The sequence below is a fragment of the Molothrus aeneus genome, chromosome 5, assembly GCF_037042795.1.
Source record: "Molothrus aeneus isolate 106 chromosome 5, BPBGC_Maene_1.0, whole genome shotgun sequence".
Lineage (NCBI taxonomy): Eukaryota > Metazoa > Chordata > Aves > Passeriformes > Icteridae > Molothrus > Molothrus aeneus.
This window is the reverse complement of record NC_089650.1, coordinates 18,431,982-18,663,288: the sequence shown is the minus strand read 5'-3', so window position 1 is coordinate 18,663,288 and position 231,307 is coordinate 18,431,982. Positions and strand designations below refer to the sequence as shown.

General features: G+C 44.7%; 3 protein-coding genes across 10 annotated transcripts in view; 2 read left to right on the top strand and 1 right to left on the bottom strand.

Annotated features, from left to right (window-relative positions):
- Window positions 1-8,251: 8,251 nt before the first annotated feature.
- RBFOX2 (RNA binding fox-1 homolog 2) lies at window positions 8,252-179,214 on the top strand. 7 transcript variants are annotated; one of them, XM_066550333.1, is made up of 15 exons: window positions 8,252-8,446; window positions 43,426-43,476; window positions 118,287-118,511; window positions 128,649-128,795; window positions 141,711-141,764; window positions 150,988-151,080; window positions 153,805-153,865; window positions 156,249-156,302; window positions 156,437-156,529; window positions 157,638-157,770; window positions 163,138-163,177; window positions 168,166-168,242; window positions 170,681-170,769; window positions 171,688-171,760; window positions 172,877-179,214. In XM_066550333.1, the coding sequence occupies exons 1-15, from the start codon at window positions 8,252-8,254 to the stop codon at window positions 172,929-172,931; spliced, it is 1,440 nt and encodes a 479-aa protein (XP_066406430.1). In that variant the 3' UTR covers window positions 172,932-179,214. The 7 variants fall into 7 exon arrangements, with proteins under 7 accessions (XP_066406430.1, XP_066406423.1, XP_066406426.1 ...); XM_066550326.1 differs by lacking the exon at window positions 168,166-168,242; XM_066550329.1 differs by lacking the exons at window positions 43,426-43,476; window positions 168,166-168,242.
- Window positions 179,215-197,343: 18,129 nt separating this feature from the next.
- MB (myoglobin) lies at window positions 197,344-203,781 on the top strand. 2 transcript variants are annotated; one of them, XM_066550348.1, is made up of 3 exons: window positions 197,344-197,621; window positions 202,017-202,239; window positions 202,937-203,781. In XM_066550348.1, exons 2-3 carry the CDS (start codon window positions 202,087-202,089, stop codon window positions 203,081-203,083), a joined length of 300 nt encoding a protein of 99 aa, XP_066406445.1. In that variant the 5' UTR covers window positions 197,344-197,621; window positions 202,017-202,086; the 3' UTR covers window positions 203,084-203,781. The 2 variants fall into 2 exon arrangements, with proteins under 2 accessions (XP_066406445.1, XP_066406444.1); XM_066550347.1 differs by lacking the exon at window positions 197,344-197,621 and adding an exon at window positions 199,863-199,988.
- Window positions 203,782-230,158: 26,377 nt separating this feature from the next.
- The window catches only part of RASD2 (RASD family member 2), an 8,291-nt gene continuing 7,142 nt past the window's right edge, over window positions 230,159-231,307 (bottom strand). The window contains exon 3 of the mRNA XM_066550404.1: window positions 230,159-231,307. This exon is cut by the window's right edge and continues 1,143 nt beyond it. The gene's annotated coding sequence lies outside the window, so the exon portion shown is untranslated.

Here is a 231,307-nt window from a genome sequence, read left to right as displayed (position 1 = left end):
GGAAAGAGATGAATTATCAACGATGCAGCAGGTGAAGGGGGCTGCCTCATTTCTTCCCGAAGCGCAGCGAGCCCGATGTGTACTTACCTGTGTTGATTGGGAGCCCCGCTGAGCCTGATTATAATTCGCTCTCCGGGGCGAGCGTGCTGCGCTGGCGGCAGGGAGGAAGTGCAAAAGGAATTTGTCTGTGCCAGGATGAAATGTGATTACTGGCTGCACGCTGCAGCAGGGGCTTGTTTCTGGGGGTTGGGGATCCCACACTTCTCAGGTATCCTAGGAGTGCTAAAGCACTAGAGGGAAGTTTATTTTTTTGGCCTGTTTCTGACTGGTTTGGTGCCACAACACCTAAGCTGGCACTCGGTCACAGCACAGAGCCGATAGTGTGAGGTGATCTCTTTGAAACAAAGCAACAGCTGGGTAATAGCTTTATATGAAGGGGAGAGCTTTGCTATAACTTAATTCTAAAGCAGCTGCCCCACAGCCATGGAGGAGCTGGAAACTGCTTTAACAGTGGTTTTAGTTAGAGCTCAAGCAGTTTATGGACGGGATTACCTGGCATGATGTGTGTGCCAGCAAATTTCTGAGCTCAGTGACAGGAGACAGCCATGGGCAGCCTGAGCAGGGATTTTGGGGATGCTACAGAGGGATTTGGGGTACACTGCAGAGACCTCAATGGCTGTGGGGAAGAAAAGGGCTGAGCAGAGGCAGGGCGCGAGCCCTTGGCTTGTAGGCTCACACTCCTGATAGTTCTGGGAGCCTTCAATGAGGTTTTGGCAGAGGAGGGGTGAGTTTGCTCCTGCTCACAATCTGAACCTCTGCCTCTCATTTCTCTTCCTCTCCCTTCCCCTACTAATGTCTCCCAAGGGAAAGTTCCTGCTGCAGTAACAGGGAGGAAAAGACAAATCACAAAAGCAGAGGGCTGGGGGATGCCGGGTGGGCGGGGAAGCAACTCCAAGGGGCTGGGGCCGGCCTGTTGGAGCAGACTCAGGAACGCTGGAGAGGGAGTGGCAGCAGAGACACTGGAAAATGGATATTCAAGGGAGAAAAAGATTTTTAAAATCAATGTTAGCAGGTCCAGGAGATAAAACTGCAGTGACTTCCCTAGAATGACATGGTTATAGCCTCGTACCACAATTACATTTATTTGGGTGCCCTACCTGTGCATTCTCACTGCTGAAGAATGCACTCAGACTGCTTCCAGCTTTTCTCTCTGTCGTAAATTGCTGGAATTTATAGCACTTACTTGGGAAACTGTGGTGATTTCCCCATTCCATATTTAACCCATGTCACCCAAACCACCTAAACTCTATCTGAATGCAAGTTGTATGAAGAAAAGTGGTATTAATAAAGTCAGAAGCCAGTCTCTGGAGGGAGTGGCCAGCATGAGATAGTAATCCTGAGTCACACAGACGATTTCTGGGTCAGCCAGACCCTACAGCACAGGGCTGGTATCCCCAGCCAGCTCCAGTGTCACTCAGGCAGGGATTTCCACCACAGTTTTATCATCAGCTTCGCAGGGCTGTGGATATCCCTTTCTGAATTTTGCATGGGCTGGTAACGTTTCATTTTGATTTGAATCTCTAGCCCTGATCAAATGGCTGTTCAGCAGACAGGAATAGGAGAAGGGGCTGGAAAACATGACTAAATATGGCTGTGTTTCTGGTTGCTACAGACTGCAGGATTAGCGGCCCCTTCTTGCCAGCAGCCACAGCTGAAGTTCCCAAGGTTTGAGGGCAGCTATAGCCCAGTTCTCTCCCTGCCTTTTAAAATTATTTCTTTATTTGTTTATTTATTTTAATTTTCTTTGTTTTCCACAGAGAAATCTGCAAGCTATTGTGTGGGCTAGCAAACTTGGCTCCCTCCAGCTGCCTATAAAACTGCATTAGGCGTTTATATTTCCTGTAGTGGATTATGTGTTGTCTGGATTTCAGATGATTCCAGGCAAGAGGCTTAGCTTTTTTTTTTTTTTTTTTTGGGGGGGGGCACTACAAATTGCATTTGAAATAATTTAATCTTCTTGGAGATAGCAGAGCACTGGCAATCAGCAGATGGATGTTTCGAGACAGAAGCAGGCAGCTTCCCTGCCCGCGACTTGCAGAGCTGCTCCAGCCCTGTGTGCACGGCACAGGCACCAGAGTCCTTGCCCTGTCCATGAGCACATCAATAACCTCATTGATTGCAATGATATTTCTCATGCTAAAGTTAAGCAAGTGCTTGAATGTCACACTGACTCACAAGTGAGGGATTTTTCGCGCTCTCCCAGAGTCAGTTCTCTGACCCAGCTGGCTCCACACACATCAGGAGCTTATCTGAAATCTTGGTATTCATGCAGATGTAGCATACGTGGGGGATTTTCTTTTCAAACTGGAGGTTGACTTACTTTGAAAATATCCTCTTGGCTTGTATACAGAGTATTTATTGTGCTTTACCACTGTTTTCTAATTTGGATTTGAAGCCAAAGAGGCAGTAACTATTTTTAGAGTGGAGAAATCACACTGGAAAAAAAAAGGAAAATTATGTTTTCAAATTTTATTTGAAATCTGAGCTGCATCAGCAGCAAATAGCATTGTGAAAGGGTAAAATCATATTGCAAGTGCTTAGTGGTACAATGTTAGCATAAATTCACAGAGCACTTTTCTGCACGAAGAAAAATCGATCATCTTTTACTGCAAATGTACAGTCTCAGGGCACGATTTTTGAGTCATGTTTATGTGAGTGAGTTGAGTCTCAAGTCCCTGTGATGCGAATGCTGCACGGCAGGACAGCCAGCAGGTGGAGTCATCTATAATGGATGTGCTGTGGTCTGGAAAGTTGAGTAAGTACGGGACGGGACACGTGGAAATTTCAGTTGGAAGCTGAGACCAAGGAAAATATAAGCAATGGAACTGGAAAACTGTGAGCGTGGCAGATACAAACAGCCAAAACTTTAGCAGCAACAGAGGAGGGACCTGCAAAATGTTTGGAACAGTGAAAAGCTGGAGCAATCCTGGAAACACTGCTGTGGCTTGGATCCCGAGGCGTAATTCATGCTGTTGTAATTTGCACAGATGGCGGATGTCTCAAGGGAAGGCTTGAACAGCTGGGAAACATCAGGGTGTGGGCCAGCTTCAACCACACACCCTTTCTTTATCCCTGAATCAGTCACAGAAGTGAAAGGTGATACCGAGATTGCTGCAGAAAATATCTGCAAGCTATTCTCTGTGCTGGGAGATGGCTCCTCTTGCACGGTGAGTCCTGTTAAGGACCAGCTTAATTTGGCATTTTGTGTGTAAGAATGCACTTTCAGAAGCTTTTCAATGAACCAGTTAGGGAGGAAGAATCAGCCTCAACTCCAGAGATCAGCCATGTAGTAAATTGAGTTGTAGCTGAAGGGCCCTAATAAACAGGGTGCTTCACTGAAAACGAACAGGAGTTATGTGATAACCCTGCCTCCTGCCACCCTGTTCTGTTCCACAATGTGCCCAGCCACCACAGAGAATGTTTTGCTTTGTCCTTTGCTCTATCTGCCTGTTACACCAGGAATGAATGTTGCCTCCAGCAGGGCATTTGCCTTTCTCAAGCTGTGCGGCCTCCAGCCTATTTGGAAATGCGCAGTTGCAAATAATGATTGGTATTCTCTCTTTGTCTGTGTGCCCGTGTAAGCTGAGTATGTCAGGCTGCTACAGACTCCTGTCTGAGAGAGGAGAGGGTGGCAAAGCCCTGAGATGCTTCAGAGACACAGCCAGAGATGTGTGGCCAGGCCACTGGAGGACTGCATCCACAGCAGCCACTGCTGGCCCCTTGATGTGGACTCCAGCCTTCAGCCACCTCTGGTTCATTCATGACAGGCAGCCGAGGGGAATAAGCACCAGGTATTTCCCAAGTACTGGATCTCTGGCATCCAGTGGGTAGGGGAGAGCCAATGAGGTTTTTTTCTTCTGGTCTGTGTCCCCATGGAGGGAGGTACCCTGTGGTAGCTCTGTGGCTCACACTGTTTATCTTGGTCATTATCTCAGTCTCATTTATCCAGTCAGCCCTGCCATCTCAACGGGAAAACAGGAGACCCTTCATCTCCCAGATGTGCTCTTCACACACCTTTCTGCTATTACACATATTTAGGATATAGAGGGATGCTGTTTCATGTTAGAAGTGCTGAAGGACCTACTTTATTCCCCATGCCCCCAGGCATAAGCAGCGCAGGCAGATGGCATTTTTATGCTAATTGCATCCATGCAGGTAACTGCATCTGTGCTGCAGGTGCCATTTGGGACACCTGAAATGCCACACCTGCTGTACAGCCTGATGCCCCACAGAACCACAGACCAAGCAAACAGCAACCATAAATGTGCTGCAGGGATGTTTGCAGGAAACAGGAAAATGAGTCAGGAAGGTTTTGCTCTGAGCTCTCTGGTGGATTACCAGCTGCTGACACTGCTGCCTTGCTGGAGTGCCGAGGTGCTTGGAGGCGTTTCCTGAAGCCAGGTGTCCTCATTGCAAGAGTTGGCACTGGGAAAAGAGCAGGTGCATTGTGGTTGCTGGCCCAGTGAGTGACAGCTGCCAGCACCTTGCGTCACAGGGACATGTTGATGTTGGCGTCGGGCACTGGCATCGTCCTGGCACATGGTTTGGGCCAGGTGACAAGGTCTTTGGATTTTGCTGACTTAGGTTATATATTTTCAGCTGTGTGCTAATTGGTTACTGGAAAAGGCAGCTTCTGCTGGTAAAATTTTGTAGCAAATTGCTGGCCTGAGATAAGGAAGAAGAAACATTTACTCACAGTAGTTACTACTGAAAGCTCCATCACCGCTTCTGGCGAAACCAGGACCAAAGTCCAGGCTGAAACTTTACCTTGGCGGCACTTCATCACCTGTGGGAGCACTGCTGTGAGGAGGAAGAGCATTTGGCTTCAGAGGTTTGTCTGACTGGACAGAAACAGCAGGAAGGAGCATGGTTGGGCTTGGTGCTAGACCCCACCTGACCCACTTAGCAGAGAGACAAAATTGTCCATGAAGGAGAGGAACAAAGCTGCTGGAGGCTGAAAGGGCAAGAGAGAGCTGGTCAGCAGGGTGAGATATGGTGTGTAGATGATGGAATCAGCAAGAAACACTTCTCAGTTGTGGTGGTGGAAAGAAGACATTTGCTTTGAAGTGTCTCTGCATGATTTCTATGCCTTAGAGCCAAAGGCTAACAACTAAGTTTGCGCCTCTCTTCATGTCTGTGCCTTAGAACCTTCATGAGTCACCACCTCTGCTCCATTCAAGCACCTTCTGGGACCCAGCCCTTTGTACTTCCATAGATGTTTCACACCGGCATCCTGATGACACTGATTTCCAGCCCAGCGGGAGAACCAGTATGTTTCTCCAAGGAATCTCTTCAGAAGGTATCCTTCTGAGGGGAGGAAACCACCACAATTTTATTCTAAAATTGTATGAATCTGTTCAGGAAAGATATACTCTTCATGCCAGCTTCTGGGAGCTCTCTGCAAGGATAACACATCCTAGGATTGCCTGTCTTTGATCTGTCAAAGGCAAAGCGCTGGTGAGCGCTCTGCAAACTTGCCCATGAAATCACAGCACATAGGAGCCTTGGGAAGAGTGCTGTGCAGCAGTGGAAGGGTTAACAGAGTCAGCTGTCTATTTAGTATGTCTCAGATGTCACATACAAATACCTAAAAGGCAGCTGGGTTGTGTGAAAGGAAATCAACGGATTAAGATTGTGTCTTATCTCAAAAGCTTTTTTGTGACTTCAGGAATGCCTCATATCCCATCTGTTAAATGGAGATAATACCCATCCCACAAACATACCATGAAGATAAATTAATTAATCTTATTTTAAGAGGAAATGGAAAGATCTGGATGAATGGTAGTATGCAGTAACATGGCAGTAGTGTCTGAAAGCTCACAATGGCACAGAGCATGGTGGTGGCAGCTGCAGGTCACTGAGGACTCAGCTCTTTCCACCTGCACCATAAGTCAGGGTGCTCCCCTGGCAGGCTGCATACCATAGCCAGCTGAAAATGCCTCTCCAAGGGATGTGCTATAGCACTGCCAGCTCTGCCAGGAGCTGCTCTGCAGCACAGACCACATGCACACAGGATGCAAGGCAGAACTGGCAGCAGCTGTGGCACCTGCATGGCAGGAGATGATGGAAATGGGGTTAGGAGAAGAGAAAAATGGAAGCTGGGCACCATAAGGCAACTCCTTTCTTTGATATCCCCAAGGGAAGGGTCAGATAGACTCTCACCACAGTGAGAGGAATGCTCCCAAGATTTCTCTCCAAACTGTTTATTCTTAACTTGTCTGAAGGTTGAGGCCTTCTGCAGCTCCTCACAGGCAATACCTTAACCTGGACTATTCATGTAGAATCCCTTCTCAAAAGTAGGGGGGGAAGGAGAAATACAAAAAAGCTGTTTTTCTCTGTATGAGCAGCATCCCAGCCATGAGAATTTCAGCTTCTTTCCAAGCCAAGAATGGACTGAACACGTTTCTTCAGTGTTGTTTGACAGTCTGGCTCATTTTATCAAACCCAGTCAAGATGAATGAGACATGTGTTTACCCTTGGTGGGTGAGCAGACAAAAGCTGCATGTAATTGTCTTCTGGGTGCCTGCCACTCCGTGGGGATTTACAATCATTTTGAAAAAAAGAGATTTCCCCCGTCATTGGAGGAGACAAGCTGGCACCTCAGCAGAAAACATACCACTTAAAATAGCTTTCAGTGTGGCCTTGAAAACTATTTTTGGATGAGGAAAAATGTGGTGTAAAGGAAGACTGGAGTCATGTATGGTAACTGTCACTCGAAACTAAAGGCTCTATAATTTCATGAAGATCAACAGATGTAGCACATACAGGGGATATGGAACACTAACATAATCTAACTGGTCCCCAGGCTTTCTTACACATGGTGATATTCAAGAATTCAAGAAAGGCTTCCTCACACTGACCAACTCCATTTTTAGTTTCTTCCTTTTTCTCCAAATGGTTGGCAGGCAGGAGTGTCATTCCCATCCCATAATCAAGCCAACCACAGATTTGTATTATGATCCGTGGATTAGCTCTCCATCAAGTTGCCATGGCTTCCAGACTACGTTCAGGACAACGCAGGCTGCCTATGCCTTCCTCATTCTAGAGCAGATATTGTCCTTAGCGCCACCAGATAGCAGCTGAGTAATAAAATCAACTCTAAGTTTTGGTTGAGGATCCCAAATTTGTTCCTCAAGATCAAAAACATGGAGGCACACAAAAGGGCTGATGAACAGGCTTTGGGTTCTTGCAGACTAGTGTCTCCATCTGGTTGGAAGTCATATGCAGGAGAAAAAATGAGGAGATATAAATATATGTATATAAGTGCAAGAGAGACCCATGGAGGCCATTAGGGACAAGAAACCAGTGCAGCCCTTTCTCAAGAAATCAGATGGGCTCTGGGGCTGCAAGGTGAGCCCTGGAGTGAGGTGCAGGGAAGAGGCCAGGAAAAGGCCGGAACGAACACAATGCACCGAGGGATGCGAGGCTGCTCTGAGCAGGATACGGGGCTACAGAGCTGGGCAGCACATCCCGTGCCGCTGGATCCTCCTAAAGCGGGGGTCAGGCCAGTACCCGTCACCCCAGATTCACCTCAGCTCCTTAGGGAAGATCTGCGGAAACCTCACGCCGAAAGGCAACTCTGCGCCGACGGGACCGGGATCAAGCCGGCCCGTGACGGGGGACCCGGCTCTGCCCGAGGGCTGGGTGCCCCGCACTCCTCCGGCCACCGTGACCGCCGCAGCCCCGCCGGGGATCCCGCACCCGCCGTGGGCTCCCGCAGGGCGGTGGCGGCCGGACCCGGGGCGGGCTGGGCGCAGTCCCGCTGCCGAGCGCGGTGCGGCGGGGCCGGCCGGGCTGGGCCGAGCGGCCATTTCCCGCCGCCCCGTGCGGCTCCGCGGCGCCCGGAGCCCCGCGCCGGCCCCGCGTCGGCCCCGCCCCGCCCCGCCCCGCGCCCCGCCCCGCCCCGCCGCCGCCGCCGCCGAAGGTTTCCGAGAGGGGGTCGCGCTGCTCCGGCGGCGTTTCCGGAGATTGCCGAGGGGCTCCGGCCCCTCCCCAGCCGCCGCTGAGCCCGTGACCGAGGCGCTCCGGTGGGTCGGAGCCCGGCGCGCCCGCTGCTGCTCCTGTCGCGGCGCGGGGCTCGCCGCCCTCCTCCTTCTCCTCCTGCTGCTCCCGCTCCTCCGGCAGCGCCGGGCGCCGCGGTGACAGAGCGGGGCCATCGGGGCGGGGGGCGGCCGGGGCTCCGGCGGCGCGGATGGCGGAGGGCGGCCAGCCCCCGCAGCAGCAGCAGCCACAGCCGCAGCTCCTGGCCGGCGGCGGCGCGGGGTCCGCCCGCGGCGTGAAGCGGGAGCCGGAGCTGGAGCAGCCCATGCCCGGCGGGGACGGCGCGGAGGGCGGCCACAGCAAGCGGCTGCGGACGGAGGCGGAGGCCGACGGCGGCGGCATGCAGGTAGCGGGCAGGGCCGGGCCGTCCCCGGTTCTCCCTCCCCGGGGCTCGGCCGGGCCGGGCCGGGCCGCGTTTGATTTCGGTTTGCGGGATTCGGCGCGTTGCGCTCGGGCGTGCGGCCCTTTCCCCGCGGACAGCCAGGCGAGCGCGGCTCCCCCGGGCCGAGCCCGGCGGCTCCCGGGGCGCAGCCCAGCACGTGGAGCGGCGGCGCGGGGCCCTGGGGCAGCCGCCGCCGGGTCCGCGCCCCGGGCACCGCCGGGCAGCCCGGGGAGGCCGCGGGGTCGGGGTCGGGTGCGGGGCACCGGCAGCGCTCCGGGCCCGGCGGGGTTTACGCGCGGCGCTTGGGGCTTGTACAGCGCCAGGAGAAATCCCAGGTGCTGCCTGGGAAGGGGGGAAGCGGAGCAGTGGGGCGTCTTCTAGGGTGGTGCAGAGTCCCACGTTTCTGTCGTCTCCTGCCAGCGCGGTTTGATCGTCCCTAAAACATCGCTTGTTTCAGGTGCGTTGGCCTTTGTGTTTGTGGGGTGATACTGCCAAGGTGTTTCTGCCTCCCTTTGTCTGAGTGTTGCGGAGGGTTGTTTTATCATGGCAGTTGCACTGGCCTTTTCTGCTTCTGTCTCTCGTGATGAGAATATCAGAGCTCTTTGGAAGTAGCGTGATTTATTCATCTGAGCTTGTTTCTCTTCTCACCTTTTCTGGGGTTGGTAAGCGCTCCTGGCTTTCCAAAGGGAGTATCCCATTCTTTCCATGGTGTTTCTTATCAAGATGCCAAATGCTGGCCAACACTCTTCCCTTTTTATTTCCTAGGCTGTCCCCAGTTTTTCACGCTCGAGAATTATTTATTTTTTAAACAGCTTGCAGCAGGAAGGTTTTGTTTGTGGTTCTGTCTGATGTTCAGCCTTTCATGGTGGTCTCTCCACCCCGCAGCGTCAGTCTTTCCCAAGTGTGATGGTGTGGCCTGAGCGTTTGCTGGAGCTTTGTACCCAAGCGCTGCTGCTGCTTGTGCTCTCCCAAGGGCCAGTGCAAATCGTGCAGTGCTCCTTTATCCCTTGAAGTAGTGTGCTCTCCCACACGTAGGTGTCAGGTATGACTCAGGCAGTGTGTACAATTGCAAGGAGAAAGATGCTCAGCATCGCAGTGTTTATACGGTGTGTCTTGCTAGGAGTTATGAATGAGTGCACAAGCATAGTGACACGAAATTCTTCCAGCTCCTCAGAGTTCAACTGAGGCAGAGACCTGTGTACTTACAGAAGATGCACCAGTTTACCCTGGATATAGTGGTTGAACTGGCTGTTTTTGATACAAACCTGGGTAAATCAGCTGAAAATTGCTCAAGAAGGGACTTGGGCTGGTTTAGCAAAAGTCTGGGGTTTTTTTGTTTGTTTGTTTGTTTTTTGTTTTTAATTGCAAATTAGTACAATTTTTCTACAGATAAAAAACTCCCTCCTGTATTTACATTGAAAAGTGTCTTGTCTGTTCAGTGAATAGTAAGATTGCAGTGTTCAGCCATGGGGCTACAATAGTGTGTGTAATGCTGGTGGTCATGGTAGTAGGGATTGGTTGTCAAATTAATTAGCAGAAAGCTGGGGTTTATTTCTGTACCAGATAGTGGGAAACAGTGGAGAAATTAGGTGAGGTGCAACTAGTAGAGCCCAATTTTTAAGTGTGTCTGTAGTCACTGTAGCTGTTCTTCAGATTAGGACACTCATATTGTACTTATTTGGCATTCTTAATTTTAATCTTTCCATATGTGTCTATATGGAAAATTTTTTCAATACTTTTATAATAAAAGATGAAAATAAACATATACATGTGTGTATGTATGTATATATGTGCAAATACATACCATCATTTGGAACTAGGTGATCCTTAAGGTCCTTTCTAACCAAACTGTTCTATAATTCTCTGTCCAGAAGTTTCCCTTGACTTTTTTTAGTTTTAAAAAGTGTAGTTTATATATTTGGAGAATCTTCTCATGTTTGCAAGCAAGAAGTACCAAATTAGAAGCCAAACTTACCAATAACATCAGAGGTAGGAAAAATATGTTCTTTAATGTTTGGGAAATTTGGTATCTTTTTCCTTAAAAGACAAAACACAAGATTGCCCTTCATAAGGATTTCTGTTCAGATAGTGCCTTCTTTTGAAGTACCTTATTTTAGAATAACAGCATCTTTTTAGTAAATCCTCTATGTTTAACTGTATGTAATGCTTACAAGAGGAATAAAGAGCCTATTCTTTGATGTTTTTTTTTCCTCCCTCTCCTATGTACTAGAGGCTTTCTGAAAGCTGGAAATCAGACCAGCAACCGTTTTTCCTGGAGATCCTGTACCTTGTTTTTCCTGGAGATCCTGTCAATTTTCTACTTCCTGTTCCAGAGCTACGGGTTGCTGCTGTGTAAACTTGGTGACCTCGTGTCTCTGGGCTGATAGCAAGGAATCACGGAATGCTATGCCCCCCACCATTTCTTCTTTGAATAACCTGTACCTACCAATGGCTCAGGATACAAACACAGTGTGTAATGCTGAAATAAATAATTTAGATGTACAAATTACTAATGTAGCTGCAAAACTAATAGATTTTGGGGGGGGTCTATTAGCATGAAATATCAAAACTAGGCTATAGGGAGATAAGACAGTAGCTAGTTATTAATACCTTGGGGCTGGGGGTACCTGAAAGCTTTGAATAGCCCTTAGATTTAGTGGTGTTCTTGTTTTCTGCTGTCTCAGGCCAGCATGCTCAGACAGCTTATGCAGTTAGGGTTTCATTATCTAATCCATCTTTGATCAGGCTGGATAAATGGTGTTTGGCCAGTGCTGATCTTGTTAGGAGGGTGGTGTAAAGCTGCTTGAGTTGGGATTGGGACAAATCGGATCATGGCTGCTATCTGCTTCTGGGACATATTTCAGCTAATCGTGGCGTGGGAGGAAAAGGTCTACCAGGAACTGCTGGGTTTTAGCTCTCGCTGTTCCATAAATGGCAAAAGTCAAATGCTACTGGCCAGGAATGTCACCTAGAAGTATTTGGACAGGTTTGTAAGCTTTGGAAGTAAAAGGCCCCAAAGGTACTGCTGATTTAACCGTATAAATACTAGCAAGGAACTACCTCATGCTCTGTTTGCTGACTTGGATGATTGAATCATTTGGATCAGCTTGCTGATCTGGGTAAAAATAATGCCTAACACAGGGGAGAAGACAAAAAAAGAAAGTTGTATTAGCCTAAGTCACTTGTGAAACTGCACTGAAATGCAGTTGTTGATGCAGCTGTATTTGCTTCTTGTTAGAAAAGACTGACTGCTGCACAGATGGAAGAGAAAGTACCCTTGCAACAATCTCTCCTCCTCTGCTCCTTGTGTGATGAAAGATGAGAAGTGTTGTGGCTAGCTGGGAAGTGTACCTTTCTCTTTCAAACTGCAGACAAGGGTGTTATTCTGGGGTGCTGTTTTTGTCTTTGCCTTCTAGGTGCTAGAGGTGTACAGACAGTTTACTGCTGAAAAAGTTACTAAACTATCATCCCCTTGTTTTGCATGGGATTGAATGAGTTAATCAGCTCCTCTTTTAGTCCCAAGCTGAATTTTGATTTAGCTTTTTTGGGGGTCTAGGCTGGTTAGTAAATTAAAATCATACTTTGTGGTAATACACAGGTGGAATTAGATGCAAGGTGTGAACAGAGGTGATCCTTGTTCCTCTTTCATGAATGACTTGTGTGCTCAGTATCCCTGAGTATTTGGAGAATTACCTTTCTTGCATCCGTGAGTGTGGCCAGCTGGTCAGGACAGACAGTTAATGCAGCTGTGGTCTGTGCCTTGCCCAGTCCACAAAAACCTTTAGTGGCAGCAATGAGTGGTGACTTTGTGTTGTCATTCAGCCATGTCAGCACAGGGTTCATAAAGATGACTAGTGGTGTTGAGATCAGTCCCCTGTGACTAAAAGATGATGTAATAGACGATAAGTCTTTGCTCCACAAGAAAGTCTGCGGTTTCTCATCCTACCGTGAGCCAGAAGATGGTCTATGACACCCTCTACCAGCCTGACTTCTTTCCAGCACAGTGACTGGAAACCTTGTACTGCAGGGTACCACAGAAAGGGGAGAGTGGGGACATGGCTGGTGCTTCATGGCAACCGGTGTCCTTGTTCAAGCTATGGCCTGTTTGTGGTGCTCCAGAGGATGGCAAGAAATCAGTCTGCTGATAATTTCTAGATAGGTTTGGGTTTACAAGTAAGAGGGCTGACTGGGATTGTAATCAAGATGGGGGCAGTGAATAACAGCTTTTGTGCTGTGAGGGACCCTTTGGAAGTCTGTATTTTTATATCTTACAGAAGAGAACATCTAGTTCCAGTAAATTGTGGAAAAGCTGTGTAATCAGGTTAGCTTTTTCCTCCCTCTTATTTTTCATGGCATGGCTGTCTCTGTAAAGAGATGCAGAGCAGTGCAGGGGATACATGATATTATAGTGCAAGAAATGAAGTTCCAATCTTTTGACCCCTGCCTTGGATCCAGGATGAGGTTTCCTGGGATGCTGTTTCGACAGAGAGTTGCTGATGTGATGAGATGTAATGAATCACCTCTAAGTTTGTTGTTGTTTCTCTGTTTGCTTTTGCCCTTTGTTTTTTTAAATATTTGAATGTTATGAGTTAGACTTTACACAGTCTGGGAACACTTAGAAAATCTCCAGTTCAAAGAAAACCTTTGGCAAACAGACTGAAAGTTAGGATTTTAGAGTTGTTAAGAGTGCTTTAATGTTGGCTCTTTTCTTGCCACATTCATGAAAATAGAAAGTCCAAGTGAAGTATTCTGCTTGCTTTTGTACTTCTCCCGGATCTCAGTATTTCTCTGTAGATTCCAGAGGTTTGTGTTTAGAGGCGATGGCCACGTTTGTGAGGTTGGAAGCCAAACAGAGATCTGGCTCTACTAGGGATAGTTTGCTTCTGCATATGTGTAGATATAAACTGTAGATACAAGCTTTTTATTTTTCCTTTCAGGATTCCTGTTTAGAAACACGAGCACTCTGGTATTTTGCAGGAGGCCTGCTCTCTCCCTTGCATGTTGGAAAGGTTGCCCACCCAGCTGAGTTTGGAGCAGCTTGCAGGCAAATCCTGTGCAATACCCTCTGTTCCTCCCAGTGATGCAGCAAGCAGGACCCTTGCCTTGCCCTTCTGCACTGGGGGTTTGCACTTCTGTGTTCAAGACTGTCTCAAAAGATTTGCTGGTCACTGAAGGTTTGGCAGCTGTGTCCCTGTGCTGCCTTTGTGCTTTACTGTGACTGCCCTTTCAGCCCCTGCTGCTGAGGCTGGTGGCAGCAGCAGTACCAGAACCCAGGAGATGCAAAGGAGGCAGTAAAATAAAATAAAATAAAATGAATCAGCTGCTTCGTTTGCACTAGAGGTAGGGAAGCCAAACTGAAGTTGAGATGGATCTGAATGGGATTCTGTGTGTGGTCTGTGGCCCCCTGGAAACTGCTGCTGAAGGACATACCCCTGTTAGCTTGGAAAAATAAAGCCTGTTGTTAGTAGTGTTTGGTTGGCTGCACAGAAACCTCTGCCCCTCTGGAAAATGTAGGAATTACATTAGTTGAAGATGTTTTAAAACCTGTCACTCTGTGCTGCTGACTTGCCTTGTGGCACTCAGCAAACCTTAGTTTTTGTATGAAGTGAAGGAGAAGGGCAGATATTTTTGTTGTCTGGAAATCTCTTATTTAATTTGCCCGTCTCTGATATTACTTGACCTTCTGTCTGTGTGTTTGCTGTTGAAATGCAGTGGCTGAGGGATCAGAGGAACATCCAGAAGAGAAGTGAGAGAAGCAATTAGAGGTAACGAGTTCCAGTTCATTGGAGCATTCTGTTGATCTACATTTTACAGTGGTATTGAGTGGACACCCGAGTGTAGCTGTCATGAGATAATCCCAATGTTTAGGGATTAGAGCTGCTTGACTGCATTTTGGGCCTTAACTCCCTTTGCTCTCCAGTAAATTTAATTTTGCCAGCAATCTTTTGTAAATTCAGTTTGAAAGATGTGTATACATTTTCTCCAGCATGCTTCCTCCTCCCTCTGCTTCGCTTTCTTGCATGCATCTCATTTTTTCCAGGTTGAGTTAGAGATATTTGTAGGAGCCAAGTCCAACGATGGCAGGGACTGGATGAAAGAGTCCTCACCAGTCCTGGAGCATGCCACCCTCCTGACCCTGCAGTGTTCCCTGTCAGGGCTCTGCCAAGCTGTCCTGCTGAGCTGTGTCTGGCTACCTCCTGCAGGAAAGCTTTGTGAGAAAGGCCACATAGTTTTCTAGACTTCTAACCTGTATTCTGGGTTCTGGAAGATTTCCAGGATGTTTGTGAACTGTTCCAGTCTCTCCCTCATTTGGCTTGTCATACATACATACATAACAGCATCTATCTAAACCACGCCTGTCAGCTCTGTTGCTGGACCAAAGAAATGGGACTCCAACTCCTTAGCAGTAATACAAGGTATTTAAGTGGCCACAAAGAAAGGAATGTTTCCCTTGTTTAATGAGCAGCATCAGCTGAACTAGAGCTGGATCCAGCATCAGCTTGGGCAGAGCAGGAAACTTTGGCAGTTTCTGTCAGCTCACTTGGTGTGACGTTGGTGTTCAGTCAGCTATACCACTGTGCCAGCTTCTAACCTTTGGAGTGTGGGCAGAGGGTACTTGTGGTTCACACTGATTAGAAAAGAGGAAATGAGATCTACTTGGATAGGACAGCGGGATTCAGGCTGGCATGTTTTTGAAGTGGCTGTGTGTTACTGGGGCTGTTGCTTATGTTTGCCTTTGTCTAGGAGAGTTTGTGGTGCAGAAAGATTGGATGATTGCTTCAGAGAGCATGGAATAGAAGCACTTGTTGCTGTTCTTGCATGACTTTATGGGGTTTTATCAGCTCATAATTGCCTCAGCAATAATGCAGGTATTAGCATAGAGATCAAGAAGAAGCTGCACCAGTTAAGGGGCAAAAAACCCTCATCATGTCAGCACTTTTCCCCTCTGACTGTGCATAGCTAAATTTCTTTTAATAGAGAGGCTAAAGAATCAACCTTATGTGGCTTTTCTGTGTGTCACAAATATCAAAATATGTTCCCCAGAGGCCTCTGAGGCCTTGGGATCTGTATCCAGCTCAGATTTCTTCAAGGGACTGGAGCATTGTGCACTTTAAACTGAGGCTTTCTGCACAGCTTTCCCACTGCTATTTCTGTAGGAGATTCTTGCAGACATTTGGAGTGGTTGTCACTGTTAGGGTGATGCCCAGGAAGAAAATCCCACCGAGGCATCACTAAAAAGCCTTGATTTAGTGCTGTGTGGGCTGAAGGGAGGCTCTAGCTGGGATCCTGGTGCTATAAATTGCTGCTTGTGGTTGCCGTTCTCCTGCCCGGATAGGGGCGGGAAGGTCGCCTTTCCTCCAGCCTGCTCACTGACCTCAGGCAGGGAGATGGGGGGAGGGCCAGGCTCTGCCCAGCTGCAGGGCTGGGCATCTTCTTCCTGGGTCCCTGGATCTGCAGGTGGAGTAGCCAAGCATGTCTCTCCAAGCAGCTCCTGTGAGAGATCGTGCTCCAGAGCCATCTCTGTCTGACTCTTTGATTTTATTCTGTTCTATGTCTTTGCTTCCCTTTTGTGGGAAGAAGAAATGAGGGGAAGTGTAAGCAATGGCTTCTTTGTTACCCTTTGTACTCTGCTATCCTGGAAAGCAGGTCCATCAGAGGGCTCTTTCCTACCCTTATTTCATGTTAAAGGCCCTGTGCAGCTTTGGAGCAAAGCTGGACCAGGATGGAGTAGGTCTTGGAGGTGCTTCTCCTTGCCTATAGGCACTAGTTCTTGAAGCTCAGCTTCGGGGTGACCTGGGGTTGTTCCTGGGATTTAAGACCCCTGTCTGAGTGGTGCTGCTTCTGCTCCCATGAGTAGGACCAGCCACCCAGCCTCGGGAGATCCAAAAGGTTCATTCAGGGAAGGAAGCCTAGGCTGTGATGTTGCTGCAGCAGGTGGAACCATGGGGCATACAAAAGGAAGTGGGGGGTGGCAGCATGGTATGGGCAGATGTCCTGGGGCTGATGGCATGTATGAGGGTGGGAGACAGGTGTTTATGTTACGGTGGCCTCAGGAATTATTTGAATCATGGGGGAAACTGAGGCAGTAAAGTGTATGCAGCACTGCTGCTGATTTGCAGCAGCAGATCTGAATGTCTCTTGGACAGCCTGCAGGAGAATCCAGCTGGCTTCTGAAGCACCTGCCCATCCTGTTATTTGTTTTGTCCAAAGCAGAAGTTGAAGTGTGTGGAAATGCAGAATGCTCTGAGTGCTCTAGTTCTAGGAAGAGGTGTGCAGCTCTGCAGTGGTGCTGGAGTTAGGTTTGTCCTGGGTGGTCTGGAACTGCAGGTGCTGTCTCCTCCTTGCAGAGGATTGAGGAGACAGAGAAGTGAACCTGGGTGAACCTGTGTACGGCAGGTTCACCCGGGCTGCAACTGGGCAGACTTTAATTCCTGGTGAATCTGCACTGAAGGGGCTGGGACTCATAGCCAGTAACTGCCCAGCAGGAGAATGTGACAAGAAGGCATCAAGTGAAGTCATAATTCTGTGGTCATACCTTTTACATTTCTGGAGATGACTTCATCTCTGCAAGTGCAGCAAACGGATGGTGCTGAGGCGCTATTAAACTTAATGTGACCAGTTAAAATGGGTGTAAAGTCAGGTTTTGGACTATCCAATATTTCATTTCTTCTCTTTCATCTCATGTATGACACCAAACTGAAATATTGCAGATAACCTAAACCTTGTACTGAGTACAGACCTATTAATTTTTAATGGTCTCTTCTACAGTACTCACCACAATAGTGTGGGTGCTTCACAGGTACTAATGATTTTATTTTTTAGTTTCCTGAGAGGTAGAAAAGGTATACTGTGTTATTGTGGAAGTGGGGGATTGAAGTACCTGGTAGCAAGACCAGTTTTGCCAAAAAAAAAAAAAGATTGCCATTTACAATCTAATTTATTTTTATTTGTCTTTTTGATTGTAGGCTGGGTTTTTTTATTGAGGTCAGGTTTTGGTGATGTTTTAATCCTTGATCTACAGCTCTCTACAGCTTCCACTATATATATAGATATATATATATATATATATATATATATATATATATATATATATATATATGATGCCTTCTGCTTCCATAGACTGATCCTTGAGGGTGTCATGTTGGGCAAATGTACAGTGATGTTGTCTTTATCTTAAAACCCAGCAGAATACCTAGAATAGCTTGAATTAAGGAGATTGGTCAGCAACATAGTGAAATTTTACTTGGAAGATAAGGTTTGAAATCGAACTAGCTTTTAAAGTAGAATGGACACTGCTTGTCTTAAACTACTAAACCACCTAACTTTTGGTTTCTGCAATTGTTTATACTGCTCAGAACACAGCACTTTTTAGTCTTGAATGAGGTAGGAATTAGGAAAAAGTAGCACATAATCCTGATTTATTGTAACATCCCTGCACATGAGGAAACACTGGAAGTGGCATGGATAGTTGCTATTTTTTAATCTGCAGCCCTTGACTTCTGTAGTTGCTATTTTAGGAGAGAATGTAGCTACACTGCCTTTTGAGTTAAAAAACATGTTTTGGTCTGTTAAGAGGCAAAGAGCTGCTGTGTGGACAGCAAAGGCAGGAACTGGCTTCTGACCCGTCCCTGTGCTGGCTCCCAGTGGGGTCTGGCGGTTGTCCCCCTTTCCTTGGAGCACAGGTCTCAGTGTGGTTGCTTGTGGGGTCAGCAAGGAGGACAGAGGCATGTTTGCTGAAGAGTTTGTTACCTAATGTGACACATTAGGACTGCATAGGAATCCTGCTGCTTGGGATACAGGTGTGTCAGGTGAAAAATACCTGGCTTGATCATGGACTTGGTATTTCCTTTTTGTTTGCTGAATGATGAGTCCTTCATGCATTCCACCACTGCCTGCTTTTTATTGCTTCTTCATGGGTATTCAGTTCTCCTTACCTGAGTAAAGGGGGGGGGGGGGCAGAATTGTGTTATAGGGCTGGGGTTTTGTCACTTTCAGAGAGCCCCAGACAACAAGCCTAGTTTTGGCTGGATGCCTGATCTTACTGCTAGAATTGTCAGACTACAACATTAGAAGTAGTATAAAGCTGTAGGGGAGGAATAAACACCCCATCCCACTGCTTTTTGGAAAGAAGATATAAAGACTGACCTGTTAATGCCTTCTTTGTGCCTCTCCATGTGTTATGGGAATTCCCATTGCCTTGAAGTGAGGGGAGGAGATGAAGCTAGTGTCCTCTCCAAAGCTCACATGAATCCAGTGGAGACCTGGCATCTGCTAGTGTCACCAGCTGGATCTAGCAGGTTTTTCCCAATCTGACCTTTATACCTAACCACTTCTTGGAAAAGTGACTTCCTGGGCTGGGTAGATTTCCCTAAGAGTGGTGGTCTGCATGCCAGATGCCTCATGATGTGAGAGCTGAGCTGAGATGTCACAGTCACAGACAGAGGAGGCAAGGCCCTTGCTGTCGATGGTGGGATGGACTCAGCAGGAGGTGATAGTGGCATTTGGGAACAGTGCTGTCTGTGTGATGGTTGGATATCAACTATGGGCCAGAGAATACTTCAGAGAAGAGGAGGAGGATGTAAAAGGAAATGGACCAACTGTGGATTTTGATTGTCATATAGAGAGGGTTACAGTGGAACTTCACTCTGTAGTGTTTCCATCTGTTGTGGTTTAATCTTAGCTGGCAACTAAGCCCCACACAGCTGCTCATTCCTTCCTGCTGGGATGGAGGAGAGAATCAGAAGACTAAAAGTAAAAAAACTTGTGGGTTGAGATAAGGGCAGTTTAACAGGTAAAGCAAAAGCCATGCATGCAAGGAATTCCTTTGTCACCACTTCCCATGAGCAGGCAGGCTTCAGCCATCCCCAGGGAAAGCAGGGCTTCATCATTTGTAATGTTGATTTGGGGAGACAGACTTCACTCTGAATGTCTCCGCTTTCTCTTTCTTCCCTCAGCTTTATATGCTGACCATGATGCCATGTGGTAGGGAATATCCCTTGGGTCAGTTGGGGTCAGCTGTCCTGGCTGTGTCTTGTGCAATTTCTTGTGCACCCCCAGCCTCCTCCTCACTGGTGGGGTGAAGCAGAAAGGCCTTGACTCAGCACTGCTCAGCAGTAACTAAAACATCCCTGAATTATCAACACTGTTTCCAGCACAAATCCAAAACACAGCCCCATAACAGCTACTGTGAAGAAAATTAACTCTGTGAAAGCCAAAACCAGCATACAATCTGTCCATCCCTTCTCTCAGTGCCCACTTGTGACCCCTCAGTGCTATTGTGATGGATGTGGTGAATGAGGCTAAGACTGATATTTGAGTATATATTGTCTGACCACCTGATACCTGTCTATATACCTATATATGTGTCTCTTTGTGGCTTTGCCAGGAAATTGAAATTATGTTCATAGTTACGTCTGGTTTTTGTGTTTGTCTCTGTCCCCTAATTGGTTCCTTCCAGGAAAGGCTTACTGCATTTCACCATCTTGCCTGATGTCTTCTGGCTTTCAACAGGAATATCATATGGTCAGGGCCAAATGCTACAGTTTCAGAAAAATAAATTTTATCTGTTGATAAATCACAAATTAACACCACTAAGAATTCTTCATGCTTTGTGTTCTGTCTTGAAACCTCTCTGTCTATAGGTCCAATAACATGTCTGAGTGTATCTCTCTCTTTCAGCCAGACCAATGTATAAGTTCTCCTGGGGGTGGTTGTTTCCCATGGGGAAGGTGTCGACATGAGTAGATGGAAGTGCTATGAGACTTCTTGTGTGTTTGTTTTCCTCCTGTTATTTATTGCTTAAAGGGTTAAATAAGAATTCTTTCTTTGCTGGTCAGTGGGTTGATGTTTTCATCTTGGGCAGTATCAAGTATTTGTGACTGCTTGGCATGCCAGGAGTAGCATGAGTTGGGTTTGCTTCAACCACGACCCCTTTAAGGACTAGGAATTCTTTGATGAGTGATTACACTTAACTCTGGACTCTTAGTTGATGGATGTGATGGAGCATATCCACGTTCCTTGGGAAGGTTTCCTTAAATAGGCATGACCTTTCTAGTGAAAACCGGAAAATAGTTTTTGCTTCCCCCCCCAACATGGTATTTATTTCATTTTTGGACCTCATGATTACTGCAGACATTTACCATGGGAGTAGCTCATAGGGACAGAGTTTGGCAGCTCCATTGTTCCAGCATTTGTTCCATCCTTTCTGTAGCTGCCTGTAGCAGCAGTCTTTGGTGACCTGATTGTCCTTTCTTATCCTTTCTGGCATCCAAAATTCTGAGGCATCAGAGAAAGACTAGCCAGTCTGCATGTTTTAATATGTAGATGGGGAGTGGATAGTGATTCAGTAGATCTGGATCATCCTATGTTTTTGTTTCTGTTGGATTTCAGTAGATGTGTGGAATCTGTGGGCAAAATGGAGAGAATTGGTTCTGTTACCTCAGAATGAGGAACCCTCTGGCTGTAACTTGAATGTGATGACAGTCTGCCTGAAGTTGTGCCTGTCCCTGGCCATCCTTGGAAAGTGTAGCAGGAGATGGGTGTGTTTGACTCTCCTGTGCACTGAAACCTTCCAAGATGCCTGGTGTCAGCTAGTCACTGTTGCTGACAAGGTGTCAGCAAGCTCTTTTATGAGGTTTGTGATTAAATAAACATGAAATCTCTGTGCTTGGGTTCTCATGTCTATTGTAAGGTATTCTGTGAAGTTGGTTCTCTTGGATATGGTGCTTGATAAAGAGATGATGCATATAGTGTGGAAAAGGTGCACTACAGTGGACAAACTGACCAGACCTGCTGGCACAGTAGTATCAAGTGCTTTGTTTGGCTTGTGTAGTTTACCTAATCCTCAGGTAAATAGAAATTTTATGTACACTCTCCTAAGCAATTTCTTATACTGTGTCACCAGTTTCTTGATGCCTGAAATGTTAGAAGTTTGCAATTAAAGATTCTGAGGTCTGTAGATCTGTCTGCTTGGTTCTGGGATTGACAATTTTTACTTTTGTTTTTAGGACAGGATTTTAAAGACCATCCCTAAATCTCTGGATCCCTTGTGCTGGAGTAAACATGTGGCATTGCTGTTCTTCCATGGGTGAATTCCTACCATTGTAAGGCTTTCTCTACCTCTGACTTCCTGGGCAGGATTTTTGATAATGAATACAGTGACATTAAGTAGGGGAGAGCTTCTTAATAGGTCACTTCCCAACTTTACTTTGCAGGTAAATATTTTTGTCTTGTATGGATTTTCCTAGAGTGCAGAGTCTGTTGGATGGTTAGCTTTGCTCTCTGAACAATGTGCTTATACACAGATGGTTATTGCATCGTGGAGGCAACTATCTTCATGAAGTTGCTTGAAAAAAATTACTGTTGCATTTGTACAGGCTGCATTTGAACAGGTGCACTGTGAAAATAAGATTGCAGTGGGAAGAGAGCTTGGGATGTGGTTATCAGTCCTCTCCCAAAGGCTGCTCTGTCCCTGTGGAGCCAGGGCAGGTAGTCCTGCCCTTCCCTGGAGACTCAAGGGGTACTGTCACATCTGTTAAATTAGTCCTGGATTGGAGTTGCTGGAAGTGTATCTAGTCAAATGCTAATTCCGAATTTGACTGACATTTCACACACATTTGTGTGTGAAACTAATTGGCAGGTTAGAAAAAGCAGTGTTGCCTGTAGGAAACTTTCTTCTTACCTGCAAGAGCTTAAACAGTAAAAATGTAAAATATCCAGTATGAAAATTTCTTCTTCCTTGCATGGTTAGCAGTAATAACCAAAAGCAAATTTTTCAGTTCTGTGTTCAGAGCCCTCTGATAGTATTGTCATGGCTTGTGCTTCTGTTTACAGATTTCCCATGTAGCTGAATTGAATTAACAAGACCAGTCAATTCATTGCTGCTGTATTTAAACCCCTGGGCAGCAATGAGTCTGGCAGGGATGGAGCATCATTTTCATGTGCTGCTTGGAAAGGGAGGATGTACAGCGAAATGAGCTAGTGTTACTGTTTGGGGGAGGGGTTTACAGTCATGGCTCAGGTGGCAGATGAAGGGAACTGTAGGTTCCCAGAAGTCTTTTTTGTCCACTGCTTCCCATGTGGCTCAGTCACTAGGTAGCAGGAGGTTTTTTCTGTCCTATCTGGGCTAGCCAAAGACTAGTGTATCCAGAGTTTATTCAAGGCAGATAGCATTACAGGAATCAAAACAGAACTCTTGGTTCCTGTTCATTGATTTAATCCTTTGTTTTTAGCAGTTAAATATCCCTGTATTCTTTAGCCTAGCCTCAGTTATCCTGGATTTGAGCTCCTCTTAAATCCTAATTGCATAGTATTCATGTTAGGAAGAAAGGTGGTGTGAGGTGATGCACAGAGAAATGAACAAGTCCCAGGTCACCTGCAGAGGAGCAGAAATCTCAGAGCACTGGGTTCAGTGGCCATCTTTCCTCCCCTTGTTTGAACTAGGTGGCCTCCTTTATTGCTGCCCCTTCCATCTAAAGGGTGGTCCTTGGAGGCTGTTTGGAACACATGGTGAACTGCACACTGCCCTTGCCTTACTCTGCATCAGCTTGCTGTGTTAGCAAAAGGTAGTTTGCAGCATTTTACAGCATCTTTCCCTAGCACCAAAATTCAAAATTCAAATTAATTACATATATGAATCTGCATGCAGCTGTTAGATGTTTCATATTTTCTTTAGGCTTGTGCAAAATACATGATATGGTGGAAAAGGCGCTGCAGATTTACTTTTTTTTTTTTTCCCCTCTCCTATGAGTCTGCATAGCTTGTGAGACTGGAATGATACTATATGCTTAGTTTTGCAGCTAATTTGGAATTCTGGGCTTCAGTGTATCATGTTTGCTTCTCTTGTCTGTTTCCTCTGAGTCTTTTATGTGGAGTTTACAGATACTGGTGCAGTTTGCATAGCAGAAATTGTCCCTTTGTAGCAGCTGGTGAGTGGATGATGGACAGCTGATTAAACTAAACCTTCAAAAGGCTTTTGAAAAAACCCCAGTAGTACTAAATATTATGATTTGCAAATGTTGTGTCAGTACTACTGGGTTAGACAGCTTTAGACCACCTGGTGTAAGTTGTCTGACTGGTAATACCCCTTTACTCTGGGCCACCAATCCTTGTGTTTGTGGGGTATTTACAGTGGGCACAGCCTCTTTGTTGGGGTGCATGGTGTGAAATCATACCTCGAGGCTAAGCTGGGGGTAAATAGGTTCTGAAAGAAGTGATCCTTTCTCTCTGTGCTCCATTTGGCTTGGAGCTTCTTTTTCTTGATCTCATAGAAAATAAGTAATGCCAAAGAGAATAATTTATCTCTAAATCCAGCTGCCTCCACCATGGTGGATGTGTTCCTCTGCTATCCTTTTGAGAAGCAAGCTGGTGTCCAGTGCTGGCTGTGTTCATCTCAGCAGTGCTGACAGCAGCAGTGTGCGGGGTGATGTGGCACAACATACCCACAGTGCAGCTGCCTGTCACTTCTGTCACCTGGTAGTATCTGTAGCTCCTCAAGGAGAGCCTTTGCACATTTAGTACCGCCATACCACTGCCAACCCCTCTCACATCCACTTTGCTTTAGAAGTAAGTGGACATCCATTCCTCCTGCAGAAGAGGGGGATAAATGCTCATCCACGGTTTCTCTGATCCAAGTGTTTTCAACTCTGCCTTTGTATTTGGTGGCAGGTCCTCCTTCCCCCTGGCGCGTGTTTGCAACGTGCTCGTGTGCCGGCACGCGTGTGCTGCCCTTGAAAACAGACCAAACTTATTAAAATCATTGCTGGTTGCCATGGCGGCTGTTGTCGCTGTGGGCTAATAGGAAAGGCAATTACTGCTGCATGCTGGGGAGTGTACGGGGAGGCTCTGGGCAGGGGGGTACAGGCGGCTGCACGCTGCTGAGCTCTGTGACTGATAGCTTGAATGTCACAGTGAGCAAGCAGCAGAGGAGAGAAAGGCAGGAGATGCCCTGTAATGAGGTTTGGCCAGTATTCCACCTCCTGGGCAGGCTCATTGAGAGATTCCCACCCTTCCTTTGATTGTCACGGGGTTGAGTTTCACGTTTTTTTCACTCTCAGCTGGCCCAGGAAGTGAAACGGAGCTGGAAAACTTTATGTGTGTTGAAGATACTCATCTAGTCCCTTTCCTGCTGTTTCCTCTCTGTGAATATTCCTCTTCAGTACTTTGCTGTTTCCTGTAGGTTGAATGTTATGATATAAAATAGCTCCGATTTTCTTGAAGCGAGTAGGATCACTTAAGAAAAGTGCTTCTTATAATGAATTTAAAGCTACAGGGAAATTGCATCCTTCATCTTTATTCTCTGAATTTGGGCAGCATGTGTCCAAGCAATGCCAGCACTGTTTGTGCCAAATGCAAACATGAAAAGAACTGGGATTGTTTTATAGTGCAGAGCTTGTAGAAAATCAGTAAATTCCATGAAAGATTTGAGTTGGGGAAGTAGGTGAGAGCTGTAAATCTTGGGGATATAAAAAACTGCTTTGGCTGTGTTTGACAGAGCACTGCACTCCCAAATTGAAACCCTCTGTCCCCTCCGATTTGTTCTGCTTTCCCTTCCCCATGTGCTAGGTAATGGCCTGAGACCTTGCTGCACAGGAACTCTTCCAAGAGGCTCTCTCTGTACATTAAGAGGTGCATCATAGAAGTTTCTTCCGGCTTACAGAATCCATGATGGTGTCAGTGAAGCTAAAACGATGGCTGTCATCCCCTTCAATAGGGACACAAGTCCCTGGAGGCATGGAGGAGACAAAAGTGAGAAGAATAAAACAATCCTCTTGGAGCAGGCAAAATTGGGAACTTGTCTGATTTCTCTCTTTCTGCTGATCTCCCAGCAGCTGTTTCCAGAGGCCCTCTGGATCATGCCCGTTGGGGGATTGCGCTGGTGACTCACCCGGCTGGGATGGTTTCCGCAGCAGGCAGCAGTGTGTGTGAGAGCCTGGCTTCCCAGGGAGCCGTGGCACCAGGAAGGGGAAGGTTTCTGGTGCGTTTGATCCCTCAGCGAAGATTATGCTGTGTCTGTTTAATTAGACTGCTGCTTTCTTTACTGGTGTACTAAATATAAATGGTGTAGCTGGTCTAATATACTTGAAGTTGCAAATGTCAGGAATCAATAGCTTTATTTTCCTCTCACCAAATCTGATTTGGTTTTAAGTACTGCTACTAAATCTAATGATGCAGTAATTCCTGTTTGTTAAAAGGAATGAAGGATTTAGGCTGAGACAGACTTCATGCTCTTCTCCCATCTCTCATCCCACCTCTGTTTTACATAGGAAGAGCTGGTTTGGAGGTGTTTGTACAGTAAGATCTGAAGGTCAAAAGGCTCAATCTAAATACACTGTGTACTGAGTTTGTATTCAGCTAATATACCATTCTTAAGGTTTTCTCTCTGCAGTTTTTGGTGCAGCTTTGTACATTCCAAGCATTACCTTTGTGAAAGTCAGCAGAGTGCCAAAAAATTTTAAAAATATAAAAAATGCAGTAAAGATAAAGAAGCTGCTTCTGGAGCCCAGGCTTCATGTTCTGTCTGGGATTCTTTGTTTGCTGAACTACAGTCGAAGTCCTGGCAGGCCCCAGGGAGATCTGTAATGGGACGGACATCTGTGTTTAAGATGCCTTGCCCTGTTGGTCTGCTGTGCAGGAAAAGGAATAAGTATCAAATGAGATTTTTTTCCCCCGCTCTGGGCTCCTACTGAGCACAGTGGACCCAATCTACCTCCATCTGCTTAGCCTTGTGCTAAGTGCCATTGCAGACACTGTTTGCTTGTGCGTGTCTGTGAGCTGTAGTGCAATGCCTGGGAAGGGCAGCTCGCTGGGAAGTGCAGCTGGTACTGCCGGCCAGCCGCCGTGTGCAATGTGCGATCCTGAATTGGATGGGAAGTCCTTGAGAGTGGAAACGATGGAGAGAGCTCCTCATGGTGAACACAGATTCAGTGCTGCTAGCAGCAGCGGTGAGGCTCCGCATCTTGCCCTCGGCTGCAGTAACTGCTGCTTGTTCATGCCCTGGCCGATCTGCAATGATTTTGTCCTGGCCAGTAGGATAATGTGGGCTTGGGACAAAACTGGCTGCTGGGCTGGAGCAGGAGGGAGCATGCACATTATGTGCTGGAGGCATTTTTGCCGTGTTGCAGCATGTGCTGCGAGATGCATGATTGAAAAATGAGAGCCCCTAGAACTTTGGCCTGACCTGCCAGGTCTGTTCTGGCCTCAAGACTCAGGTCTGGCAGAACAGTTTCAGCATTAAATGTCTCTTAATGGAATCAATGGGGAGGAAAGAAATCCAGAGATACTTTTTGCCCTTTTTGAAGTTTTCCCATTCTAATGGTGGCAAGAAGAGGTTGTGTTACTGGAGTGTGTTGAATTGTAATCATTGTCTGTTCTCAGTCTGCATAGGGTAGATGAAAACTGTCTCCAGTGTTTCTGTGTGCTCCAGGTCATCATTAGACTTGGCCTGACGTAGACTGACCAGCTCAGAGGATTTTTTCCAAAAGCTGTTTACTCTGCTGTAGGATGCAGTATTATAAGCCTATTGCTTTGAAGGTTAACATTTTTCATATCCCCAACACTTGTATATTGTCTTGCCTTATCCCTCTTTTCCCTCCCTGCGGCTTTTTCTATTTCTGATAGACTAGTCTAACACAAACATTTCCAGGGACACAGCAATGGCTGCAAGAGAATAGCCTTCAACCTCTTCTGCTTTAAGCTTTGGGAGCAGGGCTGATGGAGAGCACATGACGCTGCCGGTGGCTTTTCCTTCCCGGCGGGACACAGGGAGCTGTGTGTGCGAGGGGAACAAGCCGTGCTGTGTAGTGTGTCGGCGCTCCGCTCCCGCTGGTGGCGAGGGCAGGCCGGGCTGCTGCCAGCGTGGCGCAGCGCTCCGGGCCGGCGGCTCTGCCGGGGCTCGCCCAGCCGGGTGCCACTCGCGCACCGCCGTCGCTCCTGGCCCCGGGCGGGAGTGCGCCGAGCGGCTCGGGGCGATGCGAGCGGGCTTCATCTTTCCTCGGCATGGTGTGAGCGAGCGGAACGCCTGAATTATTCACTCCTCCTCGGCCTGCTGTTCCTATTGAATTCCCGCGTCGAGGCACCCTGCCAACGCCCGCTGATGAATTCATTGCTGCGCCTGCCCCAGGGGCACCCTGTGTGTTCGGGCTGGAGGGGGCGGGGGCGGCCGCCTGCGCCGGGCTGGCCCGGGGCTGTGTAGCTGCGGTCGGTGAGCCCGGCTTGCCCTGCAGGCCTTCCATCCGCAGCGTAGGTGGGCGCCGGCCCCTTCGCTGCTCGAAGGGTTGTTGGCAGGTCTGCGTGTTTTTTTGTCTGTCTCTGCCTTGTAGCCGTGCTGAAGCCTGCATGGGCTTCCCATCCTGATCGTCTTGTCCCAGCTCTCCACGTGCGGCATCTGGTACTGTGTCCTATCTGTATTTCATCTTGGTGGAGTGGATTTCCCTGCAAACCACATCCTGATGTTTCACACACCATTTGAGGTTCTCCTTACTTCTGCATCCTGAGCTTTCAGGTTTGATTGTGCTAGAAAAAAAAAAATCACATTTCACAATTTCTGAGAGGAAATTTTTAAAAAATTGTTCTAATAGAAACCATTTCCCTTTTGTCTATGATGTTACTCTTAGTAGTCTGAATAATTTTTTTTTTGCTAAACATTTAAAAGATCTCTACTGTTCACATTATCACAACTCATAAAAGCTGTTGAAGACACATTTTATACTTTTGGAAGGAGGTTATCGCTTCTCTTAAAAAGAACTTCTGGATGTATGTTTGGTACCATCTTCACTGTATAGATCCTCTGCTTTGTTCCTCTGTGTTTTCTTTTTTAAGCAATTACAGCAGGTGGCTGGTCTTTGGGGAAGCTTCCTTTGACCACAGTGCTCTCTGGTCCCAGTTGACAAAGGCGGATGGAGTTTCAGGTCCTCCTCCTGGCTGCACAGAGGAGTGTTTTTTCACCTCTAATTGGATCATGTAAATCGGCTCTTTTTTTGTCTGGTCGTCTTTGTCCAGAATCTCCTTCTGGATTTTGACCAATAAATCAGCCTTGATAATGGATTGACTTTTCCTTTAGTAATTACACTGATATTTGAAAACTGGTGTAACTGATGAGTGAAATAGGTGTAATAATCAGAATTATTAATAATAATCAGAACCAATAATATTCCTCAAAAACTGATTTCTGTAGTGAGGCAATATGTAAGTGATGGAGTACAAAGTAACATGGGCTTTTTAAAAAAATTTTTTTAATCCTGCACTGTTACAGCCCTTTGGGACTAGTATTTGATAAAGTGCTAAGGGGTCCCCAGGGTCTGACAGATGCTAGAGAAAACAGAATCCCTTCCACAGAGAAACCCAGTCCTTTCATGCCTGTGCAAATGCTGGATGCTGGAGTGGTGTGCCTTTCTCCTGGGCCTTGGAAAGCTTTTCTTGCTGAATGTTGTCCCCCCAGCCAAAGGCAGAGTGTTTGAGAGTCACTGGCCACAGTTTGCAGTGTGTGGTTATGTTGGGCAATAAGGGAGGATTGATGTGCTGTCCTTTTTATCCCCACTTTGGCACTTATGCCTGGAGCAATGCAGTGTGCTGTTACCTCTGAAGTGGTGGCTACGTATTGGGTATTGCTTGCTGTGGCTTCTCTGCAGCACAGAGCAGAGTAAGTCAGTGGAGAAAGAGGAGCAAAACAAACCCCAGGAAAACCTAAATCACAAACTTCATGAGCATCGACTGGCTATTGAATCAAAAAGGCTAGAAGGAAGGGAACAAAGGATAAAGTCATCTGTTTTGTCCTTTGTACAGGCAGGAATGGAGAAGAGGTATACTATTCCCTGTCAGTAGAGGAGAGGGAATGTCTGAAGCAAGCTTCCTCCTATTGCTTTTAAAGTTGAATGAGTGGGAGACGTGGAGTTGCAAAGGTGTGAAGCCTTCATGCAGCAACTGGGAGAAAGTCTAGGACTGTGCTTCCTGATTAGCACACAGGGCTTGCAAATGTGTTTTTGCTGTGGCAAAAGCATCCAGCCCCTCCAGAACTAAATACAAAGGGTGGCAGACTGGGACTCATAAATGGTGAGGCCTACAGGTAGTGAGTTGGGAAGCTGAGCCTGATTGAAACACGTGGCTTCCAGGATGCAGGAGAGCTGGAATTGCCTGTCTGCAAAATGTGGCACTCTATGCTTTTATGTTCTCTTTGTGGAGTAGAGATTCTAAATTTTGGAGTTTCTCATTTGTAGCCATTTTGGCTTCAGTAATGGCAGCAGGAAAAACTGAAAACTTTTTCTTCCTTCCTTCTTTTTTCTTCCTCCAGGAGATTTTTGACTATTTTCTGAAGGGAGCAGATTTTGGTCTTTTTCTCTCATCTTCCTGATCTGATTCAAGAGCAGTGGGGGACAGAATTCAGTCTGTGATTTGCATGTGTTCAATCCTTCTGTCCCAAATCTGTACAGTGTCCTTCTGTGCGGCTGATAACAGCTTTCTCATGCAGCACTTACATCTATGTGAAATTACAGTAGCCTTCTTTTTTTTTTTTTCTCCTTTTTCTTTCTTTGCTGCTTCTTCAAAGCTGCAACTAATCCTCCAGGCACCAGTGCTATCTTTCAACACACTCTGACTGATGCAGTGCTGACTTCACATGGGATGAGATTTGGGAGGTGCATTTTTTCACCCAGGAGGATTACAAGCTTCATCTTGATACAAACATTTTTACACTACAGGTGGTACTGTTGGTGCCTCAGGACTTAGTTTTTGGCATTAGAAAGATACACTGCAAATTCAGGAATGCTCCTAGACTTCCTTTTTGTGTCATTTTTAGAGCTACAAAATCTCCATTGATGTTGGTAATTGCCTAGAAAGTTTAGGGGTCTGTTATGTTTCAGTTTTGGTCAGGTTCATATATAACTATGTATAATATAGGTGTAAAAATATATGTTTTATATACACACAACCTTATCTTCTGTGGCCATCATTTAGGTGCTTTCCTGTAATGCATTAAGCAATGAGACTACTATATGAGATGTGTTTTGTTCTTTCCTATCCCTGTGAGGGAAAGCAATATATACTCTTTTAAGATTAGTTTTTGAAGATTTTTTTTTAATATTCTTCTTGTCAAAGAAAAGGTATGCATATTTTTAGTATGCCTACTATGAAGTCTTCTACATGCCTCATCCTACGATTGACATTCTCCCCAGAATCAGTGTTCTGCAATTGGTCTTGTCAAATCTGTGACATCTGTTTGTGGCAGTGGTAGATGGGCCTGTAGCTAAGAGCAGTGCTTTTATGATGGAAAACCTGGGGAAAAAGGTATTAGCATTTGTTTTTGTAGGTCTTCTCCAATTACTGTTCTGAAAAATAGCTACCAAGTGTAGATAGATTTAATTGATGAAAATGCCTTTTCCCTCCTGGATTCTCCGATTCTCCCAGCTCTGGACATAATTAATGGACCACGCATGACAGCTTGGTTTTGAGTACTCATTGCTACTATCCTTAGAGCATCACTTGCCTCATGAAAACTCATTTAAGCAGCTCCAGTCTCTAGTAATGCCACAGCAGACTTGCATTGCTCTGTGCTTCTGAGGGACAAAGGAACAAAGTATGAGCCAACATCACCTGTATCTGATTAGGCCATACACTATTGGAGATGTCTTGGCATGAGGAAGGGAAGCCATGAAATGTGATGATATCATGACTTTCTTCTCCTGCTTTGGATGATTGCTTGATGTTTCTGATGATCAGTTCTTCAAGGGAGTAAGAATTCTGAATCCCAAAGCATTGGTTTAGATACCTGTGTAAAAGGCTCTGAAATGAACGGAGGTCAAGGACTGGTAGTTTCTAAGGAGGATTCTTGTCAGCAAGGTTCTCATTGCTGCAGTTGGCTTAAGCTGATGGGAAACTATGCTTTCATTGGAAGAGAAGCCCTGCCTTCTCCCTGACTCCAACCATGTGGTCATGCACCCTCCCATGTACAGGTGTTAGGGATTACGTGGCCTGTAGCAACCACCTTTGTTCCTGAATCTAATCCTTCTCCTTTTTGAGGGATTAGTTTCCAGAAGGATCAGCAAGCTGATCTGACTTGCAGTTTTCTTCTGTGATCCCTACTGTGCATGCAAGGGGTGAAGTAGGGGTGCACACTTGGGAACCAGAGAGGAAAAAAACCAGAGCGATTTACTTTGTTGGTACAGTGATTTTTGAGGTTGGCTTAATCTGGCTCTAAACCCATACTCTTAAAAGGTTTGTATCACTGTCTAGCTCAAGGGAGTTTGAGGTTTAATCCCTTTATACTTGGGCTGAGCAATGTGCAGAAGGAAGGAGCAAGTAGAACTGAATTTGTAGGACTGCAACTGTCTAGAGCTTTGACTAAAAATGTTGGCTATATTTTCAAAGGAACCTTGAGAAATAAAACAAAAAACCCCAAATGGTGCTTTGGCAGGGTTTTAAGATTTGACTGGCCCTCTCCTCTGCTGTTTGCCACAGTGCCTTAGGTCTGCTCCTGCTCGGAGGTTTGCCACACTGCCAGTTTCTCTGTACCTAATTTAAGATGTTTGTGCGTTCAGTGGGAGGGTGGCTCCCTTTTTGTTTCCTTTATCTGAGTGTGTTGCATAGGAAGATACACGATGCTGTAATTTCAGGAGCCCAATGCTTTTAGATCGCTTTTGTTCTGCATTTCATCTGTAGACTCAGGCAGGGAAATGTTACTTCTTAATGCAAAGAAATCTCCAGGGATTGCACACAGGAGAGAGGTTTTTAGACTAAATTGTGAAGGAAACAAGCTTTAGGTGAATGTGCTGTGACAATCCCTGCCCACACACGCACACTTAAAAACCAAGCAGTAATTTCAATTCCATTTTAAAGTTGGGGGAATTGTAATGCTATCACCTTCCTAAAAGCTTTGTGAAAAATGGTGATGGGGTGGGAGAGATGCAGAGAAGTGCACCACGGAAAGCAGGGCGGTCAGGACTTGTGGATTCTGCACTCCATGTGGAGCAGCTGGGCGATCGGTCCAGCCACACCATGGTGTTGGCTCCCTTTGCTGGAGGGACCGTGGCAGGGGACCTGGTGAGGGGGGCTGTGATTATAGCTGCAGGAGGCTGGAATGGGAATGGCTGCAGGGGGCATAGGGTACAAATCAGCGAGGAACTAGTTTGGGTTAGTTCCACTGCCTTGTTTATTCCATTGTCTTGCAGGCAGGGAAGGGAGGGGGCTTTGATGCTTTTGTGTGGTGCTGGCAGGAATGTGCATTCTGGGGGTTTTGAGACCTCCTGGAGGGGGGCGTGGGTCTTTTTCCAGTGGCTTCAGACTATCCATAAAGACAATAGGGTGGAACTGAGGCTCTGTGAGGAGTTTGTATGCTGTTCCTGAGGACTTCCTGGGCTTTAACTAGACCTAAAGCTCGTAAAAAGAGACAAATGCATTTGAGGCTTGTAGGATGCTGCAGGGAAGAACTGTGTCTGTCTCCTGCCTGCTTGACAGACCCAGATCTCGCAGTCTCCCAGGTTCCTGGGCTGCAGCAGCCTGGGGCTTTATTAGTGTAGTCACCACAAAGCTCTCTGGCACCTTTCTTGACCTTTCACAGGCCCAATTTTTTACTATGAGCTTGTGCTGTTTAATCACGATCTTATTTTTGTTGTTGATGGCTGTATTTACACACAGGATGTATAAGAATATCCAATACCTGAGACTGCTGGAAGTCTCTCACTTCATTTTTTCATTAATACATAAAGTTCTTGTCCCTTTTTGGCAGAATGGGAAGCAGCAGCAGCTATTCCTTTATAAGCAGGGCTAGCATTCCCATCTGGACCAAACTGAAGAATTCAGACTACTCTGGTTAATTTTGCTCTCCATGGTAGCATGATCTTTCTTAGAAAAGTCTTCAGAGAGGCTTCCCTGCAATGAAATGGAAACAGTAGCTTACTGCAAATAACTGGTTTGATCCCCATATCAGGTGGATGGTGTTTTGTTTTGTATCTTTCTCTCTTTCTTTCTATCTTTCCTCTCTCCCAAATTTTTGTTCCTTTTTCTTAAAATTTTGAAACAAAGCATGTACTTAAACTCAAATCTGTTCCAGAGAGGATGTGTTCCTCTTCTGTGAGAGAAGGAGATCCTTTGATAAGTGTTCCTTTTCTCCTTGTTTTAACAGCGTTCTAGCTGTGACCATTGCTTGCATGGGAATGCTTCATCCCTCCTGCATAAGTTAATCGCCTAGCTTGGGATATCAGCTGTAGCCTGCCATCCTATGCAGTTTGTCTAGGCTGGGTATTTTTGGTAGCTTAGGCAGGATTTTGCTTTTTCATATGCTTTACAGTAGGGAGGTGTGACCACAGCTGCCATGCAGGTAACTCAGGGTAATCATGTTTAGCAAGAGCTTTGCATGAGCAGTGAGGAGGTTTGTATGACACAAGTGGATTCCAAAGAGTCCTTGGTTAATGGCTTAGAAAACCTGTTATTTTAAGACTTTCTTTTTTATTATTTTTATAAATTGCACTCTGGTTACAGAGAGCTTTGGCATGTGACCACATCCCATTCCACCTGTCTGTAGCCCATAAGAAGGTGGCAGTCAGCTATAGGGTGAATGTAAAAAGAAAGGCAAAGGTGTGTTTTCTGTAGTGGAATAGTGTTGTGTTGTAGCAGGAATCACTCCTTACTTTTCATATGGAATTGCTTAATTGGGATGTTGAAAGGTTAGCTTTGATTTTGTTTTGATACTTCTCTACATTTTTGTAGGCAAATGTGTAGCACTTTGGTGTCTAATTAGAAGGAAAACCCTGAAAAATACTGATGTGTGTGGGAGAGATGAATAAAGGTAAAGCAAAGAGGGAAGGGTAAAAGCAGGCTTTATTTCTTCATGGAGATAGGAACCCTTGCAAGGGGAGCAATCCTCTAATAAACTGTTACATGAGGATTTATTCTGGTAAAATTCAACAGTCATGACCTCTACTTTTCCCTTTAAAAATACTAGTAAATGGCACTTTGGAGACAGACACCTCCTTTGTCTTCAGAACATGTGCTGAGGCACTAAGAGGTTGTTCCCTTATCAGAAGGAGCCTGTCAGGGGTTGAAATGGCTGGATCAGTCTCTGCTGCCCTTCTGATCCTTGGTACCTCTGAGGCAGTAGGGGAGCCATCACTATGATGATGTGCTTTGCATCATGGTCCTTCTGTCCTCTTAAAAACAGAATTAGATCTTTTGTGTGTGTCTGGAATATTTGTCTCAGCTGGAGTGGGTTCTCTCAAATCCATGTGCTGATTTATGGCAGAGAAATAGGATATTTCAAGGGCCGGAATTCAGGGTATCCCTGAATGTGCACAGCTCCCATTTGGGGATATTCTAGCTGTGGAATGACTTGCTGTCCGTTTTCCCCCCAAGCTGATCATATTAGGTGCAATTAGTGCCCTGGATACTCTTTGGGATGCACTTTGGGGTGTCGCTTGTAAGCAGAGGGAGCTGCCATGCTGTGCAAGTTGCTCTTGCAGCAGCACGAGAGGGGGTTCATTCCCTTTTAGAGATGCCCTTTTGTTCCCTGCTGTTGTAGGGAGAGGAGCTTTCCAGGAGGGGGATGAAGAGGCCAGACTTAATGGTCTTAAGAGTGTTAAGAGTGGATTTACTATTTTTTTTCTATTTTGCAAAGGAAGGCCTGGGAGTTGTTTCTCTCTAACTGTTTCCAGATGGTGCTGCTGGAACACAAAGATTTCCAGTGTGTTTGGGATGGTGGCTCTGAGACCCCCAGCCCCCCAGCACTTCCTGTGCAGCTCCACAATCCTGCAGGCTTAATCAGAAACAGTCCTGGCTGCCGAGGCAGGCTGCCCCAAGCCCTCTGCTTTCTACCTCCTCCAGGCATTTTAACCCCTTGCCATTACAGCTCCAGCCCATCAGCTTGCCCACCTCACTTCTCTCCTTTCTCAAGCTGGCTCTGGGCACTTACAGTATTCCAGAGATGAAACTGCATTTGGCTAGACTATTTGAACCATTTATGTCTTTGGGGAAAGGGAAGATGGTTTGTAATGTGAACCTGGGAAAATAATTTCTATAGCTATGTAGGGCAGCTTATGCAATCAGGCCAGTGTGTCCAGGGCACAGATAATTTCTCTTGCACCTATTTGCCTGCAGCACTTAGTATACAGTATGATTTTGTCAGAGTCGTGTGCTGTTGAGCCTCTATCTCTTTTTTGTGCCAATTTTCCTTAGAGCAAGCCAGATTTAATTTTATATCACAGCCTCTTCACACCCAGCTGACAAATTAACTTCAGCTTTTTTCTTCTGGAGGTAATATGACAACTATAATTTCGTTTGCAAAGTAGGAGTACACTTGTTTCTTTTTAGCCTTTGAGCAACAGCCTGTGAACATTTGTAAAATCAGCCAAGAAGCTTGTGATCAACTGACTTCCCTTCTGGATCCATGGTGTCATCTCCCTCGTCCTGTTCTGTCTTGTATTCTCCATCCTGTTTTTTTAGAAAACAGAACAGTGGACCGACTGCTAAGGCAAAACTCTGTAGTCTTCACCTTGTGAAAGCTTGTAGTCATCATGTTTGAGCAAGCCAGATTTTCATGCCATGAGCATGTTGCCCTGTAATGAGTTGGCTTAGAGTAAATTATGTGTGAAATGCTTCCTCAGCCCCATGTGGCATCCAAAGGTGCCCCCAGTGCTGGATTTTAGAGCTTTGTTGTGAGCCCTGTCCTGTTTCTGTTGAATAAGAGCATGAACTGCCATTTTAAAAGGCTTCTGCTTAGTAAAAGAGGAGGGAAATCAATATTTTGTGCTATTGACTTCTGTGCATGCAGAGTGTCCTTGTATTTGCTGGATCACCGACGTCACACAGTGCAGAGTATTCCCAGGGGCTTTAACTTGCGCTGGGTCTGTTGTTGCCACTGTAGGTCATGGACCAGCAGAGTCAGACTGTATTTTCTTCATGCCTCGAGCAGTATGAGGATGCTAGCATATGTAGTCCAAAGAAAGTGTATGTTTTGCACATTTAAATTACAGTAAATTAATGAAATCTCATCTCTCTTCAATTATATTTGAGTAGCTGAAAACATCCGTTGGCTCATCTGGAAAATGAAAAACCTAGCTGGAGGAAAGGCTGCTTCTGACCAGAGAGCTGCTTCCATTATTTAGGAAAAAAAAGTCAGAAAAGAGTCAGCATTGTTATAAAGAATATGTATAAAATACTTCAATTTTAGCTGTGGAAGTGCTTTTTGTGTATGAAAATCCCCTTTCTCTGCAGCATTAGACTTCTGTACTGTAACTCCATATGGACACTGTCAGCTTAAAGCCTGAGTACGCATTTGTAAACTTGTTGCATCATGAATATTTTAACAGACCTGAAAGTATTTAAACTTTTCTGTGTGATTTGGTCAGATATGTATTTGTCTGTGTTTCATTCTGCAGCCTCTGCTACGCCAGTCAGTTATTCTTCCTATTGTATGCATATGATTTCACAGAAAAGAAGTGCCAGGAGAGTGGAGTTAAGAAAATACGTATTTCAAAATACAGAAAATTGCACTGACACCTTTGGGTGACATCACTGGGGCTCTATTCAACGGGGATGCAGCCATCCCCAAATTGCCCTGTTCTGTCTGACCACCTTGTGGGCTTCCCTAGCCTACTGCTCCAGACTATTCAAACTCTGCTCAGGGCAGGAGACTATTTTTATTAATCTGACATCACTTTCCTTTCTTGTCTTTACTGTGTCACTGGGCTTCCCGCCCAGGGAGCCTCTGGCAGGCCTGGCCTTCCTCCAGCTGGGCTCCGCCGGGGTCCTGCCCCTTCCCGATGGCCAGGCGGAAGGGCTGCGTCCCACAGCAGGCTGTAGGCTCCGTGGGTGCCATGGCCCTGTTACAGGGCTGGGTGTCCACCTTGGTGGAGCTGAGAGGCTGGAGTGGACACCTGGGACAGGAACCCCCTTATGCTATGGGGCTGGGGTGGATGAGAGGCTGCAGGTGAGAGCTGCATTCCCTAGAGCCCTCTGAGACACCATGGACATGGCAGCACGGGAGCTCTCCTGCCCCATCCTACTGGCTCTGCAGAAAACACAGGATTTTTAGGATATGGGGAAGTCTGGAGCAGGGTGGGGGGGGCCCTAGGCCGGAGGCTGCTGTTGCTGCAGCAACAGGGCCAGAATTCCAGGAAGGAAGAGGGGCCGGATGAGCCTCTGTCCTGGCCTCTACTGGGCTCAGAGTGGGGAGCTCGGGGGCGCTTCTCTTCTCTCATGAGCACCGGGTCCCTTCAGCCAGAGCCCTGCGCTGGCAGCTGCACCCCTGCTTCTCCCTCCCTCAAGAAGGGGCCTCAGCCATTGGGGTGGGTGTCGGAAGCCAGGGCTGTGCTGGCCAGCATTCTTCCCAGTTAGCAAGGGCAGCTGTGCACAGTGTACTTGTTGTGGTGGCTTTTATCAAAATCTCAAGCTTTTAGTCCCCAAATTCACTTAAAAAAGGGGGGGAATAGGGGAGTGGATGGGTGAGAAGTGGGTGAAAAGTAAAATGTAAGTCCTGCTACTTGCATCCAGCAAATTGTACAGGTTGTTGATGTCAGGGCACTAACAAGGAAGCAAATAAATGGAAGGTCTTCTCTAGATGATGTCTGCACATGTGGAAAACAGCCAAAGCCATGAAGCAAGTTTAATTGAAAGTGAAGACAGCTGAAGGGAAGCATCCCATACTATAGACACAGTTATTGGTGCTGCAGAGTGATTAGCAAGAGCTGTATATCAAATTAGGATAAGTATCGAGGGAGAAGGGTGACATTAAGATCCATTTAAAAACTGCTTGGTTCAGTTTTTCATTAATAATTGGTAATTCACCCTTAGATACTACTTTCCCCATTAATTTTATCCAAAAACAAGTTGGGGTAGGAGACAGCACACACAGTTGAGGAGGCACACTGAATGCATCAGATACACTTGGACAAAGAAATGGTTATTTCCTTTTTGTTTATATGCAATAATTTGTGCAAGTAAGGATCTTATAAAGAATTGCCTATTTTCTTAGCAACTGATAATAAGATCAAGGCATTTACAGTTTTAGCAGTGCTCTGCCACAGTTAAATACTAAAAAGCCTTTTTCAAGACAATCCCCCCAGCCGCTCCCCCTTTCCCCAGCACAGGATTTCTGTCTTTCCTGTATGCAAGAAGCAAAACAAAAAAGATGGTGAAACCACTGGGCTGTGATGAACAGCACTGGGATTTCTGTATGGCTCATGATCTTTACTTTTTCGCAACTGTCACTTTCAGATTAATAGCTTTGTAGCCAGTGTTTTCAGCCTTTTTTTTTTTTCTTATTGTGAGCATCTTATTCACTGTGCTCTGAGAAAGTGGCTTCTGTTTGTGTAGTACAAGTCTGATAAATGTGTAGCTTGTGCTATCTCATCACTTCAAAATCCCATTTTGCTTTTGGGAGGAACAAGTAATTTCTTGTTGCCTTTTTTTCATTGCTCTCTGTAGTCCGAGGGTTTCTGGCTTTCTCGCTTCTGGTTGCTTCTTTCCAAGCTACCAGGTTGCTGCACCAGCCGTAGCTCTTGGGGGCAGCCAGAGCAGAGACAGATGAGCTGTTCCTGTGAGTTTTGCTGCTGCTGTTCGGAACCCAGCAGGTGGTTATGGAACTTGAAAGGACTACATTAACCTCACTCCACTTATCCTGGCATTGTCACAAAGCAGGAATGCTGCAGATCCAGGGAAGAGATTGCTTGGTCATGTTTCTGAGATTATCTTTGCAATGGAAAGGACTCAGCACTTCAAGCTGAAGCTTGGATTCAGCAGGAATTGATTTTCTGGCTGGGGGAAGTGTGGAGGAACTCACTATAAGCTAACGATTCCTACGAGCAAAGTTTTAATCTGCAGACTCTAGGTTTCATTTGGCTATCAGGAAAGAGTTGCTGATCAGGCCTCAGAGATTGTTGCATCTGGCAAAATGGCAAGTTGTGATGTGAAATTGATTGATTCTGGGGTCAGGTTAGTCCAAAATAGGATGATTGCATTTTTAAGCCAAAATTTAGTTTTAATTTTAGGAAAAGGGTAGAACGACTTTCAGACCTTCCATTATGTGTTAGAGTTGTGACATTTTCCATAGAGGAATGACTTTATTCCAGTCCTTTGAGGCCTTTCATAGGTTAGTGCCACCTGCAGAGATGATCACTTCTTAATGGCATCTTTGTTGATTGGCAGTTTCTTATGTTTTTAAGATGTGTCTAATTCAGCAGCTCTTAGAATTTGTCGAGTGGTATCAAAACTCCCAAAAACTCCAAAGCCTGGCTGTTCTACATGTGCAGGAGGATCTACTTTGAGCTTCAGTCATCTGCAAATGACTGCGCTGAGTTTATATTCTGACCTGAGGCAGTATCTGTGACTTGCAGTTTGTGGCAGACCTTACTATTGCAAGTGCCAGTGGAAAAGGTCTTGTGTTTGCAAGGCTGGGAAATGAAAGAATGGGAAAACTTTGAAATAAATGGGTGGTAAAGACTTAGTGGATTTGACTGAGTTGTGACTTTTATCCTGTCAAATCTAGTTGGCCTGCACAGGGGCTGTCACTGGGGTACAGCCACAGTGGTCACCCATCCTATGGAAGCTCATGTGTGAGATCATCAATATGGTTTGAATAAAATCCCAATATGTGTTGCAGAAAGCTGATTTCTGCTATTAGCTTCCAGTTTTATTCTCCCTACTCTAAAGCAAATTGCAAGTGCCTGAGAAATGCCTTTCAGTGGTAAACAAAGTAATGAAACATCCCAGTGGCAGTTTGATTTGATTTTGCAGGCTAGTGCTACCTAACTCAATTTCTTTATGAATGTCTGGCTGCATGTTGGCATCAAAAGCGAATGTAATTGGCAGGAGGGAGCTGTGTGAAAGGGATGGAGTTATCTGGGGATTCCCTCTCCCATCAGGCTGCTGCCAGAAGGCAGAGTCCCTCTATGTTTGTGGTGGGTACTTATCTGTGTCAAACCTTCCCTCTCTCCCTTTTCCACTTCCATTTGGTGAGATTAGTTTTGTTCATGTGCAGTCAGAGGACGAGATTGAGCTGTATCCCCAGCCTCTGCTGCCTTAGATTTCCTACTAGCAGGGGTTTTCTGTGTGGATGTTGCTGGACTGTGCTGTTCCAGTTGCAGGAGTTTAACGCTTTCACTTCTTGCTCTGTTTACTTTTCAACAAAAGCAAGCTCCGTATGGAATAATCATGCAGCAGGCCCCAGATTCACCATTAGTGACCTGTAAAATTGGCAGCACTGGAGATTATTGGCAGGAGACAGTTTCCCTAGGCGCTTCCTGCCTTCTCTTGGAGAGTTAAGTTCAATTAGAGCAATGATACGCACAGCAGGGATTTTGCAAAGAGTCCAGTACTTGGTGGTAGCATTGCTGTATGAAAGGCAAAGAGATATCTTTGGCCTTTTTGTGACCTTAGTGCTCCAGCTGCTGCCCTCTTTCTAACCTCTGCTATCTCAGAACTCTCACTAATGTAACACTCTTTCACCTCTTCTTTTGCTTCCTGATGCAACCATATTCCTCAGACATTACTAGTCTGCATTCTGTGAGGTTTGTCCTTCAAAAAACAAAGTAGAGATTGTGGGATGTGGGGTATTTCCCCCTCCATTCAATTCTTCTTGTTTCTTTCTGGCTTCTTACGTATTGTGGACTGCCCTCAGATCTCTGTAATCATCTTTCTATTCACACTTTTGTGATTTTCTTCTACTTTCGAAACTGTTCTGTTTCTAGCTGTGGTTTCTTGGCATCCAGGTTCTGTGATTTCAGGAAATCCCACAAAGTTCAGTTCTGTCTCTTTTCTGCCACAGCCTTGTGATGATAGTCCCTCTTTATTAGTCCCTTATGTGAAGAACATAATCCTGAAAATAACAATTATATTTTTTCTTTCTTTATTGTAACTTTCAGCTTGCATTCACTGCCCATATCCTTAATATCCGTAAGGGCAAGTTGTCCATTAATTCCTTATTCTCTGTGTAGAAATCTTTCTGGTTTTGAGGGTATTGAGAGAGACTTGCACAGGAACTTGTGTGAGATACTGACCTTGCAGGTGTGTGTATAAGTACTGTTAAAAGCATGCCTGGAATAGTCTTTCAAGAGAAGACCATCTCTCCTGATATAGGGTGGATGTTTATGGTATTTAGGCATACATTGGTAAACTGCAGTTTGTGGGATAAACAATCACAGTGCTTATAAGGTGTACTTACACTGAGGGAGAAAAAGACTAACTGTACATTTCCATCACGGTGTTGTTTGTTCTTACTTAAGTTCATAGTTTAAACTTTGAGTGATGTTGTAGTTGATGGTCTCCATTTGCTTCTTCCAATTTGTGTTTTTCTTTCTTTTTCCGAATAGTTTGTGGAGTTTTGTGCTTAACCTGCTTTCTGGCTGCTAGTATTTGAGAAGAATGTGCTCACACAGTGGCCAGCCTAATTAATTACTGTTAATCCCCAAAAATTGGCTGCTAAAAGTTTTGTTGTCCTTGAAGCTTTCATACTGTGCATGCTACTGTAGCATGAGAGCATGAGGAGAGGGTGATTGTTTCCTGGCAGGTTTCCACAGAGAATCCCCTGTGTAGGCTTGAGGTAAAGAGGAAGAGAGGGAGGATGGATACAAACTTTAAATAGCATTGCTAGTCTCTGCGCTGAAATAATAGCACCTTGCTTTTCAGCAGGAGTTGTGTTAAATTGCGTTTTGTGCAAACTGTGAAATTGTGCCAGTGGCCACAGGCTGTGTGTAGGGTAGGAGACCTCTCTCTGGTAGGAGCTGGCCTTTCACTCAAATGTCCCAGCACAAAACTTTAAACATCTCAACAAAACTTCTTTCCTGACAGTGATTGTACATTCCAGTCAGCTTCATGCCCATAATGTATTTGCTTTTGACAATTTGAAATTGTTTTGCTGTGTTTTGTCAGGGCCTCTCTCTCCCTCCTCTCCTTCCCCAAGAGCTGCTGGAGAAAGTGCAGGGCTGACTTGAATTCCTCCTCAGAAGTCATAACAGGAGATAGACTTAGAAAGTGATTGTGGAGGGTGGCTCCTTCCTTTCCTTTCCTCCTCCTCCTCCTCCTCCTGCTCCTCCTCCTAGCATTCTGCTGGGAGCTGCTTGTGAATGCACAGGGGTACCAGGGTGGAATTGATACAGACTTTGTCTAGTTTAGTTTATCCTCTGCTCAGACAGAAAGGCATGTGTGTGCCCTTTCCCCATTCCAAAGAGGATGTGTTGGAGGGAGAGGAACCAAAAATAAATTTAGAAACAGAAATAAACATTTAGGAAGTATTATATTATCTTAATCCTCACTGCACTGCTAAAATAGAGATGGGTCTGGGAATTTCATAGAGAAATTCCAGAAGTGTTGGAGGTTCATGTATTCCTGCAGAGAGGATGATGGAGCTGCCAGTATGTGACCAAATATGTGGGCTCAGAATCCCTTCTGGGCTGAAGAAATGAGGGCTAGAGGATTGATTTCCTGTTGGGAGTGTTGAGATATTGTGCAGGCTTACTGGGGTGTTTGAAGTTATATTGACTACTTTTGAACTTCATATTAAACTATTAATATTGTTTTGAAAAGGAAAAAAATATGACACATTTACAGCTAATGTTTAGGGAAACATTTCTTCAAGACTGGGCGAGGCGCACAATAGCTTCTGTAATTTTATGTTCTGTTTTTTTCAGTTTTCATCATAATAAATGTGTTTGCATATCAAAAGTTTTTGGAAAAGGACCAATATTATGCATAACTGATTTTACAGAGGGTAGAGTAGGATTAGTTTATGCTTATTTTATGGCTTTGATTTTTTTTTTTCCTTCTACACAATTTGGCATATGCAGTTGAAAATAAATTTTAGGTGTATTGGCTTACATGGAAAAAAGGAAGTTGGCAGAATACTTTAGCTCATTCTTCCCCCATTTCATGCAGAGTCTTGTCTTTGGCTGAGTTAAGACAGGCCTATATTTCCTTGCTTTCTATTCCTCGAAACTCCTACATTCACTCTTTGTTTTCTTGTCTTGCAGAACGAGCCTCTGACTTCAGGTTATCATGGCTATCCAGCAAGAGACAATCAAGTAAGTGTCTGATTGCAGTAAATGTATGTGTCCCTGCATCTCTGTACACTTAGGTGTGTTTTGTCTGACAGTTTCCTGGCTGTCATGTTATGGGGTGAAAATAGTTTTGTTCTATTGTGGATTGTTTGTGGAGACATATGTGATTAATTGACTGGGTGTTATGGCTTCCAGCAAGATGTGGCAAGGTGCCTGGTAAGGGGTTAAATATCATCCATGTTACTAACAGCTCAGGAAATTCTTGATACTTAAAAATGTCACAGCTTAGAATCCCTGTCCTAAGCTCCCACTGTATCTCCTCAGTGTTAATGAATGTAGATGTTCAGTGCCAGTACATGCTTGGCCCTGTTTTATACTTATTGCTGTAATTCTGGCATCTGGGGAGCAAAACAACACTGAGTTTTTGTGAGAGTCTGCTTTGCTGGTGGAGTAGGGAATGACACATCCTGTTGGGTTGTTTCTAATATCTGTGAACTTGTCTTGCATTCCTTTCAAGTCCTGCAGGGCCCCTGCCCCTTGCTCTTATTCAGGATGTGTTCCTACAGTAGATTTACAGCAGTAAAAATTACACTGTTCGGTGCACTGCATCTGTAAGCATTCTCTTGCCTCCTGACAGAAGACAGAAATCCCAGTTGATGAATTTGCACGATGGAAGGAGGAGATGCTTTGGAACAAATGAAATTTAATGGTTGTAAGATAGAACTGTCACACATTAAATCTCCCTTCTTAGAATGAAGTTTTTTTCAGTGTTCTGCAGTGCTACTGCAAAGCAGAATATGAACCAGTGTAGCAGGAAATTAATATGCACGGAAAATCAATAATGCAGCACATTTCAGTAATGAGCAAATAACAAAACCAAAATCAAATTCTTTAATACTCTCAGGTACTGCTATATAAAGAAAGTGATTTTCATCATCTCTTGATGAGGTCTGGGTATATGTAATAACAGCTTAATGGGAGATGTTTTTAGGAAGGAAGTGCAGCATAGTGCAGCCTCAGCAACTGAAGAGCTTAAATCTTTGGTGCTTGGTATGCGAGTATGAGTTTATAGGAGGAAATTATTCAGAATGTCTTCTGGGATATATTAAACTGTTAACTAGCACAAATAAATACTACACACTAGGATGCTGTGAGAGTTGTGTTCCTACGCTGTCCAGGCTAAGTGAGGTAAGCTAGGCTGTGGAGGCAGAGCCAGTCAGATCCTTAAAGTGGCTCATATCTTTTGGCTTTCCCATTCTAGTAGCACCTTCTGTACGTTATTTTGGTGCTTTACTTTACCTACGTGTTTAGGGGTGTTTTGATACCACCAGTGCATCCCACTTCACAGGTTTCCTCTTTTTCATCCCATAAAAATTCTTCTGATTTGAATGTCCAGAACTATTATTGCTGGCAGATTGCTAGATCAGCATAGATGGGCATGGGAAGGTATACTACAGCCAGGATGTGAAATGAGAATTACAGCTTGGGCAGCCCTGGGGAGCTCTATATGGGTGAGCACGGGGAGTAATGAATGCTAGCAAGTGTGTATGTATTTCACGTGGCAGATAGCTTTTTCTTGGAGGACAAACAGCTGCAGTTTAACTTGTGTGCTTTCATTTAGAAAATGCTTGTAAAAATATTTTTTGGCTGTTTTTTGTTTAATTTGGTTTTTCTGCCTGCTCTCTATGACATTTTGATCCGTAGTAAGTATTTGTCCTTCTGTCTTGCTTGTGTCCCTGAAGCAGCTTAAATTCAGATCTGGTTTTCACTAATGAGGTTTCAAGGCTTTTAGCTAATCTGATTGCGAGCCTTTAACTTGATAGCAGCAGAAAAAGAAGTCTTCTGTTGCCACAGGCTGGGGCTGGCATGGGAGATCAGCAATGGCTGATCCATCACCTGCTTTTTTGCATTGGGAAAGGAGCAAGTGATGTGGGAATATGTGTAGGGGTCCTAACCTTGTAACAAAGTAATTATGAGATACAGGAGCAATTGTGTTGGATTTCCTCAAACTAGGAGCTGGATTTGAGCTGGTGAGGGTAAATCAGTGTATCATGCTCGTCCCCATTGCACTACTTTACCGTAAGTATTTGTACTGTGGTTTTTTTCCCCACACTGTTTTCTTAAGGAGAAGTAACAAAGCAGAACTTATTTTTAGGGTTTTTCATCCTGTGACCACAGTAGTCAAATTCTGCTCTTTCTTTCACTTTATGTAGCATCCTACTCCTCCTTCATTTGTTTGAATGCCTTTTTCATTCCTTCAGGCTCTGAATGCTGTTCAATTGCTGGCTGCAAACCTTTCACTGTGCTGTTTTTACACCCTCTAGTGGTTAAATCATACCCAGATGTTCCAGATTATTGGAGTTTTTATTCCTGCCGGTGGAAATGTGTGATTGGTTTGAGTCCTCACTTTGGCCACTTGGGAATGCTTAGGTCTCAAGAAGAGAGTTTATTTTGTATCTTTTCCCACGTATTGAAGCATTCTGTTGTCACCATGCATGAGCAGCAGTACTGAAACAAATGAGATGGGGTTCATGTTGAGGCTCTTTCTCACAGAATTCTGGTGTTGTGTGATTGCTTTATGATAACCCAAAGCTCTGGGTGGTTGTGCAGCCCCCTTGTTCCTCCTCTGCCCCACCAGAGGGCCAACTTGCTGGACTTTTTGTGGTCATAGGACCCGGGGAGCATGTGTGCTAAATCATTATTGTATAAGTTTGCCTAAAAAGGTGCTTTCTGTTTCTAGTATTGCACTACTAGATCTATGTTACACTCCTGTAAGGAGCTGGAGAGCTCTCTGAGACTGTTCTCAGAATTCAGGGTTTGCTCTGTGGGTGCCTAATGGCCATTCAGGAATGGCAGGATACCCTTTCTTTTCCCAAAGCTAGGCTGATGGCAGGGACAAAGCCCGTGGTAAAGGGAAAATGACAGAACATTGGTGTAACATAGTGTAACATTGCTAACTGAGATGAGAACTAGGTCTTTTGGTGAGGAGAGCTTATTCCCTTGGGACTATTCAGTTTTTCAGCCCTCTGTTAGGTCTGCCAACAAAATGGTATTTCTCTTTTTGTAATGCAAGCACCTGCCTAAAATGCAGTGAACCAAGACTTCTTTGCTTCATTTCCCGAGGTGTGACAAACAGCTCTGAGGTACTTTGAGCTGGTCTCAACATGGAAAATGACTGGTACAGCTACACTGATACAGCTTTTACATACAGACAAACTCATCAAGAATACATATTCTTCTTCCAGAAGGCTGTTGCATGCTGACTGTGCCAGCTCATTTTGTATATAGCCAAGGCCTATATTATATTGCTCTAGTGCTTTTCATGTCCAAGTGTATTAGACATGATGTCTGAGATTTGTTAGAGTGCCGAACACCGGCACTTCCATGGCAGAATTTGGCAGCTGCACAGAATAATTTTGTTCCCCAACAGGAAGCAAAATGAGCAAGAACACCTTGTTTAGCTGCCACTAAAGGGAAGAGAGGAGGAGAGAGAGTTTATAGAAGCAGGAGGTAATTGCACACACCAGAACTGGGTCAGGATGTTAGAGCTATTATACCTCTTCTGTTATGGAAAGTGATCCTCAGCTATCACAACGGGTTAGGATATTGGTTTGAAGCCTCTTTTAAAAGCTTGTACTTCCCTAAGTACAATTCTTAAATCAAACTGAACCATTGGCTTGGTGCTAATGTGGTGGAAACATCGTTACCTATCACAAGTGACATTTCCTTCAACAGCTTAATTTCAGTGTCTGATTTTCCATCTGAGCACTTGCTAGGCCTGACCTGTTGTTCTCCTGTATGTAGATGAGGCTGCAGCCCAAGGTAGTGGCTGCCTATGGCAACTGCTAGGAACAGCTTTATCAGTATCCTCTCAGTTTTGAGTTCAAGCTTAAGGTGAAATGCTGTTAAATCCTCTCCAATTGTCAGCCTTTCCCCTGGCTCTTCACTCCCTTGCTGCATTGGAATATCTGATGGGGCATCGCCGGCTCCAGGCGGATGTGAGCGCTGCCTTCTCTGGGCCACAGGCTGGTGAGGGGAAAATGAACAGCAGTGGTGGCAGCCTGTGAGAACAGGAAGCCTCCCCGTTGCTTTTTTCCCTCCCTGTTTGTTTTCTTTGCCCAGTCCTTCTGATGTGGGGAGTTTGGCAAGGAAGACCTTCATCCTGAGATGTGAAGGGTGTGTGAGAGCTCTCATGGGGAGGCAGGACAGCAGGTCACTGGGCTTCCTGTTGGAGCTGGCTGCACAGAGGCACTGCTGCTCATTGGTGGTCTCTTGGCAGCAAACAGCAGGGATCTCCACACAGAATTCAGAGGGGGAAACCTGTCCTCTCTCATTTGTGTGGTCTGAGACTCCTTTACCTATCTTTTCTTCTTCTCCGTTATGTGGACGAAGTGTGAATTTGGGAATATTGCCACAACTTGATTAGCAGCTAAGTGGCCCAGCATTGATTAGTATATCCACCCAAAAAAATCTCTTGATTTAGTACCAACAGACTTGAGATGCTCTTGCCATGAAGCAAACAAAAATGTCATCCTGGAGGAAAACGGTTTGGTCACTTGTTTGTTTTCACTTGTACCATAATAGCACCAACCCACAGTCTCTAGTGCCCTGCTTGGTCATCTTTGAAACAAAGACTCACTGTCTCAAAGTTCAAATCTAAGTAGTCTTCCTGAAAAGTTTTAGTTTTTAATTTGCTTTCCTCCTAGTAACTGACCATGAAAATAAAACCTCCAGTGTGTATGTTATGTGGCTCTGTAACCTGTGAGGTGGTGGCAGTGGAAGTGTAAAGTTATTCAGGAGCTACAAAGGAGCATGATTTGTGTGGTTTTGGGTTGTTTGTTTCTTACACTCTCTGTTTGAAAAGTGTATTTAATACAAATTATTAAACTCAGGGGCAGAGAGAGGTTCTAGAGAGGCTCAGATAAAGTCTTAACACCTTACTCTGTGAGTAAATAGCCAGGACAAAGATCAGGAAGCTTCTGAGATCCTCCAAGTAAAATGGAGAAGACCAGGCTTGGTGTTCCTGGTAGTTTTAAGGAGTCCCTCTTGGCTTGAAAGCAATTAACCTGAAATCTGGGATGGGACCAAGCTAATGAGGGAAAACTACACTAAGCACTTGGCTTATGTTTAAAATTAGGTGGACTGGGGTAAGTCTGCCAAATCTGCTGTGTCCTGGCTCCTACAGCCCCTCTTCAGGCAAGCAATGAAGTGTTTCCACACTGTACTGGACGGATCTGAAGGGATATTCTACTACTGATTTACCTGCAGTATCCCATAGAAAATAATGAGCTTCATTTCAGAGAATGTAGTCTGGGCAAAAATGTCCAATGTATTCAGGAGGTGAGAAGCATCTCTGAGGTGGCTGCACACAAAGGGGTTCAAGAGTGTGTAGAGGGAGAACTGCTGGGATGTTACTGCACTATGAAGCTATGAAGAGTTTGGGCCAGTTCAGATGTGCTTATGGAAAGCCATTTAACACTGCAGGAGGGAAGGAACCTGAGAAGTCCTTTACCAGATTGCATCCCACGCTGCTTAAAACTCACAGTACATTCAGAAGGTAAAAACATGTTGAGAGAGTGAAGAGAGTTAAAACAATGTAAATTGTGGTTTGTGAGAAGGAAGATAGAGAACAGAATGTTTAGCTAAAAACTGAAGGAGGAGTTGGTTACAGATTGAAGTTTAAACAATTAAGGATGAGTTGGAAAAGCAAGATCTACTGAGATTGATCTGGTGATGCATCTCCCCTGAATCCAGAAGTGTCTTGGTCAGGCACTTGCTAGATCACTTGAAGCATGAAGAAGTGGTTCCTTGTTTTCTCATGCCAGACTATATCCCTAAGATGCTGCAGGAAGGGGGATTAAAAGGGGGTTAAAAAAGTTATAAGGGGGACTAAAAAAGTTGTAAGACACAAACCACCAAATAGCTTAGCTTGTTATAAACCTTCTGAAATTTCATTCTGAACCAAATCTCTGTGCTTGTACTAGCCACATTTCCCCAAATCTTTCCTTTCCTTTGTTTAACTGATTTCCTAGCATCAAACCCCTTAAATAATACAGGAAGCACAATGTCTTGCAGTTGACATGAGTCTTGCAAGTAGATCACTCTGGCTGTATATTTATTCCCCTCTTCCCTCATGTCTGCTGCCTTTCTGATCTCTGAATACAAGGCACAGAATCCTTTCCTTACAGAGCCCTGAATACCTTCCAGAAACATATCTAGCAAACTCCATTGCCAGTGCATGCCTTTCTCATAATCAATAACAAAAGATAATAAGTAACCACGTGAAAAAAGTTGTAAGAGAAGAAATAGTTAAGAAGTGCACCTAATTCAGGTACATGGGAAGACTTCCTCGAAGTAAGCTCCTTAAGACCTATAAACAGCTTCTCAAGGGAAGTAACAAATACCTTGCTGATGAATAGTCCGGCCAAAGCTCTGGGGTTGTAAGGCGTTGGCAGGAAATGGGCTTGCATGATGTAATACAAATTCCTTTCATGTTTGAGTCCTCTGATTCAAGCAATTTCTCATCTCTGCTTAAGGGTTAAGGAGAGGAGATGTGAGTCATCTTTGGGAGATACCAGGAGACCACTTTTTCTCCTGTGGTGACCGTATGAGTGTTATTCCATGTCTTATCCTGGAGATTCCCAAGCCCCTCAGTTCCTTTGGCAAGAGGGACAGCATCTTGTTTAGATTTTCCCTTTTGAATGATTACACTAGAGTGTGGCATGTGTGTTAGAAGTAGTCGGGATCAGTTGTAGGACTAAAACCAAATGGTGCAGAGAAAATGGCCTGTTGATAGCTATGATATCCTATTGAGGGCATGAAAGCAGCTATTCCGGGTCAGACAGAAGGTCTCTGCCTTCCAGTGTTCTGGCTTTGACAGTGTCTAATAGCAAGTACTTAAAACAGAGGGAGCAGCGCCAAGATTTGGGGATACTTCCCCTCTGCTGTGCTCTTGAAGCAATCCTGTGGCTTTGGGATTTCCTGGCTATAGATTTTTATTCTTTTTTAAAGTCACCTGTGATAGATTTTTTTCTTTATTGAATTTCTCTAAATGGTTTTGGAGCCTGTCTAAACCTTTGGCATCCACAGCATCCTGTGGCAACAGCTCCCTGCTTTAGGTGTTTTTTATGGGGGAAAAGTTCTTCCGTACATTACTAACTTAAAATTGAGGTAGTTTTAAAGCTCTTGGATGAGGGGCACTTGGGGTCCTCAGCATATACATATCTATCTATCTATCTAGATATATATATATAGAGATATAAATGATTTTTTAAAAACTGCTTGAATAATACCTGTGCAGCTGTTATTTCTAGGTACCTAGAGGTGCTGCAGCGCGTTGCTGCCAGACAGCCCGTGCTCTTGGGAGCCAGGGCTCTGTGCTGTGCGGTGCCCCGCGGGGCCGGGCAGCGCTGGCGCTGCGCTGCCGGGAGAGGGCTCTGTGCCGTGCCGTGCCGTGCCAGGGGGTGCCCCGCGGGGCCGGGCGGCGCTGGCGCTGCGCTGCCGGGAGAGGGCTCTGTGCCGTGCCGTGCCGTGCCAGGGGGTGCCCCGCGGGGCCGGGCGGCGCTGGCGCTGCGCTGCCGGGAGAGGGCTCTGTGCCGTGCCGTGCCGTGCCAGGGGGTGCCCCGCGGGGCCGGGCGGCGCTGGCGCTGCGCTGCCGGGAGAGGGCAGCCGGCGCACGGCCAGCCCAGCGCTGCCCGGTCCGGCCCCGGGCCCGCCGCACGGACACGGGGGCCCGGCCTCTGGCGTCCCGCAAGGGTCTGGGGGTGATTCCTCATAGGTGCTTCTGGAGCGGCTCTTCTGGGCGAGGGAAGTTGTGTTTAGAGGGGTGGGGAGAGGGTAGTCCCTTCGTGCGTCCTGTCCCACCGTTTGGTTCGCTGAAGAATCACAGTGGAAAAGGTTTCCACAAAAGCCTTTAATCTGTGAGCAGAGGCAGATCCAGGAGGGTCGTTGGAGGAGGAGTGCTCATAATAGCCGTGCTTTTAGAGGGGAGCCTAAGCAGGCACTCTCCAGGCTTTCCTGGCTTGAGCAGAATCCTGGCCCGAGCTGGTTTCTTCCAGAGGGAGGGGTGCTGCCCAGCACTGCTGGCACTGTGAAAGTTGGTCCCTCCTTTGGGCATGCAGAGCCTGTGGTTCCGTGGTGGGTTTTCCCCAGCGTGTATTCTGCACATCATGAAATCGCACAGCTTTCAAGTGAATGAAGAGCATGTGCGTGAATAAACATTATTCTTGCATCTTAATTTTTTTTTAAAGGTGCTTAGAGATCCCAAGAAATTCAATTGGTCAGTGCAGTTACAGAATGTGGAAAGATGCTGGGAAAGATCAGATGCTTATGGTCAGATCCTTTACTAAAGGAAATTAAGCCAACAGCAGGCATACATTGCTAATTTTTAAGGGCTAATCATGTCAGATCAATTTTGGTTTTTTGTTTGACATGGCAGCAGGCCTGGCAGACAGAGAAAGCTACTGGCTTTGGACATAGTCCCACATGACCTTTACATAAACTAGACAAATGAAAGGTGAAATTAAGAAGGGGCTGAACACCTCATTGGAAAACCGTATGTGGAACAATTATATCATGCTTTTCTCTGTGTGTGTGTCTGATCTGGAGTCTTAACGTGGTCTGGCTTGCCTGCTCTGCTGTTCTCTAGTGCTCATCAAAATTGAGGGTAATAAAACAGTGACTGAACATATGTATGTGCAGGGCCTGGCAGCCTTTGGAAGATAGGATTAGAAATTGGAAAGATCACCGTAAATTCCAGAAATGCCCTGAAATCCAACAATATGAAATTAAATAAAACCAAGCAGTATTAACAAAAGGAACTGTTTAAGCAGTATAAAATGGAGGCTAACTGGCTAAGCAGTAATATCCAAGGAAAGATCTGGGGTAATAGGAGATAACAAACTGAGTATGTGGTGCTGGTTTTTGTAATCTTGAAAACCTGGAATGCATTTCCAGGTGTGTCAAGTAAACTGCAGAAGACAGTTATTCTTTGCAGCTTAATACAGCAAGTGGAGCACTGTGCCTACTTGTACGCACTTCAGGACATTACACAGGTGAAATCTAGAAAATGTCCAGGGAAGACTAAGAAAAGGAGGCTCAGGGAGCCTGACATAATAGGAAAATACCAAGCTTGTTCCTTCTTTTAAAATGGACAGAGTAGACAATATGGAGGATGGGGATTGGTTATTTACTATGTCCGTTGAAGACAGCTTAATTGGTATCAAGAAAGGCTTAAATTGGATATTGTGGAGTAAACCAACATTTTCTGATTCAGTGTAGTGAAGTAGTGGAAGTGTAATTTAGGGGATCAGAGTTCCAGTTTCTAGGAGTCTCTAATAACAAGTTAGGAAATTCCTGATGGATTTTTGTCTAAACATACTCTGTGCTGTCCCTGAGCATGGAGGACCTCTTGACTCCCCTGTCCTGTATTTGTGTTATTTTGTGACAGTTAAAAGCCAATTGTTAGCACTGACATTATTCCACAGCCATATGACTGCTCTTTCTCAGTTTTTTTTTGGTTTTTTTTTTGGTGTGTGTTTAAATTGTAAGATAGGAGGTTCCTCTGCTCCTATATGATCTTGAAAGTGCCCAAGATCCTTTCTTTGTGACAGCTGCCTCAGCTCTGTTTCTTCCTGAGCATCCTTATTACTCAAATAGTGTGGGGTATTCAGCATCTCTGAGTCAGTCCTTTGTTCTGTCTTAGTAATATCTGCTGTGTATGGACCTTGGACTAGTCTGATGTTTTGATTTCCCTGTAAGCTCTCTGGTCAGATTTCCATTATGAATGTGTTTAGAAGAGAGATCATTATTATTATTTTTCTTTAATCAACATAAACAAACCTGTCCTTGCTACCGTACTTGCATGAAGAGAGGATTGAGGAGGAGCATTTGCTCAGGCTGGGCAGGGAGCGTGCCTCTGCCTGCCTGCGGCTGGGATCTGCACCTGTGTGCCTTACACCAAGTCCGGCACAGCTTCAGCGGGACCCCGAGTAAATGAACGGGATTACTCTCTGTTCTGCTGGCTTCTCCTGCATGGTGAGTGAGCAGCTCTACATTGCCTGGGGAAGGATGCTGTGTGCAAGCAGCCTACCTCAGCCAGCTACGCAGATGCTCCCAAGACTACCTGGTGGATGGAAGATGGTTTCGTTCTTCTTAGTATTAAGGGAGAGGTATTTCCAACAGTAGCATAATGTTGCTCAGAGTAGGCATTTGCCAGATGGTTTCAGCTCCCCCGAGGTTTTGGGATGTGAAAGGGAAGGGGCCAGGAACACACTTCTGATTCATTCCATTAGTAGATTAATCGGCACTGTCCTGGCTTAATAAGTCTCTTAGATTTCCCAGTGGAAATGGCACATGTAATTCTGCCCAGGTCATGCTCTGCACCCCTGCGTTGGAGCTTTCACAGCAAGATGCTGTGCTGCCGCAGGCAACATCTGCAAAGCAAGACTGGGAGTGGGAGGGGGCAGGTTTTCTGGTGGAGGGAGAGGTGAGAAAAATCTTTTTAGTAGAAACTGTTAAATAATGCTTGTGGGAGTGAAATAGGTTGTGAGAATCTGCTTGAATTCTGCATTTTGGTGGGGACATACTTAAAAAATATTGGAGTGATAATTTGATGTTAGGAGGCTTTTTTCCCCCCTTCCCCCCTTCCATTCTGTATTAATTGCCAGCTAGATTGCATTTTCCAGGAAGTCTGTGATTAGAGGACAAGGGTGCTCTTCCTGATAAAGGTCAGAGGCTGCTGTCTCCAGAGGCTGTTGATAAAATGATGAGATCTGTCTTATGGATTTTAACTGAAAACCTCAGCAGATGCTGTGCTGCTATTTACCTGGGGGTGAGGGCAGGCAGTCCCCCATGACCTGTCTCTTCCCACCTCTGTTTCCAAAGGCCAGCCAATTGTTCAGTGCATTTAGTTGCTGCTGCTGCCCACACGAGAGGTTTGTAGCTCATGGAGTTTTAGGAGGAATCTGTGGTTTTAATTCTTGCTGCCTTTGGATTTCAACAAACTGCACTTTGATGTCACAGCAGCATCAAGCTGGCTTGCTGCCAGGCCCTATAAAGATTTAGCAATAGCATTTCATCTCATGAGACCCACTGAAATTCCTTTGCAGATGGATTTTGTTGAGGAGACACTTCAGGTACTACCAGCAAACACGTCTTCGTGTTTTCTGGTCCATTGTTCCTGCTGCTACACCTGGAGAGCATGGGCTACCCTTTCTTACAAGTCAGGAGGACAGCAGCGGCTTACATTGACAACAGTTTGATCCTCATCTTTATTTCTAGGGCACCTGTCACCCTGGCTCCTTGCCATGGTCTCTCTAAGCTAAAACAGTGCTGCTCATTTCCAAGTGCTTGGAGAACAACATCTTGTTTTCCAACCATTTATGGCAGCTAGCTCCGATCCTTTGTGGGGTCTGGAGGAAGACTGACAGGGGCCAAAGGAGTAAATGTCATGAGACTCGAGCTTTCTGTTGAAAGCTGAGATAGAGATATTTTACATCCCGTGGTATATGTAGCCGGATTTAGGCTCCTTGGTATTTCCAGTAGAATGGCATTTCAGAACTGGGAGCTGAACTCTGACGGCAGCGTTGTCCCCAGTTGCTGTCAACTTCACCCCAGACAGAGAACTGCTGTTTTTCTTGAGCAGCTGCTGCTGCAGAGCAGAGTACAGGAAAAATGATCGTCACTGAAATAATTTGAAATAGATAGATAGAGCCAGCCATCTGAATTTTACTCAAGAATTAATCTAATCACTGTGTAATATGTTCTTACTGGTTTATCTTACCTAAAGGGCAAAGTTAACTACATTAAGCACAATTTGGAGCATTTGATTTCCTTCAGACTTAGACTTTGGATACAGCTGACTATCTGTGTACAAATTTCGAGGTTTCTGGGCGTCTCTAATCCAGTTTGTAGTGACATTACCATTAGATAACCATAGAAAGGCCTTTATCTGAAAGGGAAACTGCATTCTTCAGGTCGCATAAGGATGAAAAAAGATTGTTCTGGTCACTGTTGCTTTCTGGAAATTTGGGAACAGGGAACAATTTAATATATTGTTGCTTTGTTATCCAAGTGTGTAGTTTCTCTAGCAGTTACAATACTTATCAGATGGCATGGTTACACTTCAGAGCTTAAATCTGGATTCAGATAAAATAAGACTATATTGCATAGAACCTAGGACACAATAAATGCATGTGTTGACTAGCCATAGTTACTTCAAACCATTCATTTCATCTAAACTAAGTGAGTTGCTACTCATTCAGTCTGTCTTTATTAGAAAGGGATTGGAAGAATAAGGAGGCTGCAATTAATACCTAATGCAAAAGTCTGATTTTGCCAGGATTTGATCAGAAAATGCAACAGAATGGAATTCACAGTACTTTTTCTTTGGGTGTGGGGTTTTTAGGTTTGCTTTTTGTCATGGTTGCCTGTCAGAGAAAGAAGGGAAGGTGGATGAGCCTTAATGTGAGGTGTTTGAAGGTCACAGTATGTGACCTCACAGACTACAGTGATGCTGAATGTCAGATCTATAGCCAGTCTGCTCCTACAAAAGCCAAAGTCCTCCTGATTCAAGTACAATCATTGACACAAATGCCAGGTTGTTGGGACATCCCATGTGACAAAATGTGGGTGTTTTCAGTACTCAGTGCATGTGAGATCTGTTAAATCATAGGTAGGTATCTATCTGTATGCCTCTTGGAAGTCCCATGTTAAGTGTATACACTGAAAAGACTTTGAAGAATAGATTCTCTCTTGTTTATAAAGTGGGAGACCAGTAGTGCAGTTAGTCTTTACACACACATGCTTTTCTAAATAGTCTTAAGCTCATAGCTCCCCTAGGGACGAGTCAGATGGAGGGAACTGTTTGCTGCAGCCATGAGAGTAATCCAGCTAGATGGTGGTGGCACAGGTATAGTTAAAGAGTGCTTTGCTCAGAATGAGATCAGAAACAGAATTGCATTTCTGACAACTGACCTTTGCTGATCATTGTGAATTGAAGTTGGGGATATTATATTCTATAACTAAAATTTTCCGGTGGCTTTTCTGTCATCTCAAAATGTTTCTCTGTTTTATATCTATTTATACCTCTTTTCTTATGCTTTATTAATGCCTTTTACATTTGAACAGTCTGCTATTCCTTTATGTGGCTTGACAACTGCCAATACCCCTGTTGAAATATTTTGCTTTTAGTTCTGCTAATGGCAATTTTGCCTGGGTTTTCTTACTCCCGTTATGTAATGGAAATATCTGCAGTCCTTAACACGTGTGTTTGGTCTCTTTCCACCCACCCATACTTATCACAGGTTGTGTTCCACCAAAGTCTTTTAGCAATTGGGTTTTGTTGTTTTTCAGGAGATGTCATTCAGTGTTTATTGGTGTTAGCTCTTCATTAGCTGCAGTAATTCCTTTCTTCTTTGCTGATTATATCCTTGTGCCATTTCCCACGCTGAAGCCTTATTTCAGGCATTCACCTATTTTGTCTTCATTAGGTACATAAGGCTGCTAGGGAAAGTCATGGATTTTTCTTCTTCTTAGAGGGTCAAATGAAAGAATGTTATTTGAATAAAAGAGAAATAAGAAATAAGGCATCTGTGACGATAAGGATAAGAAAATGGGCAGATTGTAGTATTTGTTAGCTGATTTCTTCCCTCTCATAGGTATATTTACAGTTTACTTTAAGGATTTATTAGTCTTTGAGTCTCTAAGTTTAGGAGAATGCATTTTATACCCTTAAAAAGGGACATTAAAACCCAGTTGTCAACCCAAGCAATAAAGGATAGAATTTTATTCCTCTCTCTAGCAACTTTACTATCCCAGGATTTGTAAACTGCTTTCTAAGCCATAGTAAATTAGATCCCAGCAGTACAGGCCCTCTGTAGATAAATATAGTAGCCATTATACCTTGATATAGTCATATTGCCTAGGAAAATACTCCTGTTATTGAAAAGGAATTTGCTCAGGGCAAGAAGGTATCCATTACTTCCTGAATAACTCACTAACATTGTTAGCCTTCCTTTGCACAAACAAGCCAGGAGGAGTCCCTTTCTGCAGGATGGTATTACTCTCCATCTGTATTCCTATTTATTATCAACAGACCTAAACCGAAGTTTCAGCATATTAGTAAATGCCCCTGTGGTCCAGGCAAGAGAGCTATGCCCTGTCTTCTCCTTTACCTTCTGTTGCAATACTTTCATCTTCATACCCTTTCTTAATTTCTGGCATATTGCTGTGCTGATTAATCGCTGATGCAGTGCAGCCACTTGACATGGTAAACACAGAGACAAAAAAAATGGGGCAATGGTGCTGCAGCTTGATTGATAAGGTTTTGGAAACAGTTTCCTTCTTGCTACCTGAAGTCTCACACCTTGAATTGGATGCCATCAGCTTCAGTTCATCCTTTGGTATAACTTCCTCTGTGGACTATGAAGAGATGAGTTGTTGATGTAGGAGCTGAGCTGTTTTTTTGTTTTTTTTTTTTTTGTTTATGACTTCCTCTTCAGAATCCACAGCCACAGAAACACCCTGTTTAACACTGACAAGTCTAGGGCAGAGAGAATCTTTCTGCCTTTTATCAGTTCAATTGGATATTGTACTCCTGATTTGACACTAAAAATAGACTTCTGTTGGAATTTGATGCTGTGTAATAGCTTTCTGCTACTCCATGGAAAAACTGAAGGGAGATCAACTTTTTTCCCTTTATGAAGGTATTAAGGCAGTTATTAGCTAACTGAGCTTTAAAAAAGTTATGTTTAAATACCAGAGTTGGAGCTTACTCTGTTACCCTCTTACAAGTACCTAAGTATATTTGCTCTGTGCCAGTTCAGTGTGGACTTCAGACTAGATCCTTGTGTGATAGAATGCAGAAGAAACAGCCTGAAAATCAGGCCTAGGGTGGCAACACAGCAACACAGAGAAGCTTTTTCTTCTGTAGATGTTCAGCTTGCTAGATTCTCCTCAGAAGATATTGGAGGATTGCAGACTTCACTCCTGATCCACCACAGTAAGGCTGACAGGTATAATTCATGGAAATTCCCACTTGGCTGCCCAACTCATGTTTGCTATATCCTGGGAGTGGCTGCATAGTCATTCTGTTTCTGCAAATGAATGCCCAAACTGGAGCTGTGAGAATTCCTTACATCTAAATGTTTGCATGCTCTTCAGTGTTTAACTTTGAATTCTCTGGCTTCACAATTTAGTTTTGTTCATGTGGGTGTTCTTGGTTTTAATTTAAAAGTGTATTTTTGGGAACATGTTTTCAGTGAAGTACCTTTCCTAGTTACTAAGCTTTTTTCTCTTGAAGAATTGGCAGTGCCTTCCTGAATAGTGCTCTTGAGCATAGTTGTGAGGAGAGGAAAATCCCAAACAAACTCGAAAAAGCTTTTAGTGGTATCCATTTCTTTTTTTGTAACCTTATGTACTTGAATGATAAGCCTATGAATTGAGATCTCCTGAAGTTTATTTAAGGACTTAAATTTAACTACTGTGATAAGTCAGTAGCAAGACAGTCCTTAAAAATTGTTGGGTTTGTTTGCATGTCAGGGTGTTTTATTGTTTCAGGCTTTCTGCTTTTTGTGGAAGATGAACCAGCCTTTGATAGGTTGCTTTAAATAAGTAATCTCTTTTCTGAAGCCTCTTGTTGTACCATACATGCAGAAGAGAAAACAGGGAATCCAGTTTTCAGTAATGAAATGGGTTGCTCTATAACAAAATGTTGGGTTTTTTCTTGTAATATGCCAGTGTTTGGCTTATTTGCTTGGCAAAACATCTGAGAGGAATTGTGGTCTTTTTCTGGATGATTTATTGTATGCACTTTGTATTCTTGCTTCCTTTCATAAACAGGATAATGCAGAGTGAGGCTTCCTGTAGTCCTTTTGGATGCTGAGAGGAAATCTACCTTGTGTCTCAGAAATTGTGATAATCACAGATAATCCAGCATCCTGAGCAGAGGCAGTCTCACAAATGAGCAGTACTCTGCCGCCAGGGTAGTCTCCAGCGGCACCCAAAGGAGCAAACCGACCTCAAAGAAGATCCTCTTATCTCCATAGGAACTGCATGTGTGCCCAAGGCTGCCTTCTGTGCCTTTCCCCAGATAGCTTCCAGCCCCATCTCTAATCTTCTTTCAAAAAACCAAAACAAACCCCAAATAAAAATCAACCAATCCAACCAAATAAAACCCCCCAAGACACAAGGGGTGCCCAAACCCACGACTAGCAGAGGTCTGATTCCCCTGTTCTCTCCCTGGGATCTTCTGCTGGAGTCAGATAAGCCATGGAAAGCAGCCACTGAATTGGAGAAATTTCCCTCTGGATGCTGTAGAGCATGTTGCTGTTCCAGTCTCAAGTCAGACCTTTTGTAGATGGTTCTTGAAATGTTTGCTGTGGTAGGACAATGATTGAGTCTTCATCCTCCGTCTGAATCCAGCTTCTGCATAAAATGTGGACACAGTGTGGCTTTTGGCTGTGAGGAGCTGCTTTCCTTCAGTTTGAAATTAAATTTCCCTGTTCAGCCTTCTGCAGTCTCATGCCTTTAGCAGTAGTGCTGCTTTCCTGATGGAGTCTTCTGGTATGATGGGGGCTGGCCAAACTCGGCGAGCAGCAGCAAGGCTTTAATAATAATGGGCTGCAAGAAACACCTGCATTTGGTGTTGCCATTGCATCACAGTGGTGCTTTTGGCCTTATGGCAGGTTTAATGTTAGTGCTTGTAGTTAGGGCTTATTAGAGCTCAAAGTGCAGGTGATGCAGTTCAAAGCAGACTGCAGAGTGTCCACATTTCAATATGTCCACAGCTGTAGTACAGTTAAAACCCACTTGTTATCTGGTTGCATCCCTTTTGTTTGCAAGCTTGAGCTCGATAAGAGAGCCACAGAGCTGTTTGTTGGGTAGCTGTTGGAACATCTTCCTTAGTTACTGTTGGAATGGAAGGCATTTTGTTATCACAGACTGCAACAGCTGACTTTTCTCCAAATATAGAACAGAAATACGTATTGAATGCTTTGGCTCTTCCTTCAGTATTGGGAATGTTTCTACCTTTCCCCATAGTAGCGGATCAATGCAGTTGCTGGGGTTTCTATTCTTGAGAAGCTTTAAAAACACATTATCATCTTCCAGCTCTGACTATGGATTTTACCTCCTGTCACTAGGATTCCCTTGTAAATTTTATTTTTTCCCTTTCTAATTTCCTTTCTATTTTTTTCTCTCAGCTTTTCTTTTTTTTCACTTGCTAGAATATATACAAGTGTTCAAGTGCGGGGATGTGACAGGGAAGCCCGAAAAGCAATCTGTCTGTCTAGGAAAAATGTGCCACTGTACCTCTGGTCCCACTCAAGTGCTGAGTATGTATGTAGGTGCATTGGTTTGGTCTCTATTCTCCTTGCACATATCCAGATGCAATTGTCACAATCACTTTAACTAAGCTACTGCTAATTTATATTTTTACAATTGATTGCTCTTTTCTGTCAAGATGGAATCTAATATGGACTTACTCATTTTCAATGTAACACTTCATGAACTAAGAAATTGTTTTCTCTAATTTAGCAATCTGGAGGGTGTTCTTTGATACCAGCCCCCCTATGCCTCCTGCAACTGTTGTCGCATTAGAAATTCCAGCTGATCAGATGGGATTTTCCCTGTGTTATGAAGAGGTGCTCATCTAGCCACTCATCCTGTGTGCTATCTAATATGATTTCAGTGGCGTGTAGCAGACACACCAGCTCGTACCATTTCTTGAGCTTTATCTGCTAGAATGTTAATCCACGAGCATTTGAAATCATACACCTCTGAGACACAGTCAGCTAGAAACAGATAACAACTCTTTGAAACTGTGCCATGCCCATTCCCTGCTTGCCCACTCAGATCTTTCCTAAATAGGCTAGAACTTTCTGTAAATAATTTTTTAAGCATTTGTCTTATTTGAAACTTATATGCCAGCAGAATACTTGGGTTGAGCTTATGCACATAACTGAGTAGTCACAATAATTCTTGTATGTAATTAAAGCTTTTGATACTGGTACAGAAACAGGTAGATTTTTTTTCATTTTTCCCAGTGTCTCTTATTTTTCCAAATTTCTTTATACAATATTAAATAGGTGGTTACTTGCTCCCTTTTTTCTCTTTCCCCTTTTGTTACTTGCTAAGATTTTCCTTACTTCTTTAAGAAGCAATAAAGTCTTTGCAGACTGCTTTCTTCCCCTTTCACTTTGATTTACACAACAGCCTCCCATCACAGAAGAGGGACCAGTGTTTCATTAAGCTACAGTTCTCTGAACATTTTTCTCATAGCTTGGTATATATTAATTTTAAAATCTTTTCCTTTCTACTTTTAATCCTGTTTGAGACATGAAAGATCCCTAAGAGATAATGTGTATTTCCACACACAACAGACTTTACAAGCTCCCTGACACTTATCCTGTAAACTACTGTTGTTAGGATTATGGCAAAACATTTGTAGGGGATCCTAGCCACCTGTATCAGAAGCCTGTCTTAGTCATGTCTGTCTTTGTTTTTCTGGAATAAGATGCATTGATGTACAGTTGTCCTCTTGCTCCTTAGAGAATATTTTATGTTCTTTTAGAAGAAATTTTTCAGAAAGAAATGTCTTGTATGGATACTCTTTATATACCAGCTAATGTAGTTGAAAAATCTGAAAAAAAGCATAATGATGACCTAGAATGAAGAATGAACAACATCTAGTTGTTCCTTGCCTCCCCCAATTGTATCAGCCAAGCCAAATATTTTTCTTGCTTGTAAACTGAGGCTAAAATGGCACTGCTACCAGTTCTGCAGCTGTGGATAGTTGTGGGCATGTGCTTCACATTCGTTGTGTTGATTTGAGCCTCTGGGCAGCAGCAGCTCTCTTGAAGCAGGGTGATGGTGCCTCTCGAGTCCTCCCACAGCCTCATTTCCTCACCTGCTGGGTACTCCTCTCACTGCTTGAGAATATTGGGTGTAGAGAAACCTGCTCTTGCAGTTCATCAAACAGGGTTCCTGCTCCAGGACAAAGGCATTACATCACCAGAAGTCTGCTGCTCTCAGTAATCTTTCTGTGTGCCTTCCATGGGGAGGTGGTGGCCTTGTAGCTATAGTGGCAAATAAATTTTGAGGTAGTATTTAGATGGTTCAAGGAGGGTTCACGGGTCTTGTTTTGATTTGGAGCTGAATGTGACCTGCACAATGTGGAATTGCTGGGATGATTTGTAACAAGCCTCAGTTATTGAAATTAATAAGTAATTTATTCTGAAAGTTTTTATTTTCTTTCCCTTATTCTGAAAGTTTTTATTTTCTTTCCCAGAAGGTGGCCTATAGGATGAGAGCTTGGGGAAGAAGGGGAAGAATTTTTTTTTTCCTTTTTGTTTCTTTTTCTATGTTTTTAATTAGGGGCGTTTTTAATAAATCTTCAGCTTAGTTTTAAGACTCATCCTTTTCGAGTCTTTTATATGAACTAGGATTTACTTGGGTTTGTTTACCTGGTCCATGTGTCTTCTCACTTTTTCCCCTACACACAAGGAATCTCAGCTTTCATTTAAATGACCATAAGATCATTTTTGAATTTTTATTCTGGAGCAGAAGAAAACCTTGAAAATGCCATCAAGGTTATCTGGTGCAGAAATGTCTGCTTCGGTCTGCAGGCTGGCTGAACTAGTTGCTGCTGCTGGTGTGACCCTACTGCAGAGATGTTAACAGAAGTGTCTAATCGTGATGCAAATGTCAGCATTGCTGCTGTTTCGCTCCTCTCAGAGCCTTTGAGAACAGGTTTTTGGATCACATGCTTCACTCTTTGGAGACTGTGGGGCATAGGCTTTAGTGCAGTAAGTGATTTTTAGGAACATTGCTTTTCACCCTCTCAACCTGACCCATTGTGCGAAAAGGTGAGACCAGATGGGAGACCTGAGCGATGCCATAATGGAACAACCCTGTGCAATCCCAGCTTTCTGGAGGAGCTCTTGCTCCTTTCCCTAAGCAGCAGGGCTTGGGTTTTCTGGGCTGGAAAGTAGTGTTGTCTTGCTTGTCTTTAACCAGCAGATCCCCATTGACTGCTTCCTGGTAATGGGAATAAGCCTTTTCTCCAGGTTTCTATGTGGGACTGCACTGACAGTTATGTATTTATTTCCTTTGAGCCCATTGCCATGCCACGTGCTCAGGTCTGTTCCTGGGACATGCCTGCCCTGGGGTGTGTCTGTGGCTTGCTGAAGGTGAGGGGAGCCTGGGGAGTGTGGAGCACATCTCGGGTGTCTGGGCTGGCTGTGACAGGGGGCCCATCCATTGGTCACCCCATGTCAACAGGGCCTTGTGTGTGGAGCCCGACACGTGCTTTGCTCCAAGCCCCCTGGATTGCATTTAAGTAATCTGTAAGTAGAGGAAGCAGAGGTGATATGTGGAATAGCACCATTTCTATATCTTTAGCTGAGATAAAAATATTTCTTCAAAACTCATTTCCAAGGAGACCAGTACCTCAATGAAAACACGTCTTTTTTTTTTTTTACTTTTTTACTTTTTTTTTTTTTTCCCCATTTGAGATGAGGCCATATTTAACTTAGCATTTGGAGGCAAGGGAAGTCAATTCTTCATTTTGAGGCGGGAAGGGAAGGGGGCGAGAAACCCGTTTTCCTAGTTTGGAAGAGCGGTTTAACTGATTAATGAGATGCGAGGTGACACTCATCCTGTGGCATCGCGCACGGGGGATGGGACGAGGATTTGCTCGTGCCGGGAAGGGCTTGCTGGTGCTTGTCGAGGGAACTGGGACGAGTGTCTTTCGCTCAGCGCGCCTTTCCTGGGGCTGCCGCCCCACCAGGAGAGCTTTGCAGTCCTGAAATTGGAGCAGGCTGGGAGCACAGGGCTGTGAGGGCACTTGCCCCAGTCAGACTTGGGGGGAAGCTGCCTCCAGGCAAGTGGGAACCCGATACACTCTGAGGAACCGGAGCCAGCTGCTGCTTTCCCTCTAGCAGTATGCAAGTCTGTAAAACACTCATGTGGAGCCACCTGCGAAAGCAGATTAACCCCTTTATCTGTGTCGCTTCTCTTCCCCAGCTCATGCCGGCAGTGGTTGCTCTTCCTGAGGGAGCTCCAGGGCTGGCACACACGGATTTTCTCCTTAGCTTCAGGATCCCTGTAGTTATGCCCCTTGATGCCTGTCAGTGGTTAATGATTAAATACAGCTACTGAATTGTGACCGAATTTGGGGTGTTGACTAAGGGGGTAGATGAAGATGTGCAGAACCTGCCTATGGCACACTGCGTGGCTCCTGCATCTATGGATGATTTCTGGAGGAACAATTAGTGGGTGGGGGGGAATGGGTCCTCACCCCCAGTGACCTTGGAGGACAAGGTTTTTCTCTGCTTCATTCACGGCTACAGTTCCCTTTTCTAAAGTAAGCGCTCTCCAGCACTGGAAGCCGGGCTGCATTTATTACTAACCCCACCCATCCCTGCCTATTGCAAGAATCTTGTGAGGCTGAGATTGTGTTTTTAGAAGCAGAATGACAGAGAGAAATTCCCTGGAGGCGAATGCAGAGTGTGTGCTGTGCACGCCAGTACAGACACACGGGGCTGGGAACTCCCAGGGAGAGATTAAGTGCGAGAGAAGAGCGCAGAACAGCCAGAGCTGGAAGAGGGGGGTGGAGGAGGCGAGACGCTTTCTAAGCCTCAAACTGAGCCGTTTGGATTTTTTTTCTTTAAGAAAAAAAAAACAAAAAAAAAACCACCCTCGACCAACCTCGGTCTCGTCAGTCTTACTGAAGTGCCTCTTGTGTTGCCGGATCATCTCACTGCTGGGTTTGAAGGACCCAGGCTAACATGATGTACCTCTGGGTGAGTAGGAAGCGTGTGTGAGGGCTTGCACACTTTGCACATATAAGGAATGGAAAGCTGAAGGACTCTGCACTAACGTGAACGGCCTTCACTGTTGGGCTTAGCTCTGTGCAGCCTCTACTCACTGTGGGCTAGTTTTCCCTTTGAAAAAAATAATATTTTGAGCAAGTACTATTAACTGGGTATCAAGCAGGCTTTTCCTGTGGTTATAAGTGCCTCTAGAGAGAACAGTTTTGGGCAGGTGCCTTGGAGACAAAATTTTTGGTATAATGCTGCTCACTCTCTGCCAACTGAGAGACCTGTGTGTGTATATATAATTTTTTTTATGCATAAAGCTGTTCCCATGTGCCTCTGCTTTATGGGATTTTTAGTGTTACTGAGAGACATCCCAGGTAGTGAAGGAGTGCTGCTGAAAGGGATCTGTAAGTCTCAGAAGGCTAGGAGAGGAGCAGGAAGGGTTTAGATAGTTTTGCAGTTTGGGACTTTGAGGATGGGGGAAGAAACTCTTTTGAGAAAAGCTGGATGCAAGCTTGTTTTTCCAGAAGTGGCACAGTTACTCAAGTTTCTGGTGGAGTATGGAAAATGTCAGGAAAAAAACATATGTAAAGTGTTATATAGATCCAGCAAGCAAAGTAATAGCTTATACAAAGGCATATATATTTTCAGCCTTTGAGCAAGGACTGGAATTTCCACTGGAGCAGTCAGCTTTTAGACTGCTCAGTCATCAACATATAGTTTGTCTGCTCCCGGGCACCCTTGAGATCAGCAGTTTGCCCTTGGGTTTCCTTACCCTGATATGTGAGGTAAAGAATAGTTGGGTCCCAAGTTTTTGGTTTGATTTGTTTTGTTTGGTTTTTTTTTTTTTTTAAACCCCTTGTTTGTAACTCAGAATGAGAGGGTTCTCTCTGCCTCTGGCTGCTTTGAGTCCGGCCCCCCATCACTCCCAGGAACAAACACTGGTTTATTTTAGCAACAAAGCAAGCCTTGGAACCCAGGCAGCAGGATTTGACTTCCCTCCTTTGCACATACACACACTATCTTTGTTGCAGGGTAACCTGATTCTTCACAGGGGTATGCACACTTGCCTGGTTTCATCCAGCAGGCCCTGCTGGCTGGCAGGTCCACCTTCTGCACTCAGCCCCTTGTCACAGCCTGGTGTGTGGGACCCCTTCTTGGGGTGCTGGTTTTTAGGAAGAAAGACTGGGCAGCACCCATGGCTCAGCTAAGTTTTATGCTTGGTTTGGTGGGTGGGGTGAGAGGAGAAGTAATTCAGCCAATGCTGCTGCTGATCTTAGATAAGGAATGAACAATGGAGATGTTCCTTACTCTGCTGAAATGGGGAGGATGAGTGTGGGAGCAGAGGAGAGCTGCCTTGCTGTCTCACCTCCTGTGCTGAGAGGAGTGTGAGCACTCTAGTATAAAATATAGGCGTTAGCCTGCCTAAAGACCAGCTTTGGCCCAAAACATGAAGCACTGACCTGGATTCTTAAAAGAGGGTTGAGCTTTGGGATGCTTGCCAGTGGATGAACCCCATTGGCTGCTGCTTCTGCCTGCACCCTGAACTTCAGACAGCACTACCACTGTGTTTGCATTGCAGTTAAACTTCAGAGAAGTGGAGAAAATAAGTATTAAATGCTTGAATAGCTGAAGGGGTTTTAAAGTCATCATCTGGGCACTCTGCCATGATAATTAAAAAAATTAGTGAATTTTTGCTATCTAGATATGATCTTTCCCTTCTCAGTACAGGTTGCACTATTACTTTTGGGGAATCTCCTCCTTGGACCTTTCAGGGACCTTTTCCTCTGTGCCCATTTATGTTTCTGCTTTAAGCTCTTTTTATCCTGGCAAGCTACATAACCTTTAGCTGTAAGAACAAGGAGCCTCAACTGACAGATCTGGTTTGGTGTGGGGTTTGTTGTGCCTCAGCTGTGCCAGTTTGTTGCTTCCCTGCTCACAGGTTCCTCTCTGCCTCTCATTCTCTTCTTGTTGCCTGTGCTATCTTTTTTTCTATTCTGTGCCTCTTGTCCTTGGGATGTCAGGACTTCAGTAGATGCATGGAGATTTGTACTGAGTCATTCCTTAATTCAATGCATGAAGCTACATTAATGCAATGTTAAATTTGAGGTTTTAAATATGCAAGTCCTGAAATCCAGAATTAAGATTCCCACAGCAACCATAATGTTTCTCCCCCAGCCCCCCATCCCCCAGGGGTGCATGTTACAGAATTATCTTCTTTGAAGTGATTGTGCAATATTGAGTGCTGTCAGGTTTGACAAACAGTAAAATAAAAAGGAGAATACACCTTCCTCTGCAGCTGTGGCCTGGATACTGAACCTAGACATACAGGCTACCTGCAACATCACAGTCCCTGATTATAATGCTGTCTCTAGAATGAAGTGGTGGTGTAGCCTTGGTTCAGTCTGACATTCCTGCTTGCTGAACTGTATTCCCTCGGGTGAAACTTGTTGCAGGATACTCTTAAATATTTGAGAGCCTTGTAGACTGCAGGAGATTGTGGGCTGTGGAGAGCTGGGGAGTAGGAAACTTAAAATATCTGTTGTGATGATCTAATGCTTGGCGTTGTGAGCAAAGTGAAGGGAGCAGACTATCTGTGCCATTAAATATCAAGAGAGACTATTTATCTTAACACTTTCGTTGTGTAGGATGCAGCTGTATAAAGTCTTTCTGAGGCAGAGATGGTGCGATAGTCTCTCTGATGTTGCAAACTGTTTGAATGTATTGTCAGTGTTGCAACTCAAGGTGGGTATTTGCCTTATGTATAAGAGGTGCATATAGGAGTTCTGTTTTTGCAGGCAAGTATTTCGTTTGTGGGGGACCAACTAACTCTAGTTTTGTCTCTTTTCACACTCATCCCCATTTGTGTGCAGCTGTCTGGGCTCTTGAATTGCTGAAGAGAGCTCCTAGTCATAAGTTCTCTAAATGGGACATGGGTAATTTGGGCTGTGAAGGCAAGAGGGTATTTGTGCTGAGGGCGATCAGGAGTGACAGCATGGGGGCAGGTGTTGTGCTGGTGACAGCCAGGAGCAGAGTGGTTTGAAGGTGGGAAAAGCATTAAACCCTTTACTGGATAAGAAAGACTGAGTTTTTTCATTTATGAGCAGATGAATCTTTGTGTACTGTGAGTCATGAGATATAATCTAGAGTCATTTCATTTCAAGTATTTTCTAAAGAGCATGATGTGTTCTGAGAGTTACATGTATGAATGTTGCCTTGTTGGAGGTCTGTTGTTACAAGAAAGGTTGAAAGGAAGGGGCAGCAGCCCTATGAAGCAATTTATCAATCATCCTTCTCCTGTGCTCAAAGACAGCTGAAACTATCAAAGGCAGGAGGGACCAAGGTAAGGGAGGTCCATGCTGTTGCTAGGCTTCTGGTAGGAAAGCACCAGATTCCTTGCTCTGTTTATAGTGGGTATGGATAATTTCCTCATTTCTCGCAGCCGTGTACAGAGTACATGCTGAGTGTTTGTCAGAGGGCTGGCTGCCTCTTGCAATGAGAAATTATTTCTTTCTCTAGAGCCCTATGAAAGTGAAGATCCTACCTAGACCCACTAATTACCATAGAGCAGGAATAGTGCTAGCAATCTTGCCAAGCTCATTTTGAATTTTTTTGTTGGTTTTCTTCCTGACCTGTCTTTTACTTGCCTTTTTGTCTCTTAAAATCTCTCTTTGCATTCACTGGAATAATTTTTCCCTCTAGGCTCCGAGCTCATCAGCTTTACCACCAAGGGATTGGAAACCCAACTCTGCTGCCAAACTTGAGTCTTAGCAACGAGCTCTTCCTCATGCCAGGTCTTTCTATTATTTGTTTGGTCTTTTTTCATGAGAGGTAGCTACTGCCAGTGAAAAGTATGGACATAATGGCATGCGTTTGATAGCAGCAAAACAAGTGGCTATCCAGGAAAAACTGCCTGATCTTTTCTGGTACGAAGCCTGGGGCAGCTCTTGCTGGGGAAGTCTAGCTGTGCCTCTAGGTCTTTGGCTGGAACCTGTTTGGTAGGCATGGCTAATGAATGTCAGCATCACCCAGAGCTCTGACAGGAGGGAGAGCGCAGGTGCTGCGTGTGAAAGGTGTGCACATGGCATGGGCACTGCTGAGAGAGGTGGAGATTGAGTTGCCTCTGGGAGACTGCGGCTGTGAGGATGGAGAAAGGTTTTCCTGAATGAATGTTAGAGGTCAGGTCTGGGTGAATTTCTGTGAGTATGTTAAAAGACATTTTGTGTTAATACAAACACTGATTTTTGGATTCTTGCTCTGGAGCAGAAAAGCCCTGGAAAATCATAAAATGGAGCTCATGCGAAAATCCTTGAGCTAGTAGCCTGTAAGCTGATTCCCTAGTCTTCAAGTCCCTGTGGTGCCATGCTGTGGCATGCATACGTAGCAGCTTGAATCCAGAAGTAATATAGTTATGTTTGTCCAGCACTGCAGCTGAGATAATGAGTTCTGCTGCTCGATAAGGTTTATTAGCTTTGGTGCAGCACCTCATGAACATGGTTATACTGCTTCCACACTCGAGCTGCTCTGTGCACAGCTGGGTTGGGGATGTCTGCATTGCGTTCCTCTGGGGCTTTGTGTGACGAAGCAACTTGCATCTATTTGCATCTAGGGTTTTATACAGGCTTTGGAGATTTAGGAAACAGAGAAAGAAGAGTGTATGAAAGAGATTAATTATATAATGTGACTGCCTGTGTTATTAGAGGACTAGACCTGATAATCCAGGTGATCTTTTCCAATTCTGTGTTCCTGCAAGCCTGTAATCGTGGGAGATGCCAAGGTCACTACTGAGACAAGAAAGCCCAGTGCAGTTCAAAAAGAGAAGCAATTTCAAATTAAGGTACCAGCTTCAGAAGATGAAGATCCAGGATCAGGATGCGCTGTTCTGTAGGCTACAGTGATTTTATCCAGTTTTGTGTAAATCAGGTGTACAGCACACTGCTGTTCAGGAATTCCCTTCTCTGATGAGTCTAAACAAAAGAATTAGGGGTATGTAGGCTTGCTTAGTTGGTGTATTTCTCCAGTGGCTCTTCTGCCTGACTGCTGTATTCCCACCTGTCCAAACAGTGGTGAGCACAGGGGACTCCGTTTGCTGTAAGCCTGTCCAAGTCTTGGAAGACTGACAGGGGCTGGGTCCTGTTTAAGTTAGTTTTTCACAAAACAGCCTGTTTATCTTGGAAGGAAGAGAATAAACAGTAAGAGAATAAGGAGAGAATAAACCTCAGCCTTTGTGATTTCCAGCTGAAAGCTTGAGGAAGAGTGCAGATAATAGCAATTTGAGACTGAACATCTGTGTTTCCTGCACTTCCCATGGTGCTTATTTGCTAATCTTAATTCCATTTGTGACGGAACTTTGCTGTTTTCACAGAATTCTTAGGCTTGGAAAGGACCTCTGGAGATCATCTAATCCAATTCCCCTGCCAGTGCAGAATCATTTAAAGTAGGTGACATAGAAACATGTCCAGATGGTTCTGAATGTCTCTGGAGAAGAAGACTCCATGAGCACCCCCTGAGCAGCCTGTTCCAATATTCTGCCACTCTCAATGTAAAGAAGTTCTTGTTCATCCTGAAGAGGAACTTCTTGTGTTTTAGTTTATGGCCATTGCTCCTCATCCTGTCGCTGGGCACCACCAGAAAGAGTCTGGCAACAACCTCTTGGCACCCACCTTTGAGATATTTAAATTCATTAATGAGATCCTCTCTCAGTTGTCCCTTCTCCACACTAAACAGGCACAGCTCTTGAAGTTTCTCCTCATACGGGATGGTCCAGACCTCACATCATCTTTGTGGCATCTACTGAACCCTCTGTGGTATCTCCTTGTCTTTCTTGAAATGTGGAGCCCAGAACTGGGTACAGCGCTCCAGGTGTGGCCTCATAGGGCCAGCTAGGAGGGGGAGGATCAGCTCCCTTGACCTGCTGGCCACAGTTTTTCTGATGCACCTCAGGGTACCACTTGCCCTCCTGGCCATGAGGGCACACCGCTGATGGTCAGGTTGTCATCCACCAAGAGTCCCAGGTCTTTCCTGGGAGAAGGGAACTGGTCTCTAGTAGGTCCTGTACTGGCCTAGGTACAAGACCCTACACTTGCCCTTGTTGAACCCTCATTAGGTTTCTCTCCACCCAGCTTTCCAGTCTATCAGAGCTGTCCTATCCCCCAAGGTAATGGCAATCTTATAGGAAAGGTCTCTGACTGGACTGAATTGGGGTGGCTTTTTTGCCACAGCTCTAAGCAGTCACTAGGGTAACAACTGTGTATGTGTGCATGCTTAACTAAAAATATGATTGGACAGCTTATGCAATTAGCTGGAAAAGATCCCTTCATACTTCAGCAAGGGCTACTGAGTACAGAAGGAGCTTGAGTGATGTAGAGGGGTCAGAAAAAATGTTCTCTGTATGTAGTTGTCAGTTTGGAGAAGGAGCTGCAGTCCATATCTGCAGTACCACAGCTGTGGATGGTACCCCGTACCCAAGGCAATGTGATTCACCTTGCAGCCATGCACTGGAGAGGCGAGCTGTGCTGGTGGACCAGTGCAGATAGTTCCACACTGGAAGTGAAAACAGGCTTGCAGAAAATTAAGAAATCCATTGACGATGTGCTTTGTGCCCTCCAGTGCTAAATTCTTTTGCTAAAAATGTTAAAGATTCCTCAAAGCTGTGAAGAAGCTTAAACAAGTAATTAAGTTTCCTTCGTCTGTCCCTTAAATTTAGGTTTCATTGTTCTCAGAGTCCTGTGTCTCATGACTAATATACTGCCTGCACAATGCGCTGGCTGATTTTTTACCAGATGGTTCTTGGGTCTGAAGCTGAATCCAGGGCGAAGGCAGTTAGTTTTTCTCCTGCCTCAAATGAAAGATGCTGTCCCCCACACAATGCTCTGATTGAATCTTGGACATAAGACAATAATGAAGTGAAAATATTTTGACCAGATGACAGTTTTTCAAGATATTCTTAGGGATTATTATTCATGATATTTAAGGAGCTGGCATAGGATGATACTAGAACACTCCTCTGTACATTTTTTTTACAATTTATAAATCATCTAGTGTTGAAACAAAGTTTAAATGCAGAAAAATGCTGGAATTCAAATATGTATACGTGGCTAGAAGATAGAAAATGTGCAGTGTGAACTGCCTGTTCCTATTTTTTCACTTTTCATTTTTGTTGTAATGGTCTTCTTTTTCATTCCACCCTCAATCATGATGGTGATGTCTCCTTGCATCCATTACATACCTTTTGGATGGAGAACCCTTGTGAGTAAAGACAAAACATCTCTCAGGAAGGTGCAGCATAAATGGGGTGCATATCTCCGTGGGGACCATCTCAGCAGCACTGCAGAGCAGATTTGCTCTGAGACCTGTTGGATCCAGCAGTTGTTCCAGCTATTTTCCCTCCCCCTGATTTATTACACTGGGATTTTGGCTGCTGCTTGACTGAGGAGGAGCACTGAATGGCAATTACTTTTTTTGGACCAACCAGCTGAAAAGGAGAAGCCCATTCAGTCTAGGTGAGGCTACTGACTGTGACATCTTTTAAGAAATGGGTGGTATTGGCATTTTTATATTTTAGTGCTGGGGAAAATTTTCTTCTGCAGAAGAAATTTGGGTGGAGTGTATACAGTGTGTGTGTAACTGCTGTTTCTAAACACCTTTTGGACTGAGAAGTGCTGTAGAAATATGAGATCCTTTAATGCTTTTTCCTTGCATAAGGAATGTTGCTCTTCAATGCAGCTGTTTAGCTGTTGCGAACAGGTGTGCAATAAACACCCCTTCCCTTTTCAACCAAGTGTGGTGATGGATACCCTCTCATTTAAACATGCGTGGCTTTTTCTCCTACAAGAATTAAAAACTTTAAAAATAGCTTACATATCTAGAAAGAATATCTACCCTTGTCCTGTTTCCCTCTTCCCCTCCCCCTTGCTACCAACTCAAATTACCGACAAGCACTGGAAATTTCGGGGCAGGGGAACAGAAGTGCAGCTGGCCTGCATGTGTTGCACCAGCTGTAATGCAAATGATACATGCTGAAAGAGGCTTTTCTCACTTTTGTAATTCTTGGATATTGTTGTGCAATGGGGACATGCGACAATTTGTCTTTAATGTGTTTGCTGATATGTTCTGCAGAGTATACTGCGTCCTTTGTTCCTTGCCGGCAAGAGACAATATCAAAATCCAATTGCCTGTTGGCAGCATGTCTGATTGCAGCTGGGACTGTCCTCCTGCCTTCCCCATCCATCAGGCCTGGGTGATCCCACCACACTTGATACCAGTTAATGTGGGGCTGGCCAGAACACAGACTATGGTAAATCCTCAGCTTTCTTGGCTTTTTGGACAATTTGTAATAAACCACAATATTTTTGTTCTTTATTTCTGAAAGTGGCATTGCCTATTGCTCTTCTGCCTGAGAGAGCCAAAGGGGAAGTGCTTGGCTGCCTGTGCCCTGGTTGTTTGTGGGTACCAGTCAACTTTTCTGCTGCTTATCTGAAGCAGTAAAAATACAGGCGCTGGAGGTTCAGTTGTGTAAAAACAAAAGCTGATGTTGATTTAATCCCATTACACTGCGTTGATCTCTCAACCACTGGACTCTTAGTAGGATTCCAGCTTTAATCCTGTAAGGATCAATCTGGCCCATTGCTTTTTCTGTCCTGATCCTAAATCCCCCTTTAATCTTGTTAATTATACCAAGCCTTTTTTGGTTTCATTTTTTTCCCTTGTGTACCAGAAAAAGCACACTAAATCTTCGTGTTGCTGTCTCTGACCTGGTGTTTTTACCCTTTGCTCATCCTGTTGAGGAGCAAGGTTCTCCTGAAGGCTGGTTTCATCATTCATAGCAGTGCATTTGGTGGTCTGATGTCTGCTGCTTCAGTCTCCTGTCAAGTCAGCTGGTTATGCTGTTGTGTTGAATCCCTCCTGGTTCTGTCAGGAGTTTTCTTTTTTTTTCATCTGTTGTTTGATACTGTGCTATCTGAAGGGGGTGGGGAGTCATGGAACATCACAGCCACTTTGAAATTGTTTTCTTATGTTAAAGAAAAAGGGTTTTTGGAGCAGAATTCCATCACTGGAGGAGAAGACAATGTCAGGGAATACGGAGCACTGCTCCGATGACGAGGCACATGCTCTGAGAAGACTGGAACCTGTGTCAAGGCCTAGGTAGTCCCATGGCCCACAGATATATTCTGAAGGTCACAGAGAAATTCAGCTGCTTAAATCAACCTCTTTATGTTTATGTGTTTTCGGGTGGCTTGAGGAGAGGAATAATGTGCATTCAGACTTGAGGCTCTTTATCTTCATATTGCACTGTCTGCAGACCTCCAAACCCAGTGCTGCCTTTTCTGTGTAATGCACGAGGCCAATTTCTCACTGTGACAATCTGCTCCTGGCACTTGCAATAGAAACTAGCAGTGCTTAATCTATTCATCTCTGTTATTTCCTATACTGTAAAGAAGAAAACCAACCCAAAATTGCACCTACATTTGCTGTAACTCGATCAAGAGCTGACAGATCATTTCTGGAACATGTCTGTGCTGGGATCTTGACTGTTCTGCCAAATTTTATGCCTTTATCTTGCAGTGTTGCTCCTTTCCTCTCTCCTGTCCATGCTGCTCTGCCTCCCTCTGCAGAAGCTTCTACTTTTCCAGCCTTTCAGCCAAATTCTGATTTCCCACCACCTTGCCAGAGCACTATGGGGCTGAAATCTCTCCTTGCCAGAATGCAGGCTGTAGGTGTGAGTCTGCCATAGAAGTAGCCAAGGTGATTTCCTTTTAACCAGATAGAGGGGAAACCAGGTTGGGATCACAGAGGATGTGTTTATTCCAATTGAAGCAGCCCTTGTGCTTGGTTTTTGAAAAGCACTTAGAGCCATGACGAGGACGTAACAATTGCTTTTAAGGAAACGTGGGCATTTTCCCGGCACTTCTAGGGTTAAGGAAATTGTAGAGGGGTGACATGGTGACAGTGTTCCCTATTTTTGTGTGTTGCCAGTAGCGAGAAGAGGGAAACTTTGATTTCTAATCCGCTTTGGAGGAGGCTCCGTATCAGGGCTGCACAGAAACATCCAGTCAAGCAGCTCCTTTATCATAAAGGGGATTTTAATTAAAACTGTTCTTGCATCATGAGCGAAATGAGCATCAGTGCCAGCCAGCCCTGTACTGGGCATTTATCTCCTTCAAACCACATTACCAGTAATTGCTGCATTAAATCAAAGTCGGGGGAGATTACAGGTCTGAATTGGGCAGGCGGCCGGTGCCAGCATGGGGAGCTCCGTGCTGCCGAGCTGCTGATACGGGAACCCCCTCGGCCCCCCAGCTGGGGGTGAAGAGTTGGAGGGCTGCTGGATCCCAAGAAACCCTTCTCATTACAAGACAGGAATTTTTGTTACAACCTAGGAGGAGTGGCAGGCTGTATGCTTGGAGCATTTTAAGCTGCTGGTGTTTTTCTATTAACTTCCTTTTAAAACAAACAAAACCAATAACAAAACAAACCCCGTGGCATTGCCATCCCACTTCTGTCTCCTGTCTGGATCCACCACGGACGTTTCCTTTTGTTCATCATCTGCTGCTTATTCCAGGCCTGAAACTTAAAAATAAATCACCTCTTGTCTTGATATATGCCTTTTTCCTCTCATTGCCACAGCTCTGTTGTGGAGCTGCTAACTTGGTTTCTCTCTGTCCCAATATGGGGGGGGGGGGCTTCTCCCCTTCTTCACCTCTCCCCCCGCTGAGGAGTTGTATCTGCCTTGACCTGTGGTTCTTTGCTAACTATGGCTCATTAGTTCGTTTAATTATTTTTCTAGGTTTTTAAGCATTCTGTTGTCTCTAGGTCTAGAGCAGCTGTTTCCCTTCTTCTTGTCCCTATACTTTAACCTTGGTCACTCTAAAAAACATCTGATCATCCTAGCACTGCTGTTGCTTTCACTCTCCAAACTTCTGTCAGGGCAAGGCTGAGGAATGGCTGTGGCCACATGCGGTCTCAGGCATGTAGACTGGCTGAGGTAATTAGATCTGTGTGGGCATTCACTGAATTATCAAAATGTGACAGCTGGAGTTTTGGTGGCTGTTATTACCTCTGTCCCATAATTACAAAGAGGGTAAGCCAGGAACAAATGTGAAGAAAACATGGGTGTTTTTCCTTTTGAAAAGTGACTGTCATTTTCTTTGGTTTTGCCTTGATGATGGTTACACATTTTCCTGTTCCATTGCTGACAATCTTGGGGGCATTTGGGTGGCAGTGATGGTTTTTCTTCTATTTGCCCAGAGGTGTTGGCAATCTGCCATTCTGAAATTTGCTTCCTACAGTGTTTGCACATCTACTACGTTCCTATGCTGCAGAATAGGGTCTCATTCTCAGCACTGTACTGAGAAGCTGGTAATGTATGTGAAAGATGATGCTGCAGCTGGATCCGCCTGCTAAAACAGGTTGAACATTGTCATGCTGTATTAGATTTTTAAGATTCACACAAGTTTCTCAGAAGCTGTCTAGTTCAGAGCAGTTGCAGGAGTGTGCCTGCTGTGCCCCTTCAGAGCTTGAAGTTGCTGCTTTTGCTTCATTACAATGTGAGTTTGAGATGCAGTTTAAGTATTGCCCTACTTTTAACTCTGGCCTATGCATGAATCTCTAGCCTGAGATAAGTGGTTCTTTTAAATTCTTGCTAAGAGACCTGTAAAGCCACAGAGGCTGAAGGTTGAGTGCTGCTGATATCCCAGCTGATAATGCAGAGGGGTTGCAGTTAATTTTTGCCTTAGTAGCCCTGTTACCACAAAGTGAGAGTAGTCCCACTGCAGAGTAACTGGAGAGTTGTGCAGAGAACATGAGCCAAGTCTTTGGTGGAGATTTCTTGATAGCGAGAGAAGGCAGAGATAGGGGTTTTCATGGGAGCCAGGAAACCATCTGTATGGCATGGTTTTGGGACAGAGAATGCAGATAGTGTGGCAGATTAGGGTGAATGAACATGAGTGATTTTTTAAAATTTATTTTATTTTATTTTTTAATTTTTTTGTAGAGGTCACAGAGGAGCAGGTATCTTGATTGTGCAGATAGTGGAACCAGAGCAAGCCCTCAGTGGTTGTTGGTCTGGGGATTTCAGCTGCCGTGGCCTGTTTTAGAACTTTCTGGGAGCTGAAACTAGCCTGCATGAAAGGGCTTTGGACTGAGCCATGTCAGCCTTTATTCTGTTCTTCTGGCTCTGGGGGAGAAGTGTGGGTGGCAGTTATCTTAAGTGCCCATGGCAGGCCTCTGTGCCCATGTCCTGGGACTCTGTGTGAGAATAAAAAGATTTCCAGAATTTTTCTCTCTCCTGCTTTCTTAAAACTAGATAGGTTTCAAAAATCCCAGTCAAAATGTAGCTGTTTTCTGCCTTTTACTATTTTTGTCTTAGTCTGAGGCAGAAAGTGATGTGAAGACTACTTCTTGCCTCTGAGCTGGCATAGTCTTAACATACCTCTTTCTGTTCTCCACCACAGCCATATACTTCTCTACTGAAAGCACTGGAGAAGGGACACAGCAATAACTAGCACCTCTGCCTCCAGATGAGTAATCCCTGGGGTCCTCCCCTACATTAAAGCATGACTTGCTGCTGTCACCATTCATTTAGCCTGTCTTGACTCTCCTCTTTCAGGGTAAACTGCATCATTTTTGCCAGACCTCAGCTTTGCATGCTATTTCTGGATCCCTTCTGTGCACTCAGCAAATGCACCAAACTCTTAACTGCAGCACTTCTGGTATTTTGCTCTTGAATTTCTTTTGGGTTGCCTTACTGGGATTTTATTTTTTTTTTTAACAGGAATGGGGGAAAAAACAGGATTCATCATCTAAAGCTGAGCAGGTGGGCAAGATTTTGAACTGAGGACTGCAGAAATTAATGGACAGATGTAATTCTATCATGAAATTAGCTTTGCAGATTTATGCTGAAAGTGTCATATTTTGTATATTACTGTGCTGGAGCTGTTTCCAGATGACTTCCTGAGATTTATTTGGTGACCTGGTGTTGTGGCAGCTAAAGGTCCTGCTTGCATGATGTTCTCCAATTCCTCAGTTCCTGCCAGTAATACAGTCTCAAACTCAGCTATCACACATAGACAGTGCTGCCTGTTTATTTCTCTCTTACTTTAATTCAATTAAGAATTTTGTTTAGTATTTTTGATGTTTTTTGCCTCTTGCTTACACAGTTACAGGATGTGGGCAGCTGCTCTGCTATTCTTACTGCACCAAGCTGGGCAGGGAGTGCTTTGCTCCTGTATTGGAACAGCAGAATGCTGTCCCAGGAAACCTTTCCCCCAAATTCTGCTTTTGTTTGTGTAGCTGGGAAGCCATACCACTCTAAAGTAGGGATAAATTTAAGTTCATACTAGCATAATTTATTGTGTGGCCACTCGTTAACTTGGAACAAGTACCTTATTCTATTTTGGTTTGTCACGTGGAGGCAATTTGATAAGCTGGGAGGTGAGGTGGGGAGGAAAGTCCATACCAAAACTGTCTCTGCTGGGAAGCAAGTGCTCTGCTAGATGAGTAAGACACACAGCCATGTTCTGAAATGCTCTGCAGTGGTTGTTCATGTTCTCTCTTCACCCCAGGCAAAGGAGGGGCAGAACGTGTTGGCTCAAACCCTTGTTGGAAGTGGCTTATCCCATGAGCCGTTTGCTGGGATAGATTGGGAATGCAGGTGGCATTTCCAGCAGCCCCACATGGCCGCTTGCTGGTGGCTCTGAGGTAATGGCAGAGCTGTGCTTACACTGCCTGGGAATCGTCAGTGTGGTCCAGCCCAAGTCTGTGATTCATTCAATTAAAAATACTTGGTGAGAGTATGTCTGATACTACCATCTGGTGACTTTTAATAATATTTATTCTTAGGAAGGTGGTTCTTTAATTAAGGAATTAACCTTAATTTTTGTAGGCTTAGCATAGATCTGAAGAAATGCTGAGACTTAAGCTGCTCTATTTCTAGAAGAGTCAAATCTTTCTTTTTCGGATCTCCCTGTTGTCCTCTTAAGGATCAACTAATTGAACTGCTGCTGCTGCTTGTTAAGTGAAAAACCAGGTGGGACCGTGAGAGACAGAATGGGCAAAACTTTTCTCTGACTGAGGTTCTGGAACAGCTTCTGAAGTGAAGGAAAACTGCCTCCACTCTATTCTTTTTGCTTCCTCTTTGTCCACTGCCCCCAAAGGAATATACAAAGGCAGTGTGGCTGTCATGTAATGTCTAAACTACCAAGAGAAAACTCCTTGTCTTCTTTGATGTTGAAATTCTGCATCTGGACACCTTTTTGTTTTCTCATGTAATGAGCAAAAAGCATTTTGATGGACATGTAGCATTACCAAGATCAGTGCTTATATAAGTGGTCCCTGAAGAAAGCTGTGATATGATCACCTTCATTATCAAGTGTCTTAGCCCAGAAGTATACTTATTTGCTTCCTAAAGCAGTGCCAAGTATTTAGAATTCTCCTTGAAAGAAGGCCCAGACCTAAGACACAAATAATTTTTTTCTGGGAAGTCTGTGTATGCTTTCTTTTCCCCCTGTTACACTGATACTGAGCCTTTGGTAATAACTAAGGTGATGGAGCCCACCTGGTTTTAGAAGCTTTTCTTGGACTTGCTGCATGTTATATTCAGGTATTCTGGAGTTGTCTCAAGATTTTATAATTGAAACATGTTCTGTAATGCATGTAAAGCACTGGATTGGGGTAGAAAGGAAAGCTGAAGTTGTTGTCTTCTATATGCTGCTGGTGTATCAAGACAACTGACAGGTTTATTTTGCAGCTTAATCACTAATAGAATCTTGTGAGTTATTGTTCTGTTAAAGCTGCCTTGATGGGAGCCAGCTCGTTAGTGTCTTGAATAAAACCTCAGTTCTGGGAACACAATCTTTTGACAGGGGATTTTTCAAACTTCAGATGAATGTTCATCACTGCCTTACATTTTTCCTTTCTAGTAATTTCAGAGGTAGACTTTGGGTAATCTAACTCACCTGAATTAACTTGAGTCCTTGTCTGGCAGCTGAAGTTATCTGGGCAGGATCTGTACTTCCAAGAGTGTTTGTCTGTCTCTCTTGACAGCTGTGACAGTGTAGGCTGGGCATTGGAAGAGTTTGGTTTCTGGTTGAAGAAGATCCAGGCTTGTGATTTCATGAGTCTCCTTTGGTATACAGGTTTCTGGAGTTTGCTAATGTTACCATTCTACTGGATGGCTGTAAGAAAGCTGAACAAAATAAAAAGTGCCAATTGCCCAGCAGACAGAGGTCTTGCAATATGCTCCTTTAGCAGACTGACTTCATATTATTGTTCTGCCTTCTTTTTCCATGTCCTTCCCTAAAGCAGAGTTTGTTGAGGCTTTGAAAATAAGCAGTAGTTAAGTTAAGAAGTAATGACTTCTAATTCTGACCTGCTCTCCTCTTATGCTGTGTATTTGTTTTTTAAAACTGTTCTAGTTTTCCAGTCTAGACAAACCATTAATATTTAACAACTACGTGTAGATGATGCAGTGAAGACTCAAGGGCAGAAACAGGATGCAGGTTATCTTATGTCCACAATTTAGGGTGGGTGTGGTTATGCCACTTTAGATCAGTTTCAGTACTATGGAACTTGGTTGGAGAGTGTTTAGAGTGGTAGTGGCACATGTAAACAAACTCTATCACTCTTAAGTAAATTGCCTTGCAAATGGAGAATGTGTGGCAGAAAAAGATGGAAAAGGGAGATCTCTGGCACTTGGAGGAGAAAAGACATGAACAGGAGCTATTTCAGAGCTCCAGTTTTATTTAGTACTATCTTTGGAATTTTTCTCTCTCAATTTTTTTTAATTGTGTGTTTTCTCCATGAGAACTGGATGTGTAATGACTGAAGTTCTGTTGTCTGCCTGAAGTATTTCTTTGGCAGAAGCAGTGGGTATGATGGGGCAATCCTTGCTGCTTTATGTTTTTGCTCCTTTCTTTAGCTTTGGGTTCCTCGGGCCTTTTGCCAGGGGGCTTTTACTTTTCTTGGATTCAAAGTGTATTTTTGGTAATTTCATTTGTGCTAATGTGTTTATGGACTATTAATCCTAATGAACATGAGGATTCAGTAGCACTAACTAATCAGATATGGTTTCAGGCAAGAAATAGCTCCTATGGCTTTACCAACCCATTCAAATTCTTTCCTGTGATGTCCTTATTATGCTAATCCAACACACTTTGGTTTGCTGCTACTCCACATCCCCCAGTACTGCTGGTTTCATTTCTGCTTTAATGTATCTTGTTCCTATCTGTGACATTTGCCTACTTAGTATGTTTCACTTGCAGAGAAGACACTGGCTGGGTGCTGAGTTATTCACTCACCTGCACAGCTGATCCACCACCATATCCTCTTGCTCTTGAGATCAGGACATCTATATAAAACTGGCAGGTTTCTGAAACGTGAGAAAAATCCGGTTTCTGCAGTCACCCATGTGTTGTCCTGTTGGCTTCTGCATGCCATTTTGGAATATTGAGCTTTTCTGTGCGTGCTCTGTCTACATTTATGTCCTCCCCACTTGAATCTCTTATGATTCCAGGGTCAGAATAACACCTAGACCATGAGTAAGTTTTCTAGTCATTGGTGATATTAAATCTGTGAAGAAAAAGGAAAATCACACAGCTCTTTGAAAACCGTTACATCCATTCCAGCAAACAAGCAATAATTGCTGCCCTAGAGAGAGGAATGGGGACTTTCCAGTATAAATTCTCACCTGGAGTGAGCACAAGCCACCTTTGTGCTCAGGGCATGGGACCTGCTTTGGTGCAAAATGAGAGTCTCTTGCAGCTCTGTTGATGTAATCTTGGTGCTGTTTGTCTAACACTAGTATGAACTGGCTGAGCTGCTTGATCTATTTAGCTGCTATGGAAATCAGTGCATACCCAGCCAGAAAATGCATCCTTGCTTGCTGGCATGTTTCCTACATTTACATCAGTCTTTAAAAGCAGAGACATATTGTAAGCTGCTCATCAGATCCCTGATGACCTAGTTTAGCAGATGTAGTGATTGGCTAATTGTTAAAGATGCCATTTTTGGTGGGTGAGAGGAAGAGCATCAGCCAGGCTTCTAGCGATGAAGAGTTAGATTCAGCAGAGGTAAGAGCCCTTTAGTGGGAGTAACTAGATAAGGCTTGGATTAATTTGTCTGGAGACCAGAAAATTATGCAAAAGATTTATAAATGTAGTTCATAAAATGAAACTGTTGGTGTAATTTCTTAGTAAAGATCAATGTGTGGTAGTGGTTATATATCATGGAAATATCTCAGATTCCATGCTATATTGCTGTGTCCCCACAGTACCACAGTTTTTAGCAATTAAAAAAAAAAAAAAGTGTTAAATGTCTGGAACTTCCGTGGCTGCACTTCAAGCATCATGAGAGTATGGCTATATTATGTTCTTATAGCCGTACTTGTAATTGTGACTTAGCATGCTTGCTATAAACAGTCTGAACAAAGCAGCAAAGCAAAGCCCAGGGCTGTGGTCCTGGCATTTCCCAAAAATATTCCTCTGTCTCCAGACATCAAAGAGAGCACTGCATGTGAAGCGAAGTACTGAGTTTTGAGAACACAGGGAAAAACTTGTGTAATCTCCATGCCTTGCTTAGTACACAGAAAGGGGAAAATTAGGTAAATGCTGCTACAGTGGCATGTAAAACAGTATATCTAGAAAGAGTGATGGGTAGGTAGGAGCTGGAAAAAACAAAGTTAAGTGTTAATAAAGATCAGCAGTAACTAGATGGGTGAGAGTTGAGAGAGTTTGGAGCTGAGTGATCAATAAATGCAAACATCAGAGTGCTGTGGTTTTTTGTGGTTGGTTTTTTTTTTTTTCTTTTGTTGGTTGGTTTTGGTTTTTTGGGTTTTTTTTGGGTTTTTTTTTTTTTTTTTGGTTGTTTTTTGGTTTTTTTGGTAGACTCCTGGCATTCGAAATAACAAATAGAAGAACCAGAGCTACTGGTGCAGAACATGAAACTGGATATTATAGGGATAATATCAATCTGCAAGAATAGTAATCATGGCTTTAACATGCTTTCAAGATTATGTATGGTTCAGATAGGGTAGATGGAGAAGGTGATAGGCTGTATTGTATGCAGTAGACTGTAAAGAAGAAAGCAGAGTAATACTGATAATGTAGGATTTGTTTCTGGTCATATTGATGTAGGGAAGAATGGTAAAAGAGGTCCCAGGGGAAGTACTGGGAAGTACAGCAGTGAGTCTGTTGTAATCCCTCATAGGATTGGATTCAGACAGAAACTTGAGGGTCGAAAATTATACTATTCCCAGTACCATTGGAGAGATAAATATTAGTATGAGAAATTTTAATTTTTCAGATACATCTTAGAGAATAAATGCTGCTAATATTTATCAGATCAAAAGATTTTGTCATGGTAGCATCATCACCTGTTGTTGGCACAGTTAGTGGATTATTGGTGCTATGACTTTTACAGGAAAACAAGCTCTTTAGGAACTTCCATCTCCCCACCTTTGGATGGGATGATCATGATATAAGCTTTGATCCATGAAGCAATATATTTAATGAAGTCAGTGCAGCCCTGAATGGTGTGGTTTGGGGTTGGTGGGCTTTTTTTTTTGATTGGTTGGGATGTTTTTTTAATTTCTTTTTCAGAGGCACTTGGGATACAAATTAATGATAGTATATGTAAAGGGGAAAATCCTCTAAGAAGAAACTTTAGCCTAACTTTATAAAGGCCGTTAGGTGAAAAAAGAAGCAAATTTACAAAAGAGAATTTATCAGCAGAGATTGCTGTGCCTTTAAAATCAGTAGGGATGAAATAAGAACTGCCAAAAATCAGGCTGAATTAAACCTTAAAAGTGTTGCTAAGGAAATGGGTGACAGTTTCTCAAAATACAATTAGAGAGAAGGGAGGAGGTGGGGCCACTTAGTGTTGAGAATAGGGTTGTTAATGAGGATGCTCTTGTGGTCACAGAATTGAACCAGTCTTTGTTGTTTTAAGTAGAGTTGATCTTGGGAGCAAGGGCAGTATTGCTAATGGGCATGAACCCACCATAGAAGCAACCACACTGGACATTTCAAAGATCTTAGTTAGTGCAGGTAGGCTGGGCTGGGAAACAGGGTTGCCTGGGGAAGGGGGGTGCCTATTCCTGAGAGTGAAAGAACTGGTTCATGCAGTTACAGATCTGATAGAAGTTTTAATATATCAAATAGGAGTGCTGTCATATGTTTGGAGAACAGGAAGTGGAATAAACCTATTGCTGGTGGGGAATGATCTGAGTAAATCAGACCTAACCTCCATTGCATGCTGGCACACAAATTTTAATTAAAGGCTTGGATAAAAATAAAGAATGTGATAAAAGGCAACACAAATCCATTAAAACTGGTTGTGCCTTATCAGGCTGTCTGTTTTTAAGATAACCAGTTTTCTTACCTTGGTAATGTGTGTTTTACATAGTGGGATGACATCTCTTACAATAGACAGGTTCTACAGCATCTGATGTGGTGCTGCAGAGGAAAGTACTAATGAGACTAGAGAAGATGCAGTTTAGTGCTGGAGATGTGAAACAGAGCTGATGTTGTTCCGGGCGATGTCTTTCAAAATAAAGATGAGGACAGGCTAGATCAGGTGCAAGAACATGCTTCTAGAGGTTGGGGAGTAGCCAGCCTGTCATGTGACAGAAGACTGGAACAGCTGCTTGTTTGGATGGTTAGAAAGGGAATACATGAGGAAGGTTAATTGTAAGGGAAAAATAAAATACGGCTAAGCCATAGGACAGTACTGGCACAAGAACAAAGGAAAGACAGAAATTGCTCAGGAATAGCATTAAGCTGGAGAACACAAATCCCAGATATTCTAGAACAGCCTTTTGGCTGGGGCAGTGTAGCTGTAAAACCCAGCTCTAAGATGCAGTGTGATAAATTTTATGAAAAGTTAAGATGATGTTGTATGATTGCAGTTGATCTGATTCTGTGTGTCAGGAGATCTTTTCCAGTCTTCATATTTCTGTAAATTTAAAATTATTCATAAATGTAAGCATCTGCAGGAACAAGGCCATGATTTTATAACAGTTACCTTACCTAACTTGTGTTACTGGAAATGCATGGGCATAGTAGGTTGCATGGTAATGTAGTTGGACTAATCCAGAAACAGAATTATGGAGTGTAGCGCCCTCTTATATTTGGCTAATATTTGTTGCAAGTCAGTGTGCAGTAGTAAACCAGCCCCTGTGGCCAGTCTTGCAGAAAATTCAGTAGTTTATTACTGGTCAGCAAAGTCCTGCTCTGTGAACCTTGGCACATATAAGTTTAAACCAAGCTTTTGTCATTTAATTACCTGAGGGACACAAGAAGTGTGATGCTTTTTTACCAAAGTATCACACGAATATCTTAGTGCTGGTTAAATCACAGTATTTAAGTTTTCATCAAAAACTTTAAAGCATGGGAGTTTTATTGGATCTGTAGTTAAAACAGCAGAGGAGCTTAGGTGATGCTCCCCTTCCTTGTTTTGTTTTGCCCATTTGATGGGTATTTATAGATAGGAAGATATCTGTACTAGGATTTGGAAATGTTTTATTCCCCTGAGGCCTGGTTAGAAATGACAAGAACTGGATTGTGAAATAAATGTAAGATTTTTAACTTAGTTAGGGATTTGGTTTTAAAACCTGGGGCAGTAATATGAAGTAGCAAAAACAGGCTGTGGAAAAGTCTTTGGGTTTGTATAAATTAATGCCTTTTCATAAAAATATTTTATTGGAGATACTAAATTGCTTGAGTGCATAGTAATGAGCTATGCAAAAGAATGAAGGGCGGGCACCTTTTGAACATGTAGTTACAGAAAAGAGAAGGAAATAAAAAAGTATTGGTCATTCAGAGGAAACCAGATTCTATCTGTGCCCCCAGGCAGGGTATGCAGGGAGTGCTGAGAGGTAGCCAAAAAGTCCTCTGGTGAGGAAGAAGGGGCATAATGGTGAGCCCCAGAAAGCTGTTTTGGGTCTCTTTGGGATGAAATAAGTTGGCCAAAAGGCAGAATGAGATGGAAGTTCATTGTGGGAGCCTCAACTTTTTTCCCCAGTGAAGAGATCTAGAAACATAGCTGCTTTCCCATTTATGGGCAACTAATTTCTTTGTCTGTGCAAATCTTCACACAGAAACAATGGCTATAGAAACTTTTATTTATTTATTTAAGATGTAGAAAATGTCATGCTTTATACTCCCCAAATTGGTCATGCTCCTTTTGTAAGGAAGGAGGGCCCTGTGCCTCTAGGAAAGATGATGAGAGTGGGCGACAGCTGCTATGAGCACTCACCCAGCTCATAGCTGTCCTTTCCTGAGGCTCTCAGAGGGAAAGGGCAGTGGGAGCTGAGGATGAGCCAAGAGCTGTCCTGCTGAGCTGAGTGGGTCAGAGGGCTGTGGGTTAGGCACCCCTTACCTGAATGAGAAAGGTTTGCACATGCAAATTGTACTAGATAATGATCCACATATTTAACTCATGAAGAAAAGTAAATCTCAAGTTTAACTCTTTCTGTGGGGGAGGAAATTATGAGTGACAATAGAAAGGCAGCTGCCCTAGAGCTAGGCTGAGGGAGGCTGTTTAGTGGTGCACAGCAGCACTACAGAAAAGTTAAAGATTAGAAATGCAAAAACTACTTTATGTATTTAAAATGGTGTGTAGGGGGGAAATTTGGCTAGCCCTTCTTGGGTTTGATCACTGTAGCATGTTTATTTTTGAAGCCTCAGAGGGAGGGGTTTTATCCCTGCTATCCTTTAGAAGAAGGTGGGAATCTTTTGTGGGCTTAGGCTGTTAACTTGTTGAGAACCCAGGTTTGGTCCAGTGTCCACCCATCACTACAAAAATCTTGGTGTGGTTTTTTTGTAACGATGGGTGAAACCTCATGCAATTTTTTGTGGGAGGTCAGGCCCCCTTGGTGCTCCCCCTGGCCATGGTGTATCCTTTAAGAATCAGCAGCGGGCCCTCGGATGTCTGGTAACGTGGCTGGCATGTGAGGCTGCTGGGGTGTGAGCCTGCTGGCCAAGCAGCTCCCCATCTGTCCCTGTCGGTCAGGGAGCAGATTCCTCCCGGAGAGTGAGGAGGGTGAGCTTCCTAAAATGGGCACAACAACTGGCCCTGCCCAGTCTTGCCCCCTTCTCCCTGCTGCTCACCGTCCCATGTGACAGAGTTAATCCCCTCGCCGCCCCCAGTTTGACTGGAACAGCTGAGGGGGACAACCCACCGGCCCAAGGCTGGGGCAGTGGGGGCCATTCCAGGGCCCAGCTCCCCCCGCCAGCCTCGGTTCCGGCAGCTGTCCCTGCTTGCCTCAGCTAGGGAGGGAGGGAGGGAGAAGTGTTAAATGATATGGGCATCCGCTCCCTTGTGAAAGAGATCCCTTCAGTTTGAGATATTAGTGTGGATTCTCTCCTCTCCCTCCCTCCTTCCCTGACACCAAAGGGTTTTACTATGCTAATCCCAGCACCTGTCCCTGCAGAGGACAGCAAGAAGGGTATGGTGGTGGGGGAGGAACAGTCCCATATGTTCTTCCCTGTCCTGGATTGGGAGTGTTCCCTCTGACGCACCTAGAGCCCAGAACATATGCTCTTTTCAGATCCTAAATGCTGTTTGCTTCCTTCCATCCCTGGCAGCAGTGGCTGCGAAGATCCTGTGTCCCCCTCTCCCTGGCAGTTGCTCTGTTTGCTGCCCGGGAATCGCAGGACACTCCTCAGTCGAGGCTTGCAGGGCCGTTTTCAGTAGAGGATTTCTAATTTTAGGAGCCTCCACCGCCTATGGTTGAGCGCTGCCTTGCTGGATCCCAGAAGAGAGGGGCCGAGCTGTGCCGAGCCAGGCAGCTCCTTTTTATTTTCAGCTGAGCTAGTGTCAACCTGAGTGGCCCCAGAGGCCCGAGCCAAGCACTGCGCAGGGCTGCCAGAGTCCTTCCCACAAGGCTGAAAGACGGAGACTCGGATTTGAAGCTTCCAGTCCTGTGTCCATTTGGCCTTTAGCTGAAGGATCTTTGGCTATGTATGGTGTGTATTGTATGGATTACCAATACCCAGTCGTCCAGGTAAGCAAAAGGACAGTGGTGACTTTAGGAGTTTTGTTCTCTATGTTGTTTGGACAAAACTGGAGCTTACGTGCTGGTTTTGTAGAAGGACACTGCTTCCAAGCTGGGCTTCTTGTGTCCCAGGCCTCTGCCCAGAGACTCTGCAGATGGCTTTGAATCTCCTGCACCTGAGTAGTACCATTTGATACTTTTTAACTCCAAGATTTGTCTTGTTTGAGACTTGTGTATTCTGCTTCACATTTCTTGCCTTTTTCTTTGATCATTTGTTTGTTTGTAGGGGATGTTGAACTGACAGCAGTGCTGTGCTCTGCAAACTGGCGTGTTGTTGTGTGTCTCACTGCATTGTTGGGGCACATGTGACCTGTATGTGTGACTGCAGCCTGTCCCCACAGGGATGCTGATCCACCCAGAGCAGCTCCTCACCTATTCTCCTCCTCCCTCCCCCAAAATCACCCACAAAACCTCCGCCACAATCTCATTTGTCTCATTTTTGCTTTTGGAGGTCCAGAGAGGATGTGTAGGGTGAAGGGAACGGGTGGGTTTGAGAGCAGCGCTCGGGGCTGGGCGCAGTCTGTATTGCAGCCTCTGCTGGGGGAGGGGGCTATATTTGGAGCACACGTGACATTTGCTGGCCAGTGTGTGGAGTCTTGGAGAAGAGAGAGGCTGTGTGGGTCAGGCTCAAATACTTTTGGAGCCAAGTGAAAGATGATGTTCTCTAGGCAGTCCTTGGCTATTCAATGTCAGCACTCCATGTCCTTACAAGCACCACGTTTATCCAGAAAATGTGAAATGTAGACTAGCAATTCAAGATTATCTACTGCGAGATACATCAGATAGCCACTAAATAGTATTTTGTTAGGTTACCTTGTATCGGGGGTTTTATTACCCAAATGAATAGAATCCACCAGCAGAAGTGTGTCTTTTGGTTGTTGAGATTTCTTCCTGATAAATTGGTTCTTTGCACTTGAAACTCTCTTTTTCTTCCCTCTGGCCTTGGTCCAGCTGGCAGGTTTGCTCCATCTAAACTTGAGCCAGCACAGAAATGCAGGTAATGGGATGTTAAAATTGAAGGCTATGCTTGCTTTCCACCCTTAGTAGCAAAGGGTGGTAAATAATATAGCCAAAAAAAGAAAAAAGGACAACATATCCTGAAACTTTCTGAAAGCAGAGTGTTTGTGGACTCCTCCTCTTTGTAGTTCCATAATTTCTATGAGTGTTAAACTAACCCAAGCATTTAAGAGTGTACATGTAGACTACTTAGTCAAACTAGAGGTTAGTTCTTAATCTGTGCTCTCATCAGTGTGATTTCAGTGGCCTTGTCCTTTGGCCTGCTGCATAAACATCCTTCTCCAGCTTCTTTTCCATTAGGATTTAAATGGTAGGAGCTAACCAGAAACCATCATGTGCATCTCTGCAAACACAGAAGAGAATACAAAAGTGTCACAGACATGCTCAGGTGGGAGCAAGGAGCTTTGCCTGGCATGATGAGTATTATCAGCTGTGCCCTGGCACTGCAGAGACAGACTGGTTAAATTTGCCCATAGTTATTTCAAAATGTTACTTCTACAGCACAGTAACAAAGTTTTAATGCATATGTGCCCATGATGTATGAGAAACCATAAGAACTCATAAGTATTGGCATCTAGAGCTGTTCTGAATACATTGCTTTTTGAATAAATGCAGTAAGTAGGAAGGGGTGATCTCGTGGCTCTGAGCTGTGTGTTCTTCAGGCTTCCAGCCTTCAGCTCTGCTCATGCTTCTCTGTTCTTTTCAGCAGCAAGATTTGCAGTTTGGGTTTTGGTTTTTCTTGGTAGAGGTTGGCAAACTGTCATGGTAAATTCAGGAGTGGTTCCATGATTCTCACGCAGGAGAAGCTAAGTGGAGGTCCACCAAATTATTCTGCATGGCCGTGACACAACATTTGGACCCCCATGCCTCAGTGAGGAAAGATGAATTGCACAGATCCACCAATTTTTTGTAGGCCTTGTTCATTATCAGACGTTGCTCCTGAGCTCCAGTGAGACAGAAAAGACCTCAAGTGTCGCCACCTCTGGTCATGTTGCATGGTGTTTTTTTACCTTTTGAAACTCTGTAGCAGATATGCACTTCAGCTGGTTTTGCAGCAATGGGAACTCTTGCAGATTTGTGTTTCTTGTTGCCTGAACACATCTACTGAATATTGGGTGTTTTTCCTTGCTCAACAGGAGCAAAGGTGGATATATTCCAAGCATGGGGAAGGAGATGATTGGAGATTAAAGAGGGATACCAGGGATACCAGCAGCACATCACACTGAAGGGAATTCCCACTCTGCTGGCACATGAGCAAGGCAGATGTACCAACTAGGTGGTGGGAGGCAGTGCAAGGGAAGGTTCAGTGCATCATTGGGCATCTCGTTTTCCTTAGAAGACTCTTTCTGATGGCATGTATTTCTGGAGGTACCTCAGGTGAAGGCCAGAATGGAGTAGAAATGGTGCTATTCTGGTTAACAGTAGTGGGATGATGTCTGGAAGGTCTACAGTGCTACAACCCTAGATCTGGGACAAGAAGGTGCTACCTCATGGCACAGACAAGACCGAGTGAACACAACAGTTAAAGTGCTTAAGTGGAGAGAATAAGAAGATTATCCTGAGTGATTTGCAGAGGTCTGATGAATGAGATGCACAATGCTGAAACCTGGTGCTTTGTCGTGTCAAAGGTTTAAGGAGGTCACTGTGTTTTTTGCCGTTTTTAAATGGAATTTACACTTGACCTAGAACTGTGCTCCAGAATCTCAGGTTTGTAATGGGGAGAGGGGAGAGAGAAACCAAATCCACTGCTTTCCCTGGTTTTGCAACACTGCATGTAAATATTGTAACTTGCAAGTTACCAGAGAGGATGAGATAACACAGAAGAACGTGGACTCTGACTCAGAGACTTGTAGGCTGCAGCCATGGAGGCTGGCTCCCTCCCAGAGGATCCCACACCACGGTTTGGTTGTGTTGGGTGGCTGGCCCATGACTCTCTGCCTCCATGTGCTAGTAGCATGTAAGGGTTTCTGGTGTCTTGGTCTCCTGCTTTTCACAACAGAGGAGAGACTGGCTTGTGACACATGCTCCTGCTGGCCTGCTGAATGAGGAGAGAAAGGGCAAGGGGAGAAAAGGAAGAAGGGAGGGAGCCAGAGGTCAGTTTGCAGCGAGTGAAATTGGGAAACTAAAAAGCATCATGGTCAGCGTGGGCTGCTTGGAGAGCAGTACTGTAGCAGAAGCCCGTGAAGCAAAACCACTGGGCTTTTTTTTTTTTTCCCATGTAAATTATAACTGGGCATATTCATGCAAAGAACACATGGGGATTCAAGGTGTTACTGCACTGTAATTTAGCAAAAAAAAGCAGCTAAAGCCTTGGGAGTCTCTTGAGTACCAGGTGTCAAGAAGAGATACATCAGAAGCACAACTTGCCTGAGCTGGTTTTATCTCTGCGTCATGAGCACTGGAGCATCAGTACAGTCTTCTTGTCTAACTGTGGGATTGGCAGACCCCCGCTCAGCCCTGTCTGTGGGTTTCCATGGGTGCAATGTTGGGAAAAATCAATCTGAGCATCTCAGATCCCGTCTGGCAAATGGGGTAGCAGTGTATCACTCTGTTTTACGGGGTCGCTGAGAGAACAGATGCTGTCAACCGTGGCGTGCTCAGGTGCTCAGGGCCAGATGCTTGCTAAAGATAAATGGGAGGGGAAAAAAGCAAGCTGGGAAGGAGTCCAGCGGTCTCCAGGTTTTATGATGATAGAAATGCAGATCCTGGCACGGATACTGCTTCCGGTTCAGCCAACACACCGTGTAACCCACGCGTTCTCCCTTTTGTGGCAGAAGGGAGGTCTGTGCAAAACTGACAGCTATCTCTCCAGCATCCTCCAGCCGGGAGATGCTTTCTCCCGCCTGCTGAGGTGCAGGCGGGGGAGGCCTGGGGCGCTGGGAATGGTAGGTGCGGAGGAGCTCGGGCCGGGCCGTGAGGTTCTGCCGGCCGGGACCGGCGCTGCACGGGGCCCGCCACCCTCGCTTTTGTTTCCAGCTCGCGTTTGCGCCTTCGCTGAGCCTCCCGGTTCCCGGGAAGCAGTGGGGAGTCCCGGCGGGCAGGCGAGGGAGCGCCTGGCTGGGGCGGGGGCTGGCCGGGCCGTGCCGAGCCCAGCCGGGCGGGGCGGGGCGGGGCGCGGCGGGGGCGGCCCCGGCTCGCATTAATTACCTTCGGCATTCGGGGCGGTGCTTCCCGCAGCCATCTGGCTGAGCCGGGGGGGCGGCAGGGGGGGGAGGGAGGGAGGGAGGGGGAAGAAGGGGAGGAACACGGGAGAAGAAAGAGAGGAAAAAGGGCTCGGGGAGCACCGCGCCGGCGAGGCAGCGCAGCGCAGGCAGCCGCCGCCGCCGCCCGCCTCCACGGGGCTGCTGCTTTTTTATTTCGTTTTATTTTTTTCTCTTTTTTGTAAATTTTCCCTCTTCCGTGCGGCCGGCCTCCCCCATTTTGGTTTATGGAGAAAAAGAAAATGGTAACTCAGGTAAGGGTGGCGGGAGGGCCGGGCTCCGGCGGCTGCCCGCCCGGCTTTGTCTGGGCGGGGAGCAGGGCGCCCGGCGCTGTGCGGAGCGGTGCGGGAGGGAGCTCCGCCGCGCTGGGCACCCCGGTGGGAGCTTTGGGGAAGGGGTTCCTGCGGTCCCCCTGCCCGGAGCAGCCTCGCAGTGCCCTCTAGAGAGAGCGGTGCGCGAGGGGCACGGCTTGCCCCTGCTTCGAGTTAGGCTAAACCCGCCTTTGAACGGCCGATCCCGAAGGTGTACGGCTTCCCCGGCGCTTCTCCATCCGGCTGCCGGTCACCGCGGGGGCCGGGAAGCCCTTGTAGGTAGCTGTAGGCGTGGGGCTGCCCGTGTCTTCTCGGGGGAAAGCGGCTGACGTTTCCTGAGGAGCGCGCCCAGCTGCCAGGGCCATCGCGCATCCACCGCAAAGGGTTTTCGTCGGACAGTGCTCGCCTTTTAAGGCTACTGTATGCTTTTGGATTTTGAATTTTTTTTTTTTTCCTGGCATGGCATATGCAACTCGCCACCGGAGGGAGCGGGCAAAGGGAGGGAGGAGTAGGAAAGCGGCATCGTGGAGCTGGAATCCTTTGGAGTTAGGCATTATATAATGTCCCCGCAGTGCCTTGCAGAGCTGGAAACCTTTGGGGGATATTCCCAAAGGGGGTGGAGGGAAGGACTCTCAGAAGGAACTTTTCTTCAAATCTGGGTTTCACAAGTGCTTTTTTTCTGTAAAGCTTTGCAGGTCTTCAGAATAGATGCATACTGCCTTTTTGGCTTTCCTTAACTCTGGCTGAAGCCCCCTTCACTAGCTGCTGCTGAGATCCTGCATGTCCCACTACAAGGGGCATCTCTTTCACTGGTGCCTAACTCAGAATGAATCTGCTGTGAGAAGTAGCACCCACTTTGACCCTTTCCCTCTCTCCTCTCGCATTGATTGTCAGCGGCTGCAAAATAGGTCTCTGTCACTCTAAAGGTATCTTCCCAGGCTCCCAAGCCCCACCTTCTGCTTCTGCTGTTTAGTCCCTTCCATTAGAGAGTCCTTTTTATCTGGACCAAGGCTTTCTGTTCTGAGACAGACGAGCTCTGCAGAAATCTCGTGGGGCTTTCTGTACCTATATTTAGTTTAGCAAGCGATGCTGGAAAGCTGTGTCTCCGCAGTCAGCGTCCATTTGTGTTTTGCTGTGTGCTGAGTGTGCCTGGTCAGATGGAGGTGTGTGCCCTTAAGCTGCAGGTGTGCACATTTCAGAGAGTTGTTCTGCACAGTCTTGTGTTAAAATGTGCTTTCAGCCACAGCCGTCATGCTTGGAGCCCGTGTCTGTGCAGTGCAGTCACCAGGACCCAGGCTTGGGGATGTGCAGAGCTGGGAAGGATGAGATTCTACTGGAGTACTGGCTGAAACAGGGGAGGGTATAAACTCATTTAAAGGTTTAGGATATCCTAATGGACTCCAGGGAAATCTGTCTTCCACAGAAACTCTTAATTTATTGACGTGGGGAAGGAGGTATCAAGACTGTGTGTTATTGTACTATTTGACCTTGAATTACGATTGTCTTAAGAGTATGTGCTATTTAGTATAGGTTTTCAGGATTTGCATTGTGTATTTATATGCTGTGATGCTGGAGAAGATGCATATTAAAAAAACAGTAGGAGAGGAGAACTCGGACTGTGTTTCAGTTGGGGTTCCAGATGAACGATGGGTAGCCCTTGTACACAGAGTTGAGGAAGACAGCACAGGTGAATTCGGCTCTAGCAGAGTGCTGCCTTCTCTCAGGGGAATCGTATGGCTGCTAGTCTGGTCCTTAGCAGTCACTGCAGGTTTGGCCAAGTGTGGGGCTGAAGGAGCGTGGCACATTCAAGACAATATCCCCAGCCACATTATTCTTATCCGGCAGTTTTGTTTGAAGCAGTGGAGTGCCATTACATAAACCTGTGAACTTGCTTCCTTGGGGCTCTGTCTCATTTATGAAAAGTAAATATTGTTGGTATGTTAAGCTGGTAATTGCCACTGAATGAATTCAGCATTGCTACAATCTTGCTCTGTTTCATTCAGTCTCTAGAAAACATTGCCTACCTGGTCTGAGCTCTCTTGCGTTGTAAGGAGCAAGCTTGCTGTCTTCCTTGGAGATCTGGGAGATGAGCTTCTTTCTGCATAGGCATGACAAGCTGATAGAACAGAATAAATAAGAGTGTGTGGAGTGGCAAGACTAGAAACAGCGATGGAAAGAAATGGGAGATGCTGGAAAGTAGAAATATGCTTGAAAAAGAGGAAACAAAAATTGCTAATGAGAGTAAGAGCTCAGATTCATTAACAGATAGTACCTTAGCCTTATCCCCATAATCCTAAATCAGTGAAAATGAGTGTTAAACGAGGCCCAGTACATTATGTACTAATTGCAGATAAAAGAGAGAGTCTTCTGTGGATGGGCATTATATGCTAAAAGGCTTTTTCTCTGTGTGGTGCATGCTGAGGTTGCTGGCTTGTGTGGAGCACAAAGCCCTCCCTTTCTTGGACAGCCCAGTGCCGTGCTGGCGTTTTCCTCCAAATCTGTTTCCCATCAGGGCTGGGAGAGGGGGAAGGTGTCGAGCATCTCAGAGAGTGGGGAGGGAGCTGCTGCCTCCTTAAGGGGTCCCCCCAGCCCATGTGGCAGCCGGCAGTGCTGAGTGTGTGTGTGTGTCTTTGTAATGAATCCCCCCGCCATTGTCTGCTCCCCTCCCTGCTCTCAGCGATGGAACCTTTCACCTGGGCTGCTGCCCGCTGGCGGGCCTTCTTCCAAGATAGGAGGAGGAAGGGCTGCTTGTGGTAATTAAAGCCAGACCTTGGAGAACTGCTATTTTCTGACCTCAGCACCCCTTTTTCCTTCTTTATCTGTCTTGAGTTCCCAGCTTTTGATGTGGGTGTAAGCAGAAACATCAGAAAGTCTGCTTTTGTGCAGCTGTAGAATCACCAGTCTCCATTTTGTGGCACCATTTGAAGCATCTTTGCTGCCCTGCCTGCCAGCATGCCCCCTCTTGTTCCCCCCAGCACCCCTTGGAGGCTCCAGCCAGTGCCGTTTATCTTGGCACGTGTTTGACTTGCTACACTCTGCCCAGGGCTCAGGGAGGTGATGGCGTTTGTGGCTTTGAGACTAATTTATGTCCTTGTTAAAATGAACCAGCAAGCAGTCTCATTTTTTCCAGAGGTTTTCTTCCCTTTCCCTTCCCCCTTCTATAACCCTTTCCCTCCCAGACCCTGTGTGTAGCTGTGAGACAACTTGTGCAGCCAAAAGTTGCTTGCTTAGTCAGTGATTTGTTTTTTTAAATTAAGAAAACCCAACAATTGCAGTGCTCCTTAAATGGAGATCTTATTTAAATCAGAGCAGCGGCTGACTCATTAAAGGCTGCTCTCTCTCCTTTTCGTTCCTCTGCCTCATTCCCTTTCCCTGTCTTTATCTACTTCCCATTACAGTAATGGTGTGATAAAACAGATCTTTGTGTTCCATGTTGGGATCATGCAGGGGTGTGTAGTTGAGGGGGGGAGACAGGAGATGGGGAACCCTGTCACGACAGCCACCTTGTGCTAGCTAAAAATGTACAATGCATCCCATTATAGGAGACCATCCTCCTTTGTCTGAACTGTCTGCGAGGGAGACTGAGTCCCAGAACAGCCTCCCCCCCTCCCGTCCACTTACGGCTGCTTTAGGTTCTGTTCCCCTCCAGGCAAGCTGGATGCTGCAGAATTCCCCTGCTCCTTTAAAAGAAAGAATTAAGAAAGAAAAGCTTTATCTGTGTGTAGTAGAAGGCCCCCCTTTTTCCTCTTGGACTTCTGTTAGGACCTACCATTATTTCCCTGTCCCTTTTCCCTGCCTTGAGGATTGCATGTCCCTTTCCTTTCAGTTCAGTTGTCCTTGCTGCTTGCTCTGTGTTTTGGTGTTATCTTGCAAACTTGCATGAGCTGTCTGAAGGGAATCGCTCTCTTCTCTGTATGTGGACTTCTGCTCTTCTTTGCTGTTCTTTCTTCTGCCCTTTCTTTGCTGTTCAAGAAATGGTGCTTGTTTACATGGTATCTGACTCAGTGCCTATACCTGTCCCCTAGTTTTTCGTTCCCTTCTGCTGTATATCTTAGGGCTTCTCCTTAGTGCTGCAAGACACCATGTCAGCGTCAGAGGTTTGTGTGAGAGAAATCCTGTCCAATCACTTTTCCAGGAGACTATCCCTTGGGAATGCAAAGATTAATCTGCATCTCACTTTCCCTGATATTAGGACATAGTTGCTTGAGGTGGGGCTATGGGTTGTGTTTGTAACTGTTGTTATACTTAGAGATTTAACTGCTGGTTGAGAAGGGCATACACTTAAGGGCCTAAAAGTCAGTGGGGCCTGTCAAAACCTGGTTTTTTAGTATTTTTCTCTTTGCCTCCTGTGCTGAGCACTTTGAGATGCATTGGAGTAGAAGTAAACCACTGCAGGTGTTTGTAGACCTGCCTTGGAATGGCAGAAGCTTTATTCAACATTTCCTAGGCAGGATGGAGAAAAGCAACTTGATACAGCACTGCCATTTCCTTGAGTCCTGTCCTAGAAATAACTTCGCTGCTCCCTAGTGCATGTCTTCTGCAGGTGACTAGGTGGTTATCCCCGGGAATTGAGAAATGAGGATGCCTAAGTTGTCTGTGATATTTGATTGCCAAGGCTGTGTAAATTTAACATACCGTTTTAATTGTATTTTAAGAACTATTAATTTATGAAGTATCTGGATCAGTAAAGAGGTTGTAGTGAGCTACCAAAAATTACAAGAGTTCAAGGTTGCAAAAATGGGAGGCTCTTAAAACCAGCAACATCTTTCCCTTCAGGTTATTAATTCATGATGGCTCTATTGCATTTAATTAGTATTGAGCAGCCTTCTACTATAAAATTCTAGCACCAGTGCAAAAGGGGTCTGCACTGGGTGTCTCTGTGTGTGATGTTTTTTAGACGTGGATTCTGGTCTTAGTGACTGCTTCAGGTAAAATGCTCCCTGTTCCTGTTTTAGATCCATTTCCAGCAAATGGTGTGTGCAGTTGGGTACCCCTTTGCAATGAGTTCTTTAATGTACTTACCTCCCAGCTGCAGAGTCACAGACTTCACTAACAGGCATTCCTTGGAGGTCTGACTACCAGGGAGGAGATGGTTAATTTGCCTGTCTTCTTTTAAATAGAATACTATTTAAAAGGATGTAGTCAGTATTCTTTCTATCAGACGTGTTCTCTGGAATCAGAGTAGAGAAATGTTAATTTTCCTACCAAAAGTATTTTGGTATGCTCCTGTAGAGTCACTTATGATCCTCTGCTGTGTAGGATGGTTTTTCGCTGGGCTGTTGGAAGCTGTGCTGTGACCAATGAGGGCAGGAGATGTATAGGCTGATTTTGTAGGGTTCATAGAAGCCAGAGTAATTAATGCTCAGATGTAAGCTTTTGGAAAAAATAGTGTGTTTTGCCTGCATAAAAGAAAATATAACAAATGCTGTTCAACAGTGTGCTTTACTTAATACCTGATCTTTTTTATTTTATCTCTGCAAAACTGTTCATTAAGCAATATTATTCTTAAACTGAATTGAGAATGATCAAGATGGTAATGGGGAGGCATTTCAACTACATGGCATTTCTGTATTTTAAGTTGGGAAAGAAACCTTCACTTGTTCTCTTTATTTCTGTGGCTATTTATGATAGTCTTTAATCACATGTTTGTATGCTATTTTTTTCTGCAAGAAAGAAAAGAAAAAACAGACAACCCTCTAACTGTCCCCATCAGCTTCAGTGTATGTGGCACCATGATGACCCCTGCAAGTTATCAGTGGCAGAGTTGGCAGTCCCAGATACAGCCCACAGACCTCTGCCACTTTGACTGACTGTGTAATTAGCTGTCATTTTCTGTGCAGACCAGCTTGATCTGTGTTTGCCAGTTGGTTTTGTGTATTTGCTGACAGAAGAGGAATGGTGATGTTTTGCAATATTAGGCTCTGGTTTAGGCTTTGGGGGTCTACACTGGTATGCACATTTTGCCCTCTCTTCCACCCCTGTGTGATCTCTCCTGTCTCACCTCTGCCCTTCATCACTGGAGGACAGATGGTTGCTTCTTCCTCTCACCCTCTCCCCATGATACCTGGTCAGTAGCTTGTCCCATACAAGCCATACCATATCCATACTCTCCCAGTCTCCATTCCTCTCCAGTTATGTGCCCTCCTGTTTTGCCAGACGACTACTTTACTTTGATCCCTGCTAATTCTTTTCTTTTCTTCCTCCTCCTCCTCCTCCCTGTCCTCACTATATTCTCCTTGTCATAGGCTTTTTTAACTCTCCACCCACTCCCTTCATTCCTCATTTAGTTTGCCTTTTCTGTTCCTATTGCAGTCATACTTGTCTGTTCTATCTCTTTGCTCCCTGTCGCTGCCTGTGCTGATAGTGCTCAGGCTTCTTGTCTCAATTTAATTTTCTCCTGCTGTACTTACAGGTCTGCTTCTTGGTTTTTTTGGATTTGAGGTGGGTAACTGCTCCTTGATGTTACATCATCCCTGCAAAGGAGATGGTGCAAAGTACTGGAGGTGGATAATTTCCCTGCTGTCAGTGATCTCCAGACCTAGATCTGACCTGGCCAGTATCTCCTGTGAAGCTGAGGATGGTGTCCAAATCAGAGCATAAAATCACAGAAAATGGGGTGCAAGGGGCACTACCAGCCACCTGTAAGAGCATCTCTGTTTCCTGTTAGAATAAACAGTATCTAAACTATTCCTGATGACAAGTAACCTGCCTTAAAAGTATTTGCAATGCCACTGCTGGCCTTTCTGAGCATTGTTAAGTCTTTCCTAGTATCTAACATAAAGCTTATTGCCACCATTTGCTCTTTCTGTGAGAAATATAAAGAAGGGATTGGTTCTTTCATTTCTGGCAGGTTTTGCATACTGTTACTTCTTTCTTTTCTATCTTCTAGCCTTTTTTGACCATTGCATATAGCTTTACTGGGAGATTGATTAAATATAAGACAGGCGCTGTAATTTTCCATACTTTTGTTATAATGTTGGCACAGTTTTGGTGATCTAAATATAGATTCCTGAAATGCAAATTTTTGTGTACGTAATAAGTTCTCTTAGACTTTTGAAAGCATATGTGGTGGTTTCCTCCTCTCTTAATCATAAACAAGACAAAATATGCCCCCTACTTTTTTCTTGGGTTGGGTTGCTATGGCTTAAGTAACAAAAGAAGTCACCAACTCCAAAATCATTTGTAGATAGCATGAAAAAATTCAATTTGAATGGTATCTTGGAATTTTAACAACTGAACTTTGGGTCCTACAATGGGAAGTAAACAGCCTGGCTTTACCAGCCCTGCCTGTAATGGAGATTTTTACCCCAAGTAGTCTCTAAATACCTAACTGGAATTGCACTCCAAGTAGCCTGTAATCTGAGGGTGCGTGGATGCACCAAAAATGTCCAAGTAATTGCAAGGGTAATCTTTCTAGCTTCTGAAGTCTGCCCTCAGGCTTGGAGTCTTGAGTATGGTTAAAACCCTCTGAACTGTCCTCCTGGTTATCCTGCTTAAAATTCATAGTGTCTGCAGTTGAGGTCCTGTGGAGTTTAGGATTTCTGTGTGCTGTATATAAGTCCTGTCTCCATGAGTTACCTGACTTGGAGGGCATATTTGACTTTCAGATAATTGCTTTTGATTAGACAAGATGTAGATAATCAGAGTTTGACCTACGCAGTGCATAGACCATCATTCACCTATCGGGTCTCACTGAAGCTTCTTATCTAGGCCTATGCTCTCCCTCAAGTCTTAATAGCAAAACCTGCTTTAAATTACTTTAAAAGATTGATTTAAAAATGCCTTGGAGAGGAGTTTGGATTTCTTAGATAGTACTAGTCCTCCTTTGTCTAGTGTACCCTCCATGAAGAGTGAAACCATTAATTTGATTTGTTGTTCTTTGTAGCTTTTCTCATTTTTGCTCTGGCATCACATGAAAGGAGGTTATCAAAACTGAACAATTATGCAAAGTACTTCAGAATATTAGAGAGCAAGAGTATGAAAGTCTTTTGTTTTTGCAGTGTGTGTTCCTTCCTGCTTTATAAAATGTGGTTGAGATAAATAGGGCAGCAAGTGAAAGGATTTCAGTTTCAACAAGCATAGTTTTAAATCTATCTAAACTTAAAAAGGATCCTTCCAGCCTAAATCAGGAGGTATAGAAGGAATAGCATGTTAATTTGGTGAAATTAGTGAATTAATCAATTTGTTGGCTGACTATAAGATATTGTGCTGTGTTAGCTTTGCTTTGTGCTCAAATATTTAATGCAGATTTGTTTGCTTTAACTTTCCCTTTTGCTTTTCTTTGTGCGTGATGCTATTTAATGTTGCTACATTGGCTTTGCAAATCCTTTCTCAGGTCTGTTTCCACCCTGTTCCAGGATGAAGCATTCTATCTTGAAGCAGTGGGAAAAGGAGGCAAAGTAGTTCCAGGAGTCCTTTTTATATGAGTTTGGTTGGGGAGGTGTAAATACTTTTTCAGAATCATGTTAGACTGTGTGATGGAGCCAATCTGTGGGAGAGAGTGTAGTATGGTGAGATAGAGGAATGAGGAAGGTGGTGACTGAAGGCTGTGGTGAGAACTTTGGACAGTTCCTTGCTCCGTGTGTCCTTCACAGGGACATAGATGACAGACTGTGAATACACCAAGTGTGACTGATGAGGTGCTGTAGTCAAGGAGGGGCTGACTCTCTTAGTGGCAGAAAGAATTTAGGTCATCCAAAGCCAGTTGCAAATCTTCATCCTAAGAGAATTTTTCTGAGGGACTCTAGCCCTTCAAAGGCTCTTTTGATCAAAATGCTGCAAGGGTGTGAGTGTGAATTTATCTGGGAACATGGACTTCTGAAGGGTGGAAAAAATACTGTGGAGATCTCAGTGCTTCATCAGAAAGCGAGACTTCTGAATACTTTTTCTTATTCAATGAGATGAATCTAAATCGGGTTTAAGCAGATTAAAGATCCATGATCCTTGTTCTCCATCAAGTCTGAAACTGTAGCTTTGAGCAGCCTGATGGTGACTTTGGCCCTAGACAAAATGAAGGTCTTCTAGCAAGCCCTGCTGTGAGGAGGTGAGAAAGGCGGTGACTTTATTGTCCCTTTCAGCTCAACTGTGATTTCTCAGGAACATTTTTTGGTTTTTGTTAGGAGTACTCTTAATTGGTTTTGACAGTGAGCTGCAGGAGTTACTGCAAATGTTGCACAGAAGTCAAGAGAAAGCTGCGCTGAATGCTGCAGACCCGAGTGTCTCCGTTCAGATCCGTGCCTGTCTGGCCCTCCTGCCTGCCAGCTCCAAGCCTCCCTGCCTGATCAGTGGCTGGGGTCCTGCTTAGCAGCTGACATGGCCAAGAACACATCTCCCAACCAGACCTCTTCTTAAAGCAGAACTGTGTAGAGAGCCAGTGGCTTTTTTTTTTTTTTCCCCAGTGGGTGGGTAGGAAACTTTGAGCTGTGTTATTTGTAACACAGAGAAGAAGAATAGCTAGAACTGAGTAATAGGAATTTGCTAATGTTTTGGAAGAGCATACAGGAAGATGAATTTCATTCTTCTAGGGCGTTTGTAGAGGGCTGTAGTGGTTTTCAAAAGTGTAGTAGGCCTCTAGGTTAGCTGTGATGCTGTGTGTGTCACTACATAATTATTCTGAGATCCAGTGACATGGTTTAAATGCAGAGTTGTGATGAGCCTCCTGGCTACTGTTCAGACAATCCTAGCAGAAGAGTGTTCCTGTAGCCAATCATAAAACCTTAAAATCATAGGATGATTTGGGTTGGAAGGGATCTTTAAAGGTTATCTAGTCCAACCCCTCTGAAATGAGCAGGGACATCTTCAAGAGTTCACCTGTGAAGTGGTTCAGGAATTGCCTTCAGCTGTGTCTGTCCCAAATTTCTGCCAGAGGATTACTGTGCCTGTGTGAGCTGTTCCTGTGCCCTCATGTGAGGTCAGCTGTGGTAGCCCTGCTCTTGCAGAAGTGCATGGAGGTGAATCTGTTGATTAGGTGTGATGTTGGTAGTACCTAGCAGAAGCAGAGCACTAAACTTTTTCCTTTATGATCATCAACCATGGCTGTAAAATGGAGGTGGTCCTTGTGCCCTGTGGTGCCAAATACTGAAACTCTGAAAAGGCTTTATGTCCTAGACATGCAAGAGGAAGCTAAAAGAGTAATTTTCATTGCAAAGAACTTAAAGGAAGTTTTCCAGATGTATCAGTCTTCCTGTGAATCATCTAGTGGATGTTGAAGGCCTAACAAATCAAGGACACTTCTGTTAACAATGAATATATTGGCTACTGTGGGCTGCTACTCATGTTGTTGGCCACTTTTGAGTAGAAACCCTTCCTAAAAATTTATTAGAACAGAACTAAAGCTCAGTTTGTGATGATGGGCTGTTCAGATCCCATCAAATGAGGCTGAGTTAAAAGCAAGTGTTGAGGGCTGATGCTGAACAGCATTTCTCAGGTTTGACAATGGTGTCTGTGGGCTGTGCTGGCCCATCCAGGGAATGAGACCATGGAGCCCATACAGCAAGCTGGGTCTCTAAATTCCCAAGTTGAGTGTGTTCGGTTGCAGATGGACGTCTGTTTTCAAGGAGCATCTTTTTAGGACAGGGCAACTGCCTGTCTGTTCCATGCAGTAGCCTCAGACTGTGGAGAGATTATTCTGGTTCCTTATGTCCTCATTGCTTTGCATTGAAAATTCTACATCTTCAAAAGAGCAACTCACTTCTGCTTTGTTCTTGTTTCAGTTAATTGGGCTCGTTCTTAATGTGGTGAGGATTATTATCTGGACACTTACATACTTGTGCTGCGGGATCTCCTTCCTCCCCCACCTCAGTGTTACATGTTTCACACATTGTATCTCTTAAAGGAGGCGGTAGCTCCTTTGAAAATTAGAAGATCGGGTAGGGTCTGGTCGAATCTTGTGGCGTTTTAGGTCAGTTGTCAGCGATAGTAACCTGATCTATGGCAAATCTTTCCCTCCCTCTCCCCAGGGTGCCTGCTCTGCCCTTTGCATGCCAGTGAAGCTGATATGATCCAAATTAACTTTTTCATCTGTTTGCATTTATTTTCTGAGTCATGAGAGGTCCTCAGGAGCCACAGAATTAAATGTTGTTTTCCATTCTAACACTTCTTGTATCGTATCAAAAATGTATTTTTTTTATTCTTGAGTGGGATCAGATGCTGCTTTTTCCATGTTTAACATGCTGCTGGGTATGCAGCCTATCATGGGAATAACACAGAGCTGCACAGTCAGCAGAGGAGTGCTCATTATTTTGATGTCTGCTGTAAAATGGTGGCTCCTGCTCTAAATTACTTGGTGAGGTAATTGCTCATCTTCCAAGATGTTTTCCTTTCTCTGTGTATAAGGTCTTTTAATAAGATAGGAAAGTACAAGGTGTTTTTTGGGCCAGGTTGCATCTGACTTCTGATGATCCTTTCATTTCAGTGATATATGAAGGACAGCTGGGGTGGTAGTTAGAAGCAGAGATATAAAATCCCAGGACTCACCACTGGCAAAGCAGCAGGACTGTTGTTAGTCTCTGAATTACACTGCTGTGACTGCTACTTTATGCTTTTAATGTAAACAGCATCTTTTTGGAGGCGTGGCTGATGGCCAGTCTTGACCAAGGGATGCTGCTGCTCTTTCAGGAGCAGAAGGGACAGAGGGTGCTGGTGGGTGATTGACCCACCTATCAGTAGGCAGGTGCTCTTCCTTGTAATGCTGTCTGGAAAGAGTCTTTGCTGTTTGATGGTTCAATACTTCACTTTGGAGCTGTTTCGTGCCACAGAGCAGGAGGATGAGAGAATTTCATTAATAGGAAACTGGCCATCCCAAGAGCGCTGCTCAGCACTTGGGGGTTGCCTTGGTCTCTTCCCTTGGCTATGAGAACCAAGGAGGAAATAGCAGGAGTTCTGGCTTGCGGTAGAAAACTCACTCAGAGTGCTGCAGGGCCCTTCCTGCGCATAGCAAAGACCCGGCTGTTCTCCTTCAGAGGTCTAAAAGCAGCTGAAATGAGACTGCAGGGGAATTTAGCAGTTTAATCCAAGACTGCATCTGCAGACCTTGCTTAGTTGCGCATACCCTTGCACACTCCCTGCTGTGCCCAAGCCATGGCAGGGCAGAGCCATTTGGTGCCCAGCTTGTACCTTGAGCTGGGCCAGGATCCAGGTATGAAGAGTGTCTTCTTGTGCAGCCCAAGGGGCACCTTTGGCAGCATGTGACACGTTGTGATTGTGGTTTGGTTACCATCGTCTTTTAAAAGATGGTCCATGGGTGCCAATAAAGGCAGAGATTACTCTCTTCCTGTATGCTGTTAATTAAAGCTTTTACCTGGAAAGGAGATGCCATGGTGTAGCTCAGCTAGCCAGGGCAGACCAGCTTGTGTCTGTCATTCAGGATAACCCTTTGGTTGCTGGTTGTGAGGGTGTCTTTTTGGCTTCCTTTCACTCAGTGTAGGTGTATTTGTTCTCTGAAGCCTTGTCCATATGCTCTGTGAGCAGCAAATATCTTAGGTCTTTTGAATCTAGGTAGATATGCAGTGGAAGCTGCTACAAAAGATAATTTTTGAGTCTGGTTGCATGGTTTCGTGGCCCTACAAATTTGATCCTCAATAAATGTCTTTATATGTGATTTTGATTTTCTGAAGAGTATTAGTTACCCCCTGAAATTATCTTTAAAGACCAAGGAGCTTAGAGGTGAGAGCATAACTAAGGTCCTACTTATAAACCCAAAGCTTTTATCACTGTCATAGTCAAAATAGTCCCCAGTACATGAATGACAAGCAGGTGATAGCTGAGTAAATGAATGGGTTTTCTGTTACATCCTAAACTTGATTTCTAGCTGATTTTAGTTGTGCCAGTGATGGCCAAGGTGTGCATGTCTGTTAGCATCCCACTGAGAGGCTAGTGGAGCTGCTCATACCCGAGAAATGCCTGAATAAATGCGCTGCTGAAATTGAGGAAGGGAGTTGTGGGGAGTAAGGACAGATTGTCACATACTGTTTCTCGACCAGGTGCTGGTTGAGCTTTGGGTTTGGTGTTGTTAGAATTTTTTCTCTTTTAAGGTGCAATATTTAAAGATTTAAGACCCTGTGGGGTCTTCAAGCAAATTATTTTCTTCCCGAGTATGAGCACCCAAGAGCCAGAAACCCCAGGAGAGATGAAAGCAAAGCATGATCTAGCTGTGTTCTGCACCTCTGTGGAAAGAGAGCACCTTGTTACTTTTTTCACAGGTGTTTTTGCTTGTTTGGAAAGTAACTGGAACTGTGCTCATGAATATTTGAGGCTGTCAGGTGCCTGTTGAGGGCTGGAGGGAAGTAGGGCCAAGGAAGGGCAGGCAGTGTGGGAGCCAGAGGGGCAGAAGAGGGAGTGGCTCCGGCCCTGTGTGGTTGTCTCATCTCTCTTATGGTAGTAGACTTCTTATTGGGATGAATGTGCTCTGAAATATTTATTGCCCTGTTTAAATATTCATTGCTGCAAAGGCAGTGCAGCCTGATGGCAGCAGTGGAGCCTCAAGGGACAGGGGCCACAGCAGTGCCTGGCATTTCCTTTCAGTAATATGATAAAAATATATTTAAAAAAAAAAAATCGGGCATTCCCCCACTGCAAGATTGACAGGAGCACTCAGGCATATGTCCCAGTGTTTCCTCTTCGTGCCAGAGACTTGTATTTGCTCTCAGGCCCGTATGCTGGGTGCTGCTCTTGGTTGCCAGATGCTAATGCTTTTTTTTTCCAGGCCTGTATCCTGGAGTGAGGGGCTTTGTTTAGCCTGACACTGTGAGTGTGAAAGGGGATGTACAGAAGGGCAAACCAACTGGCTTGGATTTAAGGGTTTAAGTTTTGCATAGCCTGTGTTTTTGTCTTTCTGTAGGTGTTGCAAGGAGGCAGGAGAAAAAGGACCTTTAATGCACTTGGCTGTGGAAGGTGGGGATCTGCTGAGAATTATGGAGGGGTCAATTTGCTGGGAACTCACGCAGTAATATATTATGGGAGCTGCAGATGCTGACAGACATGCCCTGACATGAGATGCTCTTATTTCAATTTAGCTTTTAAGGTTTATTGATTTAGCTTCAGTAAAATAGAGCAGTTTAAAAGTACCAGTGCCAGTGATAAGCAGTAGTTTAATGTGAATATTTTGCATGTTGCTACTGTTAAACCAGCACATGCTTCATGTGTCCCAGGGCATTGACGTGGTGGTGGCAAGGGAGCAGCAGGTTTCCAATGGTGCTGCTGAGTGTGGGGGCTGCAGGAGCTGCTTTAGTGATACCCAGTCCAGGAAAAGGCACTTGAAAGGTGGTCAGATGTGCTGCTCACCTCGAGCTTTACCTATGAGCTGTGCAGGTGGCCTGTGCAGGGAAGAAGTCTGTACTGGTTCGTGGTTACAGTAGGAATGTGGTAAGCATACATTAGCTGAAAGGCCTGGGGAAAAGAGGCTTTAAAAGGATTTTGTAACAATGGGAAAATTTTTCCTCAGATACTCAACAAATTCACTGTGTATGAACCAGCTTTATGCTGGCTTATGTGGGGATGCTCTAGAAGTTAAGTACAAGTGAAGCAGGTAGTGGCAATAGCATATGATAAATGTCCATCTAGCCTCTTGTTCTGGGATGAAGTGGCTTTCAGGTGCATTTCAAAGTTGCACTTAATTGTAGTGTAACTGTGGGCTGCTGTGAGAAGAACAGTTCCCCTGTCTCTGTGCCCCAGCCATATGCTCAGCCTCCTCACTGCTTTGGGCATTGTGCTTAAGCAGATCCAGAGCGAGACAGTTGAGTTTATGACCAAACAGATGACTTTTGTTTGGATTAATTTTCTGGCAGTGGCTGTGGCGTGACTGGATCTCACAACAGCTGGGGAGGGGAAGAGCAGCCCCTGATTCCAAGGTCAGCTGGTAGTTTGTCATATTAGGTGGTACACTAAACTGCACCTATGCTTTTCAACAGCTTGTTCCTCTCCATGAGGTGAGGTTATTATGCTTATAAATGTGTATACTGCTTAGTTTAATCAGCTTTAATTTATGTGCATTGACTTCCACCAGTTTTTGTAGCTTTCCGGGATATTGTTGTATAGATCTGGCTTTAGGTTGTCTCTTCTGGCTGTACCTGCATTGTAGGCCGTTATGTCTCACTCAGGTACCTCTGTTTTGGGTGATGTAATGTTTTCAGCACAAAACCCAGAAAAGATTGAAAAGACTGAGTCCTTCTTACCAGCTGACTTAATGACTGTCATTTAGAAATCAGTAAACAAAATGAAATGGTGTCTTTTACCAGGGCTGAATTTATCAGACTCAGCTTTTGGCTATTGGTTTTCTTGTTGACTTTTTTCATTAGATTAAATATTATTAGCATGTACTTTGTTCTTCACAATTAATATACTTTAATAAAATAATCAGTTATCACTTTTTTTTTTCATTATAAACAAAATTAATTGGGCTTTTCAAGGTTTTCAGTGTGTGGCCATGTGGCTTTTTCCAATCTTGGGGTCATTTATGTAGCTCTTTCATGTTCCCTTCTGAATTTTTAAATTCCATTTTTAAAATTTGCAAAATGAAGCATATATCTTATTTTTTGTCTGGCCAAGGCCACATACCCAAGTAGCAATGCTTCCCGCACGCTCAGGTTGGTAATATATCTGAAAGCTGTAGTCACTCTCTGTACCAGGCTTCTGCACTGGTGAGTTGCATCTCTATGGCTCTCTGCTCCTTTCCAGAACCTCTGCTTTCCAGGACACACAGTGGAGGCTTCTTTGAAAATGGAAAACTACTCTTGGAACAAATGACTAGCAAGAGATAGGAGAATGCTGGAATGGAAAGTAACTGTGGGAAGAAATCTGTGTTTTTAAACCGTCAAATTTCTGTTCTGAAATGTGTGCCAAGTCAGTCACAGACTTCCTCCGCCCTGCACCCTGAGAGCAGCTTGATATAATGTTGTTGCTGCGTGACTGAGTCCTGGTACTCGAGACACAGATGGGTCCCCTTTGCCTCATCTCGTCTCCTGTCTTCTGTACTGAATTCTGAGCGTACCCATGATAGGCCAGTGGCAGTGAAAATATGGCAGGGCTGAGCCGTTTAGCTGCTTGCATGAAAAAAACCCCAGAGCCTCAAGAGGAGCTCTGGTTTTGTGTTTAAATATGCTGCATACGTCTCGTTCTCCACCTTTGCTGCAGAGTCACGTCCGAACACGCGGCTCCTCGCTATGGTTTCTGCCAGCTCTGCAGTTCTTTCCAAGGCATTCAGCGCTCTCCAATTGATTCCAGATGTGTTCTCCCCTTCCCGGCGCTTTCTCCCTTTTTCCTCCTCCTGCTCTGGCAGCAGAGGCAGGGCTGCTTTTTTCTGTATGGTGCTGGAGTTAGTGCAGGCAGGCGGGAAGACTTCCCTGCTGTCCACTGAAATCTGGGGAATTGAAGGGGCCAGTGTATGTGAAGCTGCCTGACAGGGCTTGGAGGTTTGTCCTTCCTCCAGGAGCCAGGTCAGCTCAGAGCAGCCCCTCTGCACAGCTCACTACTTCCTTCAGCTCATTGCCTTCACAGCAGGGAAGAGAAGGACAGGAAAGCCTGATACCAACAGTGATCTTCAAAATCCTTCCTAGAAGAGCACTGGAAATATAGAGAGATCTGGAAGAGTCTATTGCAGATAGCTGTGTTACATAGCGAGGGCTTTGAGAAATCCTTGTCACTAAAGTAGATAGAAATCTTTCTAAAGGGCTGAGTGAGCTTCACGAGGATTTAAACATTGAGGAAAGCCATCTGAGTTCTTGAGGTTGCAGGAGTAACTCTCCACGCTCACTGAGATTTGGTGATGTACTTGCAGATGCAGAGCAATCGTCCATTTGCAGAGCAGAGACATGATGAAAAATTGCTTATCTGTCCAGCTAGGTCCTTGATTGGGGTTGGAGAAGCAGATACTGGTTTTCTGAAATACATCAGCTGGTGAGTTACTCTCTCCCTTGAAACAAAGCTGTTTGAACTGAGCAATCTGATTGCAGAATTAGCTGAGGAGATGGTAACCGTGACACTACCTTGCCAACCTGGTCAAGAGATACTATGGGACCAGGTGGTATTTTCTTCCCTGTTATATTTCCATGCGCTCTAGCCCTTCTTTTTCTAAGGAGCACTGGTAACCATTGGTTAGCTGTCTCTGGAGTAATGCAGAAAAAAGAAAACCCAGCACATGCAGGTCCTCTGTGCCATCAAAAGTATCATATAGTGCCTAGATATCCTGCTGCAACCATGGACCTCTCCTGAAAAGCAGTTACCCATTCCTTCCCTATGACTGGCCTCTGGTTTCTGCTGCTTCCCTGAGAGAGGATCCACAGTCATGCAATGGAGAGTGTGATTGGTTTGCTAATCTGCTGAATAGCTGATGGCAGCTAGCTTGGATTAAACATATGTGACACATCTGCAGCACACTGTTCCTTAGCTGTGACTCATTTCAATTCTGGTCCCAGAGAAAGAACTTAGCTGGTTTTGTCTGACAGAAGAGTATCTCTCTTGTATGGGACATGCTTGTACCACCCTGGGTGCCTGCTGGATTATGAAGGACTTGATTCGTGGTATTTTGAGGCATTATTTTCATGCTGATTTGTTGAAAGCTAGTCATCTTATGGAAACCTTTTTTTCCCTTAAGAATGTTTGACTATGCATGTTGAGTGGAAAATAGTCACTTGGAAAGTTGCAGAGCTGGGAAGAACAACCAGGGTAGGTGCTAAAAGACCAATCTGGACCAAAAAATTGAGCCTGAGCTTTTTTCTTAAATTGCTGGCTTTGTTGCTGAGGATGTATCCATCCTGGTGACTTTTTCCTTTGTTCTCCATCCTTATCCCCTTCTCCCCAGTAATTCTCAGAGGTAGTTTGATTCCTAATGTGGAATGCAAACAGATGTTGGGACCCTGATGTCTCTCGAAGCACAATTCTCTCTAATCAACCCCAGAGAGCATGACTGGATTGAAAGCATTTGGTGGGATGCCTTTGTGCCAGTAACATTTAACTTTTTTTTTTTTTTTTGGGTGGGGAATAATGTAGATTTCAGGAGCAGAAATCAGGGTTTTTTAAAATCTGAAAGATACATTTCAGGCTGGTAAGTAGATGTGGCCCTGGGCCTTACTAATGTTGGGTAACTAAAGCTTTGGTTGTATCCAACAGGAAGCCTCTTTGCAGGTTGCCCAAGGGCATCTTACCAAGTGTGCATGAGAGCCTGTGTTTGTGCATAGGGGTAGAGCAAAAGTTGGCCATTACTGGAAGTGATGATAGCATAGGGATGAGTGAGTGCTTCCTGTGTATAACAGTAAGATAAGACTATAATTTTCTTTTATCCTTTCCTGCAAAAGGGGGGCTTGAACTTCTTTTCCATAAACATGTTCTTAAACACATTAAAAAAAAAAAAAAAAGGCCAAGGCCAGCTGCTTTATTTTACAGAACACTTTTTGTTGGCCTGGAATGACAGAGTGTGTATTGGAAGATAACTTGTTCTTCCCTTGCTTTACATATCTAGGAAGGGCAAGATTAGATAATCTAGTGCAAGCTTGCACCAGGAAGTTGAAGGAGACATGCCTTTAAATGGTTAGCTAGGTGCAAGTGTGAGTGCAGGCATCTCTTGTTAGATTTTTGGTTTTTTTTGACTGGTGCAAGATTAGCTTATTGAGGCTTAACCCAGTGGAAAAGGCATTTCCTGAGTGATCACATCTGATTTAAATTTTAAAAAGTGTACCCATGAACTTAACTTCCCTTTATTTTAACAAAACTGCCATAAAATTCCAGCAGATGTTTCCAGAACTACCTAGGTTTAGAGTTTGTCTTTGGGAGGATTCAGGAGGAATTGCTCTCATGCCCATAACAGTAGAGTCAAAATCCAGCATCCTTTTCTATTACCACAGTGTGTCATAGATCAAATGAAGATTAAGCTCCAGATGTGCAGATGAAATACAAAACCCCTTATTACTGTGATCCTCTTCAAGGTGCTTTTATGATCAACCCACACCAAGAAAGAGTGTTGATTTTATCAGTCTGTGTCCCAGACACACAGGCATGTCAGTCTTGCTCTCTGGAGTTACAGAAATGCCTTTGTAGTGTGGAGAGTGGGTGTCAGGTTAGGGTCACATACCCCTCTGAATCCAGGAACGGGTTTGTACAAAGATGAAGGATATGAGATGGTTATATGCTTTGTATATATCCTTTTCACCCCCAGATTTCTTTTCTGTAGGCATTTTACCCTCTCTTCCCATTCAAAGCTAATCTGTAATGAAATGGCCACAATGGAGGAAGTGTTATTGCTGCATTTTGGAATAGAGAGCTTGTATCATGTTTGTGGGCACCTGATGGTTTGGTGTGGCCAAATCACTGTTTTGGGGTGTCTCAGGTGTTGGAAACCCATCGCTTCAGCGTTCTCTACATCACTTTGTCTCATGTTTGAGTATCTTCATGGCCCTAAAGAGTAAAAGCAGAGTTTTAAAAACCCAGGCGTAGGTTCTGTGTGCTGTGAGAGCACCAGTGTAGGGTGGAATCTGTCTTTGGTGTAATGAATGCCCCAGCCTGTGGTTTTTGGGCAAGGGATAATGCTGGAGCAACCAGGGAGTTCCTGGTGCATGTGGGGAGCATCGCTCCTGCTGCTTTGTATCCGTTCCCATTAGCTTGTTGATACATTTGTTATCAGCGGGCAAAGTGTGGGATTGCCTGAGAAGAGGGTTAATGCAGGCTGGAGACTGCAGCTCCCTGGCAGCCTGAGCTCATCCAAGTGCTGGTGCCCATGGCCCTTCCCTCCCCAGCTTCTCCACCCCCTGTCCTTTCTGGCTCTGGTTCTCCTCCAGCTCCTTGCCAAGCTATTTCAGCACTCTTAACCGGGAACAAAACTAACCTGGCAATAAAAAGTGAGTAATTTTTTTCCTGGGATATGTGCTGAAAGGGCTGGCAGGGGAGAGAGGGCAGGAGTGCACAGCTGGAGGGGGGATGGTGGCATCTCCAGCCAGAACCCCTCTGAAGCTGCAGCTGAGAACTGGGAAGGGAGACTGTGTTGGAAGGGGCTGGAAAAGAGACCCTGCTACAGCAGCTTTTTTGTTGATCTGTGAGAAGGGGAGGGGGGTGGAACACAGCCCATTATTAATTAATTAATTATTCTCATGCTCCTAAGCAGCAGCCTTGTATGGTAAGCCCTTTCTCTCTTGTCTTTGTACAGCCAGGGAGCAGCGCTTTGCATGTGTGATGTTTGCATCCCTGACAGGAAGCTATGACCTGGCTTCTAGGAGGGACAGCACGGTCCTTGCATTCCCTTCACTCAGAAGGATCCCTTTCTTACAGAGAGCTGAGGGTGGGCAGCAGCTCCGGGTTCCTGACAGGTTCTTCAGATCCCTGCTCAAAACATTTTTGCTGTTTACAGAAGGGATTAGGTTAGTGCAGAGAGCAAACAGTTGTAGCCTGGAACTCTGGTCTTCACAAACAAGTTAATTGCCTCTGTTAGCTGCAAGTCAGTTGCTTCGAGGATTCATAAAATTAGTTCAGTGAAGACATATGTATTAGAAACCCCATTCCACTAATAGGCTTATACCCACATCCCAGTGATTTGGGGGTTAGCAGAGTTCAAAGGCATTTTTAAGAGATTGATGTTTATATGCTGTACCATTTCCCTGCACCTTTCTGTGATGCTGATGACTCACAGTAGGGTTATGGATAACACAGACCGGTTACCTTATGGCAGTTTGCCACATCTATACAGAAATTTTACTAGCTTAGCTTTACCAGGAGTATAATTTTTATTTGTCTGGTTAGGGTTTTCTATCTATGCATATTATGGCATAGGAATACCAAAGAGATCTGGAGCTGCATCGCTGTAAGACTCCTTTCATATCCCTCTACTTACACCCATTTCTCTGATGAGGAAAACAAAACCACTCCTTCACAGAGCAGACTGATCTTTGACAGTTTTATGGAAGCAGGAGGCCTTTGTGTGCATTTCTGGTGTTTGCTCTTTGCGCTCCAGTGCCGTGATCTTGGATCACCACCTGCTGTCTGCTGAAAGAATTCATCCTGTGTCACATTTGCTGAACCACATTGCTCCTTGTTGAGTTGTCGTCCCCAGCTCCCACCCTTCCACAAGGTATCGCCACGTGCAGTTACTCATCGGTTACTCATCGTTCCTCCGCTTAGCTTGGAGCTGCAAAGTTCATTAATTAACTTAAAGCTGCATAAGCTCTTAGAAATGTGTCCCCCCCCGTTAGGGGTTTTTCACTGCTTTAGCTAATTTGTTTTTTAAACAAAATGTGGGATCAGTTTGTACTGATCTGTATAGGCAAACCCCTGACTTAAGGAAGAAAGTTGGCACCTGCAAGGACATGACTGGACCTTTGTAGGGCTGAGAACAGGGGCCTGAAAGCAGAGCCCACATGGGTAACCATATCCTTCTTGTGCCCTGAGGGCTTGCTCACAAATCAGATACCAACATTTTGCAAGGGGGCAGCTGCTTTGAATTCCTACCTGATGTGAATGAATGATTTCTGTGGGAACAGAGCGTCAGAAGGAATAGAAAACACAGGAATTATCGCTTTACTTTGAACTGTAGGTCAACATATATCTTACTGAAGTGTGGTTTGGTGGTTTTTTTCTTTGTTTTGTTTTGTTTGGTTTTTTTTTGTTTTTTTTTTTTGGTTTTTTAAGGAGTGTGGGTTAATTGCACTGTTTCACTTGCACTGAACAGCCCCTTTCCCAGTTTGAGCATGGGATGGCAGTTATCATGGTTGGTGCATGGCAGCACAAACTGGCAGAGCTAATCAGTTCATCTGGAACTGCCAAAATTATTCCTGCAACCAAATGTCCCTCGCGCTCACCTCCTGGAGACTGCCAGCCTGGTGCATTGCGGCCAAGAGAGGTGTCTGTCTGCTCTTGAACGTGGATTAAAACTTACTTCATACCATCACAGAAGTTTAAGATGGTAGTAGTTTTTGTGGGGAGCTGCACCCAGATTTTCCTAGTCCTGTGGTGGCATCCTTGTGTAAGTTTGGGGCTGGTGACTGCTCTTGGACATGATTATCTGGGTTTCTTGTTGCATTTGAGTAAATTTTTAAGACATCTTCATAAGCTTAAACAGGCAGGGTTGGCAGTGCAGTGAGGTATGTCAAGATTGGATAGACAAGATACTTTCCTTTACCTGGAAATGTGAGGATTTCTCCATTCTCTCTCTACCTCCTGTGAAGTGTGACAAACAGCACCCCTAAATGCAGAATTTTACATGGTGGTTTAGAAGTAGGGAAAGGTGTTCATGTTCTGTATTTGAAGATAAATGGGATCTGTGTGTGTGTGTGTTCTGTGTTACCTCTTGAAAATATGAAGTATTGTGTAAATGTTGAAATTTGATAGAATAACAGAAGAGGTAGAATCTCCTCTGGGTTTGGAGGATATCAGTATGCTGTGAAACCTGCAGAGATCTCATCAGGAGTCCTTTTCTGTTGACGCTAGTGGAAACAGGGGAAAAAAGTAATTCTAAAGCATCAAAGGAAATTAAAATTACAAAAAAAAAATCAGACGGGAAATATGTCCATAATCATATCAAGAGAAAAATAATTTGAGATACAGATACTCCATGGCATGATGAAACCTGGACAAATATAATAATGATAGATCTCCAGATAACCTGAGACATTAAATGAAGGATGCATTTGTAATAAAAAATATGATTTTTGCATGTTAGTGTGATTTGAGGAGTGGAGGAGTGACAGTGGTATTAAAAACATTTTATTCTTCCCCAGAAATCCTTCTTTGAAAAGTCTTAGGAAGGTCAGAGAGAAGTAATAAATAAAGTTACCCGGATATTTTGGCTTGAGAGGTGTGATTAAACTCAAACTAAATATGTATTATCAAAATGCCACAAGCAACAGAGGAGAGAGAAAGTATTTTTCATCCTTCAAACATTTATAGGTAGATAATTGAAGAAAGGAGAGAAAATATTTAAAAGGTTGAAATGCATTTAAACTGGAAGGAACAGTATTAACTGAGGGGGAAAAACATTGAAAATAAGAATATATAAGGTTCCTGGACTGGCATTTTAAACAGTCTAAGACTAAGGTTGTACAGAATGCTGGACTATGTCCTTTGGGGAGCAGCCCTGCACTGTTGACACAATGGCAGAATAGGTTTTGTTTGGGGCTAATTAGCATTCTCTTCCTCTGACCTGGGATGCCGCTGGCTTGGAAATCTAGCTTGTTCTAAGAAGACTGGTAATGGTTTCTGCTCCTCCATTTTTCTGTGGAAAAATCTTTAATTGAAAAGAAAAAGTCAGTCTCCTATTTAGCTCCTATTGAAAATGTCAGAAAGGGGGGCAGACAAGGTGGAGTGTAGGGAAGAATGCAGGCCATCAAATCCAATGAAATATTGTAAACAGAAGAGCTTGGAAAGGAGACAGTACGTGGACAGAATGGAGCTGTCATGTCAGGGAATAAATGGTCTGAGCAGGTGAGCAGTAGGATTCCTGATACCTGGTTTGCAGTGGGATGGCCGTCATTCTGTCTGTCCTGCCTCCTGCTTTGGAACTCGCTCTGCAGATCTTGATGATGGGTTAGTTCGAGTCAGAAGTGGCTTGCTTTGAAGCTGAGAATAGCAAAGGAATGAGCAGAACTGGAGGGCTGGTGGAGCCCCCCTCCTTTTTTGAGGGGGAAACAAAAATCCTGTCCTGCTTTCAGAAAATGTGCTTGGTGCGTGAAAAACCTCTGCAGAGCTGCGAGCATGCGACGCAGGGCTGCAAGTGCTTGGGGGAGTGCGTGCAAGGAGCTGAGCACTGGCCACGGCTGGCATGCTCCCCTGAATTCTTCATTCTCAGATAAGGCTGCGGAGTTTGTGTTCCTGCAGGCAGCAGGGCTGGACTTGAAACCGTTCCTTCTTCAGCACGGGCCAAGGCTGCAGCTCGGCTCTGCTAAGTGGTATTGAATGCCCTTCCCTCTCCTTCTCCCCAGCTGCAGGAGCGCATGGCCACGTGGCCCCCAGGGGAGGCAGACCAGATAGACTAGTGTCAGAGCAAATTTGGGATTCAGCCAGTGTCTGAATGACCCGGTGCTGGCTGGAGGTGCACTGCGTTTATCATTGTTTCCTCCGCCCGGAAGGGAAAGCTGCAGGTAGGCTGATAAAGGGACTGAAAGGTTTGTCCGGCTTCTTTGGAGGTCCGTCAGCCCCTGCATGCTCTCTGCTGAAAGGCTGCTTGGTAATTCCCACTCTGCCTTTCCTATTCACGGGATAAGGTCTGTTTCGCTTTTACTCCATTGATTTAAGCATGCTGGTGTCAGAATAGCCTCGAGCACCTCCAGGCTTTGTGGGGGAGGACCCAGGGCTGGAACAGCAGCCAAAATTTAAAATCAGTATTAGTCTGTTGACATGCACATAAATCAAACAGCCCTCCTATCATAAATCTTTTCTGTGGATTTTTTTTCTGCTGCGGCAGTGAAAGCAGTAGGGGAGCGGTGCAGCAGCCTGGGCTTCCCAGGGTTGGGCTTCAGTGTCAAGGCTGTTCTCCTTCACCCCAGGTGGCTGAATGCAGCTCCCCCCTTGGTGAGATCCCTGCAGAGGCTGTAGGGCTGCATGCTTTTTTGTTTCCTTCTTGTGGTTTTTTGACATGGTGGGGTAGCATTTTTATTGTCTTCTGGGGGTATCTTTTGCATGGTCAGTTCTTTGTTTCTGAGTCATCTGATTGGTGTAAGCTACATCTAAGACTGCGCTAAAAGCTTCTAAGAAGTCCACTATGCAAGAGGTCTCTGTGGGATACCCTAAGCTGAGGCAGGAGTGGGTAATTAGTGCCTTGAGTGATTGTAGAGATGCTCAGGATTGGGAAAGAGTGACTGTGGGCTGGCTTGCGATCTTAGCTTGTTTCCCTACGGCTCTTTGGTGTCTCCTGCATGGCCAGCAAGAAGCAAATGGGATATTCCAGCAACAGATACCTGTGCTGTGTATGCAGTGCTGTCAGGGCAAAGGAGGGGGCTTCTGCAGATGGATTTTAAAAACTGTACTTTTTATCACTGTAACATAACAGAGAGGTGTGCCTTGAACCACATGATGTGTTTGCTTATGGGGTTGCTTGTGAACAATGAGGGGTCAGGCTGGAGGAGATGGACCCAGTTATGGTACTTCTAGGGGTTTTGAGAAACCCTGTTCTTCTCTGTTTCTTCTCTGTTCCAATGTGTGAGTGCCTCTTCCCTCTTCTGAAATAATACCTTACTGTGTGTAAAGCTTTGTGTGAGATCACAGGGGTATGCAATCTGGAAACCCTGTAATTTGTTCGCTATATGCCACCCAGTAGCAAGAAAATTGCCCTGAAAAGATTAAGAAAACAGTGTCATGGCTCAGAGGAGCAAGGCATGTGCTTTTTGATAGGAGAGATAATAGAAGACTGTGGAATACTATGGTGACGGTGGGTGGGATATTCACATGAACGTTTGTGTTGTCTCTCAGGCTGATGTTTTGATCTATCTTCTGTAGTATAAAGCTGTTTTCTCCTTTTTCCTTTCTTAAGGGTAACCAGGAGCCATCAGCAACTCCTGATGCAATGGTGCAGCCATTCACCACAATCCCATTTCCACCACCCCCACAGAATGGGATTCCCACAGAGTATGGGGTGCCACACACTCAGGACTATGCAGGCCAGACCAGCGAGCACAATCTGACACTCTACGGAAGCACGCAGCCGCATGGGGAGCAGAGCACGAACACGGCCAGCACGCAGAACGGATCTCTTGCAGTAAGTGCACAGGGTGCCCAGCCAGAACGGCACAATGCTTTGGGGAAAGGCAGCCACTGATTAGATTGCTGTTTCTCAAGCGTGCAGCAAACCAGCAGTAGACTTGAAAGGAGAGAATTATAAACAAAATGTGGCTTCTGACTTTCCATTACTGGGTTTCCCCTTTTGCATGTTCCCCTTGTAAATTGGTGCCTGCAGAGAACAGTAGTACTTGAAATCATGATCATGGTGATTTTAGCATGGTGGTGTTGTCCAAAGACAGTCTCTGACAAAAGTGTTAATTACTTTGTGTTAATTGGCGAATGGTTCAAATAGATGTGATGGAGGCAAATTCTGGAGAGTTGACAGTACAAAGAATTAGGGTGAGCACACGCATCTTAGGTGTAATCCCAATGTGGTTTTGTTTTCAGGAAGCTAACAGAGTAGAAAATTACTTTTCTTTGACTTTCTGAAGACAGCAGGGAACTTCAGGGAGCAAGGATGGGAGATGAGCTCTCAGTTACTGGTCATCCATTTGCCAAACCAAGATTTCCATCATCTTACGTATTTTCTTTCTTCTTTCCATGGCCTGGAACTGGCACTGGGCAACATGCTGGCAGATTATCCCAGGAAAAGCTTTATCCACCCCTTAAGCCACTTGTTAAGACTTAACTTCCTAATAAAGAGCCTTATGGTGAGAGCCTTCGGCTCTCAGGGGTGGATTTAATCTGTTAATGCTTTCAGTTTTACTCGTAGTTGGTGTTTGGGTTGTAGAGATTATTTTTTTCTCTGGTAAGTACTGAATGAATTCAGTGCCAACAGTTGGAGGAGCTGATAGTGCCAGCTCAAGTGTTCATGGTTCCTGATGTGTGCTTCTGCTCCTTCTGCAGTGGGCAGTGGCTGCATGGTTGGCGCCATTGGTCATGACTTCAATAAGATACCTGAATTTCTTCCTGGGAATGCCACAACTTCGGCATCTTGAAAAAGTACACACTCTGTAAGGCACGTTGGTAGTGCGCAAAAGGAACTTTGGGTGCCTTGCTTGGCAAAAAAAGTAGATAAGGAAAGACCACACAGGAAACAAAACCAAGCGCTGATGCAGTGTGCAGAAATGCAAGTCATCATTTTAGCTCCACATTGTCTGATACCATTCCAACACGTAAGATTTTGGTTGCCCATCTCCAGCAAAAACTACCTCAGGCCCTGCCAGTTGGATGAGAAAGCTGGAAACAGGGAATAAAAAACAGGGCAGTGGCTTTCCCCCTGTGTTTTTGCTGTTCCCATCCTTGTCCAGAGCTTAAGAGCATTTCTTTTTAATGGAAATGATGTTAGCCTTGACCTTGGATGTAAGCTCTTGCCAGCCTTCCTGCTCCTCTTCCATATTAGGAGCCATCTCTATGGCTCTGCAGGGCTGAGCTCTGTGTTTCATCAACTAATGCTGGCTCCAAGGAGCCCACAGCCTGTGGCTAGCCTGCGAGGAGGGACTGGGAGCCCATCTGTGTGGGAGGGAGTGTTGCTGGGAGACTGCTGGCAGGCAGTGGTGTTGCCAGGAGTCTGTGGAAGGAGCCTGACTGGCAGGGGGTAATCCAAGAAACAGGCTGAATAGCACATAGCACTTGTACTGGCTGTTGGAAACAGGTGTGCACGTCTGGAGTGACCGTTTGATGTGGTTAAAGACTTGCAAGCTGAGCATGCGGAGTCAGGCTTGTGGCCATAGCTGGCTGGGAAAGGCTAAGGGCACACACAAAGGTGTTGCTGTGGCTGCTATGCCTGGGACTGATCAAACCCAGAGGATCCCATATGGTGACACATGAAGAAACCTGTGGGAGCAGGGGTAAATCGCCTCAACCAGGGGCTTTTCTCACACCAGACTTTAACATCCACTTGGATCTTCCAAATCTCTTTATCTTTCTGTCTAGGAGTCCTCTATGAAGTTATTTTGATTTTGTGGGCTGCCTTAGGATGTAATTCCTTTTAACTTTTCTTCTCAGTATGCTGATTAATGATGTAGGACCTAGGGGAAGTTAGAAGGCTCCGTAGTTATTCACGTTAAAGAATGCTGTTAAAATACAGCAGAACAGGTTGGTTATTTAATCTTAAACATCTACAGCTAATGTTAGGCATTTTGTCCATCATGTGTGTTGGCTGTTACTTGTTTGACACACACGTTCAGTCCGTATGGACTAGACTGTTATGCTTTAAGGCATCTTCTCCTTTAGCCATTTTACCATCTTGCTCAAACAGCAGTGCTAACTTTAATAAAGCAAAAAGCCATCATGGGTGAGGTATGAGCCTTCCCTCCCATCATTGTGACTGACAAGCACAGCTGCTGTCATGTGTGTGAAGGCAGTACCCCACACTCAACAGCCAGTGGATTTTTTAGCTGCTGACTTGAAGCCTGTGCTCCCATGGGATGATTCAGAAATTCCTTCAGCCGGACAGATAAGTTCCCTGCTTGCTTTTAAGAACAAGGCCTGTGATTGGTTGTGTTGGCAGGACAGAGGGAGATAGCAAAAGGTGTGGTCAGATGGGGACCTTTCCTGCTTTTCAGGCTGATAGCCTTTAGGATAACTGCAAAAGTAAAAAGAACGTGGGCGTAGCTTAAAGGTCGCTAATAGAAAGAGGGCTTGATCTCCTTGGCTGGATGTTACACAGCAATGTAATGTGGTCTGTAACAGGGTCCTTAAGACACAGGGTGGGAGCACCTTTTCATATAAACTTGGCTAGCTAGCTAGAATGATTTGAGATTAGTGGTAGTGTCTGAGTGAAAAGACAGTGGTCTGGAAGCCTGAGGTCTAAGATCAGCAGTGAACTTACGTAAAATAAACTTTGAGAGTTGAAGTCCATGCCTTTCTACACAGACCTAAACCCTGAACAAAGAGGGTATGACTGGTTGGTGTCATGAGCTGAGGATGAGCTTGGTTACAGAGGTTTGAATGTAGTGGAAAGCATTCGGAGTCGCAGGATTGAGGCATAGAAAAGAAATTGGCACAGTAGTTGGTGTAATACAAACAGCTTTGTATTTTGGAATCTCTATTTTAGGACCAAGTCTCATCTGTGGGGCTTTGTTTCTTGCCTGGCATGTGGCAGGAAGACCTCTCGGTCTTCATGTCCAAGCATCTGTCCTTTCTCTTGATACTGTCCCAAAGCACAGCTGAAAGACCTGGATTAAAAACAGGCTGAGGTACAGGACCTTATTTGGCCTACTTGGTCTGCCTGTTGCAGCTCTTCTCTTAAACAGTTGATACTCAGCATTTCACTTATCGTGCTGGGCTGCCTGGTTTCTTCCCCCTTCCCCCTTCTTGGTTTACCTTAGTGCTCTTATCCCTAATGGAAATACCCAGCACAGTTAGCTGCAAGGGGAGATGCTAATTAGGCTGCAGTACCTCTGGCAGCTGAGCTGATCTAAGAGATTCACTGCTATCAGAAAGGAGAGATCTGGCTCCAAGCACAAACTCCCACTCCTATTTACTGTCTCTGGCATTCCTTACGTGAGCCACTTTAATTCACTGACCTGGCAGAAAGCTGTCCAATTCTTTTGCTGGATTAATGAATTAGAGCAGCTCTTGGAGGGATCCAGCAAATGCTGTTGTTGCAAGGTAAGTGTGTGGAGAGCATGGCCAGAAGCCGAGAGCAATTGTCAGCTCTCTGCATCTCCTGGTACTCTACCCGCAGAGGGAAGATTAATCATCTGCTGAACTAAAAAAGCTTGCTTGATAGTAAATGCAATGCACTTACTACTGCAAGCTGATTATTCAACTTGTTTCTCTTGTTAATGTCAGAAGGAAGAATTTGTATGTCTGTATAAATTATGGAATGCAGCTGGAGGTATAGAAGTAGAGGAATAAGTTTATGTAAATTACTTCACATGAAAATGGCAGGTGCTGTCACCTTGGTGTTACGTTGTCATGAGCCAGTATAAAGTATTATTTAATTACAGAGCACCGTGTCTCTGCTTCTTGATGTGTTCTAATGAAATGTACTTAAATCATCTGCTATGGCATAAAGGGGTATTGACTTTCATATTCTCAAAGAAGACACCTTCATGGTGGGGGCCCATATGTGTCATGTTCAGAAGCAAGATGGGGAAGGTGCTTGGTCATCTGGCTGTGCCTTGTACATCTAGCAAGGGCTTAGAAAGAAGAGAGCCAACACACGGAGGATTCCTCAACTGACTTTTGCAACACATGGACAATGTTATAATGATGACTTCCCCTTGGGTATTTCTTGCCTAGACTGAATTTGCAGAGTTTTCCTCTGTAATTACTTTTCATCCCTTTAATAATTAAAACAATTGCTCATGTGATGTATTTCAGGTGAAGAATGTGTTTAATTAATATCATTAGTTATTTTCTGATACTGCTAAGCAGGTAGACATGAGGAAGAACTAGCTTCAAATAAGTAGTTTGCTGCTGATTGTTTGGCCAACTCAGCTTAGAAATTGCTGTCTTGAGGTTGCAAACCCTGACATTTAACATCAAGAGTTTGCTTTGAATATGAGGCAGATTGTCAGCACATGCAGACTTGTGTCTAGTGAGGCAGATTTAAAAATGAGAAATAGGAAATAAATCAACAAATATCATTACATTAGAGTATATAGCTGTGGTAATTCTGCTTATCTCTCAAAGGTTTTAGCAGATCTAGCAGAAGTACAGGGAAGGATAAAAGCGATGATGAAAGGGATGTAGCAGGTTTTTTATGCGAAGAAATGAAATCTTCACTTACAGAAAGAGCTGTCAGGACTAAAGGTATATGACAAGTACATAGAAGATTGTATAGTAAGGCAACTTAAATATGGAGCTTTCCCATTTTCACTTACTAGGATACAAGTGTGAAATAACTGACTGCCATGTATGGAAAAAAGAGCAGGGTTTACTACTTATTTTTTCCATATAATGAAGAAATTAGCATTGCAGCTCTTGTCCATGGGATGCTTTGCAATTTGAGACATCAGCTGGCTTAGTTTGCTGGAGGAAAGTCAGCAAGCATTTGCCCTGTTCTTGTTCCTTCCACAGATGCCAAACATTTGGCTGCTGTTAGAAACAAGATAATGGGCTGGATGGATCTTAAGTCTGTCACTGTGTGGCAGTTCTTCTGCCACTGTTGATGGAGTGGTGACCACTAGCTTGGGAAATTTTGCTCTCTCTTTCACCTTGTCAGGGCATCCTTGTTTGGGAGGAATGGGCTGGAACTGCTCACAAAAGGTTTGACAATCTGACCAGCAGAGCAGGCCTTTCAGGGGGCTCCATTTCACCACTTCATTGAGAGGGAAAAGGAAAAGAAAAAAGCACTAAAGAATTTCTGGTTAGAAATAGCCATCTTTGAGTTGAAAATGTTACTGGACACAGCAGAGGTACTGTGCAGCACAGCAAAGCTCCCTATGTGCTTTCCTATGTTAGGTTTGTGTTCTGTGAGGTATGTCTTTAATGAGGAAAGTGAATAAAATTACTTAAGCTTCATAATGTCTGAAAATAGGTAACTAACAAAAAATATATATCAGAATATAAATAAAAAATATATATCAGAAAAAATATACCGTAAATTCACCTGACTGTGTGGAAAATAGTAAAAAGCCTTATAGAAGTTAATTGGTATGTTCTTAGAATTTTTGGTTCTGTTTTTTTAGCATACAGAATATTTTGGATGGTAGTTAATAGTGCCAGTAAGTAGTGCCCAATTTTTTTTAATATAGCATTGCTGGCATCTCTGAAAACCAAGTACATGGATATAAATGTAAAATTATATTTACTGCTGTTTTAAAGTGATAATTAGCCTTAAGGTCTTCTGTCTGCTGAACAAGTGTTTAAGCAGCTAAAGTTCCCATGGCATTTGCTATTGGATGTGTGGGACCTCAAACCTGTGCTAGCAGAGTATGGTGGGGAAGGAGATGGATTCTGTGTCTAGAGCCTAATCCTTCTCTTGTTTTTCCATGAAACCTCCTCAGTGGGTATCTGTTCATTTGTGAGTGACTGGTTGTTTTGACACAGGTTCTTCACTAGAAGTTGTAGAGATTTTTCCACATTATCTGCACTCTGCTTCATTGTGGGAAGATTGCCTTCAGCCAGTTGTAGCTTTTGGTCCTTGTCTCCACAGTTCTTCAAGCTCTTGATCCAAACAAGGTTGGGTGTTTGGTTTTGGCTTTTTTTGGATCCAAGAGTGATTGAGGAGCAGTGGAGTTAGCACAGTCTGTCTCCTAGATTTTGTAAGCCACCCAAATCCCCTTTTAAATATAGTTATTAGTTACAGTTTGTATTTTGTAAATATTTTCTTTGCAATGATTTATGGCTCTTAACCTCCTCAGTATGATTCACAACGCTTTGGACCGCCTGCTTCCTGGGAGAGAGAATGGGGGGTTGGTTTTTGTTTGTCTGGAACTTGGATCTGAAGTGGTTCCAGTTCTAGAAGCAAGTGGGAGATGGAAACAGAATGTGCTGGGTATTAATAATCTCTGTGTTAGTGTGTTGCACCAGTGCTTGTCTGCCTCGCCGGGGAGGCATCCCTCTGTCTAGCCGCACAGATGAGATCTGCTTGGAGCTCAGGTGGTGCTGGAGCCCCTGCCTCCCTGCTGCTGAGGGGAAATCCTCAGCAATTGCTTGTTCACCTCCATTAGGATAGAGACCAGTTGAGAGGTGGGAAGGTGGTTGTAGAGCTGCCCCCAAACCTTTTGGAACACTCTCATGTTTCCAGGTGTCCTCCTCCCCTTTTACATGATTATGTGCACAAGTATAATCTGTGCTTTTCTTTGCAGCCGCCTCTTCTTGCTTAGGGTTTCCTTACTGCTGGCAGTTGTAAGAGAGAAGCTGACCTAGGGACACAGGCCGCAAGGAGTTAAAAGTGAAGCACATGCTTTGCTGTCCCGAGCTCTGATGTGCTTCTCAGTGACCTTGAGCAGAGCTCAAAGCGTTCCTGTTCAGGCATGAATGGCATTATCACCTGCATCAGTGCATGCTACACAGGCTGTGCTGAGGAGGTGCAGTGAATCCAGTACTGTTCCTAAGTGTGAGACCTTTGCTGCAGCATGTTTGTGTTGCCTGATGAGAGACATTGGGACCTAGGGAATGTGTGTTAGTGCCCTTCTGAGCTGGCTTCTAGAGAAGGGAGAGGTCTCTTTCTTCACTGGGAAGTGCTGACACGAGGCCAGAAGGAGCTTGAATGCCCTGTGGGGAAGGAGTCAAGGTGGGGAGTGAGCACTTGGTGAAATGAGGGCTTTCATCATCTGGTTTGGTCAGGGTAGCACAGCTGCCAGGCTCTGTTGTGTGGTGCCTGAGAACAGGCTCCAGGCCCTTCCTTTCATCTCCTTCCTAATGAATTAAGCCAAGGAATAACTGTAAAAGGAAAAAAAAAGATCTGAAGAGACTGTTTTTTTCATTTACGTTGTAGTTGAATGTGTGGCAGTGGACAAATGTACTGAGCTAATGTTACAGTGGTGGAAAGTTCAAATCTTACCTTAGGGCCATGGATGATAGAGATGAGGGAGCTACAGCATAGAGAAGATGATATTTAATTTTATACTACTACTGAAAAATTAGGCTATGTGAAAGCATGAAAAGCATTTGGAGTCTCTCAGTGGAGTTAAAAATGTAAGAGTGGACCAAGATCCCTTTTTCCTTCTATCATTTCTTCTCTTGGAAGCATTTGTCTCACTGTGCGCGTCTCACGTGCTGCAGAATGACTCCTGTGTGGCAGCAGCTCTCTGCCATATGCAGGAACAGCTGTGAGTGCTTTTGAGCAGGCCACTGTACATGATACATTGCACCCTTGGTAAGAAAGGAGTTCTGCCCTCTGCCTGGGAGCAAATGGATGGGAGAGAAGTGCATACAACATTCTGGCTTCCTCCCCTCTGGAAACGCCAGATCCACTCCTGTGCAACCTATATTTTAATGTAGCTGTCCCTTTTAGCAGAAGTATTGGTGATTTTTGGGAGTTACTTTGGAGTACTTACTTGCAGGTGTTGTATGCAGTGGTGATAGATAAGCTACTCCTGTGTTTTGTCCTTCTTGGACAAATTTGTCCTGAGGAGCAGAGGACTCTGATGGAAGCATACAAATAAAACCACTAAGTAGCTTGGTGTTGCAAGCCAGCTGCATTGATTCCTCCCCTAGGGTGTACTCTCTATGAGTTTGGAGAGCCTTTTTGTCATAGAGGTGAGGGAAGGAGAAGAGGTCGAAGATGCAGGGGGGACAGCTTTTGGATAAGATCAAAAGGAAGTTTCTGAAATTTTTCTCCAAAATTTGATGTTTGGGGGGTGATTGAGTCTTAGACAAATAAAAAGGCCTAATTCTACAAGGCTTCTCCTGAGACTTGCACAGCTATGGGAAATAGACATATTTGTCAGGGCAGTATTGTCATTCTTCCTATCAGAGATAATTTATGTTAACCAGATCAAACATGTTTTGTGCTGCATGCACAGCTCTACTGAAATGAAATGGAAAGCTGCCACTGCTCTGCTCAGCATGACAAGACCCCAGTGGTCACTGTTTGCTTGCTCTTGTCTTTGTGTATACACTTGCTTTGTAGTCAATATGCGAGTTCAAGGTCATATCTCTTTAAGTGGTATTTCTAGGCAGAAGATACTTTCTTAGTGTTGCCAATTGAGTTTGTCTGTGAAGAGATGTTTCCAAATGTTTGTGAAGTGTTGTATACTGAATTATGTGCAGAGAAACCTATCAAGTCCAGTCAGTGGTTGGGGAATTGGTGTGGGCAACTCCCCTCAGATTTCTTTCATCTTTGGTACACAAATTGCATATTTAAAACAGGAGGAAAGAAGGATCCAAACCAGCAAAAACTTCAGCCCTTATATCTTTAAGGCTCACATGTTTTCTTGAAAGTGCCTTAAGAAGACTGACTCCTAGCAATTACAGTCCTTGCCTTATTGTAGGACTTCTTTTAACTTGATGGGTTAAGGAGGAAGTCAGGTTGGCATCTAAAGAGTTGAAATGACACTTTAAAGTGCATCACACGGGTAGTCAAAGCTTAACTCCTGGGAGTCTGAGGCAAGCAGCAGGAGACAGAGTGAGTGGGTGGGTGCTCTTTGAATACCTTGGCCTGTCAGTGAATGCAATTGGAAAGGGACAAGACCAATAAAACCGACTAAATTGTAGTCTGCTTTGTTCTGTGGCCCTGAGGTTTTGAGGTCATCTTTCTGACTAAAGTGTGAAAAATGCTATTTTCTCATCAAGCCTTTCTCATTTTGCAAAGGGGCCTTGCCTTTATATTTGGTGCTGTGCTCAAATTTTAGCACTTTTCAGTCTAAGCTCACACAAGGAACTGAGGTTCTGTTCCCTACTTTTCTTCTGCCAGTAATCTCTGTGCAGGCATTAGGACTCTCATCTGGCACACAGATCTCCCTTATCCCTCTGCCTGCTTCTTGTACTTTTTCTGTGAACAAATACCCCTGGTGTACCCCTTGACCTCTCTTTGCCATGCCAGTCAGCACTTGAGAACAGTGGAACAAATTGCCTTTCTTAGCTATGGAATTGGTAGCAAAAGGCAGGACTTGGAGTTTTTTCTAAATCTTGCAGTGGTGATGACTGTTTCCTGTTCCTGGGCTCACTTAAATGTATGTAAAAAGTTAATCAGAGACATCCGTAAGCTGTTCCTATATGGATTTTACCATTTAATTATAGATCTTCTTTTAGGGTAATGTTTCTCTGAAGGGAGCTTGACAGAGCAGATGCCGTTTTGCCTCAGGATGCACTTCTGGTATTGGCCCAGTGAAGAGCTGCCACTTCAGCTGTGGGATTTTGATGATTGCATGAACATCCTGCCACATGAGATTAGAGTGGCGGTGCTACCTCCCAGCTCCAGGATACGAGAGATCCGTCTCTTCATTAGAGCTTTCATATGGTAGCAGCTGAAGTGAGGAAGAATGGGCTAAAAGAGAGAAGCAATTAAAGAAAACCAAAGACAAATCTAGGAAGCTGGAGGTGATAGGAGGGGAGGGAGGCTGAGATCTCATTAGTGTTTACTCATGGAAAGGGAGGGGAAGAACAACAGATCGATTGTTAAGTGCTACTGGGTTTATCAAAATAATTGCCAGGTGCTAGATGGCTCCATTGCAAGTGCAGTGCTGATACCTAAGAAGGGGCAGACAAGACACGTGAAAGGAAATTGTGTGATTTCTGCTCATGTGCACACTTTTGTCTTTTCTGATTTCAGCAGACAGAAGGAGGGGCACAGACAGATGGACAGCAATCACAGACACAGAGCAGTGAGAATACTGAGAGCAAATCCACTCCAAAACGACTTCATGTGTCTAACATTCCCTTCCGCTTTCGAGATCCTGACCTTCGGCAGATGTTTGGGGTAAGTTATGAGCACCTCTTCAGGCATGGCAGATTCTCCTCCTCCACAGGTGGGACACCTGGTGCTGTGTATTTGTGTGAATGAAAAGCCCTTCCCCCTCAGTTTAAGTCAGCACACTGTAATATATTTGCAGGAGGAGAACAATTGGTAGTGTTTAACTTAGCTGGTTAATACACATGAGAACTATAACAATGGTCTTCCTATTAAGATGTGCATAGAATCATAAAATGGTTTGGGTTGGAAGGGACCTGAAAGATCATTCAGTTCAAACACCTCTGCCATGGACTGGTACATCTTTCACTAGGTGTGCTTAAAGCTCAATCCAGCCTGGCTATGAACACCTTCAGGGATGGGGCATACACCACTGCTTGGGGCAACCCACAGCTTCTCTGAGCAGCAATGTTCAGTGTAATCTAACAATTGGTTTGGGAAAAAAAAACAAAACAAAATGAAACCTTACCTTATTTCTGAGTAAAGGCCAGGATTAAACACTGACTTGCAAAGCACTGTTTTTCAGTTGCATTAGAAGCATGTTGAAGTATTTCTTTCCTCGTGATCTATTTCTGTGGTGAAAGATGGCTGCAAACAATTTGCCAAGCAGTGATTGCATGTGGAAAAGCTAGTGCAAGTCAGATGGTATTTTATATTGTGTATGATATACCTTCCATTGCTTTTGACCACATAGTTTGTCTTCCCTAATCCTTGGATGCTATTCATGATTCTTGATTTATAATCTCTTTGAGGAAGAATGTGTTTATGTGAGTACACATGGTGACTCTGTCCATGTGAACATGGATAAACGAGCTAGATGTCTCATGACCTAACGTTCAGGTGAAGTTATGTATATGTCATATCATCATCAGGGAGTATTTGACTTGTTGATATAATATGATCCTGGGTTAATAGCATGTTTTAAAGTCTTCAGAAATATTTATTATTATTTATGAAGTTAACAGCTGCTGCCTTTTTGAGGTGCAGTCCAATGAATCGAAGTCAGGAAAGCCCAAAGCTCTTGTCACTTTAGGCTTGGAGTGTATACCTTGGTCCTCACTTATAGCAGCTGCTTCTCCAAATTCTGCAGTATTTCTGTTTCAGTTGTTGCATCTCCTGAGCCATCTCAGGTGTGGGTGTGTATGCATGCACAAAGGCGCACTCTCACATGCAGAGTAGTGTTGCAGTAAATGTGTCTAATTCATGGACTTCAATGCTGTAAATGAGAGAAGAATTTGGCTTATCTGTCTGTAGCTCAGACAGTACAAAAGGAACAAAACAGTGGTCAAAATGCAGAAAGGCAAGGCTGCTATTCAGAGGGACCTGGCCAGGCTGAAGAAATGGGCTGAGGGAAGTGTTAATGTACTCAACAAGAGTGAATTTTCAGGCCTTTCATCACATTCAACTTTCCATCAACCAGGCTCCTCAGTCCCTTTCTGCAGCACTGTTCTCCAGCATCTCATTCTCCAATCTGTCAGGACATCCAAGGTTGCCCCATGCCAGGTGCAGAATCTGGCACTTGTCCTTGTTAAATTTCATATGGTTGGTGATCGCCCAGCCCTCTAATTTGTCTAGGTCTCTTTCCAGGGCCTCTCTGCCTTTGATTTATCAATTAGATACCGGGAAAATGTTAGGTTTTTTGTGAGGATGCTGAAATAGTGGAACACATTGCCCAGATGGGTTGTGGAACCTCCATCCTTGACGCTATCCGACTTGACTGGACACAACCCGGCCAAAAAGATCTCATTATACCTGCTGTGAGCAGGGGATGCACCAAATGACCTCTGGAGTCAATTCCCAGCCAAAACCATGGATCTGTGATTCTGTTGCAAGAGGCCTGGGTTTGCTTCCATGTTGTTCATACCTTAGATTATTCTTATACTCTTGATACCTGTGGGAATGTTTTCAGAATTAAACTCATCTGGCAGTCTGTGATTGCTGAATCTTCTGCTCTGCTTTGTGGTTTTTCCAGCCTGCTTCTTGCTGTTGCAGGGCTGCGCAGCAGGCAGTTCTGTCCTGTTTGGACAAATGCTTGCTGAAATCACAGCCAGTTCTTGGACCACCTGCTCCAGTCCGTATTTATCACATCCTGCTCTGTGCTACGGCTGCTCCCCTCTCCTGGGAGCTGCATCGCTTACATAAAGTGTTCCCCATTGCTGTCCCTTCTCCTGGGACTGGTGCTTAATTGACAGCTAGCCCTTTTCACACTTGTTCACCTTGATGCTTTTCTGCCATGTGTTCCTGGTGTGGGAGACATGGGTGAGATAGAATTACGAGGACATCCCTGTCTTGGTGACTTTTGCCTATGCTTTGCAGGTTGGGACACCTAGGCAGTTTAGATTAACTGCTGTCCTAAGAAGTGACTTGTAGAAAATGCACTCTACTTGGTTTAAGATTTCTTCTCCTTTCTTGGGCCTACATGGTGCCTTTTTGTGCATAGGAGGGATGGGGAATAATGCTATATGAATTGGTTTCTGGTGTTCCTCTGGTGTTTATTTTTTCTCTAAATATGATCTCAAGTTCCAGCACATTGATATGATTTTAACTGGGTAAATGATATATTCTTTGTAAAACCTTTTGGTAGTTCACCTGTCCCTGTGGTTGCTGAGAGTTATGCCTGCCAGCAAAGTGTTCATCTTCTGGGACACATGACACCTCATGTGCCATTTTTCTGTAATAGAGAACTTTGCTACTTTGCCAAGGAAATAATGAATGATTCTTGCACATCTTCCTTTTTCTTTCGGTGCTGCCTCTTTCAGCATGCTCATAGCCTCGAGCAGGAGAGCGTGCTCTCTGAATCCTGCTTGCTCCTATTTCTTTTTCAGGATCAGGATGCTTTCCTTTGGGTGACTCACTGAAACCTACCCTTACTCCTAAAGGGGACTCATGGTTGTCTGAGTCTTCAGCTGTGACTAGCCTGTAACCCCCATCTTCTCCCTCTCCCTTCTCTGTGTCAGGTCACATCTCCTCAACGTCATATCTGAGAGACTCAAAATCCTTGCCTGGAGTGATTCTCCCAAGCTACTGTACAAAGAGAGAAATCGGTTAGACAGTAAAGCCATGGAGGAAGAAATAAATGTGATGGTAGGGAGGGAGTAAAGAAGTCCCCTCAAGGATGGAACAGCATGCGAGAGGTCAGCCCAGTCCTGGGGCACAGAAAATATCTAATGCTTTTGTCCAGACTTGAGTAGAGATGGACTTGAGACATGTTGTCCCATGTGTGATTAAATGCATATTACATAACGCTTTCTAAACCTGCACCATTTGGCAGAGCTGCACTCGTAAAGATTTCTTAACAAATGCAAACTATTTGGGTTTCGATGGTCTCTCAGCCATAATGTGTTTCTAACAGGTCCTTGAGATATCCTCAGGAAAAGACCAAACATTTCCTTTATATATATGCATCTTACAGGGAGGCAAATATGTCTGCTTAAAACAGGTAATATTTACTTTACATTTCATGAGGCCAACAAAAAGACTTCCAGAAAGCTTCTAGAAGGAGTTGGCAGTGTTTTAATGCACACAGTTCTGCACCCACTGTGGAATAAATCAATAATTGACCTTGTTCTTGCAGATAAAGAAGAGTTAATAGCTGACCTGAAGTCCCACCGTTGCCTAGGTACCGGTGATTGTTATTTGTCTGTATTTGCTTTGTGCAGACAGAATATGGCATCAGGCAGCACTGTAAGGAGCTTTAGAATAGTCTGTTTCTTGGAGTTTAAACAATTGGCAGAATAACTGCCCAGGAAGGTATTTTTAAAAGGGAAGTATTAATGGAAGCCATAAAGTATTCAGCAGCATCATACTGATGGCCAGGAAGGCATGACTCCACAGTTGGTGAAATTGTGGTAATAAAACTCAAAGCATTCCGCACCTTAGGCAAGGAGGAGGAAGTAAATAGCAGTGAATATAGGTGCAAACTTCAGCAAAGAAACAGGTGAGAAATGAAATGTGCTAGTCATGGAGATACCGGTGAACTAAGTTTAGAGAACCCATCAGGTTTTTTACATGGAAAGATAAAAGGTCTGTGTATGGGTACAGTATACAATCAGGAGGTAGTTGTGTATTTTTGGGGAACAACCCCACAAACAACAGCAAAACAAAACATCAAACAGGGCAAAACCAAACCCCAACTGATTGTGTTTAGAATTTAAGAGGGGTTATTTTTACCTCATCTGGTTTTCTACATAATTAATAACAGAGAAGGATGAGACAGTACTCACTAATATTTAAAAAACAGCAGATCTAGATAAGGTATGTCCAACAATAATAGCCAAAGCAAGGAGCTCATTATTCATCAATACCAATTTTTTAAGCCAATTCTTGTGAGCTAAAGGAGTTGCAAAAGGATGGAACACGCCCACCAAGATTCACTATTGTAAAAAACCTGAAAGGGATGACCCAAAGAGCTGAGAACTATTTATCTGTATGTTGATTCAAGATAAAAATAATTTTGGAACATTTTAGAGAAGCCTATTAGAATCTGAAAGAAACATGCTGGTATCTATTTAGCAGAACTTTGTAATATATATCTTTGCAGATGTATATGCTGTCTTGTCTATTTTGACAAGATTGCACAAAGCAGTACTGATAGAGTGAAACATTGCTCAACCAATTGAATTTCTCCAAGTGACCAATTTTTAAGAAAAATAATACTTATCTCAAGCACAACACACATTAGAGGGATTAAAAACCTCTAATGATAGATAATAAAAAGTAGTGGTTACTTGGGAGATAGCTGTGATCAAGACTGTTTCTATTGTCAATTTCCCCAGGGATCTGTTTCCATCGCTGTCTTGTTTAGTATCTGTATCAGCCCATGGAGATGGTACTATTAAAACCTTGCCAGTAAGGTTTGCAGTTAGAAAACGATTTGAGGAGGAGGAAAGAGACAGATAAAGTTACTGTTAGAGAATGAGTAGATATGCCTGGTTGACTGATGATAAATCCAACAAAAATGTGTTTGATGCAGCTCATTGCAGAGTACTGAGTACGTGGGAACTGGACTGTGCTCCTAAGATGGAAAGCTTTCTTTGGAAAACACTGATTTGGGAGAGTTCTAGTGATTGTTGAAGATAGTTGCTTCAATAATTCAAAGGACTTATCAGGTTGAAGGAGGGATGTGATCTTGCTCATGTTCCAAATTGAAAAGACTGTGGCTCCATAATTTTATTCAGTTCTGAGATCAGTTTAAGACCAAAAGAAATAAACTAGGACTTGGAAGGTGAGTGATTTTTTTAACTTGCTAAGGTATTAGGTACATTATTTACTCAGCTTATTAAAAAGAGATGTTAGGAGATGGTAAGTCATTTCTACACAAATGCTTAAATATGGGTGATACCTGCTGACAAGGGGTTTAGGTCTTGTTTACAGTCATAAGATTTTCCAGTTGGAAGCTGAGATTTAACACAATTCCCCTTGAAATATGAAAAAAAATTCATAGTCATTGAGGTTTATTTGAACAATGGAGCAGCTTACCAAGGAGAAGAAGAGTTGCCATCAGTGTTAAAAACAAATTAGCAACTCTTCTTTCAAAATCTTACTATCCATTTTCTGAGGGACATTCTTTGGCTAATGTGTGCAAGGCCCCTGACATGATGGTAGTCATGTTCTCCTACACTGGTGGTAGGATGTTCCCTTCCTTTCTGGACTGTGTATGCAGAAGAAAGTTGATGTTTCCCCTCAACATATTTCTAATCCTTTCAGCTTTGTGCTATGATAGTGTCTGTGCTTGCACCTCATGGTTTGTAGCTTCAGCCCTTCCCTTTCATGCTTCAAGAAGCTGTTGTCCTCCCAGTGTAAAATTGGCTGGGATAGTCTGGTCATTTCTGGACTTTTGAGCTGGATGGACTTCAGAGTCTCCTGGTGAAGATAGAGGCAATGTTGAACAGCCTTCAAGAGGAAGATCCTTCTGTTCCCAAACTGAATCTTGAATTGTCTCTACAACAACAAGCAAGTGGATTGTTTTGGTAGTTCATATGGATGAACATTGCACAAAATCTTTCTTACCTGTTGTGAGAGCAGCAGTACAAGGAGTCAGAATTGATGTTTCTCAGAATTTACTGTGATGAAATGCTCTTCAGTTAGGGGTAAGATAAAAATAAGGGCTATGTTGATGAGGGTTGCAGATGAAGGTGGGTTAGCACAGTACAGGCTGTGAATTTTTGCAGACTCTGGCTTCAAATGAAGACCCTGCTTTTACTAAAACTTGCTCAATCCATAGCTACTACTTGTAGACTGTTAGCTCTTTCTGCTGGGGAGCATAATCAACCCAATTGATGAAGAGGTTTTGTGTGTTATCAGCTACAGCAGTAATAACCCATAGATGTTTTCTATGGGTTAAAGGTGACTAGTATGTCCCATTTAATTAATTTCAGTTAATGAAGTTATTAAAAATGTCATTTATTACAGGTGACAGAATGGTAGCCACTGTTTTTTTACATTGTAAAAGGATGACATTCAGGCAGGTGATGTTGTCCTTTTTCTTCTCTAAGCATAATTCATATTGCTACTGCAAGGTTCTTTATGATGTATCTTTGTGGTAGACCACTGCTTTGTATGACCCAAGCTACAGAGTTCTGCAAGCTTTTGGAAGCTCTTGCAGCCCTCAAATCTTGGCCTCTGAGGAAACATTTTGTCACTTTGCACTTCCTAAAATATCCTGGTGGATATAATTTCTCATCCAACTTCATTCTGGTGTCAAGAGAGCAAAACACCTCCATAAGCCTACAGTTTGAGGCTAAAGCAATAACAAATTAGACTACAGCTCTTTGTCAGCAAGAACTTGATAGAATTTTAAGTCTGTATTTGCCAGTAAATAAATTGAATCATGGAAGTAATTAGTGATGCACAGGTATTGGCAATGGCAGAAGTACTTGTTTAAGTGTTAAGGTCTATGGGTAATAATATGGTAGAGCAAGAAGCTCTGACCTGCAGGTGTTGATGCACTGGGCCCAAAGTATAGCAATGGCACACTTGCTTAAGGGGACTCTGCTTCCTGAGCGGATTGGACACCCGAAGGAGGAGATTCTGTCTTCTGGATATCAAGATGTATTTTAGGTTTTTCATCTCCTGGTACTACTGGCCACCAATTGCATGTAACAAGTCCCATGTACCAGTATTGGAGAGCAAATATTCTGGCATAAAGTGGTCTCTCTTTGGCTTTTCTTGTTTCCAAGCTCTCCCTGTGATGACAGTGAGCCCCTGTCACAGGGTGTGGCTTTGTTCTTGCTGGTGTTAGTTAGAGTTATAAGAGGTGCTGCTGATTATATTGATGTGCTTCACCTGGGTGTTTTCTGAAACCACCTTTCAGAAAGGACTTGTGTGCTCAGTGCTGCTTGAACATTGTGTTTTTTCTGCCTGGCCATGGTGTGCAGGGGTGCTTGTGCCCCTGCAGCTGCCAATAGCTCTTGTATTGTCTGTCTTGCTCTGAGAAAGCTCTCTGCTATCAACTTCTGTACTGACCCTCTGCTGGAAGGCAGTGATGGCTGGATCATACATTTATCTAAGATTTTTTAGATTTTCTTATGAGTTACTAGGTGCGTCTGCAGCAAGGCTGTGCTGAATGTCATTCAGTAAACAGTGTTATGCAGTAGTTGGATTTAACTGGATAAAAGGCCTGGGTAAAATTACATGGAGTTGTCTTTTATTGACCCAGTTTCATATGGATTCAGTCTACATGCTAAGTACTCTCAAATTGATTTTGGAATGTATGCTGCTTTTGTGGGCATGGGTCCAAGTACCCTTTTCTACAGCATCAGTACCAGGTTACACTGCAGTCACACCTCTGGGGAATGGCACAAAGCAGGACAAGGAGCTGGAAGGGTAGATCTGGAAGCTAGACTGGTGTTAAGATGTCTCTCTGGGTGCTGGCCTGCAATAATGTTCAGCCCCATCTCACTGTTTCATGTGAAAATCTTTTATTTGGTATTTAGAGAACAAGAAATGACTGAGAAACTGTGTTCATCATCGTGTTTTGTTTTGTTTTTTTTTTTCCTGTGATGGCTGTTGTCTGTAAATCCTGTTAGAAATCTGCACTCTGTCTGGCTTCCTGTAAAGTCTGGTTTCTCAGAAATGTGTATTTTTTTGGGCAACAGCTCAACCCTACTAAGGGCTGCTTAGTGCTTGTTCATTATCTGTTCACTTGGTAAAATGTGTAGTGCTTTGGTTTATAAGTCCTTGATGCTTCCATCTTCCTGTCAGCAAAGCAGGCCAGCTTTGCTAGTGGTGTAGCTTGGCTGACATGGGTTGGCCCCATTGCTTGAAGAGATGTGACTCAGCTTTGGGTGAGGAAGTTGGTGTGTTTGGGTGAGGAAGGTGGTGCTGACAGTGTACCTCTGGCAGACCATGCTGCTGTAACTAAGCACTGACTAATACACAGTATGATGGAGCCAGTTGTGCTCAGCTGAAATGATATCCCATGGAGCTGGGACCTAGGGAAAGGACTCTCTCTGTAGCATGGATCTATCCTGCTTATAAAATGCTCTTGCTCATGTGCCTCATGGTTTCCTGCACAGGATGTTGGTTTCTTGGCTATTTTGAATATTGACCATCTTTAAAAATGGACTGTTTGACACCTTTAAAGTTCATATAGCTCACTGGACTCATGTCTTAGTGAATTTTGTAGGGCTGGTGAAACTGCTTGGACAGTTAGAGTTTTCTTGTAGGGATAAGGCTGTCACAGGATGTCTCTCATTATCTTTTTTTATTCCATGATTTCTAGAGAATTTGCCTTGTAGTCTCTGTTGTTAACATCTTTAGGATTAAGTTATTAAGTCTGGCACATTTTGGAGCTGATTTTGAAAGCCCTAGACAGGCACAGGAGTCAGGGCCAGCTGGAACAGAGCACATAGGAGGGGCCCTACCAAATTGTCAGTGCCTTGGAAGACAAAAGCTCTCTAGTGCCAGATCTCTCAAATTTATTATGTTTAATGTAGCTGTGGCCTCAGCTGGAAAAATCTGTTGCCTTCATGACATCTGTGTGAAAAGAAACACACAGCATGCATCTCTTTTCTTGCACCATGCCTTTGCATCTCCAATAAGGTAGATTGTATTCAAGCAAGAAGATTAGTTTCTGGTCATAACTCCTGTCTGTTTGTATCTTTATGCCTCTTAAAAACTGTTACTTCCAACACTCCCTGCTACCATTGTAGAGGGTCTGATTCTCATTTACCTGCTTTACCATAAATAACTAAAAGCTTGTCAAGTTCATTCCAAGGAAGAGACCAGTAAGATAAAACAAGATTCTATAGCTCCTTTGCTGTGGCATGACTGGAATACCATGTGTGTGTGTAATTTCCCATCACATGGTATGTGTGTGAGCAGTTCATGGAGGTGGCTGCTTGCATGACCTGATGTGGTAAGGAATGCTGGCCTCTTGGTCATATAGTAAGCTTTCTAAATCATGATGGGGAGAATTGGAGACAGGTAGTCCTGCAATACCTCCTCCAGAGCTTGTGCAGAGTTCCAAGTAGAAGTTCTTGGTAATCATTGAGTGAGCCAATCAAGTCTGTGAGCTCAGTGATTTCATGTCTTCAGGGTTAGAGATTAGAGAGTTAGTCCTCATGGATGACTTAAGCATGGGACTTGTTTTATTGGGCCAGTCCCTATGTCTTTTGAACAATACAAACATGCCTGTATATACATTATTTTAAAATATTATTATGAGGACTCTTGGTGTTGACCCTTGTATTTAGATGGCCTAGCATTTCTCATACAAAAATTGTGACCTTTCACTAAGGAGCTCTTATAACTTCGATTGTTTGCAATAGACTGTTGACATTTGTTAGGCGAAGCACCATCGGGGAACAAAGTGCCTTTTTATATTCCACTAAATTAGATTCAGCTTTGAAGGAGTTATAAACTGTTAAAATGAACTAGTTCTTTTTTTCCTGCTTTCATTCTTCAGGAAAATTCTGGCATGCTACCAAAAAAAAAGTGCCTTCTAGTGCTGGGACCTGCTGTAACCATTGCAGCAGTGGGGACAAGAGGTCTCGTGTTAGGAGCTGTGGCAATGGCTGCAGCAGGCCCTTGAAGAGCCCAGCACATGTCCTTCTGCCTCCCAGCTCTGCTTTCCTTCTGGGAATTTCAGGGAGCAGGAAACCCCTCCCCAGCAAGCCTCCATTCAGCAGTCAGCCCCCATTGTCTCTGTTCTCCTCTCCCAGGGAGGTCCTTCCCCTTGCCTCTTCAAACACCCACAAGTCCCGGATGGAAAAGAGATTGGGGCAGTTTGCATGGGTGGATGTAGCCCATTGCAGTAGATGTCAAGCCTGTGTTTGCTGTGACTGCAGGCTCTTAATTCTGTCATGTAGGAAACGCTGTACCTCCACCATCTTCTAGGCAGGGTGGGCCATGCCCCCTCTTGTGCAGCTCGCTCAGACCTCTCGCGTTCAGTGTCACCGCCGGCGTTCTGCCAGCATGAGGAGTCAAAGGCCCAGTACAGGGTTCCTGTTGGGTGGGAGCCCTGCACGGGGAGCTCAGACCAGCAGGGCTGGCAGGCACCGCTGGCAGCAATGCCCCAGGATCCAGCCCAGCCAGCTGTGCAGAGAGGGGAGGATGGCACGGCCTAATTGTGCACCAGGAGCTGCACAGTTTGTTCTCTTTCAAGATGATTCTAATGAGGTAGAAAATGGTGATTTTTGATGGCTTTTAAGATTTTGAAAATAATTTTGGCATTTGCGTTTATTGAGAGCCTGGCTGTTTCAGTATGTGTGGCAAGACTAGGCAGCTGAGCTGATCTGGCAGGGGACAGATTCTGCTCCCTTTTGCTTCTTTGAGCTGTAATGCTCACTGACCCTTCAAGCCACTTCAGCTCAGTAAATTGTCAAAATCTTTGTATGTGTTCCTTTTCTTGGGCTAGGTTTTCGCAACGTTGCTGAGCTGTATCAGCTTATCTGCAGGTGAGAATGAAAACTGAGGCCAGCTCTGGAAGGCTGGTGAGACCAGACAAGGAAGGACAAAGGAGCAGGGACAGCCCTTCAGCAACCACAAGTTGCTGAATTGGTTCAGCCCCAGTCATGTGACGATGCTGAGAGAGTCTACCAAGAAAGCAATCATGACAATCATGACTGATTCCTTTCATGGCAGTACCAAAGCTGTATGCAACAAAGACAACAAAAAGCAATCAACAGTTAATCTCCTTTATTGACAAGCCCACACCAAGTGTGGGATAGAAATAGAAAACGTATTTTAGCTGTGATTGGCAGAGAAGCAGTCAAAAAACGAACCAGCATGGATCAAGCCTAAGTTGTTGGGATGTTGAGGTTTCAAGGAAGATGCATGTTTACATTAGCATTATTCAAACTTGTGTAACGTAGGATGTTGTGAATTCAATTGTTCTTGGGATGAATAGAGGATCAAGTATTGTCCTTAAACAATAGAACAGTAAAAACAACATCTGTGAACCAAGATCTCCTTTTTAAAAATGGAGAAGACAAGCAGACAGAAACTATAGCTAGAACTGTTGGAAGTGTTTTGTTTGCTTGCAGACAGTTGCGGAATACTTGTTCAAGGGACTCGGCAACTTTTTGTTGCTTAACATATTCAGAGCTTCTTCTTAGCCACCATGGCTCTCTGCTGTAAATGTTCCAGGTTTTCAACTCTCGCCGCAAGCCTTTTGAGAGGATCACCAACAGAATGAGTATTATACTCATTTGACTCTGAATGCAACTGATACATTAAAAAAAAAAAGCTATTTTAAGAATGCTGGGCAAAGGGGAGAGTGTCTCAGTGCCTAGACCCTGTGTTCACCATCTTTTTTAACTGTAAAACCATTATTTATGTTCTTGTTGATCCTTCCTTCATTTGCTATCAAACTTCAATCAAAACCATGTTGATGGAAGTTTTCCTAAATAATGGAATAGGAAAAACTGATCTAGCATTTGTCTGAGTACAGTATGTATGTGTCTCTAAAATGAAGAATATTCCATATACACACTCCTAAAAATGACATCTAGACATCTAGACAGCAGACATCCAGTTTGGAAATAGAGCATTGACAGTCCTGGAGGACAGAGCACTGTGAGCCTTTGTTGAAGTGGTGATACTTTTACTTTTAGGCTACTGTTCTGAGTCTGGCTGCTTCAATAAAGTATTTTAATTAGTTCCTAGCAAGGTGAAAGATGTAATCCATACATGGTTCCACGGAAGTGGTAGATTTCCTTCTGTGCTAAATAGGGAGCTCTTTGGAACCTTTTCAGTGCAGAGCTCTCCTTGGGGTCTCCAGGCTGAGGCAGAGGTCAGAATTCCATTATGTGTGATAAGCTTGCACAGGTTGTTGACCACCTAGTATATGTCACAGGTTTAAGTTGAATGATCTTTTTCTGAAAAACAAACTGTTGGGAATTTTTCATTTTCATGGTTTCTGAATCTGCCATAAATTCTTTTGAAGGCTTGGAGTTTTGGAAAACAAAGGGAAGGAAAGAAGCTTTAGTGTTGGAATTCCCTGAGGCTGGGAGTCTTATGTTACTATTCCCTCCAGAGAAACATCACTTTAAAGTTTCTCTTTGTTATAGCCACTTCAGGAGGAAGCTGAAATGTTGAATTATATGTGAGAAATGTTGTTGGATATCTGAGATTAAATCATAGAACCGTGTCTTAGGTGAAATAGTAGAATGAGGGAAAGAAGAATTGTTTATATTAACGGGGGAAAGATGAGCTTCCTCAAATCCCTGAAACTCTTCTGGAGATTGTTTTTCTTCCTTTAGACTTTTGTGAGAAAACCTGGAGTTTGTGACCATGATGATCTGCATGTTTTAACCCAAGAGAACTGGGTCGTGTCACTGGAATTTTATCCCTTTGCCTGTATGCTAGAAATGGAAATATTCTCACCTACCTTCTTGCACTAAGCCAGCCCTTGCAAAAGGTAGGAAAAATGTACCGCCAAAAATAAATTGTTTTTTTTTCTTTTCCCTTGTCTCTCTGCAGCAATTTGGCAAAATCCTTGATGTAGAGATAATCTTTAATGAGCGTGGCTCGAAGGTAAGTCCTGTTTCTGTACCCGCTTCTCTTGTTTTGATTGCAGAGTAAAAGGCAGTTCATTGCCTAGAGAACATATTCTGTAGAGATCAGCAGGAATTAGAGTGATGGGGGAAGGGAAAAGCTATTTTAGGGATTGTCTCCTGTTCCCTCTGACTTGAGACTCTGAGCATGATTGTTTCTGGGTAGCATGTACAAGTGCTCAGAGATGCTCCTGTCTGTGGGATCAGGTTCTCCAGCTTTTTGAACAAACAGGGTCTCAGTCAGCTGAGCCTTCATACCAACCCGTTTCCATTGCATTGGCAATGGCTGCCCTGTGAGGAAGGCAGAATAAGGTAAAACAGCTTTGTGTGATGGGAGGCTGTAAGAACAAAAGCTAAACTCACTCCCATCCCTGTCATTTTCATTACATTAAAATACTTCTGTAGAAAAACTGTCATATCTCATATGTGAAAGGATTTTATATACTGTTTTGCAGAATTATTTGGCACTTCTGAGATACTGACCTTTCATGTTTGAGATATTGGTGCTTTAATATAAGCATCTTCATTCCACTTGTCCTGCCCCATGTGGACCTCCCCCACAGAATTTGCATTCACACTCCTATTCTCTTCTTACAGATATATTAAGAGGCAAGTTTTGTTGAGGGTTAATGGCAATTTATATCTCTGGAGATGAGATTTCAAATGTTGCTCAGGTCAGCTGCAGAGAGATTCAGTGGTCTCTGTCCTAATTGGCAATTGGTTCTCATCATGTAACCAGTATCACCACAATGACAAATTGCTGTGATTCTCTCTCTGCCCAGGAGGTTCAGCACTGGAATAGCAGGGAGTTTTGCAGGTCAGGAGCGAGGTGCATTGCCAAAGCTCTATGGGGGAAGCTTGCACAGTGCATGTCTATACTCTGCTTGACTTAATCAATGCTAAGATTCCCATTTTCAATTAAAACAAAATTTCCCTCCTCCTCACACACACGTGTGTGCACATGTGTGCATGCACACAAAAGGTTTTGAACTTGCAATTCAGCTAAGCAGTTTTGGTTTAGAGTCTATACCTTTTGCTTGGATTTGAGGTCCACAGTTTTTATGGTGGCCTCTTTGCTTCAAGATATATTCTGGGGTATGTTCACGTTCAGAGCCTTCTGCAAATTTCCACCCATGTTGCCCAAGATGCATTCTGAAATTCTTCAGTCCTGTATTATCTGGAAACCAGAAAGCCATTGATCTGTATACAAAAGACATGAGTTTTAGCCCTTTCCCCTCATCCTCTGTTTCTGCTTAATACCATGGTTTTCTCTTGTTTTGTTTTTTAACAAGACAGTCTGAACAAGTAAATGTCTATATGGTTTAGTTAGAGTTTTACTTCCCTGCATGGTTAAAAATCTATATGCTTTACCAAAACAATCAGCTGTGCTGAATTTGTAAATATTTATTCTGCTCTCTGCTGTTCTTTTGATATTTATAGGCCAAAGATACCTGTGAATTACTCTTGATTTTAGTCATTATTGTTTGGTTTTGAGAATAGCCTCTGGCCTCCATCAAATCCCTACTTGTTCACATATAATTGCAAAAGAAAGAACAAAAATAACTGGCCTGGCAAAATGTTCTTCATATCCCACTGCCTATGCTTTCCAGAGCAGTGTTTTCCTCTTCACACATGAACTTCACTCTCTCTCTCCCATCCATACAGCCCTGTGTATTAAACACCCACGGCTGCCCTTTCCCTTCTAGGCAGCATTGACATTGAAAGCTTTTCTGTGAAGTCTTGATTTATGACTATGAAAAGTACCTTCTTGTGCTGTTGCTAAAGCCCAAGGCTTCTGGTTTTCAGTTAAAACAAAAATTATTACTGAAGAGTTCCTTGATGAATGTTAACCCTGAACCCTTAATAAATATTTGGAAAAAAAAAAAAAGAAAAGAGAAATGTTCTTCTAGTCTTTATTAACGATGCAGTTTTCTACTGCTTTTTTGTTGTCACGCAGCAAAAAGCAGTTACAAAACTAGTAGCCTGTATTGAGGGTTGTCCAGAATCTGAACAGAATGAGAAAACAGCCAAAGAGTTATTTCATTGTATCTTTGCATCCTTCTCACCCAAAATAATTCTTCTTTTAAAAAGAATGCAAGATTCTTCCTGCTTAGCATGAAAATGGGAGGCCCCAGTGTTTGAGTGGGGTGTAGCTGCACGAAGCACCTGGTATTCACATAATAATGGAAAAACTACAGTTTGGTGATCTGATGGTGAAGCAAAGGAAATGGATCTTTCTGGAGGCCACTCACTCACTCTTGGGTTCTTCCTACACCTTAGGAAAAAAAATCTGAATGCATTTTCCTGCCCTGTGGTTTCCATTCTAATCTAATGATATGAAACCTCTCTCTCTTCTTCTCCTCCTCCTCTCTCTTGGGAATCCGAAAGCAGATGCTCCTGCTGCCTGCCTTGTGCTGTGTTCTCAATGCTCCCTTCCCCTCCCTGGGTTCCTAAGGGTTGTAGTGTTTTGTGTATATGTTTTGTAAATATTTTAAAGGTACAGTGGTAAATTGCAAACTGCCCTGGGTTTGCCCCCACCCAGTGTGCGACAGGGTTGAGCAGCGCTTTGTCCCTGCCGAGCTGTGGCGGGAGAACTCTACTGGGATCGCTCCAGTGCTGTCAGTAGGAGGGACTGGAGGAGGTGTTCAGGTAGCATTCTTCATTTTGAATCCACCTGAGATGACCAGGCAGTTTTCTTTGACAGCCTGGGGAAGATCTATCAAACTGGCTGCATCTTCAGGATCTCTGTGTACTTAGAGAGTTTGGTGACCAAAGAGGGAGCTGGGTGTATCCATCTCACCTCAGGTTCTTTCAGAAATGGTATTTGTTGACTTTCTCTATCACAGCAGCGTAGGAGGCAGTTAATGAGTTTTGCTGATTCTTCTCTCAAAGCAATATGAATTCTTGTTTTGTAACTCGCTTTCTTCCCAGATTGAGTCTGTTTAGTAGGAATATATGGGCCCCGGTAGGCGTCACACTGCTACTGCTTCACTCTGTGTGAGAAACAAGATAAAAACTTTAAACATTCCTTGAATTACATTTTGTTTTCTTCTTGTTTAATAGAATGACGTCAGTCTTCCCTTGATGTATTTGGCTTTTTTTGCTTGCTTCCAGGAAACTAGCAGTTTGTTTCATTTATCCTGTTTACCATTACATTTCTAGCTCTGACTGGTATAAGTGCCTTTAAATAGCATTCTGCCCATGGTTGCAGTTTACCATGCACTTCACTGAACCGCAAATAAAACACCTCCAGAGGAAGTCGAGAGGATTCCTGCTCCTTTTGTTAGTGGAGATGCATCCTCTAGATGGGTATTTTGCCACTATTGTGCTGAATTGAACAAGTGGACATATTTGCAGAATTAATGCAGTCTGCCTGTGTAATGAGTACCCTGTGGCATTTGTAAAACTGCAGGGGAAGGGAATCCAAGCTCTTTGCTCACCAGCTGTGTACCGTGTGGCATTCCAAGATGTGCCCTCATTGACATTCAGAGACCAGGAGTATGTAAGGATACAGCAAAATCTTGGTTGAATAGGGAGTGGGTTTTGGTGGTTTTGGGGTTGTTTGTAGCTTTTAAAATGGTAAGAGTTCATATTAATGCAGAGGAGCTCATGGTTTCAGGATACTGTAAGTTTTATGTCCCTCACTGATTTCCACTTGGGAGACCCAGATCTCCAAATTCTTGTATACGACTATAGGGCCTATAAGTGCTTCATATTTATTTTAAATATTAGTTGTGTAGTCGGTTATGAGAGAAATTGCATCTGTTGGTGTTTGAATTTATGTAAGTAAACCTATATTAACAAAAAACTTCTGTGGAAGCTGTGTGGATTTTTAAGTTTGCAGTTAACTGTAAGTTAAGATAAGAATGTGACTAGGTTTTGGTAATGGTGCCTTAAAGATTGTAAGTCTGCATGTGCATTTATTTCTACTTTAAATGGATTAGGTGCTTTGAGTTGAGGCACTCTTGTTCTGGGCCTAGTTTCCACTCAGTGGAAAGCCCCTTATTGCATAAAATGAATTAGAAATCTTGTTTTCATTTTAATTCATTTTATAATTTTTGGTCAGATTTCATCAGTTGAACCAGAAATACGAACAATGTTGTTAATACAATGAGGTTTAAAAACAATTTAAGTACTGGTGACCAGCATCACTTTCTCAGGTCACCAAATCCCTTTAGGATGCCAGTGGCATGAAGGAGACATGACCAGTCTCCTTTTATCCTAGTTCATTGGTTTCATGCCTTGAAGTCTGCAATACTGAACTAAAGAGATCAATTAGTCCATACATTGAACTGATGTTTAACTTGAATTTAAACTTGATTTAAACTTGAATTTCAGGCTGACGTTTATGGTTTCATAGTATAAGCTGATCTACTGCTTCTGTGGGAGTGCTTTTCCAGCAGTGCTCACTTCACTATGTAGGGAGCTGGATCTAGGTGCTAAATTAGCTGATGCAGCAGGGAGAGGAATGAGCTTGTCTTCAGTCAGTTCAGCCTGTTAAACTCATGGACCACGCAGTGAGGTCCAGGATCAGTTGAAGAGAGGAGGAGCAGCACACACTGGGGATGACTGGGACTGTGAAGCCCCTGTCTTGAGCTGGCTGGAGCTGCTCTGAAGCCCCAGGCTCTCGCTGCCCAGCAGTGCAGGCTGGGCTCCAGCTCCTCGCTGCTGGCCTCTGCCCCCTCTGCTGTTTTGCAGCAGGGATTGGCAGTGGAGCAGCTCAAGCTGGATTGTGGAAATGATAGAGCTTAAAAATAGCCCTGCAGGATTTTTTGAAGATACTTATATTTTTTTTTTAGTCAGGTTAATTTCTGTATCTGACTCACCAGATTGCACAGGTACACGGACATGTGCATGTTCTACATGTGTATGTACCTTAATGCAAATCATGGCACAGGGGCTGGGAGGAGCTGGAAGAGCTCCTGGAATGGTGGCAGCTTGGTTTACACAGATGTTTTCTCCAACATGAGGGGTGCATTTGTGTGTGTGACTTCAATAACTTGTTTCTGGGTTTTGTGCTGTGTTGCTGTCGGTGCATTCAGCCCTGCTCATCTCAGGTGGATTATAGCTGAAACCCTCCTACTCTTTCCAAATGCCTTGGAAACAGGTAGCCTAAACTGCTGCCTCTTTGGGAATTTTTTCAGGCTTTTAAAAGTTTAATATTGAAATAAGGGGAAAAAAAAACCAAAAAAAACTTGGTTAGAAACAAGCACAGCAGCAGATAACGGCAAGGCTGGTTGCTGGCTGCATGTTCCAGTGGTACAAGGCAAAGACGCTGCTGCTGAGGTGACTGGTCTAAACTCCATGACAAACGAAGGGTTAACAATGCATGGATTTCAAGGGGCTCTGTTTAGTTTTCTTTGATTTTATTTCTTTTTTATTTTACTTTATTTTATTTTTGTTGTTGTTTTTTGTTTAATTTCTGTGTTCTGGCCACACCCAGGAGAACCGTCTGGTTTTGATTTCTCCCTTTACGGTTACATGGTAAATTTTCTTTCTCATTCTTCAGAGATGGAAACGTTCAAATACTATATATATATATATATACATTTATTATTTTTTTCACTGCTCATCATGTTGCTTGTTATTTATTGCAGAATCTGAGGCCAGACTAAAAGGGTGACAGTTACTCGGTCTCTTCAGGCCCTTTTAATAAACCTTTGGGTAAAAAGGGATTAGTCTGGTACTGCAAATTTCTCACCACTCCTAAAAATATTTATTGGAATTTAGTGTTCGCTGGGTTAAACTTATCTTCTGCATGGGAGAAGTTAAACTTATTTTCTGCATTGGAGAAGTTTGTGGCAGTTGCTGGTGGGGAGGAATTGTTGAAAATTTCAGCCTTGTTATCATAACATTATTAAACTCAAACTATGTGTATAATCTAAATTTTAGAAAACCTAAGTATTGTTTTCATCTACGATCTTCCCTTCTTCTGCCTCCATAGCTATTACTATGGAGCAATCCAGTACCTGCTATAAAGCTAAGCTGGTAAATATTGGATACCTGCCCCATCTTTTTTTCTCTTGCTTTGTTTCTTTTTTTTTCTTTCAAGGTCAAGACAACCTTGCTGAGGGAAAACTGAAAAGTGTTTGTTGCATATGTATTTAGGTACAAATTAATCCCTATTCTTTACAGGTCATCTGTGAGAAGGAATAAAAAATATATGTATGTTATTATTTCTCTCCCACTTCAAAAATGTGTGTATATATATCTAATTGCTAGTTTTTAAGCCTAGAAATAACAAAAATGTCAAGTGTGGCTCACCTGTTTTTCCTGATGGAAATTTGAATGTCTAAGAGATGCATTAATATGACAAACCAAGAGGACACAAATACTAACTGCCATAGTCAACTATGTAAAGTATTAATTCAGCATTGACATTAAATGGTGCTCAGCAAAGAGTTGCACAAGCTAAGGGCTGATCTGTCAATAAAATATGCTTAATTAGTTATGTTGTTCTGAATCAGATTAATTCTGGTTTAATTCACATTGTTAATTATATTCATATAGTCTGCATGTGGATCGTATGCTACCTTGAGTTAACTTAATAAAAATACTGAAAATTCCTACTCAGTTTAAAGATATTTAATGATAATATAGTTTCTAAAAATCCCATACAGACTTTACTAATTGCAAACAGATGTGAATTAAAATAGTCTTAGTTTGGTTCTAGCCCGCACAGATTGATGTCTATAGAATTACTTTCCATCTGCACTCCAGCTTTCAGTTCACATCATCACTGAAGACATAAATTTCATTTGTTCTCCACAGGCTTGTCTAGAACAAACAGAAATTTTAATGCAAAAAGAGAAGAGGGAAAAAGAGATTCCTGTTGCAGTCTTTACCTCCCCTCCTCCGCCAGCCTTTAAAGGATGTTTTTTCCCCATTATGCAGAACCAGAGGGAAAAGTGTTGCTCTTTTTTTCAGGCTTACCTTTCTCTGTAGGGGCTCTTTAAAGCAGGCACAGTACCCTATTCCTTCATAATCAGCTGTTCTATTACACCCCCCGCATCCACTCAGTTCTCTGCAACATATTCGAGAGTTATATGCAGTTGGGCTGTTTTATTAGCCCCTGTGTCTTGTAGCTCTGATTTTAATTCATTTAAACAGAGAACTTCTATGCTGTTCTGAAAGAGGCATCAGTTTGTTATTTATATAGCTCTTTATTTATAGCTGGAGAAATTAAATTATCTGAAGCTTTAGATTATTGGGTTGGAGCCCAAAGGAGCGCTTTTGTTGATCTCAGCATTGCAGTGCTGGCTAAGATCCTTTATTATTACTGTTCAGGGGGGAGGGAAAAAAGTAAACCTTCCTCCTCAAAAAAAACAACAGCCACCACCCTGCATTTTACAAATTTATGGCAGTTTTGTGCTGGAAACCTGGCTGTGGATGATAAAGGCCAGCTTGTCACTTAAACAGCTTGGGCTGTTCAGATTAGTATTGTAAAGACCTTTAAAAAGCACTTAAAGAATAATAGCTTGCTTGTGTCTTATTGCTAACAATGCTTAGAAATCAAGATGCTATCTGTTTTTTGGGCTGTCCAGTCCAAATACTTACTGATCCCAAGGTGCATGAAGGAGGTTGCCTGGCTAGCATGCCCCCCTTCCCTGACAAGCATAGCTGTAGATCACTCTCATCACCTCACTCTTCAGTTAACATTGGGAGGCAGTTTCCATTGCATCAAATATAAGCTTTGTTGTTCTGCTCCTGAGGGTACTGGAGCCAGCGGAAATTACTCTCTGTACATTAAAGCAGTATTTGCTTTATACCAAGCCACAGGAGCCAGTTGTTGCTGTTGTTAAAATGTCCTGAAAGCAGAATGCAACAATGCTTTTTTGTTTGGGTCCACTATCTCTAATGGCGTGAAGAGCATCTCATCACAGTTGTCTGTATTAAGACGCCATTTGCTCCTAGTTAAAATCCTAATTCATTTTGTCATGTTGGCTCTCTCTTAATGTCGGTGCACTCAGCTCTGTGGAAGGAAGCATGGTCTCTTACCCTGCCCTGTTATAGCACTGCATGAGCTGGCAGCAGGATGAGCATGTGTAGGACAGGCATGTGTTGCTTGTGCCTTCATGGGTGTGGTAAACCTGAATTTATCTAACTAAAGTGACATTTTGGCAGTCCTTGAGCCTTTGTGATTGCTCCAAGCAGGGCATGTCGATTTTTCTGGAAATTCTGTATTCTAACCAGGCAGAGATCTGTTGCTATCTACAGTGCAGAGGTTGCCATCTCAGAACACAGCTGAGTAAGATGGGTACCAGAGGGTCAGAGGGTCAGCAGATGGGTAGCAGTGTCATACAAAACCTGCCTTGACCAATGAATCAGTATTTAGGTGTTTAGATGTACAGTCAAGTCCACCACAGTACTCAGAGATAAGAATATTCTGAAACTACAGTATGCGATACTCTAAATCTTCACATTAAAAATGCTTATTTTATGGTGCCACCTGGAAGCCTTGCTTACTTTCAGGGCCCCATGTATCATTGGGGAAGTTACAGGCTTAGAAGTAGGCATGAGCTGTGCCCTGAAGAGCTTACAAGGGATGCTTTACAAAGAGCCCTTCCTTTCAACAGTGTTCTAAGGTAGGTAATTATTACTGTCTCCATTCCACAGGTGGGAAAAGTAAGGTTCAGCGTTTGATTTGCCTAAAGTGTTGCAGAATTCCTGGTACCAGGCATGAACTCAGATTGCTCAAACTCTCATAGCAGTTCTCAAGGGAAAAAAGTGCTGCTCAGTGTTGATGCCTTGTACTGTGTCTGGGGTGGATGGGAGTCCTACGAAATTTGTGTGTTCATTAAGAGGGGAGAGAAGCCCTACTTGGCCTTACCCAGCTTGCCTATGTCAGAGCAGGGTTTAATGTTTTTAAACAAAAAACCAAACCAAACCAAAATGAAAAATTGTCTCGAGTAACTTCGTACTTCTTTTTTGGTCTGGCCTCAATTGCTTTTATGTTTTCTTTTTTTTTTTTTTTTTTTAATTACTCTTATTATTCTTATTATGATTACAGCTCCTTTTTTATTGATTTTAATTTCTTTCATTTATGAAACATGCATGAACCAACAATGTGACTCTAGGAGGTTATTGCTGAGTTGTGCTGATGTCGATTTCATACTGTGATATTTTTTCTCTATTTACCTAGAGATCAGTATTTCAATATATAACGATGTGCATGTTTTCCCCCCTTCTCCCGCTGCATGCAGGGATTCGGGTTCGTAACTTTCGAGAATAGTGCTGATGCAGACAGGGCCAGGGAGAAATTACACGGCACCGTGGTAGAGGGCCGTAAAATCGAGGTGCATGTCTTCAGTAATTCAATTTCTTCTTTATATTTATTCTTTTGATTTCTTTTTGTGTCTTGCCTCACTTATTTCACATTTGGATCCCAGTCTCGTGTGTGCGTGTGTGTTTGTCTGTGTCCTTCACCTCCCTGCACTGAAATGTATAGAAGTTTACACCCTTTACAGAATATTTTTTATTGTTGTTTTGGGTATTTTTTTCCTTTTCTTTCTTCTTTTATTAAGTTTTATTCCCACCCACTCCAAGTTTTTGCCCTTCTGCTGTCTTGATTTTCCTTTGCTTCAGTTTGCAAGGCTCCGATTTCCTGTTACCAGGCCTGAACAAAACTAACTGAAAGAGTACTGTCCAACTTCTAACTGTGTCCAAAAAAGAAAGCAGGGGGCCAGCCAGTATCCTCTCTTTCCTCTGAGGCCAGTTCTCCTCCATGCAAGTGTGAGATGATGCCTGTGGGAGGGGTGGGGACACGTGGGGCAGCAGCCTCAGGTGGGCTGTGCTATATACACTGCTGGTTTCTTGATCAGCCCGTGGTCAAGAATAGGTTTGGTGAAAGCTAATCCTTAAAGTCTGCTAGCTCTCGCCGCCAGGGAGGGAAGGGTTAATGTTGGCTGGCCGTCATAGCCATATGTTGGGCCTGTCTGGTGTTGACCAGTTTGGTGTTCCACTGTGTTGAAGGCTAACTGGCATCATCCCTCTCTCCTTCTTTCTTTAAAAAAACAAACACAAACCAAAAAGTACAAATATTGAAACAAAAAAGCCGCCGTTTTTGAGTAAGATGTCTGCATATTTTGCCTTTTTTTTTTTTTTTCTGTTTTGTTTTGTTTTTTTATTTCCCTTTTCGATGGTTTAGCGTTTAGGGCCCTTCACTTGACTCACTCTTTCCATGGTAACTATACACAATGCTGGCGATGGTACGAGTTGGCGGTAAGTGAAACAAAAGTGCTAGAGAAGAAGCTTTTTCTTTTCTTTTTTTTTAAATTTTTCTTAAAATTACAAAAAAAAATTAAGAAAGAAAAAATCCATCTGCCATCTCACATTAACACTACGAAATGTGATTTGACTTGTTGTCCCCACCCACCTCCTTCCCCTTCTCCCCCTTTTATTTTCAATGCTGTTGAGTAATGCCGCCTGGACTTTGGATGTACATATTGTTTTGTAGCAGTCTGAGCTGTTTGATTACTGACTTCATGGTGATTTCCCCTTGCACATCTTACTCAGAGTTACTGAACTCCAGTTTGGCTGGTTTTTATTAATGCACCCATATCCTCCTCTCTCTCTCCTGCCCCTTCTTTCTGCTGCTCTTTCTATCTGAGACCTGTTTGTAGCTGTTATTGTTTTTCTCTCTTTTTCTTTCTGCCCCCTCCCCAGTTTATTTCTTTACTAAGTTAAATGCAGCTGTTGGTCTCTTTGCTGACTGGTGGTTTCTGATTGGTTCTGGCAATTTTTCCTTTAAGTGCTTGTGTTGCACTTTGCTGTAGCAGCTGATTTCAGGCACTCGCTCCATCTAATGATTGTCTGTGAGACCCTATCCCCTCACTCCTCCCCTCCCCACCCTCTGAATCAATTGTGGTGTGTTATTTTTCTTTCTTTTTTTTATCTGTGTGTGTTTAACTGCATGCTCTCAGTCTCATCATTGTTGTTCCCCATTCTTTCTTTTTTAAATGTGTAATGTTTCTATTGTTTTGGGTCTGAAACAAGAGTAAAATGTAGCTCTAGACTCCCCACCCTGTGTACGCCCACCATCCATACATCTCAAGGGCCTGAGGCAGCTTCTATTTTTGTATCCATTTTTTTTCTTCTTCACCCTGGCTTCCATTCCCATTGGGCATGTGTTTTGATAAATTATTGATAATTCATAAAGACTTCACCCTCCTTGCAAGAGCTTTGAGGCTGACACGGGGCTGCAGTAACTTGGCTTCCAAACTAGTCCATCTTTTCTTTATCAGCACCATCTCTGTGGTAACACCCCACTTGCTTGAGCAGTCAAACCGCTTGGAACTGTGCAGAGCTCTGTAAAGAGGGTGGAGGGCACAGTAAACCCAAAAATGATCCAGGTCTGCTGCTATGTACTCTTTTTGTCCCATGAGATTTGTGACAAGGAAAAAATTATCTGGAAAAAGATCTGAAAATGGTGGGTGTAAATCAGTGAATGTAGATCATCTAAAGAGTTGGTGATGTTCCAGAGATTTCCTCAAGCCTTGGGAGTTCAAATCTAATGCTGAGGGACTCCAGGCTACCTTTTTCTACTCAAGTGTTCTGCCAGTGACCTGCCAGGCCCCAATTCCAGCGGTGAGCTTGAGAAACAAGTCCGCTTGTGCATCACCTGGTTCAGTTCCCCTGCCCTGGGCTGCAGAAATTATTCCTGCCTCTCTAAGAGAACCTGGACAAAGCATCAAGGGTTTTGCCCCTTTGATCACTGAGCTGTAAATAATCCCGTGCCTAGGGATGGCAGGGTGGTGGAGAATCTACACTTTACTCTTGTTGGCCTTTTGTTTAATGCATAATTTTAAAATGCCACGTTTAGCTGTAACTTTTATAATTAAATGGCAACTGTTAAAAGTAATTTAAAGATTGCATTCATGTAAAATTAGCTGTTTAATTTTTTTTGCTCAGAGAAGTATAGTGTGTATGTGTGTGTGTGTGGTATCTGAGAATTTTTCACCATTTTCCCTAACGTTCTGTGCTTCCTTCCCTCTACTCCCCCTCCCCTTTCTTACTTTTAGGTTAACAATGCCACTGCGAGAGTGATGACCAATAAGAAGATGGTCACACCTTATGCAAATGGTAAGAGAGACAGTTTGTACTAGTGATGAGCTGAAACGTCTGAAGAAAGACAAAAGAGAAAAGTCATGACCTCTCCTCAGGACCAAAAGGAACCAATAAAACCTCACAAACTCTAATTTGTATAATTATACCATTCAGTATAACCCAAAAGTGTTTGTGGAGAATACCATTTTCCAGATGGAGAAGTGGGGACAGAAAGAAGTAGGGACATGCCCCATGTGGCTAAGATGGGTGAAGGTGCCAAGGGCCAGTGGGTTGCCTGCCCTACTACTGCAAGCTGATTCTGTATGGTGGGATGTGCAGTACTCCTGAGTCTCACTGCCATCACATGCATACCTAAATATGAATGCAGAAACATAACTTAAGATGCTTAATCTAAGTAATTAGCTGAATAACTTAAGATAGCTCAGTTTAGGTTCTATCTGTAAAAGTACAGCTGTCCCCAAGCAACCAGTAAAACAGAGCCTTTGCACTGCTTGTTTGCTTGCTTTTTGTTTCAGACTGCCTGTATTCAGTGAATTTTCCAGTGAACCTAAACAGAGAAAGACCAAGTTGTTTGGGTAGTGAGGAATCCTGTTTCATTGGGATATCTTGGTGGTTCTCTGTGAAATCATTTTACTTCATAGGCATATATAGCATAAAAAGTGATTCTCCCAGCAGAATGCTGCTTTGATAAAGATTTTGAATCTGAGTCTTTCTCCTGAAACGGGCAGCAAAGTTCTTTTCAGTGTGAAAGTGTTCCCAAACAATTTCTACAAGGCAGGAAGCTGCATACAGGTAGTAGCTGGTGTGACAATGTGTTTTGATTACAAAGTCTCCAAACTCAGAGGATAAAAATGTTTTATGTTGCTCTGCTGCTGACTTACTGAGTGGTCCCTTGCAAGTAAATCTTACCTTGGGTACAGAGCTGGGGAAACATAGCCAAGCAAAAGGCTTGGGACTGTGGGTCTCACAGTACCTGGAAGGAACTAAGAGATTTTGTAGCAAAAGGCAAGGCATCCATGGTACATTGTCCTGAAAACAAGAGCAGAAAATGTCATGTATGTGACTGTTTGGTACTGAAACTTGGCTTACTTGTGAAAGTGATAGCGTACAAGAATATTTTGCTTTTGCAGCCAGCAGTTTAAAGCCAACTTTAAAGCTATGCAAAGAAATTTAGTATTAGACCAGGCTTAAGGAGTACTGGCAAGTATGATTGTACAACTGTTATTAAATTTAAGAGTTGCCAGTGCTCTTGTTGCCACTACTGGAGTATTTTGCCATCAAGGTGACCAGTGCAGCAGCAGTGTGCCTGTACTTGCAGAGGGAGCCTGCACTGCATCTGTCATTGACACACTGCCAGCAGGTGCACGTGTGGTGGTGATGGGATGCAGTTCTCAGAGTTGTTCATATAGCTTCTAGAGTGGTTAGAGGTGTTAAAAGTTCAGCAAGTGCACCAGGGCTCCAAGACAGAGGAAGCGTATAGATTTATTTAAATAAAAATGCCTCTGTGATTGCTAGCTGAACAGCTGAGATCTTTTCTGAAAGAAATGCTTTCTGGAAGCCAGCCCAGATCACATTGTTAGCTTTATATTTCTTTTCTCCCGCATTAGAAAGATGGAGGGGGGAAAGACAAATAGGTTTCTAGATGTGACTGGACATATGTACCAACTCATACCCATACTTCTTTAAGCTCTGTTCTCTTGTAGGTTTTATCTTGATGATTTGGAGTTCTTGCCAATTATCCAGATTATATTGAAATAATTTTTCTGTCAAGGCTTTCACCTGAAAAGCAGCACAAAGGAGAGAAATACTAAAATAACAGTGAGGAGAAAGTGTGAGATGAATAGAATGATTTTTTTTTTTTTAATGAACTACAGTTGCATAATGCAGTTAATGAGGAAATTCAGACACTGTTGCTTTTTAGCAGATCTCTAGCAGATGAGAGAAGGGTGCTTTGAGAATTCAAGGCTGTAATTTGACTTGCCTGAGATGACAGTCTGGGCCAGTGGCTTTAGAGAGGGCTTATATCTGCAGTGTTCCCAGTGAAAGTAGGGAGGAGCTGGCAGCAAGGCTCCTGTAGGGAATGCCAGGTCGCACGGTGCTCGTAGCAAATACACATATAAGGTAGTTGGCATTCCCACAGCAGTGCCTCTGCCTGCTGCAGATCAGCTGATGTTTTGCTGTTCCCTCCGATACACCGGTGACCTGCACATAGAGCTTGACATTAGGAAAGGGCAGTTGGCCTCCATCTACACCAAGGGGGATTGAGGCGAAGCAGAAATTGGAAAGAGCTGTGCATGTGAAGCTGGGGCGCATGCAAGAGACCATTCCCCCTACCCACGCTGCCCGTTCCTTCTCTTGGTGTAGATTTTGGCATTCACTGCAGTCTTTGTTGTTTCAGGTTGGAAGTTGAGTCCTGTGGTTGGAGCGGTGTACGGCCCTGAGTTATATGCAGGTAGAGCTTAAGTAGACGCTTCCACTTCTGCCATTTAACTGCAGTGGTGTTTGTTTATGTTCTTAATCTGATGTTTCTTTATAACCTTTTTACGGTTTTGTTTTTGTTTTTTATTCTTTTTTTAATTAAATTAGCATCCAGCTTTCAAGCAGATGTCTCGCTGGGCAATGACGCTGCAGTGCCCCTGTCAGGAAGGGGGGGTATTAACACTTACATTCCTTTAATCAGTAAGTAGCCCCCAATGGCCCTTGTACTGTTACTGTGCTTGAATTAATGATGACCTGTTACCCTTCTTCTCTCCAGTCTGTATAATATATACTTGAAAGGATGGGTCACGCTGGGAATGAGTTTACCTTGAGCCAAAGTATAGTGTGCAGTTGCTGTAACTTGTTCATCTGCAGTGTCTTGCTGTACTGCTGAATGGGTCCTTCTGAACGACAAGGAGGCTGCAGAACAAGGGGAGGGTGTGTGTGAGGAATGGGCCATTCCCTTGCTCCCCTCCTTGTATTGAAATGGAAGAAACCTAACAGACAAATCCCTAAAGTACATATTATACAAGCTGTTGAACCACGGGTCTGCAGGGCCCCTAGTGGCATGCTCCTGGATGCATGCTGGGTTGGGTTTGTGCCCTGGGACTCGTTCCCTCTCAGTATCTGTTTATGACGTGTTTGCAGATGCCTCTGAGATTTTACAAAGTTTCATCACAAGCCAGTTTACAGCATAATAATAGAGGCATTGCTATATGTGGTGCCAGTTATTGGTAACACTTGTTAAATGAAGGTGGGCTTTCAGTAAACTGGCATTTTATGGGAAATTGCTGCTGCTGTTATATGGGCTATCTTGTCTTTCAGGCTTTAAAATGAACATACAGAGGATTGGGTGGCAAAGAGTGGGAGGGGAAAGGAGGGAAGAGACTGATGTAAGTTGGTTGACTTTAAGGGCCTCTTGACAAATTATTTTAAAGAGCCTCTGCAGTTTTGGAAGAACTGCGTGCTGTATTGATAGTAACTCCCCATGCTTCTCAGACTCTAACCAGACTGCATGGCAGTATTGAAAGGTGGGGGGATTTGAGCCCTGTTTGGGGTGGGTAAGGCATGCCAAAACATTAACCTCTTGCATGCCAAACCTCTCTGCAACCCTTCTCCCCCCAAAGGCCATGGTGTAGCAGGAAGTATGTATGGGATGCTTGCTGGGTTATAAGCATGTCCTTCTGCAGGATTGATGCCAAATGTCCCACCGCTGTGGAGCTGTTGTGTCACTTTGTTTGAAGCAGGTGGTTGCTCTCTGGAGTGGAGATTGTATCCTTTTCACCTTCCACCTTGTCTATCTTCACAGTTCCAGGCTTCCCCTATCCAACTGCAGCCACCACAGCGGCCGCGTTTCGGGGCGCCCATCTGAGGGGCCGAGGAAGGACAGTGTACGGGGCAGTGCGGGCAGTTCCTCCCACGGCCATCCCTGCCTACCCAGGGTAAGCACTGTCACAAGAGCAGAGTGCTCTGCACAGCCGTGTCAAAGAGCTAATCGGTTAACAAAACCCTAAAATTGTCTGGATGGTGAGAGTCAAGATCTTGCTAGTGCCAGAGCATTCTGCACATGATGGCATCCAGTGGGGGGGGGAAATCTAAATTTTTCTGTGTTAAGTTCTTGACTGAAACAATTTTCAGTACTTGCAACAGCTTAAAGTGCTGATGGGTTCCTTCTCATAATTTCTCAATTTGTCTGTATATGGTATTTGTCATCCATTGACCCAATATGTTATAGTGCTGCTGAGAAGGACACAACGAGAAGATCTAAAATTCCTGAAAAACTTCTGCTCTTTGTACTCCATTTGTGTTTCCATATTCAGGAATGAGAAATATTATCCATTAATTCATGACTCACCATCTGGCAGTAGGACACAGAAGAGCCAGTTACCCACAATGGATTTGCTTTCTTTGTTGGAGACGGTTTAAAAAGGTTTAAAACAAAGATTAATCAAGTCCATTAATTTAAAGCTGGGAGTGTTTGGGATGTAGAGAGAATGATAATGCAATGAAGCAATGGCAAATGTGTGGCCTTAGCATTCTTTGCCCTCAAATTTTCACTAGTAATGCAGTGCAAAAAATGCTGTTACAAAGGAGTATTCTGCTGTTTAAAAGTAGAGGGAACTAGATCTGTATGTGAGTTTTGGTTTGGGTTTTTGTTGGTTTGTTTAAATGTGGTGGAATGACAGATAGATAAATCAACAAATCCCTTCCAAACTGTCCTTTTTTTTTGTTTGTTTTGTTTCTGATTTTGAGGATGCTTTAATCATATTGTCTTGAGTTCTACTTGCCATATTTTCCAGGCCATGTTCTCAGAAAGAACAGGAGTAGAAACGAATCCTCCAGCACAGAGATGTGGACTGACCCTTCTTTTCCTTTACACTAGGCCCAAAGGGGAAGAAAAAAAACCATAAATATTTTATTAAGAGGGAAAGTGGAATCCATACACATCAGTGCAGGGAGCTGGCCGGATCTATGCTGGATAAGCTCACAATACCTTCTGCAGCAGATTAAGTGATGATAGCTACTGTGATCCTTTCAGAATCTAGTCTGATTTTTAAAGTGGAGCTCCAGGAAGCAAGCTGCAATGCTCATGTACCTGTCTAGCTTTGCTCTTTGGCAATTTTGGCAATGTTTGTATTAATTCACCAGAAGACTTTAAATGAAACCTCTCGTCTCAATATTGGTCTTCTGAACAGAGTGTTTCTTCTGGGTTTTCAAATCCACTTTTTTGCCACCACTCCTAGTTTACATTGTCTATCCTCTAACCATAGCCTCTGACCTGCAATTGTCTGTCTATTGCTCTAAAAATGGCCTGGTCCAATTTTACTGGGGAGTGCTCCACAGTGAAACAAAGTAGCAAAGCTGAAAAGCTGAGCTAAGTGCTACCATCTAGCAGAATATGAAATATTTGCACCAGGGAGGCAGAATGTGCTTTTCATCCCTGGGAGTAACAGCTAGAGCATTCCTAGCCAGAGGCTGTCATGAGTGGGGCACTGGGAAGGCCTTGTCTTTGATGTAAATCCAGCCTGAGTCCCATGTAAAAGGTTTATTTTCATTTGAAATATGGTCCAGGCTCCAATGATTAGCCCTTCCAAATACTGTCTCATGTCTGTGTTTACTGGTATTACACTGAATTTTTCTGACCTTGCTAACTGATCCCATGTCTTCATGGGCAGCATACTACCTAGTAAACATTTACAGGGCACCAGTAAGCAAGGCAGATTCACAGAGTCCCAGAACTGTCCCTAGTCCCAAGCAGTGGGATGTAATTACCTACTACTGGTGGTTTTTGTCATCACAGTCTGTCTCTGCAAGATGCTTTGTAGAACAAATTGGATTCCTAGTGGAATAATACAAAATGTGCTGTACAATTCCATGTTGCAGTGACCTGTAGGACAGCCACCACTCTGTGTGGGTACTGTTGACCTCCATGGGGTCAGGGACAGGCACACGTTCCTGACATCTTGCCCTCCATCCATTACTTTCTTCCTGGCCAGTGGAAAGATGACACCATAAGATCAGTCAGCAACATGAATGACCAAGACATAGTGAGTAATGTTGAAGAAAACAGTAAAGTGGGCTACAGGTTAACTCAAATCTGATAGAAGGAATTGGTATTCCCAAACCTCAGTGGTGTTTAAGTTAGAAAACTTAATGGTATCACTGCATTTGAGAGCTTAGCAGAATTTAAAAAATACAGAATGTAGATTAATAAAAGCTCATTGGTATTGCCATACTGGATCAGACCTGAGCACCATCCAGGTTAGAGTAAGTTTTGACAGTGTCAAATGCTAAGCCAGAGGAAGGTGCAAGAAATTATAGCTCTTAATAGTTTTAATATTTATTTCAAGAACTCAGGATTTGCCAATGCCTATGTGGAATGCCCATACTTATGTGTGGCCATAGTTGTTTATCCAGAGAAGGGTTTTGATACCTCAGAAAGCAACTGCTTAGACTATTGTAGGTGAGTTAGATAGTCACCTAAACCTCACTTTGAACAGTACTGCAACCTTCAGTTTTCAACTGAGGTGCCACTTGGTAGAAATAAGGAGACATTATAACCTCTGATATAAAGCACAAGTAAAAACTGTACTGGAATATTGCCCTGATTGCCCTGATTGCAGCCATGCTTTTTAAATGAGAATGCTAACAAATAACATTTCAGACCAAAAGCTGAAAGAATCCAGACAGTCTGAAAAAAACTCACCTACTATAAAGCTCTCAAAGTTAAATAAGCTTGATAAATTTTATTTCTCAAACTATAGGTTAGTCATTGGCTTGTGCATGGTCATTAAGTACTTATATGAGGAATAGACTTGCCATAGTAAAGAGTAATTTTGTCTAGGAGTGTAAATATATATGAAATTCACTGATTTGAAGCTATAGTAGATAGAAGACTAGATACAGGGCAGCAGTCAGCTTTGAGGGTTTGAAGTGGTTTTTTTCGCTCCTTTTCCAACACAACAGTCAGCTGTTGGTACACCTAAATGATATGCTGGCTACTTTACAAAACCAGCCTGTTTCTTTTTCCCTTGGATGTGTTTTAGCACAGCTAGTAGGCTTTTTACAGATTGCTCCAAGATTTGACTGGCTGCCAGGCTGTTTTATTCTTCTGGTTAAGCTACATAGCCGGAATGTGGTTCTCAGATGAAGGAATTCTCTGGTTTTGCTAGCATTAAGAATCACAAGTATGGATATTCTGCCATATAAAGAAACCTTGCTGAATTTCAGCCCCGGAAGCTGATGTCAGTCAAATCCTAACTAAAGCAAAGATGAAGGATTCATGTGTGTTTGGGTGTTTGGATCCAGGAAGTCTTATTCTTACCTGTTATTAGTGTTCCTTGCAGTTTTCTCTGGAGAGCTGATGCTAGCATCTCTTGCTGATAGAAATAGTGGCCTGATCCAATGTGGTAATGCTTATGTTCATCCAACTGACTATGTTTGGAATAACTGTTAAAACTGCTAACCTGTTCATAAACCAAGTCACTTCCTCTGTCGTGCGTTTGCCTTTCCTGCAGGAGCAGGTGGAGTATCACTGCTAAAACACTCCTGGTCCTAGATAGAGAACCCAGCAATGTAAGTCACTGCCCCAGGAGCCAAACTCTTTGTTATGTGGTTGTAAAAATTTAGCTTCAACAAACATGATCTTATGGCCTGCTTCTCCCTGCTGAAGTGGCTCCCCTCTTCCTCTAACAAGGGTCTCTATCTTCATTCCTGCTCCCAGCGCTCTTGGAGACTACAGTAACTGTGTCCATTGGGAATGGAGTGTACTTTTCCTGGGGAAGGCAGCAAGACTAAATTATTCAAGCAGTAGCTAACACTGCAAGATTTTTTTTTAAATTTTTTTTTTTAGTAATAGCATGCAGAATTTTGGCAAGATCTGCTGGGCTTTTTTTGTGTGTGTGTGCCTTACAATAGGTGGGTGTCTGAGGGTTGCAGGCTCTTGGCAGCATTTCACATTCCATCTGATGAGTAAAAAATGGTAGTCAAAAGAATAGCTAGTGTTCCATACCTTCTTTTTTCTTAATTCTATGGGTAAGTCATGCACATCAGATCCATGAGCATCACAGACGGTTGGGTTAATGCTTTTTAAAGCCTTGAGCGAGTTTGTGTGGAGCTCTTCAGGGGACAAAGCTGGAGGAAATTCCTCAGTATATGAAGCACATGCTGAACTCAAATGGGTGGGGGGCATCCCCTCTCTTCCTTCCTCATCCTTCCCCAACCCCTGTCCCCAGAGTGAGCTGTGTAGTCTTATGCCTAGTGAATGCTCTGGTAAGAGCAGCTATTTGGGAACCCCAGGCTCTGTTTAACAGTTTTCGTGCTTGAAGTTCTGAGAGAAACAAAACTATGGCTTAAAGCAGAAAAAGCACCATCCCATGGAAACCCTTCCAGTTGCGTCTCTCTGCTAAGGAATAAGTAATTACTACCAGGGACTCCCACTGCACCTTTCAATTTTCGGATCTTGGACCAGTCACCTAACCTTTTTAGCTCATTATCTCTGCTTGTGAAAGCAATGCATTGTGGGTATTTTTGGTTTTTTCTTTTCAATTACATTTCTCTGTGTTTACTTTGATCAGAATTGATTGACTTGTTTTCCTGAGGTGTTGCATCGGTTCTTTAAGATGCTGAATAATAATACTTTGCATGCTTGTGTGATCAGCCAAATCTTATCGCATGTCTAATGTGCAGGGTAAAAGCAGGTGATGTATGGATGTCAGAAACAAAACTCATGCAGCCCTGTGAAGCCTGAAAAATGTAATCAGGCACAAGTCTCTGAACCACACTTCCTGACGTAGGCGACTCCAGCCCCTGTGGGATGCCTTCTGTGAAGGGCTCCTCAATTTCACAAGCCCACTTCATGAAGCCAATGTTTCCATGTGTTTTAGGGGGTAACTAAAATCATTCCAGGAGAATAACCAGAGTGGAGGCTTCTACACCCTTGTGTCTCTCTTCAGGACGTCAGATCTTTTTGAGTCAATATTTGCTGTACAAGATGGTGGTTCCCCTCCGTCTCTCCTTTGCATACTGTCTCCCCCTCTGCCCACCCCCTGCCCCTTTGCATGCCATGGAAGATGACTTGGAGCCGTGCGTGCGCACACATGTTCTCTTGCTGATTTGCTCCTGCCAAAAGCCCAGGTTGTGGATTCATACATCACCTGCCTGTGTAAAACGCATGTGCATGCTGCCGTCCTCAATAACCGGAATGTGTTTTCTGTTCTTTTGTTTTTTGTTTGTTTTTTTTCTTTTGTTTTGGTTTTTTTTTTTTTTTTTTTTTTGTTTTGTTTTGTTTTTGTGTGGATTTTCTGCAGTGTGGTTTACCAGGACGGATTTTACGGTGCTGACCTCTATGTAAGTACACACACCGGAGCCTTCTTTGTCCCCAACCCCTGACAAGCCAGCCTTTTTTTATTTTCTTTTCTTTTTCTTTTGGTTTGTTCGTTTGGTTTGGTTTTTTAAATATCATTTACTTTTATTTTCTTCTTCCTGTGGATATATATATTTATATATTTAGGAATGCAAGCATGCTTCTCTGTCACTGCGCTTGCCCCTGGGTGCAAGACCTAAGCCTTTGGGTTTCCTGATCATTGCCAGGGTCAGTTTATTTGGTGTCCTGCCCCCCACATTCACACTGGTACTAATCAACCTGAGAGATGATTAGCAAATTAAAATTTCTCTCAACACTTCTCTCATTTACATAATTTGGATATAAAAATAACAGGACTGGTTTAGCCTCAGATCTTCCCTTTCCTTCTCCCCCTCTTCCCTCCCCTTTCTCTTCCCTCTTGGGGCCTTTTTGGGTTTGATTTGTGTAGCCCACACTACACTGAACAAGTTGTATGTTTAAAAATGTTCATGTGCCACTGGGATGTGGAGATTATCCCTTTGGGGAAGACACTGGGACTGATTAAAAACGGAGGCTGAGATGCTAGAGTGAAAACTGACATCTCATTTTGCTGGTAGGAATGGCACCTAAATGGGCTAGATTCTCTCACCTCTTCAGGGAATTGTAAAGTACAAATATGTGGAGATGTTCGGTTACAAGAGTCAGCAGCCTCCTCCTGTTGGGGAATTAGCTATTATACCATGGGAGACTTTGTCCTGTCATTGTCTTTGTCCTACCCAGTCAGTCTGTATTGCAAATCTCCAGGGAGTCTGTGTGTACATAGGTGGGTTCTGGATGGAGGTATTTGAACTAGCCAGTGAGCAAAGTGCTTTCCTCTCCAAGGGGGAGCTGTTGCAGAGCAGGAATATGGTAGGAACTTGCCTTTCAAGGCCAAAATATTCAGTTGCCACTGCAGCTCATAGCCTGCCTGGCTTTATCAGAGTTCCCAGTTGTTGCATTGTAGGTCATAGCTCCCTGCAGCTGGGAAGTTTTGTATAGTTTGGGTAGTGACACAATTGTCAGCACGAATTTCACAGTCCTGCTCCTTTGAAGGTGCTATTCCTGCCATTTATAAAGAGGACCCTGGGGTTAGACTCAGGATAATGGATGGAACTAGCTTTTGGATTTTGTTGGCTTATATGGAGGAGGAAGTTCGGGACAGGTGCTTTTTCCAGCCCAGGTAGAGCAGTTGGAAGATGTGCTCTCTGAGATAGAAAGAACTGCGTGCATTTCTCCAGTCTTCCATATACTATCGTGTGTGCAGTTCTTTAAAGATTGATCTGCCTAGTCAAGTGTTTCTTTATAAAGCTGTGTCAAGGACTACGGAAGGTTCTGTGTTTTCCTGCCTCACTCCTAAAGCACTGCCTTTACAGACACTGACTTTGCTATGGCACGTAACCAAGAAAATGAGTGGTGCTTAGTGCCTCTTCCCACAAGAGTGTGGCATATAAAAGGCTGCCATGTTGAAAGGGAAGTCTGGCCAGGGTTACTCCCTATTTTTGAGAAAGCTTCTTCAGAGCTTTTGTTGGGGAGGAGAGGCTTATATAACATGTAAGGACAGAAACTTCAGCAGTGAACTCCTGTAACCACTTGGTGCTCCAGAGCAGTACCACCATGTAACACAAAGCCCCCAGGTCAGGTTAGAGCCATTAGGTGGATTTCTGATGACTTTGCTGTTGGTGGCAGTGGTGTCACTATCAGAAAGCAGGATGATGGAAGAGAGGACTGCATCGAAGTAGATGGTGACACTTTTACCTGTGTTATTGCTAGCCAGAGCCCTCCAATGGAGCTCAGGAAAAAGTTACCATTATCCAAACTTGAAGTTGCCCTTCCAAACAGTTTGCTTGGCACAGGTGGAATGACTTCAATGTCCCTGTGTCTCACTGATTTGTTGTGCTTTTCACTGCAGAGCCTCTATCCCTCTGTGATAGGTTTACCCAGATTCTGGAAGGTATGGCAGAGGACATTTCAGTTAGGACTGGGGGGAATTAAATCGAGGTTCTCTTAAGATTTCTGAGTCCATAGGGTTGTGGAAAAGGAGCTGAGCTGGCAGGGAGTGGTTTATAGTAGGTGAGATGAAAGGGAAGTGTCCCAAGTTTGGGCTGCTTTTTCTGCATAATGCTATGCACAGATTTCTCATTTTCCTCCTCCTCCTTTTCCTCACTCCTTTTTTCTTTCCTGGGGCAACCATCCTGCTAGCCATTTCTTCTGTGAAGAAGGCATTCCATCTGTTGTTGGATGCGTCCCACTCTGGCAAGACACCTGAATTGATAAAACAAGCTGCCCCAGGATGCAGAGGGCTTCATTTCGGATCATAAGAAAGGTTATCTTTCTTCTACAATGGGGTCAATCTGGGTGGCGGGGGGGGAACCCAAACAAACCCACCTGTGCCAAGACTGCTCCTGCCTGTGAAAAGCGTGCTTGCATCCACTGGAAAGAAAAGGCTGGTGAGCCCCGCTGCGGGCTGTTTGTATGATTGTTTCTTTCCACAGCTGTGTTTTTTTGAACTGCTCTTCCTGTGTTCTGTTATAGAATAGTCTTACAGGAACCAATCATTAGCGCTAAAATACCTCAGGTAGGAGTGCCAGTGTGACCTGCCAACCAATCAGATTGTGGATTGCAGTGGAAAAAACTGAATTATACTAACCATTCCAGCACCACATTAGAGATGGGAACAGAGGCTTTTTTAGAGCAGCGCAGACTCACGTGTGAGCCAAGCCCCCGCTGCAGCAGGGTGGCATGTGTCCAGATTTCATACCAAGTGGCATTTCACTCAAAATAAAAAAAAACAACCAAAAACCAACGAAAAACTAAAAACCAACAAAACTTTAATTCAGTGGAAAGGTTAACAAGGTCATGCTTGTCCCATTACCATGTAGAAGCACCTGCTGCAATGGACACTGTTGTCCTGTCACCTCTTCTAATTCATTCATGCTCATTCCTGGTGCACGTATGCCACCCTCCTAATACAGAAATACCAGAAGCGGTTCTAGCCCTTTCTGCTTCTTAACTTCTGTCGTATGGAAGTATGGGGGTGGAGAAGACACATCTGAGAGATGGCAAATAAAAGACCCTAAAATTGGGCTCGCTGCCTAGACCTGGTAAGCAGTAAAGGTACCTAACTGGTACCATGAGTTGCATATTTCTCTGGGGTTATGGACACACTTGTGTCCTAGGGGCAGAAAGGCTCTTTGGAGTAAAGAGGGCAGTGACGTACTTTGTGTGCCCTTCTAAGGCAGGAAGGGAAAAAGAAAAGGCAGATTTATACCACACTTGCATAGTAAGCTCTAGTTTTGGATTTCTTCTTGCTCATGTTGGATTGATCACCTGATATGGACTTGAAGAGTGGTGGAGAAGATGTACTTGAGCTGAACTGCATAAAATGCTAATTTATTTTCATTAACATACTCAGTAATTGGAATGCTGCTTTAGTTGGGATTGCAGCTTCCTGTAGATGTTGTTTTCCCATGTTTGTCTTATTTCAGAAAATATAAGACAATACTGAAAAAGCTGCCATCTAATGTTAAAGAAGGAATTTAAAGTAAAATACTGCTTTGTTGGTGAGCCAAGGATAGTAACATCACAGAAGAGTAATTTTAAATTGAGCTTTTGTTCATACCTAACAAATGGTATGTAGGCTCAAACACTACATGGGGAAAGGGATCCAGCATAGCCCCAGCAAGACTGGAATGCCAGATGGAGAAAGAGAACTTGAATCAGCATAAGCAACATTTAGGCTGGTGGTCATTTCTCTCACATGGTCCCCAGACAATCCAAAAGCCTGTATACCAAAAAGGGCTAATCTTAATTTGCATGGTCCTTTTGGTTGTTTCTAATGCTCAGTGACAATGCACAAGCCTTCTTGCTAGTTCCCATTCCCTTATGGAGGCAGTAATTAAAGTGTCCCATTGATAGAAACATCTCAGACATAACATCTGCACAAGAAGCTCAGCCACACTTACTTCCTTTGAGATGAGACTGAAGGTTTTTAAAAACAGAATCTGTATGGGTAACCTGTCCCTGTGGAATCAAATAGGTGGAGTGGGAATTTGCATGGCTGTCCTGAGTTTCAGGCACTATGCCACTCATTGGTTTCTTCTGTTGCAGTTAGCTGTGGCACTGAAGGAATGTGTTGAAGCTGGCAAGGGCCTTTTTTTCCTTTCTTTTTTTTTCTTTCTTTTTTTTTTAATAATTCTTTCTTTCATTTGGAAACACATTTTTCCCTCTTTGTTGCTGTGGTTGCAGATGCTCTATACTGTTATATTTTTTATTTACTGGAGTACCTGAAGTGGGTGGCACCAGAAATCACTAGGGGTCCTAGGACCTTGCAGATGAGCTCTGCATATCAGTTACAAGTTTTGTGTGAAAAGGAATAATAGGAAAGAATATCTGGTGCATTGGACAAGCTGAACAGGCTTTAGATGTATTTATTGAATTATATAGGTGTATCCTGAGTTAGGGAGAACAGGAGCATCAGCTGGGTAAGGCAACCTGTGCCTGCTCTGTACAGTCCCAGAGCTTGGTGAAAGGATTTATGTAGAAACAAATTATAGTTGCAACAGTTCTTCCTCTTTCCTTCACCCTAGCTTGGTGTATTTGGACCTGCTGGTCATGCTAAATACATCCCGTCTCAGAAATCTCCCAGCTGTCCACACTCATTGCTCCTATGACAGGAATGCACCATGGCCATTATGATCCCCATTTTTGGTTTTATTTGAAGTACACATAAGTAGACTTTGCAGATTGCTTTGAAGTGAGCAGGTCTGCCTGTATGTGTGTACCTCTATCCCGAGATTTTTTTTTCCTTTTTTAAATAACCAGTAGCTTCAATTTTGCATCAGTGCATGGTTAAAAAGCAATACACGTCAGCTATTTCTTAACTTCATTTCTCCAATGAATTATTTCTCCTGTTTTTTTGTTTTGTTTTGTTTTGTTTTTTTTGTTTGTTGTGCAGTTGACTGAAGAAATGTTAACATCCCGCTCTAAATCTCTCAGCGGAGTCTCTGTTCCCTTCTCTGATATAACAGATGGGTTATTGCTTGTTATAATTATTAACATTGTGGTGTGGGACAGGGCTGGGGTGGGAGCCATTCTGGGGGGCAAGGGGGGGCTGTGGGAGTCCTTGAGGTTGGAATGTTAACTCCAGTGGTGACTGACTGTTTCCGTAATAGCAGGTTGTTGTGGCTGCACGCTCTAGTACTTGAGGCTGTGTACTTCACTGAGCTTGTGGTAGAGCCTAGGGCGAGCTGCTGTCCCAAGAGAATGCTGGGATGGATAGAACTAGCCAATATGAGTCTGAACGTGGTGACTTTGCTGGTTGTTCTAGCTCCAGATGTCAGCATGCTTAGTATTTAATTTTGATTAATAAATGTTACTCTGTTCCCTCTCCCACACCTGATTCCAACCCTTCTTTCTTCTTCTTCTTTTTTTTTTTTTTTTTTGTTTTTTGTTTCTTTTTTTGGTTTGGTTTGGTTTTGTTCTGTTTCGTTTTCCTTTATGAGAGACATGAGTTAAAAGACAATTATATGATAAGCCTTTTTGGTTTCAAACTGCATCTTGCTGTCATGTTCAGAGTATGTGCCAGGCACATTTGAAGCAGCTTCTGGTCTGAAATGTGACTGGCAAGTGTGGAAGTGTGGGGCAGAGTGGGAATCAAGGGTGCCTGCTAAGGCCAGCTGCCCTGTGGAAGGTAGTGTCTGGAGAAAATGCCTCCTACACTGTGCCCAAGTGACAACCCAAGGGTTCAGGAAGCGTATAGCCTAAGGGGAATACTGCAGTGGCATTGATACAAAGTTTTGTCTTAATTTGATGAGGTTAATGAAGGTTGGATTTGGATTAAGGCTGCACCTCATTCCCCTGGCCTCTGTCATGTTTTACATGGTGGTACAATGATAGCATGGCAAAACCAAGCTAAACATCCCCAACCGTCAATCCAAAATGCAGGATTTGAAACAGCCAGGTGAGATTAAAAGGGCTAAGCTGTAACATGGCATCTTTTCCAGGCCATGTGGTGATGTTTAACAGGTGTTGTTTTTTTTCCTGTTAACTAAAAGATTGAAGAGGTTGCAACTCCCTTTTCTCTGGAGTAGGAAAGGATCTGCAAACATGTTTGGATAGCACATCAGCCTTCACAGGGCTAATGCAGGCCACATGAAAGAAACCAATATTAATTTAAAATCACTACTTCTAATTTAAAAGCTACCCAGGTTCAGATTGAGCAAAGACACAGTTCTGTAGTGGAGCTGATCTTGTTCCCTTAGTTAGTTACATGTATGCAAAAGATATATAGGGAAGAAGTGGTAGAGGTATGTTGAGCTTATTCTGGAGGTGAAGAGCATAACTCTGCCTTCTGGTCCTTCAAACCCTGAAATGTCAATTGGAAGAAAAAAATAAAATAAAAAAAGCCAAAAGCAATCTGGAATTTTCTGATGTTTTTTATGGCTCATTGTGTTTCTAGAAAGTCAAAACTATGGTTCATTTACCAGGCCTTCACCCCAGGTTAAAAAAAGTGTTCAGAAATAGAATAAAGATCTTACCAGGGCTTCAGAGTCCTATTTGCTGCCTGCTATGCCACCTTTGTCCCTGATCTGAAAGGTGCCTGGCCTTGGTCTTCCAGTACTGCAGGCCTTGCTCTGCCCCAAGAGCTCCTTGTGGGAGTTTCAGAAGGAGACTCACAGGTCTTCTCTGAGTCAGAATTCACATTTTGACAACACAGCTGTTAAGTACATTTTTAGTAAATACCTCTGATCACCTTTGCTACAGGTGTGTAGCATGGGCAGAAATACAGCAGCAGAACAGGCTGTTCTAGCATAATTCTCTTGACCTGTTTCTTTCTTATATGGAGAGGAGGGGAGAATAGTCTGGCTGGCCTCAATATTGGTTTGCTTGTTGACAGCCCTGAAACTAATGAGACTGTCTTCTCCGACCATCTTTTCCTGATTACTTTTCACCTTCTCTGACTACTGCTACTTTTGCACATGTGGATCCAACTTAGTTCTAGCCCTTTGGGTTTTCCTGGCTGTAAAAGAGAGAGGGTAAAAAAAAAAAGTAGGAATTTCTCTGAATGGTTCCCTTCCTAAAATACTTCATAGAAAGTGTCCACCTCTGATTTCCCCTCCTTAAGAGGAAGGGGTCATAAAAATTACCTTGCATGCAAGATTCCGGGTCTTTCCTAGTTTCCATTTCCTCCATGCCAAATTTCATTTTCTCTAGGGTTGTAACAATGCTCAGTCTTCCTTTAGTGTATTCCTTTTTCTAAAGAGGATAATGGAAAGGCCTCCCTGGTCCCTCTAAGGAAAGGAATATACATGAGTTAATGGCTGATGCTTGTGATAGACATGACATGGGAGCTGATGCAGTTTGAAACACTTCCTTTCCTTGTGATGTGTGTGACTTTTTTTTAGTATTTTTTTTAATGCTCTCTATGGGTGGACAGGTATCTGTAAAGTCAGTTCTCTTCTCTCCTGCAGGGTGGATATGCAGCCTACAGATATGCACAGCCTGCTACTGCAACAGCAGCCACGGCCGCTGCAGCCGCTGCAGCAGCTTACAGCGATGGGTATGTAAGGGAGAGGTGTCCATGGGGGCTAGCTTGTTGTGCTCAGGGATTCAAGGAGCATTGATCCATCACAGAACTTCTGCTTCTTTCCCCCATTTCTCTGTCTGACCTGCACTCGCATGTGCACACATGCATGCACCACCCAACACGGAAGACTTGAGTGCACGCTTTGTCTCTGCTCCTGGACAGTATTGCCCTCAGTGTATGTGAGCTGGCACAAATCCTGGCCTCCTCCCTATCCTTGTGATTCTTTGCACAAAGCAGGCAGTGTGGTTACAGCCTCAGAGTCGGAGATCTGGCTTTGGGCAGGCTACTAAATCACTGGGTGCCTTTCTCTCCCCGTCATAAAGTAAAAATGACTCAGCTCATGCAGTGCTCTAGGATGCTTTAGCATGCAGCTCTGAATAGATACAAAGGATTGTCTTGATCAGAGTGCTTGCCTTAAGATTTTTCATTGCCTGTGCAGCGAGGCCGTGTTTTAATCCTAGCACATTAAAGGTTATACTCCTCCCATAGTGGAGAATCCCTCACTGCTTTCATTCAGCAGCTGTTACTGTGCCAGTAGCACTAGTGCCAGCAGTCCCTCTGGTCCTAGCTGCATCACGCAATTACCCAAAGGTAAGGGATGCACTAGCTGACATTTCAAAGGTGCTGACCTCTTTCCTGCAGGTCAGGCTCATGGCCTGTGCCACATTCCTCCTGGCAGGCTGTTCTCTTGCCCATCTCTTACAATGCATGGCAGCATGCTCATAGGATCTCTCTGCAGAGGAGCTGCCTGCGTGCCTGTGTGTGCATGGATGCATACATTTGTGTGCAAGGGCATGCTGCTGCTTCCATTATCTGTGGTCAGACAGCTATTACTCTGCCCCTCCCAAGTGACTTTTTTTTTCTTTTTATATCTTTTCTCCCTCTCTTCAGTTATGGCAGGGTGTACACAGCAGATCCTTACCATGCCCTTGCCCCTGCCGCTAGCTACGGAGTTGGCGCTGTGGTAAGTGGGATTTTCTTTCTTGTGCTGTTTCTCATTTCCAGCATGGGGAACAGCCACTGGGTATCATGCAATGAAACCTCACCCACCCAGAAAAACTTCTTTGTTGAGGGAGGAGGTCCTTAGCAGCAATGCTGTGTTCCCAGTTCCACATTCATGTCTATGTGTACACTTATAAAGCAGCTGGGCTGTAGGAGACCAGTTATTACTCGATCTTGTACATCATCTAGTACCATGAAAAATGAAAAGGAATAGCAAACAGAACTGCCAGGAGCCAGAACACTGTTGGTGAATCAGTAGAACTGTATAGAGGTGATACATAGAGCAAAAATCAGCAATAATTAGAGATTCGGGATACCTTTTTTTGCCATTTTCAGTTCTAGGAAAGCAAGGGAATAAGTTGTTCTTGTGACATCTTGCAAGTGAAGCAAAGCTGCTTCACTTGGTTCCCTCTTGCACTAGTGGAAGGATGCGGTGTCCTGCCTGCCAGCAGTAGTTATGCAAGGGCAGGATGAGGTATGCTGGCATCGGAGGGGAGTGGAGCAGCTTGCTGAAAACACATGCTTGCCCATCTGCTAGCCAGCGCAGTATCTGTGTTGTTGCAAAGGCTGGAATACAAATGTGCTCAGAGAAAAAGACACCTAAAAATAGATATCTGCAGTGTAGCAACTCCATTTCAGCCTCAGCTCATCGTGTGGATTCTCTTTAGGGTCAATGAGGGAAAACCAGGTAGTTCTAGGATACCCAGTCATCATATCTATTTTAGACCTTTACCTTGAGGTGAGGTGAAGAGCATCCTAGAAGTCCTGGTCTCCGCAGTCTCTAAAGGCAGCCTGGACAACTGGCTTGAGATTAGGACTGGTGAGTCCCCACTCTGGTACTGAATTCCCTTCCAGCAAGACTTGCCAAACTTCACCTCCAGCTGGCTGGCCATGAGCATGCCCTCCTGAGCCACATCTTTGGTTTTGCAGGCAGAGTTCTTTCTTGCTTCTTAGAGGTGCTCATGGTGGTGGGTCAGTGCCAGGACAGGTCCTTCCAAAAGCATTTGGGTGCTGTCCTGGATATCTCTTCACAGTTCTCCTCCTAACAACCTTTTCTTCTCCCATTTCATTTCTACAGGCGAGTTTATACCGAGGTGGCTACAGCCGATTTGCCCCCTACTGAAGTGACGTGAGCCCCCTGCAAGCGGGACAGCCCCCCCCAGTTCATGAGGCCTGGCTATTGCAATATTTACTAGTAGAGGAACTCTATAGCAAGTCGAGGAGGAAAAACAAAAAAAAACAAAAGAGAAAATACTTTTTTATACCTCACTATGTTCTTCGAATATGTATTTTTTTTCCTTTAAATTTCTGCCTTTAATTCTTTTGTTCCAAAGATTGTGCTTTTTTTTTTTTGTTGTTTGTTTTTGTTTTCATTTTTGGGGTTTTTTTTAACTGTGGTAAAAATAATGCATTTCCGTGTCTGTATGTTGGTGCATAGCTTATCCTACCAATCACAGAAAAGGCGATTAGCGATAAGGAAAACTGTTAGAAGCTGATATCATGCAATTAATCAGGAACACGCAGACAGAGTTACTTCCCTGGGTCTGGTGCTTGGTGCCTGTGAGACAGGAGGACGTGAGGGAGAAGTCTCCACCTGCCGTGTTTCTGGTCTGCAGAAGGAAGCACTCTGGCTGTGGCTGGGACCTGAATGCTGGTGGGAAATAGTCATTTACATTTGGAAATGGGGGAAATGCAGAGACTTTCTTTGTTTCTATCACCATCTGACGCTCACAGGTTTGTGACAGTTTCAGCAGTGTCAGAACTTTAGACTTCGCAAGAGAAGAGTCCCTCAACCTGCCCAAAGACTTCAGATGTTACCTGCTCTATAGGGGACAAGACTTTGAAAGGAGTTTTTGATAAGGATGATCTTTTCCCTACACACAGAACTTTTACTCACTGATTTTTGTCTGCTGCAGGTGGCTGTAATTGTCATAGTTTTCATTCCTCCTTTTGAAGATCTTTCTCTCTTGCTGTCCCTTTCCACCCCCTCATTCCTCGAGGAGTGGTAGATGCAGTGCAGGATCATGCAGAGTACCTCTGTTGTGGACAGCAAGTGATTAAACATGGGGAGGTGAAGCACCTGCAACCTTGCAGAGGAAGAAAGCGAGCAGAAGAGTCGAGCGTGGCACATGCTCTGAGGCCCAGCCTGCAGGGGCTCTGCTGCTGTTCATCCTGGGCTGCTTAGGTGCTTCTGCAAGTAATCTATTTCAAATAACCTGAGTGAGGAAAAACCAGTCACGCATAAGCTGCTCGAGGTGAAGGACAAGCTTGTGGGTTTGTGTGGGGGAAGAGGATCTTTTATATCTAAATGTGATCCTGAAGTAGTTTTGTATCGCAGAAGCAGTTCATGCAAGCTCTGAATTCATAGGAACTTCTTACCACAAGCTATTTCAGGCCATTCCATAGCTGCATTGGAGCCCCTGGGTTTGTTTTGCCCAGCTTCTCACAAAAAGTTGTGCACCTGGTCTGCTGAGTCCATATAGACACTACATATTAGAAGACTTGGAAGGAAAGAAATTATTTAGCTGAGGGGTCCACGACTCCCAAGACCATCTCCCTTCTGCTCTCACAGACAGAGAATTTGCTGTGTTTCAAAGACAGCACACTTAGATGACTGTGAGCTGTGATATGATGTGGAGTTGCTGCTCTCCAGATCTCCCTGTTCAGCTGCTGGCTCCTAGAGTGCTCCCAGTAAACCCAGTGGTCAGAGGCAGGCTCTAATTGCATGCTGGAGAGATGCAGAAGTGTGATTGTACCGGGCTGCCTTGACTCCATGGATTGGTGCTGGGGTGAGCCCCTGCCCTCAGAAGGGCAGCTCAGAATATGGATTTGTTGACAGAGCCTCTCCAGCTCCTGTCGAACACCTGCTTTTCCATCCACCACTGATACAGAATAGGAAAATTCCTGCATTTAACACTAAGCAACATCAGCAAGCAGAGGTCTCACTCCTGGGGGAGTGTCCTGGTCCAGCCACACACAGCCACACATTTTTTGCTCTTCCCCAGCGATACATGGAGCCTCTCTGTGCACAGCAGAGTGGAGGCACCACAAATGGGAAGAATGGGGACACCATTGGTTAAGGTAGAGACCCTGAAGCTATTGATTTTTCTGAAGGAATTGCTAGATAAAGGGGACACCAAACTGCCAGCCTGTTGGCCACCTTTTTTTTTCCTGGTTTTATTGTTGGTTTTTTACTTTTTTTTTCCCCAAGCCAAAGTTTGGTTTGTTGCTGTTATGACAATTTTTTGTTGTTTGTATATAAATACTTTAGCTTGAAAATAGGGAGGGGGAGAACAGGGTGTTGGGGCTTTCACAAAATCTAGGAAATGAGGGAGACTCGGCATGTTTGGGGTTTTTTACTGCCTGAGTTGGGGTAGAAGAGGGAGGATTTGTGGTAGAGATAGTCATATTCAAGGGGAGTTATTTCCACTGCAGAGCAGCCAGGGGACTTGTGGAGCTGGGATGCAGCAAAAGCCTCTACTGGACTTGTTCTCCCCACTGTGGATGGAGGGCCTGAGCGAGGCCATCCCTTCCTTTCCTGCAGGCAGTTCCTCAGGCTGTGAGCCCAGGAGCCTCTGCAGAGCCCCCTGGGGCAGCTGCTCCCCCACTGCCCCTCTCCCACATTCAGTTCAGCTGGTTCTGACTGCGGCTCCCCAAAAGCCAGGTTCTCCCACCCCATGTGCCCTCCCCTGCCCTGGCAGTGCCACCTGCAATCCCCCCCTGCCACTTGGCCTCCCTGGGAGTAGGGAGGCCAGCCCCATTTCTGCCTCCTGGCAGAGTCTATGCATGGCAGCTTCAGCCCGCCCAAGGATATGAGGAATGTGAGGGGTTTAGTGCAGAAGCACCCAACCTCTGGGGGGCCCTGCTCCCCCGATCTCCGAGTAATACCTGTTCTAAGACCTTCCATCCTGATTCCTCCTGTATCCCAGCCTGGCCTGCTCTAGTCCCTCCCTGCCGGGCTTCTCTGGTGCATTAAGCAGCTGGTGTCTCTGTGGCTCCGTAGTTAATGCTGCAAGATCCCCTGAGGGGGCTTGCTGCTGGCCTGGCTCTCTGCTCCCAGCACTGAGCTGCAGAGGGGACACCGGGACACTTGCATGGCTGGGGGCCAGAGGTAGCTCACTGGTTCCAGGTGTCCAAAGCACCAGACCTCCCAAAAACTTGCATGGCAAGGTTTCTTGAGTGAGTGTTGTGTGTGACAGGAGAGCTCTTCAGCCTTTCTTCTGTGCTGGTGAACAACAGCTCCAGTTTCACTCTGATGTGTTGTGAACTGGCTAGAGATGCTTTCAGAGTAGCCAAGGTGTGGCTATATCCATCTTCTGAAGAAATGAGGACAAAGCCTATATCTCCCTATGCAAAATTAATTACGTTTAATAAATTGAACTGAGCCCTGGCTGATTAGAATGATGGCAGCTAGTGCTTGTCTGTGCGATGGGTCTGCAGTCACAGGTCCCTTGCAAAGCAGGGTTTGGCTTTCTGAGGGAAACTGCACAGGCAGCCTGGCAAATAGCTTGCTGTTTGTCACCTTCTTGTCTGGTGGCATCTGGGATCCCTCTTGATGCAGAGAAAAAAATGTATCTTTAACAGTAGCTGCTTGTGCTGTCTTGCAATAGGTCCAGCCAGCACACGATGATATACAGATGAAGTTTTGCTTTGAAGAGTTGGTTTATTTAATGTGCTGGTCTGTATTTCCTTGCAGTTACAGTTGTGCTGGTATAAAGTAACTACTACTGGTATAGCATATTCTCTGCTGAGAATAAGTTACATTGATGCCCAGCACGTTAGCAAACTGTTCTCCTGTCCCCACGTGTGGGAGGCTGCACTGTTGTAGGTGAGTTAGCTTTTCTAAGAAAAGCCATGACAGGACCTGGAGGCAATGGGGAGCTCGGTATGAGCCTACTGTAGCCAGCTTTTCCCAGGTTAAGCAGTTAGGTGGGTCCTGTGTCATGAGTTCAGATAGACAAAGCCATGTTTAAAGATAGCTATGACTTGGCTGTTCCAGTGCCTGAGAGGGAGCAGATTTGCCCAGTGAGGAGCACTGGCTCTGGAGTCTGAGACCTGTGTTTCAGACAGGGCTCTGTCAGTGACCCCTCAAGGGTCCCTGTGGGGCAGTCATGTTGCTACTTTAGACTTTGCTTCCCTGTCCCTAAAGTGAAGTTAAAGTTTATCCCTGTTCTTACCTGTTTTGAGATCCATGGATGTGAAGTGTACAGCGAGAGCTGAGGAGGGATTTCTGAGTAGCTGGCTTGAGTGCTGGTTGTGGAACGGTTAATGAAGCCATTTCCCTGTCTGAAGAGAGACACTGGCTGCTGGGCTTTCAATTCCAGCACCCAGAGCTCTATCAGTGGGGAATACAAAGCAGAGCCTCCCAGTTCTACCCATGTTTTTCCCCAGCCCATCCCTATCTGTATCTTCCCATCCTAGCCACAAAGATGGAGGCAAGTGGAAAACAGGTTTGGGGAGCACTTAGGAATTTAATAAAGGGAAACCCAAACAACAGCTCTGGGGAGTGCTTTTGCTGAATCTAGCTCCAAAGGGAAAGCACACAGGCAGCCTGGCAGAGGACCTGCTGCCTGTGACCCTCCAGCCTGGCAGGGTGGGGGAATGCTGTCCTTGGTGTAGAGGGGTGATTTTTAAAGTGTTTTACCTGTTTGCACTGTTTTAAAATAGGAGGGTGGGGGGGAGAACCAACCTAGTGAACAAGATGAACATCCAATGTAAACTTCTTTGTGTTTTTATTTTTGACATGCTCTTGGATAATGTCAAACATTTTGTAGTATACACCAGTGAGACTTGATTCTTTGTTGCATAAAACACTATTTTTGGTGATGTTAATGTCTGAAAAGCCTGTTCCCTGCATCCCCACCTTACTGATTGCCCTCTCCACCCTCCAACCCCAGTAAACTTCTACAATGAAAACTCCAGTCAACAAGGCAAGCAGGAGTCTGATAGCCAGAGTGTGAAATGGGGCCCTTTGCAAGTAGGCTGTGGGGTTTGTGCCTGGTCTGCTTTGCTCCAGCCAGGAGTTGTCAGGAGAGCCCCCATCCCTCTGCAGTGCCTGCATCAGTGGCAGCCTGAGCGGGACTCAGCATGGCCAAGTCCTGTCTCTGTTGCCACTGCTGACCCTGGAAGACAGCTTCTTGCTGGGGCTGCCAGTTCTGCCCGTGGTGTCCTGTTGGGGCCATGGGCTACAGCTGGCCCAGGCTTGTGCAGGTGACCAGCTTCCCATACTGCCTCTCAACTTGTGATAGAGCAGGAATGCATCAGCCAAAAACCTTGCCTGATTTCACCAGGAGATTGCTGGTGTCTAAAGCCGTCCATCAAGATATTCATTTGGCTGGCAGTCAGAGTCAGAAAAATGCCCATTAATCTTAGGAATGTTTTTTCTTTATAAATTTTTGTTGATGCTCTGAAGTGGGTCAATAAATCTCTTGCCAGATTCCCAGTTCTCTGCTGGTGGAGGGGCTTGTTGCTTCCCTGAGGAATAAATTCCTTACAGAAATCAGGCCTCCCACATTAGTAGTCTCAGTTCTGGTCATATTTTTCTATTTTTTTCTGTTCACAGTATTTTGTGTGTGCGAGTGTTGTAGTTTTGGCAGCTCAATTTGGCTGCATTATCAAGTGACAAAATCATCCTCTTTTACCCTAGGGGATATGACTTTGTTTTGTTTTATTTCCTTGGGTTTTCTTCCTTGTTCGTTTGTTTGGGGTTTTTGTTAGGCTTTGTTTGGTTTTTGGTTTGTTTGGTTTTTTTTTTTTATATGATAAATCCTGCTTGTAAATAGCTGGAGCTAAAACCTGGGGCTGATAGCAAATGAGAACCAGGGCTATAGAGTGATACAGAGCTGGTGGAGTATCTTACTGACCTCACAGGCTGATCTCTTTGAGACTTGGAGATTTTCAGTGCGAGGCTGAGATGCCACAGCACCTCCAATGGCAGCAACAGACTTGCCCCTTCTCGCAGTCTCCCCAGCACCTCCCATTCCAGGTACCCCGGGGAACAGGGCGTGTCCCGAGGGGGATGCGTTCCCTTCCCCTGGATCATTTCCTAGGACGCCCGAGCCGCTTGCCCAGGGTCCCATTTCCCTGCTGACTCTGGAGAAGCAGTATCTGCATCCCAGGGCTTTGTGACAGCCTTTAACTTCCCACCCTCCCTCGTTAAGTATCATATTGTATAGTAGCTTTCAGACCATACAGTATTCATTGGGTTATTCCTATTATTATCAAGTAGCTGGAATTGTGAAGGTTGGAGTAGTTAGATCTTTAGCTTTTATTCCTTTTTTTTGTATTACTATCCATGTGTATAAATTATTGATCATGTTGCTGGCTTTTATAAACTCTAAGCAAGGGGGGAAACCCTTCCTAACCCTTTGCAAATGGTAATGAAGCACTGTTTTTAAATAAAAGAGAGAAACACCAGTCTGCTGGCTCCCCTGTGTAGTTTGTTTTTCAGCACATCTGGATGGATTTCGTTGGTGCATTGCCCTGGCAGGTAAAATGCAAAGAAGGGAAGCTGTGTGAAGAATGAGCCGAGAGCTTGGATCTTCTTAGCAGTGATAAAGGGCCTTGGCAACTCACGCTGGCAAAATCCCAGCCCCATCTGTTCCTATACCGACCTCTCAGAAAATCCTCACCTTTCCCTGCCATTCTTTCCCATTGCTTCTTATTAGCAGAGAAGGGCCAATTGTTTGGTATTTGATAAGAAGCTTTTTTAATTTTTTTTTTTCTCTTCAAGCCTAGTTGGTGTTTGAACCTGTTAATGTGGAAGGAGAGACAACCATTTCAAATTACATATCTGCATCTCCTTTAGTGCCTGTGTGGCCATCCTTGCTCTGTCTGTGTTAGCACAGGTGTAATAGTTAACACACACCACTGGAAGCTGGGGTTCCTCTGTCAGTGTAAATTTCCTCTGGGAGTTTGGACATGTCTTTTAATTACTGCCCCTGTTGTCCTGTCTGTAAAAAGAGCATTGCTGCAGACAAGCAGAAATTCATTCACATTCTACATAGTACTTACAAATCCTCCAGTGAAAGATGTCATGCAAATATAGATCTGTGTAATCAGGTGCCTTTAAAACTGAAATGATCCTAAAAATAGTAAATAATAAATCCCCGTGGCTAATTGAAAGTGATTATTGAAACAATAACTGAGCAAAATTACACAGCCAAATATGCCTGGTACAGTTGAGGCTGGTGCTTTAATTGCTTTTGGTAATGCAAGGTACCAGGAACAAAAAGGATGGGGATAAGGTGTGTCCCTGGGCAGTAGGATTGTCGATTATGATGCAGGAAGGTGTGCTAGCTCCTTAAGTATTCCTTCCCAGTATTTACCAAGGATATATTCCTGTCAGATGATCCTCATTTCATTCTAACAATAACTCAAGAGGATATTCAACAGTGACTGCTAAAATTAGATGCTTGGAAATCAGGGCTGAATAATGGTTGAAGAAAAGCTGGTTAAGGGATTCTGCATCAGTGGAAATGGGAAAGGTCTTGAAAGAAAGCTCTGCAGTGCTGGGAGAAGGTATTGCAGAGGCAGGCTTCAGAGGCACAGGAAGGGAGCTCTAGGTCTTCCAGCCTACCCTTGTTTCATGGCAAAGCTGTAAAATGGCTGATCCTGGAATTCACTAATTAGTTAAAGTAATTAATAATTCACTAATTAGTAAATGTGTTGTAATATTCAGCATTGCTCAACATGCTTTATCAGAAGCAGAGCTCACCAAAGGAAGCAGAGGTTCTTTAAATGCACTGCAGGCTGGCTGAGGAAGCAAACACGGCTGATTTAATGCATCCCCCTTTCTATAAGCTGTAAATAATTGTAATAAGAAATAGACAAATCACATTAGTCACAGCTAATCATGGCCATGGTGCTTGTTTCTATGTGTGTAGGTAGCATCACCTGAGAGCGACAGTGCCCCTGTCATCAGGAAGGACCTGGGGAGAGGGTTTGGCAATAGCCCTGGCGTGGACTCTGTACCAGGGGGCTTGGTACGGGTCCACCAGCGTGGCTGCCAAGTAAGAACCTCGGTGCCACACAGCTGTGCCTGTCTGCTGCAGGGTGGGATGGAGTCAGCAAATGGTAACATTTGCTGGAAAACATTTGGGTCATATTGAAATGATTTATGAATTCAAACTGAACTTGCAGAAGAGCTCAAGGGTGAGGTTCGTGTGACTGCTAAGACTGCATCTTAGGCTGGCACTGACAAGCTGCATCAGATGATTTGACCCAAAAGCTGAGGAAGAAGTCCTGATCCCTGTGCCAGTAGCAAAGCTGACTTCTTGTCAGGATTTTGCCACTGGACTTCTATTGACTGTACTGGCTCAGAGATAGCAGCCTGAGCATCCCTTTGATAGGAGAGCTTAGCTTAGTAGCTGGTGTGGGAGGAAGAGTTATTTGCATGCCCTCTTTCTGTCTTTATGCAGAAAATTGCAAAGTTGTAGAATAATATGGGTTGGAAGAGGTCTGTGGAGGCCATCTAGTGCTATGTCTTGCTCAAAGGTCAGTCAAGTTCATGTAACTGTAGCATCTTCTGCGTGAGTTCAGAGGGGAAATGCATTCTGCAGTGCCAACAACTTCAGTGTCCTGGAAGGTGAGAGGTGACCCCTGCTCCGCTGTGTGCCTGCAGCTGTTTCCTGCCCTGTGCAGCCGGGCTTGCTTGTTGCTTGCAGCTGTTTCACTGGGGTGTGGAGAAGAAAAACTGCAATGTGCTTAACTTTGATTTAGGTAAGACGTATTTTTTGTGATTGCTCTCAGCTTGCCTGAAATGCAATCATTTCTGGCATAGCATGTCCAGTGCTGGCTCCTGCTGCTCCAGCATGGTTTGAGGGCTGGAACTGGGTGGGGGAAGAGAAGGGAAACAGGAAAACAACTGTGAGAGCTCATCTGTTATTTGTCAGGAAGGATAATTGATTGCTTTCTAGAAGCACCTCCCAAGGAACAGAGAGCTGACTTTTCTGTGTCTTTCCTGCCAATTGGTGTAACATTCCCCAGCACACAGCAGGTGAAGCCAGGCAACTCCAACTGTAGCTGTGCGTTAATGAATGCCAAATACTCATCCAGGACCTTTACACGACTTGCATCATCCAGCCCTATTGCTGACTTCACTGGAGATGGACCATCCTCTGTCCTGGGTGCTCTCTGTCCACCTTGGCCTTGCACTGACCCTTTGACCCAAACCTGGAACCCTTGAGTGCTGCTTCTCTTCCCTTTGCTTTTCCCCACAAACCAGTTCCTTGCCCACAGAGCCAGCCTGAGCGTGCCAAGCCCAGCATTCCCCCATTCCACCTGTGGCAGAGGAGAAAACTCCTGGCTTGTGTGAGCCCCATAACCAGGGAAGCAATGAGAATACTGGAGCTGAAGTACACTGGAGGATTTTTGTTTCTGGCAAGAGGCAGTCGTCTCCTGCAGGTCTCTGACAGTGCAACAGGGACTGTTTGGCTCCTGAGATGCAGTGGCCACCAGCCCATGACCAGACTTTAGGAGTCAGCCTTCCCACTTGGAGAAGACTCGCCATGCTTGGCCCCTTTCCTGCTGCAGCACACCGATGCCAGAGTGCCAAGGAGGAGATGCACAGAGCCGGCACTGGGAGCAGCTGTCCCAGTTTGTGGAAACTTTCTTGCCTTTTTAAGGACATGCAGAGTGCTGTGCTCTAACTTTAGCACAAAGGTATGGTTGACTTGGCTTCTTTTATTAATGGATGAGTATAAATATATCTGCTCTTGGTGCCTGTCTTGTTCTTCCATGTGTAAACACTGAGCTCTGTCCCAGCTCCTTTTGATGATAAATTCCTTGTCTTTTGAATCACAAATCACCTTTTTGTGTGTCAGGAGGAAGCGTCAAAGCCCAAAGTCACTTTGTTTTTTATAGCACCAGCGCTCTCCAGCTGAACTCCGCTCAGACATCACCAATTTCACAGAGCTCTGCAACAACAGCAGATCTGGCGTGTTTACGGCCTTGCTGAAGTAGCCTTTGAGCTCCTCTGGAGCCCTGCTGCCACAGAGCGCCACAGTCCTCTCTTATTTTTGCAAGGATGTCTCCCGTCCTTCCCGGCGGGAGGCTGGGAAACCTCGCTTCCTGCTCAAAACACCAGGGCCTTTCTTTTTCGGTCAGTGCTTCTGAGTTCTGCTGCTTCTGCTCCATGAGAAGCGCTTCTCCAGAAATAGCTCCTTGCTCCTGGCCCAGAGCGGCTCACGTGGGCGCGATGCCGCCGGCTGTCCCCCAGTGCAGGGCAGCTGCGGATGCCTCTGCCCACAGCACAAGGGGCTGGGGAGGGATTTTGGCTCGCCCCAGTGTGAATGTGGGTGTGCTGCCTGCCCCGCTGGTCCCACTCAGCTGCAGGGCTTGAAGGTGAGAAAGGAAAAGGGAGAATCGGTGCCATCCGTGAAAAGCTTTGCACAGGGGTGTTGTGGAGGGCTGATTGAAAAGTTTGGGGACAAAATGAAAAAGTCAGAATTGGGGAAAAGCTGGTGTGTGCTGAACTTGCACAGTGGCCTTGAGGATGAGGGCTGAGCTGGCTGCAGAGCTGTGACCCAGGGGTAACACTCTTATTTTTTCTCTGGGGGCCTGCAATGGGGTTTGTGGTAAAGGAACAGAAATGACCCGCTTGCTCCCCACTAACAGTGTGATGTGAGCAGTGCTGAGCTGAGAGCTGGTGCATCCAGAGGTCTGGAGAGGTGAGTCTGACACACTTCATGGGGTCAGATTGGGTGAGACAGCCTTGAAGCATTGGAGATGACAGCTGTTGTGAAGTCGACTCATCCCTGGTGTGGATCCAGGTCCTGCTGTTGTTGAGAGGGTCATTAGCTCTGGAGGGGAGGCAGGCAGAGCCCGGCTCAGCAGTTCAGGTCACTGAGCGACTGTGCAAAATATCTCTTCAGCTCTGGGCTCTCAGATAGCTTTGACTTAAAAAGAGCAAATACCTGGAGTTACTGCAGGGTTGAGGGAAAAACCCCATTCCCACAGGCTCCTTACATCAAATACCTCTTGCACTATGGATTTGGTACCTGTCAGCAGCAGCATGAGTAAGTACTGGGGCCTGTGCTGGCAAGTCACTGGTCCCCAGCGTTATCCATGAGCTGTGGGGGACCATGAAAGGCCTCCTAACCATCAGCCAGTATCCTCACACCAAAACTGGGCAGAAACCCCCTGCACAGAGCTAAGGGAGCTTTCTCTGGTTGTCCCCCCAAAGACCAGCATGCAGGCAGCAGCTGTAAGGCATCCCTAGTAGCAAGGAGGGTCCTAAATAACCCCAGCCATGGGATGCCAGACCTCCTGATTTTCCTCTGGCTGATCCTGGAGCCTTCAAGCTCTCAAGTATGTTGCATTCCACTGATGAATGGTGCCTTCAAAACAAAGAAAATGAAACTGAAGCCAAATAGCCCTCCAGGGGCTGAACACATTTGCACCTGGCCAGAACTGCTCAAGTTGTGGGAGTGGTGACTATCAGTGGCTCCCAGCAATGGCCTGGGGTGCTTAGAGCCATGACAACACCCTGAGAGGTGTCTCAGGTGGGACATCCCAGCAGCTGCACAAAACTCACTATGATTTGCAGGCCAGGTGTGATCTGGCACTACAGGGGGAACTGGGGAGTTCTGTGCATTTAGAAAACTCAATACTCTGGAGCCCTGCCTGTCTCTGGCATGCCCTCATCGTGCCCTGAAATGAAACATCTCGACAAAAACAAAGGGGTCCTTTGAGAAACACCTTGGCTGAGCATCCCTCTCCCTGCTGGTGACTGATGGCACCAGGGACATTTACTGTGTGGCCGTGGTGCAGAGCCAGGAGCCACTTCGTCCCTGTGATGTAACAGTGTCCAGCTCTACTTGGAGCTGCACAGATGCATGGTGAATTTTAACTCTGGTTTCCTTTGGAAAAATGTGAAATATTGATCATCTTGTGCCTTTTTATGACTTCCTGTCTCCTTGCAGGGGATCCTCACAGCTAAGAGGCTCTAGAGGAACAGGAGCCTTATAGGCACTGCCAAGGCTGAGATCTCAGCAATCCTGCGTGTGCAGGAAGTGTGTCCTGAATAAGAGCTGGATCTGGGTACAGTACATCTCTGATGTGACCCCTGGAGATTTTGCTCACCACGTGTATCCACGTCATTCCCTCCCTGCCACTGCAGCTCCATCGGTCTCCTGGGGCTGCATGTTTCTAGAACAGTTACCAGCACTGAGTCTGAGCATCTGTGCCCGAAATACAATGAGAGTTGCCAGGAGGAGAGAAGAGGCAGTGGATGAATCTTGTCTTTTCTGCTTTGCAAACAATCAGGTCCCAAGCTTTGAGCTCTGCTATGCTGCCCTGACTGATTGGCTTGGTTGTAGGTGGCTGCTCAGGGAGTGCTGCAGAACAGAAGTTATCTTTTTCCAAATCCTTTGCTTCTACCCTCTGGCAGCCAAGAATTCCTCATGGAACAAAATCCTAACATGCTCAGAGGCATATTTCATGCCCAGAAATGTTTCTGGCCTCAGTTTCACTCCAGGCATTGGGGAAAATACAAATGCTTTTAAAAGCTGCCATCTCATCTTCTAAGTCAGAGAAACCAAGAGCCATGAATGTGCCCAAAGGAATGACCCACGGGAACAATGGGGCTTGAGCACACAGGGTGATGCAAGGCAGAAAAAGCAGAAAGGCACATTTTGGATGGTACTTCAGCAGTCTGGCCATTTGGATAAAACTAAAAGGAGAACTGGGGCCAATAAAGCCAGGTCTAGCCAGCCTCCCAGGACTCACTGCAGGACTCAGCAGGGCTGTGAATACCCAGAGCTGTCTTACTCACCAGGGCAGTCAAGGCCATGACATTTCTGAGATTCCTCTACCCAGGACAGTTATTACTCCACTTCATTTTATAGTTTATTTTTTAGCACCTCTTTTCTTTGACTAGTGTTTCCACAAACAACCCGGAGAGGCTTCAGAGCTTGGGAGTTACCAGCCCTCACCTCCCAAAGCCACAGCGAGGCGCGTGGGTCTGGGATATCCCAGGCATCTCCTGGCTCTCCATGTGCAGGAAGGCCATTTCCAGAGCCAGAGCTGTGCTGCAGTGCTGAGGGTCTGCGGCCACACCAGGGACAGGACTGGCTTCTTCTCTTTCACCTTTCAGATGTCACTGACCAGTGAAGAGCAGCAAACCCAGGACCCAGTCTCAGACCCAGCCCATTGGTGGTCTGAGTTTACAGCTGCTTCCTGCAAAAAAACCAAGCTCCTGGGTGGGAAATCTGAAGGACCAAAGGATTGTCAGCATTGTGCTAATGCTAAAAATTGGGTGAAAGGCTTGACCAAAAGGTGAAGGGACCACACAGCCTGGCAAGGGTGATGGAGTAGCCCTGGCACTGGGGCCTCCTGGAGGGAACAGGGGGAAGGAGTTCTGTGAAGTTTCATCCCAAACCTCAGGCACGGGATAGCAGGGATGGCTGTTTGCCTTAGTGACAGCCAAGGGGAAGAGGCAGGAGGCTGGTGTGGAAGAACTGATGGGCTGTGTCCTCTGGGCAGGGGCATCACTTCCTTCTGCCCACAAGACCACTTTGGTGCCTTCTGCTCAGCCCTCAGTTTGAAGAACCAAACTAGCACCTCATGCTTGAAGTTGTCTTCATTAGTATTTGTGCACTGGGGAACAATTCTGCCAGGAGCCACATCATGTCCATGTTTTCCCTGCCATTACTGCAGCTGCTTGTGTTTCTGATTTCAAAATACTTGGGTCATTAGACATTGGGATGACCTGGTAGAGACCCTGCCTTCCTTAGCTAATGCATCCCCCAGGATGTGGGCACAGTGACTCAGGGATACTGTGTGAATTTCCTCATTTTTTCCTGTCCCAGAGCTACTGCCTTGAAGACTTTCCTTCTGCCCATTAATCCCATAAATGCCCTACTGGTTTCCCACATGTGAAGTGAGGTCTGTCATACTTCTCCTCTCCAGGCTGCCCCAGGTCCTGGAGGTCCAGCTGCATCTCCCATGTGGGGCCATACCCACCTCTGGTCATAACCCTTCACTCCTTTAGGGACCCAGCACAGGCTCCAGCCATCCACACCCATTTTGTGGGTGGTGTGTGGCTGTAGAGCTCCTGTTTCCCAATCCTGCTCACCAAAGTTGGACTCAGGTCTCTGTCCACTTCTGCTGCAAGCCCAGGGCTGCTTCAGGAGCACCAGGGTTTGAGCCAAAGCTTTGGGAAAAGGTTGATCTCCGAGTGTGCTCTGTGGGCTTGGAGCTGGAGATGCTAAGCAGATGCAGCTCCTTGTGCATCTCTCTGCTCCTCAGCATGTCTGAGGTGTGACTGCTTGGATATGAGCTCCTCAGCACTTAAAGGTGAAAAGGTTACTTTTCCCGCATTACCTGGCTCCCACCTGTCACCTGAATGTCACAATAATTTAGGTGTGGTAAAGGTAGCAAGAGTCACTTAGGTTCCACCGAGCATACCGAGAGCTGGAAGTTAGGTCATGTGCATAAGGGGGCAGGAATTTTCCCTAGGTCTTCAGGAAATGTAGGGCCCATGCTGGAGTCCCAAAACTGGAGCAGCTGGATGAGCCCTGCCAGGGCATTGTTTGTGTGTTGCTTCAGTGCTGTTCACACAGGTTTACCAGGGCAGCGCCCTCAGAGGTGGGTGATGCAGTTCCAGTGCCGCCAGGTTCAGCTGTCATGAAAACACCCATGGCATTTTACAGGAGACATTTGCCTGTGTGGGGATGTTTGTGCTTGGGGTCATGTCTATTTTTGCTTCTGTGCCTTGTATTTTTAAATTGGGTTTGATCGGCATACAATGCCTGCAGCATAGCTCCTTTCAGATCATCTGTCATGTCAGAAAATGGCTTTGAATATCTGCTGCTCATTTCAAGCTAAATATTTACTCTGTAATTAGCTCATTTTGTTTCAAATGCTTTAAAAAAAAAATTGAATGAAAAGTCAGTATTAAGTTGCCTAAGTGGGTGGGAATAAGCAGGTGGAAAGCAAAACAACTTCTGCAAAGCTGGTGTGGGTGTTTAGCCTTCACAAAATGTCCCTCTGTTTCTCTTTTCCCCTGTGTTCATCACTGTGAAAATCTGCTCTATTGGTTTCTGTGCCAGGACATGCTGGGGATATTGCAGCTGTGTGTGTTGAGGTGAGGGAAAAGTCTTCAGCCCATGCTGTCCCCACCTGACAGCTCTCCTCGATGGTGTTCCTAGCTGGGCTCTTGTCCCTGGACCCATCAATGCCCTGCCCCAGGATGTTGTCTGGGTCCTCCCAGGGTGGGTGCAATGCAGTTGTGATGTGGCAGTTCTTACTTGACACAGCCCCCTGGCCCAAGGCACACCCCATGTGTGCTGTGCAGGGATGAAAAATGATGGAGAACTGGGGCAGTTGTGGTTTCATGTTTTTCTGCTGCCAGAGTAGTAAAAGTCGTGCTCTTGCAGAGACAGAGGGCTCATGCAGTCACACGTGGGTGAAAACAGAAAGGAAGGAGCAAGTTGCTTACTTCACTGGGGCACTCAAAAAGCATTTGCTGATGTTGTAAATTTATTTCCAAAGTGGCAAACCCGTGGCTTCTGGTTCACCTGTGAGTTCAGAGGGATGAAAAAAGAAAGAAAATATTTACGTCAACCTCACTCAGGCTGGAAACATTTCTTCTGGGTTCCTGGCAAGCCAAAAGCCTCCTGACACCCTGACATTGTGTTGCATCAGGGGTCTACACGGTTTGATTTTGCCTTCAGATGAAAACATAATATTTCCAAGCTCCACTCCCAAGGCAGATCTCCTTCCTATCAGTATGCTTCTGAACCCCTGCATGAGGGCAGGGAGCAAGACTCTGGCCAGTGACATGGATGCATCCTGGCTGCCTGAGGCTGCCCAGCTGGGGGAGCAGGCGATCCTGTTCCCCTGCACCAGGGCACTCAGATCAGCAGATGAAAGCTGCCTCTGGATTTCAAACTAGAAAGAAAGGTAAGAAAGGAGGACAAAGATTGAAATTTAAACCTAAAATATAACTTCAAAGGACACAACAGTTAAGATGCTGGGGGAAATGTCTGAAGTTTAGGGATTTGATTTGGTGAGTGGCTGCAAGTGTGAACTTCCCACTGGACCTGAATTCAGTGGCAGGGGAACTCTGCCTCAGAGCACAACCTTACTTTTAATTACTTCTAGCTAAATCTGTATGAAGTAATTGTGTACTATTAAATGATCTCACTCAACAAAAGATAACCCTATTTTCATTCTTCTTATCCTGTATAAATAAGACACATATCCACAGGCTGTTGTGTAAATAACCTCACTGCCTCACCCCTGCTAAGGGGTGGCCCTTCTCCTTTCTGCTTCGCCTTCTCACCTCTGATGCCTTTTGGCTATGTTATCTCCTGTCACCATACCTAAAGCCAAGTAAAAACATGCTGCTTGCAGTAGTCAGTTGTATTTTCTAAGCCCCTGCTTACACTGCTGTCTCACTGTGTCTGCTCAGGCAGCCCTCTCTGAGCAGGGAATGCTGAACGAGATGCTCTGATCCACTGCAGGAGCTGGGATTAGGTACTGGCTCCTCACACTGTGCATTTCTGCACATGCTGGATCATCATAAGCTGCTCTAAAAAGTTAACTGGGTACATGAACTCATGAGCCCAGTCCTAGAGCTAAAATTTGGAAGTGAATGAATAAATTTTCTACTTACAATACACTGGCTTAGAATTCTAAAGTCAAGGAATGGTTTGGGTTGGAAGGGACCTTAAAGATCATGGAGTTCCAGCTCCCCTGGGCAGAGATACCTTCCACTATACCAGGTTACTCAGAGCTTCATCCAACCTGGTCTTGAACACTTCCAGGGATGTGGCATCCACAAGTTCTCTGGGCACTGTTCCAGTGCCTCACTCCCTCACAGTAAGGAATTTTTCCTGATATCTAATCTAAACCTACTCTTTCAGTTTGAATCTATTCCCCCCATGTCACTATGAGCCCTTGCAAAAAGTTTCTCCTCATCTTACATGTAGGCTCCCTTCAGGTACTGCTAGGACATTATTAGGTCACCCTAGACCTTCTCTACTCCAGGCTGACCAAACTCTAATCTCAGCCTTTCCTCATAGGAGAGGTGCTCCATCCCTTGGATCATCTTGGGGGCATCTCTCTCCTTTTTGCATTTCATTCCTCCCTGTCAATGTGCACCATCTTGCACAGCAGTGTGGATGTCCTGCAAGGCAGATCCTGTGGGTGTGCTGATAAATTTCCTTGGCCTCCCTGCCCAGTGCCCCTAGCTGGGATATGGACCATGCTCACCATTGTGGTGAGCTCCTTGGCCACTGATCAGGCTTAGGGGCTCCTGTGATCTCGTGTCAATGCTGCTTTCCAGGGCAGCTTTGTGTGCAATGCCTGACTCGTTAATGCCAGCAGACACAACGTGCTTCAGAAGAAGTGCCCATGACTTTTTCCTTCAGGCAGAAAATCCCTCTCTGCAGAGGGAGCCAGTTAGCCTGCTTTGTTCTGGCAGCTGGAGGCTCATGGTGGCCAAGATATGCCATGCTTGGGGGTCCTGTGGTGATTTTGGTGATGTGGTTCATGTGGATCTCCTCTGAAGGCATTTCTCCAAGGTTTCAGGTTAGGAAAAAGCCCCAGGAATGCTCTGAGCTGTGTTACAGTTCCTGCTGAATCACCAGCCAAAATAATCAGAATGTTTCTGGAAAGTTTCTGGACTTGGGAGCATAGGAATGCTGTTTGTGGAGCTGGTGGGATGATCCCACAAGGAAAGTCCTGCTGGTGCTCATGCTTTTCCAGCACCATGGAGCACTTCCAGCCATAGAGGCTTGCAGAGTGGCTATTTCCACATCACCAGGGTTTTCTGCTACTTCCTCACATTAAGATTTGCCCTGCAGAAGCTCAGAGACTTCTAGGATCTTGTTGCTGGTAGCCATCAACTGTTTTTGGAAAATGGATTGAAAATCCCATGCCCCAGTGGAGCGTGCTTTAGGCTTGGAGTGTTGAGGCTGAGCAGAGCCCAGCAGAAATGGAATTTTCCATGTGTGTCCATGCAGGGTAGAGACCAGGGGTGTCACCTCTGAGTGATGAGCCGGGCAAGAGGGGGGGCTGCCTGTGCTGAGGCTGGTGCAGGGGTGCCCTCCCAGCACAGCACAATGTGAGTGGGAGTAAAGGGGAGCAGAAGATCTTGGTGCCTTTCCGATGGCAGCACGTCAGGCACCCACACGGTGGGGCCTTTGGGCTTACCCCACACAAACAAGATGAGATACCAGTCATGTGGAGAAAGAGGAGGATGGGAAATACCACGGGAAAGGGAATCTCCAGGAGAGGAAAACATTTCTGTTGGGAGAAGTGGAGCAAGGGGAATGGGCTCTTAGAGTTGCTAGGCTGGGAAGCGCTGTTTGCACAGAATCACTGTGGAGAGCGGCACCAACTCTCCCTCTTGTGGGCATTTCCCTCTGCTTTGTGTAGAGCCTGGTAGCTGCTGGGCCTGCCAGCAGCCCTGAACCTCTGCTGGCCTCATCCTAATGAGAGGGTTCATAATTCCTATATTAAATACTCATGTGAATTAGGCCAAGAGGGTGGCCTGAGCTGCAGAGCCAGCACCTGGAGTGCCCTGGCATCGTGCTTATCACTCACCAGGTGAGAGGCACAACTCTGTCTGCAAAATGAAACACCAGAAAGCAGGACCCATGAAAAGGGAGCAGCAGGTATGGAATCAATGACTTCCCACACTCACTCCTTGCAGGTAAGACTGGCCAGGACTTCACTTCCCTGCTTTCCTCTCACTTTGTTCAAGTCAGTCTTTTTAGTTTGCTTAAAAAACCAAACAAGTCAAAACTCACCACATTCCCATCAGAATTTCCATCTGAACTACTCTCCTGTCCGAAGATTCTCTCTCAGCCCAGACTGTGCTCACAGACGAGACATTTATATTACACATTTTTTGACACAAAAGGTCTGCCTCTTTTGTCTGGTCTATCTGCAGTCCCATTTCTTTTCCTGACTTTTTGATCTGTGGTCCCAGTGCGCCCTTGTCTGTTTTTTGTTTATGATTTGGACCCTCTCTGCCCCAATAAGTAGGTGAGGCCCTGTATGTCTTTCTGTGGGAGCCGGTGTACCTCTCTCAGCTCCATGAGCTGCAGTTCTACAAGAGCAGCAGATAAATGCTGGCCTTTTGCTCAGGAGGATAATAAATCCAGTGTAATTTGGCCCTTGCTGTAAACTCATAGACAAGTCACAAAATTAGCACAGAAACACGGAGAAGGAGCATGAATTCATTTGGAGCAGAGTGAAATTCACCACGTGGAGTGAAATCTCTGCTGCAGCTGATGGGGAAGGAAATAAAAGGACCGCAGGCTAAGATAAGCAATTTCCAGACAGATGCTGCCACAGACCAGCTGGATCTGACCAGCTGTGCCACCAACACTGGAGCACTTAGCAGGAGGAGGAAGATCAAAAAATAAAACCGTGGTGTTTGGGGAACTCACAATTAAAAAGGCATGAGAGATGGGAGCCCTGCACGTGCAGAGATCTTTGAGGGTAATGGAGCTTCATTTTTGTTGCTGGTTTGGGTTTTTATTTTGATGAGCACGCCTTAAAGCTGTTTGTGAATGGTTAGAAAGTGATTATCAGATTTTCTGTCTTTGTGCATTGGCTGATCTTCTGCAAAGTCACCAAATCAGCAGGTTGTTTTAAACAGTTTGACCTAGTAAGGCTGCAGCCATGTCTGAAGTATCTTTTGGGGAGCATGTGTAAGAGGATTAACAAAAATTATGAAGAATTTTGCCTATGGCTGTTAAAGGCAAGCATGCAAATATAACCTTGGGAAGTCCTTTAGCCTCAAGCTGCTGTGATGGAATAGAGCTGTTCCTGCTTCTTACACTTTCTCTGGGCCCCTGCCACTAGTGTTGCTCGGGGAAGAGGCTAGATGAGATAGTTGTCCATTAATCCTGTGTATGTAAGATGGTTAGAGGTGAGCTTTCCAAAGGTGCCCAGACTGGGACATGTGTATATACAATCCCAGACCCCAAAGCGCTGGAAGGGCTGGCCAGGCTGAGCATTTGGCAGGGATGCCATGTTACACCTGCACCACTACCTAAGGAACCACTGGACTGGGATTCTCAGCAGAGGTGAAATCTTCCAGTATTTGTAATTTTTGTGCCAGTATCTTGCAGCCAGCAGCAAGCACCACCACTGTGGTTGTCTTGCCAGCAGGACCCTGAAGCGGACAGGGCAAAAGATTTGTTTGCAAGCACAGCAAAGGAAACAACAGGGAAGAGATGCAGAACAGAGACCCCACCCTAACTGAGTGGTAAGTGTTCTGTTCAGGCAGCCAGGCCACAGGTGCTCACTGCTGCTCAGTGCTGATCTGCTTGAAGAAAGCTGTGATTATTTTGCCAAGTATTTCTTATCAGAGGGATCAGTTTTCCTGCAGGAGTTCCCAGTAAAACCAGCAGAGCACAGAAAGGACTACTGGATTAGAGGCTGCTTAAACTTGTGCTGCTTCTCAGAAGAGAAGGAGTCCTGGTTGTTCCTCTCCTCCCTAAGGGTGCACTTGGCGGTGGAACGATAATGCAAAATGAGACCTTGAACTTTGAAAAGGGCCAACTGCAGCTGGAAGCGAGAACCTGCTGGAGCTCATAAAAAAGCAAGTGTAAACATCAATAAAAATGAGGGGTAGATCTTGGCTTCCCCATGGGCTCTTATCTCACAGAAGCTCCATGCTTCGTGGATGAGAGGATGTTTTACAGGCAAAGGGAATGAAAACGTGTCTTTTTTCTCTCTTTTCACCCCATGAAACTCAGGCAAAGGGAAACCCTAACCTGTATGTGCTGTCCCACAAGTTAGACAGTGCTGCCTGGGGTTTTGGAGGATGACTCCACGAGTGTTCCTTCCACAAAGGATGCCTACGTAAGTAGCTCTGCCTCCCCGTCCCCCTGCCAGCATGTGTTGGTCCAGACCACAGAACTTATCTGGCTTCAAAATACACTCTCCAAAAGATAAACTGATACTTCAAACTCAGATCAGTTTCTTAATCCAGTTCATTTGAAGCACTCATAAAGAACTGCACAGGCATTGTGGGGTGGGGGAGGATCTGCTGTCATTGCCTCCAAATCCAATTTAAACACATGCACAGCCTCATATTAAGTGCTGGTAGCTTGAGGGCCATTGCCTGCCCAGCAGACTGAGAAGGAAATTTGCAGCTGTATCACCCAATTTTACCATGTAGCGATGGACTCTCCCACTCTTTTTTTGGGAGGTTGAGAGCCCACAGCTAAGCTGTACACTGTGTGCTGAGGCCCAGTGCCTCCTCTTCCTCAAGGAGCAGCTCAGGCCGGAGGAATTATTTATTGTTGCTGGCTCCCTTCAGACTCTGGGCACGGCTGTTGGTGTGTCCGTAGGAGGGAGGGCTGCACTCAGGGCACTTGTTTGCACAGTGGCTCACTGCTGAGGCTGCTCTCACTCTGGTCTTGGCCATGCTGCAGCTTCTGCTGCCTTTGCATGCACATGGGTGAGCACCTCTCCAGCAGCACCCAGGAACCTTGCAAGGCACCACCCATGTACCCAAGGCACTGGGAAGAGGACAATTAGGACATTCTCTGGCATAAGGCATGGAGTGGGGAGCGGCCACCCCTTCCAGCTGCCTGGATTTCGTCTAACCCATCACTAAATTCCAGCCTCAGCCATGTTGTAAATGTCTCTGTTGCAGCTTCCTGTGGGTAGCTCTGAGCTGCAGAGCTCAGGGTGGCAGGCAGACACCCAATACTGAATGCAGGCTGATTGCTTGACCTTTACTGCCCATATGTGTTTTTGTGGCCCTGCCTTTCTCAGTTGTCCTTCAGCAGGCTCTGGTTACAATATTTTATTGATGATGAGGGATGAGGGAGGAATTTCTCTCTTGCTTTAGTGTTTCAAAGGGCAGTACACAAATTCTTGAGTGTCAGTATGGTGTTACAAAGTCTAATCCACCTGAAGAGACTGTTGCATGCCACATGGGTGAGCATCTCCCACTGACTCCTGGAGATCTCCAGGGTCCCACTGGTATAACCTGTGTTCTTACCTCTAAAAAATAATTTTCTTCTTTTGCTCCTGAGTGGGTGAGACTTTAAAATCTGCCTGTTGTTCTCTAATAATTCTCTTCCTTTCTTAAACTGCACTCACAGTTTCCCACACAAAATCCTCAGTCCTTTTGTGCTCTGCATTTCCCAGTCCTTCAGAGAAGGTTTGCATCCCCAGAAAGAGCTGCTGCAGCCTCAGAGACAGCTTCAGTTTCTGTATTGTAGCCTAGATATTCTTGTCCTGGATTGCCCTTCTGCTTTCCTGCACATTCTCCCACTGAATGCAAGCACTGGTGTGCAAGAAGTGTCTTGTTTAGCTGAGATAAACGTTTTCCCCAGGTGCTGTGCAGAGTTAACACACATTGTGAGATGCCTCAATAATTGCGCAGGAGCTCTGGGTCGTGCCTGTGTTATGTCTGATAGTCACCAAAGGCTGGATCCTGTGAGCACTGAAGTGAAGGTAAAGCTACCTCTGACTTTACAGCATAGGGCTTGATCCCAGAGAGAATCCATGGTAAGTATATAGCACAGCTCTGCAAACTCACAGCCCAAATCTTCTTGTCCTGATGCTGAAATCTTCTGCTCCTAGTCCTTCCTCTTCCTTTTAAGCAAGCAGGTCAGGTCACCTCTCAGCTGCTGAAATCCATCAGTGTACAGGAGCCCTGCCTGGAGGCATTGCTAAGAATAGTGTCTAAGAACAAGGGGAAGAGAGGAGTGAGCCTGGAATGAGATTTGGCCACTGCCATCATCAGTTAGACTCCATCTCATTTCCTACAAGCAGTGGAGGCTACACAACACTCAGTTAAGGATGGGGCTCTTACATGACAGTCTTCTGCTTCTCAGAGTGCTGAAGTTAATGGCAGGGCTGCCCAAAAGCCAATGCTCTTGCCCTGCTGTAAGATCCCATTACTGCATCCCTCACCTCTCCAGCTCAAGCTGCTGTGAGTGCAGGACTCTCACCTGCCTGTCTGCATAGACTGAGCTGCAGGCTCCTGAAACAAAGCACAAACGAGTCTCTTAGAAGAAGCTGTATTTCAGCAAAATGCCATAGAAACCACAGCTGCGTTACGGAGGGCCTTTTCCCTGGCATTATGCAAGAGGTAATTATGTAAGTTGTTGTTATATAATATTCCTGGCTTTTTTGGAGTGCCAGCCTCCCCCTGACCACAGCAGTGTGTATTACTTACGTCATGTCACTCTTTATACAACCCAGGCTCACAGCAGAGCTGGGGCTGCTGTCATCACTGCTCCCAGCCATGGGACCCTTGGCTGCTCTCAGGGCTTTTTAAAAATTATGTTGTGGGGAAAAAAAATAGCTCATTGAAAATAAAAAAATTATTTGGTCAAAATATCTGTTTGTTCCTCTGAGACATTATGCTGTGTAAGCACACAAGATGATTTGGGTTGTTTCTTGAGGAAGGACTGGATTTTGGAACATGTCTGTCTATTTCTTTCTGGAAAATTCATTTCACAGATGTACTTCAAATGAAAAAGAAATCTGTGATTTCTGCCAGTGCCTCTCTCTTGGGTGCCCATTTCCCTGCTTGCAGCAGGTCTGGCTGCAGAGGAAACAGAGATAGAAATTTGTTCTCTTAGCCACCAAGGCAGTGTGGGGGACTGCTGGGCTCTTTAACATTCACTTTCCAGCCCATGGTTGGATTTCTCTCTTCACAACAGTGATACTCTAGGAAAAATAATTGAATATGGCCAAACAAACTTGGACCTGGTCCATCCCTATGGCTGGTGTGTGTTCCTCTGTGTCCCCCAGCTCTACCTGGGCAGCTGAGCCCCATAGGAATAACGCCAAAACAGCTGGTGAAACTATACCCAAAAGCCAATCCCTGCTTTTTCACTGGTGTGTCTGTGGGCTCAAGTGAGTCACAGAATTTCCCATCAAAGAGAAGGACAAGTGGCATTTCTGTCCATGGAATTGTGGCACGTTCTAAATTAATTAATACCTGTAGAAAGGTTTGCCAGCTGTAGAGGGTGGAGCAAGGCAGGAGTGAATTGCATTCACTGTTTTGCCAGAGACTGCTCTTCACCTGCCTGCTGAGCCTGTAAGGTCGGGGACCTTTCCTAAGCACCTTTGGGTAGCATTTTTGGGTAGAAACAAGCCCCATGAAGTTTCTAGAACAGTATTTCTCCTGGCGGCAGTACCCTGAGTCTCAGCTGTAGCTCTACTGCTGTCCCATGGGAGCTTCCTCTGTCCCCATGCCACCATTCCAGCCCTCTGCAATATCAAGGCTGGGGGGCAGGGGGGAAGGCACAGCATCCCAAGTGGCCAAGGAATAACGATGTCTCTACATCCCGCACTGAAAATGAGCCCCTTACAGAAGTTCTGCACCCAACGCTGCCTGCCTGCCTGCCCCGGGGTCACCTTCCAACCTCCGGAATGAGAGCACTGCCGGCCGGCCGGCTCCCCGAGCCTCCCAGCCGCGGCAGGGCCGGGACGCGCCCCGGTGCCCGCGGCTCGGTGTCCCGTGGCCACGAGGTGGCAGCAAGCCCTGGCCCACGGGGCCGGAGCCGCGGCACCTCCGCGCCGGGCCGGGCCGGGCCGGACACCGAGCCACGGAGCGGCCGGGCTGGGGAGGGTCCCCGAGTCAGCCCGGGCACCGCACCCTGCTCCAGCAGGGGCTGCTCCTGCACGGCCATCCGAGGCGCTTTGCAGTGGGGTGAAAGCGGCCGCACTGCTCCAGCGATGCGCCCCAAAGCCTGGCCAAAAGCATCCGAGGTCCATTTCTGCTGGTTCAGTGACAGCTTCAGATGTGGGGGCAGAGACGCAGCCACGTGTGCCGGCACGGCCCCGGTGTAAGCAGAGCTGCTTGAAACAGGCTATTCAGTCACCTGGTACGTTTTAAAGGAGGCAGCCCATGTGCTGGCTCTCTGTGCTTTGTGTTTATCCAGATGATTATGCAAGTGATAGATTTTGCCCCATGGGGAAGACAAGAGGACTGTAGATACTAAAATGTTATGTCCTTTTCATGGCTGCGGGGTTGAGGGGTGGTCTGGTGCACTATAAAACTTCTAGTATTTCTGTAGACTATTTATTTAGGCTCTAGGGAGAAAAGCTTATGATTTCATTTCATTACTACTTTGCTTGCAGAAAAAAGCAATATGGAATCTCATACCCATTTTAAGTATTCTGACAATTTAATGTTAATGTCCATACCAGGACTTTTTGCTTCACAGCCCTGGGGAAAGCTGCAGAGAGCGAAGAGTCGACCAATTTCAAATGGAGTTATTACAGCAACTGCGTAGCTCCAGCTTGGGGAATATACCGAGCTTGGTGCATAAGCAGCAGCCTCTCATGTACCAGGAGCACGTTTCTGTTGTGTCTGAAAGGTGTGTAAACCAGTAAGGTCAGTGTTCAGGATCCTGCCCAAGCCTGGAAGGATACAAATGCTTCATTACTGCTGTGAGCACATGGGCAGTGAGGCTGCAGATATATCATCTCCCCTGTCTCAGCCCTGTGCTGTGCAGAACTGCACAGGGAATGAGTTGGAGGAGTACCAACCTCTATTCCATAAGATTAGCTTAGTTTGGCTAATTGGTAGTGACCTGGTGTTTGCACAGGTAAATCAGGGTGAAATCTTGAAATTGAAGTGTTAGATGTAGATTTTTGGATGTGAAGCAAACTAGTGCATAGAGGAGATGGAAGGGGAGGATTTTCAGAGTCTCAAATTGACTTGGCTGACAGAGGCTTGCAACACGTAATGGCCAAAATGTCCTTATCTCGAGGCTTGGATGCCAGCTGACACCTCCACTGGGCTTTTGCCACCCTTCTTACCCACGGCATTCCCTTTAAACCTCTGTGTTTCTAAGGCATGTGAGGCTCTGTAGCTCCATCATCCTTGCTGCCCATTGTATGTGGGCACTTCTCTCCCCTTGCAAGGCTGGAGCAGGGAACTTGTAGGGAGTGGAACAGTGCAGAGGCACTGAAGAAGCTCAGGTCCGGCAGCACTGTGGTAGACACTGTGGGGTTGAATCCTCTTCTCCTGAATTCCAAGGCAGGTGTCTTCAGCCTCTAGTTGATATTTCTTGCCTGCCTTCTCCTTGGAAACATCCAGAGCCAGGTGCACAGTTCGGGACAGCAGTACTGGCTGGGTTTTGTTATCAGGCTCTGACTGCAGCCACCCCCAGAAGGGACCAGTCACCCCACTGGGGTGCCAGGCCATTACCAGTCCTGACAGAAAGTCTAGGAGCCCTCCCAAAGCATATCCACATGGTTTTTCAGCTCAGTGGCTTTTCCTTCCAACACTGAAATTTGTTTGGCTTGACAGAAGTAGCCAGAGAGCAGAATTGCTGATTGGGTGGGTGTTGAATGTAGCTTTGCTATGTCCTTGTGTCTCTGGTCTGCTGCAAATTACCTTCCTGGCTCAGTTGTACATCTCTTGGCTCTAATATCCAGACTCAGCCATCAGCTAATCCTAGGTATTTCCCAGAAGAGCAGGCAGCAGGATCCTGGCAGGCAGATGTGGGGAAACTGGCTCCAATACAGCTTTTATCCCCTCATTCCTCCTGCAGCAGGTGGGGAAATGACAGGGCTGCTTTGAATATGGTTATCTCTTAAGGGCATGTCACAAGTGGTGTGTTACCCCAGGAGAAAAGGATGGTGAGATCATTAAGGGAAAGGAAAGGCCTTTGAAGTGATGGAGTCAATGCTACTGGCTGTCCCGGCCTTTTCTCCTGCCTGCCCTTGGCAGGTCAGGGGACAGGGAGGCAGGGTGGCCTTACAGATGACTGGGCTCTTCAGAAATCTCCTGCCATAAAGCTTGACACTGTCTCTGGGTCCTTAGGAACCTGGGACAGGCTCCTGGCACAGCATTCCGGCAGTGCCCTTTCTGTCTAGAGTGGGACATGTGCCAGTCCAATACGAGAAGCAGAAATTATGCCATCAGTGGCACCCACAATAGTACCTGACCCAAAATAGCTTCCTAGGAAAAAACAGAGAGGCTGATTAGGTTAGACAAGCCTGAAAGAGAGCAAGAAGTCCAGCTGATGATTGACAGGTGTAGGTTTGTGGGCAGGGGCTATAAATCCCACGGGTGAGCTCTCCAGCTACCCTTTGGGGAAAAGCAAACGGCTGCAGGAAGCACTCGGGACCTGTCTTTGGTGAACCATGGGGCTCAGTGACCAGGAATGGCAGCAAGTCCTGACAGTCTGGGGAAAGGTGGAGTCCGACCTCGCTGGCCATGGCCATCAAATTTTAATGAGGTAAGCAAGGAGCTTCAGTCCTAAGAGTAAAGCTGAGAGCTTTTGATGAGAGACATGCTTGTCAGTGTTTATTTCAACATGGTGTTTTCTTGTAGAATGGTGGTTTTTCCATTGCTATTTTCTGGGTTAAAAGTTACTCCCTGTGTAAATTGGCTGTGCTTCTGTCTCTCCATCTCTCTATGGGTGCAGGAGCAGACCAATGCTGCTTTTAACACATGGCTGTGCTTTGTCTCTCTGCCTCTGGTGGCCAAGCTCTGCTTTGGATCCTCATTTCCCAAGCACTACAGTGAGAAATGCTGGAGTGAAGTGTGTCATGGGGCTTCAGATGCTCTGCAGAAAGGATGTGGGGAAGCAGAGAAAGAATGAAAAGAGAGGAACATTACCTCTGTGGCAATTTTCTTGGAATCTATTTCAGTAAAATTAACTATGAAGTACCTGAGAGTTTCCCTCTCCCCACATTAGTCTCATCTGGCAGAGCCCTGCCCATCCTGCTTTTTGGCCAGAAATCTGTGCGATAACACTTGTCCATTACCTCATGATGAATTTGAGGTCTAAGTATGAAATGAGGCACATCCTTCCCCTTACTTCCCTCCTCCATCATTCCAGTGTCAGAAGTGCTGCTGAGGTCTCCAACTGAGAGAGGACCCCATCCTCCATGTTGTCCGTGTGATCCTGGCACTTGGAGTGGTGAACACCCCAGATACTGCAAAGCAGGAAAGAACATTAGGTGGACACTGGAGCCTAGCTTGTCCCTTAAGACCAGAGAGGATGCAGACTTTGAGGAGATTCTCTTCAGCTCTCCTCTCAGACTGTGCACACCCAAATGGGTGTGGTACAGACACCAAGGAGAGTAGTGGGGATCTGGCACCTGCTTGGGGGATTTCTACCCCAAGCATGGCTAAGGCAAGGAGCCCACATCTCCAGGCACATCTACTGCAAAGCTGTAAAAAACATTTTTGAAAGATGAGCCAAAGAAGGGGGCTGTTTTCCTTACCTGCATTATCATGATCCAGATCAGCTGCCACTTGAAGGGTAAGGAATGGAATAGGAATGAAGTGGGTGGAAATGTGATGGCTTTCCCCTCTTGTGGTCCAGAGCAGGAGTGCTGGAGGGATAACAGGAACCTGAGCCATCTTCACCCATCCATCTCTGAGGTGGCTAATTTGGCTCTGAATTTGCCACATGCTAGAAAAAGCAGTTCCCAATGGAAAACTAGTACCATTTTTCTTACAAGTATCACAGATTAGAGCATGGCATTAAATAAATAGATGTCAGCCTGTGACTTTGTGCTCCCCTGCCAACCCAAGTCTCCTCCAAGGAGTTTCTGAGGGAGGAGAGAGGGAAAAGGGAAGGGAGAGAGGGTGGGAAAAAGGACAGGAACCAAGTTCCTCCATGTCTGCAATCATCGGGTTTGGGGGCACAGTAAACTCTCTCATCCAGATGACATTCAAGAACACACAACCTCCAGATAAAAGGGACCTGAGGCTGGGGGCTGTTTTTTTGGTTGTTTGTTTTTTTGTTTTTTTTTTTTTTGTTGGTTTGGTTTGGGTTTTTTTTTGCTATGAGAAGCTTGTAGAGCTCTCATTTGCTGACCAACAAATCATTGGCTGACAAGAGAGTTTGAGTGAGAGGCAGGAGTCTATAGGTGGGCTCTCCAGCAACAGTAAATTGATGAAGACAGGCGGTTTTGTCTATTTTTGGTTTTCCTTCACATGAATACAAAAACTCACCTCTCAGTATCATGACTAGCCTTGGCTCTTGTCTCTGTCTTAAAACCATTGACATAATCCAGGGGATGGGTGCCAAAGAGTTATCAGAACTATATGGAAAAAATACAGACACTTCCTCTGTTGCTCTAGTTGGGCATGTTTAGGGCAGTGTCTCTGTCATGACCAGAGGGAATGGAAATAGACAGTGGTGATCATCTTAAGAAATGGGTAAGAAGATGGGAATAAAGTAGATTGAGTACTCAAAGGGAGGTATGTCAGGAACTTCCCCTCTCCAAAGTCCCTCTGCTTTTGCCCACAGACTCTTTCAGGACCATCCTGAGACCCTCGATCGCTTTGAAAAGTTCAAAGGCCTGAAGACCCCTGATGCGATGAAGGGTTCTGAAGATCTGAAGAAACATGGAGTTACTGTTCTTACCCAACTGGGCAAAATCCTGAAGGCAAAGGGTAATCATGAGGCCGAGTTGAAGCCCCTGGCTCAGACCCATGCAACCAAGCACAAAATCCCTGTCAAATATTTGGAGGTATGGAAAAGGGCAGAGAGTCTCAGTGTCTGATGTGTAGTGAATGTGTGTAAGACAGCTGTGTGAGAGTTGGGCTTTCATTTATTGATGACTAGTTGGACTTCAGTGAGCTCTCCCTCAAGTCCAGGGTCTGTGTGTACAAGCAGGAGGAGGCACAAAAAGGGCTCATGGTATGCAAATGGTATGTGAATACCCAAGTTTAGATTTCCCATTCCAAACACCACACACAGTCTGACCAACCGCTGACAACAATAAACCAGCCCATGCAGCCTATGCATGCCTGGGAAACTGTATTACATAAGGACTGTCAGTGACTGGACACAAGGGACATACAATTTTAGAGTAAGCCCTGGAGGATCCATTGGAGACCAAGACCCATAAAAGTAAGTGTTATACAAACACAGGGCATGAATTTGCAGTCTTAATGGATGAGGCTGACAAAAAGTGGAAAGGGCCATGGTCTACTCAAGGTCATGAAGCAGATCAGCGTCAGAGCTAGGAATAGAGCCCAGTGCTTCTGCCTAGCCCAGACTCCTTGCATACTAGACCTCACTGTCTCTCCAGAGGCTGCAGGAAGGCCTACTGAATTAGCTCAGAGATATTTCCAGGCTCTGCAACCTATTTCTTAGTCTGGCTTTTCTGAAAATAAACCTTGAGTGTCCCTTCAGTTTTTCTTTCTCTCTTTCCTTCCTCATAGTTCATTTCTGAAGTAATTATCAAGGTCCTTGCTGAAAAACACGCTGCAGACTTTGGGGCTGATGCCCAGGCTGCAATGAAGAAGGCTCTGGAGCTGTTCCGAAATGATATGGCCAGCAAGTACAAGGAGTTCGGTTTCCAGGGTTAGCACATACGCACAAAGGAGCGCCACAATGGAGGGCCTGGCCACGCATCTTTCCCCAGCGCTATTTTGGACATCTCACAATTGGCCATCTCTGCTGTGTGGGAAAGCTTTGATGAGAGGCCAAGAGTCACTCCAGGCAGCATTGAGGCACTCAGAGTGATATCCATGATAAACTGTTGTTTCCTGGCTTCATGTATACAAAAGAAATATTCTGCTCTTTTAGGAAAAATAACATTAGGGGTTATCTGTGAGCTTCAGCCTATTTTATCCCCTTTCTCTCTCTCTCCCTGAAACTCGGTCTCATCTGAGAGGCAAATGGCATGGCCAAAGATGAAGGGATGTGGAGGATCAAGGGAAGTGCTGAGTGTGGTGAATGAGTGAAGGAATGACTCAAATGAGAGATGTGAGAATGGGAAGCAGGGACACAGCATCCCATTCCTGCCACAGACTGTTAGCAGGTTACTATGGAGAGCTTCCAGCACAGCGTTACCTTGCTTTGTGGGGGTGAATACAGCCAGTCAGTCTCCAGTGCCTGCCAGCTCTGGAGGGTTTAGTTGTTAAACTTGCATTAGCAAAACTATAAAGAGCAGTACTCCCTGTGATCTGTAGGCTTTCCAGTAGCCACCACTATATGTCTGAAGCTCTGTTGCCCTGGGAAGTGAAATATGTGTTTCTCAGAAAATAAAAATCCCTGCACCAGAGTTGTGTGTTTGCTCCTGGCTGTACCAACACCCCAGTGAGAACTGGGGGAAGAGTAAAAAATGGAAAGGTGTTTTGCATACATATCTGGCTGCAGAGCAATCTGCACTGTCAGTCCATGACCTGAGCAGCACGTGGCATCTGTCTTAGCCAGGGACTTAGGGCACTCAGATGTCACCATGGGGACATGACCTGATTACTTGACCTCACAGCACAAGACAGCAGCCTCAGCTCAGTGCCTCAGTGCTGAGAGAAGAGCTCCCTGACTAAAGGCCGTGGCCACTGCTGTGCTGGGGGAATGTGGTGAGGGAAGGTCCCTTATTCATTTATGGGGAGGTGGCATGTGCAAGCAGTCTTGGCTCCCAGCAGCAGTGCAGTGCATTGCTCTCTCCAGACACTGGAAAGGAGGGATGAAGGTGGAAGGCTGCAATGGCAACTCTGAAGACCCAAACTCTGGTCTTTGCAGCCTTTTGATTTTTTTCTGAGGTGCCCCTGCAGTGCATGCTGCACCATGTTTACAGATGTACACCCACATCCTGTCGTGTACATCTGTAAACACAGTGAGACAGACATAATGGCAAGATACCTCCCTCTTCCTGTTGCCCTCTCCCCATCCCAACACCAGGGGGTTGTGGCTAGGAGAAATGCATGGAAGTGACACAGCTGCTCTTTTTGGTGTGAAGAAAATAATGCACCTTATCTCACAGAGACAGTCTGAGGGCAAGCACAAGGAAGAAAAATGAGGTGCTCAGTAACAGGAGCTACTAGCAGGACCTAGTTCAAGGTACTCCCTGCTACACTGAGTTAAGTGGAGACAGTGAAGGAGCCACCAGCTCCCTTAAAAATCAATCCTGTACCAGCATGATCTGCTGTGTCTTTGGTCAGGGCAAAGGCCAAAAGTATTCAGTCTCTGAAAGGAGAAGGAACAATAAATTCCGTCGCAGAACTGTGCATATCTGATGTCTTGCTGTTTACAATTCCTCACTTTACCTCTGGGAGCTTGCTTGGTGTTTCAACCTTTCAGAGGAGGTCACAAAGGCATATGCTGTCACCTAGATGAAGTTACAGCCAGGTGGTCCCTGGCTTAAGCAGTGTGCTTCATCTGACTCCAGTCTAGTCCGTCTGGTTTTGTAGGGAGGGCAATATATGTAATTAAGGTCTAGGATTGCTTGTCCAACACAATAAGATTTCCTGCCAGTGACAACAGACTCTGCTTTAGGATTAAAAGCTCTGCTATAGCAGCTGCCTCTGTCAGTCTGAGTGGGACTGGAGTTGTCTAGATATTTTTATGTGGTGGAGGAAGGAGAGTTTGCATGTGTGTTGTGCCTAGTTACCAGTTATTAGGTACCTGGACTAAATGTCAGCCCATTGGGAGCACTGACCTTCTCTCTGCCTGCCTTACCCCACTGTGTCAGTGCACTAGGAACCATCCATAAATCTCCTGGTCAGATGTGGGGTCTGACAGAGGTTTTCTGGTTGTGCCTATGGCTCAGTGAAGATGTGCAAGCCGAGATGAACCAGCACATTCGGGTACCAATAACAGTGAAGGTAACTCCAGCAGGCTCAGTGATTTGGGGTGCTTGTGGTGAAATCCACCTCCCTGCACCTTTGCTACTCTAGGCACAGAGTATGCCCTTGGCTGAGTCCTGACATGACTGCAGGGATATATGTAATTCCTACAGAGTGAGTCTATAAAACTCCTGCAATGGCCCTGGCTTTAAGGACAGGGGAAGCTTCCTACAACAAAGCAGATGGTGGGAAAAGGATTTTTTTAGCTCCGTGCTATATTGATTCAGAGTCTTTGTTGGAGCCCCCCCTTTCACTCTGCTGCTCGCACATAAAATTTTTCTGGTTCATATATAGGACAAAGTCCATTAGTGGAGATAAACTATATCAGCGCAAGCCCAGACATTTTCCTCCTTCTTTTCCAGGAATAGCTTTACATCAGGTGGATGGGTCCCAGGGACTTGTCCCCAGCCCCAGTGCCCGTTGGGACCATGTGGTGTCACATACTCATTCCCAGTCACACGATTAGATGTGGACTGTGTGGCTGCCAGCCACCTTGCTCCAGCACGTACGCACTGCTGCAGCCAGGTCGGGCTTGCAGCCCTTCTCCCCGCTGCGGTTTCCATTGCATGCAGAACTCGCCATGGCTCCGAGCCAGTGACCTGTCTGGGATCTCTTGGGCTTCGGTGTCAGACACCAGCCACTCATCAGAATCTCAGATGAGGGGAGCAGGCCCTTGCTTCCCAGACGCTGTGCAAATGAGCTGTCAGCCCCACCCGGGTGCAATAACTGCAGGCTGTGCTGCCTGTCCCCCTTGTCTTTCCCTCTGCCTGCTGATCCTGCTGACTCCAATACACCTGCCAACGTCAAATGGCCTCACAGAACAAGGGCTGGGGACCATACTATTAATCCTGTGATCTTCTCTTGGTCACCTCAGTGGGAGAAAGGGATAGGGCTCCGATGACTAATTATGTTAAATATTTAGCACATTAGTATGAAGCTTGTGACATTCTTCATATTTGCATCTCCCTGCAGGGCTAATGGGAGGAAAGGGCAGAGATGTTTCTAGTCCATGTAATAGTCACCGAAGAGATAAGTCTGGTTTCTGGGAATTGAAGCACAGACAGTGCCTGAAGGATGTAATGCCTATATTAATTTAATAAGCACACAAATGCTACCTATACTACATACTTTCAGATGAAGATTATTTTTGTCATGGTCTCTACCACCTGGCCAAAACTTGTCCTGTGTGTTATGCCACTGAGGAAAAGAAATAGTGGAACCAGGTGTTTTTGTGATGTAGACATCCTTGCCCATAACATTTTTTTCCAGAAGGTGCATGGCAGATTGTGTCCTCCTTCTTCCTGGACTCATTAATCTCAAGTTTGCTCAAGGCTGCTTTTCCAGGCTGTGCAGGGCTTAACAATCAGAGTCTGCTTCTCAGACTGAGCACACAGAGACACAGACAGACAGACAAACAGACAGACACACACACATACCTATACACAAGCACCAGCTTCAAAATACACAATATAGCAAACGTCTGTCCAAATCCTTCAGATTTCAGCGTTCTTGTGCACCAGTTCTTCATCTGAGAGAATGATATATATGAGTTCTCACATTGTGTTCAAATGAAGTACAGCCTTGAAATAGCTAAGGTCTAACCAAATAAGAAGACAAACTATGCAAGAACAGAGCACCTGGGGAGTACTGGTGGGTAGTAGGGCTATTAAATTTCATGAAGTTGTGCCAACAGAGTCTAAGTAAGTGAGAAGAAAAAGCCCAATCAGCCTCTTTTATCCCACAGCCTAATAAATGAGCATTTGTGAACACGAAAGAGTCACAACAATGCAGTGTTCTTAACCAGAACATAAATCCCTCCCTCCCCTGTGATCATAGCCACAACAAGCCCATCTCTCAGTCCTGTGACTTCTATAAAATCCTTATCCAAATGTCAGCAAAGGTGACCTTGTGCCTTTTTAAAGCAGTACTTTATAGTCACTTGACTGCACTTTACCAAAGTCCTTTCCCAGTTTGGCTTTCATCCCCTCCAAGTAAATAAACAGAGCAGGCTGCCTCCACCTTCCCCTCCAGCCCTGCAGTGACCACTCGTGATAAGCCATGTCAGACAGGCAGGTCTGGGGCTCTCCTGAGCAAGGCAAGGCAAGCCCTGGCATGGGGCATGCCAGCATAGATGGCAGCTGCATGGACAAGGCAATGTGTATTTGGGATGGGGAGGGATACATACTGGTATGTACTTAGCTGCACTGTATGTCTGGAGGAGGGCTTAAAGGAAATTATGCCTGTTTCCCGTTTCCCTTCTCCAAGGAAAGCTCAGTATGAATGCAGCTGCTGGGTGCTCGATCTTATTTTAGATTGTCCTTAAAACAGGTTCAAATGTTCAAGTGTCAGAATAGATTTGGGTGGAAGACTTTCTGGATTATTAGCACTTAATTCTCTATGTCTCTATGCTTAGCTTGTGGATCTTCTGTTACTTACCAGTATATATAATTAATGGTGCTTTTATTAAGATTTTTTATCTTCTGTCCTCCCTTAACATGCTTCCTTATTCATGATAAATTTCAGCATCCAAGCTCTCACCAGAGGGGTGGAAAATTCCTGGAGCTGATACCCTCACCAAGATCTGGGATTGCTCTGCTCAGGGCTTGCATGACATGAGGCTTGTCCTTTTGGCAAGCTTTGGGGTTATCTGGAGAGTTAGCTGATACAGTGTCAAAGTGAGTCTGTGTTTTTTCACTCAGCTGGATGAATAGTCTGGTGCCCTTTGAGGGATGCCATGGATTAACTGTGAGTTTGTTGGGTATAAAGGAGTAAAAATACCACAGAGTTTTGTCTAAACCAGCCATATGGTGTCCCTGCAGAGTCTGTGGCTGAGCAAAGGGTTTGCACCAGTCACGCTCAGACAAGCTGTCCAGAGATGGTGGAAGAGGAGGCAGAGCACACCAAGTGCCACACTTGCAGCCCTCAGCTCTCCCTCTGAAGGCAAATGCATCTATGGTGCTCCTAAGGAGGAAAGAAAAATGAAATACCATCATTCTGACAACCCTTCTGCTGTAATGCAATGGAGGGAGTTTCCTAACTCAAGCTGCTTATTGGTATGCTTTTGTATGGGAAGAAAGATGGAGTTTTCTCATGGTGCTAAGATTATGGATGTGATGCTTTCACAAAGCTGGCCCATAAACCATGAGAAAGAAACTTTTTGTACATTTTGTTTTTGCCATGATAATTGCATGTATTACTAACTCAACTAATTCCCCAGCTAATTTTAGCATGTCACATTTAAGCTGGTGTCCCTATGTCTTTTGCTATGTTCCCTCTACAGATGAGAAATGATCCCTCAGTGTATAAAGTCATCAATTTTTTTTCCTTTTCAGTCAAAATCCTCTGTCATGAAATGGAGTTCTTCATAACAGTCACAAATTGCTAGCTCATAACAAGAAGAGTAATTAGAATATAATTTTAAACATATTTCCTACTATGGTTTTTCTAGTTGAGCAGAGTCATAGCTTCCTTATCTGTTTTAGATCAGAAACTTGTTGACTGTAAGTGTCATCAGGGACAAGCTCTGTTCTAATTTCTAAAGGTAATTAAGAACTCAGTTTCATCCTGTTTAAAAGTCTCAGTCTACAAAATACTGAAACAGCACCTCTCTTACAATATGCCTGAGTTATTTGCTCTACTGTTCTTAGCCCAGACTTTAGTTAAGGCCTATCTATGCTTTCCATCTGTGCAGTTAAGCCCATTTTAGAGAGGGTAAACTGAGGCAGAGAGGCATGAGTACATTGTTTTCAGGCTTTTTTCATTCAGCTGCCACTAGGTCAGTCTGCTGGCTGCAGGGCAGTGGATGCCTGTGATCTTTTTGTGTAGGAAGACATGTGAAGTTGTGCCATCTGCCAGTGAGCAGTTTTTGCTTTGAAGTGGTTGAGTTTTAGCAGTTGCCAAAGGACATCCTGTGTATAGATGTGCAGTCACAATGCGGGTGCAGTGTAAATACCCCAAGAGATTACAGATGCTGCATGCAAAGTGAAGCAGTCTAAAGACGGTGGGGCTGAACTTGAAATGAAGTTCTCTGGAGATAAACTATGCACTATGGTGGCACTTGGGAAATTGCTAACCTTCTCACTTCCAAAGAAAAAGAAGAGTCCCAGACTGAGATAATAAAGGCCATGGATATCTAAAAATACGTCACCAGCAGAAGAGAACCTAGTGCATGAACCTCAGATCTTCCTGTGTAATTATGCACATACTTACAATTTCATCTGTAATCCCCTCCTTGATTTCTAACATTTTGCCACCATCTTGGGTGGGTCTAAGCCATCCGGGTTTCATTTGCCTAACTTAATTTATAGTCCACGGAAGTGACCTTCTTCTGCCTAGTTTGGCAGATCCAGTCATATTTTGTCTAATCCAGCCTCCAAAAAATGCTGTTCCAGCTACCTCCATCCAATAGTGTGATTAGTGAACAAGATTCAGGTGCGTGCCTTTTATCACATAGATAACTCAGCTCATAATTCTTTGGTCTTTTAAAAATGAGCTGTGCCTTTCCATTTTGGAAAGGGCTTGCCTTCAGGAGACCAGGTTTCAGTGAGGGATCCCTGCCTAGCTCATGTGCCTAGGCTCTAAAGGAGTAGGCTTTAAAAAATAACAACAAAAAACCCAGTGCTGGTTTTCATACTGACTGTATTTAGCTAGCCCTCCTCACTCAACACATGGCTGGCTGAATCCTTTTAAACCACCAAACTCTTTCTTGGTGTGCTGGAGTCCTGGAGTATTTCTACCAGTATTTCTAACCAGGCTGTCTAAAAGCCTTCATACAGCTTCGAGGCTGTTACTGTCCTAATGGGACTGCTCCTTCCCCAAGGGCATTCTCTTTGAGAAGAAAAATGGAGAGAGGAGGGAGAATATATTTCTGTGCCTACCATTAAGTGACATATTGCAATGCATGAGGCTGCTTGGGAACAACAGCCTATGTGACAGCCTGCTGTGTGGTGTTCAGAGAGCCTGGGGTTGTTTTTCCTGCAAGCTATGCTTCCAACCTCTCCTCCCACCTCATTGACGGTAACATCTGGATCTACCCACACTCACAGCTCTCTTCAGTGAGTACAACAAGAGAAAGAGGGTTTTCTTTTCTTATTGCTCTGTTTTGAGGATAGCTTGCAGCTGTGCCTGGCTGGAAGGAATGCACAGATTTCATGGAGGATGGTCGAGAAACATTTCCTTTCCGAGCTGCGTCACATCCCTGTTCATACACAGTGGCTCATAACTGGGAAGTCTTCAGTTCCAATTCTTCTGGCAACATACAGGAGGGAAGAAGTAGAAATGGAGGCAATGCTTTTTCTTTCCATCTATGGTCAGGTTGGAGATGGACAACACTGCACCACCCTCAGTAAAGGGGCTAATTATGGAGAAAAGTGTGCTAGAGCTTCTCAACATTAGAAATAGACCAAAACAGAGTAAGTGCTGCAGAGTACAGCATCCTTCCAAGTACTGGTGTTGGTGAGATAAGAGATAATACATACTAGAAAGTGTCTATTGAGAGAGAGGAGTGACACGTCACTTGTATCTTGAGGACAGAGCATCTTAGAAATAAATGTAAAGAATAACCTTTTTTGGGGCATTTAATTTCCCTCCTGTTGGAAGTGCTTACCTACAGTTACTTACAATTAAGTCTGTGATGAGGGTGTGTGTGTGTGGGTGTACATGTGTGTATGTACAGCACAAAGGCTATAGTTAATACACAGAACTAAATGTTTTGTTCCAGAGTCCCAAATGTACACGGCCTCTCAATACTCATCAATTTCAGTGGGTGTGAGACCTTTCAAAGACCTGGATTCATGCAGCAAATTCTTTGCCACAGGCTTAGGATTAGTGATTTTTTTCTGCTCATGATGCAGTACAAACTTGGAAATCAGTTCTGCATCTATTCATCAGCTGAAGTATGAGCCCCTTTTATTAGTGCCTTTTGTGGCAATAACTGTGATCTATTTAAAGCCTTCAAACTGCAATTCCCCACAGCAGATGTAGTAGAAGCAGATATCCATGGAAATCAGTCAAAATGAGCTCGTGTTGCTGTGCAAAGGGTGGGCTCTGTTCTGCTCAGCAACAGTTACTGAATTCCTGCCACATGGGCTTTGTCTCCTTCTTCAGTGGTTTGGGGCTTGGTGCCAGGTTTCCTGGGGAGGTTTTACTGACATTAACAGTCCCTGCTTCATATTCACTCTCTTTCATTTTTCCCCCTTACGGGCCATTCAAGGAGGAGACACTGCTCTTCCTGTGGCCTAGCTCTGCATCCTCAAACATGTCATGGCTAAATCTATGTGGTATGACTGCTAGCCATGGTCCCCTGTTAACAGCAGCAAACTCATTCTCATCTCATCAAGTGATCCTTAAACAAGAACTATGAAGCTGCATAGGTGGGTAAGTGTTGCAGGAAACCAGAGGGGACCAGCCAGATACTTTTATTTGGGAAACTGTTGAAATGCTTTGGTTTGTTTGTGGTTTTGGGTTTTTTTCCTTAATGAACTGTTTTATTTAAATCTCATCCTCTGCACTTGGCTGACTGGTGTCAGAGCTAGCCAAGTGCAAGGTTTCTCTGCCTAGTAGGATACCATAGATTGCTATTAAGAATTATGGATAGGAAATATTTTGGTACAAGTTACTGTGTAAACCAAGCCTCATATTTACAACAGGATTTGTTCCCTGTTAGGTTGTTCTTATGGGAGAGGGACTGGAGCAAACTGAGAAAAGAGCAAAAGATGCACTAAATATGCCTAAGAAGGCAGAGTGGTGTCCTTGCAGTGTATACTGACCCTTGAGGAGTGATCAAAAGTCCATAGAAATCACTCATAAGTCCATACAAGGACCAAAACTGTTCAATATTAGTACAATTTAATAGTAAAGGCCCAAGGTAGTGGGATCAAGTGCATCCTCAGCAGTTTTGCAGATGACACCAAGCTGAGTGGTGCAGTTGATGTAGCAGTGACATGGGATGATACCAAGTTCTGCTCCACTCTTAAGCTGTATACTGTTGTGTCCTGAGAAGACTATTCTGTGTTCTGTGGAGAAATTAATGCAACTCCCCAGTACAGCCTAAACTAGGTGTCATGAGATCACTTGTTCATTTGCTTATTTCTCCCTGAGTAATTGGGATTTGGCCTGTGACAGAGACAGAAATGGGAAGCATATTGCCCACCCAGGCCGCAGAGAAAGACTGTAAATGGTGACATTAGTCAAGTAGAAGTTTGAGTCATGTTTGGTACCACAGCACAAGGGTCAAGAAGGAATCCTCTGGGAAACTGAGCAAGGAAAAATGGGTAAGGGGAAAAAAAACCACTTTAACTAGCACTGACTAGTTCTTCTTTCTTGTCATTATTTCCTTGGGATGTTGTCACATGCATTACTGGAAGAGATATTGTTTGGCCCAAGTATGTGGGATTTCTTCCTCCCAACTCTTCAGTAAATCCTAAAGTGATTTTCAAACCAAGATTGCTATAAAGCTGGCATTCCTGGCTCAGACTCTTTCTTCCATTCAGTTCATTGTTACTGTCCAATGTCCCAGATGTGAAACAGCTACTCACACAGCAGCATCTAGCCAGATCTGATTAGACACTGAAATGAGAAATAGAACCAGGGAAAGGACATTTATGTCTTCAGATTCAACATGCTTCTTTATTATAGACATGGTGGTGGGCTATGTCATTCCACATTCAGATGACTGGTTTCAGAGTTTCATTGTAGAGCATCTTCCCCAGCCTTCCACAGAACATCATTTATCCAAAAGAAAAACCAAAAAAACAACCCACCAAAACCCCACAACTTCCTCAATGAAAACTTTTGATGCATTTGAGGCACTACCTTTATTATAACTAGTGGAGGAATGGCTGAGTGTTTGGACAAAGCACAAGAGACCAAAGATAAATAGTCTGTGCTCTGTAGACAACCTTGCTGAGCTGACATTTGTTGCTAGTAAGGGTTGCACTGAGATAATTTCCCAGTAAGGTAAAATTAATCTGTGTCACTCCCCATGAATGTAAAAAATAAGAGCATGACCATCATTCCTTAAGTCACCTGACTGTCTTCGGCTGGAGGTTCACCTTTGTATTGATGTAACTGTTACAGAAGACCACAGCCTGTTTTGTGGTGCAGCTTCTAAATTCTAAAGTTCCTCTGGAAAAGCTGGGTGTAAGCACAGCCTGCCTGACATGCAGCTGTTGACCCCTGCTGTTTCTTTTGTAGGCTTAACCTGCTCCAGAAAGGGACAGTCACTTCAACCAAGGACAGACTTTGCTCATTTGCTTCCAGATGCTCCATCCTGTTGCACAAGGTAATGTTACACGATTTCATTACATGGCCTCATATACTCAACACAGCTTTAAACTGTCAGACACAAAATACATTGAAATGGATCTACTTGTTCTTCACATAACTCCTTTGGGTAATTGTGAAAGACAGTGTGCTCAGTCTGTAGGAGTAGGCACCATGACACAAAGGACTTCAAAGAGTGATTCTAGCAAGTAGAAGGTGACAAGATAGGAGGTGGCTTGGCTTACAAAACAGTCAGAGAAAGGAGATGAGCACTGCAACAAAACTGGATTCAGTTGCAGAAAATAACCCCAAATGACACACTTGACATTAGCTTCATTGTGAGCTCAACTTGAAGTTTATGGAGAGAAAGTCTTTAGCCATGCTGTATTGAGGGACAGAAAAAATGACTTCAGATAATACAGATGATCTCTGCTACTTTCTAAAGAAAAAAACCCCAAATCTATTTTTCTAATATCATCTGAGGAGCACTTAGTTATACATAAGAGGTAGTGGTTGATACTGTCACAACAGACTTCCCTTGTTTTGGTAGATATAATGGGTTGGATTGCCAGATTTCCAGTCAAGCCAAACAGCATCAAACCATTCCTTGTGAAAAGTTCAAATGACTCATTGCATCAAGTCCAATGACTAAGAAGGTCAAGAACAATTAATTCAGAGACGAAGGCACCAAAGCTTTCAGTTCTGCTGCCGCACTTCAGAACCACGCTTGGAATAAAACTTGAGAACTCCTTTCATTGTCTTCACTTCCTGAGCTTTGGGGCCATGATTGCTTCTCTGAATGTGAGCAAAGCACTCTGAGGTGAGCTACAGAGGACAGTAGCTGCCTGACAGCTGCTCACAAGGACTTTTATTTTGCCTCCCCTCTTCCTTTGACCAGAATTTCCATGATTGGTCATGTAAACCTTCCTGCAACACTGCCAAGATAAACTGCCCATAGATGAAGACCTTAGCAATATCCAATTCCCCAGCTGAGAATTTTCCCACCTGGCATATGCAGCAAAGGAATGGTTACTCAGGCTTTTAGTTACCAGCACGCCACCAGACTTCACAGCGGTTAAAGCACGATGTTTAACAAACTGACATTTGTTGATTTGAAGTGTGTTTTGTCAGAAAATTCCTCCCCGGCCCAGTGGGAAGGCTGGGCCGCCAGGAGCCGCAGAAGCATTCCGAGCCTTGTGGCCGAGGGGCTGCCCCAGGAGCCACCGTGTTTGCACAGCTGCAGTGCTCTGGCTCGGGCCGTGTGAGGGGTGGGAGCCGCCGTTCAGGGGACGCTCCCAACCCGCTGCTCGGGTCATGACTGCCGCTGCAATAGTGGGAAGCGCTTTCCCGGCGTTTCAACTCCCCCACCCTCCAAATAATCCACTTCCTCAGAAATCTGCATTTTGTGCAGGAATTCGCATTTTGGTGGCAGCTCGGGGGGGCTTGGAGCCAGTTCTGGGCACAAGCGGGGGCCCGGGCGCGGACATGGCGCGGGGCCGTCACTGAGGGGGAGCCGCCACGAGATGGCGCCCTGGCGCCTCGCGCCCCCGCCGAGAGGGGGTGGGTGATTTTTTTTTTTTTCTTTTCTTTTTCTTTTTTTTTTTTTTTCCTGCTGGTTTGCTTTTTGTTTGGCTTCTTGCACCCCCTCCCATCGTCTCCCACAGATAGGCCGGGCGCTGTGCAGAGCTGTGGGTGAGGGTGGAGGCGACTGTGCAGCGCAGATCCCGGTGGGATCCCGGCTGCCGGCCCTGGCGGAGGAGTGTGAGGGTGGCGCCCAGGAGAGCCCCCGGCTGGGAAAGCCTGCTGGCCCATCCTTCTTCTGCTCCCACACACATCCCCTGCCCCTCTCCTCACCCTCAAGAGAGGGTCAGCGCTGACACACAGCGTGGCTCAAATCCATATTGAGCGTGGTGTAGGAGAATCCAATCTCCCCTCTCCTCCTTCCATCCTCTGGCACTCACTTACACCTCCACCTGCCCCACTGGCCTCTCCTGTGTTTTTGGTTGCCTGTACCAAAGGCTCGGGTGTTTGCAGGTGAGGGGCAATGAAATGCAAGAGGGTGGAAATCCTGATGAAAGCCAGTGCCAAAACAGCTGGGCAATTCCAGCCCAACACTGGCAAAACATGCTTTTCCAGGAGGCTTTTTGGTTCCTGGAGGCCTGGGAAGGATGGGGACCGTCCTCTCCATGAAACCCCAGCATTTACTGAAGAGTGGTGTCCTGAGCCATTGAACATGGATGAGCCCAGAAGAAAGATGTGGCACCAAAACAGACCAAGAAATCACACCTGCCTGGCATGAACCTGCTCTAAGCAGCTTCCCCTTCCTTTCTCCATGTGTTCTGTTGTCTTCATCAGTTCCAAGGAATGATTTTCCATGAGGCTGTAGGGATCTCTGGGCAGAATTATCTGTTCTGTAAACTCTCATTCTTTTTTCCCCATTACAGGTAATTTGTTTGACTGTTGGATGCACTTCATCAGGGGTGTAAACTAGATCATTGCACTAACCTCATCTTAAAACTTTTTACTTCTCTTGATTGTCCTTAAGAGCACTCAAAAACTCACAGGACCTGCTTGGTGCTGGATCTTCTGAGCTCTACAGCTTCCCTTAAAAACAGATCTTAGGTCCATTGAATTACAATGGCATGAAAGTCTTTGAGACAAAAGATGGAGTGGAAAATGTGATAGCTGTTCTGCAATTGAAAAAACAAAAATAAATAGCAGATTCTGTTCTTTCTGTATTGGGGGCTTAGTGTGAAGGAATTTACAAACTCAGTTAAAAATAAACCAACCCCAAACTGATTAACATGAAAAGTCAATTAAAAAAAAAAAAAAAAGAAAGCTTCTAAACTGTAGGAAACAAAATGATTTTTTGGAAGCATCCTTTCCCTTAATTGGACATCTGTTTCTAGATGGAGTCATTTGTGCACGGAATCCAGCTGTATGGCTTTTGTTTGGCAGTGAAATGATCAGTTCCTGAAAGTGTGAACGTCATGTGGAGAACCCCATCCATGCCTTGAAAAGGACTGCTGCCCAAGCAGGGCTTTGTTGGCAGTGTCAGAGGGTGCAGAATCAAGCTGTGTTGTAATCCCTAATTGTATGTATTCAGATAATGGCCTTTTAATGGTACTGGTGGCTTTGTGGGTTGTAGTTAGTGGCCCAAGTGGGGGGTGGAAGTCCATGTGCCAGGTTAGTGCAGGATCTGCTGCTTTTATGAGAAGCCAGAGGAGGTGGGTCTGGGTGTAGGCAGGACAGGCACAGGGCGGCCCTGCTCCTGCAGCTCCCCTTGCCTCTGCCAGGGCTGGTGAAGGTGGCTGGGGCTCCTGACACACTCTGGCTGGGGGCTCACAGCTAATGCTGGGATGTATTCTCTTACCCCTGAATGACTGCAGGAGGTTCTGTCCCTACCCTTAAGAGCTCTCTCCCAGCTCTCCATTGCCTTTTATGTCCTCTTCCCTTAAGGCTTCCTTTCTCACATCAAAATTTACCTGTCAGACTCCTCATCCTGCAGATGTCAAAACTCATAACACTCCAATAATATGGCTCTTTTAAAAGCCCAGTCCAACCCCATTGCAAACCTCCCCTACTCCCTTTCTCCACTCAGATCTCACTGCCATCAGTGGAAGTGGTGGGGGCTCATTGTTCTTTGACTTTGGAGTATTAGGGCTCCCCTGGACCCTTTTGCAAGCATTCCTAAGCCTCACAGTACCTATTTCAGCAATATTAACAGCCTAATTTTGCAGAAGGTGGGACCCATGCCATACAGGTAAATCTCTGTCCCACTCCAGACAAGTCCTGCCTCCAAATGCACTATGCAACACAGATTTCTGTCACACCCCAGTCTGAGGTATAATTCCTGTTCTTTGTTTGCAGCCAGATAAAATTTAGGACCTTCCAACACTCCTTTCAACTCCATAACATCCAAATTAACCATTCATAGGATGTGAACACAGCTCCAATTCCCAGGCATGCTCAAGCTTTGGAGAGATTCCAGTTCAGTTCTTTGCAGCTCCACACCATTTCTAGCTACCGTGTGTCACCTCTTCTTAGGCCAACATTTAGCAGAAGACTTCTCCATCAAGCTTCCAAGATGTTGGCTGTCAACATGCAGACATGAAAACCAGCCTCCCACTTCTCTCCTTCTTCCTTCCCTACCTCTCCATCACATTGCAGAGTCCCTTGGGCTCCTGCCATGTGGAAATAATTCCATAAAAACAATCTAGCTGTCTCTGGTGGATGGGTATGGATGACCTGCTTTCACAGAGACCCTCCACAAGTAGTGCAGTTTCCTGGTATATCCCTCACCCCTTCACCCTGTGCTGTTTTACTACCAAGGCACCACACAGTGGTCCTAAAAACCAACCTACCTTCTCTCTTTTCCTCCTTGAACTAGACAGTTTATTTATTACAAGGAAAAAAAGCAGCCATGAAGCCATGAGTCCTTCAAGGAAAAGATGTGTTCCTCTCCTCCTCCCTCCACCTACATGGCATGAATCTTAGGCTGTATTTTGCAAGTTTGATTTGAAGTAAGCTTCTTGCTGTTGGCAGAATCTGCCTCCGCGTCCTCTCTGCTCGTTCAGTGAGTGACACTAATCAGTGGTGTGGGAGGTAAGGACAATATCAAGTACCAAGGTGATTGACAAGTCTCACTCAGAAGGTACATGCTCCCCAAAAGGTATGCAAGAGTGAAATAGGGTGGATCAATCCATCTCTTTGTATCATTGCCCATTGCAGACACGGTTTTTCATTTAAATTAATAGTTCACTGAGAAGAGAAGAAGAAACGAAACAAGTTTTCCCCCAAAAAGCCCTATTTGTTGAAGATTTTAGAGGATTTGGGGTTTTTTTCCCCCTGTTACATGAGAAAATGCCTCCATATTAATCACAATATGGAATCTACATGAAAAATCAGACCCTGCTGGGCAGGAAAAGATCCTCTGAATTATCTCAGTGGGAGAGCTGGCACTAATTTACTGCTGTTGTGCTCCAAGTACTTCTGATGCAAAAGATGAATGGAGCTGAAAGTTTGTAGCTTGACTTGCATGTACATGTAAGCTTTTTGAATAGCATCAGCTGGGCAATGTAAATTGGCCCAAGACCCTTAACTCATGGTTAGAATCAGCAACCTTGCTCTGTGTGACCTGCCCTCATACCTCATTTCTTTTTGAGCAGTCTTGCTTTCCTCCTCCCCACTACCTATATTTTTTGCTATTCCAGAGCCCTAGACGTAGAAATGTGCTGCTGTTTCTCTGCTGTACCTTCCAAAAAGATGAGTTTCATGCCTGTTGTAGTTTATTCCCATGAGTTTACCAATGGGCCATTTAATAAAGAGAGATAGAGATGAAGGAAGCAGCCACAGCTCTCTTTGTCACAGAGATGTGAAGGATGATGTTGTTTCACACTATAAGCAGGTTGCATGAGAGGTATTTCCAAACCCTGTACTCTTTTCTACCCTGCTCCTTGAACAATACTGTAGGCTACAGCTGTACTAGAAAACTAAATGTAAGATCTTTCTCTGGCACTGAAACCAACTGGAATGGAATGGTCTGCATTTACTTACATTAAATGTCGTTACCCTCCAGAAGAGGGTAGCCATGAGTGGCTGTCTGCAAACTCCTTATGAAGAATTGTTCTTGGCCTAGGCTAAATCACAGACTGTTTAAAGACATTGCCTGGTAGAACCCCTCCTTGATCTGGGTCAAAAAGTGACAGGGAATGTACTATAATTTAAGAGTGGGTGATTCAGTTCTGGAGTCTGAGAACACAACCTGGCACCATTTAATTTTTAATGTGACCAAGATGTCTCTTGCTTCTGAGCATTTGATTTTGTGAATTCTATAACACAGCTTACACCTTAAAGCCCTTTCTTCTGTGTCAGGATGAGAGGTGACAGTGGACCAGAGAAGAAGAGAAGATGGAGGAAGAATAAATCCTGATGGAGTGCAGCAAAAAGGAACACCAAAGGGGAATTTCCCATACAGTGTCTTCCTCTCTGGAGGACAGAGGCTTGTGTCACCCCATTTCCTAGCAGAACACTGTAGACCATAATTGTCCAGGTGGGAAACTGTCCCAGCTTTCTTGGTGGCTTCTGTTTTGTAGTGTCCTTTTGCCTGAATGTGCATTTGCTGTTTCTGTGACCAGGAAAGGTGTGTGGTCCCCAGGCTGGGGAAAGAAGTCAAGACTTCTAGCCAAGCATGAGACCTATAGCTCCAACAGGTAAGTTGTCTCTTTAAACCACTGTTCAGCTTCTCAAGTTTTATGGTAAGATACAAAAGACCAAGTCTTTGGGGTATTAGTTTCCAGTGTTTTTGTTTAGCATTCAGGATCAACACCTCCAGCTTTTTGGGCCTGCATCAGATTACATGCTAGTATGGGCTCACCCTGGCAACATGTTCTCACAGCCTAATTGGAGGCACAGACTTTTGGAATACCTTGCATGGGCTTGTGCTTTCACATCAACTCAGCAAGTCATAGGTCATTGGTGCCCAGCTACTACTGCTGGCCTGATGTCAAACCTCAGATCCCAGGAATAGCACCACTACTCAGTTAAAGAGGACATCTGACATACATACACCCTTAGATATTTTTTTGCTCATCTGAGTTTGCTTCCTGAAGTTTCCTGTTTCCTTCTGACTTATTTCTGTTTGAGTAAAACAAAAGGTTTGGCTTTTGGATTTTTTTCATTTCTTTTCCTGTCTCCTCCTGAGAAAGATAGTGAAGCCTGTAGCAGCCAGAACCCACGCTCAGGAGTGCGGTGCTGGAATGCCTCTCCTGGGTCAGGGTGTCCATTTCCTGACTGCAACATCCTATCATGTCACACAAGGTCCTTCATAATGCGTCAAACTTATCTTTAAAAATAGTCAGGCTCTTGCCTCTGGCCTCTGGAACACAGGCAAAAAACGAAACTTTTGAAACTATTCCAGAGAGACATTTCCTGTCCACAGGACAGTCTTCACCCTGTGACAGCCCGGTCTGCTTATTTTTTCCCATGTTTTGCCCACTTTTTCATTTTTTTCTCTTGTCTGCCCCTTCCAGGCTTCAGGAAGTAAATTGTCTTTCACTGTAGTGGGGTAACCTGAAGATTGACTCTTGTCACCCTTGGCCTGACGTTTTTTGACATACTCAGTTCCTGGCAAAGAGGCAGGCTCTACATCCCACCACAGAGCAGTTTCTGGCTTAATGCCCATATTCAGTTGGAGTCATGTCAAGGGATGAGCCTCTGATGTTTCCTGTTACAGCAGACAACTGGGGGACCAGTTATCATGTGTCAGGCCTTTGTGAGGTTGCTGCCTTGCTGACATGGTCTCAAAGACCAGTTTGTCCCTAAACTTGCCCTGGAAGCATGTTAGGGTTGTGCCAACATAGTCTGGTCCCTCTGAGGCTATTGACCCTAAACTCTGGGCTCAGCTGTACTTTCCTGTAAGTACCCCAGAACCAAACTGTTTGAACATAGCACCGTTTATCAAGCAAGTCTTGCATAACTGCCCTGGTGTAGCACTGCCAGACTTCCAAAGTGCTCTCACTTGACTTCTCACTTCTGAAGTCAAAGTCATTTTGGCTGGATGTACACTTATTTCTGGGATGGTCTGGGACTGTGCCCCACAATGGACTTGTTGGAAGACACCATGCATCTGTTGGAGCATATCACGAGTCCCTTTTTAGAGTATTATCACAAGTTTCATTTCTCTGCAGACCAAAACAGTTCTGTCTTGTATGGGACACAGACAAGATAAGCACTGTGGCCTGGAATTTCAGAAAGATTCCTGTGATCTAGGCTGTTTACCATACAGTTTCTAATGCTTTGCCTGGCATCAATGTTGACTTGTGTGAAGCAAGACAAGACAGGGGAAAGCCTTCAGTTCTAGCAGTAATTTGTCACTCTCTGTGTGACATGGCATGAAATGACATCTGATGGCTTTCTGAGGTGGAACACAACATATTGCAGAGAAGAGTCACTGTGCCATGGATACAAAATGACTTTTTCTCCTCAGTCACCTCCCTAGACATGCCAAAAAGAAATAGGCTGTGGAGACTGTGTCTGTATCTGAGACTCTCGTTGCAGGCTTGAGCATACATCAAGGTCATGGACTAAAAGCCATCAAGGAGGTACAAACATGGCACTGCAGTATGCAACAACATGCAGGTGATGAGGACAGAGCACAAGTCTGACATGCAAAATAAGGAAGTATCTGGCAGTATCAGCACAGCTCAACAGAGACATTTGATTCCCTCTTCATTCTGGCTAAGCAGAAAAAAGAGGAAGCTTTCACCTGAAGTTTAGCAGGGCTAGAAATAACAGGTACTCTCTTTCCCTTCTGGGTTTTTTGTAAAAACTTGGCGTAAATAGAAGAGAACAGGACCTTCCTAGTTAAGAATAGTGGCAGACACAAACACAGAACTAATTTAGAGATAGTTTTATCACTCACTTGCTAATGATGTTCTCCTGTGTTGGGGTCCTGTAGGATCCAACATACCTCTAGTCAAAACAAAACCGGCTGCTTTATATGTTCTTGCTTCATATTCTCCTATAGCCATTGAGGTAAAAGATAGATGTAGGGAATACAGAGCCAGACAAATGCAGGTGGGAGCACAGATTATGCCTGGAGTTCTACCCACCGTTTTCTTTTAATTCTTGGCTGACAAAAAGATGCCATGGGAAAAAATGAAAACTAAATATTTCACTTGGGAATACACTCCTTTTCTCAGTTCTTTTAAGAAACAGAAAGCTTCTCTTTTTAAAATTTGTTTTTCTAATGTTAATGAACAGCAAAGCAGAAGGGCCTCTCAGACAGTTCTTGTTTTGCTGAGAAAACCTTCACTACTAAAGCACCTCTCAAGCAAAGTCACTTATGTTTTCGGTTTTCCTTTTAGTGGAATTTTGTTTCAGAACAATATTTTCTCCTCATAAATCTCAGTTCTTAAATGTTCCTTCTTCACTCAACCAATTTGGATGAAGTTGAAAAAGTGCTTAAGTGAGTCTAAGCTCATTTCATTTTCAAAAGTCAATTCAGAGTCTGAAGTTTCATGGAAAATCATCAAAACTCAAGGCTCCTTAATTAATGAGGTGCTTTCAGACATTTTCCTCTTTGGCAGAATTCTTGTCTGAAAAGAGAAAATTCATTGGGGAAGTTGTGAAATCCCAAGAAGGGATAGAAGACATCCGTAAGACTCTCCTTTGAGTCAAGTGTGTTCATTTCTTACACATCTGCTCACCGTCTAGCACAGCACAGTGTTCTGCTGCTACCAGGGCTCTCTCCATTGGCTGGATTCTTTTTCATCTGTCAGGGTTTTACCATGCAAGGGCAGCCCTTTCTCCAATGATCATCCTGTGGAGGGAGGAAACAAAGTTTTAGGGTACTGTGAACTGTTTTCTAAAAGCCTGTGCTGGAGGTATTCCTCTCTGGGAGATCAAGGTGAAATAGCAGTTCTTGCTTGGGCTACAGCTCTACAAAGGGCTCACTGAGGAGTCCTTGTGCTTTTTCACTGCTTTCAGATTTAAATTCTGTAGGTGTTATATTTTAAATCCATCTAAAAATGTCTGTTCCATCAACTTGTATTTCAAAAGTGTGTGCATACCCTGCTCATAGCAGTATATGATGCATTTCTTTCTCCTGAGATCTATAGGAGGTCCCAGATCGCAGGCAGGAGAGGGGCACACGTTCCTTGAGATACCATCTGGTCACCAAAGGAAAGGGCAGTCAGCAGGCCTTTGCCATGACTTGGCAATGCCAGCATGGCTGCCTCACTTCCTGCCCTGGTTCAGATTTCATGATAGCCTGGTGTAACAGGGCTTCTCTGCTTGTCTCAAGACACAGTCCAGAGCTAGGTCTGAACAACCATGAGCCACATGGGGCTGGCACAACAACTGGACTACAACATGCCACAAAGATGCTCTGTTTGCTTAAAAGAAGTCTCCTTGGCAAGGACAACTGGGAAACACTGTAAGGAACCAGTGCAAGAATAATAAAGAATTTACCCATCCCATGAGCTTTTTGGAAGCTGTGTATAATCCTTACACTTGCTTTCTCTGTTCCCGTGAGACCACCTGAAGGAAGAGAATTACTAAATCACATTAGGTCTTGGTGCTGCTACTGCCACAATGTAGTAGTTCCGAGGTCTTTACTGAAATAATTAGCTCTCAGATGTTCACCAGGAAATTGGTGGGTTAATATAGCTGCATACAGCAGCTTCTTGTCACTTTAGGTTGCATATAAGATACTGGTAGGAAACAGGTAGAAGCCATCATAGGATATAAGACAGATGCTGTGGAGGGCAGGAGATAATGAGTAGGACTCTGCCCTTGTGTTTGCATACATTGGGATTTCCTATTTGTTGTGCATTTGTATATTTTCTGGAATAATGGGGTCCTGGTCTGTGGGCAGGACTGCATAATACAAATAAATAGCACTATGGCTGATGGCAGACCTTGTGTAACTGCCCCGAAGTTGACAAAAGTTGCAAGCAGTCTGAGTCAGTGCCATTGTGTAAGGAGATAATTTCTGCCTTGACAGTGTTGTGGCCAGCTGGAATTGTTCTCTCTGATAATTGGCAATCCAGATTTCTCCCAGATGGCAGTATCTCATAAAGAGTATCTGAGAAGGGCTTTGCTCCTCTCTTTAATAAGGCTCCACAAGAGAGCTGTTCATCCCTGTCACCCCTTATCCATTGCCTCAGGCAAGTCTCCTGTCAATTTGCAGAACAAGTCGTTGCTCTGTGTTTGTTTTTCCTTTTTTATTTTATTTCTTTTTAGAAACTTCTATTTATTACCTTGGCAGTGAGCCATCCAGCAAGGAACAAACTGTTTTGTGACAGAAAAGATGACACATTCTGCCCTGGATCAACCAAAAGCACTGCCACTGATCTTACCCATGCCATCATCTAACCCCTCAGGTTGTGTTTAACAAGGCTGTATTTTCCTGAGACACTGGTTTTTCCAGCAGAGAGAGGATGAGAGAAGATAGTATACTGTGCATCCACCCAAGGGTCCCTGAGCTAAAAACTTTCCACAGCACACTCCTGCTTAGCACACAGATAGGTAGTGGCTGAGGGACAGGGGCTTGCCAGAGTGTCATTTTAATCCTGTAGCTTTTAGGACTTCCCAGCCCAGCAGATGTTGAAGAGAACCAGTCTGTAGGTAGAGCAGAAAGCAGGGATTATGCAGAGTGCAATTGCTCTCCATGTAGCTGGCACTGCAGCAGCTCAGCTGATGATTGAGGTGATATTTGTTTCCAGTCTGCCTCCTTCACCTTTTAATGTGTCTATCCATTGCTGTGGTACCCAAATGCCTCGCAATCCAGATGATGTTTATCCTCTCTCAGTTATCCCACAAGTGCTATTTGCCCTCTCTCAGAGATGGGAAACCAAGACACTGATTTATGGAAAGGGTGTGGAAACTGGTAGAACTCTTCCTAGGGGTGGTTAGATCTCCGACCTGTGGAACAAGACAGAAACCCATGTTACCTAACACACAGTTATTTTACCAGCTTGAGCTTTCTTTAACTCTGAAACTCCTGAAAGCTTTGCAAAGACATTGAAGAACTGGTGGGGATCTGTCACAGTCCTGATGCTAGTGGGTTCTGAAATGCAAGATACAGTTCCACTGCTGGAAATGTGTTTCTTGTGGTTTGGTGTGGTTTTAGTACCCAGTGGAACAGAAAGACCACAAGTCCCAGTGTAATAGAATTGTCCAGTTTTCCAGATAAGGTCCCAATGTGTGAAGGAATTGTTTCTTGCAGCTGGAATTGTCCATCACCACCCATTCATTGGCCACAACTCTGGAAATTGTAGGGGGTTTTTGTTTTGCTTCTTTTTAACCTCAAAATATGGACTCAAGACATATTTACCACAGACAAGGAAGTTTTATTGCATGATTTCCATTTCCATTATGTGAATGTCAGCTGGGGCATTGCTCCTGCCACAGTGCTTGATGTGGGGAATACACATGGCAAAGTGCTATGAACCAACTGCTGCACTCAGGTATGGTTAGTGCTATCTGTGAGCCTTGACCATCTCCACTCTTCCCTGTGCCTGTCAGGCTCACTCTGAACCTGAGATTGTTAACCTTTTCATTGTTATGAAAAGGTGTAAAATATTCAATGTTTTTATGTGTGAATTAGTGTTCTATACTAACTGCTGAAAGCCAAATGCTTGTGAGAAGACACTCTTGAATAAATACAGTCTATCTGAAATGCCTCTAGGTCAGAGTAATGAGGGGACACATACTCAAGTTGGATTTTTTTCCTTTATGTTATTTTACTTTGCTACATGATGTCCTGAAACACAGTGGCCTCATTTGTCCTTGTTTTCATGTTTAATCTGAACTGATAATCTTAGTTAACCACCCCAGTTAAAGCACAGGACCCATTTGCATTAATGAGTCATCAAATACTTCTGAACAATAAACAAATGCACAAAAAGCTGCTCATGGGCTATTCACCAAAGGAGCTGTTTACTCCAAGTGGTCCAGGGATCTTTATGGAAATGCTGTGAAAACCACGGACACTTAAGAGGTGTTGTCCCTATTGTTAGTGGTTTCCTGAGAGAGGACCAGTGAACTACCAACCCTCCACTTGTGGGACTGGGAGTGTGCAGTGAGGACAGTCAGTCTGAGGAAATTTCTTTGAAGCAGACTTGGGTTCAGGGTCCATCACAGAAACAAGTGTGTGGGACCAAGAAAACTTACTGGCTCAGTCAGCCTAGCCCACTGCCAACACCAGGTTATACCTGCTGCCCATGTAGGTTTCAGTGTTTTTCCCAGTGTTTTCCTAATTGGACTTTACTGATATCTCTTAGAAAATTTTCCAGTAGATTCCACTGCCCTAAAATCTGCTCTGCTGTCTTGCCTACATTTTCCTGCTTAATACTCCTGTTCCCACTGAACTATCCCCCTGTCCAACTCTAAAAAAAGAGCTGTCTCAGTTGTCGTCTCCACCTCAAATACATCAAGGGGTTTTCAGCCAGGCTCTCTCAGAGTTTGTTTGCCTGCATAGCACAGAGTTATCCCTTTCAGAGTTTTCTTAAGGCTTACTCAAGTCAATCCCCTTAGGCTCATAAAATGTTTTTCTTGCTAGTTCTTGGTCTCCTTCCAAGCTGTCAATAACTTTCTAGGAACACGATGCCTGGGACTTGGTGTGGTTCTGCTCACTGTGGATGACAAATGGTGGTAGAGGCAAGGAGAGGTCTTTGGCTGATGTTGCCATGATGCAAAGGAAATGGTTCTCTGGGAAATCTCAGGCTCAGAGTGAGCCTGACAGGCACAGGGAAGAGTGGAGATGGTCAAGGCTCACAGTTAGCTCTAACTATACTTGAGTGCAGCAGTTGGTTCATAGCACTTTGCCATGTGTATTCCCCACATCAAGCACTGTGGCAGGAGCAATGCCCCAGCTGACATTCACATAATGGAAATGGAAATCATGCAATAAAACTTCCTTGTCTGTGGTAAATATCCATCCCACAGCTTTACAAGACATATAGAGTAGTCTGCAAAGCAGCTCTGGCTGTTGGTCTTTGTTTCTCCACATAAGAGAAACTGAAGGGAGGAAAATTTTCCATGAGGACTCAGAAGTGAAAGATCTGAGCAAGGCAGAGCTACTGCTACTCATCTCCCCCCTGCAAATTCCCTGCTCTTTCTGAGTGCAGAGAAAAGGCTGTTGCTATAGAAACCAGTGGGGAAAATGTACATTATATCATGTTTTATATACTTTTTCAAGGAGATCCTTTAATCTGAGCCTGCCACTGTGTAATTTTACAGAAACAATAATGCCAATAAAGCCCCTGAATGTAACAGTGATTTCAAATCAAATTAAATAATCATCAGTTACTTCAAAACCACTTTTTCTTGTAACCTTCTACCCTAGCCAAGATACTAAGACAGGGTTAGCAAAGCAGCCCATAATAAGGTAGATGACAGGAGAGTAAATCTAAGGCAGAAAAAGGTGTAATGAGAGGTGGGAGGTGGCTTCTACGCAGCAGTAGGCAGTGGCTAACATTTGAGGAAGGAAAAAAAGGCTAAATAAAATGTCTTCTTTTTGACTTGTGCATAGAGAAGCATGAAATAAAGATGAAAGGTACATTTTATAGCTTACATTCTAGCCTATCTTTTCAATTATTTACCTGGACAACCTCCTGTGGCTCACCCTTTGTGAGCACCCTTTTGAAGCTCTCTTCTGCTGCCCTTTAAAAAATTATCCCACCATTTCCTACTTGCCTTTGTGAAAGACCTTTGACCTCTGAAACAATCAGACATATTGGACCCCAGGGTCTCAGGGAGACAACGCTCTTTGTGAGGCTGCATCATGAAAGCCTCTCTCTAGCATCAGGCTGGCCTGGTGGCAGCAGCTCTCCTGGGGATCCTTCAGAACAGAAGCCTAATTTAATCCTTTGGATGTCAAAACAGGCCTTCGTTCTGTCCTCTCCACCCTTGGATTGTTTTTTACTTAATTCACCATGATCACTATTTCCTTCCTGATTAGTCCTGACCCTGTGACTTGATTAGATTTTTGCCAATATTTATAGTAGCTCCTATGTGTTGATTGGTAATTTCTTCAGGACAAGGACTATCTTGCTGTGTTGGGCAATATAAAAAATAAATCTTAGTCTTGTTCCAGGGCTGTGATTGATCCTCAACTGCTTGTTGTCCTGAAAGTAAATACACAAAAACCCTAAGCAAGGCTTTGCATCAATAGTGATAGGGTTTATATACTGCAGTGTAGGATGAGGTAGCTGTGGGAATAAAGCAAATTAATTACACCAGGTAAGACCAAGTAAGGGTACTCTTAGCATCTCTTCCAGATTCCTTCCTCCAGACCTGCCCTTAGTCCTGTGCATTTTCATGACTTCTTGGGTTGCAGTAAGTTCCATGCAGGTCTCTTGAATCTCTTGAAAAGAAAAGAAAGGAAAAAAAAAAAAAGAAAAAAAAAAAAGAAAAAAGAAAAAAAAAGAAAAAAAAAGAAAAAAAAAGAAAAAAAGAAAGAGGTGGTTTCTCTTTTTGGTGGTGCCTCTGAGACCTGGCTGTAGGTCTCTTCTTTGCTCCTTTCAGGGTCTCACAGTTTTTGAACACACATAATAAGAGTTTCCCATAAAGCTCTTCCCTTTTCTGTTCTATAGCCAGATGCATTCAGTGGTTAGCAGGAAAGAAACAATTCCTCTTTCCTCTTCCTGCCTTGCCTTATGTCCCCTATGCAGGAAGGTAGCCTTGCTCTCTGCTTCCCAGTCCCTGGCCTTTCCACAGAACATAATGACTGCTAACTGTGAATAAACAACTGATACACATACTGTCTGATTTAGGGGCTGTAAGCACTTTTAGAGCCCAAATACGATATAGATATTAATAGAATGACTATAATGATGCAATAAAAGAAAAAAAAATGTCCTCAGGAGCATGAAAATCTAACTTCAAAAGCAATTACCATCAGTAACAAAATGCAATGAGAAGACTAGGATTACTTTAATAAGATTATCTGCTTATTGCCATTTGTTTTTGTGGGTAACTGTAATGCAGCTTCACCTTCATTCCCAGCCAGTTTCTCAGATGCTTCTCACCTTGAGCATTAGCTGGCCCAGCTGGACTATGCAGCTGAAGATCACTGGCATTCCTGTGGCATCCAGCATATGTGAGCACCTGCTCTTTGGTCTTCAGCCTCCCCTACACTTGTGCCTCTGTTGTCACTGCAATGTTGCTTTTCAATGCTGGGTGGCTTTGTGTCCATGGTGGAAGAGGCAGGAAAAGGAGAAGATGGAAGGGTGTAGAAATCTGGTGTCTTTGTGGAGACGGAAAGACTGTGTTTGTGGAGGTGTGGAGAAGTAAGGAAAATAATGGTAAGGTCAGTGTTATAAGACAAGGACAGAGACTTGATTTTGAAGGCTCTTTAAAAGTTCAACTTTATCCTGCAGGCCTGGGAGAGCAGGTGCAGGGTCAGTAAGGCAGTACGTGGTCCATAGGGCAAGGAGTTCTCATTTAGTATTCCAGGGTCCCTTAACCCAATCAATATCCATTATATATGCCTTTCTCACTCCATCTTCAAACCCACTCCATGTCCTTGAGGCACTTGGGTGGGGAGTCTGTTGGGTGGTGAGGATGTGCTCAGAGGGACCAGGACTCACAGAAGTGGGAGGTACAGATGGTGATCTGGAGAGATTGCTGAGATAAACAGTGATGTCTCTGCAGAGACCACATTAAATTGCAGCAGGGATCAACACGTCAGCTCTGCGCAGGGAGGAGAGAGTTGTTGTTCTCTCATTTTGGAGGCAGCTTAGGGAAAAGTAACTGTCTGCCTCTGCAGATATCTGTATATATAAGTTAGTGGTCAAAAAGATGATTGATAGATAGATATGGGTATAGACACAGTTCCGTTCTGAACAGGAAAATGTGTAGCCCCTGGCATCTGGAGGACATAAAAGGCTCTTCCAGAACTTACTGGAGATCTAATCAGGACTCTCAATCCAGAACTCGCCTACCTAGATTCACCTGCACAACATAAACACAGGACCTTCCTCATTATTCTTGGAGAAATTAAAAAAAAACAACAACCAAACAACCAAACCAGGACACAGATAATAAATAAATCAGGTTTAATCATAAACCATATACATATTTATAGATAGGGAGGGAGATGTGGTCAGAAAGGTGCTGCCCTGGCAACAGGAATAAAAGAACAGTGTATTTTACCAATACAGTACCAATGAAGGGTGGAGTTGATAAATGAATATGGGACTTTGAATCCCAGAGGCTAATTTTTACAGACAATCATAATTCTTGGTTTCCTGTCAAATTATAGCACAAACTAGCTCACGGCTCTGCCCAGGACACAGCAAGGCAGATGTAGCCAAACGCAGAACTTGAGGGTGAGGGAGGGACAATATATCTGAAGGTCTTTCTGAGGTATATATAATATATATATTCTACTGTTGTTTACTGTCTCGGGGCCACGCTTTGCCCACAGGTATGTGTGCACACATCTCATTCCAGTCAGCAAGAGTGGAAAGCTCACACTTAAGAGAATATATCGGACTTTGTGGGTGAACAGGAGCTCATCAAACAACTGAAGAGAACTGAAGATAAGGAAGCCTGAGAAAGGAAAGAAGTGAATGGACAGCCCCAGATTTATCTGACCAGTCAGTTCAATCCTGTTTGAACAGCCAGGACAAAGCTTCTGTTCTGAAGGACTCCTGCAGTGCAAATGATCAAGGCAACCTTTATTGGACAGTGAGGGAAACCATGAACAAAATTACTAGAAGCATGTCAGCAGAAGAAATATGCAGGAGCTGGCCCTATAACCATTCAGTTCTTATTTTTGAAAAAGAATCCAATGCTGCCTCTGAAATGGTCTGATTCTACATATAAGCCTGGTCACTCTCAACTGATACAGGCAGAGGAAGGAATCATTAGTCCAGTGGCCAGAAAGGCAAAGAGTGGCATTTGTATTATGAAACTCATAATTGGTGTGGCTGCTTTGAGAAACAACATCACACCAGGCTTGCAAAGCAGCCAAATGCATTGGCTTTTTGCAGAATAATTTCACTTTCAGGCAATGTATGTATTAGAAAGTGTTACAGATGAAAACCACCTTTCACTGGTAGAAAGCAGACACTGTTTAATATCAAATGCACTTGCCATCTGATTTTGCTAAAAACCCACCCCCAGACAATAAAAAACCCCAACAAATTGCAAAAAAAAAACCTATAATACAAACGAACAATCATG

What these genes read in the sequence shown, in the direction of transcription:
- RBFOX2 (XM_066550333.1), top strand. Translation starts at nt 8,252, where the DNA reads ATGGCGGAGGGCGGCCAGCCCCCGCAGCAGCAGCAGCCACAGCCGCAG. An exon ending in TTAATGAGCGTGGCTCGAAG is followed by an intron (nt 141,765 to 150,987) that starts GTAAGTCCTGTT and finishes CGCTGCATGCAG; the next exon opens with GGATTCGGGTTCGTAACTTT. An exon ending in TAGAGGGCCGTAAAATCGAG is followed by an intron (nt 151,081 to 153,804) that starts GTGCATGTCTTC and finishes TCTTACTTTTAG; the next exon opens with GTTAACAATGCCACTGCGAG.
- MB (XM_066550347.1), top strand. Translation starts at nt 199,894, where the DNA reads ATGGGGCTCAGTGACCAGGAATGGCAGCAAGTCCTGACAGTCTGGGGA. An exon ending in GGCCATCAAATTTTAATGAG is followed by an intron (nt 199,989 to 202,016) that starts GTAAGCAAGGAG and finishes TTTTGCCCACAG; the next exon opens with ACTCTTTCAGGACCATCCTG. An exon ending in TCCCTGTCAAATATTTGGAG is followed by an intron (nt 202,240 to 202,936) that starts GTATGGAAAAGG and finishes CCTTCCTCATAG; the next exon opens with TTCATTTCTGAAGTAATTAT.